The following is a 246,532-nucleotide window of genomic DNA, read 5'->3' as shown; positions in this document are numbered from 1 at the left end:
GCCAGGTGCCTTCCTCACAGGTCACGCAGTCGTCCTGTCATATTAATCAAATAGTAAGATGTTTATGCAGCACACAAGAATGGCAGAGTCCTGGCTGGCTAATTATGGAGTCCTTATTCTTCAAAGGAGATAGGGAGCAACTGCTCCTGAAAGAGCTCTGAGCTGCGTCGCTCCCTTGCATGCTTTGGTTATATAGAATCTGCCCTAACTAAAAACGATTTGGCGAAACACCCCTGTGCCAGCAACTAGCCAACGTTTCAGCTTGACTTCTGTTTTGCCCTTCCTTCCCTTTTGACCCGGAGGAGCTCTCACACTGTGTTAAAGAGCGTGTGCTGGGCTAAAATCATTTGCCCTATCATTGCACAAAGGAAAGAATTACCGTGAAGTTGAGTCAAAGAATCAGCCTGCTGCCCCAGCTAGCATGGGAGCAGGAAATGCCAAGGAGTAAAGGCTACGGAGTGCAGGCCGGGAGAACAGGCTAGGAGATGATGGCAGCGCACATCAGGTCACCATAAACTCTTGAAAGTCATTACCTGAGTGTAGTCCATTTTTGTCTAGCCACCTTCTCTAAGTCCTGCCCCCTGCCCCTTTTTTTTTCTTATATCAAAATTGCCTTAAAGCTTTGAAAAGGCAGGTATATCTACTACACATGCTGTCCTTCTGGGTAAATCCTCTTCAATTAATCTTCACAGAGCTGGCCAAGTGGGGCCGTGTTCGCTGGCAACACTCCAGAAGACTCCTGACTGACCCGGCTACCTGGCATTGTCTCCTTGGTGGCTTGATTACTTCCCTCTGGTCTCCCCTGGCAGCCACAGCTCTAGTAATTAGAGCCACCTGTTTAGTGGCTTGTCCTCTGTTCCCTAAGAGGGCTGGAACTCCACTCCATTATCAGCTTGGTATGGTCTACGGTTGAATCGAAGTACAGAGAGGAACCCCAATCCGAAGGATCCAAGGGCAGCCCCACATTCCTAGAATACTTTGATTTACACAAACTGTGGCCTGAAGAAGCAAATGTTAAAAATACTGGAACAATAAATACATCATCCTTGATCCTGAAGGAAACTTAGAAGCTGTTTACGCCATCCCTCTCTGTAATATATGCGTGCTTTCAAAGTCCTCCGTGTCTCCTCAGGTAACGTTTGGGGCATCCGGTGAGAATGGATGCACCCTTTCTCAAGTGGAGCGCAAAGACAGAGGGAATGTTCTCTCAGCGTGAGGCCAGGCCAGAAACAAGCCTTCGAACAGTAGTGCGAGCTGATCCAGGTAAAAAGGGAAGACTATCGCAGCTGCACAGGGACAAACCGGACATGTTGGTCAAATGCTGCTTTCATTTGTGTCCATTAATAGCACCTTGTGTCACATCGAGAGAGACAAGGGAGTATCTCCCACACATGAAGCCAAAATCCGTCCTCCATTCAACCTGCACTCTTTTTTTTTTAATTTTTATTAGATATATTTCTTTACTTACATTTCAAATGTTATTCCCCTTCCTGGTTTCCTGTCCATAAGCCCCCATCCTCTCCCCTCCCCCTCCCCCTCCCCCATACAGGTATTCCCCCATACATCCCTCTCACTGCCCCCCATATTCCCCTGCATTGGGGGTCCACCCTTGGCAGGACCAAGAGCTTCCCCTTCCACTGGTGCCCTAACAAGGCTATTTTCTGCTACATATGCAGTTGGAGCCCTGGGTCAGTCCATGTATAGTCTTTCGGTTGTGGTTTAGTCCCTGGAAGCTCTGGTTGGTTGGCATTGTTGTTCTTATGGGGTTGCAAGCTCCTTCGACTCTTTCAATCCTTCCTCTAATTCTCCCCAAGGGGGTCCTGTTCTCAGCTCAGTGGTTTGCTGCTAGCATTGACCTCTGTATTGGACATGCTCTGGATGTGTCTCTCAGGAGAGATCTATATCCGGTCCCTTTCAGCATGCAATTTTTAGCTTCATCAATCTATCTAGTTTTGGTGGCTGTATATATATGGGCCTCATATGGGGCAGGCTCTAAATGGCCATTCCTTAAGTCACTGCTCTAAACCTCGCTTCCATATCCCCTCCTATGGATATTTTCCCCCTTTTAAGGAGTGGGAGCATCTGCATTTTAGTCATCCTTCTTCTTGAGCTTCCTGTGGAACCCACACTCTTAACATTGACACCTGAAATCACGTTCTGAAAGAGATGTCCCTCCCAAACTTCGGGTGATTAAACATGGTTGAAATGCTCTACATATATTCTTTGCCTGGTCACAAAATAGACAAAATATCCTCAGTGTTTGAGAATACAGCTTTATGATTTATAGGTCTTTTGGTTTTGCTTTGTTTTGTGTTTGCTTGTTTGTTTTATTTTGGTTTTGCTCCTTCATCCTTTCCTTTTCTCACAGAACCAAACCAGAGATCGAATGCAGTGTGGAATGTGGAAAGAAAGGGAGCCAGGCAGTCCCCTCAGGTCAAAACTACCTCCCCTACCTCCCGTGGGTCTGGTGAAGGATCTTGTACTAAACAGAGAAATCTGTGCTTGTTATCCCAACAGACACAACCCTAGTAAAAGTTACCTCACAGTTTGGTGAAAATCTGAGGTGTCATACCCCGCCTCTAACCTTGTATAAAAGACCTTGGGTCCATGGTCCTCCAGCAATCACCCCGAACCGTGGAAGCAAAGACTGAGTGGTTACTTTGATTTTCGGAACCGAGACTAAAAGCAACTTAATATTTCATTTATTAAAAACAAAAGCCTTTTTAAAGTACAGGGAGTGCAGAGCCTGAAGCAAGAGGTATGTATCATACACGCTGCCCCATGGCTCAGGAAAAGCCAGAAATGGGGGAGGACTACTTGAATTAGTGTATGCTGGACCCAACAGGGCCTTTGCACTCATAAACTCAACAGATGGGGTTCTCTGCACAAGACCTTCTTGGGATCCAGCTAAACAACATTCCAGCATGGGAGGGGGAGGGGCTGATGATGTCCCCAGGAGCTATTGGCTGTTAGTGGCTGGCTACTCTTGGAGGGAGAGTCCTTTATTTCCAGGTGTGTGTCCTAGTGAGTTTGCTTCTCCCCCCAAAAAATGGGCTGCACACCCATTCTCATGGACAGCACTGACTGGAGTCAGCATTAAATAAACTTTTAAAAAGATATGAATTTTGAGGGGGGTGTTGAAGGGAACAGAAGGAGTTGGAGGAGGGAAATGGGGGTAGATATGATTAAAATACATGTATATGTGCATAAAATTCTCAAACAATAAACAAACGATATTATTTTGAATAAGGAGAACATAGAAATCCTACTATTGTATGAGTATTGTATGAATAGTTTTTGGAAAGAAAAGGGGATGTGGGAAGATCTGGTTTTGTCTTTGCCAGAAGTCTTATCTCCTTTCTTACCATTATGTCTTGAAGACACCCAGGGAAGTTTGGTCCAGGTGATGCATTAGCACTCATATATTGTCATTGCCTTTGATGCGATCATAGGTTTTATACATATAAACCTATAGGGTCACTTCCATGTCACAAATGAGGATGCTCAGAATTTAGAAAAGAGGCATTCCAGAACCAAAATTATATCTTAAGGTGTTTGTTTGTCTGTTTGTTTGTTTTTCTACAAAACATTTATATGGTCAACTCTTTTCACATTTGAAATTCAGGATAGTGCGACTACAACCATCATTTAAGAGCACAAGACACATGAAATTTTGGTACATACTCTGAGGCACCCAGAGTCTTAATCATCTTAATCTTGGGCTGGCCCAAGGCCCCCTTTGTGTCATGTTTTTTTTATAATTCTCTCTTGACAAACATGAAGTAAATTCAGAATGAACTCTCACATCCCACAAGCAAAACTAGATCAGAAAATGAAAGCAGTCGTGTCAGTCAGTGCTGGATAACCAACCCCAAGAGCTGTTGAATGTGAACATTCATTTCTCATAAGCTCGGCGTTAACGAGAAGAGCTTGGCTAGAGTGTCTGCTCTGTGGGACCCTCTGCATCCTCTCAGACTCTTACGATCCAAGCCTAGCGCTGACACTGGGTCACCCTGCCCAGTCGCACTGGTTAAACAAGTCACATACTCCGGGGCCACAGAAAGGCAGAGCCTCGCATTAGGAAAAAATGTTGAATTATAGCAGCACAGGGACACAGACAAAGATGGAGAACTGGTCCATTGATTTATAGAACTCTCTAAGTGAAGTGTTATGAGGCCTTCAGAACTTACCCTTCCTCATACACAGTAGTTGGAGCCCTGTAGTATTTTGTTTGTGGTTTGTTTGTCTGTCTGTTTGTTTGTTTTCTACTGTCTTGACCATGTACCACAAGCTAGATGGCATTAACAAATTGTATTTCTCTCTAGTGTGGAAGCCAAAACTCTAAAGCGAAGGTGTCAGCAGGACTGGTCCCTCCCAGGGGCTGGCAACCCAGTGTTCCATGCTCATCCCTAGCGTCTGGTGCTTTTATGGCCTTATTGGTTTTCTTCCCTTGGCATGTGAACCTAACGTTTAACATCCCAAACGGCAAGGTGTTGAGTGGGAGAACTGGGTAAGAGAAATAAAGCAGATATGGGCAACAGCTGGGGACAGAAGGTCTTGCATAAGCAGGGGACTTCATCCAAGCACTAAGAAGTATAGTATCATATACACTATTTGCAAGGGGGGATGACCAATCAGCAGAGAGCTAGGTCAGACAGTGTTGGCAAAGAGAACATGGGATACCTCAGGTATAGCTATTTTAGGATTGATAACCACTGCACAGGGTACGGGGGTTGGGGAGTGTGACAGTCGGGTCTGAGACACTGGCTCCAGCAGCACACAGGCCTTGTCAAATCCATTCTTGGACAAAAACACAAAACTAAGTCCCTTTGTCCTTTCGTTGGGAGTCCTGGATTGATCCGGCTCCTTACGCCAATGTCTTACACCGTCTTCAAAAAATGTTGTTTCTCTGTTTGTGCCCCCCACTCACACATATATCCAAATTACTGCTTTTCATTAGTTAATAAGTTCATGCTGGATACTGGATTACTGGATACTGGGTCCTATAGTACAATGTTAGCATAATTATATCAGATAGGATCTCATTTCTAAACAAAGTAAAACCCTTATGTCTTAGGGATTAGACCCTTGTGGTTGCTAATTTTGTGTGTTAACTGGGCTACAGGATGTCCAGGCAGAATATGTTCTTGGCTGAATTCGTGGAGGACACTGCTCTTTGAATCAATAGAGTGAATAAAGAAGTCTTGTGCTGAAGTTGTTCAAGGTTCCAGGGAGGAAGGTGTTCTTTCCATCAATCTCAGGTCTCAACCCAACACTAGAGCCAGGGTATATAGCTGCTCTGTTCTAGTGTGTTACATATCTCAGTCCGTGCTGCTGATTTGGAAGAAGTAAGAGCATTGTCTATCTCAGTTTATGGATTACCAAGTCTGTCCAACTCCAACACGAGTATTACAGCTCAGAAGTAGGCTACTTCCAGATTGGCAGCAGCTACTGTAGAGGATCCCAAAAGTTACTGGTGGGTAAATGACACTCTGAAAACAAACTTCTCCTCTCTGTCCACAATGTTCTTCATAGCTTAGAGTTGAGTTAATAACTCGATTTGTCGTGAATACCTTTAATCATTCAGTCCCAACACTTCTCTTCCAAGTAGCCCATTCAAATTTCTTCTCCTGATTCTTGGGACCTCTTCCAGTCTATCTTTGTATTAATCAGTGATGATCAGTATGTTTATTTGTGCTTTCCAATTTAAGCCAGTGATCTGGAATATTCTTTTACCTTTAAAACATAACACAGCACATTACACAGTAGGTGCTGTATTGGAATTTGTTTAAAATATGATTGAGTATATCCCCAACATATGTAAACAGGATGCATATATACGATCTCCCTCTCCCTTTCTCTTCTTCTTCCTCCCCTTCTCCCCCTCGTCCCCCTTACCCTTTCCCTTCCCCTCTCCCTCTCCTCTCCTCCTCTGCACCCCTCCCCCTCTTCCTCTCCTCTCTTTCTCTCTCTCACCCCTCCTTTCACTCCTCTTATTCTTTCTCTTTTCTTCTGTTTCTTTCTTCTTCTCCTATCACTTCAAGATCTCCTTAAGAGCCCTGTGAGAAAAATCCTACTGTTGTTCACACTTTACGAAAAGGAAACAAACTCAGCAAAGTGAAGTCTCTTGTCCCAGGACATCCATTTAGGGGATGGTAATGGAGTCAATCCTGGACTTCATACTACCCACCCTTGCCAGTGCCTTTAGATAATAGCCGGATTCGTTGTGAATACCTTTAGTCATTCATACAATGTGGAAAGTGTCCTTTAAGGCAAATTAAAACTAAGTGAGCAGCTAACTGGTCACTTGTGAACTTCACTCTAACCTTAGAAGAAATATTTTCTTCTCTTTCCAGTGACCGGATACAAAGTCAAGGGAACTCACATGTGAAGCCGGGAGAACACCTTCCTGAATTGATGGCCTTCACTCAGAAGGGCCATCTGGGAGGTCATTCAAAGGCAGGGCATGTAGAATCTTCTCACTGTTGGTATACAAGATGCCAGGGACAAAAGTGACCTTTCCAACATCAATCTTATGTCTTTTGGCTCTAGTCGCAATCCAGCACTAGAACCTGGAGAGATAATTACCCTGCTCTGCGAGCTTCCATAATTCTGTTCTCGTGATGATTGTTTGAGTAGGTATGAAAATTATTTCCATTTATGAGAAAGGAAACTTGATCTTGCAAAAATGTTCAACAACCCACCCAGGCTCACACACTTAGTATGTGACACAGTTGGAATTTAGCCCTGGCTCCTTCCTCCTCAGTCATTGCTCTTTCTTTCAGTGAAGTCTACCAACAAATCAGCAGTATTTATTTTGAGAATTTCAAATTCAAACCATCAAAGAGTTTTGATTACAACATTTACATGGCTATGCCTGCAGGTTTGCTGAAAACAGAAAGGGCTCAACTCCTTTGATTTTTCCAGGGGGAATCATTTCCAAGTCAAAATTCAGTCTGCCTCTTGACTGGGCATGGTGACACACACCTTGAATCCCAGCACTTAGCTGGCAAAGGCTTATAGATCTGTGAGTTCAAAACCAGCCTGACCTATGTAGTGAGTTCTAGGACAGGTGGGCTATGTGGAGAGACCCTGTGTCAAAAACAGAAACCCAAAACAAATTACTGGGGTTTGTTTGTTCACAGGTGTGCATGCACATGTGTGTGTGTGTGTGTGTGTGTGTGTGTGTGTGTGTGTGTGTGTTTTAATCAGGGTAACATTTTCTTCAAACTTTTCTTATAAAAATGAGTCTTTCAACCCTAGTATGGGCACTATTAAGTCACAAGAGGTGTTTCTTCTTATGTTTCCTCATTGGCTTTGAACCTATGCTGTGTACAGAATGCCCTTCAGAACCTCTGACCTCCTTACAAAGAGGGGGGCCTTATTCTCTGGTACTCCAGGGTTTCTTCTGACCAGCTGTGAAAAGCAGTGTGTGAGCAGACAGGAGCAGCGATCAATTAGGCTGTCTATAATCCAGGAAGCTTGGCCAGGAACATGCAGGAAATAGTTGACACTGGGAAGATTAGAGGACTCACTAACTTTTGCTTTATATATGACACAAGTGAAATACAATTCTACTCAAACAAGGTTTGAAATCTTATCCACTGTAGTAATGTCGATTCTGAAGGAATGGTCAGTTCTCAAGCACGCTGTTTGGCTGCTCTGGCACTTTGTTTCTAGGGATGAGCAAGAGAAGGTACTGGAAGCTTTTCCTCTCCTGATTCTTCATAATCACACCTCCCCCTCAACACTTTGTTCAGTCACCCAAGGAAACCAAGTGTGCTCAGGCTCTCTCCCAAGGCGTTGCTTTTACAGCTACCTTCACTGGGCAATTTTCTGAGTCTCGTGTTTCCCTAAGAAAAAGATTTGCCTAAGATGTCAAAAAAAATTGCATGTTGAAAGAATAGGTAGGTTACTACCTCCCAGATTTACATTTCTAAAAGAAGAAACTAAAGTCCTTGAAGTCTTGGTAAACATGTATATTGTCTTCCATACCTACATGAGAGCTTCATCACTTACCCGTGTCATTCATGTGGTCTCTATCCCCCAGCTGTGAAAACAGTTACCAACACTAGGCAAACCAACGTGGTAGGTAATACTTCTTTGGGAATCTGTAATCCGTTTCTCTATGGCCACATGTGTACTAGCGTGGTAGCAATTAGGTATCTCCAGTCAACAGATTTGGTTAATCTAGTTAGCTAACAGAGGTACAACTTGCTTGGTCTAGATGTAGCTAGTACATATGATCACAAGATGGCCTGACCAGCTTAACAGCCTAGAACTTTCAAATTCAAGGAGGGGGTGTGGTCTCAGTAGTGTTTCCATTAAACACATTACTAAACCATATACATGCATGCATATGAGAATTAAAGAAAAGAACAAGAAAAGAAATCATGAAGGGCTGAAATGACTCAGTGAGTAAAGGTGTTTACTTCAAGACTGATAATCTGGGTTTGATTCCCCGGACTTGCATGATGGAGAGAGAAAACCAAATCTTGCCTGATGTCCTCTGACCTCCGAATGAGCAAGTACATACCCCTTCCCTTACGCATAGTAAATAAAATAAACATTTTGTAAAGCAAAAGAAATGCAAATGTGAAACGTGGCGCCTTAAAAGTTCATTTTAAGGCTAACATGGGGTGCAGAAATACGTATTTGTGTTGTCCCTAGTACATTCCTGAGGTCTCTCTGACTGGAATAGATCATGTTCACTGAATAAAATCAGTGAAAGCATGCACCTATTACAGGAGCCCACGAAGATACCTAACATGCTACTCCAGTTCTCATGTGCTTGGAACTTCCCCATTGCAATTTACCACTCAGCTTCATTCTACATTAACGAATCTCTACAGCAAAAAGGAAAACTAGAAAAGCTATGGACAACCATCATTCTCACCCTTCCATCGTAGTCTCCAGATAACCCTGCCCCTCAGAAGTCTTTCCTTGTTCCCTAGGGAACTTTACAGTCTTAGAGTTCATAGTGGAAGCAGCCAGAAGCTTCTAGAACCACCTCAGAGGGAGTGTTCTGCCTCCAGGAAGAAAGCCACACACTGACAGGTGCTTCCTGTTTTTTCAAACACCTTGCCCATCTTCTGTGCAACAAGTAAATTTTCACTCTGAAGGCTGTGATCCCCACAGAAGTAGCCTGCAAACTCAGGTAGCTTTTCTCACTCTTAAAAGGTCTTGAACACTCTTGCAGAGAAACACCAACAAAAAAGTGTAGTCATCTGGGAAGAGAAGAGCCTGAGAGAAAAATAACACTTGGACTGGCACCAGGAGGGTGAGGATACTTTTCCTTGGGAGGGCCTTTGGCAGAGTACATTTTAAAAACAAAATGTGTGTTCTTTAAATGTAGCATTGCTGTGGGCGGAATTAGGAGATGCTGCAAGTGGATGATTTGGGGTTTTTTTTTTTTTTTTTTTGTGCTTCTGATAGGAGGCAGAAGGGACAGGAGAAGGGAAGGCTTGAACGGAATGGGAAGAAGCTAAAGGGGAACAGATGTTCTAAGTCAACTCAGGGGAAGGAATTGCTCGAAGGATGTGCTTGTCTCTGGAAGCTTATGCATTCTTCCTGAGATTTCACAACCAGCTGAAGTAGGTACCTGCACCCAGCCGGACTCCAGTCCAGGGTAAGCTTTGGTCACTATTCTAGTGGTGTGGTCCCAGGGAGACTTGAGGGAGCGGACTTGGTAGGGCCATATCTATATTCAGGTTGCAAAGGGATTTAGTTAGAGATGACCTTTAAGGCATGGTGCCTTAGAGGTCTAGGATAACCAACTGACCCTTTTAATAACAGAAAAATAACAGGGGAAGTTGGTGATTTCTGGTAATACTATAGGATTAGCTCCAGGAAGCGTCCTCTGGTTTGCTTTTTGCTGTGTTCCACTGTTCCAATCCATATTGCCAACTAAGATGCATTACGTAAATTTTTTTTGTTTAGAGAATCGAAATTAAATTCAAATCAATATCCTTAAAGTAGGCTTCTCCAATTGGCTGACGTAAAAGCCAAATGACATAAGTCTTATCTTCTCGGCTCCAACAGGTCTGTGCAACATTCACTTGCCTGCAGTGGCTCCTGTGAGCCCCAGTAAGACCACCCACAGCAGTGAATCAATGGTAAGTGTTAAGAATGATTGGTTTTATTTTCTTATAGACACAAACCTAGAAACCCCGCTGATCCTCTAGGACAAAAGGCAACCTTCGAATCCTCATTTCTAAGGATTAGAAACCTTTTACATATTAGAATTTGACCAGCATTCATGGTTTTTAATTAATTAATTAATTAACTTATTTATTTATTTATTTATTTATTTTGAAATCACACACTGTCTACAAAAGCATCTCATCCTCCTTGACCTCAATGTGTGGGTTGGTCAGTTGGTCACGTGACACACTACCTCACATAAGCTTGTGTGGTTATCTGTGGATGCTTTGGTACTTGGGTTTTAGGACAACCCAAGATAAAAGATAGTACAAATAAGTAGCAGGTGACTCTTTCCTGTAAGCTTCTGTGGTTAGTAGAGATGGGGGCTGAGGCTGGGAAGTGGACGGGGCCTGAGAAGGAGGGGGAGCAGTTCACAGTGGACAGAGAGATATTGGGAGGTGCACAGAAAATGTACAGAGCCAAATAACTTTGGGGTGCTTGGCAAAGCTGTCCTCTCTTGCCTTAAGGAGAGGGGAGAGCGCTGGCTGCCTGTAGAAAAGGCTTGGTTGCTGATTGATAGATAGATTGACCAACCAGCGACTTTGCAGCTTCCTACTTCCTGCTCTCTGTCCCCTGACTTCATACCCTCTTCTGAGTCATTCAGTTTCCAGGAGCTGTCCTGCTCCAAGCCAACTCAGACTCCAAGACCATCTTTTCAGATGTTTATCCCAGCAACTATACTGTGTCTGTTCCTCACAAATTTATTCTCTTAAGCCCTACTAGGCTTCCATTAACTGCATAGGGAAAAAACATCAAAAACAATAACAAAGCCCCACCTTTCTCTGTAGAAAATGATAATTAAAGCAAGAATAGTAGCATTTCAAATGACAGTAACCATGTCGAGTGCAATGAATTCAGACAGAAACAATGGTTGCAGTTTAGAGATGCTATCCTAGAACTATAAGAGAGCGGACTGTTTTCTCATCTGTTGTATTTATTTCTGACTGTGCTGAAGTCAAAACTTTCCCTGATTCCCTCTGACTGATGTGGGTGCCTCCCTTGCCTAGCTGGGTCATCAGAGCTCCTCAGCCCGTGTCTCTGTGTTGAGCCTTAGCAAAGATGCTCACTTTAAAGTTTCACCCTCATTTGTATGTTTAACAAAGGCATCCACGCTGCCCGTGTCTCTGTGTTGAGCCTTAGCGAAGATGCTCACTTTAAAGTTTCACCCTCATTTGTATGTTTAACAAAGGCATCCACGCTCCCATTCAGTCTCTGCCTTACTTAGTTCCTGCTACCGTGATGGACAGCATGAACTCAGAAGCATGTTTTCAGGGCTCAAACCACATGCCATCCTTCGTAAAGTGTGAGAATAACAACAAAGTAAGAATAACAGCACATCCTTCACAGGACTTTCGGAGGAGGATCGTGAATGAGCACTGGCAATGCTTAGGAATGCCCATAGCACACAGTAAACCCTCACAGTCCAGGCAGGCTCATCCCACTGGGCTTCTTGGAATCTTCTTGTTCTGTGCCCTCTCCTAGAAACTGGGAAATCATCTCCAAGGTACTCCCCCCCCCCATTTTTTTTACACTCTAATGCCAACTCTCTGTGTCTCTCACTGGTTCTTTGCTGCAGCGTTACAAGGTCTCCTATTTGTCCCATTCTCCTTCCGACGTTCTCTAAACATTTATTTGAAAGTCAACGGCACACAGAGCGATATTCCAGATGGGAGCAAATGAGCCTTTGGGATAATAGGCACATAAAGAAGGTGATGTAGTTTGCAGATCCGGTGAGAGAAACATTCCGGCAGGGTTCACTGACAGGACAAAGGAGAAGGAGGTCAGACGCATCTCCTGATGTGGGAAATAGGACCAAAGTAGCATGGATCCTGGGCCCAGACTACACCCAGCCCATCCTGAGCTCTAGAATCGTGAAGGTTTTCAGTTTTGGTGGAGGTGCTTTTATTCTTCTATATGCACACTTCAAATGAAGAAAGGAGGTATTTAGAGTAAAATAAGTATTTTATCATCCAGCATTTTTAAAATTTAAGAGTTTCCTAGATGGGCACTGTATGTCCATTACTACTGGTTCTCCTGCCCCACAACTCCTCCTGTGTCCCCATCCCCCCTCCCAAATTAATAACTCCCTCTTTAATTATTAATGTTACACACACACACACACACACTGCTTAATTAAGTTAGCATTGCTCATCCATGCAGTATCTATTAGCTTTCTTATACACATCGCACCCACAGTAGCACCACCCACAATGGCCTGGGTCCTCCCACACTAATCACTTATTAAGAAAACGCACACAGGCTTCCCCACAGACCAATCTCATGGGGACATTCCCTCAATTTAGGTTCTCTTTTCCCAAATGACTCTAGTGCATATCAAACAGACATAAAACTACATTGCCAGGCTTTCTTGAACCTGCCAGCTATTAGATAATGGGCAGACTTATTAATCTTATTATACCTTAAGCCTAGCTTAGGCTACCTCTAAGGTATCTCATCTGACTTATTCTAGTCCATGTCCTGCCGTGTGGCCAGTTACCTCCCCCCACCCCAATAAGTCCAACCTCCTCTGTGTCCTGCTGGTGAATCTTCCCACCTAGATTCTACCCCCTGAGACCATCTCTCACACCAGAAGTCCTGCCTTCCCTTTCCTGCCCAGCTACTGGCCATAAGATCTGCATTGAGCCAATCAGTGATTGAGGAATGTATATGTTTACAAAATACTGAGGCAGGGGATGAACCATGAGAATCATAATACCCAAATCTGGCCAGTACTCAACTCTCTGCCAGTATAGAATTAATAATTGAGTAATACAAAGACAACCTTCACATAGTACACCGCAACAAAAGTAACCAGCACAAAGTGTTGGGTGATTCTTTAGGAGGTGTCAGATTCCCCTGATCCATTGCAGGACATACACACCGAAACTCCACAAGATGTAACACTGCTCCCCAGTGCCATGTGAGAGATATAAGATCTTCATACATGCATACATTCATCCCTTACAGTTCGGACAGAGGATGTTAGTAATGGGAAGTTGTTTTTCTTGGAGTTGATGATTGGTGCCACAGATCCCTGCCAACCACACTATCTATGAAGATGTATGGGGATATTTTGACCTCCCATTGAGAGGCATCCCATAGAGTAAGGTAGCCCCCATTATAGCAGAGATTCAGCACATGCGCTGAATTGGGCAGTCCTGTGAGCTAAAGATGAATTCAGTTATATCATCATATAGTGGCAACAGTCTCCTTACCCTTCCTTCAGAAAAGGGTCATGGCCCCAGAAGAGGAAGCTCTAAAAGATAATGAGCTAAATGAATGCTTTATTATCCAGGGTTGGTGTGGAGAAAATAAGACACAAAGCACCAGACTCATTAGCATCCACTGAAGCATCGTTACATTCATCTCAGGAGCTCAACAAGAAGAGCAATAGGTAGAGGACATTGTGGGGTCTTCTCCCCTTCTTGAACTTTTATTACATCTGCTATAGTCAAAACCAGAGATTTATTGATTGGATTAAAAAACTAGAGGGCCAGAGACAAAGACAGACACTACCTCAGAGTGAAAGGCTGGAAAACAACTTTCCAAGCAAATGGTCAGAAGAAGCAAGCTGGAGTAGCCATCCTAATATCAAATAAAATCAATTTTCAATTAAAAGTCATCAAAAAAGATAAGGAAGGACACTTCATATTCATCAAAGGAAAAATCCACCAAGATGAACTCTCAATCCTCATCTTCGGTTGGTTTATACACACGTGTGCAATTTCTAGGCTTGAAAGTAAAATGATGCTATCTGGTGCTGGATAGAGGAGCCTTATTTTTTATTATGGCAGCTTGCTATTTTTGTAACATAGTGATTTGGTTGAACACAATAAAATACAGTAGTAACTGATCTCCCCTTCTTCCTGGATGAGTGAGGAGATGATTAAATGTTGATGTCAGCATCCTTGAGCATATTCAGATGAGCTTCTGCTTCTGTTGAAAAGGATGCTGTGTTTGATTGTGGTCCGAAGCTTTGAAGCACTACTTGGCATCTCCTTCCTTGGAGGTCTCACTGTTTAAACATAACAGATTTGATAGCTTGTTGGTAAGGTGAGGTCCAGCTTGTCTCCACTAGGTCATCTTCATGTGAATCCGGTGGTTATACGGTTTTGTTCTAAGGATATTTCATTTTTTTAATAACGGGTTTAGCTGACATTCATGGAGAGAATGAATCCTTAGAACTGTGCCACTAGTGAAAGGAAATCCTGTCTAGAGTATGTTTCTTTACAAAGCTGTGTCACACCATCATTTGGGCCCTCTGCTGGAAAAGTAGAATCAAGTCTCAAATAATGCCTTTTAAATTGTATCCTCTAGTATTATAGATGTAGGACAGTACTGTATCATACCTCTGTGGATGTAAAATAGCTTGTACCTGCTTTATGATACGTAGTAGTGACCGTGCTTTATCAGAGCTGTTTTTAATGATGTTGCTCAGAATGTTTTCTTTCCAGATGATGATTGAGAAGCTAATTTAAAAAAAAAAAATGGTGCCAGGTACCACAAGAGTAACAGAACTGTGCTGTTTTCTCGGGTTTTGTTTTTTTACTTTTTTTTTTTTTAATGGAGTGTGCTGGATGTCTCTACAGTTTTGTTCAGATGACTGCAGAACCTGGAAAAGCGGTTGCTGCTGTTGATGCATAACACACTGCTATTATTGGTCTTTTTATATAAATATAAATATATATATATATACAGATATATAATTTGAATTTTTTGAAACTTTACCTGTGCTGTCAACTTTGGAAAAAAGTATCCCCGTTTACTGTGTTGAGTTGGCACTGTACAGAAATTAACAGCCATATTGGTCTAGAAATGTTGAACTTAAGTTTTTTCCATTTGTACAGGGGTAACACACTGTATTAAATATGTAAGGTCTTATCTATGTGGGTTTGATTACAAAAACTAATAAAGTATTCTCTAAATTTAAAAAAAAACAAAAAAAAAACTAGAGGGCATGTGTATATATAGATATGTATATCTGTATATATACAAGTATATGTGTGTTTATGTATATACGTGTATATGTGTATGTATGTATATATGTATGTTGTATATATATTTATATGTGTGTATGTGTATACATGTGTGTATATTTACGTGTGTTTGTGTTGCTTTATCCCATGTTAAAACCCCATTCATATATACAACTCCCTAAGACTAGGAGAAAACTATATAAACTTTCAAAACATTTGAGCAAATATGTATGTAATGGCCACACAATGTATATAGCATTTTGGTTAATAGTGTGAATCTGAAAAAAAATAAGGTATTCCAATAGATAACCTTTGGAAGTAAAAGAGACTGACACGTTCACATGTATAATGCAAGTAACACTGTGTATTTCAGGAGTTTGGAAGACAATATGAATTCATCACACACTCAATAAGCATAGATTAAATGCTCATTAAGTGCTGGATTTGATACAGAATCTATAATACAAAATTGCCCATGAGGTTCTTCTCTCCAGATTTTGTGTAGCATGAGTAAGAAATTTCAACATTGTAGGGTTAGGGCTAGAGCTGAGGCAGGAGAGCAAGTGAGGCCCTGGGAAGGAACCCTGCCTGGATCCCTTGAGCAACTCAGGCAAGTGGGGCAGGGCAGAGACATTTTTATTCTTAAGGCTCGTAGGGGCTATTTGGTGAACCAGAGATGAGCTTTTATTAGTTTTTCAGCCAGAAGTTTAATTTTACATTCATGCCAAACAATAAAGTGCATGTTATAGGAAGTTCTTCTTATATCTGCACAGCTATCTGGTCTACCTCAGGGAGCCCCCGCCCCCTCATCCAGCTCTCCTGCTCATGTTCCCACAGTGAATATTGGGGCTTGTGGTGAGTTGAATGAAAATGGACTCCAAAGGCCCAAGAGAGTGGTAGTATTAGGAGGTGTGGCCTTGTTGGAGGAAGTGTGAGGGCGGGGCAGGCTTGTAGATTTCAAATGCTCAAGCCAGGCCCAATGTCACTTTCTCTTTCTGCTGCCTACCAACCAGATGTATAACTCTCCGCCCCTTCTCCAGCACCATATGTGCCTGTGTGCCTCCCTCATGCTTTCCACCATGATGAGAAAAGAGTAAACCTCTGAACTGTTTAGTTCAGCTAATTGGTGAACTAAATTTAGTTCATCTAATTGGTGAGCCTCAGCACCAGTTAAGTGTTTTCCTTCACAAAAGTTGTCTTGGTCATGGTATCCCACACAGCAATAGAAACACAAACTAAGACGAAGTTTTCAGCCAGTCAAGAGGAGGAGGGTAAAGAACAGCTTGCTCACCTTCTTTTGCTCACAGAAGAAACAGAGTTCAGGGAACCTGCACCTTGACCACTCAGAGTGACTAACACTGTAAGGCCTTAATTTAAAAGCTTGTTTGTCTATTTCTTACCTTATGACTTTGGCAGATCTGTTCCTTTGTCTTAGTCAGAATTGCCTAACTGCCACAAAAAAATAAATTAAAGTTTAAAGGCCTAACGTAATCATTTATTTTTGTACAGCTCATGAAAACATATTAACTCAAACAATAAAACAAGTTGTAAAGATCTCAGACTAAAATATTACACACAGAATTAGTATTTAGTATCATATACATATATATATGCATATATATATATATCTCCTTGTACACACACACACACACACACACACACAACTCATTAGGAGACACAGTAACAGAAAAACCCTTATTTACAATAACAGTGAAGAAGATGAAATATTTAGGAAATATTTAAAAGTAAATAAACTTGGGAAACTACATGAGACAAAAACATCCATGAGAAATGTCAGAGTGAACTTGAACTGATGCAAAGGCATTTCAAGGCATTGTGAAGTATGGCTTCATCTTATGAATGTTGACTATCCCTAATTGGTGCATAAATCTGACACCATCTCAATAAAGTACAAATAAGTCTTTATGTAGAAGTAAACACATCCATGTACAAACCATGTGGAGAAACAAACAACAAAATCCCCAAAATAGCCAATAAAATACTTGAAAGAAAGAACATAGGAAAGGCTGGCTGTCCCAGACATTAAAACATACTATAAAGTCCTTATAATTAAAACAGTATGGTGTTGGCAGTATGGTGTTAAAACAGTATGGTGTTGGCAGAAGGCTGGATAAGCAGACCCAGAGAGTGAATCAGAGAACACAGAACTAGATTGCAGTACATTTGAAAGTGTAGAACATTATCATAAAGGTGGCACCACAAATTTACTGGGAGGAAAATAATCAAGGATGGTTCAGAGGCAATTCAGTATCCATTAGAACAAGTAAAGTTTAGAGCACATATCATGGCATATATAAGCATGATCCTAAATGTAGTTGAGATATAAATATAAAAATTGAAACTCCTGGGAGAAAGCATGAATAAATTCCTGGGTGTAAGGAGCAAATTCTTAGCAATGTCTCATAACTGAGAGACACTTTATGAAAACATTGATTTGACTAAACAGAAATAGATTTTTTTTCTGGACAGCAGAAAAGATCATAAGCAAAATCAAAGACAATTGATAAACTTTTAAAAACTAAAAAGTAAATCTACCCAGACACAAAATACAAATATTAGTACCACTCAAAGAATTCTTAAAAATTTGGAAGTGAGACCCTGGGGAGAAACCTTGCTTGGATCCCTTGAACAACTCAGGCAACTGTGGGTATAGCTTAGTGGTAAAGCACTGGCCTAGAATTCACAAAGACCAGGTTTCAATCCCAGGCCTGAGATAGCTAGATATAAACAGATACACACACACACACACACACACACACACACACACACACACACATATGCACACACACACAAGCACACACACACACATAAACATGCACACACACATACACACACATACACACACAAACACACACATACACACACACAAATAGATGCTAGACGAATAAATAAATAGATAATAGATACATAGAAGCACAGATCTTAGATACATAGATACATATGTAGGTGGTAGATAGATGGATGATACATACATACATGATGGATAAAGAAGAGAGAAAGAGAGTGAAGGAGGGAGGAGAAATCCTACCGTGGGAAAAGCTGAGAACTTGATCTGTACTATCAAACCCTATTTCAAACAGAACTAATAAACCTCAATGTTTACTGAGAACCAGTTTTTTGGTAATCTACTCTGAAACGCAAAAAGGAATTTAGCAAACATCATATCTCAACTAGTAATTTTCCCAACCCTAGAGAGGCACAAGTTAGTAATTCTTAAATTAATTCATGTAAATCCCATGTAAAAGAAAATAAGTAAGTAAAGTAGATAATTAGAACATGATTTCTTAACTTCAGGCTCAGACAGTATTGCTATCATAACCACTATATGGTGATGATTCTATAAGGTTCATGTGTAGTTAATAGTATGGTTTCAATGGTTCTATAAGTTGCATGTGTAGTTAATGGTATGCTTTCAATGGTAGCTCTCCCATACGTGAAAACCTCATTGGAATTAAGAAATGTGGGATTAATCTCACATTTCAGATTGGATAAAGACTCCCTAGATTCTCTTTACACTGATTTGATTTGCAGAGACCAAAGATTTGTTAAGGAAAAACGGGAAAAATTCCCAAGAGTGGAAGGGCTTACAAGAAAGAAAAACCCCCTTGTAATACTTCTGCAAATTTTTTGCTAGTCTGAAACTTTCAAGATAGAAAGTTGATTTAAAAAAGACTGAAAAAGGGGGTTGGTGAGGAATTGAAAACCTTTCTGGGTTCAGTCCCAATTTCTTTTTATCTTAAAAGGACAACTTAACATCTGTCAATGGAAAAAATAGTTCACTAAATAAAAGGTTGAATGTGTCCTGTTTATGAAAATCTTTAAAAATACACACAGTGACGTATCTATTGCATAAATTCTCCCCCAGATCAATATGTTCCCTTCTGACTCATTGACTTAAATTTCAAACTATTGCCCATATTGTCAGAGACTATGATCTAAAGAACAAGGCAGTGCTTGGCAAATTACCTAAGTGACCACGCAGCCTAGTGAATTTTGAGCATCTTAGTTGCTAATTATGATGAATGTTACCCTAATTTTTATAAGCACAAGGTCCTGTGTGTTTATCACTGAGCCAATCTCGTGCCAAGAATGGGAAGTAAGAGAAAAACAACTGCCTTCCCCAGTAAGGCATGCCAACTGGCCAGAGTGTGTATCTTCAGCCTGGTGTGGCAAAGTAACAAAACTCTAATTCAGAATACCCATGAGCACTGACAAATGCCCACGTCTTTCTAGACCCAGCGGGTTCCTCTCCAATGCCTCCTCTTAGAATTACACTTGACCTCACTGTCTTTTCAGTGGAATCCACTGGGGATGGGTTGTTTTTGGTTTTGATACAAGAATGCTTGATCCTAAAGTCTTGCCGAAGAAGACACAAGGAGGAACAGAGTCGACACACATTCCCATTATGGCAGAGGAACACACAGAGAGATGACTTAATTTATTTTTTTAATGAAATATTTTATTTTGGCCTCCCAAGAAAAATAAAATGCAGCAGATCTTCTGATATCACCACCAGAGGGCAGAAAACATTAAGAAATGGGGCAAAGAAAACCCACTTGCCTCAGTTGTTAGTGTGCAGTCTGAGGTGTCTATCTCAAGGGATGCGCTCACGCAGAAACCAAATTAGATCCTTGTAAATAGGATAGGAGGGGGTACGGATGGGAGAACTGTGGGTCCGTACCAGTCAAATCCTGCACCATGCTCTCACGACTACTCACTTTTACACATTTGTTCATTACTGTATTGATGTAAACATTTACGGATATTGGCCATGTTAAATTGTAATGATCCCCTCCAAGTGATACATGAGGATAGTATTGTCTGACGGGGCCATGCTTACCTGTAAAAGGAAGAGTGATCTGAGAGAGCTGCCCCAGAATCAAAGTGGCCACAATCTGGCGTTTGATTCACATACGGGTCCGTGAGTAGCTCTGAAATCAGGGGCGTGGCTCTTTCCTTGGCTGGCACAATGGCCATGGTGGGTCTCAGGGGCTGTGATGGAAGAGTCACACTTTCAGGTCCAGCCCTGCACTGGGACACTAAGGCCAAGTGCATGTTCTGCTGATGTTGGACCAATGGTGTGTGTGTGTGTGTGTGTGTGTGTGTGTGTGTGTGTGTGTGTGAGTGTAGGTATGTATATGAGTGTGTGAGTGTGTGTGTTTGAGTGTATTCGAATATGAGTGTGGGTATGTATGAGTGTGAGTGCGTGAGTATGCATATGAGTATGTGTGTGCAAATGTGAATTGTGTGTATGAATGTGAGTGTGTGTGTATCATTCAGTGTGCATGTCAGTGTGTATGTAAGTGTGTGTGTATGTGTGTTTGAGTGTGTGAGTGCAGGTATGTATGTCTGAGAGTATGTGAGTGTGTGTGGATGTGTGTGAATGTGTGAGTGTGTGTATCAGTGTATCTGTAAGTGTGTGTGTATGAGTGAGTGTGAGTGTTTGTGTGTGTGTGTGTTTGTTTGTGTGTACTCTTGTACTCTTGAGAGAAGAACATACTTGGGAGTCAGACAATACAAATATCTCCTGTTGCCTTCGCCGTCACTTTTTATTTCCTATTTCATTCATAGTTAATCTCACACTTCTGTTTTCCACATTTCTATGTATTCCCCTCCCTTCTGATCCCATGGTTTTTCTTTTCAGAAGATGTGTGATGAGTGGTTGGTTTTAATGGTTCAAAAATAATTTCAATTGTGCTCATAAACTTGCCACTGTAGAAAGAACTTGCACACGAAAGTGATGATGACCTTAAAAGTGGACTAGATTGGTCTATTCCAATTCCCTACTTGAGGTGACACTTTACCAAACATAATAGGACATTCCCTGTTCTTCATTTATAGTTCTTCAGCACTTATTTTATGGAAGATGTATGCATCTTACCTAGACTCCATTGGTATGTTCCAAATATACTATTTCTTCCCAGAAGTTTGAGGATATGGTCATGACTAGAAAAACTTGGGTGAACTACAAATCCCATGAGACACATGCTTTCATGTGCTGAGCAGGAAGAATGAAGGGACTGAAATAATCTATCAACCGATATCATTCTGGACATAGGCCCTAAGCATGGAAATGAATATGTATGCTAGGTTGTCTGTTGGCTCGTGTTGATCTAATATGTTTTTGATAATGGGAATGTTTTCCTTACTTTTTAATCATAATCCCAGACATAGGCGCAGTCTATTAATGTTCTTTCCTATCTTAACACTACAAAAGTCTGCTTTGTCTAAAGCATTTTATTACTTCATTTTTATCTCCTTTCTTTCAGGTTTTTAGGTCTCTCTTCTGCTATACGATTCTGTTTCTTCCTTTAGAAGCAGGCAATGCTGAGGCAGTCATATTTGTGTGATATTCATAAACAAACCACCTTTTGAACCTGGCAATCATGATTTTTTTCTTATTGTTGGGACACCTTTGGGAACCAAATTCTCCCTTAATAAAGCTGAGCAAGTTCAAAGGAAAAACCTGACTATGTTGTGTTTTGACCCACACTGGGCCTGCTCAGCATAGCCCCTCAGAGATGGGTCCTGTCATTTTGCTCCAAGCATGTGACTAAGCCAGATGCACCGCCATCTAAGCTCAAGTCGGAAGCATTTTGTTCTTTTCCAAACTCGAGTGCCTCTCTTGCTCCAGTACTCACATGACCATGTTGCCTTGGAGAATGTGTGAGGCTATGTGGAACTATCTACAGTATTCTGACTTTCTTGATATTTCATGATGAAGCTGAGGTCTACTGGGAAGAGCTGGGCCCTTGCATGAGTGGGGCTTTCATGTGTCTCAGGTTCCAAGCACAAACTTAAAATGCTACATCCAACTTATGAAGAAGTGCAGTTTCTCTGCTGTTTACAAGCAAGCCGCTCCTTTTCAGACATTGATCTCATCATGCATGGGGGAAACACGGACATTTGCCAGGATTGGGTATTAAAGTTGCTTCTCTTTTAACTGGACTCATCTATGATGCGCATGCTCTGGGTTGAGTGCTCGCAGTCTTTCATACTTCCTCCCATCCTATGCATGCCCAAAGATGGCAGGACTGGAGCTAGCCTCATAACACAAGCAGTATCATCAGCATCGGCATCCTCGGGGTGCTCACTGGATGGCCTTGTCTCCTCCCCTTGATGCAGCACCAAGTCTGCTGAGTCTAAGGAACATTTTGGTGAGCACTCTGCTCCTTAACATTTTTCCTGTCAGTATCTCTTCACAATGCTCCTCTGTGTGCATCAGTTGTCTGGTCTTTTTATGATCAGAGCATACATTCAAGGTAGCTTTGAAGGGATTTTCAGGAATTCTGAAAATCAAACTTCTGCCTCATCTATCTGGCCACCTGCTAAGGCTACTGTGACACTGTTACTTCACATGATGACCAAAACCCCTACCAATACACCCATTGCCTTCTAGATTAACCAACAGTGAAGGGACCAAACTGGACTCTACTTTGCCCTTCTCTGAGTAGGATCTGTGTGTTGAAAGCCTGTTTGACTTGTGTCATTTTGGGTGACTTGTTGACTCACAAGGATAAGCACCCACTTCTTTGTAAAAATTTTTGTTCCCCAGGAGCTGAGGGACTTAATTCACTCTCAGGAAATGAGTGATAAGCCATTCCTCACATTTGCTTTTGTGCCTCCAGTCTCAGTGTTCCATTGTGGATGTGCATGACAGTGTACATGTGTGTATACATGTGTGTGTACATGTGTGGAGGTCAGAAGACAACTTTGAGTGTCTTTCCTCAGGAATCCCTCACACACACAGACACAGACACAGACACACAGACACACAGACACACAGACACACAGACACACACACACACACACACACACACACAGTTGCTTTGAGCTGGGGTTCTTCTCTGGTATGCTGGGCCGAATGGTTAAGAGGCCCCAGCGATGCACTATATCCATCCTCCTACTGCTGGAATCACAAGTCTGTGTCAGTTTGTTCAGCTTCCTTAATGGGTTGTAAAGATTAAAGTCTGGTCCTTATGCTTGTAAGGTTGAGCATGAGGTGACTGTGCCAGTTTTTTAGGGCTGAGTTAACCACTTGGAAACTTTTTTTTAAAAAAGAGATCCTTTTGTGCTTCATTGAGGTCAGAAAGAGATTTACTCCATAGCATTGAAGATGCCATTCCCACTGGTTCTATGGCTTCAAAGGAATTGACATTTCCTCTCCCCTGTGTATTTTTTATAAGAAGACAGGACACTTGGAGAGCTTTTCCTGGGATGTCTTCTTTATTGAAGCTTTTCAAGATCCTGAGTGGAAGACCAAGAGAAGCTGCACCTGGACTCCTGACCATGGAATCTGAGCTCTTAAGAGTAGGTTGTTCTGATCTAAATTTGTGCTGATTTCATGTAAGGCATGATCATATCATTAGAATGAGAAGCAAAAGGACAGTGCATCAATATTCAGGCAGCAATGGTGTGAACAATGAGTAGAGGCACAGACCCCAAAGCCATGTTGGGTGGATTTGTGTTCGAGCCCCATCACCTACATGTTATGTGAACTTGGGGTGTTCCTACATTTTCCTATTCTTTGATTTCCACATAATGAAATGAACTGGATGGAGGGTTACTCTCATGGAATTATCTTGAGGATTAATGAATCTCGGCACAGTCATTAGAAGAACAACTGACACATGATAAGTACTCTATAGACCATTAGGCATCCTAAAAGAACCTATTCTATTCATACCAGTGGCTCTGAACATATGGAAGGCTCTCATTATTTACCCCAAAGAGATAAGCATGAGTCATCTTACTGTAGTCAAAACATTTGACCAAAAGATGAACTTATCAACCTATTACCTTTCGGAAATTAAATTCAGTTAAGAAAACATGCATAAAGTCTTATAGTGAGTACCATTTCAATTTTAAACGGCAAAGAGAACACCTGCAAACATGATCATATCTGAAGATCTTGCTGCTCCCTCCTAGGGTTTAGATATGGTCTGAGAGCATCAATTGAAACTCGTGCAAGGGAAGCTCGGGCTGCGTTGTGGTGATACTGAGGTGAAAAGCCTTTACCAAGTGATGCTGGGTGAATGATAACTGGGTCATGGGGTTATATGGAGGTTGGTGTTTTCCTCTAGAAGGAGGTCACGAGGATGCCATCTCCTCTGACCTCTCTGACTCCTCATATCACCATTCTGTCTCTTTGGCACATGCTTGTGACATTGTGGTACCATCTGGCATGGGGCCTTCACCCGAGCCAAGAAGATGCTGAGGATTCTGTGATCTAGAGCATCTACAACCCTAGATAAGTAAGACGCCTTCCTGTACAAAGTGCTTGGACTGGGATGCAGTCCCATAGCAGAACGAATGCTTAATTAACACCCACAGGCCTGGATTTCAATTCTCGGCACCACTGGGGAAACTCCATAAAATACCAAGATCCACATAGCACCATAAAATGAACTGAACTGACATTCCTTCTGCCCCAAGATTTAAGAATCAAACAAATTTCCATAGTGATAGTCATCACTAAAACACTTGGGAACAGCTACTGAATTCTCATACTGTAATTGTTGTACAGTATTCTCAATGATTGTGCAGCAAACTAAACTAGAATGATATTTTATGATATATTACAGAATAGTTGCACAGAAAGATGACAGAAGATGATAAATAGATTAGATAGATAGATAGATAGATAGATAGATAGATAGATAGATAGATAGATAGATAGATAGATAGATGATGGTTTATAGATAGTTGGTTGATGGATGATAGATAGATAGATAGATAGATAGATAGATAGATAGATAGATAGATAGATAGATAGACCTTGCAGTTCCAGTAATAAATGGAAAAATACATTTAAATCTGAGTTGATCAAAATAAAAGTGAATTGATTTTTCAAAAACTTCTGCATTAGGCTCTGTTAGTAAGACACTGGTTGTGCTAGCATGAGTTTGGATCTCCAGCACCCTGAAATCACAGGGCTTGTTGGCAGTGTACATCTATAATTCTTCTGCTGGGAAGGCAGCTACAGAAGGATCCCTGGACATCCCTGGGCAGCCAGATATCCAGTTCATCATCCAGGCTCCGAGAGATACCTCGTCTCAGAAAGAAGTTATGTAGACTTCTATCCAACACATGTTAGAAACTAATCTGCAATAAGCAGATAAGGCAAATTTCTAAGTGTCAACATGTAACAATGAACAATGCAAATTAATGTCTGTTCATAAATCAGCTCTTGGTAAGGTTGGAGGGGAAGCCCTTCTTCATACAGGAAGTAGTTCAATAACCCAGACTCTTTCTAACCATGACTTCCCCAACCCTAGGGTTTCCACTGTTCTTTGCATCTTATCAGAGGGAAATGTCACTGAAGACCATGGATATGTTAATCAACAAGATTGAAAGCAGGACAATCCAGTCACATGGTCGCACTTCCCTGCAAGGGGCAGATGGCTCTCTCTGCCATGAGCTCACCAAACAATGTCAACATCCAGTTGTGTGTGGCTGGAAGCCAGCATTAGAAAGCATGATTTCTAAGTCCAGATCATCTAGGTTCAAGCTGGTTTTCCCCTGTCTATCTCTCGATTTCTTCAGCTCCTCCTCTTTTCAGTGAAGGTTTAAAAATGTTGTGCATCTCAAGAATCTCATGACACTTAAATTAGGTGATGTGTTTGGAATCTGCTATGAGTGTAACTATCATTTAATGAGGATACAGAATGTTTTCTTTTAACTATGTCATTGGTTTGGGAAGCAAAGTGGTTGTTCATCTCTGCTAAGCACACAACTGTGTGGGTGCTAGAAAGAACATTTTGTTTCCATTGAGAATGGCTAGGCTTGGGAAGGTCATAGAAGCAGAATCTTAATTAAATGGCTGATGTTTTGCTGTCGTGAAACACCCTTGGCCTGGGCAGCTGTCACCGTGAGAGCATTGAGAGATCTCATCTTTTATTACTGGCAGCTCCTTGGCACCCTAGTCTTTATCATACCCTGATTTAGTGTTCGGAGATAATGCTAAGAAGACATTACCACATGCTTCTATCTCAGCTAAGACAAGGCTGTCCGAAGCTCACAGGAAGAAAAGCTACTTTAATTTCAAAATAAAACTTCAAATGCTAAACAACTGAAATTAACTATTGTTAATACCATATATATATATATATATATATATATATATATATATATATCAAGCTGATATTTGCAAGAATTTACAATAATGATGAGCACGTGAGCATTTAAGATGCTATTAGGTTTAAGTCTTGTCCCATATGAATGTGTGCCACTGCATTGAAGAAACCCCATGTACCACCCAGTTTCTGCTTCTCCCTCGGGGTAGCCAGCCACATTGCCTACCAAGCTAAACTGGAAGGAAGGAAGCTTAGGTTGGCGTGGGTTGGGTGCAGTGCAGGATCTCAGTCAACAATGAGTGTGGAGCAATAAATATACCCAAGAAACAGCTTTGGAGAGCTGGTTCATTTATGGGGGGGAGAAAAAAGAATGGGGAGGTGGTTAATGGGGCAAGGTTTTAGTGGCCATGTACTATTGGCCAGAGCAGGGATTGGAAGATGCTTTATCTACATAATTAGGGGCTGCAGGGGCCTGGGCTAAAAACCTTATAAGGTCAAACAAGGAGTGAAGCCTGATAATTGTCAAGGTAATAAATTCCTGCTAGGGTTGATCATAGGGGAGCCAGCTTTATGACACTAGGTAGGGAGCAGAGAGATACCCAACTCTTGCTCCCTTAACCCTTCTTTCATAATCCTCGGCCATCATGGTCCCACACCCATGAGTATCCCATGAAAGGATCTGAGCTTCTGGGTGCTTCTGATCATTGGGAGCAATGGCACCACTACTGACGAGCAAAGGCTATAACATTTACAATGTGAGTCCTCCCTCCGCACAATCTAACCCATGTGTGTAGCCAGCATAGGCAGGGGGGACGCTTGAGCAGAATTTCTCAAGGCTCTGTGATGCAGACTTCTAGAAGCAGATAATGTTCACTACGCCACACGAATATATCCACAGTACACTCCTCTTCAAACTGCAAGGTGAGGAGTGTGCCTCATTTTTCTTCCTGTGCCATTCTCCAAGGCTCTCAATTTCAAGTCCCACGTCTGCCTTGCTGCACACCCATACGCTCTCCCCCTGGGCCACAGTCTCACGTATTTTGAGCTGTCCTCCTGGGTAAGCATCTTACAACATGTCCTTTCCATCTGGCTCCCAGGGTTCCACTCAAGTTAACTCCTGAGGCACGATCTCCACAAAAGGCTTATCCTAGCCCTTCTCACATAGAATGAACTCCAACCGACCCACCAAGGTGATGGCTGCAGCTCTCCCTGTTGATTCTTTCCTTTTGAGAGCTTGCCCCAGCTTCTACTGGGTAACCTCCACGTGACTCGCAGGGTCGCTTTGCTTACTGCCCTAGTGCCTTGGCAAGTCACTACAATATTCCTGTTCTCCTTCCCTACTCTACACAGCAGGAAAGGCAATGATTGATGTTAATAACCAATGGTTCTTTAATTCAACTGCCCATGTGAGCCACTGTTTATTTAATTCTTTGCTGTATACTGGGTCTCTGCCAAGTGTTAGATCAGATTTAATCTTCACGGCATTCCTGTGAGATGTTTATAGATGGGAAAACCAGAACAGAGTCATTAAGGGGCTCAATCGGATGGGGGTCTAGCCCATGAATCTTCAGAACTTTTGAGGAGATTGTGCCTCAGATGGGTGTCTTGTTTCCTAGAGCATAGGAATGAAGGACCTGTCATAACCAGAGGCATATATAGAATAAACACCAAGATCCCACACTGCCCACTCAGGTCAGCACCGTCTCTGCTGCACTAATTCTGCCACCCCAGCTCGGTTTACACAAAGTCAATACCGTAAACTTAAATTTGACCTAGTTTATTCTAACTGTGGGTTGCGGTTCAATTAGTCAACAATCGATTACTAAGAATTTAGCTTTTGAGCAACCACTATAGATGCAGCCTTTCTTCTCTGGTCTCTCCTATAAACTAACCTTGTTACTTTACATACCTCTGACTACCTCCCACCTCTTCCAAATGACCTAGAAATGCAGAGGGAACTACATCCTGCAGGTGCCACATTCCAAAGGACAACACGGATGTAGGAGAGGAACCTGGGATGTGCTGAGGTGATTCTCCAGCTAGCTCAAGCTCCAAATGCCAGCCTTCCGCAGAACGATGCTAGTGGGCAAGAATGGAGAGAACAGCTGGACTGCATCACACCAAGACTCGGCTCATTGGCAGTGGTTCCTTCCATGATGGTACCATAGGATCAAATGAGAGGTTCCAAAGGGATCTTAGCTGGCCTGGCTCGTAGTTAACAGAGGCGAGCTGAGACTCACCACTGCTGCTTAGCTGCTACCCTTCTGCTTAGCCCACAAAGCAGGAAGAGTGTCTCATGGAGAATGATAGAGTATGAGCAGAGGACACTTCACAACAGATCCCTGAACCCTCTTCACTGGTAGCAGTGTGGGGACCCAGCCCATCCACCCTGACATCAAACTCTTCTGTCTCCTTTACTTCTGGTCTCTAGACTGAAAGTTCATGTTGTTTTGGTTTTTGGTTTCTTGCTAACTTTTTTACTCTATATGTCAAGTGTCTAAGTCCCTTTAACTGGGGACTTAAAAATAGCGATGTGTTTCATAAAGACCGTTTCATGAGTCTTCTTTGTACTTTGACTGCATTTACCCCTCTCCCCTCCACAACCACCACCATCCACTGTTTCTATTCATTCTTGTTCCCGTCTTTGTGATAAGGACCTAATAAACTGACCAGTAAGGGAAGCTGCTCTCACTCTCCCGCCAGGACCAGATGGATGGATCTGTAGATAATGCACCTTTATGCTTTGTCCCGCGAGAAATGGACCTTCCCAATCCCACCAGCATTCTTGTGTTACTCTAAGTTCAGTATATGAGAGTCATCATGTGTGAAGGGAAGAGTGAGATGGATTAGCCACAACAGAGAAGAGGCCATTGAAGATGAGAAAGGACCAGGAAGATACTGCCAACCGTTCTCCCTATATCAGAGAAAGAAGAATAAACGGAAGCTTGTCTCCTTTCTCCTAAGGAGATTCCGTGGGGAGTCATGTCAAAAACCACTGATGCCACCTGTGTTAATGGGGTGGAGACCCTGCTCTCATCCAATTGCTCTTGTTCTGTGAGCTCAAGTTCAACTAATGTACATTTATATACCGGTGATCATACCTTCTGCTATCATGTCGTATGCATAAAATACCCCCAGCATGTGGGCCCTTCGAGTAACAAAAGAATTAGGGTGCACAGAGGGTGAGGAGGGCTCTGTCATCAAGCATAGGAAAGTAGTATGCCTTGCATATAAACAAGGAGAGCTTTGCTCTTTCTGTGATGTCTGGGGTTTTGGTTTCTTCAGAACTCCCTTGGGGGAAAGGAAAGAACTATGAATGGCAAAGCAGGCAAACTAGAAGAAAACAGAGAAATGAAAACAAAACGCAAAGCAACCATGGAGAAGAAAACTCGAATGGCCGGGCCTCCTCACAGATATAGAAGCTCCCACCATGGTGTCTGGGATCGACTCAGAACTTGTGAACGGCTGAACATGACACTATGATCCTATTCTATAAGACTCATTAGAAGGAACATTTCCTCCCAACAAGGTTTTGGGGTAATGTAACCTGATTGGAGCCACCACCTTCTCTATCAGCATCTGCTTCTCAAAGCTAAAAAGCTCCCTCCCGATTTATTTCTTTTAGGTTTTTATTAGTTCTTTGGCAGTTTCAGTGTGCTTTAATCATATTCAATCCCCTCATTCAACTCCTATAAGATCCACCCTTCCTTTCTATTCACACTCAATTTTGTGTCTCCTCTTGTTCCCCTCCCCTCCTCTCCTCCCCTCCTCTCCTCCCCTCCTCTCCTCTCCTCCCCTCCTCTCCTCTCCTCTCCTCTCCTCTCCTCCTCTCCTCTCCTCCCCTCCTCTCCTCCTCTCCTCTCCTCCCCTCCCCTCCTCTCCTCTCCTCTCCTCTCTATCCTTCAATACCATTTATGCTGGCAAATACTCTTAGTCATGTGACCTTCCAGTAGAGAGTACTCAACTTACCAGGGACTACATTCTTAGAAAAGCTCCCTGTCCCTCTCCCAGCAGCTAACAATTATCAATCAATCCATGGCTACGAATAGGATTGTGTGCCCAGATCTCCTCTTTCTGTGCTGGGTTTTGGTCTAGCTGGGGATTGCGGAAGGTTTGTGGACAGAGACTGTCCAACCACTGTGAGTTCTATGTGCTGCTGCTTTATTGTGTCCAGGAGATACTGCTTCCTTTTAGTCATCCACTGCCTCAGTCTCTTAAACTCTTTCTACCACATTCCTTTCCAAAATGATCCCTGAGTCTTGGGACTGTGTGTGTGAGTGTGTGTGTGTGTGTGTGTGTGTGTGTGTGTGTGGTGTGTGGTGTGTGTGTGTGTGGTGTGTGTGGTGTGTGTGTGTGTGGTGTGTGTGTGTGTGGTGTGTGTGTGGTGTGTGTGTGTGTGTGTGTGTGTGTGTGTGTGTGTGTGTGTGTGTGTGTTTTCCCTTTAAGACCCAGCAATCTACAGTCCCTTATTCTCTGCCTCAGGCATTTGTGGGTCACTGTGTTAATCACAATCCGAGCAAGTAGAAGCTCCTCAGATGAAGGCTGAGAGATTCATTGATCTATGGGTTTAACAAGAAGTCATTAGGATTCGGTTTAATACTATGTTCACTTGGCAATATAATAGTAGTAGTAGGTTTGTTACTAGAGCCTATGACTTGTCTTGCCATAGGTTCTTAGCCCAATAATGTTATGAGTTAATAGTTTTTATCTCATGGAACAAAGCTTGAATCCAGACACTTGTTTCCAGATTACCCTAGGTAATAAACAAACTCCGGTGTTATTTTTTTTTACTCTATAAATTTATAAAGTTCTTCTAGAAAGTGCCTTAAGAAAATTATGATTTAATTAGAGAAAAACAAAGATTTTGAATCTGTGAATATTAAATCCTTTGACATATCAGTATCAAATTTGGATATCATTGGGTTTTATTTATTGTGTTCAGATGTTTCATTTTAAAAATTGCTGTGTGAATTTCAATTTTTAAAAGCTATTAAATGGATTTTGACTCACATTAAGACAGAATTTCCAACAGTTTCTGAAGGGACCCCAAATATGCTTCTGCTATTTTGTACTGAGCATTTATACAAAGCAGTGTTCTCAGTACTGTGACAAAATCTAAATGTCAGTCCGCTCTGAAAGACCCTGAAATACTCTGACCTGCAGCACTGAGTATTCAGCCAAGATCTCTTTATATAAAATATATGAGTGCATCTCTTCATTACTGTGCAAATGTCCTCCCATTTTCAGTGAACATAAAACTTATTTGTACACTCAGGAATTGTTTTCAAGTAACTGTCTCTCTAATCAAATGCACGCTATCAGTGTGTAGCTGTTTGTATATTTATCTATCTAAATATTCATAAAAATTTTTTCATACTTTGAGGGTTGTGAGTAGAGAATGATTCTGTAGCAGATTGATTGTAGGCCTAAATTACAATTCTCTTGTGTGTCTCCAGTCCACCAGCCTTCTTCTCCAGCCTGGGGATACACCAAGTCTTTATAATCCCCTCACCCAGTTCCTTAAAACAAATCTGTTACAACATGCACACGCACATGCACACACACACCACCATCATATTGGTTCTATTTCTTTAGAAAACCCTACCTCTGAGTAATACACCAAGTACATGTTAAATGATGGCTAAGTAAAATGGAGTCTCTTTCTAGGTGGTCAGACTAATTGTGCTTTGTAGGCAAAAGCATAATAAGAAGTAATAAAACACAGATTTCTAGATAAAAGGCAGTTAAGAGCTGACTATGTCATGCCTTTAATCCCAGCTCTTGGGAGGCAAGAGCGGGCAGATCTCTGTGATTTGGAGGCCAGCTTGTTCTACAAAGTGAGTTCCACAACAGCCAGGGTTATGGTGCCTCCAAAGCCCAAAGGGGTATGGGGCAGTTAAGAATGAAGGTGCTTAGCAAAGCCAAAGGACCAAGCATGAAGGTGAACGAAGCCTCCTGCTCTTCACCGGGCCCCATCTGAGGCCGGCCAGGCAGAATGGTTTCTACTGACAGTGCAGACAGAAGCTTCCTCGAAGTGCTGCCTTATGTGTTAAGCATGTTAGGAAAGTCACCCTACCATGGAGCCACATCCCTAGTCTCTAGGCTAACGTTGCTACCTGCTCTGCACCTCTATCTCCCTGTCTGCAAAACGGAGATAAGTAAAAAGATAATGTGCCCGCCTTCTCAGAAACTGGTGTAAATTCTCATTACTGCCTGTATGGCTGATTCATTCCTAATGCAGGAAAAGTACATTGAACAAAGGGGAAATCAGCATTATCTGTGTGCTTATGAAACATTAATGCTTTGTGCATTATTTTCTATCATGCACGTGGTAAGAACGTAGTTTCGATCAGACAACGGAGATGAAATGCTGCCTTGTAGACCCCCAAGGCTCAGCTGAAAAGTAACTGTGGTGGTAAGTTTTCATGGTCAACTTGCCACAATCTAGGAATACTTCCGGAGGGAGTCTCAGTAACGGATTGCCTAGATTGGTTGGGCTGTGGGTATGTCCATGGGGACTTACCTTGGTTATTTTAATTGAGATGAGAAGCCCTTCTCTCATAGACCTGGGCATGCAGAGTACTGTGGGCTATAGGCAAGGTTTAGAAAGAGTTTGAGGGGCAGCCTAGGGTCTCTAGAGAGCCCTGAGGCAAGGGTGGCATGCACTGGATGGTAGACTCTGGTGTGCTGATTTGGAGGAAGTTGGAAGGGAAGCTGAGCTGGAAGAACAGTGGGGCTGGAGGCCTTGCTTGTCCGTGCAGGAACTTGAGACAGAAAGAACTAAAAGAATTCTCAGTGGAGAGCTAGCAGAACCCATTGAGGAAATGGGTGTAAACTGTAAAGGAGGAAGTGTCTGAGAGTTATTCTCCAGCCACTGGTTTATGCTTCTGGCTGGACAGTGGAGACGTGGACACTGAATTACGTGTAGGATGGGGATCTTCATAGTTCTAGCAATCTCCTACGAAGTTCTGTTAGTGAATCTTGGCTGGACAAGATCTACAGAGGTGGTTTTTATCATAAAGACCAAAGTTTTTCTCTTTCTGTGGAGATGGCTTGCCTGCTTTGGACCTTGTCACTTACAACATGTATATCATGACTAAGTTAGGGTTTCTACCGCTGTGATAAAATGCCATGACCAAAAGTACTTGAGGAGAAAAGAGTTTATTTTATTTCACACTCTCCACCCCCAATCACAGTCCATCACAGAGGAAGGACAGGACTGGAACTCAGCCAGGACAGGAACCCGGAGGCAAAAGCATAGCTATGCTGAGGCCGTGGAGGGATGCTGCTTACTGCCTTGCTCCCCGTGGCTTGCTCAGCCTGCTTTCTCATAGACCCAGCAAGAGGTGGCTCCACCCACAGTGAACTGCAGCTTACCCACAGGCCAATCAGAGGGCAGCATTTTCTCAATTGAGAATCTCTCTTCAAAAATGATGAATTAGGGTCAAGTTGACAGAAAGCTCACCCGCACACCGCACAAGTGAGTGTCCCCCGTCACTCTGCTTGGAGCGCTTACAAGCAGCAGTTTTTAGAGCAGCCTGCTGGACAAACTCGACTTGTTTCTTCTCTAAGCTTGAGCTCTTGTTCTATGCTTTGGTGTGTTTACTCTTCCTTCTCCATAAAGAGAAAGATTTCCAGCTTTCCCATCAGAGACACTTCCCTACCAACTACTCTCCTAGACACCACTAACCCCAGCCAATACGTGGACCATGATGTCTCCTGCTTGTGTGGGCTCTCTACGGCTATGCCCACTGCAGAACACAGTACAGCGTGGTGTTGGCATTGTATTGTCTTCTAGGCAGAACTTAGAACTTCTTGAGAAACCTAGCTTTGTCTTACTTTTATTCACAAGTCCTAGAATGAAACCATAACTCAAGGTCAGGGGGAAAATGTTGAATTTAATTGATTTTAAATAAATTAAAAGTGTAATACTCCTAGGGAACTCTCATCTAAGTCTCAATTAATTAGAGGAACATGGAGATTGCAGATACAGCATTATACACCCAAAGGACATATTTTTTTTAAAAGATCACCCTAAATGGCTATTTAGGCCCAAACTTAACATTAAACCAGTCATGCCAAATATAACACCTTTCTTATCTGCCTCTCACCTCTGCTTCGCTCTTCCTGAGCAATGTGGGGCCCGGTGCTTTTCTGAGGAACAGAGGAAAGAGACTGCGGTGGAAGAAATACTCCTACAGAGATATTCTACAACTTTACAAGACTCTACCTCAACTCTTAGTAGGGCGAGAAAGGTGGAGAGACATTACTGATGCGTTGAGTACGCATGCACAGAGGCTGAGGGGCAAGAGATAATACCAGCTCTGCGAGAGCTGCATGCACAGGTCCTCTGAGTCCTTCATCATGTGGCTGTGTAGAGCTCATGAGAGCAAAAGCAGGCAAATACTTCCCCTGCACAACTTTTGTCATGGGACCCATGGTTTTTAAGATGCCATCAAATGACTGCATGTGGGCTTTCTCACTCTAATGTTTCTGGAGCCTTCCATCTCTGAGAAGTGTGTGTGGCACACTGCTCACAGTTTTTAAAACAAAAGGAATTCGATGAAGTAAGTGCTCGAATCCCTAAGGGGGAAATCCTAAAGGTCTTTTCACTCCCTACCAAGACAAATGAACAAAGCAAGAATCAAGTTGACGTGTACGCATGAGAAGGTTTCTAATCCAATCCCATCTGGATCCAAATCTAATCCAATCCCTTCTGGCTTCTACCTTCATATGACATAATGACTAAGATGATGCTGATGGTGATGGCGGTGGTGATGGTGATGGTGATGGTGATGAAGGTGCCAATAGTCATATGTGCTTATAGCTACATGCCGCTCTCTGTTCTAAGAGCTTTCTCTAATTTAACCTATTTTATTCTTTTTTCTTTTTATTTATTCTTCTCTCATACAATACATCCCCAAAGAACCTTTCCCTCCCTCAACTCCTCCAAGTCTCCCTTCACCTCCCCTCTCCCCCAGATACACTGTCCCTCTGTTTCCCTTCAGAAAAGAGCAGTACTCTCAGGAATATCAACCAAACATGGTATAATACCATAAGACTAGGCACAAACCCTCCATCAAGGCTGGATGAGGAGAAGAGTCCCAAGAGTAGGAAAAAGAGTTAGAGACACCCCACTCCCAATACCAACGTTTTGCAATGAAAAGAGTGCAAGGTACAGAAAGGGTTAGTAATTATCTCAACTGAACAAAGAACAGAACTCAAACCTGTGTAGTCAGGCTCCAGACTTTCACACTGTACTTGGAAGCACTCAGGAGCCCACCATGAGACTTGGAGTCTGAATTTCCTCGGTTAGAACAGGCACCTCAAAAGCTCAAACTTGGTAAAGCCTAAAGGAGATTATGCAGGTAGAACCCTGATCACCAGAGGAGCATCAAGACCATGGGAGACATCTTTAAATTTCAACTGGCACACTCAGCAGATTCCTAAGAATGTATAATAAAGTACTGAACTGTGTCGAACTCCCGAGAATGGCAAATGTAAAGACATACTAAATAACCTAGCGGCATCCATATTTATTTGAGCGTCTCATTGTTCTAAACGTAGGCTTAGTCAGTGAATGCTTCTGTGGCAAATAGACTGTGGTTTCTGTTAACTGGAGTCCAGCAACCACCTGGAGGGTGAGTCCAAAGCTGTAGCAGCCCGGAGGAGAACAACTCTTCAGACCTGAATGAGCCACCTAGAATCTAAGTTCCTGAAGGGTCACTAGAGTAGATCCAGAAAAAAAAAAAAACAGAGGGAAGCTCCACATACTGAGGAGTCTGCAAGCCCACCGGAAGTCAGGAGAACTTAGCCAAGACTTAAAAAGCACGCGGTCCAAGTGTCTTCGGGAAAGAAGGACTCCTGGACAGCTGAGCGGGAGGGGAGGATGCGAAAGGTACTGACTGTCACGGTAGAATGTCACTGGAGAGTGCTGGGGAGATTGTACTGAGCTCTGAGTCTCAGTAAATAGTTGCTGTAGCATTTGGTGTGGATGGAGGTGGGTGTGCGGGGTCAGGCAGCCCAGGCATCGCTGGTTTAGAGTTAAGATGGGTTCAGATGGAGACAGCGCCTTCTCCCACTGGTTGTTGGCAGGCTTCTGTAACACGAGCTACAATTTATTTACAAGCATTGGGGGTAGCACACTCCACAACCCAAAAAAATCAATACGTTAATAAATGCACCAAAGCACCTCGATGTTAAAATCCTGAGAGAAAAGCTGTTTGTCACTGCAAAGCTACCGTGTCTACTTCCAGACACGAAAAAAAAAAAAAAACCTATATCGTTGTCGAATTTTGTAAATATTTCCACCGGAAAATGGAATCTGAGCGGATGAAAAATGAGCAGCGTCGACGTGGGAAGAAGTGCAACGTCTTCAAGAAGAGCAAGTGCTGTTTGCTCTGTGTTTCCTTAAGACAAGTGGATAGCGAAAACTCCCATCTGAAGTGACAGCAAAAAATAGCAGCCCAGAATGAGTAAACCACTGGGTATTTTGTCAAAGTGTCAAGTGACTGCACTTTCGGCTCACATCCCCTACAATACGAAGTGAGAGAATGTTTCAAAGAATCAGGTTTGAATACTGGAAAGTAGCCGACTACATCCCCACAGTGCAATGCCATTATGGGAGTGGTCCCACAGTGCAGTGCAGTCATTGGGAGTGGTCCCACAGTGAAATGCAGTCATGGAGAATGGTCCCACAGTGAAATGCAGTCATGGAGAATGGTCCCACAATGCAATGCTGTCATGGAGAGTGGTCTCACAATGCAATGCTGTCATGGAGAGTGGTCCCACAGTACAATGTCATCCTGGGGAGTGATCCCCACAGTGTAATGCCATCACAGGTCGTGGGGGGAAATAAAACAAATATATAATTATAATGTCCTAAGATACGTTCTTAACAATCACACCTTGAATATTATTGTAGACATTGTTCCCTTCTCCAGTTTAACTGCACATATTTTTCAGTGAAACTATTCAAAGCTAGCTCTGTGAACTGGAAAGTATACTGCTACGTAAGCATCTTTGTTTATGTGAACCGGGTGTTTAACATTGGTTTGAGAGCTTTACATATATTGACTGATCTAGTCATTGTAACCAATACAGAAGGCTATGATATTTTTTTCTCTAGGCTTATACTCAAGGTAATTATCTTTAGCACAGTTGTGCACACAGTAAGCTTATGACCTCAGGAAGCCTTGCATGAGAAGTATACTTCAATGTACTCATTAATCTATGTCTTAAATTGAATTCAAGTTTTAAAATAGAAAACGAGAGGCTGTAGCTAAAAGCTGCAGATGAGGTTTAGGGCAACTAAGGTTGGCCTTTAAAGAAATTAAGCAATCATGTCGCCCAAGGTCACAGCCAGATTTTGTATAACTACAGAAGCATCATTAACATCTACACCAGTGAAGATGTGGCTTCAGATCTGTGGATGCTCTGCTTTTCTCTGCCTTAATGAGTGATAGAAAGACAGATCTGAGGAGAAGGAAGAAGAGGAGGAGGAAGGAGAGGACAGCTAGATGTAAGTCAGTTCAGTGCCTGGGTGAAGGTTAGTTTTGTCTAGTGGACACATCCTAGACTCACTGGAAAGGCAGTCTCAATGGGGGATTATCAATATTGGATTGGCCTGTGGACATATCTGTGGGGATTTTCTTAATTAAGTGATCTTAATTAAGCCCACTGTGAGCAGCACCATTCCCTAGGCAGAGGTTCTTAAAGGGTGGAGAAACTGAGATTTGACTATAGATGTCACGTCATCTGCAGTCTCAGTCTCCTGCCCCCATGCTGTCTCTCTAATTATGGATGCTAACCTGGAATTGTGAGCTATAATAGACCCCTTCTTCTCTCCTGATTTTTGCCAGGGTTTTTTGTCACAGCAACAGAAATGAAACCAGAACAAGCAAATAAGTAGAAGAAACATCCAAAGCAAGACATCACCTCTGTACAGAAATGGCAACTTTTTTACTGTCTAGCTAGTCACTGGGTGTTGTTGATGTACTGCAGGGAGAAGCAGACTGAGCTAGATGATGCCAGTGGAGTTCAGAGCATCCACAAGTCTGGCACCACTCTTTGACACCAAGTCCCTGAAAACCACCATGGTAAGTACCTGCTTATTTAAACACACACACACACACACACACACACACACACACACACACACACACACACGAGAGAGAGAGAGAGAGAGAGAGAGAGAGAGAGAAGGAGGGAGAGAGAGGGAAGGAGGGAGGGGGAGGGAGGGAGGGTTGCTTACAAGAAAATGTGCAACTCATGTATATAGCTAGCTATCTCACTGAAGAAAAAAAATCTCTCTTGGGGAAAGGTGGGGTCTTGTAAACCCTTCCCTACTCTATGATGGAAAGTGGAACCTGACACAGGTCCCTTGTGGGTAGTCACAATTGCTGATAGTGCAACAATGGCCAGGTCATGCTCAAGGGCACACCACAAGGGTCATGCTCAAGGGCACACCACAATGGTCATCGCTACCAAGCCCATGTCTCACCACACTTACTGTGGACACACCCTCTAGCACCCTCTTATTCTTTATATTGTTCTCTCTCTCTCTCTCTCTCTCTCTCTCTCTCTCTCTCTCTCTGTGTGTGTGTGTGTGTGTGTTGTGTGTGTGTGTGTGTGTGTCTTAAAGATTTCTTACTTTATTTCCTTATTTAATGGGCATCAGATCTCATTACAGGTTGTGAGCCGCCATGTGGTTGCTGGGAATTGAACTCAGGACCTCTGGAAGAGCAGTCAGTGCTCTTAACCACTGAGCCAGCTCTCCAGCCCCATTGCATGGTCTCTTAACTGGTTTTACTGCTTTCTTCTTTGTGCCACAACAGCACACTTTCCACAAGTCTACTGGAGTTGTCCTGCAAAGATGTCCTGCACCCATCACTTTCCTAATGCGCGTGTTCAGCCCTTTCATTTTCCTGTAGCACACAAAGTTCATATCTGTCCTATAGCATTGTGTGTATGGTCTTTGCCAGTCTTCTTAGAACTTCCAGTAATTGGCTTCATGTGGTTTTTCTTTATGTTTTTGTTGATGTCTCTGCTCAAATATAATTCCCATAAGAATCATTAACCTGACCTCTTTGTGTAAAGTACACACCCCAACCCCCTCTCTGTACCCTTCTTTATTCTCCCTCAAAACATTTACTGCTTAGATTATAATGCATTTGTATTTGATTGCTTGTGTATTGTTCATCTTCTCCACTGGGCATTACACTCTATGAATACATTTTACTGTCTGTTATACCCTAGCAGGGAGAACAGTCTTTTATCCAAAGGAGAGGGTCAACAAATACTAACTGGACAAGAACAAATGTGTCCATTGTAGCATCTTAGTTTGCAAACTTGATCGTACAACTCCCTCTTCTAAGCTATGCTGTGCCTCCCTGTTAGTCTGAACATTTACATGGCACACGACTCTCCCACTTTCGGTTTCTCCCCCTGACTGCTGTATCACACAGCATGAGGCCCAGTCCGCACTAATCTTTTCACAGCCAGTGTGGTGCTCCTCCGTCTTAGACGCTAGCATATCCACCAGCCCGAAACACCTAAAACCAGTAAAGGGGTTACATGAAGCAGACTGTGAATAGAATCTTGACTTTACATTTTATTTGCTGTTAGTTGCTAGCATGTTGGTTAAATGATGACAATATAATTGTCAGTATTTAACTCACGAGTTATTTTGTAAATAATATTAATTGAACAGCTATTCACAGAACATCTATTGTGACTACTTCTTGATACTACTACCTTAGGTGCTGGGGATATTTGAATGAGCAAAATTAACAATGGTTCATGCTTTGTGAAATGTATGCCCTAGTAAAGGAAAGATCACACAGGAGTAATAGGTACAACTGAGAGAATGGAGCCTGAAGGACAGTAGGTGTGTCTGGTGTTGTACTAGTGTGTGTGTGTGTGTGTGTGTGTGTGTGTGTGAGAGAGAGAGAGAGAGAGAGAGAGAAGAGAGAAAGAAAGAGAAAGAGAGAGAGAGAAGAGAGAGAGAAAGAGAAAGAGAGAGAGAAAAGAGAGAGAGAGAAAGAGAGAGAGAAAGAGAGAGAGAGAGAGAGAGAGAGAGAGAGAGAGAAATACCCCCACAGAGACAATGACATGAAATGGAAACTCAGAGGTGCTGAGGAGAGCTAAAGATAGAACATTGTTGTCAGAAGGGACAATAAATGAAGCAAAAAAAAAAAAAAACTTCCAAAAAATACAGTCAGGGGCAGAGAGATGGCTCAGCAGCTCAGAGCATTTGCTGCTCTTCCAGCACCCGTGATGTGTGGTTTACAGTTGCCTGTGACTCCAGCTCCAAGAGGTCTGGTATCCTCGTCCAGCCTCTGCAGATCCCCATGTATCCATGGCATACAGTCCCACACACACGCACACACGCACACACGCACACACACACGTACACACGCACTCATGCACTCACACACACACGCACACAGTCACACACAGTCACATATACACACACACCCATGCACACACACATGCACATACATACATAAAAATCAACCTTTAAAATGTTATTATTGCTTTAAAAGTCTAGAAAGGCTCACACTGTGCACCGTGTGCTACTGGTCACCAGTGGATTAAATTAGTATCGACTTAAGTGATGAAAAATAAATAATAACAGGTGATATAAATAATTCCTAGTCATTTAGAAAGGAGATGACATACTTCTAAAGAAGCCATAAATAAAAGAAGAAATCAAAAGGGGAATTAAGAAGTATTTTAGGTGGGTTGAAACTGAAAATACATACAAAATCCCCAACTGCAACATTTACATTTAAAAAAAAAAAGCAAGAAAGGGAGGAGGAGGGAATGGCACAATAAATGCTATAGAAAGATGGCAACCTTATTGTAAAGAACTGGATTTTTTTAGTCTGAGAGAGACAAAGGAAATCATGGCAGGATTTTGAGCAGAAGGGGATGGCATCTTCTATTCCCTAATCGTCGACTCTGTTAACATATGTTAGTACATTCGGTTAGAAATGAGGCAGGACAGAAGGTAGTAAAAGTATGAGAAATCCACTTTAACGGGTGGCTCTAAGAGGAATGTACAGAAGCCAACTTGAAGGACAGTGGAATTGTGTCCCCCTTGTTTTAATTCATTTCATGGTTTTATTACAAAAAGCCAAAGGGTAGGACCATAATGCGATATGTTTGGTCCTGGTTGACACTACAAGTACACACTATTGAGTTTCTTTTCAAAGCAGTGGTCACCTCTGAGGCAGCCACCTGCAATGTCCTCTTCCCTGGTGTTACAAGGATGTCGGGCAGAACGCATGAGGAGTGATCTAGGAAAAGCTCTGTCTGGGCCAAGCCAAGGCGATTGTAGATGAGTCTTGTCCACAATCTACGGGCAACTCACACCTTCTAGAGATGGGGAGCCAGGAAAGCTGAGAAAAACAGAGCTGATGCTGCAGTAGAAGGTAAGTAGATCTTAGCATCTGGGGCTGTGTCCACAGACAAGGTAACTGACGTAGCATGTGCAGGGAGGGCCTTTAGTAAGGTGAGCATGGGGCAGCCATTTGTACTGAGAGCTTTGGAAAATGTCTGTAATCAAGCACATGGGTAATTTGACGTTTCAGGTCATAATAATGACAAATCCTCCTCCTCCTCTTCTTCCTCCTCCTCCTCTTCCTCCTCTTCTTCCTCCTCCTCTTCCTCCTCTTCCTCCTCCTCCTCTTCCTCCTCTTCCTCCTCCTGCTCTTTATTTTCCTATTACTACTACTCCTCTTCTTTCTCCTCTTCATTCCCTTCCTCCTCATCCTCCCCTCTTCTTCTCCCTCCTCCCCCTCCTCTCCCTCCTCCTCTTCCTTCTCCCCCCCTCATCATCATCCTTTTTGCAGTGTTTGGCATTGAACCTAGTGCCTCCGAGGAGCTGGCAAGTGCTCTACCACTGGTCTGAACCCCCCAGCCCTAACTCCCTTTACCACACTTAAAAACAGCAACAAGATGCTAAGAACTTCCTGTCCCTCAGCTGTCACTCGGGGAAGAGTTTGTACCAGACAGGAATGCCATGCAAAGAATTACCAGCCCCACCCACACCTGAAGTCAGTTGTGCTGACATGTAAATGTTTTCCACAGGTAGACGCTGAAGTTTCTGTTCAGCATCAGACCCTTCCACTTGGGAAAGCCCAGGTTCATCGGTGACATTTCCGGTCTGGTGACAAAGTCACCTACCAGCTTGCTGCATGCTTTAAAGCAATGTTTTCCAAAGCTGAACGTTATTTTGGAAACTGTGCGTGTTTATTGGTAGCGAAACGCAGGTGTTGGAGCAAATAATCCACATATGTCATTCTGAAATCAGAGAGGAAATCACTGTCTACGAAACCCATACGGCGTACGCACAGCCTGGTTTTGGTGTTGCTGAGTTATGCCAGATTCTTTGGGATCTGGTATGTTTGGAATGTTTGAAATATCTGAAAATTTCTAGAGGTTTTTGTGCCAATATTTTCCTTATAGACACATTTGTCGTGTATACTGGGTTTCTTGTATGCAGACACGAGTTTCTGTAGTAGACATGCTCTGAGTTTACCTTGATATTCACATGCATTGCAACCACATGGAACTCATGCCATTGCAACTGCACAAAACTTAAACTCCCGGACTCAGGACATCAGTGTAGGGAGGGATGGAAACATAGGCGAGGAGCTGTGGTGCAGAGATGAGCAGCTGACCAGTGATCAGGAGACCCGGAGTTAAAGAGGAGGAAGTGGCTTTTTAAGACGCTGCTCTCTCGAGCTGTGGGTTGCACTTGAATCGATCAGTGATTCCAAGTAACTCGTTGGTTGAGGAAAGCAGATCTGCACAGGCACCTGCTGAAGATTGACGTGTGGCTTTGAGGCCTATTAACCAGATGCAACTTGATAAAGTTTTATCTGTATTAGGGCCTCAGCCCCTGGAAGCTCATCAGTGCTGGGCAGGCACTTCTGTCTAGTAAATACTTTTTGAGAGGTTATGTCTAGGTTTGAGTAACTTCAGCATAGTCCCCTGTTGGAGGTCCAGTGTCCATGTGCAGTGTGTATCTACCTGGAATGTTTGGTTTCCCCAGGACCATATAGAAGTTACATGTGACTTGTTGGCCTCCACATTCCCCGTGAGATCATAGCCATAGGTTCAAGTCCAGACTGGGTCACAGATTTAGTTGTAATCTATGAATATTTGTGAAGAACCTGACAAATCTGATGTTAACACTTGAGTGAATTAAAAACCTTTGAATGTCAAAAAACAGAAAAGAGTGGCCAGAGTGACTGACAGTCCAAACAGAAGCTTGGGGTGTGCTTCAGTTGGTAGACTGCTTGCCTAACATGCTTCTAACATGCTTTAGAGAGGGCAGTTCCAGCACTTGGGAAGTGGAGGCGGGAGGATCCGAGATGTGTGGTCATCCTCTACCTCACAGTGAATTGAGCACTATCCTGAACTCTATGAGATTCCGTCTCAAAATCAATAAAGACTTAACCAAGTCAATCGGGTGTCTGATCACAACCTCAGTGGACTGGAAAGGGGTCTTACGTGACATTTCCAGCAGAAGGAAGGAGGCTGTCAGGAACAAGGGAGAATTCAATCCCATGACTGTAGTGACCAAGTCTTCTGCCGTGGCCATCCTCTGGCACCACAGCAGTGATTAGACTTAGCTTTTTCCTTGTTGTTGAAAGTGCTGTGATCATTTTACGCTTATGAAAAGGTGATGGTGACAGTGTCAGCAGAGACTTTGCTTTCTTCACTGTTTTTATTAGACGGGCTCCCCCTATGATGCTCAGGCTGGCCCCATACAATCCCCCTGCCTCACCCTCCTGAGTACAGGCATTACCTCACGCAGCTTACACCAAAGTGTGCTGGAGAGGAATAAAAGTCGTCCAAAGCATTGGAGCAGGTGCCCTAGCCAGTTATTCCCAGCCCTCCCTGTGCTCTGAAAATGAACCATTGTATATCATGGTTATTAGCCCAGAAGAGTAAACATTCTCTTTTTGGACTATTCTGAATATAACTTCTTATGAATCTATATGTCCAAAATGACTCTAGTCAAAATTCCAGTGGCATCCATCCCCAACCCTGACACAAACACATACCAAAGCTCTTTTAAAATAAATTAGAAAAATAATAGCTTTCTCCCTCCCCCCTCTCTCTCTGTCTCTGTCTCTGTCTCTGTCTCTGTCTCTCTCTCTCTCTCTCTCTCATACACACAAACACATGCACACACACACACACACACACACAGACACACAAAACTAAAAGAAGAAAGAGAAAAGTAATAAAAATAATGATAAGGAAGAGAAAACAAAAGCACCACAGAGACAAAAGTGTGGTTAATGGTATCACAACAGATTACCTACGTGTCCTGTTGCTTCTGAACACTGCATTGGTAAGCCACCAATGAGCAGTGGGGGTTGGGAAGATAAAGCCTAGAAGATAAAACACATTAAATATAGTCCTGATAAAAGACGCTTCAGTCTATGAGAAACTGAAGCCAGTGCTGTCTGAAGAGAAAGTGAGCAATTTGAGAGAAAAATCAGTTCAAAGGCTCATTTTACTTTTCATTCTAAATATATATTTTAGATAGCTAAGAGAAATATACACACAAGAATCAAAGAGAAAATAGTGAAAAAAGAAAGTGAAATCAGTTTTTACTGAAAATCTAGAGATAAAAAGGTTTACTGAGCTTGAAAATATTAAAGCCTCTAAGGAAGACAATGAAAGGGTAAACCAGAAACTGTGCTGAAACTTCATTACATGGATTTTAAATCAGCAAATTATGAAAATGCCTACAGAAATCCTAAAAAATGTACACTTTTATTGTATTATGAGCTTGTATAAGTTGCCAAGAACTCTATAAGGAAATCACAATATTAATACTCAGGAAGACAAAATATATTTTCACTTTACAATTAATCAGTGAAAATCCTGTATCCATATAAATGCCACTGAGATGTAATTGGTTTGTAAATAGTGCTTTTCTAATAGACAATATTAATAGTAAATGTAAAGGTGGCATAGGACGCCAGCTGTTAGGATCTTTGTCTTCTCGATTTCTTAATTATTTTAAAGATCCATCCTTATTGGCAAGTATTATTTTTACAATTGAATTTTTTAAATGGTAGCACACATCTACACCAACTAAGAAAACTGTCTTCCCTGATGGGTGAATGAGTGCAGCACAGAACACACTGAGTCATGGGCGTCAGCTCCTCTCCTGACCATCACTAAAGATTCAGCTTAGAGACGACAGTGCCTCTCAGTGAAAACAAGGCTCTCCGCCTTCCGGCCTCTGCTGCAGCACTGCAGTAGAGAAATACCACCTGCCTGTCGGCTTAAAATGATGCACACACACACACACACACACACACACACACACACACACACACACACATAAAGGTTTTGGGGACTGGAAGACAACAGAGCCGTCTATAAAGTATTTGCTGTGTAAGCATGAGAACCTTAGTTCAGATAAAAACTCAAGCACAACCGTGTATGTTCATGACCCCGGTGCTGGGGAACTGTATGGAGAGAGGAGTATCCTTGGAGTGTGTAAGCCACCCAGCCTACCCGAATAAGTGAGACCCAGCCGCAAAAATGAGATGAAGAACACACACACATGCACACACACGCACGCACACATGAACACACAGAGAAAGGGGGAGGGGGAGGGAGAGAGAGGACATATGACTCACATTAAAGAACATGTAGAATGTTGAGTATGCATATCCGGCAGAGAGAGAGACTGCAGTGGGGTTTCCCAGGAAGAACGACCGAAGCAGCAGCTGCTCAGTTCCTAGGAATTTTCCTCGAGCATTGGATTGTGTACATGAAAGGATCCCAGAACGTTGTTTTAGCATCTAGCTTCCTTTTGCTTCAAAAAGGACAGGAATGGGATAGCTGGGTCTTCAGGTAGAACTATTCCAAGTTTTCTGAGAAACCGCCAATTGATTTCCAAAGTGGTTGTACAAGTTTGCACTCCCACCAGCAATGGAGGAATGTTTCCCCCTTGCTCCATGTCCCCGCCAGCACGTGCTATTTCTTGAGTTTTATCTTAGCCATTCTGGTGGGTGTAAGGTGGACTCCCAGTGCTGCTTTGATTTGTATTTCCCTCATGACTAAGGACTTTTTAAATGCTTCTTGGCCTTTTCAATCCTTCTGCTGAGAACTCTCTGTTTAGTTCTGTAGCCCATTTTTCAGTTGTGTTACTTGGGGTTGGTGTCCTACTTCTTGAGTTCTTTTTAATTTTGAGTATTAGCCCTCTGTCAGATGTAGGGTTGGTGGAGATCCTTTCCCAGTCTGTAGGCTGCCATTTTATCCTGTTGACAGTGTCCTTTGACTGACAGAAGCTTTTCAGTTTCACGAGGTGCCATTTATCAATTGTTGATTTTAGAGCCTGAGCCATTGGTGTTCTGTCCAGGAAGTTATCTCATGTACCAGTGAGTTCAAGACTATTCTTCACTTCTGTTCTATTAGATTGTATCCAGTTTTAAGTTGAGGTCTTTGATCCACTTGCACTTGAGTTTTATGCAGGGTGATAGATAAGGATCTCTTTGCATTCTTCTACATGAAGACCTCCAGTTAGACCATGACCATTTGTGGAAGATGCTTTCTTTTTTTTTCATTGTATGGTTTGGCTCTCTTTGTCAAAAATCAAGTGCCCATAGGTGTGTGGGTTCATTGCCGGGTCTTCAATTCAGTTCTACTGCTCAACCTGTCTGTTTCTGTACCAATACCATGTAGTCTTCATTACTATTGCGTATAGTAGAGCTTGAGGTCAGGTTGGTAATACTTACAGAAGTTCTTTTATTGGTCAGGGTTGTTGTAGCTATCCTGGGTTTTTTTTTTTTTTGTTTTTGTTTTTCCCTGTGAAGTTGAGAATTGCTCATTCAAGGTCGGTAAAGAAAGAATTGTGTTGGACTTTTGGTGGGAATTGCATTGAATCTGTAGATTGCTTTTGGTAAGATGAACATTTTCATTATGTTAATCCTACCAATCCATGAGCATGGGAGACCTTTCCATCTTCTGAGGTCTTCCTCAACTTCCTTCTTCAGCAACTTCGAGTTTTTGTCATGCAGGTCTTTCACTTGCTTGGTTAGAGTTACGCTAAGATATTTTATATTATATTATATATATTAATTTATATTATTCGTGGCTATTGTGAAGTGTGTTGTTTTTCTAATTTCTTTCTTGGTCCTTTGTATAAAGGACAGAAAACTGGAAATAGTTCTACCTTAAGACACAGCTACCCCACTCCTGGGCATAAACCTAAAAGATACCACACTATACCACAGGGACACTTGTTCAACTTTGATTATAGCAGCTTTATTTGTTATAACCAGAAACTGGAAACAATGTAGATGTCCCTCAACTGAGGAGTGGATATAGAAAACGTGGTCCATCTATCTACACAATAGAATGCTATTCAGCTATTAAAAACAATGACATCATGAATTTTGCAGGCAAATGGTTAGAACTTAAATATCGTCCTGAGTGAGGTAAACCAGACACAAAAGGACATGGTGTGTACTGACTTATAGGTGGATACTACCCATGAGACGCAGGATACTCAGCTGAACTTCACACTTCCAAAGCTAAGCAAGGGAGAAGGCCCAAGAGAGGATGCTTGAATCTCACTTAAGGGGACATAAAATAGTCATAGGAGGCAGATGGAGAGAGGGAACTGGGTGAAAGAGGTGATAGGGAGGGGAATTGGAGGGGGCTCTGGATCAGGAAAGATGACCAGATGGCTATGAGAATGAATGGAAATCTGCAACTGGTCAAGGTGGGGTCATCTCAAGGACATGCCAGAGATCTGGAATAGGGAAGGCTCCCAAGAATCAATGGGGGTGGCCTTAGCTGATACAACAGCAGGGACATGAAACCTGAAGAGACCACCTCCTATAGCCAGGCTGGAAGCTCACTGGAGCAATAGAAACACCAAGCTACCCACAAAACCTTTTACCCAAAATTCATTCTGTTTACTAGAAACGTAGGGACAGGGGATGAGGCAGAGACTGTGGAATGGTCAAGCAATAGCCAATCCAACTAGAGACCCATCCAATGGACAAGTACCAATCCCTGACACTATTACTGATACTCTGTTATGCTTGCAGACAGAAGTCTAGTATGGCTGCCCTCTGAGAGACTCCACTGACATAGACAGATGCAGAGACCCACAGCCAATGGATGGAGCTTGGGGGCCTTTATGGCAGAGTTGAGGAAGGATCGAGGGGCCTGAAGGGCATAGGAACCCTTAGGAAGACCAATAGAGTCAACTTACCTGGACCCTTGGCAGCTCTCAGAGACTGAACCGTTAACCAAAGAGCATACATAGGTTGGACCTAGGACCCCACATATATGTAGCAGATATGCAGTTCGGTCTTCATGTAGGTCCTGAACAACTGGAGCAGCGACTATCCCTAAAGCTGATGCCTATCTGTGAAATCCTTTCCCCTAATTTGGCTGTCTTATCTGACCTCATTGAGGGAGAGGCCCCACAGAGACTTGATGTGCTAGGGTGGGGGATATCGGGGAGGAGGAGAAGGACTCTACTCTCTCAGAGGAGAAGGGGAGGGAGAGGAACTGTGGAAGGGGGACTGAGAGGGGGTGGTGATCAGGATGTAAAGTGAATGAATGAATGAATGAATGAATGAACGAACGAATGATGAGGATAGGAAGCAACAGAGGCATTGGGATTTCCTTCCATACAATTGTAATGGGGTCCAATGACCCCATCTGTAAACAACTGCTCTGTGGAGGGGCAGCCCATGGAGGTACAACAGGGGAGTGACTCAGCTGCTCACTGATGTCAGAGTAGACACATTAGAGAGGAACACAGGGTACAGCATGCAGATAGCACAAAGGGTTTGGGAAGAGACAACCACAAAGGGTAACAGAAAACATCGCAGAGCCTTCTCCTTCCTTGTTATGAAAGTTATCGGTGGCTTTCCCTCTGTTCTTTTACTTTATGTAAAACACAGAAGACATAAAATTAAGGGATTTCCTTTTAAATTAGTTCATAAAATTGTTGAGCCAATCGGGCACAGAAATTAACACCTCTCCCTTTGAATGATATGTGTTTTAGGTTGCTTAGAGCTACTGCCTTACGAAGGCATTTTGGAGAATGTATGCCCCCCTGTGATTCAGATTAAAACTGAGTCAGGAATATGGACCGAAGAAAGCCAGCCTCTGGAGTCCTTGTAGTGCCTTCTAAAATCAGTCTGTAAAATTGAAGCAGGTCTCCCTGCCTGAGTCCTCCCCAACAACTGGACACGAAGAGGGGTGGGAGTCTCCATCACCACCAGATTTCCAGAGCAGGTTCTAGACAGCATTACGTGAACTGAGAAGAGGGCATACAAGGGTTGATATTTTGGCTTCCTCTCTGGAAACATGCTTTAGGAGAGATGGAAATATGTACTAGAAGTGGAACTGGGGATTTGCTTAGCATGCATGAAGCCCTATGCCACACCCCTAGCATCATAAAAACCAAAACCAAAACCATAAGCCAGATACTGGGTGGTTGCACACTTGTAATCCCAACACATTGGAGGTGGGGACAGGAAGACACAGAGTTCAAGGTCATCCTCAGCTATTTAGTAGATCCAAGGCCAGACATGATTAAAGGAGACTCTATTAAAAAGAATAAGACTGAAACTAATTTGAACTTAGTTTTAAGAAAGCTTATCATTTTCTCTCTCATTCCTGAATCTAAATCACCATTAAAAAGAATCACCGATTTTTTTCAACAAAGCTGGTGTAGACTCCCCCCGCCTCTTTCCCTCTCTCTCATGTCAGAACAAATGAGAGTTTATTAAATACACACACACTAAGGAAAATGCAAAATATAAACATATCCTTGTACTGACTTATTGCGGTAAAAATTGAAAAAGTGGCGAACCGGTTCCAGCATGTTCCCAATCTACAAGGATCCAAGGGAACCGTGGGCTCTGGCTGTCTCATCCGGACTTTGTTCACATCTCCTGTAGCCCTGGTAAGATCAAAGTTCTAGAAACTTGTAGTTTAACAATTAGATTTATACACTAAATTCTCAATCTACAATACATCCACAGAATAAATTCACAATTAATAAAGATAAAAACCTGCCTAGACAAGATAAAATTGACCTAGACCACCTAAATCGGAGTCATCCTCCTCCTCTGTCTCCACCTTCCTCCTGCCGCCGCTTCCTCCCCCTCCTCCTCCCCCTCCTCCTCCCCCTCCCCCTCCCCCTCCCCCTCCCCCTCCCCCTCCCCCTCCTCCTCCCCCTCCTCCTCCCCCTCCCCCTCCCCCTCCCCCTCCCCTCCCCCTCCCCCTCCCCCTCCTCCTCCTCCTCGCTCTTTCCTAGACTTTTCCCCGCCTACCCTTCCTTTTCATCCAATGATAGACTTCGCCTTATCCTGGACCCGCCTTGCTGCATAATAACAACATCCTACACTGACTCATCTTGGTTGTCAACTTGGCACATCTGGGAAGAAGGAACCTCACTCAAGAAATCTCATCTGATTGACCTGTGGGCATATCTGGAAGGCATTTGCCTGATTGCTAATTGATGTAGATGGGTCCAGCCCACGGTGGGCAGCGCCATAGCTAGGCAGGTCAGCCTGGGACAGAAAAGAAAGGCAGGAAGCTGACTTTGAGTCTGGAAACCAGCCAGTAATATTTACTGCCTTTGCTTCTGTTTCTGCTCCAGGCTCAATGCTGGACTGTCAGCTGAAATAAACCTTTCCCTCCTAAAGCTGTTTTTGTCGGTATTTATCACAGTAACAGGGAGCAAACTAGGAGAACAAGACAAATAAGACAAGAGTGTTGGAAAGACCTATCAGAGGATTAAAGAGAAAGGCCCTTTATAAAACTGTCAGTCCTCTTTGAATTAACAACTATTTAATGAAAATTTTTATCCTCGTTCTGATATTTTGTGTCTAAAACATATAAAAATGAATGCAACCCAGAAAGTTTTTAAAGACGAAGGTGGAAAAAGTTGGAATGTGAGAACTCATGATAGGACAACCTCACAGCTGCAGAAAAACTACTTCCTGATTACTAGGCTCTTCTGACAGCAGAGGCAAAGCAGGGGCTCCCAGGAAACATTCAGTTTCCCAGATGACACGATAATGAGAGATTAACCACTTTGATCCAGCACGGAGAAAATTTAGATAGTTTATAAATGGTGTAACTGTAGGTCCACCAGGAAGACAGAAGTTTAATAGTTACCAGACAAATAATATAAAAGTTTGAAATATACTCAGCCTATGTGGTGTGCATGTGTGTGGGTGTGCATGTGTATGTCAGTGTGTGCATGTGTGTGAGTGTGCATGTGAGTGTGTGTAAGTGTGTACGTGTGAGTGTGTGCATGTGAGTGTGTGTGCATGTGTACATGCATGTGTGTTTGAGTGTACGTTTGGATGTGTGTGTATGTTTGGATGTGTTTATGCATGTGTGTATGCATGTGTGCTCATGTGAGTGTGTACCTGTGTGTGTGCACGTGTACGTGTGTGTATGAGTATGTACATGTGAGTGTGTGTGCATTTGAGTATGTCTACAGAACTGGTTTCTCTCACTTGTATCCTAGCAGTCTTTTCATCAATTCATTTAGACTCATCTCACTGTTGACTATTTACTTTTGAATGCAATGATTTATTTTGCTTCTCAGCACTAGAGATTGATACCAGAGAACAATTTCTCTCCTCTCTCCCTCTCCTCTCCGCGCCCCCTCTTTCCTGAGGCACTGGTGACCCAAATCACAAATTTTGTATGTGTGAGTGCAGGTGTGTGCACATGCATGTGTCAGTAAGAAGAGAGCCTCAGATGTCAAGGAGACATTTTCATTTGAGGTAGTGTCTCTTTTTGGCCTAGAGATTCATCACATAGGTCAGGTCAGCTGACCAGAGAACTCAATGATCCTCTGTCTCCACCCCATCTCATCACTAGGATTACAGAACACACTACAGCCCAGCTTTCTGTACAAGTGCTGGAATAGAAACGCATGTCATCACACTCGTGAGGCAAGTGTGTTACCAACTGCACGATCTCCACAGCTCAGTGATTTCTAGTTGATGAACATCTCTGTGCCTTGGCTCTGAGTTGGGTAAGGTTATAGTCACAGAAGAACAACACCAGGTTGAAAATGCTCATGTTTCAAAATATCAGTGGGAACTGTTAAATTCCTGACATGAAATCTCAGAAGACATTTCTCGAAAGTTTATTTAGGGGACTGTTGTCATTTGATTTGTGGGTGACTTCATTCACCCACATCCACCCCTACATTCACCCCTATGCTGTTAGGACAAGTATCTATTAGGCATTTTCCTTGCTCCTACCTGAACTGAAGGTTGCATAAGGATTTATAAGAATGGGGGGATAGAACAGAAGTTCTTAGCCTTAAGATCTGAGGAAAAGGTGAGAAAACTGCAGTCATATAAATACTAAATTAGGTAGCAAAAGGAAACTATGACATATACTTTAGAAGAGTCAGAGATAAAAAATAGATGAAAGACTTTTTGAAATATATTATTTGGCTATTTTCTCCACCTACATTAATCCAAATCGATTGTGATTCTAGACCCATTTGGAGTTGACATTCATGCAAATTACTGTTGATGACAATGTCTATAGGGTGATGTCATTATACAGGTGAAGGCAGACATAGGATAGAACAAGGACTGTCACTGAATGAGAAGGAAGGATGGGCAGGAGAAAAGTTTTAGAGAGGGGGAGAAGACTAGAGCAAGAGAGAGAAGCAGCCAAGAGATTATGGAGGTGGAAGTTAAGATTCCTTTCTGCACATTTATAGGTTGTTATGAATATTCTTAAGGGATAGATGTGTACAGGGTTTTGTATGTCTAGATGAGCAAATTATATATTATCAATTGGGTCAGAGGCTATTGTGTTGTGTGTTCTTTCGTGTGGTGATTTAATTGAGTTCAAGAGAGCGTGTGGTGGCTGGAGACACTGGGCTGACATGGAATTGGGATGTGTGTGTCTGGCATGGTGGCAACCTGCCTTGGGAACTAGATGGGTAGGGAGATTGTTGCCAGGCTCAGAGAGTAGCCTTGTGATATGACAATGTGATATGGGATGGAGTAAAGCAGGTGAGACACTTTGCTGACTGAGATGAAAATATCAAACAGATGTCATGGGCACTATGGTGCTGGATCTGGTAAGGGGTAAAAGAAAGCATTTTTTATATAATTTTACAGCAACATACACCCATAATAATCGTCTGCACCAAGTTCTTCTACACCATCAAAAAAGTCAGTGCACCAAGTGTGATGGTTTTTCTCCATTGTCAATTTGACTATATCTGGAATGAACTATAATCCAGATGGAGGACACATCTGTGATCCAGATCGTGAGGCTGGAAGAGAAAAGCTTTTGATCCGGATTTTGAGACACACTCTTAATCTGGGCCACACCTTCTGCTAGAAGCCTATATAAGGACAATGGAAACAGGGAATGGTTGGTTGTTCTTCCCCTCCTTCCACTCAACTTTCTGGCACATCCATTGGAGCCTTCTTCAGGATTCTAGCTTATTCAGAAGACCACCTGAAACACCCAGCTTCCTGAGACTGAACAACTACTAGATTTTTGGACTTTCCATTCACAGATGACCATTATTGGGTTAGTTAGACTGCAACCTATAAGTCATTCCAGTAAATTTCCTTTTTTCCTTTATACACACACACACACACACACACACACACACACACACACACACACATATGTATATATATGTATATGAAGTGTATGTGTGTCAGTGTTGTGTAAGTATGTGTTGTGTATATGTATGTATATATGTCTATATGGACATATAGACACACATATATGGACATAAATGGATATCTCACTTGCTTTATATATAGCTAATGACATATATATATATATATATAGAGAGAGAGAGAGAGACAGAGAGAGAGACAGAGAGAGACATACAGAGACAGAGAGAGATTCATTCCATATATTCTGTGACTCTAGAGAATCCTGACCAAAACTCCAAGCAATCCTGAAAAGAAGCTACAAAAATGGAAAGCAGGGATGGAACCAACACATTTCAACCAAGTCCTTTGTGCCAGGAGCTTGGATTATACTCTTCTCTGTTCCATTGACTTCTGGAATGGCATCAGAAGGAAGACATTTTACCAACAATTCTCTGACCTGCTCTGGATCCCTGGAACCCACATCTGTCTCTCTGCCCCTAACCAATCTCTATCTCTCTCCTTTTTCCCCCCTTCCTTCTTCTCTCCCTTCTGTCATTCCTTTCTTCCCCCTCCTTTTCTGGCCGCAATGCAAAGAATAGTCTTTGCTTTGCTGTGTGTCATCTGCATTGGTGTTTCACCTCACTCCAGACACAAAATTATGGAGCCCAAACACCATCCAAGAAACTCCTGAAACCATGGTTGAAAATACTACATCCCATTTAGTTTGTTTAGTGACGGACAGTTCCATAAACTATCCCATGGGATCTGACTGTTTGAACAGCTGAGGCTGCCGTATTTCTAGGTAAATAACTGCCTTCGCATCTCAGTTGGGGTCTTGGGACTCTGTGGTCTGAAACAAAACACAATATAGTAAATGGAAGAGATGGGACCCCTGGGACAGAAAGGGCATCTTTAGAGATGACCCACCACTCTCCCAGCCCATCCTGGTAACTGAACTGCAAAGTCGACTTCTAAAGGCCTTCAACTGTAGCAGAATACTGAAACAACATCCTCACGATACCTCCTTAAAAAACAACATCCTCACGATACCTCCTTAAAAACAACATCCTCACGATACCTCCTTAAAAACAACATCCTCACGATACCTCCTTAAAAACAACATCCTCACGATACCTCCTTAAAAAATTCCTCACAGCACCGCGCTCACCAGGAAAAGACATTGTGTTTGTTCTCTGGATGTCTCAAAGTGGCACTGCCCAGTCCTGTTGCCCCTTTAGTCCTAAAGTATGTGTATTTTTCTCCCTCCAGCTTAGCTCCTTGCAGGTGTCATGATGGAGGAGAGGCCAGAAGTGGCAATAATTATCCTGTCCCATAGATGTCACCTTTTCTTCCCAGGCTAGAAGGCAGAGAGGGATGAGCTGTGACATCCAGCGAAGAGACATGAGATTTATAACTACAGGTTTTTCAGGCTGAAAACGAAAGGGGAGAAATGGTGGGGCAGGCAAAATTCCCATGGGGCATATCCCAGCGTGGCACATCAGTAAATCACTTACAGCCGGGAGTGATTCACAGCCGCAGATGGAGCTGGAAAGAGTTCAGCCCTGGGGGCCAATATCATCATAATTTGGTGTTCCTATAGGTCTTAAATCTAATTTGTTTTCAAAGAGCACTTGGCAAAGGTTTAGAATGATCAATATTAGAAGATTGATGCAGGAGCCAATGCTGGTGCTGTTTAACAGGTTCTGGCTTACTCCGCCTGCCATGTTGTCAACACTCCTTGGGTCATCCTCCCTGGAGTAGGATCACCATAGAGGTTTCCTGAAAGGACAAAATTGACTTAAGACATAAGGGGATCTACATCAGTGATGATGTCCCCAGTGATCTCAGAGTGGAGAGCTGGGAACTTCGTAAAATGGTATTCTAACCCTAGAAAACTTGGTCACTTGCCCTCACCCAATTTTTTGGCACACATGTACGTGTTCATGTGTGTGTGTGTGTGTGTGTGTGTGTGTGTGTGTGTGTGTGTGTGTGTGAACGAGTGTGTAAATTAGCAGTCAAGCCAACACGAGCACAACTGGGATAACCAGGAAGAACACTCCGTCCCAGAGCACCTACCAGAACAGGTTGTTTCCAATGTCTCTGCTTCTACTGCAGCAGCGCCCAGAGTGAAATAAAAACCCCAAAGGAAAAAGTGGTAGGCCGGGCTGGGAAGCCCACTCATTCTTCTCTCCTCCGGGGGAGGATCAGAAAGGATGGTTTTCTGGGACTGTCAAACTATTTTTATTTTTACTTCATGTGCACTGGGGTGTAGGTGGGGAAGGACTCAGTTTTCTTTAGGGGCCTGGCCATTGGGAGTTTAGCCATGCATGAACTACACAAACTGGACTTGGGCTGCTGCTTCTTCTTCTTCTTCTTCTTCTTCTTCTTCTTCTTCTTCTTCTTCTTCTTCTTCTTCTTCTTCTTCTTCTTCTTCTTCTTCTTCTTCCTCCTCCTCCTCCTCCTCCTCCTCCTCCTCTTCTTCCTCTTCCTCCTCTTCTTCCTCTTCCTCCTCTTCTTCCTCCTCCTCCTCCTCTTCTTCTTCTTTTCACTTCTTTTCTACTACTTCTTCTTCACTTCTTTTTCTACTTCATCATTTTCTCCTCCTCATCATCATCCTTCTCTTCCTTCTCTTCTTCCTCCTCCCTTTCCTCTTCCTCTTCCTCTTCTTCCTTCTCCTCCTCTTCCTCCTCCCCCTCCTCTTCCTTCTCTTCCTCTTCCTCCTCCTCAATTTTCCTCCCCCTCTTCTTTTTTGGTGGGGAGGGGAGCACAAGATTGAGGGAGCTGACTTGGGAGGACTGGGAAGTGAGTGTGATCGAGGTTCATGATGTGAAATTAAAAATAATCCATTTTTTAAAGTTATGAAGAAAAGGCTCTGGGCAATGAAGGAAGGGAGGCATGACTACAAAGGCTGATGGGCATGGGATGCTGGCTTCTCCACTCTCTTGTCTTCACTGCTATCGCTCTCACATCAGATTTCCACACACTGTGTAGTGCATAAAAGCAGAGCCACAGGGGCTGGGGATTTAGCTCAGTGGTAGAGCGCTTACCTAGGAAGCACAAGGCCCTGGGTTCAGTACCCAGCTCCGAAAAAAAGAACCAAAAAAAAAAAAAAAAAGCAGAGCCACAGACATTTCTCAGAAATATGTCCGAATGTTTTTGTAGAGAGCCGGTTGCAAGCACATCTTTTATTAGCCTCTATTTAGCTTGGACTGCCTTTGCCTGCTTGACATTGTGAGTTTCTGTGTGTGAGCATAGTTAAGAGTGCACAGCTCATGTGGGCTGTGAGAGCTCTTTTGATTTCAGGAGTGACAGTTCTTCTGGAAATAACAGTCCTAACCTCCATCATCTTTACTGTCTGACTTTAGACCTCAACACTTTTTTATACACTGGGATTTCTTCTGTTGTAAAACAAAGACCACTTTCTTCCTTGCAGCATTGATGCAGTGGTAAATAGGACAAAGGCCAGCGCTGCTCGGAGATAAATACTGCTTATCAAGTGCTGTCAACACTCGGCAGAAGACTCTTGGTTGGGATTGTGGTTTTAGGGACAGGGTATTTGAATCCCATTTGCTTAGCTGACTAATTAATCTGTCCCTTTGATAACTGACAACACTGGTTAGAGTTTTATCCATATAGAGGAGAGACACATTAATAGTAGCTTGGGAAGAAAAAGACCACCAACGAAAACCCGTTAGGCAGCTGGTGCATAAGCCAGTTATAAGGCAAAAACCCTTCTTGAGAAATAAATTATGCGAATAAATGTATTTTTCCTTGATGCCAGCCCTGCTTTGATTTCCCACTCCAGCAAAGGGAAATCATCACAAACTCTAAAACAAGGCTACCTCGCCTTCCTTCCATTCTAGCTTAGGCCACAGGGTCGGGCATTGCTTGGGTAAGGTACTTGATTTTCAGACTTGGTTGCCTGATCTTTAAGAGGAAGCAAATACTAACAGGTGCCTCGCTGAACTGTCCTGAACAACAGAGGACGTGGATGTGTAGCGTTCAGAATAGTTCTTTCCTGGAAGTGAGCATAGCATACTTCTTCTTGGCCACATCAGGGATACAAGTGGAACAATGTGGCTCACGGCCCCTAGAGGACAGCAGAGCAATAATTACAGACACGAACAGTGACAGAGGCATATCAGTTATCAAAGAGGATGCACCCTCTAAGGAGAAAGCAGGTGAGGAGAAGGCTGCTCCTTGCCATGAAACACGGAAGTTGAGCTAGGGACCATGCACACCTTGGTTAGGGAAGCCATCATAATAGCCCGAATAATCAGTGTAAGGAAAGTTAAGGACATAGGCCAGTGCCCTGACAGGAAGAATCCAGGAACGGCTGAGACACACTTCTGCAAAGGCGTCACCAGAGGTCCATCCAGTTGACCTTGGCTGTTGAGGCTGTGGACCGTGCTGCTCTGTCTCTCTGGGACCTGGGTTTTCTCACAGCACACCAGCTGGGTTACGAGAATGAGTAACAAATTAAGGACAGACAGAAACCACATCACACCGTGTGGCCCAGCCTCTGACAAGATGAAGGTCACAAATCTGCCTCTTCTGAGGGGCACAGGGTACAGACCCCACTTACTCTGTGGTTTTTGTTTTGTTTTGTTTTGTTTTGTTTCAGTTTGCTCTGTCATAGATCTTGTCTTCATATTTCTTTGTTTGTTTTGTTTTTGTTTTTTTTTTTTTTGTTTTGAGTCAGAGTCTCACTATGCAGCCCAGGGTGGCCTTGAATTTGTCAACTCCCTGTCTCAGCCTCCTAAGTGTCAGGGTTATAGGAGACCTATGTTTCCATTTCTGATTTTAGGCCTCATCTGTTGCCGGAATTTGGGGAAAAGATGCTGGAAAAATGGAAAAAACTTGCCCATCATTTTTAAGACTACCAAACATCCAGAAATTTTCTGGAAATGAGTCTGTGCTTCTATCTTTCATTTTCACACATAAAGCATAAGTAAGTCTGACTGCACAAGGGCACCTAGTCTTAAGGCCTCCGCTGTCCCCAATGGCAGCCTCTGGCTGTGCATCTGGCTGTGCACCACACCTCAGCCTCCGCTCAGCTGTAGCAGGGATCCTGACTGACACTGCAGGAGGGGATACCAGGATGGTCAGGATGGAGCAAGGTTCAAGTTCGTCTAGAAAAGGATGGTGCGTACCCACCCAAGGGATGAGTGTGGGCTTCTCGAGAGAGGAAGTTTGCAGACACGTCTTTGCAATGGCTGCATAGATGATTCTGTGGCTTTCAGAGTCAGTGTGTTTGTTTGTTTTTTAGTTTATTAAGCAAAACAAGGCAAAGACTCAGGGACTCCAGAGATAGATTGGGCTGAGCCCAGCTGGGGGATGTTAGCACACCACTGGGTTCTATGTTTGAGATTTCCAAAAAACTAATATTTTTTGCAAATACTTATGAGGTGAGTGAAGTATCGTGCTGGACGGGATCTCTTTTGCAGAATCCCAGGATGCTTTCGAAAGCCCACAAGGCAGGAAGTCAAACAAAACCACAAAGCACGTGTATTACAACAAAGTCAGGGTCTTCTGAGAATGTGGACCCCGCTGGTGCTTGCGTGCATGAGTGCCTGTGCTGTGTGCGTCTGTGTGCGTGGTGGTGGTGGGGGTGTGTGAGGGTAATGGAGAAAATCCCTGGGAAAGCACCAGCCTGGCTTTCTGATACAGCAGAAAAGCTCACCTGAAGCTCTGAGGATGTTTAACCACACAGAGCCATTCTGACCACTGGGAGGCACAATGGCCACAATTCAGAGTTAGAATCTTGGAAGGACCTGATTTACAACTACATTTAAAGGTTATGTAATTTTTTAAAATTAAGTAATATGTAGAAATTAAATAAGATATGATTTGGTTTGCTTATATATCTTATCTTTAAAAACATTGTATGTGCATATGAGTGTTTGACGCACGCATGCATGTGTACTACATACATGCCTGGCCAGGAAAGGTGGCAAATCCCCTGGAACTGGAGTAATGGATGGTGCGAGCTGTCATGTGGGCTCAGGGAACTGAATGCGGGTCCCTGGCAAGAACAGCATGGAGTTTATGGGGTGCCTTGTTCAGGTTCATGCTGGAGAGAATAATGCTGGTAACTTAAAAGCAAGGTCATGGGGCCCTGAAACATTTGGTTTAGGCCAAAACCAGATTTCAGTGACTGCACATTCTTTTGTTTGAAATGGTTGTTCTAAAAGAGATCATTGCCTCTCTGTAGGCAATCATACAACAATGATTTTTCCTAGATGAATTGGATTTTCTTTAACCTCCAGTTGGTGAGGAATAGAGAGAGGAGACACAGGGCAAAAAGATGGTTCAGTGGTCAAGAGCACTGCTTCCGGAGGTCCTGAGTTCAATTCCCAGCAACCACATGATGGCTCACAACCATCTGTAATGAGATATGATGCCCTCTTCTGGTGTGCCTGAAGACAGCAACAGTGTTTTTATGTATAATAAATCTTTGAGAGAGAGAGACAGAGAGAGACAGATACACACAGAGGGAGACAGAAAGACAGAGAGAGAGACAGAGAGACAGAGAGAGACAGAGAGACAGAGAGACAGAGAGAGACAGAGAGAGACAGAGAGACAGAGAGAGACAGAGAGAGACAGAGAGACAGAGAGAGACAGAGACAGAGAGAGACAGAGAGACAGAGAGAGAAAGAGAGAGACAGAGACAGAGAGACAGGCAGAGAGAGAAAGAGAGAGACATAGACAGACAGACAGAGAGAGAGAGAGAGAGAAAGAGAGGAGACAGGATGTGAGAGTCTCTTTCTTTACCGTGCTCCTTTAACTTACTGTCCATCCTATCTCGTTCCCATCTTACTTCAACACAACATGTATGTCTACATGGATTATACTTCCCACTTCCACTAAGAGCCCACACTCCTTACCCATGAGCCCATGCTCCCTACCATGTACACCTCTGTGCCAATTACAGAGATTTTGAAAACTATGGATCTGGTCAGGCTACCTCCCATCTTAGCTGACCAATAGTTTTTTGATACATGAAAGACAAATTTCAAGCCCCTAAGTGCAAACCAAACACCCTCCATGTTTGAGTCCCTGGTTAACAGTCTTGTTTCATCTTCAGGCTTTCCTGCCTCACACACCCTGCCTTGTCTCTTGCTCTGACATCTCTGTGCACTTGCTGTCGCAGGACCATCTCTGATCACAGATTTCTTCATACCCGTGCTATCTGTCATAATCAATTGAACAATTCATTTCTTAGATTAGCATATGAAGTGCTGTGTTGAATCATGGCACCTGCGCACATCTCCATCACTATGTAGTGTCTTTACTAGTCCCCACTCCCCCACAATCCTTCTCTAATAACAGAGAAAACTATTCCCTCAGAAGGAATCATTAGCCCTGAAGAAGATGGATAGAAACCTCAGCAGCTCCCACCCATGCTCCCTTCTCCTTAATTTGCACCGGCAGCTCCAAAAGTCCTTGTTGATGATTTCCTATGGTAACTACTGCCTCTAAAAACTGGGTTTGTGGGGGTCAATTTCTTTAAGTGTGGAAAACTCGGCTAATTGGAATGTTCTTCAGTAAAGTCAATAATAAAGATCAGATCGTCTCCAAGAACAGGTGCTGTGCAGTGGTTGAAGAATGCGGCAGCCACACAGGCAGCATGATACATCTTAGGAAAGCACTATAAAGAAAAGTCAATTTTCAGAAGCCTGCAAACAATGGGATCAGTTTTAATAAGGCTCAGGGCAAGCAAGGGCATGGGGTTTTATGCACACATACCTGCAGATAATCAGTGGACATGCAAGAACATGATAACCACAGCCTACAGGATACAGGTTGCCTCTGCAGGAGCAGGGGAGAAGGGAGCCTATAGTGCAGGGTGGGCAGAACAAGGAGCTGGATTTAAAGCCAGGAACATGGCTCACTGTGTTCATCTTACTGTGCTTCTATGCTCTTTTGCATACAGCAAATATCGTGAAATATAAATATTTAAAGACTGAGACCAGAAGAACGAGAGCGAGGAAAGTTAATTAGGAAGTGAAACAATTCACCTTTTCCAAATGACACAAATTCTATTATTAAAAGGAAGGCTGCTCTAATCCTGCCTTTCACTATCAAGCACCAGAGGCCGGCTCCCTCTCTCTAAAAGCACATAAGTCGATGGCAGACAACAGAATACCAACATATGCGTTTATGATGAGAACCACCCCCCCCCCGCTGTACATCCTTATTTAGCATAATTAGCATACACTTGTCCTGCAGCAAAACTCTGTAGGAATGATCAGAGGCCTCGTCACTGACGTATCATAGGAGTGCAATGTCAGCTGGCTGGTTGCCTGGTTTCAGAACACATTATATAGGGGTGATAACAAACCACAGCTACTCGGCACAATAGAAATATACCACAGGAATACAAGGAATAAAAAGAAGGAGGAGGAAGGGGAGGAAGAGGGAGAGGGGAGGAGGAAGGAGTAGAGGGGGACAAGGAGGAGGAGGAGGAGAAGGAAGAGGAGGAGGAGGAGGAGGAGGAGGAGGAGGAGGAGGAGGAGGAGGAGGAGGAGGAGGAGGAGGAGGAGACGGAGACGACAGAGACGGAGACGACGGAGACAGAGACGACGGAGACGACGGAGACGACAGAGACGACGGAGACGACGGAGACGACAGAGACGACGGAGACGTAGACGGAGACTCTATACTATCTATTGAGGTGGCCTTGGTAGAAGCTAAAAGCTTGGTTATCATGCGTTAAAAAATTATTTAAAGGGACAGACAGAATGAGAACACAGCAAAGGAAAAATCTAAGCTTCCTGTGTCATCCATGGCATCTCATACTCCCTAGTGACATCATTACTTGTTTAAAATTTTTTTAAAATTTGTTGTTGTTTGTTTTTGGGGGGTTTTATTTTTTTCTTTTTAGCTTTTGGGGTTATTTTGGTTGGTTGGTTGGTTAGTTGGTTGGTTGGTTGATTGGCTAGTTGGTTGGTTTGGTTTGGTGTTTTTGAGACAGGGTTTCTCTGTGTAGCCCTGGCTGACCTAGAACTAGCTCTATAGTCCATGCTGGTTTTGAACTCACAGAGATCCACCTGCTTCTGCCTCCATATTGCTGGGATCAAAGGTGTGAAAGATCCCACGTAGAGAGACCCTTACTCAAGTCTTGGGAAATCGCGGACCCCAGACACAGAGAGACCATTTTGGATGTAATAAGCAAAGGCGAGGTTTATTACGGAGACCTATTACAGAGATCTCCGGGCCGACACATATCCCGGGCAGGAGACAGAGGTGTCGGCCCCGAGAGGCTGGGAAAAAGAGTATTTAAAGGCAGAGGCTGTGAGCACCAGGGGATGGGGGATGTCAAAGGGGAATGTACCACAAGTTACAAGATTGTTTTATGGCTCCAGGAGATAAGGGGATGCCAGAAGGTTTTATGGCCCCCTGGTTCCTGGAACAGAGCTACTAAATCAGGAGAAGGGTAGGGTCTTCAGGTCCTCATTATTTTTAAAAGTTTGTCAAAATTGATGGAGCATCTGTATTTGAAACACCTCTGGTTAGGCTTGGGCTGTCCGGTTTCCTGGAGTGCTCTCTGCAGGACACAATGGCTGGAAAGCACAAGTAGGGGCTTATCAGGGTCTGGAGGACATCTGGTTAAAGTATGACTCTGAGTAAGCCGGGGGGATGTCTTTGGATGGTTTATGGGTCAGTCCTCGATAGCCTGAGCTGGTTCCTGTATTCCTTTTCTTTATCTTTATGGCCTGCTATTCCTGGCGGCAGGGCTTAGCCCTGAGTTTGTGGCTTTTGGGGCTAACTCTTTTAATTTTATATTTCTAAACCTAGAATTTGTATAATTTTCTTTTCAGGTGTGCACCACTCACACCTAGGGCTGACATTACTCATCGATCACCATGCCACTTGCCAAACAGTATTTTATCATCCTTCTCAAACCATGTTAGAAGCCATCACCTGGGTCATTACATTAATGGGATAATTCTGGACTATAAACTGACATCCGGACCAAAGGGTACAGTTAGGATCAGCCGACTTACTGCCCTTTAAATGTCTACAACAGGGAACGAGGATGTGGGGGAGGGGGAGGGGAATGGGAGGGTGCAAGGGTTGGGGGAGCACCCTCTCAGAGGCAAAGCGGGGGTGAAGAACTCTTGGAGGGGGACTGGGAAAAGGGGCAACATTTGGAAAGTAAACTAAACAATTTTTAAAAACAATAAATTTATCAAATAAAATAAAGTAAGTCAAAAATGACTATGCTTCTCCAGACAGCCCCTCATGCCAGCTCACTGATTTTGAATGTTTGTCATTATCTGACCTGCTCGCCTATAATCTCTTTCGCAAAGTTGCTCTCCACCCCCTGCCAACATGGCCACCTCCCTTCTGGAGGCCTGATTTTGACATTCACTATCTTCCATGGGTGCTTGTATTTTCAAGTATTTCTGGGTGATTTTCAGCTTTGGGGGATAGGCCCATCATACTTTAGATCATTTGCAAAATAAATGTGGTTTTTTAAATATGGTTTGTGGATATTTCCTATTTAATACTTAAACCAGAACATTAAAAAATCCAATTTCTATAATTATAAGAAAAACCTTTATAGGTACTTTCTCTAAAAGGTGTGGGAGAGAGATGAATGAAAGTAAAACACGCTAGAGGACATGTATTGTAATTGCCTTTTAGATGTATTAATACATTAGGTCAAGGTGGGAAAAGGCATGCATGGTGGGTAGCCAGTCTACCAAAGCCAAGGGATCATCTCAAAACCCTTTTGTAAAATTCTCCCGTTTCTCTCTGACACATAATGTGTTTGAGGAGATTATATAGATAGATATAGATATAGACGATATACGTATAGCTATAGATGATGTAGGTATGGATATAGATATAGAAAGATATGGATTAGGTATAGAAATAGAGATGGAGAGAGATATGTTGATATATATGATACATATCAGAACACTGATATAGGCAAGGGGAACGTATTATTTTACACTTACAAAGATTGATTGTCCTTCTATTTTCAATATAGAATATTTGAAGCACATAGAAAAGTAAAGAGTTCAAACAGGAGTCCCCGAAAGCCTAACCACCTTAAGATACTCATAAATTGTCATGTATTCTCCCATTCATTTTTAAATTGCATCCACGTGCTAACAGTGTGTACCCTTTTACGTAATGAGATCGTGCTTCTTCCACCTGCTGATGTCCAGTCATCCGTCATGGGCTGTTCTCCTGCTTCGGTGACTCCTGCTCCATGTCTCCCTCCTCTACCCTGTTGCATGTGCATTCATTGCAGGCGACAGAATGCCAATACATAGCAAAGAGTGGGCTTATCAGGTTGCTCCATCAAGGACATCTAGACTAAGTGAGGTAAGGTCAAGGGTCAGATGCTGCAGAAGCCCAGGAAAGACCAGGAGAAGGGATTCCAGCAAGCGGAAGACTCCTCCCGCCTGTTTTCTTCACTAAGTCCATCCCATGCGTGGCTCCTGCTGTACAGCCTTTTCCACACCATAGGAATCCTTACCCTGATGACACTGGCTGGGATCTGTGGGCACAGTGTTCACAGTCTCATACTGAACGCCCTTGTTAATCCCAATTGGCTCTTAGAATGAGGTGATCTCCCTTGTTCCATGAGAAATGCCAGAGGCATTTCCTATGAAAGTAGCAAACCAGACAATCAGCATGGCCTGTAAAATCAATGTTCTGTCCATGGCACAGATTAGGCTTATGACTTTTAGTACCACTTTTTATTAGGGGTGTTCACTAAACAGTTTAAAGCTGTTAATAATAAATTGAATTTTTAAGACACGTTTGATACTATTTATTGCGATATACTCTTAAATATTGGAGTCATTCAATTAATTGAGTCAATCAATAGTTTTTGCATCTGCTCACACAAGCAAATGGGTTGGGGTTACTTCTCTCCACTTGAATAAAAATCATAAATAGAAAAGCAGTATTTATAGTCCTGGGCCTTTGACTGCCCCAGGTTTATGGACTGGGCTGACAGACTCAGCCTTAGAATTCTAGTCCTTGAGAACTACACACTTATGATTTTAGGTCCTGTTTTTCAGTTAGAAAGCTTACTGTTCTGAGCTGTGTGGTTGCCAGGTGTCCAGTACTAGGAAACTAGGCAACAGCTCCCAGTTCCACCAAGGAGGCCTCTCATGTGAGGAGGGCTGGATCAGCAGCCTTACATAAGAATAAACACACACACACACACATACACACACCATCCATTGTGGAAGAAGAAGTGATAACCCTAACACCACTGTAAGTGTAATGATCTGTAATCATCCGTAGGCTTAGTGGACCTGAAATGCTATCTTCCAAGGTGTATCCACATTGCAAGAGGTCAGAATAGCTCTTGTGGGGAGAAGGGTCTCAAAGGATTTATGTGGGTTTATTTGCTGATGTTCTTGTAGCCAGGAGTTATGGAGGTGACAATGGCCTTTGGGTGGGGGGGATTAGATGAATATGGAGACTTCAAGATTAAGGAAATAAAGATCCTGAAAGGGAATACAGAATCACCGAGGTAAGAAGACGTCAGCATGGTGTCTTAGAGGGAGGTGCAGATGCTGCTAATAAATAAGATGTGGAGGGATAAGTGATTGTTGGATTTAGGAATAGAGGCACTTATTGGTGCATTTGCAGTTTGGGGTGGTTAACATCTAGGAAACTATAGAAGGCCTTGACTACAACAGGCTCTCCACAGAATGGGAAGGAAACCGGTACTGTGAGCAAAAGCAACTACGCAGGGCTTAGGTCTCAAAGTGAACAAATTATCTAGCCTGTGGATAGAAGAGAATCAGGAACAAAACCAGATTTCAGAATGGCAAAAACGAAGTGTTTATACGCTGGTGAGAATAGCCTATTAAGAAAGTGCTTGTGGTAAAGGAGAAAGAAGACATCATTGCCAGAGAACATCCTCCAGGAGGCAAGAGCAAAAAGAGTTCCAAGTACAATATACAAAGGGCAGAGGAAGATATGGGTGACAAAGCAGAGTGAGGGAGCAAAGGAAGCTCATGCCTGATGCTGTCTCCATGAAATAGCAAGCAAGGTCATGGGTAAGGATGAGGCTTTGACTGGTTGGTTTCCTTGTCAACTTGATAGAAACCTAGGCATGGCTGGGAAGAGGGAATACCAGTTGAGAATTGGCTGGTAGGCAAGGGTATGGTGCGTTTTCTTGACTAATTAATAAGAAGGGAGCCCACCCTGTGTGGGTGGTGCTATTCCTGGGCAGTTGGTCTCAGGATGTATAAGAAAGCATGCTGTGCAAGCCACAAGGAGCCAAGATGATAAGCAGCATTCCCTCATGGTTTCTGCTTCAGTTCCTGCTTCTGAGTTCCTGTCTTGGCTTTTCTCAATGGACTGTGACCAGGGATATATAGTAAGCCACATAAGCCCTTCCCCTCCCCACTCTGGCCCCAGTTGCTTTTGGCCAGTGCTTTATTACAGTTATAGAAAACAGGCTAAGATGGGGTTCAAGGAAGAGGTGCCAGGGTTAGGAGAAGAGAAGGAGGAAGTTCACATTAGTTGTCGATGAGGCTGGTAGGCTTTCTGGACATGACAGGGCCAGATGGCAATAAGATCTGTTTGGAACCACATACTTAAGAGGGATTTGGAAGCATGCATATAATGGCTTCCTTCTCCTGCTAAGACACATGGCCACCAACAGAATGCATTAAAAGCTAGCAGTGGGAGCTCTCCCTTTCTCAATGATGCCTCCATTTCTGCTCCCCAGAGAGTGGAACTTGAAGGTAAGACCCTATTGCTGAAGACACCATCTTTAGACATGGGACTTGGATCTAAACTGGAACCGACTGGGAAGCCTCCTCCCTGAATACTATCTCTTACAGAACCAGAAGCTTCTATGCAATCTCCCAATGGAGAAAAGTGATTAAATGTCCTACCTGGGTGTAAATCCGACAAACTACAGCATGGCACAATGTACCAAAGCGTGCAATAGTGGCACATCTTGGGGTAACCAACACCCACATAACTGGATTTAAGGTCTACTTTTAATAGAGGAGAATTTACAATTTGCTACTGCGAACCTAGCCAGCCACCTATGGTTGGTGAGGTCATGGGCCCTAGAGGAGGGCTACTGTTCCTATATCTGTACAGACCAGATTAACTCCCAACTACACTGTAAATACCTATACTAATACCCTAGATAAGTGAAGTACTCACCCCTCCCCAAAGATGCCTCTTGTAGCGGTCGGAGACCAGCATAGAAATTCACAACTGGCCAAAACGAAGAGTACAGCTGAATACAGGGTGCCCATCCACCACAGATACATCTACAACAAAGCCCAAACACCTGAGATTCAGGGAACGTTGCGGAAGATGGGACAGAAAGACTGTATGAGTGAGAGGACCAAGATACGTGGCTGTGAGATTAGTGCCTTCCAAATGACAAGGAAGCTGCATTCATAACATCTAAACCATACGGTCACATAAGCAAGATCTGTATGATGACCATAAACACCAGGTGACATCCCAACATACATGGAAAAATCTTGTAAGTCCTAGATGAAGAGCTACAGGCACTCAATGACTGCTATGAGGGAAAGAATCAATTTTTCCTGGGAATGCCTGCCCTGATAAGTTACCCACTCCCAAGTGGTCATCCCTAAACACATATACATTTGAACAACACTAAACAGATTCATCAAGTTAAGTTGCATATGTAGCTTTTGCTACCTGCCCTAAGCTCTGGGAACGGATTGAGCCACCAGCCCCCACCCAGTGTCCCTTGAATCCACAGATAAGAGACACAGACACTCAAGTTGTTCATTTTCAATGCTTTCTTGGCACCATTGCAGGGCATTATTAAACCCCCTTGGCTAATGTAACCTTACTTATACTCTTATCTCTGCACCTCTCCACCTGCCCAAACATTAGCTGTTCAGTCACATCTAGTCCCTGCTAAACACCCCTGACCTACTGCTGCCTGTAGGAGCAGCCTGTGTGGCCACTCCCTTCGAGATCTCACATGGCTGGTCAACTTTTCTCTGTCAGAAGCCTGGCAAACTGTCTCTCCTCCCTTGTGCTTGTCTACTTGCCTCCAGGAACCCAGAAGCCCCACCTATTCCTTCCACTCAACAATTGGCCCATGGCTTCTTTACTGACAGATCAAGAACCAATGGGGGAAGGAGTACTGGAGAGATGGCTCAGTGGTTAAAAACACTGGCTGCTCTTCCAGAGGTCCTGAGTTCAATTCCCAGCAACCACATGGTGGCTCACAACCATCTGTAATGGGATCCAATGCTCTCTTCTGGTGTGTTAACGACAGTGTGCTCACATACATAAAATAAAGAAATCTTTAGAGAGAGAAGGATGGTGGAGGAGGAGGAGGAGGAAGAGGAGGAGGAGGAAGAGAAAGAAAGAAAGAAAGAAAGAAAGAAAGAAAGAAAGAAAGAAAGAAAGAAAGAGAGAGAGAGAGACAGAAAGAAAGAAAGAAAGAAAGAAAGAAAGAAAGAAAGAAAGAAAGAAAGAAAGAAAGAAAGAAAGGAAAACCCAATTGGGGAACAAAACTTTAGCATCAGAACTACTCCTACAAAGTTACATACATACATACATATGTGTGTGTAGAAGTAATAACTAGAGAGGAAGAGGTTACAAAGTTGAGAAGAAGTTGGGAAGGATATTGGGGGGAGTTGGAGTGGGAAATGTGGGGAGGAGATGGTGTAAACATAGTCCTCAAGTATGAAATCCTCAAATCATGATTAAAAAAAATGTCTTTTTTTCTTTTCTTTTTTACTTTTTCTTTTGGTGGGGGCGTGTTCAAGACAGTGTTTCTTTATGTAGTTTTGGTTGTTCTAGAATTTGCTCTGTAGACCAGAATGGCCTTGAACTCAAAGATCTATCTGCCTCTGTCTTCTGAGTGCTGGGGTTAAAAGCATGTACCACCAACCCTGGCTCAAGATTTTTTTTTTCAAAATTTCTTTATTTATTATATATGAGTACACTGTAGCTATCTTCACACACACCAGAAGAGGGCATCAGATCTCATTACAGATAATCATCTACCCTGTGGTTGCTGGGATTTGAACTCAGGACCTCTGGAAGAGCAGTCAGTGCTCTTTTTTTATTGGATTTTTTCATTTACATTTCAGATGTTATCCCCTTCCCTGGTTTCCAGTCCACAAAACCCCTAACCCATCTCCCCATCCCCTTCTTCTATGAGGGTGTTCTCCCACCTAACAACCCATCCCTTCTTGCCTCTCTGCCCTGACATTCCCCTACACTGGGGAGGGGGTTCCAGCCTTGGCAGAACCAAGGCCTTCTCCTCCCATTGGTGCCCAACAAGGCCATCCTCTGCTACATATGCAACTGGAGCCATGGGTCAGTCCATGTATAGTCTTTGGGTAGTGGTTTAGTCCCTGGGAGCTCTGGTTGGTTGGTATTGTTCTTGTGGGGTTGCAACCCCTTCAGCTCCTTCAATTCTTGCTCTAACTCATCCAATGGGGACCCCGTTCTCAGTTCAATGGTTTGCTGCTAGCATTCACCTCTGTATTTGTCATGCTCTGGCAGAGCCTCTCAGGTGACAGCCATATCAGGCTCCTGTCAGCATGCACTTCTTGGTATCAGCAATATTGTCTGGGTTTGTTGGCTGTATGTATATGGGCTGGATCCCCAGGTGGGGCAGGCTCTGAATGGCCTTTCCTTCAGTCTCGGTCTTTTAACCCTATAAACTGATTCTATTATAGTTCTACTAGTTAGAAGCCTGACCCTGGTCTCCCCAGAATAAAAGCACTGTTATCAGTAGCACTGTCTTTCTCTGCCAGCAACAAGGAGATCCAGTGTCTTTGTCCTTTGCAGCTTCTGAAGGCCTTCCTCCTTCCTTAGTGCGTGATCCCTGTGGGAGCTGTATTGGATTTGGGCCTGGTTGCTTTGTCACTGTGCGGCACAAGAAGTTTACATTCACAGAATGTTGTCAGCCTGAACAAGACCCTTCTGGGTCTCCAACAAGGTTTGACCCCTGCTGAGCCCTGCCCTTGCATATGGAAGCCTTTTGTCCCCAACTGGGAACAGTCTGGCCGGGTACTTCTCACCTGAGTCAGAATTAGGCTGGCCTTCCTGGTTATTTCCCTAATTTATTCAGGCCACATAGTCGGTCCTTTGTTACCGAAGTCTCAGCCAGGGTTCCCCACTGTGCTTGGCAGATACCTGCTAAGTGGTGTTCTTTGGATATATAGTTTGGTCAATAAAGAAACCAGAAGCTCTCTTCCTCTTCTGGCTTGACACGAATAACCTGGTGTGTGCTTCTTTCATCCCACAGGCTTTCGCCCGATTCTCGGTACCCTGTCGGTGCTGGCGCCGACAGATCCCCTTCCTCTGTCTTCAATGTCTCCACATAAAGCAGTGGTTCTCCACCTCCCTTGTGCTGCAACCCTTTGCTACATACATTAGATCCTCATGCTGTGGTGACCCCCAACCATAAAGTTATTTTCATTGCTACTTCATGACTATAATTTTTCCAGTTACGGTTTGTAATGTAAATTATTGATATGCAAGATATCTGATGTACAGCTCTCGCTTACATAAAATCTTTGTCATATTGTATCACCCTGATGTCTTACGTTTCCCTGTCTTCAGCTCTGTCTTCACTGTGATGTTCTATCAGGTCCACGTGGGCACTGTGGATAACCCCTTGAAGTGGATTGACCAAGAGCCTTGATTCTTCTCTGCCATCTCAATTGTCCTTGGCCATAGGGCAAAACCTAGTCACAGGTTACAAGTTCTTTTGCAAAAATAGCTCTAGGTTCCTGAACATGGAAATGCAGCTGGTGGAAAGAGAGTAAAGATTCCTTTCCCTTCCTCTGAAGGATTTTCCTCAGCTCGTGTGAGGGAGACTAAACCTGGTCATTTGCCTGATTAATGGTTCAGACCCATGAAGGCTAAGTAGCCTTGTCCTTGTCCCTTCCCTAGGCCTCAAGGTCTAATGAAGGTGGGAGCCCTTTCTCCTAAGGCATTTATGCTCAAAAGGGATGAAGTCTGGGCTGGAGGTACGAATCGGACCTTTGAAAACTGGTTAGAGTGAGTTTAGAGTGGGGAACAAGGATCCAGGATCTTCCCAGACATCAGAGGCACCTGGTGTTTTTATTGTTGATTATAAATTGGAAAATCCACTATATTTTCCCTTGCCTATATGAAATCCAGCTACTTTTATATAAAAACAACTGGCTTTTGGGGTGGTTGTGATTGTTTGAGATAGAATCTCAATATATAGCCTCAAACAATCCCCCTTCCTTAACCACCTCAGTGCTGGGGTCCGGGGCATGTACCTGGGTTCTGCTTGGCTTTTATCATGTCACCTCGGGTGTACTATAATTTATCATGTGGCCTATCTTACGGCCTGGGACATGAGGAACTGGCTCACCTATCACCCCACCCCCACCCCAGGAGATAGTTATGCCTGTCTCTTACCCAGAGTCTTATACGCGCGTTTATGATCATATTTAAATTCAACAGGCGCTCCAAGATTATGAAAAATTTCTTCTTGGAAATTTATACTTTTATTTCATATATTTAAAGAATGGTCCATCTGTACTGCATTTTGAAGTATGGCTCAAGATATGGATTTAGCTTTTTCCTGCAAATGGTTCCCTGATTGCCATAAGCCCATTTCCAAAAATAATCAACTTTCCTTTCATGATGTAAAGTCCCAGTGGGGTGAGAAGAACAGGCAGAACACTTTAGCCTCGTTTTATAATTAAGTCATCTCCACTGGCCAAGGATGCGTAAGTGACTTAAAGCTAAAGAAAAAAAGAAAAAGAAAAACACCACTGATGAGCCAGAAATGAAATTCCAATTAATACTCTCTCCAAAAAAAAAATGTTTTATGTAGTTAGATTATTATACTTAAAAATAACCTACAGGGAAAATCGATGACAGAAAGACAGTGATATATGGTCTTGATGGCTAATCAAACCCAGACCCAGAATCAGTGGAATTCCGTCTTCTTGCGTTTTCTCAGAATGAGTTCCAAGGTGACAAGACACATTTCCCTTATCTATCAACTACACAGAGCTGTCTTTTCTGATAATCGATGGTAAAGTTTAGAGAACGTGTCAAATATAAATAAACCACAATGCTGACTTGAACACCAAATTCTAGAAGACTTGTCAAAAACACGACGTTTAACTCTTCCTGGTGGAAAAGAAAGTATGATACTTAAGATGCCTAACGTATGAATTGTCTCTCTCAGAACAGCACTCTTTAAGCTCTGTAAAGGGCAGGATTTAATAAAATCATGTACTTTATATTTAATATTTTATTGTCAGTCTTTGAAAAAATTTAACAGGTCATTGAGACCTATTTCCATCTTTCCTTGAAAAATCTCCCTATGGTTTCCAGTGAACTGAAAGAAAAAAAAAGTCTTGAAATGTTTCTGGCCTGGGCATGAAGCCAGCAGTGGGTACTTACAAAGTGGAAACTGTCTTTCTAACCACAGATAAATGCAATCTTCTTGGAGTGCCAAGGAAGTCATGCTCATTTGGTCCTGGACACTGGCCAGAGGCCACCTGCCCTTGAGACAGAGGAAAGAATGTATATGACAGACACTTTATCCCTGTGACGTTGCTGATAACAGGAGACTGGGGTGCTCAGGCGGAAGTGACACAAAAATGCTCTGCAATGAATGCCCTCTCCAAATCACAGTCCCATCCCTCTTGGCACACCAGGAGTGACACAGGACTTTGTATTTAAGAAGTTTCTCTGACCTGGTGGTGGCACATGCCTTTAATCCTAGCACTTAGGAAGCAGAGGCAGGTGAATGTCTGTGAGTTCAAGGCTAGCCTGGCCTACCCAGGGAGTTCCAGCCAAGGTTCCAGCAAAAGAAACCCTGTCTCAAAAAGCAAACACAAGACAAACAAAAGAAAGAAGTTTCTCTCTCTAACTAGTTAGAAATAGTTTCCATCTATAGGAAAGAGGTGTGTCAACAACCATGACTTCCCTTAAAGTCTGTGCAAGTCTCTATTGAGAAGAAACCTTCAAGTGAAGTGAAGAAAATCACCAAGCCCGGGCCTCTAAGCTACACTGGGGATAGAAATGCTAGCTTCATTTTTCTCCTTGGATCAAATCACGTTAGCATTCTCACTTATCAAATGAATACATTGTATGTACAAGAATGTCCCAGAATTCTCCATGTCAGACATGCAAGTTCCACCAACACGGCTCTAAGACATCAGTACTGACTGTTACACCCCAAGGAATCCGAGGGGAGGGATGGCCCTTTCTCAGGCATTTTCTTCCTCTCTCTCCTAAGTGCCTGACAGGAACAAGAGAGGAGAGGCTTGTTTTGGTCCTTGGTTCATGGTGGGAAAGGATGGGTAGGTGACTACATCCTTGCTACCAACAAAGAGAGCTCAGGCCAGAAATGAATGGACTATAACCTAGGAGGCCTAACCTCAGTGGCCCAAGCCAATCTGCCAGCGAGGGCCCCTGTCCCAAAAGTTCTGGAAACTTCTCAAAACAGCACCACCAACTGGGGATGAAGTGTTCAGACACTCAAGCCTGTGGGAGACATTACACATTCAAACTGTAACAGAAAATGTATGTGAACTCCAGTTTTCAGAACTGGCTTTTTTTTTTTTAATTTGTTTATTTAAACTGTCATCTGTCTCAGGAGTTGTAGGACTTTTGTAACATTAACAAGGTAATACTTTTATTCTCATCTAAGTCTGATCCTGGAGTGTTTTTATTTGTATATAATTATGAAGGATACAAAGAAACTGTTAAGAGCATTTCTTTGTCTTCCTTTTATTGAAAAGAGATTCTTTTCTCTTACCATGCATCCTGATTAGAGTTTCCCCTATTTTTTTCCATTCCTCCAAGTTCCTGCCTACTTCCTCTCCCCTCCAGATCCTCTCCCTTTCTGTCTCTCTTTAGACAAGGATGGGGTCACTAGAGAGAAGAGCCAAACGGGCAAAATAAAAATATGATAAGCTGAAACAAAGCCATCCTATTGAGGCTGGACAAGGCAACCCAACGGAAAATAAAGAATCCTAAGAGTGGGCCCAAGAGTCAATGACCAGCTCGTTCACACATGGGGATCCTGTAGAAATACAAAGCTGCAAGCTATAATACACACAAAGAGGACCGGTGCAGACTGGTATAGACCGGTGTGGGCCCTCTGCTTGCTACTTCAAGTCTGTGAATTTATGAGCTCTGCTCAGTTGACTTAAAGGACCCTGTTACCATGGTGTTCTCCATTCTCTCTGGTTCTTACCCTCTTTCTGCCTCCTCTTTCTCAGGGTTCCCTGAGCTCTGAGAGGGGGATGGTGGGTTGACCTAGACATGCCATTTATAGCTGACTTTACTAAGTACTATGTCTCTGCATAACATCTGGTTGTGGGTCTCAGTATCTGTTCCCATCAGACGCATTATAAATAAAAGGGAATTTTTCAGTCACGGTTTTACAAAATTACAAATTATATTTTATAATATGTCATGAAGGAATAATTGAAAAATAACAAGATATATCCCTCCTTCTCTCCCACCCTCCAAATATTCTCTCTTCTTTTAACAATTGAATTACAATTCGGGGACAGTAAAGGACTCTGGTCACATGGGTTCTATTGTTTTAGATTTTATTTTGTTAAGTCACAAATTAAATCCCATCCAGATGTTGCTTTCTGGATAAGATGGAGTAGGGATACTCCTTCGCTGAGCACAGACCCCTCTGCATGAGAGTGGGAGGATTGTAATATTAGGAAACAGGAAAGCCAATGGGGTTCCAGTGTCTCTTGGGATCTCTCCTGGGACTTTCCTTAATTGGGAAGTATCTGGGTTAGAGGGACTCTCCAGGAGAAGGCAGCAGAGTCCATGAACCCAGCATGGCAGAGAATCCCAATGCCTTCTGCCTCGGGGCAGCTGTGCTGCTGGTACACCCCGGGCCATTATCTAAGAAGCAAATGCAGGAAGTCATGGCCTCTGGACTATGCTCAAATTGCTCCAGAAGAAGGAGTGCTTAATATCACCCTGCTTCCACTCCAGCCTTCTTCACCCTCACCACCACCCTCGATTTCAATGAGGAAGACTCTTCAAGCTCTCTGTACTTCTCAACAGAAAACTATGAAGTTGAAAACAATTAGTTTAATTTTGGGGAGTATTCACTTAATATGCTTGCTTCTGATTCCCTGGTGAATACAGCAAGTGGATATAGTTACACATGGCCAGATGACCACAGCATTAATTAGTAAATTAGTTAATTAGTAAACATGTCACCGAGGCTTTTATTCAGATACTCCACTGAATGAATAAGTTACAAGTTTCCCAAAAACATTTTATTTCTAAGAAGAATTATGCTTCAGAAAAATCAAGGTAGTATAGTCAATGAAGGCCTAAAAAGGAATTAAGGGAGAAAATATATTGACACCATAAAGTCCTCACTGCATGCGCTATTACCTATGAGTTCATGTTTTAAAAAGTGTGCATGTGGGAGTGTATGTGAGGGTGTGTATATGACAGTGTGTAAGAGTGTATTTGTAAATGTATGTATATGTGTGTGCATGTGTGAATGTGTGAGTATGTGTGAGAGAGCATGTTTGTGTGTGCCTATGTGAGAATGTCTACACAGTATGTGTTAGTATTTTGTGAGTGTGTATGCATGTGTAGGAGTGTCTGTGTGTGTGTGTGAGTGTCTGTGTGTTTGCATGTGTGAGAGTGTGTTTGGTGCATATGTATGTGTGATATGTGTGTCTGTGTGTGTGATGTGTGTGTGGTATGTGTGTCTGTGTGTGATATATGTGTATGTGGTTTGTATGACTCTGTGTGTGGTGTGTGTCTGGGTGTGTGTGTGATGTATGTATGTATGTGTGATATGTGTGTCTGTGTCTGTGATGTGTGTGTGGTATGTGTGTCTGTGTGTGTGTGATGTGTGTATGTGGTATGTGTGTCTGTGTGTGTTGTATGTGTGTGTATGGAATGTGTGTCTGTGTGTGTGATGTATGTGTGTGTGGTATGTATGACTGTGTGTGGTGTATGTCTGTGTGTATGATGTGTGTGTGGTATGTGTGTGATGTGTGTGTGGTATGTGTGTCTGTGTGTGTGTCATGTATGTGTGTGTGTAGTATGTATGTCTGTGTGTGGTGTGTGTCTCTCTGTGTGTGTCGTGTATGCGTGTGTGGTATGTATGACTGTGTGTGGTGTGTGTCTGTGTGTATGATGTGTGTGTGTGGTATGTGTGTGATGTGTGTGTGGTATGTGTGTCTGTGTGTGTGTGTCATGTATGTATGTGTGTAGTATGTATGTCTGTGTGTGGTGTGTGTCTCTGTGTGTGTGTCGTGTATGCGTGTGTGGTATGTTTGACTGTGTGCGTGGTGTGTGTCTGTGTATATGATGTGTGTGTGGTATGTGTGTGATGTGTGTGTGATATGTGTGTCTGTATGTGTGTCATGTATGTGTGTGTGGTATGTATGACTCTGTGTGTGGTGTGTGTCTCTACATTTTCTACTGTCACTATTTTTGTTGTTGTTTAGGAAAGGCAGAAGTTTGCCTCAATTATTTTCTGTTTGGGAAAGACTTAAAGCGTACACAGAGAAGAAGGCACTGGAAGAAAATGTTGACCCGACAAGCAGCTGATGCGTGAGCTATCATCAGACAGCCTTAGCGACACCTAACCCGTTACCACCACAGAGGATGGGAATGGAAAGTCTATGATTCAGCTACTGATTTGCATACTGGAGCCACATGCAAATACTGGAAGAGAGGCCCAGAGCTTTGGTCTCTCTTGCAGTTCCCACACTGCCCTCTGAACCTTGCTCACTTGTAATCAATACCACATAGCTCACTCCATAGTCGTGCTGGTTTGAACTTCAAGTTAGTTGTCAGATGGCACTCCATAGAGACAAGTATTATGTCCAGCACATCTCTCTCTCGAACTTCCTTACACTTCCTTGCATTCATCCCTTCATCTGTCTGCCTAGTGGAATTAGAAGCCAGAACCTAGTCTATAAATGGGCCAAGAGTATGAACTGAACAGGGTTTCAAGTTCTAAGAGGTTTATGTACTCGAGATAAATGAGTAAGCCAACAAGAGAAGCATCAGAGGAGGGAAAACGATGAGAGAATCCAGGCGAGACAGAGAAAGGAACATTGGATCAGAATACCTCTCCATGAAACGAACATTTAGATAATGACCCGAGTGACCAACAACATTCAAAACCAGCTGGCTTGGTGTGTGAGACAGAATCCTAGAAGCCCCTTGGAGCCAGGACACAGTGAAAGCGTTTGAAATAAGCTGAGAAAATAGCAAGAAAGACTCCTTTCTCATGGTCTCTAAAGCCACCGGTAAGCGAGTTGATTGCATTCCAAATGCTGTTTGAGATCTTACCTGAAAAAGTTAAATGGTCTAATTTAAACTCTTGAAAGATTTCACTGCCTCGTGTGTGCAATTAGATGTAGCCAATGAAGAGACAGAGACAGAGAGAGAGGGGGGGGGGGAGAGAGAGAGAGAGAGAGAGATTGCATTATAACAATAGTCCATGAGGAAGATGTTCTTGGAGTCAGGGCTGTGTTAACAGAGATGAAAAAAAATGGGGTTCATGAAATGTTTGGAAGATTCAGTCAAGAAGATTTGCTGATGGAGCAGAAGTCCCAGAAGACTCAGATCTTAAGAGCAAACAGGGGACCTGGATTCAGATCCCAGCACTCATGTTAGGCAGCTCATAGCTGCCTCTAACTCCAGCTCCAGGAAACCAACACCCTCTTCTGGCTCTCATGGGCAACTGCACACACACACACACACACACACACACACACACACACACACACTCAAACACATACACACATGGAGAGAGAGAGAGACAGAGAGACAGAGACACAAAGACAGAGGCAGAGAGATCATATGTTCCACATAAGAAACGGAACAAATGAGGATGTCTCTCCCTGAGCCGGGAGGAAGAGTACTTGTAGAGGAGGTGAGGTGAGAGAGATTGGGAAGGAAATCAAGTTTTTTTTAGTTTGAGATGCTCACAGAAGACACCAAGATTGACAGATCAACAAGGTGGCTAAATACAAGGTCCAAATGAGAACTCAGCAGCCCGTAAATGGTATTTGAAACCTTGGCTCTGCAGACAATTACATCCAGAGATAAAGTAGAGAATTCAAATGTGGGAGGGGGGACTTCTAAACAGGAAATAAGATTGGCTGTTAGCAGATGAGCAAGCTAAGATGGTGAGAGTTCTCATAATGTATCAGAAGGCATAAAAATGAGTATCTGATTCCTCCCCAATTTTTGGCAGATTAATTAACATGTTGCTTTATTATCTTCACAAAGTCATTCAAAATGGGAGGCTTTGATAAAAATCAGAGAGGAAATGAGAGAATGGACACTGTATCTTCACGGGAGTTCTGTTTAAGTGAATAATGGCCTCTGTTTTCCATAGTTTACAAACTGGGTTCTGAGTGAACACAGTATTCTTAAGCAGAATATTGGAATAATGTCTGTCCAGAATGCCCTATAATTCTCTTGATCTAAGAAATAAAAAATACTTAAAGGCTCACTGGCATTTTATTGTAGCTCCTTGGAAAAACTTTTGGTTTTATAAGCATGCAAATAAAGCTGGGAGATGATGGTATTGAACAATGGAGTCCTTTCTCAGAGGGAAATTGATATTCTCCCTTCTTAAAAGCTTTGATTCGATACGTAATAAAACATTTGTCTTAAAAATCAAATGGAAAACTCACTCCCATTTTGTCAGAGCTTTCTACTCTTAGGACTGTCTCAAGATTAATCACACTGCCAGTTTTTTATGAATATCTGGAATCCTTTGCTGTTTAGCATGTGAGCGAGCGTGCATACATGTGCATGTGCATCTATGTGTGGAGGGGGTGTCACGGGGCGGGGTCATACAAAAGAAAGTGTTGCTGCTTCCTCCAGGACCCCTTTGATGATGCAGCTAAAGATGACAGACAGTAACAACCCTTCTCTCTGCGGAATTATTGATCGAAGAGAGATGCGATCGCCTTCCTTCCTGAGCACAGTGGGCAGAATGTTCTTGGTAAAAGCAAGCAGACACAGAGATACAAATGGCCTCAAGGACTCCCTCTGATACAATGTGAGCCCTAGAGTACCTCAGCGTGACAGAGTGAGCAAGCCTCCATCTGAGTTCACTTCCTGCTTAGCGTCTGTCCTGCGTGCGACTCTGCTTCTCCCTTGTCACGTAAGCGGGCTCCAATAAAGACTCGGAAAATCACCATCTTAGCCTCTGCTCTGTCACTATGTCACATAATTAAAATTGTGTCTCTATATTCAAGGCACAGGATTTACACAGATACCACAACAGTGTGTGTGTGTGTGTGTGTGTGTGTGTGTGTGTGTGTGTGTGTGTGTGTGGACTGAGCCCATTTCGTGTTGTTTATCCAAGCATACGCTTCAGGCTGACCACTGGGCATTGGATAACCTACCAGACTGATTCTGTTAGAAGCTGCTGATCACCGGTTGCTCTTCATTTAGGGTGGAGCCTTGTAAAACTTCCCTGGTTCCACAGTGGCATGATGACTGTGCTGTCATTATGTGGGTCTTGTTTAGGGAGCCCCCATTATTGAGATTTCATGGGTGTGGTTTCTCTGTCATGTCTAGAAGACACCATGTAGCACCAAGTGCCCTGGTCCTATGGCTTTTACATTCTTTCTACCCCTACTATCCATTCCCCAATATCCATACTAAGTGGGCTTTGTAGCCCACAATAACGTATTCTCTGCACTTTGACAAGATGCAGATCTCTAGCATAGCCACCGTCTGCTGCAAAACGAAGCTTCTTCGATGAGAGGTTAGAGCTATGGGTGTAAACCTAAATGCTTAGAATACAGTTAGAAATTAGATCTAGAAAAAAACAACAGGCGTTCTGCACGTAAGGTGCTAATGTTCCTCCGAAGACCCATAAGGCTAACAAATTCCCCCAATGCTAGGCATAGGCAGTGGAAGCTGCCAAGGGAGAAGTGCAATACTCTCGCCCGAGTGTAAATCTATGAACAGCACCAATGCCTGATGTCCTCAACAATGAAGGCACTATTATTTTGTAGGTAACCAGCAGCTGTCTAACTGAATTTCAGGTCTTCTTAATAGGAGGGGATTCATACCTGGTACTCTAAACACAGCCAACTAGCCATGTCTGGAAGACATTACCGTGATTAAAATTAGCTTGTAAAACTCTGCAAAAGTCCCCTTTGGAACTTTTACTGAGATGGCAATGAATGCATAATGTATTTTTGGAAATTTCCTATCACTGAATCTTTCCAGTCTTCAACCCTGGGTTCATTTCCTAACATACCAGGGATGCTGTCTAGTTTTATGTCAACTTGACACAAGCTAAAGCTATCTGAGAGGGGAACCTCAGTTTAGAAAATCTCTCCAGAAGATCAAGCATTTTCTTAGTGATTGATTGGGGAGGGCCCAGCCCATTGTGGGTGGTTCCTTCCCTCGACTGGTGGTCCTGGGTTCTATAAGGTGAGCAAGCCATGAGGAGCAAGCCAGTAAGCAGCACCCCTCCACGGCCTCTGCACCAGCTGCTGCCTCCAGGTTCCTGCCCTAAGTTCCTGTCCTGACTTCCTTTGATATGAACAGTGACATGAAAGTGTGAGCCAACTAATCCTTCCCAAGTTGCTTTGGTCATGGTGTCTCATCACAGCAATAGAAACCCTAAGACGCCAGATTTTCTTTCACGGCTTCTGAGATACATAAATCTGCATTTTCTCATTTTTCTTCAACTAAGTGATATCACTATATTTACATTATTTAAGGACAAAATGTAATCATTTTTTAAGACTTCAAGAGTGATTTCAGCGGCTCTTCAGTCAAGATCTATCTTTTTTTTTTTTTTTTTTTTTTAAGAATCTGGTAAATGCTTCCCGCACTGCTCCAAGCCGCCATGACTTTTTGTAACAAAACAAATTGCAACAGTTTCCTTGTTGTGGTTGAAATGCCAGCTTCCCTTCAGCCAGGCTGTTCTCAGAATGGAAAGCAAAATGGGACAGTCTTCTGCCTGTCAGATAACACCATGCTCCAGAGTCTTTGGTGGTCCTATCATCATCCCAGTGGTAAATGTAAGTATTTGACTGACTTTCCTGAATCATATCTCCAATCCAGGTGTGTCTCTCTCCAACTCCAGATTGGCCTACCCACCTCTTTATTTGACCCTCTTCTCACAAAGTGGCTTGAACTGAGCACGCCCAGTCTGATCATGTGATTTCCATGCTTTTCCCTAAACTTATCCTTCCTACAGTCTTCTCCGCAAATGTCATTGTTATTGTTACATTGTGTCAGGTAGAACATAATCGCTCTCCTTAGACTTAACTTCAGTTCTTCAAACTCCATCAGCTGATCTATAGTCAAGATTTGTTTTGTTGTTTTGTTTTAATGATCTAAAGACCACTTAGCAGAGCTGTTCTGAGCACCTGTGGTCTTTCTTGTGTCTTATTACCACAGCTTCCTTGTTGCTCTTGATGGCTCTCTAGAGTAACTAGAATGAGGCTGCAATTTGAGAGTCAGGTAATGCCAGGAATCTGCCTACAAGCTTCCAGTGTGTTCTCAGTGAAGCCCAAAGTGTTCTCAATGATCAGCACTGCTCTTTCACGGGGTCCCCTCTGCCTCTCTGGTTCTGTCTCTTATCACTAATCGCCGTCATCCCCTTCCTATCCATCCAGTACATAAAGCCTTGAGATTCTCAGGGTATTTGTGTCTGCTTCTTACAGGAAACACTTCCTCATTTCCTAACTGTTCATTTTCTCGTCATTTCATGCATAGGCTGGGATGCTGATGAGACAGTAACTACCATAAGCTTTTCAGTGTGTGTGTGTGTGTGTGTGTGTGTGTGTGTGTGTGTGTGTGTGTGTGTGATATTCTGCCAGCTCTGTTCCTCTAGAGAACCCGACTAACACACCTTTCTTCTTGGAGCTGATTTTGTCAGCCATATTTGCTGTGACAGGCACAGCTTTGGGATTATCCTGACTGAGGTGATGGGAAATGAAGAAACAGATATACATATAGAAATGTCGAGATGGAGGAAGTCGTGCAATCTGATAGAAATGCAGCATCTCCCTGGAAACTCGGCTGATTTATTGTGTACTGTTGAATGAGGAGTCAGGGTTATTATTATACACACGGCTGAACTAGGAGGTGGGTAAGCAAATGTTGGTTTGGGGGAGTCTCTGCAGGGAAGCAATCACTAATCCAATGTTAATGTTTGCAGCACTCAAATGTACATTTTATCTTCAATATTTAATGTTTTTATCTTTTAATATAGAGTTTAGTTTATATTTTTTTCATGGAACAGGATGAGAAAAGCCCCTCCTCAACTCACTTCCAAAACCTTGATGCATCAGTTTCCATGCTTAAAGCTTTAATCAAGAACAGACTTTTATGATAGTGTGGCTTGTTTTTAAGCAGTGCTCCTAGCAGGACTTCCTGAGCGGTCCCTCCTCTCTCTGGTCATCCGAGATGTTAATCGGGGACTATAGGGGGTGTCCTGCCATCCCCTTACTCATTGCTGGTCTCTGCTCCCTGACCTCACCCTTTCATGCTACCTACATGGATCTGACATATCTCAATTGTCATACATGTGTAAGCCATTGTCTCCTGTGGGACAGATTCCTCACCTTCTTGCTCCGCAATGACAGCTGAGACTTCTTATTGTTCCTTTCCATATTCATCATAGAACTTGTTGATAAGATTTTAATACGAACAAATAGAAAAGCCTGTTGAAATGATCCTAAAGTTTCTATTGCAGAATAATTTGAGGGATATTGGCATTAATTCTTCTTTGAAGGTCTGGTGGAATTCTGCACTGGATCCATCTGGCCCTGGGCTTATTTTGAGTGGGAGATATTCATGTATAGGTATATAATAGTCTTTAACTGAATTTTTCATACAATATGTATTGATCTCCTTGGTTTTCCCTCTCCCAACTCCTCCCAGGTCCTGCCCACCTCTCCACTCACTCAACTTCAGACCATTCTTTCTTTTTCTTTAGAATGAAGAGGCAACATGAGGATAATAATAATTTTTAAACACAAAAAATCTATAAAAACACAAATTCAGAAATCATTATATATAACCAAAAGACTAGTAAGACCAAAATAAATGAAAGAATGAGAAAAGAAAAGAATCTCTATCAAAGCAAGTTGAGGCAAAAGTCTACAAAAATACCACTGAGTTCATTTTTGCTGGCCACCTAATGCTGGGCCTGGGGCTTGGATAGGAGATGTTTAATTACTGCTCCTATTTCACAACATGTTATAATGAAATTAGTGTATCTTAATTTAATTTCAGTTACAACACACACACACACACACACACACACAAACACACAAATATACATGTTCATTTATTTGAGGTTTTCCAATTTGGAATAACTACTACTCGAATTCCAAAACCATGTGAAGACCCAGAAAGAAAGAAAGTTATAGTCCAATATCCCTTATGAACACAGATGCAAAAATTCTTAATAATGATGAACTAAATTCAAAAACATGTTAAAAAGGTTATCACCATGATCAAGTTGTCTTCATCTCAGAATGTAGGGATGGTGATGATTAAAGAAACATAATTAATAAACATAATCCACCATATAACCATACAGAAAAACAAAAACTACATGACCATCTCCTAAGATGCAGAAAAGACCTTCAACAAAATCCATTATTCCTTTATGATAAAAGAGATGAGGGATACAGTTTACTATCGTAAAGGCAATTTACAGCAATCTCATAGCCAGTATTATCCTAAACAAAGAAAAACTCAAAGCACGTCCACTAAAATTGGGAACAAGGCAAGAATGCCCACTCTATCACTCCCTATTAAATACTTGAAGTTTTAGCTAGACCAATAAGACAACTGAAGCAGACCAAAGGAAAAGAAATAGGAAAGGAAGAAGTCAGCATACTTTTATTTGCAGATCATATGATTGTATGCATAAATTACTATAAAAACTCCACCAGAAAACTTCTACTGTTAATAGACACTCTTGTCAAAGTATCTGGATAAAAACCTTATCAAAAGTAAGTAACCTTCTTATCCACAAATGGCAAACATACTAAGAAAAAAACCAAGGACACAGTACCCTTCCCAAAAGTCTTAAAAAATACATCTTGGGATAACTCTGACCAAGCAAATGAAAGACTTTCATAGTAAAAGACTTTAAGATACTAAAGAAGAAACCCAAAGATAGAAATATCTTCCATTCTTCTGGATCAACAGAAATAATATTGTGATAATGGCCACCCTACCAATATAAAGATTCAGTGCAATCACTATCAAAATTCCAACATGAATCTCTACAGAAATTGAAAAAATAATTTTCACCTACATATGGAAAACCAAGGATAGATTAAAAAAATAATCCTGAATAATAAGAAGAACTCCTGAAAGCATGGCCACCTCCGGTGTTGAGCTGTATCATAGACCTATAGTAATAAAAACAGAATGTTTTCATCAGCACAAAAACAGACATGTTGCTCTGTGGGATTGAATTGAAGACCCAGACATAAGCCAGACCCCTGATTTTTGACAAAGAAACCAAAATTACACACTGGAGAAAAGACAGCACCTCCAACAAAAGATGCTAGTCAAACTGGAGAGCTGGATGTAGAAGAATTAAAATTTATCCATGTCTATCACCCTGAAAAAAAACTTGATTCGAATGGATCAAGGACTTCAATGTAAGGCCAGATATCCTGAATATGAAGACAAGGTGAAGAATCGCCTTGATTTATGACACAGAAGAGGACGTTCTGAATATCCTAGGACAGGTACTAAGAACAGCAAAAATAAATAGGACTTCATGAAGCTAAATAGCTTCTATATGGCAAGAAGACCATCACTCAAGCAAAATGGCAGTCTACAGAGTGGGAAGAGGCCTTTACCACCTGCATCTGATAGAGGATTATTATCTAGAATATAAAAAGAATTTCAAAAACTGAACATCATGAAAACAAGTAATCCAACTTAAAAATGAAATGTAGAACTAAACAGAGCTCTCAACAAATCGTTGAGAAATAGTCAAATGTTTGACATCCTTAGCCATTGGGGAAATTAAAATTGTTTTGAAATTTCATCTTACCCAAATCAGAATGCCCAAGATCTATGATACAAATGACAGAATATTCTGGTAAGGGTGCATGGAGAAGGGGGACAGGTCTAGACTGCTGGTGGGAGCACAACATTGTACAAGCACTATAGAAATAAGTACTATAGAGGTTCCTCGGAAAACTGAAATTCAACCTACCTTGAGACCCAGCTATACCACTCTTGGACATATACACAAAAGGACATGGTAATCCATGTTAATTGCTGCCCTATTCATAATAACCAAAACTTGGACACTAAATGTGGTGAGTGGAAAATGGAAATACATTCACATATCAGGTCTCTATTAAGCTGTTAAGAAAAAATGAAATTTGCAGATAAACGGATGGAGCTAAAAACGGTAACCCTGAGTGAAGTAACCCAAACACAACACAGCAAATATCGAATGTCTTCTCTCTGTGGGTGTTTTCTTTCAAGCTTCCAATATGAGTCATATCCGCATAACTGCAGAGGTCATTAGGTCAAGTAGGAAGAAGAGACCCCAAAGAATGAGAAGTGAGAGGTAGCTTTATGGAGAGACAATGGAGAAACTAGAATAGGAGAATTAAATGGGGAGGGGAACAGGAGATAAGGGTGAAGGAGGAACTATGGGGACAGACAAGTAATACTAAAAGGTGTTTGAAAAAACCACATGGAAGTTACTACTGTAGAAGCTTCCATATATAATTGAATATAAATGGAACAACCAAATAACAGGAGAGAAAATGACCCCCAACTAGACATTTTTTCCCACTGAATTTGCCAGGGTTCTCTGGAGTAACAGAGCTTATGGAATGAGCCTTTACATACCAACCTCCCACCACACATCACAGACTATTGCTTGCTCCACAGCCCAAAAGTAAGGCCCTTTTGCTGAACACAATACTTGTGTCATCAAACCCAGATAAATTGAGTTGGTCCCAACTGGACCAACTGACAGGCATTAATATTACTGGAAGGTACTCAAGCAGGCTACTGGGGAAGAAAAAATAACCATCAATGTCATCCAGCCTTACCCTCTGAGCTCTACAAGTGACGTTGATCCAAGATACAATAGTGCAACTGCAACATAAATGCTATGAGAGTAACCAACCATTCTCTGACTAGATTTAAGGTCTTACTCCATGAGGAGGAACCCATACATCTGACTGCTAAAGTGACCAGCAACCTGACACAACATAGTTTTTGGCTCTAGGGAATACTTCCACTACTATTCTTCTGCTAAAGAAATAAAAGAAATATAGTGATAAAGTGAATCTTAACATATGTTTCCAACTTCGCTTGTCATTTGTCATTGTAAAACCAACCTTGTAGAAGACAGGATTGTACTTTGCTAGTGAGGTTTTCACAGAGCTACTTCAGAGCTGGGGGTGGAACTCACGCTTAGCAACATATTTTTATACCCATCCATCAGTACCTTGCTCAGGGCTCATCACAACTTCTTGTAGATAGTAATTAACACAGAGACCCACTACTGGATAACATGCAGAGAGTGATAGACTTTGGAACACTCGGTCTTAAGTAGGCTGGCTTCATCAAACCCCTGCACACAGAGATCAGGGAGCTGTGGAAGAGGAGGCAGAAAGATGGGTGACACAGACTGATAAGAGCCAGAGGCGATGGGTCAACAGTGTCTTTCAGATACAACAGGACTCAAGCAATATTGACTCAGAGAAACTGAGGCAGCACACACAAGTCCTGCAAAGATTAAAGCAAGAAAGCAAGACATGTGCCCAGCTCTGAGAATGGGAACTGCAGATTCCCATCTCTAACCAAGAAGCTATTTGTAAGATTTATTTATTATATATAAGTACACTGTAGCTGTTGTCAGACGCACCAGAAGAGGGCATCAGATCTCATTACAGATGGTTTTGAGCCACCACATGGTTGCTGGGAATTGTACTTAGGACCTCTGGAAGAGCAGTCAGTGCCCTTAACCACTGAACCATCTCTCCAGCCCAAGAATCCATTTGTGATGGGAGCCTGCAAAGAAAAAGGGAAAACTATTTTCCCTACTGGAGTGACACTCAGGACCACACTTGAGGTAGGCTCTGTACCCAGTACTTGACCAACCCAAAACTGACTCTTTACTCATTTGTTTGGGATTTTTCTCTTCTTAAAAATTTTTGGTTACTTTTTTTTTTTTTGCTTACTTTGATTTTGGGGGAGAAAGAATATGAAGTTGGGTAGGTAGAAGAATTGGGGGAGGGCAAAAGTATCATCCATACATTGTATTTAAAAAAAACAACTTTGAGTAGAAAGAAAGAAAAACCAGTAGAGATATTCATTGAATTCCATTGACCCTGCAGATTAATGAAGGTAAGATGAGCATGGATAATAAGTAGTCTGTGTCTTCTTGCTGATAAATATATAAGAACATGGTTTGCTCATTTATTTGGATCTTTTTAGTTTTTGTTTTTTTTTTAATAAAGGCCTATAATTTTCCCTTACGCTTTCTGAATCTTGACCTCTGGATTTCATGTGATTGACTCTCCTACCTATGAATATTCAATCAACTTTCTTAAAGAAATTGTTACTCCATTAATCCCAGGCTCAAGAAATATTCATGGTAACCTCTGCCTGCCTAAGAGATCAATTCAAACTTCCTAGACTGGAATTTAAACTGTTGTGTTTGCCCTTCCTAACTGCATGGTCTCCCTTGGCCTCTGGATGGAAAGACAAACAGCCACCCATGGCATTTAAGTAAAACTGAAACTAAGCAGTCAATTCCTGACCCACTGACTTAGGGTTTGCACATATGACTTAGCCTTTCTGGCTTCTCCTCTGTGAAGGAAGGAAACACAACATCTGAATGAGACGTGTAGAAAAGGCAGGAGGCACTTGTGACTTATGACCATGTAAATGGTATCATTGAAACATTTAAACACCAGTTCTGTGTCTTCCCTGACACAAGAAGCATAATTGCCCACGTGCACTTCTTTTGCTCTCTGAGGTGAGTCAGTATGTTTTCAGATCCTAAACTTAGTCTGGAAGCAGATAGCACCAGACTTTCCGGAAGCTTCCATGGACTCATCCATCTGACGAGTCTATGGTTTGAAGAAGCGCCTGGAAAGAGACAGACACAAAGCTAACTCATGATTTACCTCTGACCTATCAGCAGCAAGAACAAAATTATATTGGCAAGGAGGCAAGGCATGGCACAACTGCAGCTGAAGGTGATGTGGGCATGAAGGAGAGGCCACTTGTAAACTGTTAGTCACCACAGAGCAGAGGTCACCTAGCCATTGTAATGTTCAGAGCCACGTGAGTGGCAAAGTTGCTGGCTCAGGATCTGCCTGCCTTGTATAACACTATTGAGAACCCGGTAATGGCTAGGCAGGTTGTTCAGCTGCCTACCGCACAGGACTGGGTTCAGGGTAGGACTTTAGGGTAGGAGACCTCAGTGTCTTTTTTTAAAAGAATGACAATAGCTACTTAGACCAAGGAACGTCATGAGAGTAGATGAGATCACAGCTTTAGTCTACACTAAAACTGGTCATGCCCTACTTGTTATCTATCTAACAAGCTAAGGAAAGCTCTTACAGATGAGAAAATTTTTCTCTTTAGAGTCATTTTAAGAGTTCAACAGTTACTCTTTCTTTTGGAAGAGGGCATGGTGACGTGATGTAAGAAACATGTAAGGATGAGTCACGCAGTAGTATGTCCCAGGATGTCTGTTCTATGTAACTGAAATTCTCTCTATTGAAGCTATCCATACCTCAGGGAAGAAGATTCATAAGAGTTAATCAAAGCACTGGAGTGCCGGTCCCTGTTGGTGATTTATGGTAAGTAAGTAGGTCTAGAGAGATTCCTAAGCAATCAGAGAGAATGAGAGCTGTGAGTGAGGAGAAGCCTGTCTATATCCTGGGGCCAAGTAACCAGAAAGTCAATAACAAGGGAACATCTATAGCTTTGTCAGACACAATGGCCATCAGGCCTCATCACCTGTCACTAAGGTGAGGAAGTTTTCTCCTTCCTTGATAATGGTGTGACTGAGTTGACATTTAAGATGTGACACTAGCCAAGTATGTGCATCAATAAAGGGAACAAAGGCAGGACTTTGAGTGGCTAGAGGTGAGAGAGAAGCTAAGAGAAAACCACTGGCCCCTCACTCCTTCTGTTTTCAGAGGAAGGAATGTGGAGCATGTTTGGAAGGTCACAGCAGAGCAGAACCCACAGAGGACCCCAGAAAGCCAGAAATGAGGCAGAGTTCATCGGTGAACACAGAACAAAAGGGAACGAGTTTTATTCCCAATAGAACTAACTTAGCATCGCCTCTTAAATCAGCCTCACCATTATAATCAGGGACACAGTGGCTCACAGACAATGAACTGCACTGAGTGAGAGATAATGGGGACACTTCATCCTGAGCTTGAGCTAGTGAACATTTTCCCTTGTTTGGGAGTCAGGAGGCTGAAGCTCAACTGGACATGGCTTTAGAGTGTCTAGACCACTGCTCCGAACCACTACAAATGCAAAGGAATCTCATTCCACTAAATGTCAGCAGAATCTACCCAGTGGTCCAACTATCCCAACTGGGCTTGGGGATTTCCCTTCCACACTTGACCTTGACCATTGATCCACAGTACGAGAAACTTCAACAAGAGCACAAAATTATCCTTTTGAAATTGGTTTGAAAAGTCCCCACCAGAGCTGGTTTTCTTTACGGTTTACCTGCACCCTCCCCTCCAATATTACTTCAGTGACAGCAGCTTAGTGGCAATAGATGAGGTGTTGGTTGGTAAATTTTCCTTCTTGCAACTTAAAGCCAAAGCTCTGTGGTGGGACCCAGCTGAGAAGCATGCTTCCTGTCGGTGCAGTGTTTGCTCCCAGCTACTCTTGCTCCGGGCTGCCAGGGCCTGTGGTCTGAACTTGGTGACACCAAGATTCAATTACAGTAAAGTATAAATTGACTACTGACATTTCCAGTAATCTCACTGTGGGTTCAACATGCTCTGAGGCTACTCAGAGAAGCTTCAGGGAAGACAACAAAGAAAAGTTTTGTTGACAAATGGTCGTTAGGGTTTCTCCTCTGATTTACTCACAGTAAGGTATGAAAGGCTCTGAGTTCAGCAGGCATGGATGAAGTTAATGCGGTTAATTTGAGCTTTGGGGTTCAGAGACTTGGAGGCCTGACAGGCTTTAATACTTCTCTTGGTGGGAGAGGTCTAGAGAAGTTCTTTTTCCTCGTGAGTTCCCTCTGGTCTGTTCACAAATGCATACACTCATCACACCAATCCTCACTGTGAGGAAGCTACATGGTCCCAAGCAACGTTCAGCCCACCCACCATCAATGACTGCGCTTTGTATATGCAATAGTACGTGTTTATTAATGTCAAACTTTCAACAAATTTATCATGTTCTAGATAAAGTCACATAGCTTATAAGGTATTTCAAATATCTATCCTACAAACCCTGAGTTTTCTTGGTTTGAGAGTTCTAATCATGTTGCGTTTCTGAGAAAGATTTTGTAGAGGGTGAGTCACCTCTTCCCCTTTCTCTAATTTTAGGGGATCAGCTAAGCCATAGATTCTTGCATGTCTCAACCCCCTGTCTCGAAATGTGTGGGACTTGGTCTCAAAATGCCAAGTGTTAAGCTATAAGACTAGTGGGAAGAAATTCAGCAAAAGCTCCTTTGTCATGTCGTTTTTCTTCAGGGATGCATGGCTGATAAGTTTAAATGACTCACAGGTACCCACACTTTTATGATTCAGGTAGGAGAGTTTTGTTTAATAGTATTCATCTGGTCGGCTAGGAATCCTGTGATCTATCATGTATCACTGCACAGTGTCACATGAAACTCTGTGCTTGAACATCCCCTATAGAACAGCATGTCACATGTTTCCAACTCTGTAGAAAAAACAGGAAGAAATTTGGGAGGGTTAAGTGGCAGGCTATAGATCCAATATAGCTAGTAAGGAAATAATAATGTATATTATTATACAGTTCAGTTAGACAAAGAGAATATGCATTTTCAAAACTTGACACATCCCTTTAACGAATACACTGTTTACAACAAATGAACGTCACCATCTGAGGCTAGCTTATCTCATCATTATTTTGGGGGGTTTATGATCCAATCTTTTTTGGAAATAAACAATTTTCCAGAGTAATTTTTTTTTCGGTTTTCCAACTCCGTGGGACAAACAGGAAGAAAGTTGGAAGGGTTAAGCATTGGACCCATCACAAATGCTTAACCTAACCAGGTCCTCTAGGACTTTTAACATGATCCACAAAATAAGTACTGCCTATCTTAGTTAGGGTTTTACTGCTGTGAACAGACACCTTGACCAAGGTCACATGTTTTCTTATAAAGAAGAACATTTTATTGGGACTGGCTTACAGGTTCAGAGGTTTAGTCCATTATCATCAAGGTGGGAGCATGGCAGCATCCAGGCAAATGTTGGGCTGGTGGAGCTGAGAGTTCTACATCTTCATCCAAAGGGAGACAGAAGACTGACTTCCAGGCAGCTAGGATAAGGATCTTAAAGCCCACGCCCACAATGACACACTTCCTCCAACAAGGCCACACCTACTCAAACAAGGCCAGATCTCCTAATAATGCCACTTCTGGAGCCAAACATGTTCAAACTACCATACTCCCCTAAATCAGGAGACTCACAGCCAGAAATGTTAGTAAAGGACTTTTACAGCTTGACCCTCAACTAACACTAAGCTTCCTTCCCTCTAGCAGATAGTGTGCCCCAAGTCTGGAACAGAGAAGGGAGTATCCTAAAGGAGATGGCATTCACTCCAGATGGAAAATGGTCTAGACATTATCATAGACAGAGATAATGGCGGGTAAAATTTGGATTTCTTGTAGAAAGAATACATTCCCATGTTGAAAGAAGAAAACTAAAATATGTTGGACTTAATGAAGAGTCATCCATGTGGGGCATGGTGTGTGACATTCAAATGGGCTACAGTTTCTGCATCACATTATATCCACGTATGTAACACACAAGAATGCTTTTGAGACTGTGACAGTAAGAAATAGTTTTGACAAAGAGTCTAATCCTGTTCTTTCCTGCTGCCAATGTCATCTAAGGGGTGACCATGACATCTAGTAGCTTTTTGGCAAGGTTAGACAGTGCAGCAGAAGTTCTGAACAATCTATGAATGCTAATACAAGTCGTTTGACATATTTCTCATGCATTTTTTGTGCTGGGGATCTCTTCCCAACTTGTAACTAGCAATATACAATGAATCTATGCAGATTGAATGTATGTGAATGACTAAATTATACATTCATGCTTGATTGGACCAAAAGAAGCACCCATGAGTCTCAGGTTCTTCTGTGAGCTTCAGAAGCCTGAAGTCTGAGATGAAATGTGTAATTTGAAAGTCTATAAATGGGATATGGTTAGCTTGGATAGAATGTATTAATTATAGTAGGTGATTAGATCTTTTCCGGTTTTCATAAGTTTGTGCTAAAAAAATCAACCTGTGTTATTTTATAATAGCAAATAAGTGTGTATTAGAACTAAAAAAAATCAGTGTCTCCTAAAAGAACAGATCTAGGCCTAGTCCTGATGGAAATACATCTACAACATAACCCCACACCTAAGGCTTGATGAGCATCGAGGAAGAGGAGGCTGAAAGCCTCTAAGAGCCAGAGCATCCAGGAGTTTGCTGGGAGCTAGGTCTCCTAGTAATGCCAGAAGCTATACCCATAAAGTCTCACCAACATGACCGCCCTAATGTGAGCTGAACAGGGTAAGCACCAAGAGACATATACTGAATGGGGAAAAGCCCATGAGGCCTCCACCCCACACAGATCTATAAGCAACTGAGGAAACCTGGGAGCAGGAGAGGTGTTCTTCCCTGGGAAAGAGTACACTGATTGACTGTCCAGATGGTCATCCCTGAAACCATACATATTGGGATCAGTACATGGTCTGAACATGTTATATTTAAGAATATATGTGTATATAGCTATACATGTATGCATGCAATAATGATCTGTTTTTTAAAAAAAAGAGGCTATGAATTTGAAGGAGAGTGACAAGGGGTATTTAGGAGGTTTTAGAGGGAGAAAAGGAAGAGAGAAATATAATTAATTTATAATCTCAAAAATTAAAATATTAAGAATAAATAGATTATCCTGGCCTACATTCTTCATAGGGATGTAACGAGAGTCCATCTACTCCAACAGGGCTTCAGTTCCTACGCTGAAAAGAAATTGTTCTTAAAGTTTAAAGCAGAAATCTAAGTAGTGGACAGAAGCATGCTAGAAATAAATGAGCTTCAATGACCTCTTAATCCTTGACAAGTCAAATGAAGCAAAACTTGGGAAGGGGGCAGAAGCAAGGTAAGAAAGGAATGTCATCCCTTGGAAAGCATCGTAATAAGACACGCATACTGTGCCACCGTCACTGTGTCTCTCAGGCCTTCCACCTTCAGAAGTCGACCTGTGGCAAATGTGGCTGCCCTGCCAAGCCAGAGGAACGTATAACTGGAGTGCCAGGGCTAAGAGATTAAACTACCCAGACCGGGCAGATGAGGCACTGAAAGATTGTCTACAGCAGATTCAGACATAGACCCAATGAAGAACGCTGCCTAAACCCAAGAAGGCAGCCCTGGAAGCATCCAGTTCATCTTGGGGATTTCAATCAGTCATAAACTAAATGTTCTGGTTTCAAACAAACAAAAACGCAACAAAAATCATAAAACCTCAGGAAGGGTCCGGAGGTTGTAGTGTTGCGTCCTGATTGGGAAATGGTTACGGCTTCCTCACCGCACCTTTGTCTGCATTTGCCGTGTGCGATTAGGCTCAGTGTCTGTTTGTAGGTCTGTCTCAACAAGATGAGGAACTTTATCCTTCAGGATCTGAAGGGACAAGTCCAAAATCAAAATGTTGCTACTTCTTTTCCTGGAGATTCCAGGAACTGTTTCTTTGTCTCTTCCTCAGTTCTGCTGTTGGCAGCCATTTTTGACCTTCCTTGGCTTGTGGACACAGTTGTTGAACTTTCACCCACAGTGCCACACTGTTTCTCTATGTGTCTCTGTGTTCAGGTTTCCCTCTGCCCGTAAGAACCCAGTAATTGAATTTGGTCATTCTAATCCAATACAATCCCATCTTAACTTGATGACTCTTGAGAAGATTGTATTTGTGGACTCACATTTCACAGGTGCCAGAATTTCAACAGCTCATTCGGGAGGATAAAGCTCAACAAGTCATATACAACACAGGAAAAGAGTACTGAGGTGAGAAAATATTAATAAGTATATAGAGAAAGAAATTTACCACGTTGAAAAAAATTGAATATGTCCATTCATTTGTGAGAAATCTGATGTAGAAATGAAATGCAATAACCCAGAGTCTATGAAGAAGTAATACAAGTTAAAGTAAATATATTTCACAGAAAATTCATAGACTAAAACACAAAACTTATTAGATGAGAAAAATAAAATATAGGAAGGAACCTCATGATAATCTTTAGGAGCAGGAGAGTGGGGTCATGTGATATTCTGAAAATATCCGTCATAACTCTAGGAGGCTGGAACTTTTGCTGGACCTCACACCAAAGTTGATGACAAAAATCTATGAGTCACATAAGACTTCAGATTGCTTGCCTTCTGTGGACCCAGCCTGTTCTTTACCCTGGCTTTAAGACAGTGGTTCTCAAGCTTTGGGCTCCAACCCCTTTGGGGTATCGCATATCAGATATCCTGTATACCAGGTTTTTACATTATCATTTGTAACAGTAGCAAAATCACAGTTATGACATAGCAACAAAATAATTTTATGTTTGGGAGTCGCCACAGTGGGAGGAACTGTATTTATAGATCGTAGTGTTAGGAAGGCTGAGAACCACCACTTTAAGAGAAGATATAACAACCAACCTTTCTTGCCTTGGATTTCCCACGTAGGTAACTGATATAACTTAAGCTACTGAATAGCTGCGATGTTAAGTTACAAGTATCCTTCCATGCTCCTGACTCAAGCCGTGCCCATGCATCATCTGCTGAAAGCATCAATTACAGAGAGCAACCTCCTAAAACATATCACAGTGATTGAACTATTTATGGATATTGGTTGACAGACAAATGTGTATTATCCGGGTCAATTGTGGTCAGTTGGAGCCAGAGATTGACCTCTTGTACAACCTTGCTAAAGATCTAAGTACCTCATTCCTTTCCCCCATGTGATGCTTTCTATACTGTTCAATAAATAGAGAGTGAAGCCCCTTGTTAGAGACAGACACCACTCACAGATACTGACTCCTACAGTCCATACAGACACCACACCGCCTACAACAAACTGTCAAACAAGACATAAGGACAAACAGACCCCTCAGACAGGCTTCAGGCAGGCACAGAATGAGACTCACAGCACACAGGCAACAGAAGACAGGGAACATGAAGTAGAGAACTCAAGGACTCACTCTTGGTATTGGAAGCTCAGACTGCAACCATCCTCATCTGTATCAGGAAGGCTCTGGCAGAGCCTCTCAGGAGACATCCATATCAAGCTCCTGTCAGCAAACACTTCTTGGCTATGGTTTTTCTTCACACTCAAGGAGGACAGTGACTTGGAAACATCAATCTGTACCATCTGGCTCCGGTCTTCTGCATACAACTGCCTTGGTCTGGTTCTGGTCTTCTGCACACATCGGCCTTGGTCTGGCTCTGGTCTTCTGCACACATCGGCCTTGGTCTGGCTCTGGTCTTCTGCACACATTGGCCTTGGTCTGGCTCTGGTCTTCTGCACACATTGGCCTTGGTCTGGCTCTGGTCTTCTGTACACATTGGCCTTGGTCTGCCTCTGTTCTTATGCACACATCAGCCTTGGTCTGGCTCTGGTCTTCTGCACACATCGGCCTTGGTCTGGCTCTGGTCTTCTGCACACATCGGCCTTGGTCATCGTGGTGATGCAACACATAGTGCTCTTCACAGTGTGCTTCTTAGGCTCTTCTTCCCATATTCCAGATATAAAGAAAACACTCAATCAACATTCTGCTGAGTAAAACATTGACCTATGAAGTTCAGACACACTTATATAAGTTAGGTACTAGTATTGGAGCACTTGAGTATGCCTAATGTGGTTTTGTCCTAGCATTGAGGTAAGATTAATATTACATTTCTTGTAGGAGACCTGGTTTAATTTTTTTTAATTATGTGTAATAGTAACATTATACTCACCTATGAATTTCATTCCAGGGTTAGAAAGTAATATTACAAAGCCATCCTTTTAATTATCCCAATCTTCTTCCCCAAGGGGCATACACTTCTGTTAGTCTCAGGTCTTTGCAACACCTGTGACAGGCATTCATTCTTGTTACCAAATATCCTGCCAGCCCCCGTCCTCTGCCACACAAAATCACAACTCTCTCTCTCTGCAAGTGGCTACATGAAATTCTGCAGCCCTGCCTCTTCTTCTGGGAAGATGGCTAATGGTGGGTGTTAGCTGGACCTCCTGTGCACACATTTGTATTCAGAAGTAACTCTTACAACACCTTTGGGGAGCTTACAGTGGGGGAAGCAGTGAGTTAGTATAATTTAGTCTTCAGGGAGTGTTAAATAGCCACTAAATGGGGGGGGGGGAAGTGCCCTACTCTCTCCTGCAAAAACTAACGCAACACGGAATGGAAAGTGTTAGGTATAGACCACACTGACCCACACAAAAGAGTTCTCCAAACTACAGTCACTGGATGAAGTTGATTGAAGAAAATCATATTGAAGTCAATTGAAGAAATTCATAGGGATTCTTTAAAGTTTCGAAGTAGAGCTATGCTTCAGAAAAAGGCTCTCCTCTCTTCTAAACTACCAAAATTATATGATTACCTTAAATTCTACTAAGATTCATTTTTCTGTTTTTGAGATAGCTTAAGAAAGGCTCATCCAAGAAAGAAAGAAAGAGAGAAGGAAAGAAAGAAAGAAAGAAAGAAAGAAAGAAAGAAAGAAGGAAAGAAAGAAAGAAAGAAAGGAAGGAAGAAAGGAAGGAAGGAGAGAAAAGGAAGAAGGGAGGAAGGGAGGAAGGGAGGAAGGGAGGAAGGGAGGAAGGGAGGAAGGGGAGGAAAGGAAGGAAAAAAGAAAGGGAAAGATCTGTCTACATGTTCTAGAAAAGATTCATCACATGAGGAGGTTTCATTCTCCTTTAGGGCAGAAATGAAAAGGCCAATTAGTCATGAACTCATGGCCTTAAGGCTCCTGTAACAGAAAGTTGACTATCAGATAGGATCCACTCCATTGCTACATTTAGTCAGGCATCCATCCATCCATCCAAATACTCACTGTACTCTAGGACAAAGAAAAACAGAATAAAACAGTAAATACACACACACACACACACACACACACACACACACACACACACACACTTGCCTGAGTGCTAAAAAATAGTGCTACAAGCTTACCAGATCCTAGAAGTACAGAATATTCCAGAGTCATTCATGAACTGACCACAAAACAGACTTATGAGAAAGTCGAAGCTGTCCAGAGATAGGTAGGTAGGTAGGTAGGTAGGTAGGTAGGTAGGTAGGTAGGTAGGTGGATGGATGGATGGATGGGCGGGCAGACAGGCGGTCAGGCAGATGCAGACAGACAGACAGACAGACAGACAGACAGACAGGATAAAACACAGAGGATGAACAGTAAACAGCCAATCAGGAGAAGCTAGAGCTCAATCAGAGCCCACTCACGCCCATGCCCTTTACAGCACACAGTGTAAAGCATTGCTCTCCTTCTTGCTTCCTGAAGTTTCAAGCACACCCTTCCTCAGGACAACGTTATTGGCAGCTTTGTTCACAGCCAAAGCCCTACCACAAGGAAACCCATTGCTTAGCACGTTTACTCAAAATATTTTTCAAAGGGGATACTTATGTGTTTAAAATGTCCTGTCCTATGGTTTAAACAGAAAAAAACTGCTCTCCATTCGTAACACAAAACACTGTGTTTGGAACTTGTAGCAATTCAGTGCCGCTGGATATGTTTAAAGACTAATGAATTATAAGTGAAAATTTTAAATACACATTGGTGATTTTGTTTCCTTGTTTTGTTTTGTTTTGTTTTGTTTTTGTGGCGGGCGTGTGCAAGCTGGGGACTTTAATCTGCTTCGATTCAATCCAGCTGGACAGACAGCATTCCCCTAAGAAGCAGGCTTCAGCTGGTGTTCTCAAGAGTTGGTGTCTAATACGGAAGGGGCATGTAATGATTTCCTATGAGGCTTAACCTACAGAGATCTGCGTGTCGCATAGAATGGACTTTACCCATGAAAAGTTGTTATGTCAATAACATATCTCCCGCCCGAATACCCCAGCACGAATCCATCCCATCCGTTCCCTCTTTCCATGAGAATCTGGACCACTTTTCCTCATTTAATCGTCACAGTGAATTGATTTAAAACAGATAAAATAGATATTCAGTAGCTTTTGGATATTGTACTGTAGTTAGCATATGGATTAGAACACTCATTCATAAATACATGTCTTTACTTACTCCTATAGTAATATATCACATATGAACAGTTGTACAAATCATAAATAGTAAAATGAAAAATCAATGGTACTTAAAAATCTGTTAGTTTTGTCTGTACCCAAACACACAATCTTGAATATCCCCTAGAGCAGTGGTTCCCAACCCATGGCGTTGCAACTCCTTTAGGGGTCAAATGGTCCTTTTTACAGGGGTTGCCCAAGACGGTCATAAAACACAGATATTTGCATTATGATTCATAACAGTGGCAAAATTACCATTATGATGTAACAACAAAAGTAATATTATGGCTAGAGGTTACCACAGCATGAGGAACTAAATCCAAGTGCCCCATCATGAGGAAGGCTGAGAACTACTGATTTAACGGAGCATGTGCCATGCCACCTTGGCTCTTTGTTTTGGGGATTTTTTTTTCATGATGCCTTGTGTGACGAAATTACTTATGCAGAAAAATTAAACTGCATTCAACGCTTTGACTTGGCAACTTCTAGACTCGGTGGAAAGTCAGCATGTCAATAGTGAACCTGCACCAATGACGTAGGCAAGTGTTTCTGTTACAATGACAGCTCATGGGACACCAAAATCAGCAGAAAACTACCTGCTCGGCCTGAGAATCAAAAGTAATGAACAACAAGTGACACGGCTTTAAGCCACCAACGTGAAGAAGGATGTGTTTGAACTACTGTGATGACGGTCACCCAAAGGTCTCATAAGCAAAGATTCTCATTTCATCTGTGCATCCATGATGCTTGGGCCCAGAGAGTCCTCGCTGCATACAGAGTGGGTATTATGCCCTTTCCTTTAGATCCCTGCTTAGAGCAATACCTGCCCATCTGCTGCCATTTGGATTGGAAACAGCTGCTAGGGCAAGTGTGTGTCAAGAGCCTTCTGTCTTAGCACTGTTGGGAAGAGGTAGAAACCGGAAGAGGTAGAGTTTCCCCTTGGAGACACGTCCTTGAAGGGGAAAGGAAATACAACTCTGGCCTTTTTCTCTTTTATTTCCCCACCCATGGCCTGCCTCCTTCTCCTAGCATGTGTGGGCTAGTCTCCCAACAGGGACCTCCAAGCAAAGATCACACCTATCATGGAACAAAGACTCTAAAACTATGAATGTGTGTACCAAACCCATATACGGAAACCTAGCCTCCTACCGCATGGTATTTAGACCTGAGGCCTTGGCAATTTGATTAGATTGAAAGCGGGGAGCCTATATAAGTGGGACTAATCATCTTACTGAAAGGACTTAACAGAGTTACTGTGTCATTCTACCTTGTGGGCCATAGGAACAAGAGCGACCTCACCGGAAACAGACTGCCAATGCCTCAGCCTCCACCAAGAGGAGTTAAACGTTCTTTGCTTAAGTCATCCAATCCGCATTATTTGTTTTACAACAGCTCAAAGAAGCAGTCCACACTGGAGCTATCACGATGACAAGACACTACAGGACAATAGCCAGAGATGGAAAATTAGATTCTCACAACATGGATCTTTGCCAGACAAGTGCTTTCCTGGATGGACCTGTCTCGAAAGCTTTCTATCGAGGCCCCATACGGTTTTATCGAAAACCAGGAAGACTTCTGTTGTTCTTCCCCTGATAAGCATCAAGGTATCCATGATATGACTTCTTTGAGAGTCTTCCTCTCATAGTAATCTCAAAACAGGGTTTCTGGAGAGAGTAGATGTTGGAGATAAGAATGAAAGAAACTGTAAGGCTGCTTCTGACTCCGCAGTCCTTGGTAAGCCGTTATCTTCAGTCTGAGCCCTTGCCTCCTCTTTGCCGCAGTGTGTTTCTCTCTTTGGCCATTGAGTATTTATTTCCTATTCTCTCTATCCCTCTTTCCAGTTCTAGCATCTTACATTTTATGCCTATCTGTGTTTTCTTCCTCACAGGCTGTCCTACTCTTAGTCATACAATTTACGAAGAATAAATTAGGCACTTTGCAAAAATCATTCCATATACCCCTGCCACTAGGCCCATGAGCTGCGTACATATTCTTATTATTAGTCTACAGGTAGGAAAAATTGGGTTCATGGAAATTAATCTAGGAGTTCAAAGTCCCACAGCTCAGAGAGCAGTCATATGCTAAACCAAGACCCAGGCAGCTCTATAACACACGAACTTGAGACCCTGGGAAGGGAATCAAGCATGAAGTTAATTCACACCTTCGTGAGGCAGGGGGATCAGGAAAGTTAAAGACAAGCAACAGGCTTTTCTGAAAATAACCATGGGAACTGGTCAAGCATGACACAGATTGTATTACTCAAGAGAAATGTGTCTCTCCCCAGTTCTGCGGAGTATCCGAGCAAGCCATCTTCCTCTTTTTCTTAGAACCCTGACTCTGCAGGGTCAAGATGAGCCAAGAGCAACCACATAAGTGAAGAGGCAGATTGAGATGCGATCAGAACTTCATTCTTGTGGTTGTCATAAAATTCTGTACCACAGCCATTCTACAGAAGCCAGATCATGCAATCAAAAAGGACACGCTTCTGAATTCTGCATGATGTTCTGCATCACAGAACAAGGAGATAACTTGTTGCCATGGGAAAGGACCAGGTCTAGAGTTGTTGAGTTTTCTAGGCTGCTCTAAATACCCTAGGAGGTTAGCTAAAGGAAAAGGGGTAATGCTCTTCTTACAGGACAGCACAGATGGTCATGAGGGTTGGGTAGGTTGGGAAGTTTTCTGTTAGGACTGACACAGACAGCAAGTTCTGAATTCATTCTTCCCTCGTTTCGGACCACTATATGAGTATGGCAGCAGCATGGTGTTCAACTGTATGGGAGAAAAATAACTATGTCAGCAAAAATACCAGACCAAGTTGTCCAACCCAGGCTGGCTTCTGCCATCTATCCTTGAACTTAACCATCAAGCCTCTTCTGCACCTGAAAACTAACTCAGCAGGGTTAAGTTCCCTAGTAGTCCCGTTTTCTTCCATGAGAAATTAAAACGTTAGGCTATAGAATAATAGAATCAGAAAAGACCCCTTTTTGTTAACTATGGACTTACAAATTAAGCTTAAAAAATAAAAGACACATATGTAAAGCAAAACTCAAACATTAAAAATCTATACTATAGGGCAGGAGAGTAGGAAAGTACACTACACAGAGATGACATCTATATAGAGAGCACACGACACACGGATGACATCTATAGAGTTACCTTCCATTCAGTTTTTTCTCTGAATACACAGATCATCCCTTAGTTAAAAAACAAAATAACCTGCCCTATTTTAGCTACTGTTCCCCCTAAAAAGTCAACGTGAAGTATTAAATCATTATATACAATAACAAATTCAAGTACTTAATGCTACATGTGTCTGATTTAACCTCCACTTTGAGAAGCTCCTGCAGTTACACGCAGAGTCTTTCCCCACTGTTCGGCTCTATGGAGCCCCAGGCATTTTATCAATCTGTCAACATGTCCTCCTGCTCTTCCTTCAATTTAGTGAAACTCATTAAGTGAGATGAAGAGACAAGGATGTACGAGATCAAACGGTACATTCCCCTCCCCTTCACTGACAATTTCAAATGAGCTGAGAAATGGTACTTACAAATGAACTTCCTAATTCCCACCAGGACTCACAAAAGTACAAAGCAGAATGATTTTTTTAAAGTAGTGTTGAAGCTTAAAATAATTGGTAGTTACGTTTTTTGTTTTATTCATTATAAGCAGAACTGAGCGTTTCGACTCAGTGGGTTACATCACCATAAACTCCTGACATAGCAGATTAGAAATTTTGAAAGACAATTATGACTCTCCATCCTGGGGTATCTAAATATAAGTGAGATTAAAATCAAGTCTCCCGTTGCCTGCCTATTCAATATTTAATGGCTGCCACAGTTTGTTTACAGTGCGTTTGTCTGTACAAGCTCCCGTAACAAAATACCACAGAATGAGAAGATAAAACTAACAAGACTTTGTTACTGAGAAGTTTGAGTGCAAGATTCTAGCACTGTACTCTAGCAGAGGAACAAGGACCTCACCTCTTTGCTTGCAGACAGTTGTCACATTTTTATGTACCCACATGACCTCTTCCTGTGTTGCAGGGGGCACTCTAGTCTTTCCTGTCTTGTTTGGTTTGGTTTGGTTTAGCTTTTTATTAAAAGTTGAAGTAGCTCCAGGCTGTTCAAGATTGCCCCAAATTCTTGGGTCAAGTGATTCTCATGCTTCCAGGTTCTCACATAACTAGGACTAGAGGTTCAGGCCACTGTGCCTAGATGTGTCTCTTTCTTATGGAGACACTAAGATCACCACCAGGATTCTACCTTCATGACCTCATCTAAACTGAACAACTTCCTAGCTTTAAATGTCATCATGTTATACATTCCGAGTTTTTAAACCATGAACATTCAGTCATAATGTGTGTAGATTAAAACAGTTTGATGCACCAAGGGAAGGGGAAACATTCCATCCTGCAGGGAAGATCATTAAGGCAGGAAGTAAACAACTCAGAATAACTTCAGGAAGTCCCTGAAACCGACCAGGTTCAATAGGTATATAAGTGGTAAAGTAATGCTGAGAGCATTCTCAGGGGCTTGGAAGAAGCAGACTAGCTACCTAGAAGACAATTGCACCAGCTAGCTTGCCTGGAAGAGGATCAGACCATCTACACTGCCTGGAAAGGACACTCTCCTACCTGTTGAATTGTCAGCAAGCTGTGCAGTATATTCAGATTCACAGTTTTTATGAGCTGTTACCTGAATGAAAAAAATTTAAAATTGAAGTATATGACTGCTCCTAGGTATGGTAGAAGAGAAAGTTTATTATAGATAAAAGACAGAGCATAGCCAGAGGCAGGAAGAGTCTAGAGTGGACATGACCTTGAGCTGTGTCATGTGAGGAAAACGGGAAGGGAGAGGGGAGAGCCAGACCAAGATGTCAGGATGGTAAAGGGTAGACCAAAGAGGAAAAAGGGCTGAGTAACCAAAATGGCTAAATTATGTAAGAAAGAACAGCCCAGGCCCTGGGTTGGAGAAGTTTAGGGTAGGAAGTGAGGTATGGCAGTCATACCCTGCAACAGGTAGTGACTGAGGGTTGCTGAAAGAACCTGGTGGTCAGGTCCACTTTGACATGTTAAATAGGCATCTCCGTCAGCTAAGTGTCCCAGGTTTGAGACCAAACACCACACGTGCTGGGTCTTTGGTGATGAAGCCACCTTGGGGTCATTGCTGTTCCTGTATCTAATTCGGATTCCTATAAGTAACACAAATAAAATGTCCTGGCTCACCAAGTCGGACTTCGGTACTGTCTGTACTATGTTCTGTCATCCATTCCTTTTCTGGGATGAGTTGCTGGGTGTTTACAACTTTCCAGAAATAGTTAACACACAGCCCCAATTTACTTAATGAGACACAGAGGCTAGATTATGAGACTGTGAGTCTTCATCTCGTTCTTCCTGAAACAAGCTGTCACGAAATATCATGAAGTTGGAAGCCCTGATGTGGGAGGAAACTTAATAGCATCGAACCAGTTTTCATAATAGTACTTTACTCTGTCTATATTTCGTCATGTGCCTGCTCGAATTTCATGGGTTCTTCTGCCATAGCTGTTCCCAGATGAAGACACTGGGTCCCAGGTACCACTTGCCTAGTATCACAAAGTCAAGGACATATTTGAAGGCATGTCCTTCATCCACATCCAATGGTCCATCTGCTTCGACCAGTTTCCACTTAGAAACAAAGAGCCATGTTATGAAGAGCCTGCTACTCCCATGTTCTGGGCTGTGTGGTGGGCTGCCCCTTTGTTTGAGAGAACTGAAGACTGAGCCTATATTCCTACAAGTATAGGCAGGAGTTTTCATGAAGAAAGTAGACAACCCTATTCTGTTAGCATACAAGGACATTAAATCCATTGAGAGCCTGAATCCCTCCCAGAAGTTGGGTGATAGGAATGAAGCTAGACCATGCCTAGTAGACAGCAAGTGGATGTCACAAAGACAGACCTGATGTTAAGGACCAGAAAAAAGTACAGTAGGAACAGCGGTGACTTAAATTTACCACTCGTGATTAATGTTTCTGATGTTGGAGGGACATAGGATGAAGGTGGTCCCTGAGAGGAGGGAACCATTCACCAGAAGCCCTTTGATTCCAGGAGGTGGCAATTTCTAAGGGGACCAAAGTAGGTCCATTAATAATTTAGGCAGTTACAAAATTAGATCATTAACAATGTTATCTCAATTCTGAAGTCACAGTGATGACACTTGGAACACGAGTCTTCTGTACGTAAGTGCCTTACCCTTCATGTTGTATAAGGGCCATGGGTCTGTGGAGAAAAGGTACCCTGAGACTGGGTTGGCAAAAGGCCTTGCGGATGCCATCATGCGTATCTGAAGTAATTCACAGACACACGTACCCACCCCAGTTAATTCCTTCTTAACCACTGATTTTTTGGGGGGCCCCACTACTCTCTTAGGCTCTGTTCTTAAGAGTCCCGTAGGTCTTAAGTCAACCCCAGCCCAGGCTCCAGCCACCTTCTGCCTCCTGGCCCAAGAAGCACTCTTTGATGTCCTTAAGCAGGCGTTAGGCATTTGTAGGTATCGGGTATCTGGTACAGGGAGAAAAGAGGCAGCTCTTTCTTCCTGGTTCTAATGTAATCACAATTCGATGTGCATCTTATCAGATGGGAAGACGTTTTTCTATTTCATCTTTGTGAGTGTGCAAAATAAAGACATGTAGAGGTAGGCTGAGAACCAAATAGAGCCCATTTAGCTTTATTTAAACGCCACTAAAAGCCTCCATGGGTTAAGAACATAGATTTCCACCATATCTGATCCCATTCATGATCCTCAAGATAAGTTATTTCATGTCCCCAACCTACAGCTGCCCCTGACTGAAATGAGGGTAGGAGATGCCTCAGAAGATGACCAAGATGAGAACAGTTCATGAACAGCATGGAGGAGAACACCCAGGCCATCGCTTTAAAGTGCTCAGCAAATACTACTTACTATGCGGGTATCAGTCTTCCTCAAGTTTGGCCTATACGGAAACTGATGACTGGGGAATCACAAAGCCAGGCCTAGGAAGGAAATGACTGGCTGTCCTCTGACAGTACGGTCACCAGCAGTGTTTTGACTCTGCTGCTTGCCACTTCCATCCTTTGCTTTTTCTGTAGCATGCTGGAAAATCAACCACAGCCCACTCTAACACCCACGCCCCAGGCGCTCTCTAAAGCTCTTCTTGAATGAGTCAGCACACAGCCAGGCATCTTGGTCACTCGTCGGAAGTACAGGGCTGCAGGCTCCCGAACAGGCGGCTGCGGTTGCTCTCAGGAAACAAGCTCTGGCAGCAAGGCAGGAGGCATTCGGTGGGAGTCGTCCCAGGGAGGCATCTCCTTAGATGTGGGAGATGGCTTCCTATTCTATAGAGAAAGGAGCTGGAGGGTTCACGGTGCCTGTGGCAACTGTGAGAGAAGTCCAAATAGCCAGGGTGTTGCAAAGCTGCTCAGACTTGGCGGCTGGAGGAAGCATGATTGGAGGAAGCGTCGTCTGCCCACGTCGCACCTTACTGTAAACACTGAAAACCCCAGTTTCTCACTGCACATAATGAGCTGAGCTGACTGCTCTCATCTATCTAGATTTTTCTCCTTCAGAAGGGGTACTTCTCCGAAGCTAGAGTACCAGGACGTTCTTACTTACCAAAAGTCTGTGGGCAAGAACTCAAAAGTTCTGCGTGAAATTCCCGAAGCATATTAAAGCCCAAAGAAAGTGGGCTTCCCACGAGTAAAATCAGAATTGTCTCTCTATCCAACAGGGATCACAAGGTCATGATCCTTGGCAAAAATAAACTATCCGTGTGTGGTATATACATACATATGTAGTATGCAAACCCCTAATGAATGGAATACCCAGGACAAGAAAGTGCTCTTGTCTTCAAACATGAGGGTCGTTAGTAAAAGACTGCCCCACATACATTCAGCCACTGAAAGGATGCGCTGTAATAAAAATGGGGTTTTGAGGATTTGGAATCCAGAAATGAATGAACCAAGGACCGTTAAATAGGGTATATCGTTTTTATTTTCGTTATTTATATTTCAAAACTCAATTCTTGAGAAAGAAAAAACTCTGTCTATTCGACTTCCAGTTATGATTTATATTTTTAATGTGTTGACTTTTTTCTAGAGGGACATTGGACTGAAACGTACTTTTCAATGTGGAAAGGGACAATTCTATCTACGGTTCCTGACAGGGACATTCAAGCAACTTGAAAAGTTAGATCCTTGCAAATAAAAAAAAAAGCAAACAAAACAAACAAACACAACCCTAGTGAATAGTAATGGCCTTGGGCCCCAGAATAAGGTTGGAGATTTTGACTTAAAAGAACAATTATACTCATGTGGCACAGAAAGACTCTGACTCTGACTTGTCTGGCTTTGTGTCTAAGGTGTAGCTTAGTTGACCCCAAGGTCACAATGCAATGCCAGTGCGTGTATAATGCTTGGTAGGTGGCATCTGTGGACTGCACTGGTTCCCATGACTGAACATGGATGAATGCTATTTATTTCTTGTCGCTTTTCTTCTGTTTCCTAAGCTCAGTGGTACCTCTGTCACCATGTCTTGTAAAGGTTAGTGGTGACCACAAACTGGCAACTCAGGGGACTGGTTTCCAGTCTGAGCACTTGCCAACCTACCCTCTGGCACCTGCTGTCACCCACCACACCCTCTTCCTCTGCCGTCTGGTCTGTGATGCTCTTTCAATTCTCTGCAGCTTGGCTCTCTCTCTTTGCAGCCCCTCCATACCTTCCTATCCCTTCAGGTTGCTGTAGCTGAAGATGTCACCATTATCCAAACCTCTCCCTTAAAACACACCATCTGGAGGCTTCGGAGAATCCCACACTCGCACTTCCACTGGAGACTAGGAGGCTCACACCTGTCAGTCTTGTCCGCATGCAGCTGCTGAGCTCCAAACGTATGCTCAACTGCAGCTGTGCCTCTCTACTTCTTCCTGTTTCCTGCTCAGATCTTGTGAAGTAGCAATGCTACACATCTATCCGTGTAGACATTCGGGGCTGCATAGTCATCCTATCCCATGCCTGTGGTTGTCAATCACAGGCAGAAATTCTGTCTCCTGGGCTTCCTGTCTCCTCCACTCATCCTCCCAGAACATCACTCCATGATATACTCAACAGCAGGCAGCATCTTTGGTCTTTTTCTGTCTCATGGAGTCTACAAAGCTTGTCTTATAGAACGACTTCATCAAAGTGCTTCGTTTTACATATGTTTTCGTATAAAAGCTCTTTATAAAAACTTTCCCTGAAAACAGCTCAGCTACCAAAAAAAACATTTTTATTAAAATTTCTTCATAAAGAATGTAGAAATAAAGGGCTGGAGAGATGGCTCAGTGGTTAAGAGCACCAACTGCTCTTACAGAGGTCCTGAGTTCAGTTCCCAGCAACCACATGATGGTTCACAAGCATCTATAATGGGATCCAATACCCTCTTCTGGTGTGTCTGTGTACAGGGTATGAACAAACATAAAATAAATAAATCTTTAAAACAAAAATAGAAGAAGATAGAAGTAGAGCCTGAAGACATGGTTCAGTGTCACAATGGTTGCTACTCTGAGAGCCCAAGTTCAGTTCACACCCACATCAGGTAGCTCACAACCACTGGTAACCTAGCCCCCAAGGCAGCCCAGGTTTTCCTCTGGCCTCCACAGGCACCTGCACTCACATACATGTACACTTGCGCGCACACACGGGTGCACACACACACATACACACGCAAATAAAAACTAAATAAGTTTTTAAATTTGCAAATATCTGTTCCTTTCTAAGGCATCTTGTGGATCATGAAACCATTCCCAATAACTTTTTCAAAGGATGATGACTGTTTTATTAATCGTTTCTTGTTAAAAAAAAAGTTGATCAGCCAATTTGTGCTAAGTGTCAGAATATCCAAACTGAAGTGAGCTGAGCCGAGTTGAGCTGGACAACATACTGTAAACTAGAACATGAATAAGAAAATGTCAGCTACTACTGTGTGCTCTTCAGGATGTAACAGAGAGTAACTTGGAAACTGCTTTAGCCTGGTATCTTAGTAGGGTTTCTATTGCTGTGATAAAAACCATGATCAAGAACAAGTCATGGAGAAAAGGGATTATTTGGCTTACACATCCACATTACTGTTCATCACTGAAGTCAGGACAGGAACTCAAGCAGGGCAGGGACATGGAAACAGGAGCTGATGCAGAGGTCATGGAGGGTGCTGCTTACTGGCTTCCTCATCATGGCTTGCTCAGCCTGTTTTCATATAGAACCCACAACCCACCCAGGGTGGTTCCACCCATAGTGGGATGAGCTCTCTCTATTGATCACTAAGAAAATGCCCTACAGCTTTGCCTACATCATCATCTGATGGAGGCATTTTCTTAATTGGGGTTTCTGCCTCTCAGATGTCTCTAGCTTGTGGCAAATCAACATAAAACTAGCCAGGACAGCTACCAACTACACACACACACACACACACACACACACACACACACACACACACACCACTACACCACTGTTAAGCCACCACTTTTTCTTTCTTGTTTATCCCCGAGATCATACATTAATATAAACATCGCAATAGAAAACATTTTACAAACTTAAAAAGTCCCATAGACTTACAAATTAAAACACTTAAAAGATTTTGGTCTCTTTTCAAATCCAAAGTCTCTTTTTTTTAAATCAACCGTTACTCAACTGTGGGCTCCTATAAAATAAAAAAAAAAATTTAAAGTTATACATTCTTGTTTCAAAAAGAAGAAGCAGACATAGTCACAATCTGAACAAAGCGAAACAAAACTCCAGTGGTGCCAATAACCCAATGTCCAATGTGTGGGATCCACACATGACCTGGACTCCACCAAAGGACCAAAGGGCTTGGCTCACTTGTCCAGCTCCACCCTCGGCAGCACACACAGCTTATCTTCTAGGCTCCAGCCAGCTCCACCATTGCTGCTGTTCTTCATGGTCATCCCATGGAACGAGCATCTCCAAAGTAGTTGGTGTATCCCACTGCAACTGAGCTGCATTTCACCAATAGCCTCTCATAGGCTCCCTTCCAGGACCCCAGCCCTGCTTCACAGTGCAAAGCCTCCGCTGCTCTCCATGATCCCTTCATGCTTTCAAAACCAGTAGCATCCGGGAGACTCTTACAGTACCAGCTGCCAGCATGAGATACAACTTTGGTTGCCTCTGCAACACAGCCTCTGGGTGCTGACTCTGAGGAAATGCTTCCCAGATGTCACCTCAGTAATGATTGTCTCTTCTTAATTACCAATCATTTCTTAATTCCAGCTCACTGGCATCAATTGCTAACTAGCAAATCAAAGGTTTCGTGTTAGTGGTTCTGGTATTTCATTCATCGAAGCTGATTCTTCAGCCACAGTCAACTAGAACCACCGTTTAACTCAAAATATTCAACACACCCGATAGAGACTTTGAGGGAATCTCAACTTCTCTCTGGAACTTATCAATCCAAGCCGCCATCATCAGTATCTCTCTCAACACTCCTACTTCCACAGTCCCACAGAGCAGCTCAACATGCTTTTGATACTCAATAGCTTTTCTAGCCCAAAGCTTCAAAGTCCTTCCACAATCCTCCCCAAAACAACACAGCAGGGTCTGTTTCTATTGCTGAGATGAAGCACCATGACCAAAAGCAAGTTGGAGAGGAAAGCGTCTCTTTCCTTAGGTTTTCACATCGGCAGCCATCATTGAAGGAAGTCAGGACAGGAACTTACACAGGACAGGAACCTTGAGGCAGGAGCTGATGCAGAAGCCATGAGGACTACTGCTTACTGACTTGCTCAGTCTGCTTTCTTATTGAACCCAGGACCATGAGTCCAGGATGGTACCACTCACAATGGGCTGGACCTTGCCACACCAATCCCTAATTAAGAAACTGACCTACAGGCTTGCCTATAGCCCAAGCTTATGGAGATATTTTCTCAACTGAGGTTTCCTCCTGTCTGATAACGACAGCTTATGCCAAGTTGACATAAAACTAGCCAGCACAAGTGGGTAGTGAGGCATGATTTTTCTCAGAGAATGCCATATAAACAGAAGCACCCAAGTTTAAAAACACAGGCTACCAAAGGGACAATCGGGAGGAAGACCATTCCAAACCAAGAGACCTCTGTATCGAAAACCCAGAAATCGAGTGGATGTTTGGTAGAAGGAAAAGTTAGTCGAGAACAGTGCAAATGCAGAGTGGAGTGGACCACTGTTTATTGTTTTCTCTCGTGCAGGAAGAAATGAAAAACCAAGTTTTTCTTTGTAGCATCTGTGATATGAAAATAGCCCAAAGTGAATGTGTGTGGAATTCTGGATATTTTCCAACTGCGCCTCAGTTCATCTCAGTTACTTAATGGTTTCTCTGACATTTTGACACAAAAGGAAGATTATTTTATGAGCTCTTTGGGTATTCAAAAGAGCCACCGAAATGTGTGAAATTTGGGGAAGTAAACCCAACGTTCTTAAAAAATTCTAATGTTTCCATTTATTTTAAAAAAAGTTTGTGCATCTTGAGTACAAAATAATATGTGAGTATTTAAGTAAAACAATAGACATGTATAAGGAGAAAATAAACTGGCTTCTTAAGGTCGGTGGGTTCATTTTATTTTGTTGTATTTATTTAATTTCATGTGATTCAAAACATGCCCAGGAGTATATCAAGGACACCTTCAAGGGCTGGAAAGATGTCTCAGGAGTTAGGACTCATGGATTCCATGTGCTCATGTCCGACAGCTTAAAACAACCTGTAACTGCAGTTCCAGGGGAGTCAGATGCCCCGTTCCAAGGACCCTGCAAATAAATACATGTGTACACACACACACACACACACACACGTACACACATGCACACACATGCACACACATGCACACACATGCATTCAGACATGGGAACAAAAATCAACTTTATCTTTTAATTTTTTATTAAAAAGGAAACACTTTCGGTGGTCACTCAGGTCATGGCAGAGCATTGTCAACATTGTGAAATTGTTCTTACGCCCACTTCTAGTGCGCCCACCCTTCCTAGCACAAATATTCGGTTTTTATCTTGATATTTGCTGTGCCGTGCGGTTCATCGTGCTTTTACTATGTTGATAATAATTTATAGATGCGTTTTCCATATATTTAACTTTATGTGCTTTCGGACTGTGTTGCTACCTATAAACTTTCACTTCCAACATAGAAGCAGGGTTGAGGAAAAATAACTTAAAAATTGGGAAAGGAAAATTACTAATAAGCTTTTTTAATCTTTACTTTTATAACCACCCCCAAACTGTAAACACTAAAGCAATTCTCTATTGAATAGATAAGTCAGTGATACCTACATTCAATGGAACGTAATTTAGTAAGAAAAGAAATCAGTGAGCCACAGTAGAACGTGAATGAATCTTTAATGCATTTTGTAAAGTTAAAGAAGGCAGTACGGAAGTACGTGGTTTCCTTTTAATAGTTTTTTTAGATGTACAAGGCTGGGAAACAGATAAGCAGTTAGTGATGTTAAGAGATGAGGGCAGGGGGTGACTACACGGGGACAGATAGGGAATTTGAAGGCTAACAGAATGAACATATGGTAGAATATGCACAAGTCTATGAACTTGGCAAAATGCACGGAAATCTGCATCACTAAAAAATAAAATAAATCAGGACTGGGGTGTAGAAGGCAGACTCTGCATTTTGCACATAAATACCTTCCCTGTCCTGGCTTAAACATGAAGTGTATCTCCACACACAGGCTCATGGGTCTCAGCACCAGGTCCCTGGCTGGTGATGCTGGTCACAAGTGTTTGGAAACTCTGAGATGCAGCACCCACTACAAGCATGAGACCCTGGAGGTGGGCCTTGAAGATGCTATATCCACATCTAATTCTGGCCAAGCTCTGTGTCCTGATCTGTCAGGATGCCGAGCTTCTTACCTCACATGCCTTCCTGTCCAGTCCCACCTGGCCATTTAAGGGATGGAATGGCATGGTTTCTGCCCCTGTAACAGAGCCAACAGGGTGTGGGGCTGGATGATTGTGGACAGTTGCTGTGGATGTAAGGCTTGTTTGTATATTAATGTGCATATTTTTATGTTCCTCCTTCAAGGAATGTCCTCTCTGCCAAGGTTAATGACTCCACGATAATCAGAGACTGCAAGAGTCCAGGAGGTGAGCGTGTGTGGAGTGTTTCAGCAAAACAGTAAAAATGCTGCAACCTTCAGGACAGCCCTTAAGGCTGTGGGAATGAACTCTGAAAACATGAGACAATAAAACCTAAACTATCATGGAGCCAAGTATATTAGAGATACCAGAAATATGGGATATTTGCCAAGAAACGCTGCAGTCACTGAATGGACCTGGGCCAAGAGATAGAGCCAGGGCTACCCAGGCCTGTTGGATATAGTGCACCATGAGCCCCAGATGACAGAAATGGAGATGTGTGGTTTAATGTTTGGACCCTATTGGGTTTAATGTTACATTGATCTGATCTTTTCTGCCGATGGCCCCATTCCTCCCTTTGTAATGAGATTGCTTATCCTGTGCCATTGTACACTGGAAATATAAACCTGTTTTCCAATTTCATAGAGTTATGAGTGTCTTGAGCCTCTGAAGAGACTTCTGCCATTAGGCTTTTGAGTAATGTTTAGATCATTAAACTGTGAGCTATTGAGTTGACAGAGGGTGAGTTCGTGGTGGCTGATCTCTATCCTCAACTTGCCTGGGTTTAGAATCACCTAGGAGACACACCCCTAGGTTTATCTGTTAAGAGTATTTCCAAAGAGGTTCAACTGAGGAAAGAGGTTGACATTATCCCATGAACTGGGATCTGAAAGAGTAAGAAATTTTAAAAGGAGAATATGAGCTGAGCACCAGCATTCATCTCTCTCTACATCCTGACAACGGAGACAATGCAGATCAGCCTACTGCCTACGCCAAAGTCAGAGTGACTCTGGTTGTGGCAGACTGTGTCTCTTCAAACTGTGAGACGAAAGAAACACTTTCTTCAATTGCCATTGTCAGGCTTTTGCAACAGCAGCAAGGAAAAGAGATTGGCAGGAAACATCTGATAGCTTCAGAAGGCTATTCAAAGCTGATTTAAAAAAAAAACAAAAACCTGTTCTCTTTGACCCCACAAAAGCTCAACAAGGGTTGGCAGTGAAGTTTTGTTCCAAAGTGTCTGCTTGGCATGCAGGGACCTCTAAGTTCATTATCTTACCTGCACCAACAACAAAAGAAAAAGGTATCTGTGTGTTTAATGTACCATCTCATGCTTTGGCCTTTTAGTCGTAACTTGTTTCTTTTCATAATGCTTATTCTTAACAAATTATTGAAGATACATTATATTTATTTTTGCCTTTTAATCTCTGTATAGTTACTTGTAGGTCTGACATCATTCCAATTTTACTGTATTCTGAATTTGAAAGTGTGTCATTTTTATGAATAATTCCATGTCACCAATTGACCTTCTTTTCTTTCTGTTCATTGACTTGCTTTAGCATGAAAAACATATTTCCTCTTTGGCCTTTTTATTTCCTTCAGGGCTTTGAATATATCATCTCTTATTGTCTTTAGGGCCTATAAGACTTATTTCTAAGAAATCCACTACCTGTTCTATTGAACACCCAATATGTGTTGTTGTCAACTGACAATCTACTTAATATGTAAAAATATACTCATAAGACCAAAATAGCTTAAGTGGAATAAAACAAATGAATTTCACACAAGAAATACCACATAAAAATATTACCTACAGAATCGTGATGGCATACGTTTCTCTCAACCTACTTTAATAAGGGTTTGACTTCTCCTCTAGCCCACCACCCACCAGAGGTAGTAGAAGAGAAAAGTTATTCAGACATGGGGGAAGAAGACCTGTTTAGAAGTAGTTCTTTGGTGGTGAGTCCAATCTTCATTGTCGGGATACCAGCAGTTCAGTCCAGTAGCAAACACCAAACACAAACCAGAAGCTGCAGACTATGTCCACTCGGCAGTCACCACACATGAACCAGCAAGGACAGAAATCACAAGGATTGCCAACTGGCTGGAAGCCACTGAAGTGACAAGAAGTCACAGAAACTCCCAAGCAGTTTTTTGGTGACTTTCTCTCTATGGCATCACCACAAGTAAAGCTTAGCAATTCAGTGTAAGGCAAACCATACATGTGTGTTGTTAGCAAGGAATAGAGAGACAGAGCAAACAAACCAATGCTCCAGCTCCCACTGTCTGTAGGGGTATATATTATATATTCCTTCATCATGAGTCTTTTCATGCGTCTGCTATAGCAAAACATTCTTCACATGTCTGCTTTAGCAAGATATCCTGTCATCTGTGTGACCCAGCAAAACCTCATTTGACATAACTAACTTTCCAAAGAAACCAGAAGTTTCCACTTCAGTGTTGTCTTTGCAGAGACTGACTAGCTCATCCCTGACACTCTATAAGCATTGAATAACCCCACACACCCTGAAGTTTCCCCCTTAGAACTTGGTTATTTCAAAATCAAGTCTTCTGTGCTTCAAGACTATTCTTTGAAAGCATCAACAGTCTTAGGGTAAGTTCTGCATCCAATCTGTTTCCTTGTGTAATATTAGTTCATCATCTACCTTCCAACTGGTAAGGAGAAGCAAGAAAATACACTCAGCTCCAGCCTTTTAGACACAGAAGGACAGGCCTAAATAAACCATCGTACAAATAGAAAGAAGAGCTGAGTTCCAGGACAGGTAGAAGTTGAAGAAAGGAGATCCAACAAAATTAGTTAACTAATTTTTACATAAAATTTAATAATAAAATTAATCGATTAGTTAATTTTTAAAGGCAGTGGAATAGAATATAGGATTGGTACTTTGAAATTTTAACTTAGTCTCTCTTTTCCTTCTAGCTTTGACTTTCCTCTGTGGCCAGACCTGTGAGCTGAGCTCTCACCATAGCCATCTCTTCTCTTGGGAACTGCACATTTCTCTGTTGCAGAGTGACTTTCAGTACAACTGACCAAGGACTTCCTCTCCTCACTTCAGAAGCTGCAGGAACACACAGTAACCATGGGCAATAGGAGGATAGAAGGCGACCCTGACAGAAACATGCTCTTCCATGACTAAAAGGAGCTGAAAGGAGGAATGGAGGGGTGTGTGCAAGTTGCAGCCCAGCCCTTGCCCCTGTCTCTGCACATCAGCTCTGCTATATCCCCTGACAATAAAAAAGACTTATTTCTTTTTTAAATTTGTTTTAAAAGTTGTTTTCATACAATGTACTTTGGTCATATTTTCCCTTCCCCAACTCCTTCCAGATCTTCTCCAGCTCCCTACCCATTCAACTTTCTCTCTCCCTCTCCCTCTCTCAAAAAGAGAAAGAAACAAAACCAAAAATGAGAAACAAATCAAGAAACAGAAAAACCTCATAAAAACAAATAGGCAAAAAACCAATAAGGGGAAAAAAGATCAAAGACTACAAAACAAAACAGCAAGTACACAAAAATACCAACGAGTTCATTCATGTTGGCAAACTACTCCTGGGCAGAGGACTCACCCTGGGATGTGGTTGATCTAAGCTCTGCCCCACCCTCATCCCAAGCTCCCCCCACCCAACCCACATCCCACCCTGTGATACTCCTTTGAAGAAAACTAATTTTTCCCTTTGCCAGTATGCACCAATTGCAGATAGCTCTTTGGTTGTCTGAGACCCTTCCCGTTCTCCTTTCCGAGCTGGGATTCCATTTGACTTGCACCCATCCAGGTCTCCTGTATGCTGCCCCAGTCTCTGTGAGTTCTTGAGTGTCTCACTCCTGTTGTTTCTGCAAGACACTGTTTCGTTGAGGTCATCCATCACCACAGACTCTTCCGATCTTTCTGCCCCCTCTTCTGTATAGATCTCTGGGCCTTAAGAGAAGATCTATACAGTCCCATTTAGGACTGAGTGCTCCAACATCTGTCACTCTCTGTAAATTGTCCAGTTGTGGGTTGGTTGCTGTGTTAACTCCCTTCACTGCAAGGAGGAACTTCTCTGATGAGGGTTGAGCACGTCCAATGGTGCTACACAAAACTCAATGCCAAATGGATGAAGGACTTCCACCTACTTCCTGATGTTCTGAATGAAATACAAGAGAAGGTGGAAGGTAGCCTTGAATTTACCACACAGGAAAGGACTCTGTGATCAGGCATTGGTAGCACAGGCACTAAGAACAACAATTAATAACTGGGACCTCATGACGTTAAAAGGTTTCTGTACAGCAAGGACACTGTCACAAGCAAAGTGGCATTCTGCAGAGTGGGGGAAAGTCTATCAATCAGACATCTGGTAGAGGGTTAGTATCTGAAATATATATAGAACTAAAAGCAGACGACAGAGAACAAATAAGCTAAGGGAAAATGGGAAACGGGACTAAGCAGAGAGTTCTCTAAAGGTGAGACTCAAATGACCAAAGGACAGTTACTATCTCTGGGATCAGGGAAATGCAAATTAAAACTACTTGGAGATTTCATTTTATGCCTCCCTCCACCCACCCATCAGACTAGCCAAGACAAATAAACCAAACAACAGAACATGCTGGTGAGAATGTGGGGACATAGGAAGATGTGTTCGTCCTCAGTAAGACTACAGATTGGTACAACCACGGTGGATACTGGTAGCCTCACAAAACTACCTCAAGACTCAGCTACACTCACACATATACCCAAAGGCCTCCACATATCACTATGCCCTCTTCCATGGTCACTCTTTGTAAACAGCCTACATGCCCATCGGTTGATAAAAGAATAATGACAATGTGGTACATTTATACAATGGAGTATTATTCAGCTGTTAAGAAAAAATTAAATTAGGAGTTTTCAGGCCAATGAATAAAGCTAGAAAAAAAACATCTTGAGTGAGGTAACCCAAAGAAAAATATTGTATCTTTTCTCTTATATGTGAATCTCTTCCAAGGAAGGAGAACTAGAATACAGTGCTATGGCGTGATAAATTACCTAGAGAGGAGATGGGAGGGAAGGTTAAAGGGAGGAACATGAAGAGGGACATCTAACTCTAAAGACCTTCTTCAGTCACTGGTGCCACTCACGCTGAAAGGCTGCACGGGAAGAGCCGCTGAAGATGATGTTTTCCCTTCTACCTTTGGTTTCTTTGTCTAAGAGCAGGTGTCTGTATGTGTATGGACCTAATATCTGGGCCATCTTTCAATTTCATTGATCAGTGTAAGACCCATTTCTCCTTTTCCCAGATTCACAGCAGGTGTCAGAATCCCCCACTCCTGACTACCGTCCCTTTCTTTCAGCAGAGGTATACTGAAGAAGGCTGTGGCTTCTGGGCTTAAGTATCTAGATTTGATCCCTGTGTCTGCTGCTTACTAACTGAGGGGTCTTGAATTTCAGTTTCCTCACTTGTAAAAGGAAAGGAGCAGTACAAATCCCCTCATGGAGCAACCTTGGAAGATAGGCTAGGCTTGCCTAGGCTTTCCACAGGTAGCACGCATGCATGCACACACACACACACACACACACACACACACACACACACACACACACACAGCAGATCTAAAATAAGTTCTGATACTGACTCCTGGTTGGAGTACCAAATTCCTCACTGAACTGTATCCCCAACCCTCTGATCATTCTAGAAACATCTCTTTTCGCTTCTGATGAGGTGTCTCTAATCATCTCTTCATTCTCCCTGTTTCCCACCAACTTTCTCCAATCAGAAGCAGAAATCAAACATCCATCCCTGATTCAAGCAACTAGGAAACTGTTTCCTTTCTAGGCAGACCTGCAATCCAGATACTGCCTAGACCCAATATCTTCATGGTTTGGCATTTGAGATGAAGCTGTTTGGGGAATTGGGTGTGAATCAAGCCTTGACAGCACCGTTCTGGCCTCATCTCTGAGACAAGAGAAAGAAAGATGAAAATAAATGTTTCCGCACTTGAGCGTAGAAAATCCAGTCTGCGGTTTGCCTGGCACTGCCTACCACGCCATGGAGAACTTCAAGGTTCTCACTCCCATGGTGCTGTGATTGTCCTTATTTGCTGAGCCGATGTTCAAAATAAAAGCCAGTTTCCTTAGTAGCATTTGATTTTGATTTTTACTGAAACTTGTGTGGTTAAGAACATTCCTATATTAGTCGACATGTGACCTTTAAGCTACTTGTCAGGGAGAAAAACAAATCTCTTAAAAACAGAATCTCTCTCTCTCTCTCTCTCTCTCTCTCTCTCTCTCTCTCTCTCTCTCTCTCTCTCTCTCTCCCCTCTCTCCCCTCACTTTCTTCTCCTTCTCACAGCTATCTCCCAGAATCAGCCAGTCTCTTCTTCTCGTCTCAGTTCCAAGGGAACTGAGGCATGCTCTCTGTATTATCCCTGTGTGGCAGTCACCAGCCAAAAGGTTTCAAGACTTAGCTTTGTGTGTGATATGACCCAGGCTCACCAGCAACAAGCATGGAGAAGCAGCAGATGGGGGTGGGGATCAGCAGCAGCTTTACTCATGTACTATTTGTCTTAGTCAGGGTTTACTGCTGTGAACAGACACCATGACCAAGGCAACTCTTAGCAGGACAACATTTAATTGGGGCTGGCTTACACATTCTGAGGATCAGCTCATTATCATTTGGGTGGGAGTATGGCAGCATCCAGGCAGACATGACACTGAAAGTTCCACATCTTGCTCCAAAGGCAAACAGGAGAAGACTGGCTTCCAGGCAGCTAGGATGAGGGTCTTAAAGCCCATGCCCACAATGACACACTCTCTCTAACAAGGCCACACCTCCAAATAGTGCCACTTCATGAGCCACACATCTTCAAACCACCACACTATTTTTATTATTTCTTTGAGAATTCCATACATATTCACCCCCTATTCATCTCCCTAACTCCTCCAAGGTGCACCCCTATCTCCCCACCTCCTCCAAACTTTGTGTCCTCCTGTTTTGTTTTTAATTTAATTCAATTCACTAAGTCCAATTTATGCTGCCCATATACTCATAGGTATGGGACCATTCATTGGATGTTAGTCAACCTAACAGCGACCACATCCTTGAAGAAAACTGACTCTCCCTTCACATCAGCCATCAAATATCAACAGTTCCTCAGTTAAGAGTGAGCTCCTAATGTGTCCCCTGCTCCAAGCTAAACTATTAACTGGCTTGAATATGTTTGGGTCTTGTGTAGGCAACCAAAACTGATATGAGCTATAGCAGCCTAGTCATGTTAGAAGACAATGTTTCTCTCTAGTTCTTCAAGATTTCTGTCTCTTCCAATCTTTTTGTCCCTCTTATGAGATGGTCCCTGAGCCTCCGTGGGTGGGTGATGCAGATGTACCTTGTATGACTGAGGAGTCCACTGACATTTATTCTCTGTACGTTGATTGGCTGTAAGTTTCTGTGACTTTTATCCAGACTAAAATTAAATGAGGTTGTTCATATCTCTCTAATACACACATCTGTTAAGAGTCTAAGAGCTTCATGCTCTGGATAGATAAGTCACCAAGTCTTAGGCATTGAGAGCACTGGTTGAAAGTCACAGGAACTTCAGAGGTGAGGAGCTGTGGTTTGTCAGTGACTCACAGGGCATCCTCTTCATTCTTGCTTTCTCTGAGTTTGTGTTTTGTGCTTTCCTGATTCACTTCAGGTAGTCCTGAGTCATGAATTAAAATTAAAATTAAAATTAAAGTAGAATTCATGAGAACAGCCATTTCTTTTAACAGCAATATGACAAACTGACTTCATGATCCTATCTTATAGTCTTGACCTCGTGTAGACAAGGTCACACCTGCAGGTAGCCTTGGAGTCTGACCCCTGAGTTAAATTCCATCCACTTCAATGCTTTAGCCTAATGAAACTAACTGTGGGGATTTCCTAACTCCTAAACCAGAGTTTCCAAGCTGCCATTTTCCAATTACTTAGCACTTTCTACTCTGTTCATAGCAACACACTTAATGATCAAAAACCCAAAGATGGCTGAAGCTTATTTACCCAGAATTCTTGGTGTCCCCAACTCACATTAATTTAAAAAAATAATTTGACACATAGTTCTGAAGACTCTGGTCCAGGATTAGAAAGCCTCACTTCTTCGGACCTCTGGTAAAGGCAGCACACCAGGGCTGGAGATTAAAACATGGCATGAATCACAAGGGAAAGAGAGGGGATCTCTAGGAGTTCCAAGGCCCCTAAAGACTTTTCTCAAGGATCTGTCTTCTAAAGTTCCAATTAATGGCCCTACCCTAAAGTGTTTTCATTGCTGTGACAAGACACCATGACCAAGGCAATTTATAAAACAAAGCATTTAATTGGGGGCTTATGATTTGGTTTCAGAAAGTAAGAATTGTGTCAAGTATCAGAGTGACAGGCACATCTTGATTCACAAACTGAGACAAGAGAGCTAACTTAGAATGGCATGAGCTTTGCAAACCTCAAAGCCTACCCTGAGTTATAAACCTCCTCCAACAAGGCCACACCTCCTAATCCTTCTCAAACAGTTCCACCAACTGGAACCAAGTATTCAAATATATAAGCCCCTGGGAGTCGTTCTCACTCAAAACCACCACACACTAGAGATCAAGCCTATAACACATGGATACTTGGGTGACATTATCTCAACTCAAGGCAGAGAAATAAGCATGATTCTTATTTTCCCAGTGCTTTTAGTACCTTGTGTGAACTGCCCTTAATGAATGGATATTAATGAAATGCGGGTATTTCAAATTGTCACAAAAAATGCTTTGGAAGATTAATCAAACAGCATTGATAAGAAATAAGAGGAAATGGTTGGGAAGGTGGCTCATTGGGTAAAAACACTTGCTGCACATGCATGATGGATCTGAGTTCAACTCCCCAGTATTATGGGGAAAATGTATCATAGTATGTGCTTATAACTCTGCTGCTAAAGGGTAGGAAGAGAGAATCCCTCCACTAGTTAGCCTAGGCTAAATGGCAAGTTCCAAGTTCTGTGAGACCCTGTCTCAAAAAATAAGATGTCACACAATAGAGAAAACTACCTAACAACATCAATACACAGGTGCACATGTACACACACACACACACACACACACACACACACACACACACACATACACTCAAAGGGGTGTGTATTATGTTTTCATACATGTACAGATTTGGAAGTCCCCTTAAAAATTCAGTCAGGAGTTGGGTACACAGTGTATGCCTTTAATATCTACACTCAGAAGGCAGAGGTAGATGGCCCTCTGTGAGTTCAAGGCTAGATTGCTCTATACAGTAAGGTCCAGGCCAGCCAAGACTACAAAGTAAAACTATATCTCAGAAAAGAAATAAATTAGCATGTTGACCGTAGGGCTGAAGGAGTGATATCCTGCTTCCTCACTACAAGTGTTCTGGAAATTTGTGCAAGTGATAAATCTTTGAGATGATAAATATGTTCGTTGCCATGATTTAAATGTTATATACTATGCATATCCTATACATGCATGAAATACTTAAACCAGGGACTGGAGAGATGGTACAGTTAGGAGAAGCTCCTGCTCTTCCAGAGAACCACACAACTGCATTTAACTCCAGATCTAAGAGATATAATACTGTTTTCTGGCTTCCCTGATCTATCTCTCTCTCTCTCTCTTTCTCTCTCTCTCTCTCTCTCTCTCTCTCTCTCTCACACACACACACACACACACACAGAGAGAGAGAGAGAGAGAGAGACAGAGAGAGAGATAAACAGAGACAGAGACAGAGACAAAGCGATGATGATAGGTATAAAAATAAATCTTAAAGAATACATTAATAACATTAATAATATATGCAATGCATCATGTATTACATGTGTGCATCTATCAGTAAATCAAATTGAACCCAATAAATATCTGTAATTGCCAGATATAGAATCCAAAACATAATCGTTACAGGTATCAGAATGGCACGCTGTATTTCCCTAAATAGGCACAACTGCTAGGTGCCATTTAAAATGCTTTAAATGAATTTTTATTTTAGTTTTAGATTTGTCTATAGGGATTGTATGTGCATACATATAGGTGCCCACTGAGTTCAGAACAGTAGGTTGTGCCCCCTAGATACCCCCAACATGGATACTGCTCATCCCAGGGAAGCACTCTTAACCACCGAGACACTTTTCCAAGCCCAATTCGAACTCCCTTTCTAAAATGAAAACTAACAAGAGTTTGTCATGTAAAGAAAGCCAATGACGGTGATTTGGTAACTCTACTCAAAAAAAAAAAAAAGTCAGTCATAATTAAAGTAATCATTTATTGAGTATCATTTTCTTCAAAGCAGTTCTCAAACATTTTCTTAAAGGGTTCTCATAACGGATTTCTGATTTCCCACTTTGCATATGAGAAGTGTGGAAGTCGAAGACAATAAATGATATCCCACCATGATTCCTTCATGAAGCTTTGACATCTACAGCTGACTGAAGGCTGTCAAGGGCTCTTCCCATGAGCACATGACCTAGTTGCTCATTGGTACTGTTTGATCCTTGGTTGTCACACATTCTGGTGGTGAGGATGGCCATACCCAGGACACCAAGGGCTATCTAATATGGCTTTACACTTACAGCTCACATGGGGTTGGCATTTTCCTCCTATGTAACCATCTGACTGAAAGAAGTCGTACCAGAAGCAGCCAGGCTCTCTTTCTAGGAATCCAAGTGATATGAGAACTTATATTGGTCTTCTCCCAGAAAATTTAGATTCTGGTCACACTACAGGTGAGCCACTATGTCTTTACTTCCTTCCCATGCTTTCAAACACCAGGGATGAGTGCATCCTTTTAGAAAATTAAACGTTTATTCTTTGTCTTGCTTACATCTAAATATAGACCCCACACACACACCAACACTGTGGTCTGAGATTATAGGGAAGACTGACACGAAGGTCATTATAACAACTGAGACCAGCTGCACCCACAGTGCTGACCTAGCAGGACTAAGCCCTAGATCTTCCAGTACAAGATAACTCAACTTCCTGTTGATGCAGGAAGACTGAAGTAGGGCAGTCTTAGATGAATGTGCTTCCCACCATGGTCCCTTACAAAACTCTGATCATGTTTGTAGACACCTTTACTGTTGCCAGCATCCTCACCTGCCCTTGGCAAACCTAATAGGCCAGGCTTGGCTACAGATCCTCAACGTGTCCAATAACACTAAAAAGCAAACAGAAAGAAACTTACTCAATGTAGCCACTTTGAGAATACAAAGAGACTTAGTGAGCCCTCCTAGTCTGATGGGGTCCTAACATGAGGGTAAGGTTTAAATAGAAGGCACAAGTGTGCATAACTTAGCAGCCCTCCAAGGTGTGTGTCTCCATCACCCATCAGCTTCCTTGCAATCCAGTCTCTCCTGAAAGTTCATCAGACTCGCTATAAATATTGTTCCAGAGACAAGTGTCTCCTCTGGCTGTCCCTCGCATCTCAGTCTTCCCTTCTCTCAGTATTCAATTCCTGAGGAAATTCCTATTCTATCAGAATTCTGCTCCTATGGAGGGTATCTTGAACATGCTATGCCAAAAATATAGATAAATGTCTTTGTTCCCCCTCCATAATGTCAGAATGTATTGAATAACAACAAATTCACACCACTGTGGGTCACAGGTTTGAGTGGGACTGCAGAGATCAGTCCATCCACAGAGGCAAAAGGGCCAAGCCATGGCCAGATAAAGATAGAGGTAGATGGGTGGCGACATAGGAGGCAGTTTCTGATGGCAAATGTGAAGATGGACAAAAGGCAACTTGAGTAGCTGCTCTAACAGCAGGGTCCAAGATGAGCTGAAGCTCATGAGATTGTCTAGAGTTCTCTGCCTACTAGTCACACAGACACACACATACACACGCATACATACGCAGACACCCCAGCACCCACAGACACAGGGAGTTTGAGCAGCTACTCAAATACACACACATATGTAGACATACATACACACACAAACAGACACACACATATTCAAAGACACACACATAAATAGACATACACACAGACACAAACATACATATACACACAGACATACACAGAACACACACACACACACACACACACAGTGGTCAGTTTGTAGGTAGGTTGACCATTATCACAATGCGGTCCCCATGTTTCTGTTGAGTCTAGATCCTTTCTTTTTTTCTGGTGTGTCCTATAAGTCCTGCTGGCAAAATAAAATCTTTCATGGCAAGGCACAGTCCAAAAAGGACCACCATTTACAAACTATGGAGCAAATTAAGGCAGAGCACAGCCTAATCTCAACAGAGGAGCACAAGTGTCTTTTCAAAATACCTGCATTTCTGTGACAGCCATTATATTCCCTATTCCTTGACGTAGCTGCAGACGACTCTCTCAAACTGCACTATTGCGTCTCGGTAAAATGCATGACAGTGTAGGGCAGCGGTTCTCCACCTGTGGACCAAAACCCCTTTGAAGATCAAACAACCTTCACAGGAGTTGCATATCAAATATTTATATTATGATTCATAACAGTAGTAAAATTACAGCTATGAAGTAGCAATGCAAATAATTTTATGGTTAGCGTCACCACAGCATGAGGAACTATATTAAAGGGTCACAGCTTTAGGGAGGTTAAGAACCACTGGCATCGGGGATCTCTAGCCATTATCTCATCCCAGACCACACTAAGCCTCAAACAGTTCACCAAAATGACCATTGAATCATTCCTAGCAGTAGCCTGATGGTTTCTAGTACAAGTAAGCAAACTGTGGCTAAGAACTCCGCTCAAGCAAGAAGCATCATTAACTTTCAGGTTCCCCAAGCTTTCTCTATTTTAAGTAATGAGATGACAACTTCCACATTTTCTGTATGTCAGTGCTGAAATTAAAAGTATGTCCTGGTTTTCTGTTTTAATCATAAGCAGCTTGGTGTCCACAGCTACCATCATCTGATTGCATACACATCAGCCTAATGATTGACACTAGTGCCACTGGGACTGCCAGCCAGAATGTCCACATTTGCTTCCCCAAGACAGTCTGAATCTCTTAACATAGTGAAAGGTTCTAAGTAGAAAATGTTGAGAGTGAAAAAGGAGCAATAGATAGATAGATGATAGGTAGGTAGATAGATAGATAGATAGATAGATAGATAGATAGATAGATAGATAGATGATAGGTAGGTAGGTAGGTAGGTAGATAGATAGATAGATAGATAGATAGATAGATAGATAGATAGATAGATAGATAGACAGGCAGACAGACAGATGATAAACACACAGACAAACAGAGAGAACTCATAGTTGACTTAGAAATTACCTAGCTGCACTTCAAACTCATGGGGAAGACACAAGCTTCTGCTAAGACAAGAAGAAGGACACACTCCACATCTCAGTGACAACAGTCAGTAGTACTGCATGAAAAGTCTCAGGATAAGATGTATGTATGTATGTATGTATGTTTATTTGTAGTATGTAGGCTTTGGAACTTTAACGCTGATTAACTCTGAAACAGATTGCATATAGGTAACTCAAACTTGTGTGATATGATTGGAATAAAGTTATTTCAAAAGTTTTTAATTTACTGAACTGTAATTATGAAAAGTCTCACAGTGGCTTTACTGTATTTTTCTTTTTAACTAATCAGACTCATAGAACAGTTGTGAACGCTATATAGTTCCCAAGTCATCTCATAGGAAGTCGCTGACTTGATGACCTATCATCTCTGAATGCTTTCTTGTACATTTCCCACCACAAAAATTTTCCCAACATAATCACGACGCAGCCATCAAAACCAAGAGCTTTACTCTGGTATATGACTGCCAGAAAATTCTTCAGATCTTACTCTGGTTTCACCAAGTGTTCTAAAAACACCCACCTCCTCTGCAAAAGTCTAATTCAGTATCATACTCAGCTGTCATAGCTGCCTAATCCAGCTGCTCTCAACCGGTAGGTCTCCACCCCTTTGGGGGCGGGGCAGGGGTCAAATGATCCTTTCACAAGGATTACCAAAGACCTTCAGGAAACACAAATCTTTATATGATGAGTCATCACAGTAGCAAAGTTACAGTTATGAAGTAGCCACAAAAACAACTTTATGGTCAGGGGTCAGCACAACATAAGGAACTGTACTAAAAGGTCAGAGCATTAAGAAGGCAGAGAACCGCCAGTCTGATCCATTTTAGCATGGAATGATTACTTAGTCTCACCTTTACTTACATAATGCTGATATAACGACCAGCTAGTTCACAGACATTTCTTCAACTTCTATTCATGTGGCTTTTTTTTCAACACTGAGGACCAAACCCAGGGCCTTGGGCTTGCTAGGCAAGCACTCTACCACTGAGCTAAATCCCCAACCCCTCATGTGGCGTTTTCTTGTGATTAAAATACTTTGTGTCTTTCACACGGACACCATGAGTGGTGTACTTTGTTTCATTACATCCAGGAAGGTTTCCTGTCTTACATATGTATGTTACGTTTATCTTCTTACAAATATGGTTCGCTTTATCCCTGACTACTGTGGTGTCTGCTGGGCTTCTCCAACTTAAAGTTATTCATTCCCCATCCATAATTAACTAATATCTGACATTTTACTACCACGTAAACATTTCACTCCTCATCAAACATTGCTCATTCCTTGTATCAACATTCATTCATAATTTTCTGTTCACTTCTGTAGGTTATGATACATCACCACCACGATTTGCTTTCACGCTCAGTTCATTTTACTCATTGAGTGGGAAAGTCTTTCCAGCTGGTTTCTAAGCATTTTGGTGTGCCTCCATGATTGTCTGAGTGTTTCTTGTTTCCAGTCTAGTGAGTCACACCTTTTTCACCTCACCCCCATCCAGCCCTGGAAACAGCCAAGTCTCCAAAGACTCCTGGTGTCTTATAGTAAAAATAAATATATATGTATATATATATACTCATATTTATATACATACACATCATATATTTTATATACTTATATAAATATGTGTATATTATCTTTTCATATTTTATATTTATATCTTTTATATGTATTTTGTATTATGTATTATGTATTAATTATGTATATTTTTATAAATCTATATGTGTATATACATATGTGTACATACACACACACATATATATACATATACATATGTATTTATGTATTTAGAAATCAAGACTCAAGAACCAGGCAGTATCCTCATTACTAACCAGAAATTGCTGCTGTCGGGGGACAAGAATAAGAACACATATACAAATAGTTTCTTGTAACCCCTGATCTTTCCTATCTCGTTATACTGAAGACCATATGTTCATTCTTTTTTTTTTTCATCAGACATTCAGAGTTTATTAATCTATTGACACGAAATAGTCTAGCACCAGAGCAATGAGCTAGAAAAATTTGCTCAAGTCGGCTTCTCATTCATAGCAGTTGCCCCACCAAACAAATGTAAATAGTTAACCTTTTTTTCTCTCTCTCCTAGAAAAGATACTATTAAGAGGTGTACAGTCTAGGCAGGTTCCAATACCTGGCATATGACAGTATTTTATCACCCTTTAAAACAGAAAAACCTGCCGAGGGTGGTGGTGCACGCCTCAGACTCAGCACTCGGGAGGCAGAGGCAGGTGCATTTGAGTTCCAGGGCACCCAAGGCTACACAGAGAAACCCTGTCTCAAAACACTTGAAGAGAAAAGAAGCACCCTAAAATCTATATATGATTTTTATACATTATCCTAGTAGTGACGTGCAGATAAAATGTTCATTTATTACCTAGTGCTAAGGAGATTCTGAAATGCATTTTTATGACCTAAAGTTTGTTTTTTCTTGCCATCTAAAAATGGAGAAAAATGGTTTGATTTTGATACCTAGGAGTTTCCTATCAAGCTTATGTTGTAGATAAAAATCACACAGATGTACACTTAAATTTTTGTTCTTATTTTGAAGTTTTCCAAAGCACATTTGTAGAAATTTTAAATTGCGAGGCTACTGTACTAACAATAGTTTCCAGATTACCTCAGGAAACAATGCAAATAAACAAGAATGTTTACAGATCAACAAAACTACTCGGTGTTTTGGCACAGTGAATTTGAAAGGTAAAAGAGAGAAGTTTTTATCCAGAAACTGGTTTACAGGGTAAACCCAATTCTCCCCTGGCTCTCCCGTATTTAAAATGATGTGCCAATTATGTGAATGTTTGTGACATAAACAAATGTACATCTATATTTAAGATTTATTGTTTAATGTTTTAAAAAATAATATGAAGACTGCTTCTGTAGGTAGTCAAGGAGATGATCATCGTAGCAGCTCAGAGTCGTATATCAACAGAGCTATTTTACCATATCTAATAATCCTTAGCTTGCATGTGTGATTCATTAGTGATTTTATACAGTAGTTGAATAAAATTTTCTGAAGACTTAGCTGTGAAATGTCACCGCACATCAAATTTTTTAGTACACAATAGCATCCTGCCTACTTTCATGAACTTTATACTCAGCATATTTTTCTGCATGACATCTGGTCCAATAAACCTTAACCAAGTCTGTGCACTAAAACCAAGCTTTCAGAGAGCATCCATTGCATTATTGGAGAAATTATTTCTGTACTAAACTGGTTTTGTTCATGTAGAAATCATCAGTTCAACTGTGTTTAAAAGATGATTATTTTTGGGTATCAATAATAAATTCCTAGTATCATTCCTTCTCTTTTATCCAATTTTACAGTATTTTAAAAATATCTATGTAACTTATTGATCATTATTTGGCCATTGCTGTATATATAAACATCCTAATAAATATGAAATTCTTATGTTAGCAGATTAGGCCTGGAGCTTTGCATTATACATTATTGACAGGATATTAATAAACATTGTGTTCATATCTATTTTAGTCCCCTGGCTTTCTATAAACAAAATATAATTTAAGAAGCTTATGAACAACAAAAATTTATTTCCTTTACTTTTAGCAACCAGGAAGCTCAAGACAAAGACAAACAGATCCATTTTCCAAATGAGGCTCTGGTGATCCTCTCTGAGCGTTCACCTGGTTACTAGGGAAAGGGAGCAGTAGGGTCGCCTTTATGAGGGCTTCACGTCAGAACCTAATCACTTTCTAAATACTCCAGTCACAGAACTCTCACCTGGGGAGCTTGCGAATGGGACACAAACATTTAGCTCACAGTGACCTTCAAGTTTCAGGAATGCGCTATTTAAAAAAAAACCTTGTCACCAACCCGATGCTGGAGATTGTATCTAGTAGTTCTTCCACCCAGCTACATTCTCAGTCCAGAAACCAAACAGACCTGTCAGCTATTTCCCTGAAAGGTTTGAGTTACTTAGATAGGATTGTACACTAAGAAATATGTTGTCTACATGTCTGCTTCTTTAACTTTTTTTTTTGTTTTTTAAATTTAGAGAATACTTTATTAGTTTTTGTAATCAAACCCACGTTGATAAGACCTTACATATTTAATACAGTGTGTTACCCCTGTACAAATGGAAAAAACTTAAGTTCAACATTTCTAGACCAATATGGCTGTTAATTTCTGTACAGTGCCAACTCAACACAGTAAACGGGGATACTTTTTTCCAAAGTTGACAGCACAGCTAAAGTTTCAAAAAATTCAAATTATATATCTGTATATATATATTTATATTTATATAAAAAGACCAATAATAGCAGTGTGTTATGCATCAACAGCAGCAACAGCTTTTCCAGGTTCTGCAGTCATCTGAACAAAACTGTAGAGACATCCAGCACACTCCATTAAAAAAAAAAAAAAAAAAAAAGTAAAAAAACAAAACCCGAGAAAACAGCACAGTTCTGTTACTCTTGTGGTACCTGGCACCATTTTTTTTTTTAAATTAGCTTCTCAATCATCATCTGGAAAGAAAACATTCTGAGCAACATCATTAAAAACAGCTCTGTCACTACTACTAGCACGGTCACTACTACGTATCATAAAGCAGGTACAAGCTATTTTACATCCACAGAGGTATGATACAGTACTGTCCTACATCTATAATACTAGAGGATACAATTTAAAAGGCATTATTTGAGACTTGATTCTACTTTTCCAGCAGAGGGCCCAAAGGATGGTGTGACACAGCTTTGTAAAGAAACATACTCTAGACAGGATTTCCTTTCACTAGTGGCACACTTCTAAGGATTCATTCTCTCCATGAATGTCAGCTAAAACCGTTATTAAAAAAATGAAATATCCCTAGAACAAAACCGTATAACCACCGGATTCACATGAAGATGACCTAGTGGAGACAAGCTGGACCTCACCTTACCAACAAGCTATCAAATCTGTTATTTTTAAACAGTGAGACCTCCAAGGAAGGAAATGCCAAGTAGTGCTTCAAAGCTTCGGACCACAATCAAACACAGCATCCTTTTCAACAGAAGCAGAAGCTCATCTGAATATGCTCAAGGATGCTGACATCAACATTTAATCATCTCCTCACTCATCCAGGAAGAAGGGGAGATCAGTTACTACTGTACTTTATTGTGTTCAACCAAATCACCATGTTACAAAAATAGCAAGCTGCCATAATAAAAAATAAGGCTCCTCTATCCAGCACCAGATAGCATCATTTTACTTTCAAGCCTAGAAATTGCACACTTGTATATAAACCAACCGAAGATGAGGATTGAGAGTTCATCCTGGTGGATTTTTCCTTTGATGAATATGAAGTGTCCTTCCTTATCTTTTTTGATGACTTTTAATTGAAAATTGATTTTATTTGATATTAGAATGGCTACTCCAGCTTGCTTCTTCTGACCATTTGCTTGGAAAGTTGTTTTCCAGCCTTTCACTCTGAGGTAGTGTCTGTCTTTGTCTCTGAGGTGTGTTTCCTGTAGGCAGCAGAATGCAGGGTCCTCGTTGCGTATCCAGTTTGTTAATCTATGTCTTTTTATTGGGGAGTTGAGGCCATTGATGTTGAGAGATGTTAAGGAATAGTGATTATTGCTTCCTGTTATATTCATATTTGGACGAGAGGTTATGTTTGTGTGCTTTTCTTCTCTTTGTTTTGTTGCCAAGATGATTAGTTTCTTGCTTCTTCTAGGGTATAGCTTGCGTCCTTATGTTGGGCTTTACCCTTTATTATCCTTTGTAGTGCTGGATTTGTAGAAAGATATTGTGTAAATTTGGTTTTGTCATAGAATATCTTGGTTTCTCCATCTATGGTAATTGAGAGTTTTGCAGGATACAGTAACCTGGGCTGGCATTTGTGTTCTCTTAGGGTCTGTATGACATCTGTCCAGGATCTTCTGGCCTTCATAGTTTCTGGCGAAAAGTCTGGTGTGATTCTGATAGGTCTGCCTTTATATGTTACTTGACCTTTTTCCCTTACTGCTTTTAATATTCTTTCTTTATTTTGTGCGTTTGGTGTTTTGACTATTATGTGACGGGAGGTGTTTCTTTTCTGGTCCAATCTATTTGGAGTTCTGTAGGCTTCTTGTATGCCTATGGGTATCTCTTTTTTTAGGTTAGGGAAGTTTTCTTCTATGATTTTGTTGAAGGTATTTACTGGTCCTTTGAGCTGGGAGTCTTCACTCTCTTCTATACCTATTATCCTTAGGTTTGATCTTCTCATTGAGTCCTGGATTTCCTGTATGTTTTGGACCAGTAGCTTTTTCTGCTTTACATTATCTTTGACAGTTGAGTCAATGATTTCTATGGAATCTTCTGCTCCTGAGATTCTCTCTTCCATCTCTTGTATTCTGTTGGTGAAGCTTGTATCTACAGCTCCTTGTCTTTTCTTCTGATTTTCTATGTCCAGGGTTGTTTCCATGTGTTCTTTCTTGATTGCTTCTATTTCCATTTTTAATTCCTTCAACTGTTTGATTGTGTTTTCCTGGAATTCTTTCAGGGATTTTTGCGATTCCTCTCTGTAGGCTTCTACTTGTTCTCTAAGGGAGCTCTTTATGTCTTTCTTGAAGTCCTCCAGCATCATGATCAAATATGATTTTGAAACTAGATCTTGCTTTTCTGGTGTGTTTGGATATTCCGTGTTTGTTTTGGTGGGAGAATTGGGCTCCGATGATGCCATGTAGTCTTGGTTTCTGTTGCTTGGGTTCCTGCGCTTGCCTCTCGCCATCAGATTATCTCTAGTGTTACTTTGTTCTGCTATTTCTGACAGTGGCTAGACTGTCCTATAAGCCTGTGTGTCAGGAGTGCTGTAGACCTGTTTTCCTGTTTTCTTTCAGCCAGTTATGGGGACAGAGTGTTCTGCTTTCGGGCGTGTAGTTTTTCCTCTCTACAGGTCTTCAGCTGTTCCTGTGGGCCTGTGTCTTGAGTTCACCAGGCAGGTTTCCTGCAGGGGAAAAGTTGGTCCCACCTGTGGATCCAAGGCTCAAGTTTGCTCGTAGGGTACTGCTCGTGGGGTCCTCTCCGCTGTGGCAGCAACCGGGAAGATCTGCGCCGCTCTTTCTGGGAGCCTCCACACACCAGGGTTCCAGATGGTGTTTGGTGTTTTCCTCTGGCGTCTGGACGTGCACAGAGTGCAGCCTCCCCTGGTCTCCCAGGCGTGTCTGCCTCTCTGAAGGTTCAGCGCTCCCTCCCACGGGATTTGGGTGCAGAGAACTGTTTATCCGGTCTGTTTCCTTCTGGTTCCGGCGGTGTCTCAGGCGCTGGGGTCCTGCCGCTCCTGGGCCCTCCCCTACGGGAACCCAGAGGCCTTACGCAGCTGCCTCTTGGGCCAGGGACGTGGGCAGGGGTGGGCAGTGTTGGTGGTCTCCTCCGCTCTGCAGCCTCAGGAGTGCCCACCTGATCAGGCGGTGAGGTCTCTCTCCCACGGGGTTTGGGAGCAGAGCCATATGTTCATTCTAATATATCCAATTCAAGTTCAGAATTATACAGTTGGTTCTGCAATCTCCCTTTTCATACTACAATTCTCTTTTCTCCTCTGAGAATGCATAGTGTATTCTACATGGAGAATGCAATTCATAGGACTATATTAGGAAGGAAAGCCTGTTCTTACTCATAACGTATGTGGTGCTCAGTGACCAATAGTTACCAGCTTTCTGTCTGTGCCGACACACCAACACACTGACACACCGACACACTGACACACTGACACACTGACACACTGACACATCGGACACACTGACACACCGACACACTGACACACTGACACATCGGCACACCGACATACCATCTCCATTTGACTGCTATTCCTACTTCACTCTGATTCCCATGCTGAGTTCACGCAGTGTGCAGATGGCCCCTTCATCCTGCCTGGGCTCAGACACCCACTGTAGGCTATCATTCCACATGGACAACATTTTCTTTTCCTGAAAATTTGACAACCCTTGCTAGATGGCCTCTCCGCAGCACTGCAGAGATGTCTATGACTCAAGTCCCAGAATCTACAATGTCACTTTATATCGTAAAAGGGGTTTTTCAGATGCAGTTAAAAATTTTGAGATGGAGATATGGTTCTTGACATAACTTGCTTCTCCATTGTGATAAAACATTGTTCAAAAGAAACTTGGAAGTAAGGGTTTCATCTGGCTTACGTGTCCCAAACACAGTCTGTCACTAAAAGAAGTCAGGGTGGAAACTCAGTTAGAAGCAGAGGCAGGAACTGTGCGAGGAAGACTGGCCACTGGATTTCTCAGGGCTCACACCCAGCTACCTTTCTTACACTTCCTGGGACTACGCATCTAGGAACTGAACCACCAACATGGGCCAGGGCCTTCCCACATCAAGCAATGAAAATCAACACAATGCCACACAGACACACCAACAGTCCAATCTGATGGTAGCATTTCCTCAATTGGGGTTCCTTCTTCCCAGATGTGTCAAGTTCACACCAAGATTCAACATGACGATCTTGAATTGTTAGAGTGATCACAGTATAAACTCAAATGTCTTTATAAGAGGGAGATATGAGTGTCAGTACCAGGGCAAGAGAGATTGGAAGATGCAATATTGAAGGCTTTAATGAAAGGAAAGACCACTGCATAGTAGTAAGACCAACCTCTGGACACTGGAAAAGATGAGGGGACAGACTATCTGCTTGGGTCTCCAGCATGACTACAGCCCTGCCAGTGATTTCAGTCTGGGTTTGGATTTCCACTAGTCAAATCATCAGACAGTAATATATTGTCTTATTGCAACTAGTTTGTGGTAACTTATGAAACCAGAAGAAGTTGGTATATTCCCACTCTTTTCAGCCTAATGCTTTCTACCCAAGCTTCCCCCTACACGTGTACATTCTTCACACTACACTCAGAAGCTAACTTCCACAGTAGCCAACCATAGTTACTTGCCTTACTCTGATTTACCTGATCTAGAATTACAAAACATGAAGGAATGAGAAAAGAAGAATGAAAAAATAGAAGGGAGAGAAAGCCTGTTGATGTTAACCATTATGTTCCAGTCATCCAGACACCAGCAAGCCACTAGCAAAGGTATACCAGATGGTTCTGAGAGGTTCTGAGAACAAGGGACTTGGTGCTACAACTATGTTCTCACTCCAGGTCTTGGTTGTTGCCTCTGTTGCTAGTGGACCAAGGCAGATGCCTGTCCTTGTTAACATAGAACAAAAGTAATTACCACCCTCATCTCCCTTATTCTAAAATATAGTCAATTCTGTCTGTAAGTCCTACAACACCCCTAAGAGTAAATGGAAGCATTAAAAAAAAAGATAATTATTGACAACTACTGAATAGACCAGGGTCAACTCGAGTTTTACTGAAGGATATTCCCTGCTTCACTCTCTGTTACCTTCCCAACACAATAAAGTTTTGACTTTCTGTATCTTGGAGTCTGGATCTAAGTTGGGTACTCCTGTGGTTGAATTAGGGAAAGGCTGAAGAAGCTGAAGAGAAGGGCAACTCCATAGAAAGACCAGCAGTCTCAACTAACCTGGACCCCCAAAATCTCTCAGACACTGAAACACCAACCAGGCAGCATTCACCAGCTGGAATGAGACTCCCACACATATATAGCAGAGAACTGACTGGTCTGGCCTCAGTGAGAGAAGATGTGCCTAACCCTCAAGAGACATGAGGCCCCAGGGAGTGGGGAGGTTGGTGGGGGGTGGGATGGGAAGGAGGGAACATCCTCTTGGAGGCAGAGGGAAGAGGAATGGGATGAGGAACTGTGGGAGGGCAGACCAGGAGGAGGTAATGACTGGGCTGTAAAAAAATAAAAGTAATAAGAATTTTAAACTAGTCTGCATCAACCAGCAGCATCTCATGTCAGTCACAGGCATGCCAACATTAGCCTAAGGGTTTTCATTCTTTCTTCATCCAAGACTTTAAAGTTTTGCAGTCAGGTTGCATCCACTGTTGCTTAGTTACCCAATAGTGATTACAGTAACCACTGATTATTGCCAAGGACTAAAATGACCCCTTGACACAAACTGTTTTGAACGATGCTGCTATTGTGGGAAGGCAAAGTCAAAACTCTGAGAAGAATGCTCCCAACAACTAACCTGTGTCCCTACTCATTCATATATATATATACATATATATACATGTGTATATATATGTATATATATGTGTGTGTGTATATATATATTATTGGAAATTTTATGTATTTACTTTTCAAATGTTATCCCCTTTCCCGGTTCCCCCCTCCTATCCCCCTCCTCGTGCTTCTATGAGGATGCTCCCCCTCTCACTCATTCACTCCCCCCTCTCCGCACTGCCATTTCCCTACACTGGGCCATCGAGCCTTCACAGGACCAACAGCCTCATCTCCTATTGATGCCAGACAATGCAATCCTCTGCTACATCTGCAGTTGGAGTTGTGGGTCCCTCCATGTGTGCTCTTTGGTTGGTGGTTTAGTCCCTGAGAACTCTTGGGGGTCTGGTTGGTTGATATAGTTGTTCTTCCTATGGGGCTGTCCTGAGGACAGCTTAAATCATGTCATTACATCCGTTATTCTTGTTCACATAAGTGATCTAAGTCCAAGTTCATAACACATTCATATGTACATTGTAAGACCATCTTTTGACATTTCAAGAGAGTCTTCTAGAATTCACAACCCAGAACGTATCAAAGTCATTACATATAGAGCTTCCTTGTACCTAAAAGGCACATGCCTCTCTCACTTCATCCTCCTCCTCCTGTGGTGACTAATGTCCCTTCCCCCCATTTTTTGGGGATTGCCCTTCAGGTCTTCTTCTTTCATGCCTGAAGAATCTTCTTCACCCCAAAGCCTTTCCAAGAGTATTGGTCTTGCCTGGAATCCAAATGGGTATCACCCTTGTAAATTCTTCCTGAAATGGTTTTTCTTTGATTAGGAAACTGTAACCCACTTCTATTTAAACCTCTGGATGACCCACTTCATCCTGCTAACAATATGCTTCCTCCATCCTTCTCCACTCTATTTTTTCCATAGCAACGAGAATCTTTAAAACACCATGAAACTTGAAGACCTACAATATATTCTATTCATTATCTATTTTCCTAGTTGCTCAAATTCTCCAAAGTTTCTAAACTACCTAGGCACTTACCAGGTGCCATAATAAATAAATACATTTGGGTGAAAGAGTGGATTCACACATAGTATTGGGAGGAAGGCCCACATTTAATTATTCCCCATTTTCAAATAAATAAATAAAAGATTAGAGAATATAGAGAAGTTATTAAAGGTCATGCAGTTTACGGTGGCACAATCTTGGTTCCAATCCATGCCTCTCTCCCTAGAGCTCTGTCACACTGTGTCTATTAGTTTGCTGACTTTACACAAGCTAGAGTTATTTAGGAAGAGGAACCTCAGAGAAATTTTCTCCATCACATTGCCTGGAGGCAAGTCTGTAGGACATTTTCTTAATTAGTGATTGATATGGATGAGCCCAGTCCACAGTCCACAGTGGGCCAGTACCACTCTTAGGGAGGTGGTTCTGAGTTGTATAAGAAAACAGGCTGAGCAAACCATGAGAAGCAAGCCAGTATGCAATGTTTCTGCATGGCATCTTCTTCAGTTCCTGACTCCAGGTTCCTGCCTTGAGCTCCTGCCCTAGCTTTCCTCAGGAATGAACTACAATCTAAGGGTTGAAATAAACCCTTTCTTTGCCAAGTTGCTTTTGGTCATGGTATTTTCTCACAGCAATTGAAACTCTAGGACATACACCAATGATGTTTGCCTACTGTGAATGAGAAAGAAATGCTAGGGTGCTGCAGAGAGAGAGAGAGAGAGAGAGAGAGAGAGAGAGAGAGAGAGAGAGGAGAGACACATCCATATATCGAGCTAAGCAGTTTGCATACTCCCCATTGCAGGGGCTCTAGTTGATTAGCCACACATCTTTGAAAGAAAATTCAAACAGCTGCCAACCAGAGCTGTGAAAACAAGCACATTGTCAGTAGAGAAAAGCACCACACTCAATGGGGCTTAATGCAGCTCCAAGATTCCCACAGCTAAAAACGACTTATTTCCTTCCCATTCATGACTAGGTGGTTCATTCACCCAGGTCCTCTCTTAGAAGAAGTCTGACGCAGCATGACTGATTGTGGAAAGCAAACTTTATTCATATGCAATTAGACAGTGATAAACTATAAATGGGTGAGATTTTGTCATTCGGGTGTAGTCACAGTTTTTGGCAGTATACGGAAGCACCAGGTTTAAAATCTGAGACAATGCTTTCCCCCGAGGGACAGTCTGTACTATCTGACACATTGAAGTGCTGTCTGACCTGCTATAAAAGTGCTGGCCCGATGTATAGACATTTCCTCTGGTCAGCAGCACCTCACGGGGTCATTGCAGTTCTGAATGTTCCCCGTTGGCAAGTGAAGTAAGTGCACAAGCCACAGTGTGAGTTCAGTCAGCTGGTTGGCTGTCCCCCCACCCCAGATACAACTTCATAATCACAGTCTGGGTTAATTAGTCAGAAAGAATGATTGGTCAAAGAGGAATAATTAAGGACACAGAGATTATAAATAACACATATATTAATAGAAATTCATCCTTATCACATATAAGTTGTTACTATAAATACTTCTTTGGTTGATGAGTCTAAAATATATTCTCCATATAAATAAATTTAAATATTAATAAATAGGTTTAGTTTTAAAATTCAAATAGTGCTGGCAGAATTCTTCTTATTGGCACACTCTCTACCCCAGAATCAGCACCGACTCCTTTTCCGCTTCCTTAGGCTAGATTCTGGTGACAGCTGGTGAATCACTCTGATGAGTTCATTGACAGCTTTGTGCTGGATCTGTGGGTTGTTCACCTAATGGAGTGGGGAGGGAAATGAAATTAATTCCAAGCATATAAGTCATTGGACTATTCTTCTTGACATCATGGTCAGTGAAAATGAAAATATTCCTCTTAACAAAGTAGTACAGCAATCTATTCCTTTCACTTGTGGTATTCGCTTATGTAGCTGTTAAGACCAATAGGAGCATGAGATTCCCAAGTTGTACAACAGGGGGTGGGCTGAGTCACTCGCACCTCTATCTTTCCCCTAACTGCTGCGCAAATCTCAAAATGGAGACCAAAAGACTCCTGGGTGGAATGGGGTGGGGACAGGGTGGGGGTGAACAGATGGTAACTCCGAACTTGAACCAGACACTGCTGGAACCTGTGTTCTTGTGAAGATATTGGCAACATAATCTCTTATCTACAATGTCTACCACCTTCCTCTTTGATTAGTCCTTTCTATTCAGACCAAGAAAAAAATTACATTAGCCAACGCTCCCTTTGCTGTAGTAGAATGCTTTAGAGATCTACCAAGGAGCCCAGAGACCCAGATGCCTTTGTGAGCTAAGAGATTCTGATACAAGCAGAAATTCGAGGGCCACCAAGACAGACTGAGTGCTATGGGAACAACCCAAGTCCAAAATAAATGGGAAAAAAATATTTTCAATTTCCCCCAAATCAGATCAGTGTCATCATTTCTGGGATGGGATTAAAAAATAAACACAAATCTCAATCAGATTAATAATAATCAATTTGTTGACACAGAGAGCATTTGAAATTTGGAGGTGAACATTGTTTTCTGTTCCCTGCTTTCTACACCATTGATTTAACTACTTAGACTTCTCCATTCTAACCAGAAGGGCCACTTGGGCAATTTTGTGCTTAATAAAATGAAAACCATTTATTGTTATCTGGTTTGTTTGTTTGTTCTAATACTGGAAATACTTTGAGTCCCTTGCTACATTTCCAGGAAGGACTCAGATGTTTACAGAACTAGTTACTAAAAGAAGTGTGTGTGTGTGTGTGTGTGTGTGTGTGTGTGTGTGTCCCTAAAACATGATGACGATGCATCAAAATAGGACAAAAGTTAAGAGCTTGCTCAAGGTCACCCATAGGAAGCACAAGACCCAGATTTTCCAAAAAGATGAAGCCAAGGCCTTAGGATTCTCCCAACTTAGGTTTCTCGAAGCTGTGTGTTGTGAAGACAAATGTATTTCCTGGTCTTCAGAACATTGGTGAGAATCCAAGAGACTTAGCCAGAGCTGACTGGCAAGTCAAAAGCAAAGTGAGTTAGGAACAATTACTTTATCCATCTCTCCTTGATGGACAGAGATAGGCTACCACCTCCCAGCACCTGAGAGAGGGCAGGAGTCTAGTTAGAGGCAGACTCAGGTAGACTGAAAACTGAGGCCAGAACGTACCAAGACACCTGGCCCTTTTTTTTTTGGCACCCTTCGCCATCAAAGCCTGAGAACTTTTGAATGCCTTTGCCTTCTATAAAAAATTTAGTAAAATGAGAATTGCCTTTATGCTTTCAGATTCTTATGGCCATAATTTAAAGGTGTAGGATGATTTCCTGACATAAAGCAAGGAATGGCTGGAATACCGCCATATCTGAAAGTGAATTGACCAAGCCTTTTATAAGACCTCTAAAACAATCCTTTGAAAGGAAGCCTACCATTGCTTCACCTGAAAACACACTGAGCTGCATAGCACGAGAGACTAACCAGAGCCCAGGGGTAGGATGCCCGGAAGTCTCCTCAGAGCCCGATTCCTTTCTTTCCCCCATCCTCATTTTCTACCTGTGGCACTGTGGTGGTTTTGTTTTGCTTTGTTTTTGACAAAAGAGATAAAACTGAGGTAGCAATCCCAGCTGGTTCCTCTCAAGATGGGGAAACTGCACCCCAGCCAGTTGTGTGAGTCATCTGAAGTCAGCGCTCCTTGTGGCCTGGCTGGGAGGAGGAGGAGGAAGACACAAGTCTTCTCACTCCCTCCCACTGCTCTTTCCACTAACACACAACCTCCCAACCTAAGTGAGAGTTTCCATCACACACTCAGTGGGGATCACAAGAGCTCTGCTCAATGCTCCCCTCTTCTGCCTCCTCCTCAGAGCGTTTACCCAGTATGTGGGTAATGGTTTGAATGTCTGTGTTTTTCCAAAATTGACAAAAAAAAAAGGCAGATTCCTCCCAATCTGCCTGCGGTGGGGAAACATCTCTCAGCTTTATCAACTGATGAGTAGCTAATTTCTACTGTCTGATAATTCAAAGACAATGTGAAACAAACAATAATACGGTAGTTTGCAAAGCTGTCTCACCTCGAACTTGGCGATGCTCATGAATGCATCCTTTTTTGCTTTACTGTTGCTGAAGAAGTTAGTGATCAGGTGCGATTCGATGACACTTATGTTGTTGCTGATGGCCTGGTTGTCTTTCAAGACTTCAAAGAGTCTGAGGTAGAAAGAGATAATCTGGCTCTCAAGTATTTTCGTGTTACCGTCCTTGGGAAACAACACAAAGAGAGTATTGTGAGAACCGGTTCATTAGAAACAACAGGAAAGCAGGGGAGGCAGGGGAGTGTGTTGGGGGGGATATTCAGCTCACCTTTTGCCAGTTCCTCCAGATATCCAAGAGGAGGCTCTTTCCTTCCATAGCATCCATGCTACTTGAGTTCTGAGGAGAAGAGAAAAGATCGATTTGTAATTATTTCACCAAACTGCCCTGAAAAATATCTGTGGAGTTTTGTTGAATGCAGTGCTGACAATAATGGTCATGAGTTGCCTCCTCGGCCCTTCGAAGCATCTGCTGAGTATCCCCCAAAAGACTGCATTTATCCAAACACTAAGTACGTTCTTTTAGCTTCAGGATTTTACTGGCCCAGACTTGAAATTGCAAGGCCACAAATAAACTCAACTCCCAAATAACCATAGTGAGCTAAAAAGAGAGTTACTCTCAAATTAAGAAAGGGAGAAAGAACATCATCATAACAATTCCGCTGTGCACACTGCCCCCTTATGGTCCAGGCTTCTGTAACATCAGTCTGTGCCCTAGTAGGGCTTAATTGCTGCTCTAAAAGTTAGCTCCAAACACATGTATGAGACAGCTTGATTTACACCGTAAATACTTGAACACTAGTATACTAGCTATATGTATACTAGTATATACATTTGGGACAAATTGTAATATTTTAAGGATATAAAATTTGTCTCTCTTAACCATTAGTTTAAAAAAATTCAAATAAAAACCCTTAAAACTCTAAAAAATATAGCTCTCCTCAAACCTTGCCAAGTGGCTGGCTTTTGGTGATACTTCGATTGCAGTAGAATTTCAAAATTACTCCTTAGGTTAAAACAACTTCAAGGGGGCATTTTCTTTAGCAGAAATGTTAAGAACTTTGCCTTTGGTTACTTTAAGTGATAAGCTGTTTCCCTGGGTAGTTATAGTAGTTTCATCTCTCACTATCATTTTCAAGATGTCTGAAAGAATGAAAACCATGAAGGTAAGGATATTTCTTATCATGACTAAATAATAAGACACCACAAAAGTGATCAGTATCTTCGTACTTCGTAAAGTATCCATACTTTGCCCATCTCTGGGGAGATTGGCTAATGCCCTCTGACTCCATAGTAATCAAACAGAGGGCTAAATCAATAGCAAGATCATTAAGTCAACGAACACCTCACCGACATATAGCCAGGCAGCACCCCGTCATCTCAAAATGACTGTGGGCCAGAGATGGCAGTCTAGCGTTCACTACAGGGAGTCAACACCAGCCACCGTCAACCACAGGCACTATGAAAAGATCATACTTACAAAATAGTTCTTCAGACTTTCTAGGCTTTCAATGAGTGTGCCTTGGCAGTAACAGCCAGAGAGGGCCATGAGGCAGAGCTGCAAAACCAAGACGCGGCGTGTAGCACTCATTGTCTCAGAGCTAGGCCAAGGCAGGGAAAGCCCAGAACTCCTGTATTAAGTCAGAGAGTCCGAAGAATCAGCTGATGTGTCTTCTCTAGATCAGCCGATGGCAGCTATACGCTGCACCTCTCTTGCTTCCAGTTTTATACATGACCGAAGGCTTCTTGGGATTACGTATTTTCACAGGTTTTTTTTTAAGTTAAGATGGTGAAAGATAGGTGGCGGGAGCTTAGTTACTTTGCATTATAGCTATGGTTTGTGGCCTGTCGGTGTTGTAGTTAGAGTTTCCTTTCGACTCCTTGGGCTCTCTGACGATGAGACGGTCCCACCGTGCCCACCTGTGCCATTCTTGTGGGATTCTCTGAAAGCACTTTTACTTCACACCATTTGGGGGGGCTGGAAATTGCTTTTAACGTCTCCCCCTTTTGGCCCTTGCAATGTGAATTTCTCGTCCGCAGAGTACAGCACAGTGAGCATTTATTTGTTTGTGGTTGGGGACGAGTGAATAAAAGGAAATTCTTGGGCTTCTCAAACCCTGCAGTGGGGGAAGCCTTTTCAAACTTTTCTTGCAAATGAACAGAAAAGCAAGGAAGGCGTTCGGTTACAAAAGCCAATGTGGCTAGGAAGCCCTTCATCACAGGTGATTAGAAAATACCCACCACAAATCACTCAGGGTCAAACTGCCCAGAAAAAAGAAAATGCAGACCACATAGGTAAAATAAAATTGTCTGGTTTCTCCATTAAAAAAAGAAAAATGCAAAATAGAATAAAAGCAAAAATGCAAGACTACTTCATTAAATATTATATTTCAATCAACACACCTAAGGTAATATTTCAATGTGTATCAAGGTATATGAGGAATAAAAGGTTCAATTCCTCTGCCACTAAATCTTTAAAACCTAGTGTATATCTTATATACACAGCAGAAATCACTTCAGGATTAGCCATATTTCTAATTGCCATGCCCACATGTAGCTAAAGCTATCCCAGTGGATAGTCCAGTACTAAACATGCTTGTCCCAAATAAGGATTAATAATTGAAATTTGTTTCTCCCGTCAAGTTCAAACAATAAGTTTCCCTTTCCTTCCTTGGTAACTTATCCATGAGATTCAACCCTTCAGGATGGCACGGGAGACCATTGTATGTCTGCCTTCCCTGTGTGCATCAACATTGCACAGTGGTTATGGATGCAGACCTGAATCGTTCATATTCTAACTGTGGGGTCTTGAGTCAGCATATTTACGATCTGTGACTCAGTTTCCACATTTATGCAGTGAGCTTAATACTGGTATTTTCTTTCAGACTTGAGCCAAAAGTTCAATCAAATGATCCACGGAAAGTTGAGAGAATTCTTCCCGGGATATCATAGTCACTCAATAAAAGTTATTGATTATTATTTGGGAATGCTGAATGGGTAGCATTTTTAACAATGCTATGCTTCTTGTCCATGCAGTTCCTTTGGCCATGTGTGTCCTCACCTGAACACCTCAGGGTGGTACCCAGTTATCTTGGCCCAGATGAAAAACCATCACCTATTTTAGTTCTCCCTCAAACCTCCACTTTCAAATCCATCTTTATCCTCTATACTGGGCGAGCACTTTGTTTATGCTTTTCATGGATTCTCAATTCCTCAGTGTCATACATGAGGTTAACTATGTTTTTCCCCAGTGCGAACTGATTCCCTTAAAATCAGAAAGTGCTTCCGTTGCTTCTGTTTCCCTCAAACACATAAGCATAGAGATTTACACACACAAATATTCATTTGCATGTTTATCTCAGAATCTCTGTTTGGATGGCCGGATACGTCGCTCAGTTATACGTCGCGGCTTGTATAACCACCCTGGCTTAAAATAGGCGTGAAATGCAGATGGAAACTGAGGTAAGATGGTCCTGAGTTCAAGGTCACCTTCTGCTGCAGGAGACTTGAAGACCAGTCTAAGGATCAGGAGAATCTGTCTCCAGAAAGAAAAAAAAAAAAAAGATCTAGCAGGGCAGTGGTGGCTCACACCTTGAATCTCAGCACTCAGGAGGGAAAGCAGGCAGATCTCTGTGAGTTTGAGGTTATCCTGGTCTACAGAGTGAATTCCAGGACAGCCAGGACTACGTGGTGAAACCCTTTCTCAGAAAACAAAATCTATTTTGAGTTATTGCCCTCAAGTTTTTTGGGTTTTTTTGTTGTTGTTGTTGTTGTTGTTTTTTGGGTTTTTTGTTTTTTGTTTTTGTTTTTGTTTTTTTTTTTTTTTGACAGTTCCAATGCTATTCTCTCCAGTTTGTCGGAAATTAGCTTTTTACTAAATGTGATTTATCATCAATGCTAGAAAATAGTGCGGTCTCATTAGCCAATGCCTGATGACAGGGACCATTCTATGTTCTTTATTAATTTTTAAAAGTGATCACTGCACTGCCAACCTCAGTAAAGGAGTGTTCCCCTTTCTCCACACCACCACAAGCTGCTACTTGTGTTATGGATCTTTTCTGACAGGTACAAGATGAAATCTCAGAGTAGACGTGAATTGTATTTCCCTGATGGCTAAGGAGGTTAAACATTTAAGGGTTTCTCGGCCCTAGGAATTTTCACTGTTAAGAAGTCTCTTTTAATTGAGTTATTTGGTAGCAACGAAATGACTCCTAATGGCACATTCTGCTATTCCCATAGATTAATGTCTTACTCATCCATCGTCAAAGAAGCTTCTTCCTCCAGCAGATAGGAACAAATACCGGGACCACATCCAGACATTATGGAGAGAGATCTTGGAACACACAGCTCTATATCAGATGTCACCATCAAATCAGAGTTCTGGGAACCCCACAGCCAGAGGGCATAGAGGACCTCAGGAGATAGGACCCTCTAAACCAACATGCACCAGGCTCATAGGAGCTCACAGAGACTGAGGTAGCCTGCACAGGGCCTACAAGAACCTGTGACAGGTCTTCTACACACACATATTACATCTTTAAGTTTAGTGTTTTTATTGAATGTGAGAATGGCTGTGTCTCTTATTCTTGTGCCTTCTCTTGGGGCTCTTTTCTTTCCATTGTTTTGCCCTGTCCAACTTTGATTCGATGGTCTTTTCTTTTTTGTTTTTGTTTTTTACTTTTATTGGGTATTTATTATTTACATTTTGTTTTTTATTATTGGATATTTTTTATTTACATTTCAAATGTTATTCCCTTTCCTGGCTTCCTGGCCATAAGCCTCCTATCCCATTCCCCTCCCCTTATTCTATAAGGGTGTTCCCCCTCCCCAACCACCTTCCCTTCCCACACCTGACATTCCCCTACACTGGGGGGGAGGGGGGTTCCAGCCTTGTCAGGACCAAGGGCTTCTCCTCCCATTGGTGCCCGACAAGGACATCCTCTGCTACATATGCAGCTAGAGCCATGGGTCTGTCCATGTGTACTCTTTGGGTAGTGGTTTAGTCCTTGGGAGCTCTGTTGGTTGGTATTGTTGCTCTTATGGGGTTGCAAGCCCCTTCAGCTCCTTCAATCCTTTCTCTAATTCTTCCAATGGGGACCCCATTCTCTGTTCAATGTTTTTTTGCTGCTAGCATTTGCCTCTGTATTTAACATGCTCTGGGTGAGCCTCTCAGGAGACAGCTGTATCAGGCTCCTGTCAGCATGCACTTCTTGGCTTCATCAATATTATCTAGTTTTGGTGGCTGTATATATATGGGCTGGATCCCCAGGTGGGGCAGGCTCTGAGTGGCCATTCCTTCAGTCTCTGCTGCAAACTTTGTCTCCATATCCCCTCCTATGAATATTTTTGTTCCCCCTTTTAAGAAGGACTGAAGCACCCGTACTTTGGTCATCCGTCTTGAGTTTCATGTGTTCTAGGCGTCTAGGGTAATTCAAGCATTTGGGCTAATAGCCACTTATCAATGAATGCATACCATGTGTGTTTTTCTGTGATTGGGTTACCTCACTCAGGATGATATTTTCTAGTTCTATCCATTTGCCTATGAATTTCATAAAGTCATTGTTTTTGATAGCTGGGTAGTATTCCATTGTGTAGCTGTACCACGATCTTATATCTTATTTTGTCATGTTTGGTTGTTTCTTTTAGAAGTTTGTTCCTTTCTAATGAGAGACAGAAAGAGAGTAGATCTCGATGAGAGAGGAGATGAGGAGGAACTGGGAGGAGTAGAAGGAGGGGAAACTGTAATCCGGAGATATTGTATGAAAAGAGGAATCTGCTTCCAATAAGAGGAAGGGAGCTAAACCACACAAATGTACAGTTAATAAAGTATAAGAAGAGAAAAAAAGAGGTAAATTTTTTTCAAATGTGAAAAACAAAAATGGTCTTTGTAGAGTTGTTGTCTGAAGGAACAAAGTCAAAACCCACACAGCAAGAGAAGACTATGGGTCCTGACAGTCCTGCTTCCCATTGCTTCCCATTGCTCTCTCTGAAGAGAAATGCAGGCCAGAGAAGGTCCCTGGGTAAGACACAGTGCTATAGGTCAAAACAACAGTGACTACAGGCCCACTGCTGCCCCTCAGTGCCTTCTGGACACCAATATCCAAACCTCAAGTCTCTGGAAGGAATATTGGAAATTTTCTGAAATAAAGTCAAAGGCAGTTCCATGTATATCTTAATTTTTCACTGGAATACAGTGTCGGGAGAGAAGAATTAAGAAAAATGGGAGGCATGGATGGCTATGTGGGTAAAGGTGCTTGCCACCAAGCCTGAAAGCCTGAGTTCAAATCTTGGAACCCACATAGTAGAAGAGAGTCAGTTATTACAAATTGTCCTCTGATTGTCATGGGCACAGCATGGCATGACCACAGCCCCAACACACACACACACACACACACACACACACACACACACACACACATAGATAAAAATGTAATAAAAAATACTTTTAGAGAATTCTGGGGTCCATTATAGCTCTTTGTCTGTACCCCCACTATTTGTAAGAATTACTATTCAAGATCAAAGATACATATTAAAGCTATACATACAATTTGGTCAAATGCTCAGATAGAAACCACATGACTAAAACCCAAGCTCTAATAACACTCGGTGTCTGACTGAAACACAGAATCGTGGAATTACAGAGGCAACCAATGGTCTACCCCTTGCTTGCATGAAGACCCGGAAAAATCAAAGTGACGTGTTTGGATTCTTCCCACTAGTTAACGAAAAACTGAATCTAAAACTACAAGATCTTTTCCTTAACCAGCGCCTTTCTTAACTGGTCGATATCGACTGCAACTCGTGTGTTCCTAATTTCTATGTTAGTTCTGCAAGTCAAAATAGTTAAGTCCAATAGAGTTTGGGTTTTTTATATAGAATTGGTAAGAGGGTAGGTACACTATCCTCTACTAAGATTGCAAACTGTTGAACCCTGGTCTTGGCATTCCAGCTTGACTTCACAGGCAAGCAAAATGCAAAGTCCACTGAGACTCTGAACCCAGAACATCCCACATGCCACCTGATACCCTATGGTTTCCTTCGAATTCCTGAGCGTGCTTTTTATAGGGGTCTGATATCTATCCCTGCAGATTGCTGTCTGGTCTTGGAGTCCCACAGGGGGAGAGAACCATCTAGTCTTAGGTTTCCCCTTAAGGGCACAGGAGTCTCTGATTTAGAATACTGTCACTCCAATAGCATATCCTTTTCTGACCTTTGCCTGTCTCTTTAATGTCACAAAGAAATCTCTCTGTGTGCTGCCTGTAAAGCACTTTCTGTTGCACATGCAAACTAGAGGTTTCACACCCTGCTAGTTTGGCCAATACTGAGCCTGCAGAATCATTCACCACCACGGAATCCTTCAAAGCCCCGTAGCAAAGCCACCGGGAGCCAAGGTGTGATCGCATTACTAAAATAAGGGGACTGCAAACTTTCTTTTTTCCTTTCAGTTAAGAGTTTCTTTCTGAAAACTGGCCATGGATGTAACAGGGAGATTTCAACGGTATCTCCGTGGACCCGACTCTGAGCAGGTCGGTCGCCTGTAAGACAAAACCTACATCCTGGTTGCCCTTTTCCCCTGCATCAGCAGCCACTATTCGTTACCTCCTCCAGCCCTTCAGGCAGATTTCTTCCACTCAGTATGAGTAAGTGCTGGATCCATGACCCCACCGTTGGTTCAACTCCTGGAACTCCTGACATCATGAGGGTTGGGCCTGCGGAAGAATCGTGACGTAGAGAATGGAAGTCCACACGGAGTCAGACTTTCCCCGCAATGTGACTCATATATCCCATAGGTTAGAGCGTTTTCTGATTCACTTCTTACCTTTAAAGACCATCTGGAAGTTTTGAGGGATGATGAGAGGAATGTTGAAAATGTGATATGCACTAAAGTAAGCACTCTACAATATTTTCGATTTTAAGACAGAAGAAGCTGTGTGTTGCTAATCTAGAGAATCATAGTCCTGCCTTAAAGGGCATAAGTTTTTAATTCCTTAAATTTTAAAGTACTCACTGGGTCCTTCACACGAAGTTACTAGAGCAAGATGGAGGTAATGTTGCAAAATGCTGATTTATATCCTAATTTCAACCCATTAGTATTCCTTTATTGAGCATTAGTATTCCTTTATTGAGCATTAGTATTCCTTTATTGAGCATTTACTACATACCCATAGCTTTAAGGGTTGCAGAGAAGTGAGAAAATTTAGCTGAAGACTTAGCTATAATTAATGTCTTAGCTCACGTTATAGGGCAGGAGGCCATACTTTTTCTTTCTTTCCATTCTTACTTTCCCCATGGTATTTAGATAAGTAAACCGGCTTACATTTCCAACCTCTTCCTTTCTTAATTTTATCACATTTATTTATTGTGTAGAGTGTGTGAATGCGCATGAACACGCATGTGTGTGTGTGCATGTGTGCATCCGTGCACGTGCATGTGTCGCTGCAGGAGTGCAGAGGTCGGGGGATGCATTAGGAGTCAAATCCATTCTTCCACAGCGTGAATGGGCAGGCCTGAACTCAGTTCATCAGACTTAGTGGCAAGCACCTTGACCCACTGGGCCAGTGGTTCTCAACATGTCTAAGGCTGCAACTATTTAACACAGTTCCTCATGTTGTGGTGACCCATCGACCATAAAGTTATTTTTGTTGCTGCTTCATAACTGTACTTGTTACTGATGGCCTTAGGCAACCCCTATGTAAGGGTTGAGGGGGTCACAAAGAGATCACAACCTACAAGTTGAGAACACTACCGTAGGCCATATTGCCTGCTCAGGGCTCGTGTGGAGATGGTAAAAACCTGAGTCTGGGCTGGAAAGATGACACAGCTGTTAAGACCGCTTGGCTCTGAGTGCAGGTCCTAGCACCATGTACCACGGTAGGTGTGGTCCAGTGCATACACAGTACCTCAGCACTGATGGGGTCGAAGCAAGAGGATCTGTGAGGCTGGCTGGCTCATGGCCTAGCTAGAAAAACACCAGCTCCCACTTCACAGAGAGACCATCCTTCAAAGCAACCAGGCAGAGTGGGACACTCTCCTCTGGCCTCCACATAGGCATAGGCACACATTTGCACACACATGACACATGAGTACCCACAATGATACATACATATTCACCTACATATGTGCACATATACATACATATGCACATGCATGTGCACATATATATATACATCATATACATCACATGCATCATATACATACATATATATCATATACATATGCATATATATGCATCATATACACATACACACACACACACACACACATATATATATATATATATATATATATATATATATATAATGGCTGATCATTTATTTCTTGGAAAGACATATTCTAGATTCTAGCTTTCTGTTAGCATTCTGGAAGCCTAGGAATCCTCAAGGCCACTTTTATTAACCAACACTAAGCTGAACCCCAAGACCATGCCCATGTTTAATAGCTCAGTGCAGGGACTCAGAAAAGTCACTTGTCATGATTATGATTTATTGTAGAGTTAAAATCAAAATCAAAATCAGCAGAGGAAAGAGCATGGGGCAGGCTCCAGAATCTCCCATGAACAGAGCTTCCAGTTGTCCTCTGCCAGAAGTATAGTGATCGGTGGCTACTTTTCGCAGTAACAATGGGACCACTGAAGGGACCACTGTAGGTACCACTGGTACACCTGCCCTGATGTCCAGCTCTTCTTTGACTTCATCACATAGATAAGGCTGACTGCCTGACTGGCCAACCTTACACTTCACTGCTTCCTTGCACAGGTAAGTCTGACACTTTGCAACCCAAGTTCGACCTGTTAGCACAGACTGGGTCAAGGTACTCAGTTATACAAGGCCTAGTATTGACATCTGTGGGCACACTTCCCTTAGAGTAAAATGACACCTTTAGTGCGTACATCTGTGTTATCTCACGGTTTCCCTTTTGTACACAGCTTGTTGTATAATATGCGGAGGCTTTCTTTTTTGTTACTTGATTGCTTCATTCTTGGAGACTAGGAAGATGTTGATAAGCTACAGAGTTCATTTGGTTTGGAGTAGATTTTCCTGAATATACTATTTTCAGGAAGCCAGTATATGTTTTCTTGTGATCAGGCAAACATCTCAGCGATGTTTAAAATCATTAGGGGAAAAAAGTGAAGTGAGTTTTACAACAATGTTTCATTTTAATGCAGGTAGTAGTCCATTAAATGAACTCAAAAACTGGCTGAACTCTCAACTTTGCTATGTAAATACTGTGAAACGGCAAAGTCCTTCTGTCCTGTACCAAGCAATAGACCTGGGAAAGCAGCTACATCGAAGATCTGGTTTTCAATTGGGATGAAAATTTTGCTCCTCAGAGAGCAAATGTCCTCCACTCTAACTTCAAAGGGGGAAGTACCAGAAGGTATAAAGGGATACACTCTGATAATGAATGAAAACTCCTCTTAGATACTGAGCAATGCTTATATTTCTATTAGAACTCATGTTGGTTTTTATAATGGTGTTATTATAAAGTTTAAGTAGTAATGCATGATGTATGTGCAGTTTAGATTTCTGGCAACTTGACACAAACTAAGTCTGTTGACATGACTGTGAGTCTTTCTCTTGATTAATGATTGATGTGGGATTGCCCAGCCCACTGTGAGCAGTGCAGGCCCTTGAGCAGGGAGTTCTATAAGAAAGCAGGCTGAGCAAGCCACAGGGAGCAAGCCTGTAAGCAGCATCCTTCCACAGTTCCTGCCTCTGCTCCCGCTTGAGTTCCTGTCCAGACTTCCCTCAATGCTGGGCTGTGATCAAGATGTGTGAGCCAAATAAACTCTTTCCTCGCTCAAGTTGTTTTGGGTCAGTGTTTTATTACAGCAAGAGAAAGCAAACTAGTAAAACGTACTAGTCTCTTTCTCGTTGTAATACAATACCTGAGGTAGGTGAATGTTAGAACTTAGCCGGGCGTGGTATTGTGTACCTGTCACTCAGGAAGCTGAGCCAGAGGATGACTGCAAGTTTGAAGCCATCCTGGGTTGTATAGTAAAAAATCAAGCCATCCAGGGTTGCTTAGCATAACCACAATTCAAAAGCAAGGAATTGAAAAGAAAAGGAGAAAAAAGGCACTATTTAGCTCAAAGGGCTAGCAGCCAAAAATCCAATCAGAACAGGAACAGTTCTTGCTGTCCCTTCCTCTTTTTGACTGGTGGCAGGTGACAACGGTGAGGAGAAAAGTCCAAGGAACCGACGGAGGCAGAGGAGAAGAAAAGAATCCAGAAGGGGTTGGGACCTCACTTCCCTTAGAAAGGTTTAGAGGACCACAGTGGGGCTAAGGGCCACACATACAGCCCCTCCCTAAAGGTTCCATCTCCGAACAAGAGCTTTGAGAACCATGCTTCCAACACATAAACCTTTGGGAGACCTTAAACCACAGAGAATTCATAGCAAATGTACTACTGTCCCCCCCACACACACACACACCCATGCCATCCCCCCATCTAGTCATCCCCATGAATCCTGCTGTATTTAAATTGCAGAACATTTGTGCCTTGATTTCTCAAATTTGCTCAGGTAATGATTAGTCAAAAGACGATTTCTAAAGTTAATGTAGAGACTACAATGTCCAAGAAAATCTAAACAAATATCTCTTTTACTCCAGGAATACAAAGTTAGGAAATGTGCCCAAATGTTTCTGCCAGCAAAAGGGCCGATGCCTAATATCAAGCAATATGGCATACATAGATGGGCCTCTTCTTTAATTCTGATGTCGATCTGTAGAAGATAAACTTATTTTCGTTTCATAAGCCAAAAAAAACACGAGATGCAGGAGGGATAAACAACTTACCAAAAATCACTGAGCTAACAAGAGACAAGTTTATTGTGGCCCAGCCAATACTGTCCCTCTTGACGATGCTGTTCCAAGCAAGCGAGTATTGCTGTCTTTAACCCTAATGCTCAATGCATTTACTACAATGCTGACGGTTATTTGGTCCTGTATTTAAATCACCTGTGGCTAATTTTATCTATCAGACATTTATGGAGGAATCTGGAAGGCCCCATAGTTGAACAACAGAGCTAAAGAACCAAATTCAAAGAGACCATCTATCCTGGGCACTCCCAGGTCTCAGCCCCATGAACAGCAGTCCTTCCACAGGGCACCAGGCAAGAACAAGTGAATGAAGTCTAATACCTGCGTTTTCATCTCTGTGTCAGTGCGACCCAGGAAAGTGCATCTAACTGGCTGGTCATGGATCAGTTGACCATCAGAAAAGTGTCTGGTGGCAGCTCTTCTAGATACCCAACCTAATCACACCTACTGACGGTGATAAGATTCTCCAGCAGAAAATAAAGAGGATGGTGTTTGGTTGACAACAACCTTGGGAAATGACCTAATGAAGACTTTCAAAATGACAAAAGTCCTTGGGCAGAATTTGCAAAGTATTTTTATTGCTTCTTTATTTGATATTATAATGTAATTAAACCACTTCTCCCCTTCCCCTTTTCTCCCTTCAAACCTTCCTCCCTCCTTGCTATTTCAAATCCATGGCCTCTTTTTCCCATTAATTTTTTATGTGCTCTGTGAGAGTGTGTATTTGTGTGTGTGTGTGTGTGTGCACATAAGTGTGCACGTGTGTATGTATATATTACTAAATACAACAGTCTTGGTCTGTATAATGTTACTCTATGTTTTCGGAGCTGACCATTTTATTATTGAGTTAAGCTTATTATGCTCCTTCCTGAGGGAGATTATTTCTTCCACCCTTAGCATTCTTTGGTTGCCTGTAGTTCTTTGTGTAGCATTCAGACCTTGTGGTCTTTCCTCTGCCTACTTTGGCATGTCTACTGCCACTGTCCTTGTTCATCTCACAGTAAGTGGTCATTTCGGTGACTTTTTTTTTTTTTGAGTGTAGCTTCTGACATTACTAGCAGATACAAACCCTCACAATAAACTCTCATCTTCTGGTTCTTACAATACTCCTACCTCCAAGCCTTTCCTCAATATTTTCTGAGCCTTAGGTACAGGGCTTGTCTCACAGATGTATCCATTGGGACTGGGATCTACAACCCTGCATTTTGATTGGTTGTAGTTTTCTAAAATGGTCTCCATTTGTTGCCACAAGAACCTCCCTTAATCACAGAAAAAGACTACATTTACCTGTAAGTATAAGGACAAATACTTATATAAGGACAAAAACTTACAATATAGTTAGGTGCTGTGCTGTTTTAGCAAAGAGGTGGTTGTACTCCAAGACGTAACAACTTCACTAGCCCTGGGAAGTTGGCTTGCTTTCCAGTACGAGGCATGCTTTCCTTCTTGTTGAACAGGTCTTAAATCCAATTACAGAGGTATTGGTTACCACCAAGGTATGTATAGCATAACTACACTCTTGGGGTTTTGCCATGCTGGGCCTGTTGTGGTTCGCAGGCATCCTATCTGGGACGGACTGCCGATCACTCCCGTCCTCTGGTACCAGCACAGTGCCAGAAACATTCAGTTCAGTTCCAGCTCAGGGGCCCCTGGGATCTGTGAGACTTACCTTCCACCTCTGAGGACAATCAAGAGCAATGCAACAGCCTGTAATATTTCAGGAGTCTCTTAGACAACTCTGTCCAACAACTCAAAGGAAGGCTTCTCGTCTCTAGTGAATGTGTTTTGTTAGGTGGCCTTTGATTCTGGGAGGATACATTGTCGGTCCAGATGAGAATTTTTTATGTAAACTATGTGTGTATATTTATACATAGGCGTATATGCATTATTGGTTCTTCTTGGGTAGTTCCTTGTGACTTTTTAAGGTATCCTTACAATCGTTTTGCCCTCTTCTCTCTTTCTTCTGTATTTATCTCCCTGTTTCTAATTACAGCCCACCCTTTTGCCCAGCTTCTTTATCTAGCACTCCATTTCTAGAACACCAAGGCTCTCTCCCATTGAATCAGCTCACGCACAGTTCCTCGGGGAAGACTCTGGGTACAGGGCAGCCTTGGTAATTCATCCTGCCTCCTCTTTCTACCACAGAGCTTGCCTACACTTCACAGAATCCCTTTCCTCTATATGCAGAGCTCTGGTCCAGGAAAAGAGACTCCATGGATTCTGTTCCTTGGGCTCTTCTTCTGTTGAAAAACTTGATACGAATGTCCACCATGACCTTACAGGGGCAGTGCTGAGGGTGGCAGAGTGATAGTGGTCCTGCTTCGAGTGGAGGTGCCTACTGCTCTAAATTATTCATTTGGGACTTTACATGAACAACAACAACAAAACAAAACAAGAAATGAACATCGTTGGGTTTAAGCCATCATGCAATTGGAAACATTCATATTACAAATGGGTGTGTCTAAGTTAACTTAACGCATGTGTGTTACATGTGTAACCTATCATCTAAATATATTACCTGAAGTTACTCTATAACTTATAGTATCTCTATATTCAAATGGATATTCAAATGGTATTTATTTCCTGCAGTTTTTACCCAAATAAGATATATGTATATTTGCATTTGTGAGTAAATTTTTAAATTCATTTTAAAAATGTTAAAACAAATATCGAGGCTAGCGATATACCTCAGTTGACAGAGTTATCAACCTGCCTACCATGCTCAAAGCCCTGAGTCCCACCTCAGCCCATCATAAACCTGGCATGAGGGTGCATGGCTAGGAGTTTGGGCTCAGATTAGTAGTAGTTCAAGGCAATCTGCAGCTATATGGTGAGTTTAAGGCTGACTGAGGATACAGGAGACCCTGCCTCACTGTGTTAGATAGATAGATAAATAGATAGATAGATAGATAGATAGATAGATAGATAGATAGACAGACAGACAGACAGATAGATGATAGATAAATAGATGATAGATAGATAAGTAGATATAGATAAATAGATGATACATACATATACACATGGATACATATATACATACACATGGATACATACATAGAGATGTGTGTGCACACATGAATATATACCTACTCAGATTTACATTATTCAAAGGCCCATAGTCACTATAGTTTTGATGTTCGTACATGTGTTTTCCTTTGACACTTTCCTTCTTTAGACTTTTCCTTTGAGAAGCCGGCACATCACTCTGCTCACTTTATGGTCGTCAACCCTTTTTTGAGACATTGCATCTATATGTTACTTTTTTAATGATAGCTTATCAAAACACATAAATTAAAAGTTGTTCCCACTCTTTTCACTTTGAAAGGTGTCAGATACAACACTTGACATCTTTAATCCTCTTCAGATCTCTGATTTTCCTTCTTGAGATTGTGGTGCATGCAGATTTATCACTCCAAGCATCTCTCAACATATAACAGTGTCTCTAATAAGATATGGCATCCCAGAAGCACTGGATGATATATGACTTTTCTTATTTGAAAATTAGGCACATAATTTGCTAATTAGAATCACAGATCGTAACTCATTATGATTTTTTAAGAAGCTTATTAAACAACAAATGCCCTGCATTTTGTCATAGGAGCTTCCTCTAAAATAGTAGAAAAAAGTCAATCCCCAGAGAAGCCATCTAAATGACACGTCACAAGGCCGTCTTCCATCAGGAAAGTGAAGAGACTTGAAAGAGTAGTAAAAAGTTCTTGTCACCCCAGGTGGAGGTTGAAGGTTTTTTCTAGCCGGTGTTTTCAGGAAGCCTGTTAACCTTCTGCTCTATTGGCCTGTGGTGAGGGACTTCCCCCAACTTGCCTCCTGTCTTTTGACAATGAGCAGAAATTTGGCCTCTTAGGTTTTTCTAGTCACCTGATAGGATTTCCCAGGACAGAGGTGTCAAGCCAGCTTTGGTCTGACTTCCCATCTCCTTCCTGTGGATCACCCTGAGAAGAAAGAAGTTGCTGTCCCCACCCCCCCCCCCACTCCAGGTGCTGACATCATGCTTCCGCTCCACGGGGTACAACAATGTGTGCCCATGTGCTCACAGAAGATATGGCCTGAGCAGGAAGCAGAGTTGTTTAAGAACAAGATGCTCTCTCCGGCTTCCTTTTGAAATAGCTATCAACCACCTGCTGGAGTTCCCAGGCATGAAGATTTGGGACCCCTCTGGGAGTGCTGCAATGGTATTTTCAGGGATGGTATTTAGCTGTGGAGGGAAGACCCGCCCTGAATACAGTGTCACACCCCTCACACTAAGAGGCCAGGCTGAACAAAAGGGAAAAGCAGGCAGAAGTTAGCTAAGCACCAGAATTCTCCTTTCTCTGCCATCTGACTTCAGCCAGCACCATACATTCCCACCCACCATGCTGTCCCTGCTATAAGATGTATCCCCTAAAACCCAGGAGCCAAAGCAAATCCTTGTTTCCTCAAGCCGCTTCTGCAAGACATTTTTCCACAGCCGCAAGAATACTAACTAATAAAGACACAATGTAGCTAGAGCATCAAGTTCAAAGTCCTCACTATTCAGCCCAGTGCCAGGGAACAAGGAACTATTCCTGCAAGTGCCTGCCCTCAGTCTCCCTAGGGCTTACATTGATGCCTACAGAAGCCAGTGCCGGTGATCATTCACTGGCGGGTGTTAAAGCTAAACACTTTCTTGAGCAAAGGGTTAACTCACATTAGTCTGAATAGATGTTCAGATGATTTAGCTCCTCGCCACTTCCATTGTTATAGTGACTTCCTTACATTTGAGGTCACAGCGAGTATCAAAATTTCACTAGCTGTATGGACTATTCACGTGTGTGTGTGTGTGTGTGTGTGTGTGTGTGTGTGTGTGTGTGTGTGTGTGTGTACGCAATTAAGTTGCATGTAATACTTGCATGGTTGTATGATGTCACTGCTGTCATCCTTCTAAAACGTTTTTTTCATTGTATTATGGTAGTAAGAGGCGCCAGTGTGGGAACTGGATTATGTCTGAATCCTGGCTCCAAGTTATACCAGTGTGTGAACCTGAGAACATTCCTCTGGCTTTAGCTGGCAATGATAGCATCAATCCTGGAAAGGGGTGAGTGTGTGTGTGTGTGTGTGTGTGTGTGTGTGTGTGTGTGTGTGTGTGTGTGTGTGTGTGATGTGAAACACTTGGAACAATGCTTGACCTATATCATAAGCACAATTTGGTTATCTTTTTTTTTCATGTACTCTCATTTGTAACCTGGTTTTTAAGTTATATTTACATATGTCATTAATTTTTATTTATTTGTACATGCTCAGATGAAGGAAGCAAAAGAAGAGACAGATTGGGTTACTCCGGACCCAGAGCTGGAGTTGAGAATCCACCATGCAGGTGGTAATTCTGGGAAACAGCCGCAGAGAAGAGGGGGAGGGACTCAGGAAAGAGAGGAAGTCAATGCAGGGTGGTTAACAAGCTCAAGTCACAGTGGGCATGGGCAACCCATGGACTTAGACCTATGGGCAAGGACACAGAATGCATCCAAAGGACCCAACTCAGAATGGAGAAACAGGGCTTTCTGTCCACCACTCTCTAGAAGCTGTCAAGACGCTGAAGCATCCATTCCCAGCACTCCCATTCTTCCACAAACCCAGAAGAGTGTTTCACCCAGAGAATAGTAAACAACCATAGTCTATTAGAGGCAGTGGGTAACGGGTAAGGGCAGGAAGGGAGGTTTAAATCCTGGCAGCATCGCAACCCACTAAAATTTTGTGATATGATCTTACTTATTCCTGATACTTTTTTCAGTCTTCATTATATCCCTTTAGTTCCAGGGTTGGCGTTAGCTCACTGGCATCTTGCACATGCTGAGATACTCTGAGTAGCAAGTGATGGAAATTTGAGCAATGCTGTTTCCAAGAGAAAGGTTTATCAGGAAGACTCAGGCCTTGTGGGTTATAGGGAAATGCCTCAGAAACAGATGGAATTAAGCACCAAGAATTGTCAGGGGTTGTCTTTCTGGCTGCCAAGCATGCTTGTGTTAGTGAGGTGTCAATGTCTCCTACCACAGGGCAGCATTGCTTAGAAGAAAGGGGACCACTCAGACATCCTCCCATATATTCGTATTCTATAAGCTTTACTCCCAAGAACAGACGTTCCTTATCATTTGCCATTAGAAGCATACAATAACTTATCAAGGACTAATTGATATGTCCTCGATAATTGATAATGTCCAACATCATATGTCCCCATGGATATTTAACTAGGACAACAGCCAGAGGCCACCACTAGTCTATTAGACTGACCAACTCCTGGACGCAGCACAGAGATCTGACCAGGACACAGAAGGAAGAGCTGTCGTCATGGTGCAGCTTCATTAGAAGACAGGTTGGCAGTTTCTGACAAAACTAACTACACTCCAGTCATATAGCCCAGCCATTGCCCTGCTCTGGCTTTCCTCCAAATGTGTTAAAAAGCTTATACATGTTAATGTGTAAATGCAGCAAACTCTCACAGCTTTGAGTGTTTGTGGTATGGCTTTGCGCATGATGGGCAAGCACTGGTGTATCTTGTTTGAAATACACATTTTACAGGGCTGGAGAGATGGCTCACCAGTTAAGAGCGCTGACTGCTCGTCCAGAGGACCCAGGTTCCCAGCGCCCACCTGGTGGCTCACAGACATCTGCAACTCCAGTTCGTGGGACCTTACTTCATCTATGGCACCAGGCACATACAAGGTGACCGACATAGACAAAACACCCATACAAGTAAATTTAAAATTAATTCCGAATACTTTTTCTTTTAAACAAATGTTATTTATAAATAATAATATAATATAATATAATAAAGTTGGTTCGTATTTATGGAGTACGGTATGGTACTTTGATATATGCATAAATGCATGACAATCGGATTGAGATTACATTGTGTATGCGGGTATATGTGTATATGATCTCAAATACTTATTTCCTTACGTTAGGCACATTGCAACCACTCTCTATTAGCTTTGCCAAATCAAATTTTTATGAAAATATTGCCTTGACCATAGTTTCATTATCCACTGAATGCACATGTTAAACTGAATTGATTGTTTTAAAATTGTATAAGTCAATGTCAGAACCACACAAAACTGGGATAACTTATTTCCGAGTTGTGCTAAAAGTTTTTAAACTACCTTTTGTCATTCATGGGCAAAGAGCGATCCTCAAAGCCAAGGTTTGAAGATCCCTCCTGCAGGTAGGTTCAATGTACAATAGCCTTTGTCAAATATGTGTGTACTTATGTATACATTCACCATTTCATCCAACCCTCCTATTTTATAGTCCAATTTTAGTCATTTTTCATTGCATAAGGATTACCCTCTATCTGACCAGTGGTAATGTGTTTTAAAGATTGATTGTTTAACACTTGATATCATACTCATCTTAGAGGAAGAGCCACAATCCCAGCTCCATTCTCAGTTTGACTGTTTTCACACACTGACCGCTTCTAAACATACGTCTCCAGGAAAGGTCTCCTCTAGAACCTGCAGCCTCGCACTTCTCTTCTGCCCAGCCATAAAGACCAAAAAAAAAAAAAAAAAATGTCATCTTTAGGGTAATGGATGAAGTAAAGATTATTCATGTTCAGTGAAACAGGCCATAATGAGATAGACAAATATCATGTTTTCTCCTATATATGAAACCTGGCATATCTGTCTGTCTGGCTGTCTGACTGACTGACTGACTATTGTATATATATGACACAAGAGTAGAGGGGAATTCTTTGGAAAGTGAAAGGAAACTATCAGGAGGATGTATGGGGTCCAGAAGGATATTTAAAACATGCTTTTGTTTAGGAGAATTACTAATCAATTTTAGATAGAATAAGCACACATAATAAAAGAGTATTTAATCTAAGATCTTAAATTTTTCTCAGAGAATTTAAACCATAATCTAATTTTAGCCATGATCTAAGAAATAGATATTTTCTTCCTCCTCTACATTTCTGTGTACAATTACCACAATCACTTTATTAAGAAAAAGAAATTCTGATTTTCTTCCCGTGAAATATATGTTGGCCATTTCTCAACTTGAAATGGATAACCAACTGTACCACAAATCATGTTTTCTTTGTTATGATTTAAATTATACTAGTGTATAATTATTTCACTAACATGATAGGTTTGATAATAACATTTTCATTCAAACATATCATGTACTTTGATCATATTTACCACCATTGCTCTCTCCTGCCCCCCATGCACCCCTACTAGTCTCCTTTCTCTTCCCAAATAATTTTCCTTGACTCTCATGTCATAATCATGCAATAGATTAGAAAAATAGACAAATTACAGATAGATAGATAGATAGATAGATAGATAGATAGATAGATAGATAGATAGAATAAATGGATAGATAGAATTAGATGATAGAGAGGTTGACAAAAAGAAAGAAACAAAGAAAGATGATAGATAGATAGATAGATAGATAGATAGATAGATAGATAGAATAAATGGATAGATAGAATTAGATGATAGAGAGGTTGACAAAAAGAAAGAAACAAAGAAAGATGATAGATAGATAGATAGATAGATAGATAGATAGATAGACAGATAGATAGAATAAATGGATAGATAGAATTAGATGATAGAGAGGTTGACAAAAAGAAAGAAACAAAGAAAGATGATAGATAGATAGATAGATAGATAGATAGATAGATAGATAGACAGACAGACAGACAGATAGATGTTGGATAGATAATAGAGAAGAAGAGATAATAGATATGAAAGATGATACATATGATAGATTAAATACATACATACATAGGTAGATATGATAGATGTGATATATAGATAGAGAGATAAAGAGATATAAGATAGTTGATAGATGTATAAATATGACAAATATATAATAGATAATGGATAGATAGATGATTGACAAATATAGACAGACAGATATTCTAGGTCCCACATATAGGAGGAGAGGTGGCATTTGTCTATCTCATTATGGCTTGTTCTATTTAACATGACAACCTCTACTTCATTCATTACCCTATAAATGACATAATTTTGTCCTTCTTTGTAATTGCATAAAATTCCATTGAGTCCACACTCCATATTTTCTTTATCCATTCATCTGTTGACAGATACCTGAGTTGACTCAGAATCAGTGTACATAGTACACTGCCTCTGCTTCCTTTGGGTATATTCCCAGGAATGGTGTAAGGCAGACTATCCCCTAGCTGCTTCTACCTCCTCTCAGTGCTCTCTGATTCCCAGTTGAAGCTTCAGCACCATCAAATGGAGTTCAGTACCCACTGGAGCTGAACCTTCTACCATAGCGTTTCTTAACCTTCCCAATGCCGGGACCCTTTAATACAGCTCCTCGTGCTGTGGTGACCTCAACCATAGGATTATTTTAGTTGCTGTCTCAATTGCAATTTTGCTTCTCTTATGAATTGTAATGTGCATATCTGATATTCAGGAGATCTGGTATGTGACCCCTGTGAAAGAGTCGTTTGACTCCCAGAGGGGTCATGACCCACAGGTTAAGAACCACTGTCCTATTACCTCATACCATCTACTCTTTAGAGCTCAGTTGAGATGTTTCAGCAAGCATTTACTGACTCCCTTCAGTCCAGTGCTGTTCTTGTGTGTTTTGTATCTGTAGCGTATTTTCTATATCTCCATCCAAGTCCTCCTCATAGTTCCTGGTTATTCCGTTATCTCTGTTTGAGTCACTACTCTAGAAAGATATTTGGGTACCAGCAATTTTCTTTTATTCTCCTTTTTATCTCTAAATCTATCACAGTGCTTGATGTCTAACAGATGCAAAATATAATGTGTTATAAATGATTTATGCATGGAAAATGAGGCTTTTAAGAGACAGGAAAGAGAAAACACAGAGTGAGTTACACACTGACACAAAGCCAATAGAGGGGCTTCATTTGAAACTATTGATATGACTTCTGACCACATCCTATCTGTGGACCTGGTTGTTTCTGTCCACTGTTAAGCTCTAAGCACTCAGCCTAGAATCTGGCTTCACTACACACTCCTCTGCCCCTCTTAGTGATTATGTGTTCTCACATGCTTATTGGCTGGACTGGCCACTTCTAAGCATCTTAGCTCTGCATAGTTCCCCATCTGGACTTCTCCCCACCTATGGGAAGCTGTTATGATATGATAGTCAGTAAGGATATCTCAAATAGCACGTAAACAGTTACCCATTCATTTCAGCATATGACATGACACAGACGACCAAATTAGCAATCTGGTCCAAGCGAAGGAGAACAACACGTGTCTACATAAAGTACCTTCCATCCCTACTCCAGAAACTTATTTCCCAAAGATTTCAATTTTCTAAAAGCTATGCTAGAATGTTAGATTTAGAAAAGCTAACTCAATATTAATGTGTTTATATAAATGCATCTTAAACATGATCTTTATGTGATTATTCAAGTTTAATTTGGAGTGTGGCCTTAGGGTATCATATACATCTAATGAGGGCCGAGGGCTTATATAGCAAATAGTTTTTTTTCCTGCTATAGTAGCCTCCCTTCTTGGCTTTTGGTTACCCACAATCAACTATAGTCAAATACTTAACAGGAACTAAATAGAATCTTCAAAGTTGTACATTATGTGCCATCTTAAGCAGCACGATACGATCTCACACCATTCAATCTCACCTTGAGCAGTGTGAGTCATCTTCCGTCTAGCACATGGGCACCACAAGTGCTGCTTATTATTAATCAGTAGCCGTCTGAGGCATCAGCTTTTCTGTGTGCTAATACAGTACCTGCCTTCAACGGGCTCTTACTTAACACTGCTCTCAAAGCCCAAACTTGGTGCTGCTAGTAATTTACATGGACCAATGGAAACTCCATAAAGTGCCACCCTTAGTAAAAGATAAAGGCACAAGAAGGCATTTTAACACAGACTACCTTCGCATACCCAAAATAAATCTTCCTTCTGTTGAGACTGATTTTTCTGAGATATTTTGTCATAGCAACAGACAGCCAAATAGTATGTGCATATGGCTGGTCTGTCTGCCAGCCATGTTTTTATACCATGGTGAGGACAACATGTCTTCCCTAACAAGAAGATACAACGGAAGATACTGGAGAATTAGTTCATGAGCATTTCTGTATATCTATTATGTCAACAAATTTATCCTGTGACGGTCATGTGAAATATGTACTATTTTCATTAGCATTTTGTAGATAAGTCATTAGAGTTTACACAGAGAAAATACTGGAAGAAGGAGGAGGAGCAAGGGGAGGAGCCAGAGGAGCAGGAGCAAGAGAGAAGAAAGAGTGAGGCAGAGAGAGAGAGAGAGAGAGAGAGAGAGAGAGAGAGAGAGAGAGAGAGAGAAAACGAATAGTCTCTGTACTATGATTGCTTTACCGAGAAAGGTTGCTTATCCCTGGAATGGATCTCAGAGCAAAGGAAAATGGTTAGTTGGTTGGTTGGTTGGTTGGTTGGTTGGTTGGTTGGTAGGTTGGTTGGTTGGTGGTTGGTTGGTTGGTTGGTTGGCTTGTTTGTTTGTTGGTTGGTTGGTTGGTGGTTGGTTCATTGGCTTGTTTGTTGGTTGGTTGGTTGGTTGATTGATCAGTTGTTGGTTGGTTGGTCGGTCAGTCGGTCGGTCAGTTGGTTGGTCTGGTCTGGTCTAAAGAAATACTCTTAGAGGAAGCACTGAGAGGGCCAGATGTAACCACTAAAAGTGCTGACAGGCATTAACGTCAGAAAGGTGAAAGCTTGGCAGGACATCCTGGACAGCTAATTACAAAATTGATATTACCTTACTTTAGAATATTAGTTAGCCTGTGAAGGGCCACATCAGGCTACTCTTTAGCAACCACACCAGGGGGCAGCAGAGGTTATGACTACAGAGGACCTCTGCACTGGGCAGCTACTTGTTTAGACTTAAAGCAAATTTTTCCAGGGGGAATTTTGCAGCAGCTTTAAGAAAAGCCTTTTTTTATGCTTGATTTCTTTCTGAAAAAAATTCTGAGTAGATTTTTAGAGTTAAATATAAGACCTAAAAGAGTGAAAATAACAACATAACTCCTTTCTTCCTGGCTTTGTGTTAATTGAAAAGAAAGACAAAGATAAAAAAAGAAAGAAAATACGTAAGCATCCTATACATATAAAGTTGATATTAGTATTAGAACCAGAGGATCGGGGCTTTTCTAAGAGATTGTGTCTCCTAGCAACATCAGAAGCCACACTTATAGAACAAAGTCTCACCCACATGACTGCCCAAATATGAGCTGAGCAAGGACACCAACAAACATTCAGAGGAAGCCCATGAAGCTCAACTCCCCACAAAGAACTACAGGCAACTGAGTAAGGCTGAGAGCAGGTGAGGTGGGCTTCCGGGTGGGAAGAGCACCCGGATTGGTTGTCCCATGCCAAACACATTCCAAGACATGAAAAAAAAAAAGAGGCACTGTATAAACATGTCCAGGTTGCCTTCCAAACAGTCGTCAGTCCATAAGATATCATAAGCTGCCCTGGAGATGTTCCATGGACCAACAGAAATAGAAGAGCCACCATAAGATCTGAAGAGTGAGTTCGTGGAGTACTTGCCAGCTGCAAGAAGCCACCTCCAGGGAGTCGGCAGGCAGGACTGGAATACCACCTCCCCACCTGAGTTCCATTTAACGTGGTTTCTACCTTTTCCTTTTCTTTTTGATTTGGCTTTATTTTATTTATAGTTTCATGAGTGAATTCTATATTGGGAATTAGTATAAGGTGACTATCAAGATCCCAGACTTTAGAACCAGAAGCATACTGGATCAGAATTCTCCTGACCTACCACTTAGATCATAAGAAATGTAACTTCTGGGACTGGAGAGATGGCTCAGCGGTTAAGAGCACTGATTGCTCTTCCAGAGGTCCTGAGTTCAATCCCAGTAACCACATGGTGGCTCCCAACCATCTGTAATGGGATCCCATGCCCTCTTCTGGTCTGTATGAAGACAGCAACAGTGAACTTGTATATAATTACTAAATAATTCTTTTTAAAAAAAAATGTGACTTCTTTTCTTGGGCCCTTGCTTTCCTCAGTTTAAATTAGGGGAGATACTAGCTGTCTGCATTAAAATTATTTATTATGAAAAATAAAGCTATTGGTGATTTCATAAAACAATTAGAAGTCTATCAGTCTAATAATCGCCTATGATTTTACTGATGATGGTAATGTTGACAGTGACTGTGGTCGATCTCATTGTCAGATTATCTACCAGAACTTGGTGGTTTGCACTGTGTGTCCTATGATTAAAATACTTGCTTGTAATATAAAGTGTTATCAGATACAAGGCTCAATTTCAGCAGCAGAGAACTGAATATAACCGTAAGTGAAGTTTTGCCTGGTAAATATAGTCCAGAAAAGAAAGGGATATTCCATAAAATTTAGGCTAGCTATTGAGGGAAGAAAAGATATGAATAGAGTTAGAGATGAAAAAAGAGAGTAATGGTGGTGGGTTGTCAACTTCATGGGTGCTGAACAACTGTTGGGTGAGTTCTAAAGGCATCAAGCTGCAACATTGCAGAGTAGATTCATGAACCCAAAATCATTCCAGGACAAGAACAGTCCTTGCTATAAAGCAAGTTTAGGCTTTGGGGATTGGGGTTAGGGTTTAGGGTTTAGGGGTTGGGGTTGGAGTTAGGGTTAGAGTTTAGGATTGAAGCTGGGGTTGGGGGTTAGGGTTAGGGTTGGAAAGAAGATTATGGAATAGGGAGACACATGTATTTGAAGCATTATTAGTGTATATATTGATAACGTGGGAAGACAGCAAGCCAGTAAGTGAAATATTCCTACAAAAGGACACCTTCAGCATCAACAGGTTAAGAACCATGGGATGATACCGTGTGACACCATATTCTCCAAAACGGGAAGAAATTGAAGTCTCTTAGGATTCAGCTATGGGAAGGACATGTACCTTGATTAAACCACGAAGAACATTTAAATTCCTCCATCTCCACACTCAGACATTCAGGGAAAGACGACGGTCATATCCGAGAGAGAAACAGGGGATCCAGCATAACAGGAAAGGGTCAAGACAGTCTGAGAAAAAAGATGGAGTTGAGGAGAAATGTTTGCGACTGACAATGAGTTTAAAGGTCATATGGAAGGATTTAGAGGTTAGAAACAAATGTAAGATGCAGCCAAGAAAGAGGAAATTTAGAGTCAATAAAGAAACAAAAACCTAGGACTAAGTGGTCCCTTGAACTTTGTGCGGTATCTGTGCTAAAACCGGAATGAAGAGCATCATGGAATTGCCCCACGTAGCCCCAAGGCAAGCAATGGTTGGCAAATTGAGTGTGGAAGATCCTGCCCAGAGCACATAGTTAGGATCTCCCCCTTCCTCTCCCACTAATGTCTTTTAGGAGGCTGAAGGGACAGTAATCACACCTCCCAGATTGCTGGAAGTCCTGGGCGACTTCTGATCCACCCAGGGAAGAAGATGTCTACATCTCAATGGATGTGAAGAGAGAGCCATTGGTTCCTATATCAAACCATGAAGGAGGAGGAAATGAATGTGACTCCCCTCTCACAGGCCAGCAGGGAGCCCCCGAGAAAACCGTTGGAGTTGTGAGAAGGCTTAGGGGACTCACTAAGTGTGTTCACCTCATTGAGGAGGAGCAAGAACTTTAGAGAAGCAAGTGGATCCACTGTGAGTAGGAACCTTTGTATAACATATCATAGAAAGCAGAACCATTAAAAGGCATGTGGATTTAGTATTTGGAAAACTGCTTATGAATAATGGGTAAAACTTGACATAAAATAGCATCACTGTCTGCATAAAACTCCTGCTGACATGTTATTATTTCAAGTTGCCTCAGTCACGGCCCTAATAAATCCATGTGACAGAATAGCGTAAATTGATTTTTCCTCAGATTGGGTAATTCTGTCGCAACTGTGGGCTCTGAATACTATTTCTTATTACGTGACAAGAAATCACTAGCTTTAGAATTTATCGTTGAAATACTCTCAGGGATCTTTTGTAAAAATAACTTAAAATTTTTAAATGCATTGAGGCATATTCTCAAATTGTTCAGTGATTCTTTAAGAAAGCACAGCTATCCCAAGATTCAAATTTCTTAAAATAGTTGTATATGTGTGCATGTGCCTATGTATGTTGGTATGCATGTGAGATTGCAGATGCACGTGTATGGGGGCACATGTGTATATGTGTACATTTGTGTGCAGGTGCATGTATTTGTGGGAGCATATATGTGCAGGAGAGTGTGTGTGCGGGCACATGTGTATGCGGGTGCATATGTATGCAGATACATGTGTGGGGGGGGGTGCATGAGTGTGCAGGCACATGTGTGTGCAGGAGCATGTGTATACACAGAGGCCAAAGTTTGATATTGGTTGCCTTCCTCAATCTCTCTCCACTTTATTTTCCCTTGACGCAGTCTCTCGCTGTTCCTGAAGCTCACACTGTGGCTAGACTGGCCAACAAGTTCAACAGACGCCCTCTCTCCACCTCTCTACCTGTCACAAGCAGATACCACCATGCTCAGCCCTTTCTCGTTTTAACTTATTTACACTGATACTGCAAACCAAGCTCAGGTCTTTCTGCTCAGAGGACAAGCACTCGGCTGGCTGAGCCATTTCACCTGGCCCAGTTCTCTCAGGACCTTTAGAAATTACACTTTCCAAGTGACGAAACAGCTGAAGAAAACCCATATCATCTTAAAACATAATTTATTAAATTGATGTTTGTGATATTTAATAGACTAATGGATTTTTAAAAAACTAGATAACTATTCTGCAGGCTGTAACTGTAGAGACTTTTGGAATTCCACCTTGGCACTTTAAGACCCCGAATTATCTCCAATGTAACACAGAGCAATATTTGAAAGAATTTCTAGAAACCGTAAGTTGTTTTCCTATCTTGGGCTCTTTTAGGATTTTTATGATTTAAATATATGTTTATATAATGTATCTTTTTGCAACCCATTTTTAAGGTGAGATAAGCACCTGGACCATCTAACTTCGGCCCCAGGACGCTAACAGCCGTTATCTGGAAACCAAGTTCCTGGTTCTCCTCTTTCCAAGAACCAGCCCCCATGCGACAGCGAGGTACCATTAACTATCATTTCCACTGACAGCTGAGGCTGTGGTTCACACTCTGCACTTTTTTCCTTGGGAGGACTTAGAACAAAAATGTCACTGATAGAGTAGAGTGAGACACCAAACCTACGGTGCTGCCTTCGGAGTTTTGCCTTCTTGGTAGGAAAGTGCCTCGGGCCATTCCCAGGATGACACACACAACAGAAACAGAAGTGAACCTGTCAGCTTCTACATTTTGTCTAGGAAATAAGACTTAGTTCTTCATTTGTGGTTAAAAGCAAGTTGCTGTGGTGACACACACACACACACCCTTTCTTCATTAGAAGAGCGGAGCAGGAAACAGCAGCCTGGGGTGTGTCGTTAATAGAAGCTTTGCACTCATTTTGTTGACAGAAATGCAAAAACCTAACTTAAAATCAAGTCCATAAGCTTGTGACATTTTCTCCCCCTAGTATCTTCAAAAACAGTATAGCTTACCTTAAACTGTTTCTTTAAGCACATTTCTTTCTGGAGAAAGAAAAAGAATCAAGGCAGAGGCAAAAGCACTTGCTGACCAAGCATGAAGACCTGAGTTTGAACCTCCATAGTCTGCATCACTCCTGCAGTGGGAGGTGAAGAGCTGGGAAGTGAAACAGGAAAATTCCCAGAAGCCCACAGGGCCAGAGACCCCACCTCAAACAAGGTGAAAGAAAGGACCAGCATCTAAGGTTTTTCTCTGACCTCCACACACATGAAATGACTTATGCAGAGGTACTCCTCCATGGCCCCTCATCATCCTTGTGCAATTCCCTGACATCTCCCGCATGCACTGTTACAAATGGTTTGGATTACCTTCTCCGTTTCCACATTGAGACTTGTCGAAGAATGGATACATACGCCTTTAGTTTGGGGGTGTATTTACAGCCCTCTGCAGTTGAGGGGTTTGTTCTGTACAGTTTGCTAGATAAAAGTATCCCTTCAGACCAGCCCTCAGCTTACAGTGGCCAGAGCGATCTCTGTAACATAAACCACCGCTCACCACTCCCCTGATTATCATAGTTTGATCTGGCTGATAACGCCTGAAACCACTTATGCATCTTACCACCAAGAACCGGGAAACTACCAGGCAACCTGGGCCTCCAGATCCACAAAACAGATCAGGATTTCTTGCCTCAACTCGAACCTAAATGTGATCTGTCTGTCTATCTGATTATCAGTTGATGGGAAATCCCTGGCCCAGGGTGGGAGGTGGCGTTCACTGTGAATATAAAACATGTTACGGAGTGGACGAACTGTCTCCTTCAACGACTAAAGGAGTAAAGAAGCATTAAAGATGTAACTTATCTTCCCAGTTATTTGAAACTTCTATCCAACCAGATCAAATACAGAAAGAATAATTATAGCATCTTCAATGTTGTGGTTTAAATACCTATTCATTTTTATGTGCACTGCTGTACCAAGTGCTGGCCATTGAACTCACTCTTGGGTGGCAAGTATTTTACCAACCACCACCTTCCTCCCTGTTTGGAATTGTCCTTTAAACCACACTTTTTTTCTCTACTTTGTTCTTCAAATTTTACTTTTCCTGGATATTTTATGCATGTACATCTCAAATGGTATCCCCTCCCCCTCCCATACCTCTTTCCCCTTCCCCCTGCTTCTATGAGGATGCTTCCACTCACACCCACCACTCACACTTCAATGCCCTGGCATTCCCCTACATTGGGGAAATGAGCCTTCACAGGACCAAGGCTTTTCCTCCCATTGATGCCAGACAATGCTATCCTCTGCTACATATGTGGCTGGAGCCATGAGTCCCTCCATGTGTACTCTTTGGATGGCGGTTTAGTCCCTGGGAGTTCTACTTTTTTCTAATAGCACACTTAGGACTATTAACAAAAAGAAAACCTAGAGGCCTGAGGCCTCCTTTGTGAAGCGACAGATGAGGAGACTACAGGTCTCTGAGGCCAATGAGGAACCTAAGGAAGGAGTCAAGACTGAGAAGAATGGTCACATTAACTCAAAGGAGGTAGACAGGACGGTTCTGTGGTGCAGTTTAAGATTAAGAGGCAGGCACCAACAGTAAACTCTTAAAAGCTGATTGGGAAGGGCGGGGTCTGTCAGTGAAGCCGATGAGATTCCAGTTTGATGGGCAGGCGACAATCAACGAGACACACAGCCCCGCACAGCTGGAAATGGAGGACCAAAGTACAACTGATGTGTTTGAGCAGCAGAACGGGGGTGTCTGCCACAAAGGGGACCTGCTACTTTACCCCAGAATTCTGTGGCAGACCAGAGCTCATTCTCAGTTAGAGAGCCACAATCCTGACTAGGACACCACATCCTGACCCTGCCACAGAGCAGTTTTCTCTAGTCTTCCATCCCCACCTTCTGTCCCATTATTGGACATAGAATAGCTGAGGCATGAGAACCAGCATACAGTGCTTGCTTTTTTTTTTTTTTTTTTTTTTTTTTTTGGACTAAATGATGGCCAATGCTCTGCTTTGTTACGCATCAGGTAGACACGGTCTGGGGAAAGTACTGTTCTGTGAAAACATCCCCTTTCTCCATTAGTGGCATGTTCATTCAACTCTTTAATTTTTGTTTTATTTATTTGTTTTTTGTTTTTTTTAACTAGGAGTCTCTCCATAGCCCCGGCTATCCTGGTGCTCACTGTGTAGACCAGGCTTGCCTGGCACTCAGAGGTCCTCCCGCTCATTCAGTTTGTATCTTTATATCCCAGGTAGTTGTCTCTCTCATCCTATTAATAAAAGAACCCAACAACATGAAACTCCTTGAGTACCTTCTTTGGATGGAGAATTTTAATGGTTTTCCTGTGTCGTCGTAAAAACAAGGACAGTTGGATACCTGTTTCATACATAGCTGCTACATGCAGGGCAACCTGTCTTCAAGAAGAGGTAAATCACTCTTATTAAAAAATAATCCTAGATAGATCTCCCTTCGTGATGAGCATCTTGTTGTTTACACAAACTTGTTTAAAATAATTTTTACATATACATAACAACTTACAGAATAAAATTCAAAGTCCCCCATCTTGCCTCCCTCTACCCTCCTTGACCCTCCTGTTTCTCTCAGCCACCCTCATCCAGTCACACTCCTATCCTTCTCTGAAACTTCTTGATGGCTTCCCACTTCCAGGCCCTCTAAACCCACCATTTGCTCTTCTGCATGGCGATTTCCCCAAAGTTCATAAGGCTCCCAAGTCTCAGCTCCAATCCCACTGCCGTAGCACCTTAGTAAATTTCCCTTATCCTCAACCAGCCAACCCTTGCACAGCCACCAACCATCACTCGGTGCCCTGTGACATTGTCTGAAGTAACCGGTTTGGAGCCTGTTGTTAGCATTGTTTATTCTATGCCTTCCCAGAAGGCTTTTGGCATTTGAGGGTAAAGTCCATTTTACTCCCAAAACACCTAGTCTCCAACTTTGGAAAAGTTCCTAATACACAATGAACACTCAATAAGTACACGTTGAGTAAAAGTTTCGCTGAAAGTAAACTAAGAAAGATAGTCAATATCAAAGACCTTTAGCTAATTAATCAGTTGAGTACTGCTTCCAAAAAAAGAAAAATAAAGCCTAGACAGAGTCAGACAAGAGAAATGGATCATCACTTGCTGCTCTTACGAAGGACCTGGGTTCGATTCCTAGCATCACACAATGGCTCACAACCTTCTGTAATTCCAATTCCAGGGGATCTAATGCCCTTTTTAGACTTCTTTGGATCCAGGCATACATGTGGTGCATGTTACATACGTGAAACCAAAACACTCATCCACATAAAATAAATAAACTTAAAAAAAAAAAGCTAGCTAGTCAACAGCAGAGTAAACACATTCCCTGGAGGAAATGTGATGAATGATTTCTAAACTGCTCCTTTCGTTGGCCCAGAGATGACTGTTCACTAGTGACGTGCAACATTTCCAAAGTCATCAGGTGAGTGGATCTGCACAAAGATGTTCTCCACAATACTAACTACTGTCCCCATCATACCAGCCGCTCAAAGGTCTACGGGGAGGCCAGCTCCCCTCTGAATGCTCAGCACTCGTCTCTCCCTCCAGGCCTTCATCTTCTAGCGGTTCCTGGACTTGCAGGTCAGCAAAAGAGCAGGCTGCATAGGCTGGTTAAACCACATTGGTATATTCACATTGGAGCAAGCAGGAGAAAACATCAGTGCATCAGCATGGCAGGAATTCCTGTACTTTTCATTCTTACAAATGGTATTCGAGGAGATTTTTGAGGAAGGCAAACCACAGCTAAACTTTCTTACTGATTCATTTTCAGAAAACTGCTCTCCAACCAAAATTGGGAGCATCAGATTCCCAGGAATCTGGACTCCTGACTGGGGAGTGATGACACAGTCATGGTCTTGATAAACTATAGCCCATGACCTCGTGCTCCTGGGAGGCCTTTCTAAGATCCTAGATTGACTAACAGTGGAGCCACCTTGACAAAGAGCTTCCCTTGTGTGCACAAGGTAATAGCACCAAGCACCACACAACTAGTTAAGAGTGATTGCTGCTCTCACAGAGGACCCAAATTCTGCTCCCTACGTCTACTTCAAATGACCCACAATTGCCTGCAACTCCACGCCCAGGAGAGCCAATGCCCTCTTCTGACCTCTACAGGTGTACACGTGTATATGCACATGCACACACCCATAAATAAAAACTAAAGTAAATCCTTTTTTCTACGAAAAAATTATAAATGGAGGAAGGGAGAGAGGGAAGGAAAAAGAAGAAAGGAAGGAAGGACGGAAGGAAGGAAGGAAGGATGGAAGGAAGGAAGGAAGGAAGGAAAACTTTCTTCCAATACACCCTCAAATAACTGATACATTTACCTAAGGAAAAACATGGCATAATAGGAGACTCCAAGAAGTATAAAGTCCTCTAGATTATAGGTGTGTGTGCTTTATAATAATTTTACCATTACTGAAAACCCCTAACCCTGTCTAGACTCAGTTTCTACATCTACATAAACTGCAGCAACGTGACAAGAATCCATTTGCTGTCCAGCCCTATCACTGTAAGGACCTTCCATGTCTGTGAGAAACATTACAAAGCTTGTCTGCCCACATTTCTCAAAGAACAGTCACTAACTCATACCTTGCTCTGTTCCTCTTCACCCTACACTACCACCACCTCTACCACCACCACCTCTACCATGACCACTATCACCACCACCACAATAACCTCCACCACCACCTCTACCACAACCACCAACAACAACAACAACACCATCACCACCTCCTCAACCACCACCATCACCACCACCACCATCACCATCACCACCACCACCACCACCATCACCACCACCACCACCATTACCACCACAATTACCTTTACCACCACCACCTCTACCACGACCATCACCAACAACAACAACATCACCACCACCACCTCCTCAATCACCACTACCATCATAATCAGCACCACCACCACAACCACCATCACCACCTTCACCACCATCACCTCCACCACCACCTCCACCACGTGTCTTGTCAAGTTCTCTGTCACTGAGCCACACTCACAAGGGACTTGCCCTTCTGACCATTTGTGATCATCTGATAAATTTCATATTTACTTTTTAAGTTGTTTCTGTCTTCACCCTCCCAACTGAAAAGGCATTTTCACCGGTCTAACTTTCAAACAGAGCCCAACCCATCATATGTAAGGCAAAACAAGTACATCCCTGTTGGCTAAATGATTTTAAAAAGAAAAATAGGTTCAAATTTGAGAGGAAAAAGAAACTTGGAAGGCTCCAGTAGAACAAATTGGAAAAATTGAAAAAGAATACCATTAATGTTAGGCTTACTGTGAGGGCCTGAACAAAGCTGATAGACAAGAGACGCGTGTAGCCACTAAGAGATGAGCTTTGCAAGCCCACTCAGCCTCTATGCTGAGCTCCACGCTAGAGGTGGTGGGGTAATGACAGCGGGTGCCCGTGATCCCATACTGTCTCACGAGGGTACTTTGAGGATTATCAAAACGGTTCACCCAAAGCGCTCTGTGAACCAACTCGTTTTATGATGATAAACATCTGGATCATTATCTGGTCTGATGAGGGCAAGCACACTAGACCGTGCGTCTAATCAGAGAGCCACAGACAACACGTTGCTGAAGATCAAATAACGGATTGGAATTTAGAAAGCACAGCTGTGGGGAAAATGGAAAAGCCGGAAGCTATTAGTAGATAAAGCACTGCCGAGAAATAGAATTTGCTGGAAATAACTTCTAACCCCCGTTTTTCTAAGTTTGGACCGAAACTCTAAACGATAAGGCAAAAGAGCTATTCTTCATCTCACAAAGTTTCTTCTGCTTCCTTGGAAGTCACTTCGTAGAGACCGACACACAAGCAGCGGAAGCAGGCAGCGTCTACTGGGGGCAAAGCAGAGCAGTGTCCTTCAAACCACGCCTCCTCCACATGCTGGGTCCACAGCAAGCCTCATGTTTCCCAAAAATAGCTCTTGATATGAAAACTATTCCTTTACCTCTCCCCCACCTCCCCCCATGAAATGAGTGTGGCTCTTTTCGTTCTGAAAACCTTATCAAAACCATCTCCCCGTGTAACGAATAGTCAGCCATTTAATCAGCATTTCATCTGCTTTGTTCGCAACTGTCTTTAAACACCAGCAACACTCAGTCGTCAATGCTTCTGCCTACTTACTCTCAGGGGCCTTTTGGTTTAGCTAGAGGATAAGATGAAGGGCCCAAAGGTTCTGTGACGGGTGGCATTTGTAAATACTCAGCACAAGTAGAAGAAGAACCAAGGGAACGGCGCCTGGGCTTGGAATGGGGCAGCAAGCATTCAGTGGGACCAGAGAAAGGAAGATGATGAACAAGATAAGGAGACAAGACCCCTGGCGAGATAGATAAGCGCATACTTCCGCTTGGCAGAGGTAATAGACACAAGAGCATAAAACTCAAGGACTTGGTCAGTCCTGGAAACATCGGTACGCTGGTAACACTTCGAGCCTCAGAACCGAGCCGCCATACGGTCAGGTTTCATTGAAAAGATACCTCTTCCCCCAGGGCCCATTTATAAGTACATGAGATTTACCCGGATCAGGCCTTCTCAGATCATTGGGCCGTTCATACATCCTGCACACTCAGCATTACTGGGAGACCCTAAAGGAGAGCTCCGGGTGAAATTGATAGATTTAAAAAAAAAATGATGTCCCAAAAACCTCCATCCACTGTACCTCCTAAGAAATTATCACCACAATTTTTGAAAGATTTACGTGTGGGAGTATTTTGCCTGCATAGATGTCTGGTAGCACAAGCATGAAGTACCCACAGAGGTCAGAAGAGGACATCAGATTCCCTTGGAAATTGAGCCAAAGATGCTTCACATGTGCTAAGGAGCTGTCCTGTGAATGCTAGGATTGAGACCAGGTCCTCCGGAAGAGCAGCCAGTGCTCTAACCACTGAGCCAATGCTCCATCCAGCCCTTCACGAGAATTGTTTAAACTATCACAATTCAAAATCACCAGAGAGATCGGAGTTCTACAAAAAGCATGCTTTCTTACCACTTCTTTAGAAAAAGGACCCAAAGGCTATCTTACAAAAAAGTTGGTGACCCTTGGTGCTTTCCATCTCTAACTTAACACGCTCTCCCAGGCCAAGGCACCGAACACCTAGTCTAGAAAAACTCGAACCTAAATGACATGGGTAGGTGGAAAACAGAAAGTCACCAGCGACTCATGTTGAATCTACTGCTTTGAAACAGATCTATTTAAAGTAAATGCAACCACAGTTTGGGAAGCCAGTTCACCCCCTCCTTTCAGGAGTTTCTAGCCTGTCATAGAAGGCGAGGACAGGAGCACACCTGGTTAGAGCAACTCTAGTAAATGTCCTTTCTCCTTTGTTTCTCCTTTGTCATGAAAATGTCATCCTCCCACTAACTCACCAATGGCTCCAGAAAGAAAGCTCAGCAACCGTGCGGCAAACAAATGAAACCCCTTCTGCCCAGGAATTTAAATTCTACTAGAGGAAAACTCATACCACTGGGAAAAAAAGAATACATATGTATACAATATTTGAGAAGAAAAAGTGCGTAACAGAAACATAGATTGATTTGAAATGTAAAGAATGTAGTTGCCGGGGTTGGAGATTTAGCTCAGTGGTAGAGCACTTGCCTAGCAAGCGCAAGGCTCTGGGTTCGGTCCCCAGCTCTGGAAAAAAAAAAAAAAGAATGTAGTTGCCTCTTTTTGAACCATCTTTTCTACATTTTATTTATTGATGAATTTATCTGTGTCATCTGCCTTTCCTTATGAAGATTTGAGGTTTTACTAATAAGTTAATGATGCAAACCTTGGGACACGTGAAGATCTTTAATGAAGAGGAAGGGAAGGGATCCACAAATCCCTGGTCAAACAGCCCTGGTCCTTAAATGGTGTGGGAGTTAATGGATCAGAATCTGCTCATGGTAAGGGGAACAGATATCACCCGTCCCAGTCTGTGGGATCGACTGGCTTGGTTTTTGGGGGTGGGAACTAGGAGACACTTTGAGTCTTACTTGGGGTGGGTAAGGAAGGGCTCTTTGGCCTGGAGGATCCTCGTCCTCTTCCTCTGCCTCCAGAGATGACATGAACATAACTGTGGCTGGTTTCTTCCTTGACCATCCAGAACATCCCAGAGCCTTAGTAAAGCATTCACAGGCGAGGCTAGCGGTGCAGGAGAAGGTGGACGCTTACAGCCGCTCACTGAAAGCCGTTGGCCTTAATGGGGATTAAAAGTACACAGGCCTTGATTATCCTGGGCAGGGTTCGTGCCACAAATTATCTGACATATTAAAAATAACTGAAAGGTAGCATCTGTGCCTAGGTCCAAGTCAATTTTTAGAAAAGCCTTCATAAATAAATGGGTTTTTTTTCTGACAATGTTTACAATGCTCTATACAACTTTACTTCATACATCCTACATGCCAAGAGCCACTACTTAAAGGCACATTCTTCTTCCGCTGCTCCGTATTCTTTTCTGCTATTAATGCAGTTACAGTGTTAAAGGTTGTAAGCTGGGTCATCACAGAAATGTTTCATTTACCCAACGCTAACACCCCAGAGAGGATGAAGTATTTTATACTTAACTACAAAGCATTCCCCTCCGCCAAATGAGAAACGATGATACTGTAAAAAAAAAAAAAAAAACAAAAAAAACAAATAGACGATATTTTACAACTAAATTTTCTAAGAGACATTTCCTGCAATACTAAGTATCGGAGCATCGTGTTTTACAAACTTTCAAAATTATTTTATATCTTTCGAGAAACCTTAAAAGCACATGTCAATATGAACAAGCTAGATTTTACTCTGGATGTCACTAATGGTTTATTTATTGATAGTGCTTTAACACCTTTTCCTATAACTGTGGAAGTGCAATGACATCTTAATGATCAAATGATCTGTTTATAGTTAACCGTTATGCACTTTCAAGCTGTTCTCATAGTTCCCTATGAGAAGCGATAGTTGTAAAATCTATGTAGAGATAATACTCTGAATCTTGATCATTTATGTCACCCACAGAAGGTCATTTATATTAATTCCTAGATATGGAAAGTTTTGATGAAGCAGAGTGTGTCTCTTTTGGAACCCTATTCTATGTTAACATCATGCTAGATTGCATGACTACAAGCAGTGTGACTTGTTTTAGAAGTATTCGTTTCACTAGAAAAGACCAGAAGAACACTTAATAACCCACTATGATGAGATTAATTAATTAATTAATTAATTAATTAATTAATTAATTAGATATATGAAGTGCTAGCTGCATATTGGATTCTTTCTACATTTACTATTTTTACATTTTTTTCTTTTAATGAAAGTAAATTTCTTTCTCACATAATACATGCTTTCTTACATAATACATGTAACTAATATAATACAGTTAACATAAAATAATAATATATATGATTTTTAAGACTAACCTCATTTACGAAACAAATAGAATTTTTTAAAAGGCCCAAAAGAAAGCACAAAAATAAAAGACTCAGAAATCCATAAAACACTAAACTGGAATCTGGAAGCCATACCCCTATACAGAGTGCCCGGTGCAGACTTCCGCGTATGGCATCTCTCTCTGAGTCCATGAGCTTTCCTCGTGTTGATTCAGAGGTTATGTTTTCCTGGTGTCCTCCATCCCCTGACTCCTACACTCTGCTTTCTCTTCCTTGCAGTTCTCTGAGCTCTAAGCGGAGGAATTTGATGGAGTCCCATTATAGGACTGAGCATTCCCAGGTCGCGCTCTGCATAATGCCTGGCTGTGGATCTATACTTGTTCCCGTCTGCTGCACGAGGAAACGTCTCTGATGATGTCTGAGCAGGGCACTGCTCGATAGTATAGCAGAATGTCAGTAGGAGTTGCTTTATTGCTACAGGCTTTTGGTTGGTTGGTTAGTTTGGCTTGGTGTTTTAGAACAATACTCTTAAGTTCTACCCTAAGTCTCTGGGCTATCTAGTTTGAGGTTTTGGGTCACACAGGCAGTGTAGGGTGTGGGTTCCATCTGGTGGAGTGGTCATACGTCAAATCAGATATTGGTTGATTACTCCCACAAACTTTAAGCCACCATTGCCTCAGAATATCTTACAAATAGGACAGCATTGTAGATCAAAGGATTTGAGGCTGAGCTGATGTGAACATTTCTTTTGTGGTAGTGTGCAGAATGCCTTCCGTTACCAAAGACACTAGGACATAAAGGTGACGGCTCTGTGTAGGCAACAGCACAGCCTCCCCACAATCGATGAGCTGTGTCGCTGTCATCTTCAGTCCGGCCTCACCTCCAGTCTGTGGAGAGCAACCCATAGTCTTGGCAACAGCCTGGGTTATTTACGGGTTCCCACAAGACCCATTTGACCAACAACTCAATAAGATGTGACTTAATCCCGATAGTGGAAGCCCCATTTGGTGACAAGAGATGTCCCCCATTATTTGGCAATTTCATTTATATTGCCTTCATATATGTACATATTTTATGAATATATATAATGTATAATATAAATATGTAAATACACTATAATTCTAATACAATTATAATTGTTTAAGTACATATAATTATGTTCAATTATATAATATTTAATTATGTGTACTTAATTTAAACTTATAATTAATAGTATAATTAATACATAATTAATATAAATTTAATTTATATTAAGTATAATATTTATGTCTATGAATATATAATTTTATAGTTATATAATTTATAAATTTTATATGAATTATATAAATCTGTATAAATTATAATTAATATAAATGTAAATATATAGAAATGTAAATGAAAATAAATGTAATTTATATTCATTGTACATCATTACATTTAATTATATAATTAATAGCTATAATTATATACTATATATTATATGTTATATAGTATATATTATAATTATGTGTATATTTAATGTTTATATAGTACATATATAAAATGGATACATTATAACATTATACAATACATATACCCCTCAGATGACCCTAACTTCAGCTGTCTCTCCCTGTATTCCTTCCCTGGTTTCTTCCCTCCATCTTCCTCCCCACTTGATCTTCCCACTCCAGCTCATCCCCATGTATCCTTAACTTTCTTTTTTTCCCTTTTCCAACAAGATCTAGCTGCCCCTTAGTCCCTTACTGCACACCTAACCTCTGTGGTTGTATATGTCATAGCTAGAATTCGCCTAAAGTAAATGTACTCCATATTTGTCTTGAACGGTTTTTCCTAGTTTTATCCATTTACCTACAAATTTCATAACTTCAGTTTTTTGGTTTCCTCTTTGTTAACAGGTTAGCGATACCCTATCACGGGAACATACCACATTATTTCTATCCATTCTTCTGTTAAATGAATAATCTAGGTTGGTTCCAGTTTCTAGGTATTATAAGTACAGCTGCAGGCAGCAGAGTTGAGCAAGTGTCTGTGGTACGATGAACCGTCCTTTGGTTATGGGCCTAAGAATGATAAAGCTGGGTGGACGGATTCCCATCCTCCTGAGAGGCTGCCATGCTGATTTCCATAGTGGCTGTACACAGCTGCCATCCCCACAGCAATGGATGAGTGCTCCTTCCTATTCTACATCCTGACCAGCAGGAGTTGCACTTGTCTTATTGTTCTTAGCCATTCTGATGGGTGTGAGATGAAATCTCAGTGAAGTTTTGATTCGCGTTCCTTAATGGCTAAGGGTGTTGAATATTTCTTTACTTGTTTCTCTGCCATTTGAGTTTTCTCTTTTGAGAATTCTGTTTAGATCTGTACCCCATTTTTAAATTGTGTTACTTTTTTTCTTGATAACTAGCTTAAGTTCTTTATATATTTTTGATGTTAACCCTTTTTTCAATATGTAGTTGGCATAATTTCTGTCTGTCTGTCTCTGCATGTCCCTCACTGTCCCTCTCTGTCTGTCTCTGTCTCTCCCTTTGTGTGTGCGTGAGAGAGAGAGAGAGAGAGAAGAGAAGAGAGAGAGAGAGAGAGAGAGAGGAGAGAGAGAGAAAGAGAGAGAGAGGAGAGAGAGAGGAGAGAGAGAGAAAGAGAGAGAGAGGAGAGAGAAAGAAAGAGAGAGAGAGAGAGAGAGAGAGAGAGAGAGAGAGAGAGAGAGATGCTCACACACTTTTTGAGACAAGGTTTCTCTGTGTAGCCCTGTCTGTCCTGAAACTCAATTCTGTAGACCAGGCTGACCACAAACTCAGAGATCTGCCTCCTGAGTGCTGGGATTAAGATGTACAATGGCCCCACCTGACTTATTTTTTCCTATCTTATAGGCTGGCACCTTCTCAGAATGACAGCACCCTTTGCTGTGCAGATTTTCAGTTTCATGAGGTCCTATTTACTAACTGATTATCTTAGTGCCTGTGCTAATGCAGTTCTGTCAGAAAGTCTTTTCCTGTGCCAGTGAGTTCAAGAATAGTCCCCACTGTCTCTTCTATATCACCTGATAGAACTTCTATCAAATTGAGTGTCTCTAGTTTTATTGTCAGGCCTTCGAGCCATTTGGAGTTGGGGTTTATGCAGGCTGATAAGTATGCATCCATTTTGATTCTTCTACATGCAGACATCCAGTTTGACCACACCATTCATTAAAGATGATGGGTTTTTTTTCCAGTGTGTATTTTTGACTTCTTTATCAAAAATCAAGTATTATATCGGCGTCTAAATTTATGCCTGAAATTTCAATTCAATTGTATTGACCATCATGTCTGCTTTTTATATCAATACTACGCAGCTGTATTACTACTATAGCTCCCTGGTATAACCTGAAATCAGGAATGGTGAGACCCCCACAACAATTCTTTTATTCTTCAGAATTGTTTTATCTGTCCTGGGAATTGTGTGTTTCCAAATGAAGCTGAGAATTGTTTCTCCAAGATCTGTGAAGAATCACGTTGAAATTTTTCAATTGAATCTGTAGATTGCTTTCGGTAGGATGACCATTTTTACTATATTAATCTTTTCAGGTCATGAGCAGAGGAGTTATTTCCATCTTCTGATATGATTTTCAATGACGTTTTTTATCATACAAGTCTTTCACTTGCCTGGTTAGAGTTTCCCGAAGATCATTTCTATTATTTGAGCAATTATGAAGGGCGTTTCCCTGATTTCTTCCTCAGACCACTTGTCCTTTATGTAGGAGGGTGCTGATGTTTGGGGGTTAATTTTGTATCCAGCTACTTTTGCTGGATTATTTATTTATGTAGGAGTTCTCTGGTAGGATTTTTACAGTCCCTTATATATACTATCAGATCACCTTCAAGTAAAGATGCATTGATTTCTTTCTTTCCAATTTGTACCCCTTTGATCTCCTTCATTTGTCTAATTGCTCTAGCTAAGACTTCAAGTACCATATTAAATACGTATGGAGAGAGTGGGCAATCTGGTCTTGTTCATGATTTTAATGAAACTGCTTTGAGTTTCTCTCCAATTATGTTTATGTTAGCGATGGGCCTGCTGTAAACTGCCTTCATTATGTTGATGTGTGTCCCTTGTATCCCTGTTGCCTCCAGGACTTTTGTCATGAAGGGCTGTTGAAAGGTTTTTGTCAAAGGCCTTTTCTGCATATGATAAGATGATCGTGCGGTTTTTGCCTTTCAGTTTGTTTGTATAGTGAATTACACGTTTTGATTTACATCATGTTAGCCCATCCCTAAATCTCTTGAGATGAATCCTACTTGATTGTGGTGGCTAATCTTTTCGCAGGGTTGTTGGATTTGGTTTGCAAGTATTTTATTGAAAAATTTCGCATCTATGTTCATAAAGGAAATTGGTCTGTAATTCTTGTTCTTTGTTGAGTCTTTGTGTGGTTTGGACATCAAGATAACTATGACCTCATAAAACAAATTGGACAATGGTCCTTCTGTTCCTATTTTGTGGGATCGTTTGAAGAATATTGGTGTTAACTCTTCTTCGAAAGTCTGGTTGAATTCTGTGGTAAAATCATCTGGCTCTGGGCTGTTTTGGCTGAGAGACTTTAATGACTTTCTATTTCACTAGGAGTTATAGGCCTACTTAAATTGCTTATCTGCTCTTGATTGGACCTTGGTAAACGGTATATAAGACAATTACCCATTTCTTTTAGATGTTCCAATTAGGTGGAGTACAGGTTTTTAAAGTATGACCTAATGATTCTTTTGATTTCCTTGGTGTCTGCTGTCATGACCCCCTTTTCATTTCTGATTTTGTTAATTTGGATATTCTCTCTCTGCCTTTTCCTTAGTTTGGATGAGAGTTTATCAATCTTGTTAAGTCTCTCAAAGAACCAACTCTTCGTCTCATGGATTCTGTATCATTCTCTTTGTTTCTACTTATGATTTCAGCCCCAACTTTAATTATTTCTTGCCATCTGCTCCTCTCGGGTATGATTACTTTTTGTTCTAGAGCCTTTCAGTGTGCTGTTAAGTAGCTCGTATGAAATCTTCCCAGTTTTTTTTTTAAAGTAGGTACTTAGTGATATGAAATCTCCTCTTATCACTGTTTTCACTGTGTTCCATGAGTTAAATATACTGTATATTTATTTTCAAAGAATTCCAGTAAGTCTTTAATTTCTTCTGGTGTTTTCCTTTGACCCATTTTTCATTCAAGAGAGAGTCATTCGGTTTCTATTAATTTGTAAGTTTTCTGTTGTTTCTGTTCTGTGGTTGTTGCTAGCCAACTTTAATCACTTGTGGTCAGATAAGGAGTTATTTCCATTTTTTTTTATATCTGTTGAGAATTCTTTTTTCTCAGCGTGTGATCAATGTTGGAGAAATTCCATGAGATGCTGAGAAGAAGGTATATTCTTTTTTTTTTAATTAACTTGAGTATTTCTTATTTACATTTCGAGTGTTATTCCCTTTCCCGGTTTACGGGCCAACATCCCCCTAACCCCTCCCCCTCCCCTTCTTTATGGGTGTTCCCCTCCCCATCCTTCCCCCATTGCCGCCCTCCTCCCAACAATCACGTTCACTGGGGGTTCAGTCTTAGCAGGACCCAGGGCTTCCCCTTACACTGGTGATCTTACTAGGATATTCAATGCTACCTATGAGGTCAGAGTCCAGGGTCAGTCCATGTATAGTCTTTAGGTAGTGGCTTAGTCCCTGGAAGCTCTGGTTGCTTGGCATTGTTGTTCATATGGGGTCTCAAGCCCCTTCAAGCTTTCCAGTTCTTTCTCTGATTCCTTCAACAGGAGTCCCGTTCTCAGTTCAGTGGTTTGCTGCTGGCATTCGCCTCTGTATTTGCTGTATTCTGGCTGTGTCTCTCAGGAGAGATCTACATCCGGCTCCTGTCGGTCTGCACTTCTTTGCTTCATCCATCTTGTCTAATTGGGTGGCTGTATATGTATGGGCCACATGTGGGGCAGGCTCTGAATGGGTGTTCCTTCAGTCTCTGTTTTAATCTTTGCCTCTCCCTTCCCTGCCAAGGGTATTCTTGTTCCCCTTTTAAAGAAGGAGTGAAGCATTCACACTTTGATCATCCGTCTTGAGTTTCATGTGTTCTGTGCATCTAGGGTAATTCAAGCATTTGGGCTAATAGCCACTTATCAATGAGTGCATACCATGTATGTCTTTCTGTGATTGGGTTAGCTCACTCAGGATGATATTTTCCAGTTCCGACCATTTGCCTATGAATTTCATAAAGTCATTGTTTTTGATAGCTGAGTAATATTCCATTGTGTAGATGTACCACATTTTTGAAGGAACGTTACCTCCGACTTTACCGATTCACAAAATGTGTGCTGCCTCAATCTCCTTGATTTTTCCTGGTGGCCTTCACATCCCTTCCACCCCCCACTTTGAAACTGCTACAAAGAAATGTTGGTTTCTAATTGCCTCGGCCATGGTGGCACTAGTAGTAGATTACGAACATTCAGTGAGTATTCACAGAGTTCACTGGCTTTCGCACTAGTCACGATCTCACAGCCACAGAGAAGGGCACCAAGTCTTGTGGATCCTTGCAATGTGTTACCATTCCCAACCCCATCTGCATCTGCTTCGGAGTTCTGATGCTCCTCCTGCTCCACCCAACTACCTTTGCACTTTTTGTTCCCCACAGCGGGTGGGCGCACGCCTGTATCACCTAGAGGCTTCCTGAGATGGTAAACACAGCTTCCTTCAGCTTTGTCTGCTGTGTAAATTCACACCAAAGCTGCAACACCAAGGCTACCGCGCCAGGGATGAACAAGGACCAGGGCCCTGGGACCAAGCTAATGTCCTCCGTCAAGGGCCACAGGATGAGGTGGGGTCTGTTCTCCATCTCTGGAAAGAATGACAGGAAGCTTGAAACCAGTTTCAAACCTGAATGTTATGGCTTGACCTTTTCTGAACTGGTATCTGTGGGCAGGTTAAAATGGGCTGGTTCCGATTTGAAGGTATTTCTAAGCTGGACCCAAATGATGCAGTGGAAATTCATTAAGATGCAGTGTTTGCCCATATGCCAGTCACACTCTACCCGGAAGCTTGTGAGATCCCCATCTGTAGAAAGCCGCGAGTGTGCTGCTTTAGTAAGCACACCTCTATTTAGGTAGTCTATTTTTGAAACACCCCAAAATTTATAGGGAGGCAGGAAGAACTTTATCAGTAACCATCTAAAGTCCACATACTAAGTACTTCTTTGCTGGTGGCAAACGAATATTTCTCAACATCACTGACATCCACGGAACCTAAGGGAAAAGGGCTTCTGACGAAGGATGTGTCACCAAGACACGGCACTGCCCAGCCTATCCCAGCCACGTTGAAGACAATTCTTAGAAAACACTGAGTAGTCTTGTTGGCTTTTCTACTGGAGTCTTTCCACAGAGATCTCTGGTCCAGCCATGTGCGAGGATTCAGGTGAAGGGAAGAGAACTTGAGCAGGGAGGGGGAATCTCCTTTACTGCCTCCGCGGCCTACGCTTCTTCGCTTCTTCGCTTCTTCCACTGGCTGCCTCCGCTGCCTCCGCTCCTGCAGCTGCTCCACCTCTGTCTCACTGCTGCTGCTTCTGGCTAAGCAGCCAGGGGTGCAGGGGAGCTTCGGGCAGCGATTTTGGGAACACAGATCTCTTCCCCAAGCCACAGTACTACAGCTTTTATGACAGATGCTCTCAGACAATGGAGTAGTTCTCACATATCTTTAATCCTTCTGGACAGGATTCTTATATACAGTTTTCGGGGGGAGTCAGGGTCTGACAGCAGGTACTTCCTATTGGCTTGATCTGAGAGCTTGGGAATACCATATCTACATGTGGAAGGGCGTAGTCCTGCTTCTATGGCCACAAGCCTCTCTACAGGGGGCGGGGGGAGGCGGATGTAGCTGCAGGAGAGGGGCCTGGCCTCCTGGGAACTTAGGGAAATGCCTACCGTCCCTTTCAGGGTCACCAGGGTTTTGACTTTATGTCGACAGAGAACCAGGATATCTTTCACAGCCTGCTGCCCCACGTAGTCTAAAAGTAGATCAAAGGAGGCTTTGCTTCATGGCAAAGCCAGAGGAAAGGTCCCGATACCCAGATGCTAGCTCTATTATGTTCCCCAGGTTATCCCACTGGGCAGATGGAAAACCTTAACGTCCAAGCCCCCCTTCTCTAGTCGCCAGCTCCTTTAACTCTCTCTTCCCCCATCATGCTTGTCTAGTCAAGACGTGGGTACCCCACCTGAAGTCCCCACAGATGTAATACGTGAGACCACTGTATTTTGATAAGGAAGATGAAAGGTGATTTTGGAGCGTGAGACTATCTAAGAGAAGGCTGTTCCTAATAAACGGAGAGAAATCTTGCCCAGTGCACCAATGTTGCCTATAGACAGCAAGCGCATAGGTTATGTCTCGAGAAGTGATCTGGTTGGCCGGCTGCCTGAGACATGCCGGCAAATCTGCCCAGGTTTTCCGACATGTTCCTGCTACAAGGAGGCAGAGTCTCAAATGCCCAATACAGCCAGAGCGTATTCTTCAGTTAACTGAGGGGAGACCTGTGCACATGAGGTTTCTAAACGCTTCAGAAACCACAGCTCTTGGGTTTGGTTTTTCCTCCACCTTCTCCTTATCACCCAGCACCCAGAGATAAAAACATCAAGTTTCAGCATCCCAGCACCCTGCTTTCCCGAATCACAGTTTGGTTTGTGTTTGCTGGCCAAGGTATCCCTAGTTAAACACTCCACGTAGTAAATGAACTAATAAGTTCTGTCTGGTTTGGTTGTTACCCTCTGGCCCAACAAAATTACAGTGTAGAAATTACAGTTGTAGAAAAGCTACCAGGAGGAAAACAAACAGGTTGTGTTTAATATCAAAATATATCAGGTTCACAGGAGGCATCATCAAGAGGTCATCTGACCCTTAAGGAGACAATAATAATCATGTCATAGAATCCACTAGGTATAAATGGCACTACGTTATAATCACAAACATCTGACATGTTTCTTTTGTAGATTGTATGAGCTAAGTTGTTATGTGTTTCAGTTAAATTTATATGACATAGTGTACTTGCATACAATACAACGACCAAGATGACTTTGAACACACAGAAAGCGTACGAAATAGTGACCATCTCTTTAGCTCTAAATCCTTGCTGTGACAACTTTGGAATCATCTGACCTGGCAGTCGGTATCATATGCAAAACTTTTTAAAGAAATTAATACATTTATTTTGAGTCAATTTATGTCTAGTGGTACTCATTGCGTTTCAAGATAACTGTCACATCAGTCCTTGGTTTCTTGTTTGATTGAAGGTTGTCTAGGAGCTCTTGATTCCAGTTCAGAAGGATATATTCACCTTCACCGATACCTGCCTAGATGCCTTTGTTTTCGACCTGTAAATAAAAACAAGCTGAAAGGCTATAATCAACCCAAAGAAAGATGAAAAACCCTATGTAACCTCCATCCTGTGCTCTGAGATCAGCCTCATAAGCAAGCGTAGTTCTAACTCTTCATCAGTAGCTGGAGACCAACACAGAAAACCACAGCAGGTCAAAACGCCTGTATTAGTCAGGGTTTCTATTCCTGCACAAAACATTATAACCAACAAGCAAGTTGGGAAGGAAAGGATTTATTCAGCTTACACTTCCACATTGCTATTCATCACCAAGGGAAGTCAGGACAGGAACTCAAGCAGATCAGGAAGCAGGAGCTGATACAGAGGCCATGGGGAGATGTCACTTACTGGCTTGCTTCCCCTGGCTTGCCCAGCTTGCTCTCTTATAGAACCCAAGACTACCAGCCCAGGAATGGTACCATCTATAATGGGCTGAGCCCTTCCCCCCCTTGATCACTAATTGAGAAAATGCCCTTACAGCTGGGTCTCATGGAGGCGTTTCCTCAACTGAAGCTCCTTTCTCTGTGATAACTCCAGCTTGTGTCAAGTTGACACACAAACACAAAACCAGCCATTTATTTTTACAGATTCTGTCTAAAATAAAAATAAGTTTATATTACACATAATTTACTTGAATAAGACACTATCCAGCTAATTAGGCTGAGTAGCCCATACCTCACTTATTGTAGAGATGCTGCCAGGTATCCATCCACAAGAGAAAACCACGCAGACACAGGGTGAGCCAATAGACAGTCTTTACTAGCCAGAGACTACATTGTGTGTTCAAGATCCCAGAATAGCCCCAAGTCTTTCTCAGGATGACCATACCCTGGGCTGACATATTTGATTAATAAAGAGAGTTAGCCAGAAGCAGAACTACAGAAGCCAACGGCAAGGTTAGATAATTTAAAGCCTTTCCAAGAACTACGGACTTTGCTGTCTGCATACCAAATGGTACTTCTGTCATGGAGTCATTTGTGTTGGGATCTAGGGGCCGACTGAAGACTGCCAGCCTGGTACAAAATATGTTTTCCTTTTTTTTAAATCCTTTCATTTGGCATACTAAATAATGTCATACTTTGACCTTTTCATTCATTGACATTATTACACTTTGATTTCGATTTTTAACAATTTCATTTTTATTTGAGACACGATCTAACTCGCTAGCCTTGGCTGGCCTCCAATCTTCAGTTATCCTCTGGCCTCTGCCTCCCCGTGATTGTCAGTTTCATTGTCAATTTGACCCGATCTTACACCACCTGGGAAGAAGATCCCAATGAGTGACTGACTAGAGTACATCGGCGTCGGCGTCCGGCAGTATCTGTGGGGGGGGTTTCTTGATTACATTAACTGAGATGGAAAGCTCTGCCCTCTGAGGCTGGCACCATCCTGTAGGCAGAGGTGGAGAGGATTGGAGAAAGTGGGCTGACTCAGGCAAACTTGCATGAATTCCGTTCTCTCTTGAGTGTACTACATGCAGCTGCTTCAAGTTCCTGCCTCAACATCGCTACAGTGATGATGTACGTAACCTATCTCTGTGGGTTAAACCCTTCCTCCCTCCCCCAAGTTGCTCATTCTGGCCATTAGAAATGAAACCCAGACACCCCCTAAAGTGTCACTGCATGCTGCAGACTGCTCCCAGTAACAACAAGGCAATGTTAAATGTAGTGGCTCTGGGGTTCCAGGTCTTAGGATTATTGTAAGAGTGGCAGTGCTTTAAGGAAGGCCCAACTGGGGCTGCAAACATAGCTCCGTGATTAAGAGCACTGGCTGCTCCTCCGTAGGACCTGGGTTCAATTCCGAGCACCCACCTGGCAGCTCACAGACTGTCTGGAACTCCAGTTCCACAGGATTCCTTACACCCTCACACAGACGCACATGCAGGCAAAACGCCAATGCACATAAAATAAAACTTAAAAAATAAAACCAATACCAAGAAGCTCCCGATCTTAGAACACTTACAAAGTAACTTTACCTTAGTGGTAGATGGGTTTGCTTTATCGGATTATCCCAAGATATGAGTAAAAAGGAGGTAATGGAATTTTGAAAACCACTTTACAATGCCTTATGAATTAATGGACTTAAAACAATAAGATCAGTGGCTGCTGACATCATAAAAGTAAAGACCATACTTTGTCCCTCGGTGAAAATATGAAAATATTTAACACTGCCTGTGAAGTATTCCAACTAAAGAAATCAAGCCTGCTTCAGGACAAACCTGCACATCTAGTCTGGCAGTGGTGAGGTGCACCTTTGACTCTAGCACTTGGGAGGCAGAGACAGGCAGATTTCTGAGTTTGAGGCCAGCTGGGTCTTTAGAGAGAGTTTCAGGATGGCGGGGCTACACACACACGAGCGCACACACACACACACACACACACACACACAAAACTGTGTCTCAAAAAAACTAAAATTAAAAATAATAAATCTACGTACCTAGTTATGAAAAACAAAAATGTTAAACGATGACAGAAAGAGAAAGCCTGGTCTCAGATTGGCGAAATGAGCTGCAATGAAGATGATAAAACAGAGTCTTTTTCCTTCAACTTGTCGTGAAGGTGAAAAAAGGGAGATATGAAAAGGAACAAGAAGCATATGTAAGAATAGGAAACAGACGGGTACATTTAAGTTAAGCCTCATTAGTAATCACTTTAGACGTGAGTGGTCTGGGGCCGTGAGACTGCTCAGAGGGTAAGAGCACTTGCGGTGTGAGCCCGAGATCCGAGTTCAAGCACCAGGACCCACATGGGAAAAAGTGGTTCCTGAAGTTCTCGCTTGACCTCAACACAGCGTATACACCTTCCTCTCTCGTTTCAGATGTGAACGGCTTAACCACACCAGTGGAGAGGTTATCAGGGCAATGTCTTAGAAAGCACAGCGTGAACAGATGCCACCTACGAGAACCCCACTTTACACTAAAAAGGACCCAACAGATGAAAAGAGATACGTCACACTAACTGTGAATTTCTTAAAGCTCAAGTGAATCTATTAGTATCAGAAGTAGGCTGTAGAGAAAAAAATAAATTAACATTAAAATAGCAAAGGATCAAAGGGACGGGACACTCATTGATGCCCCTAACAACATCATTTCTAAAGACACTGAATAAAAGGCTGCTGCATTCTCAGAGACCGTGGAGGAGCCACCACATGAGAGGCACCCAGATGTGACACAATTGAGGGCGGGGGTGGGTGGCAGTGGGGTAGAAATAAAGATGTGGAAATTTTTTTAAAGTTACAACTAGAGCTAATGGAAATTCCTAGAATTATTTAACCCAAAGGCAAAGGCCACCCCCCTCTCTTTCGATCTGTTCAGAACATTTGCCTACAATAGACAGAAGTCAGACAAAACTCATGGGTTGGCAAAAACAAACACATGGAAAGTATGTTCTCTGACCAAAATGAAATGACACTAAAAATCAGTGTGTGTGTGTGTGTGTGTGTGTGTGTGTGTGTGTGTGTGTGTGTGTACAGAAACTAGCACCCTTCTAAGTAGCCCAGGAATCAAAAAATCAAGAGAAATTGAAGAGATTTTAAAATGAATGAAAATGAAGACAATATGTGTGTCAGGGACTCCTCTGAAGACACTGACACACAGAACACCTACAAAGACAGGCTGGAAAAATCTCAAAGCAATGGCATCAGCTTTCATTTATTCAAAAGTAAATAAATAACCCTTGCGGTCTGAACCAGTGCCTGAGCAGACCTTGGATGTTGGCTCAGCACCCAGTCCCACAACACCCAAAGGAAGCCCGACTTCCAGGATCAGAGGTGCTCTGAAAGGCCAGGATCACAAGATCACAGAGGAAGTTTGACATCCAGGGGATCAGACACAACCAGAAGCACTGGACCTCAGACACACTCAAGATCACAGTTTAGGCCGAAACATCTTTCCCAACACCCAGCATAACTGGGACCCCCACAGGAACCAGGGGAACCCAAAACCTGCCAGCCAGAGGCACGGGTTCCTTCCAGTTTGCATAGATGCCCAGAACAAACCCACTCCTGCAACACCCTGAGAAAGATTGACTCCCAGGAGCTCTGACACAACAGAACCTCAGGAGCTTGGTTACACCAGAATTTCAGGAGCCCAGAGGTAGCTTGACTCCCAAGAGCTCTGAAACACCCAGGACCTCAGGATCACAGGATCCAAGAATCATAGGATCACAGAGACAGCTGGACTCTGAGGAGTTCTGACACAACCAGGATCACAGGAAGGACAGGCTGCAGCAGTCAGAGACAGCAAGGACAGGTAGCACTAGAGAAACACTGATGGTGAGAGGCAAGGGCAAGAATATAAACAACAGAAACCAAGGCTACTTGGCATCATCAGAACCCAGTTCTCCCACCACAGCAAGTCCTGGATCCCCCAACACACCAGAAAAGCAAGATTTGGGGTTAAAATCATATCTCATGATGATAATAGAGGACTTTAGGAAGGACACAAATAACTCCCTTAAAGAAATATAGGAGAACACAGGTAAACAGATAGAAGCCCTTAAAGAGGAAACACCCTTAAAGAATTACAGGCAAGCACAACCAAACAGGTGAAGGAATTGAACAAAACCATCCACGATCTAAAATTGAAAATAGAAACAATAAAGAAATCACAAAAGGAGACAACCCTGAGATAAAAAACCTAGGAAAGAGATCAGGAATCATAGATGCAAGCATCATCAACAGAATAAAAGAGATAGAAGAGAGAATCTCAGGGGCAGAAGATACCATAGAAAACATCGACACAACCAACAAAGAAAATGCAAAGGGCAAAAAGAAAATCCTAACCCAAAACATACAGCAACTCCAGGACACAATGAGGAGATCAAACCTAAGGATAATAGGTATAGAAGAGAGTGAAGACTCCCAACTTAAAGGGCCAGTAAATATCTTCAACAAAATTATAGAAAATTTCCCTAACCTAAAGAAAGAGATGTCCATAAGCAAACAAAAAGCCTATAGAACTCCAAATAGATTGGACTAGAAAAGAAATTATCACATAATAGCCAAACCACCAAATGCACAAAACAGAGAAAGAATATTAAAAGCAGTAAGGGAAAAATGTCAAGTAACACATAAAGGCAGACCTATCAGAATTACGCCAGACTTCTCAACAGAGACTATGAAAGCCAGAAGATTCTGGGTAGATGTCATACAGACCCTAAGAGAAAACAAATGCCAGCCCAGGTTACTATACCCAAAAACTCTCAATTAACATAGATGGAGAAACCAAGATATTCCATGACAAAACCAAATTTACACAGTATCTTTCCACAAATCCAGCCCTACAAAGGACATTAGATGGAAAACTCCAACAAAAGAAGGGAAAGTAAACCCTAGAAAAAGCAAGAAAGCAATCTTTCAACAAACCCAAAAGAAGATACCCACACAAAATAATTCCACCTTTAACAACAAAAATAGCGGAAAGCAACAATCGCTTTTCCTTAATATCTCTCAACATCAATGGACTCAATTCCGTAATAAAAAGACATAGACTAACAAACTGGATACATAAAGAAAACTCAGCATCTTGCTGCACAGGAAATGCACCTCAGTGACAAAGACAGACACTACCTCAGAGTAAAATTTCTTGGAAAATTTTTTCCAAGAAAATGGTCTCAAGAAACAAGCTGGAGTAGCCATTCTAATATCAAATAAAATCAACCTTCAACCAAAAGTTATAAAAAATACAAGGAAAGATACTTTGCACTCATTAAAGGAAAAATCTACCAAGAGGAGCTCTCAATTCTAAACATCTATGCTCCAAATGCAAGGGCACCCACATTCATAAAAGAAACTTTACTAAGGCTCAAAGCACACATTGCACCTCACACAATAACAGTGGGAGACTTTAACACCCAACTCTCATCAATGGACAGAGTATGGAAACAGAAACTAAATAGAGACATAGAGAAACTAACAGAAGTTATGAACCAAATAGATTTAACAGATATCTATAGGACATTTCATCCTAAAACAAAAGAATATACCTTCAGCACCTCATGGTACCTTCTCCAAAATAGACCACATAATTGGTCACAAGACAGGCCTCAACAAATACAAGAAGATTGAAATAATCTCTTGCATCCTATCAGATCACCATGGACTAAGGCTGGACTTCAATAACAAAACAAAACAAACAAACAAACAAAAAACCAGAAAGCCCACATACACATGAAAGCTGAACAACACTCTACTCAATGACAACTTGGTCAAGGAAGAAATAAAGAAAGAAATTAAAGACTTTTCAGAATTCAATGAAAATGAAGGGACAGCATACCAAAACTTATGGGACATAAGGAAAGCAGTACTTAAAGGAAAACTCATAGCTCTCAGCGCCTCCGAAAAGAAACAGGCGAGAGCACACACCAGCAGCTTGACAGCACACCTGGAAGCTTTAGAACAAAAAGAAGCAAATCCACCCAAGAGGAGTAGAAGGCGGGAAATAATCAAACTCAGGCCTGAAGTCAACCAAATGGAAACAAAAGGAACTACACAAAGAATCAACAAAACCAGGAGCTGGTTCTGTGAGAAAATCAACAACATAGATAAACCCTTAGCCAGACTAACCAGAGGACAGAGAGACAGTATCCAAATTTACAAAATCAGAAATGAAAAAGGAGACATAACAACAGAAACTGAGGAAATTCAAAAAATCAGAAGATCCTACTACAAAAGCCTATACTCAACGAAACTGGAAAGTATGAAGGAAATGGACAATTTTCTAGACAGATACCAGGTACCAAAGTTAAATTGGGATGAGATAGACCATCTAAATAGTTCCATAACCCCTAAAGAATTAGAAGCAGTCATTAAAAGTCTCCCAACCAAAAAAAAAGCCCAGGACCAGATGTGTTTAGTGCTGAATTCTATCAGACCTACAAAGAAGACCTAATACTAATACTCTTCAAACTATTCCACAGAATAGAAACAGAGGGAACACTACTCAATTCATTCTATGAAGCCACAATTACCCTTATCCCTAAACCACAGAAAGATCCAACAAAGAAAGAGAAATTCATACCAATTTCCCTTATGAATATCAATGCAAAAAGACTCAATAAAATTCTCACAAACCGAATCCAAGAGCACATCAAAAGGATTATCCATCATGATCAATTAGGCTTCATCCCAGGGATGCAGGAATGGTACAACATATGGAAATCCATCAATGTAATCCACTATATAGACAAACTCAAAAAAACACATGATCATCTCATTAGATGTTGAGAGAGCATTTGACAAAATTCAGCACCCCTTCATGATAAAAAGTCTTGGAAAGATCAGGAATTCAAGGCCCATATCTAAACATAGTAAAAGCCATATACAGCAAACCAATAGCTAACATTAAACTAAATGGAGCAAAACTTGAAGCAATCCCATTAAAATCAGGGACTAGACAAGGCTGCCCACTCTCTCCCTACCTTCAATATAGTTCTTGAAGTTCTAGCCAGAGCAATCAGACAACAAAAGGAGGTCAAAGGGATATGAATTGGAAAGGAAGAAGTCAAAATATCACTATTTGCAGATGACATGATAGTATACTTAAGTGATGGAGTACTACCAAATTCCTTCTATGAAGCCATGATTACTCTTATACCTAAACCACACAAAGACCCAACAAAGAAAGAGAACTCCAGACCAATTTCCCTTATGAATATCAACGCAAAAATACTCAATAAAATTCTTGCAAACCGAATCCAAGAACACATCAAAACGATCATCCATCATGATCAATCCCTTCATCCCAGGGATGCAGGGATGGTTCAGTATACGGAAATCTGTTGTTATATATTAAAATGATTTTCTTTTGCCCCCACTAGATCCAGTACCGCGGTGTCCCAAGATATCTTGCCAGAAGCACACATCCCAACTGTGGCAGCCCAGTGTCTCTAGCTGCCACACACTCTTACACTTAAATCTGCACAAGAAAGAACACGCAACACAATAACCTCTGATCCAATTGATAAGATATAATTTCCCACTTAAACATACAAAGCCCTGTTCACTTCCATCCCTTAAGAACATTCATAACAACCTGTAAAGGTACAGTGTGGAATCTTAAAGTCCGCCTCCACGTTCTCTCCACAGCTACTCTGTCGTCTCTTCCAGTCTCCTGTCCTTTCCGCTCGAGTCTCTTCCTCTTCCCTCAAACTTTCCTCCCATCCATCCTTCCTTCTCATCCAATGACAGGCCTCATTCTATCCTGTACCGACCCTCACCTGTATGACAGAAATCCATCAATGTAATCCACTATATAAACAAACTCAAAGATAAAAACTACATGGTCATTTCATTAGATGCTGAGAAAGCATTTGACAAAATTCACCCCTTCATGATAAAAGTCCTGGAAAGATCAGGAATTCAAGGCCCATACCTAAACATAGTAAAAGCCATATACAGCAAACCAATAGCTAACATTAAACTAAATGGAGCAAAACTTGAAGCAGTCCCACTAAAATCAGGGACTAGACAAGGCTGCCCTCTCTCTCCCTACTTATTCAATATAGTACTTGAAGTCCTAGCCAGAGCAATCAGACAACGAAAGGAGGTCAAAGAGGGATACAAATTGGAAAGGAAGAAGTCAAAAGATCACTATTTGCAGATGATATGATAGTATACTTAAGTGACCCCAAAAATTCCACCAGAGAACTCCTAAATCAGATAAACAACTTCAGCAAAGTGCTGGGGTATAAAATTAACTCAAATAAATCAGTAGCCTTCCTCTACTCAAAGGATAAACAGGCTGAGAAAGAAATTAGGGAAATGATGCCCTTCACAATAATCCCAAATAATATAAAGTACCTCAGTAAAACAAAAGACTTTTAGGTTTACAAAAGTAAACCTCACCAAAGAAGTAAAAGGCTTCGACAAAGAAAACTTTAAAATACTGAAGAAAGAAATTGAAGAAGACACTAGAAATTTACCAGTTTCCCATGCTGGTGGATTAGAAATATTAGTAGTGATGATGGCTACAGATTCAATACAATGTCAATGAAAATCCAATGCCATCTTTTCTTGAGATGGAAAAAGTATTAACGTTCATATAAGAGCAAAAATGGCCCCAAGGAGCCAGTGCAGTCCCTGGCAGAAAGAGCAATGCTGGGGTGTCACCATGCCTGATCTGAGGTTAGTTATACTCCGTGGCCTCAGTAATAAAAACTTTATGATGCTGTCACAGAAACAGGCACATAACTGAGGGAAACAGAGCCAGAATCCAGATTTTAAAACCCCACACATTTACACCTGATTTCTGACAAAGACCTGCAAATACACATTGAAGAAAAGAACTTCTTCGACAAGAGGTGCTGAGGAAACTTCCACACATAGAAGCAGCCTGAGACCAGACCTTGTATCTCACCCATATGAAAATCTTCCAAGTGGATCAAAGATCTTAATCAGAGGTCTGAGACTAAAACTGACCAAGGTAAATGCAAGAAAAGCACTGCAAACTGTCGGCACAGGCCAGGACTTTGAAAGTAGACTCCAGCCCCTCAGGAAACCAGCAATTGAAGTCTTAGGCGCTGTTCTTGGCTGGGGAGAGACACCATGCCCAAGGAAACTCTTATGAGCGAAAGCATTTAACTGGAGGCTTGCTTACAGTTTGAGAGGCATGGCCCATTAACATCATGGCAAGGAGCATGGGAGTATGTGGGCAAATGCTGGAGAAATAGCTGAGAACTACAACCTGATCTGTAGGCAGAGAGAGAGAGACAGACACACACACACACACACATACAAAGAGACAGACAGACAGAAAGACACACAGAAAGAGAGAGACAGACTCACACAGAGAAAGAGATAGACACACACACACACAATACAGAGACAGAGAAAGAGAGAGACAGAGACAGACATACAGACAGACAGAGCCGGACACACACTCACAGAGAGACAGATATAGACACATACAGAAATAGAGAGACAGACGCACATATACAGAGAGAGAGACAGACAGACATACACAGAGAGAGACAGACAGACAGAGAGAGTCCTTACAGAGAGACTTAGGCTTTTGAAACCCCTAAGCCCATCCCCAGTGACACACCTCCTCCAACAAGACCACACCCCCAATCCTTCTAATCCTTTCAAACAGTGCTACTCTCTGATATATATAAGAGTGCCTAAGCACTCAGATATATAAGTATATGGAGGTCATCCTTACTCAAACCACCATAACTGACAAATGGGATCTTGTGAAATTAGAAAGCTTTAGCACAAAGGGAAGCAAGTGAGTAATGTGCTAGCTGTCCTATGACGTCAGATGGCTGTAACATCATCATAAGCAGTGATTAACATGCTGGCTGTCCTATGATGTCAGACAGCTGTGATGTCAGTAGGTAATAAGAATCTTCCAGCTCTGTCACATACTCATGAGCCCGCCATCATGACATACTTCGTTCCTGACTTACCACATGGTTCTGTGGCCTGTGAACAGACTTGCTTACTGTGGGTGTGACTTTCTTATGTCTGAATGTCCAATCGAAGAATCTAGAGCTGGTCACTGATCAGTTGTCGACCTTCCTGTCACTAGAGTTGAGCCACCAGCTACAATGAGTGACCATAATGGTCCCTGTAAGTGACCAGTCATGTAGACAAGCAATGCTGTGTGTGGCTAGGCAGCGATGGGTAAGCCGTGACCTAGGTCCTGCTGGCAGTATAGCTGTTCTTCATAGTGTTTGTCTACCGCAGTGGCTCTCAACCTGTGGGCCGTGACCACCAGAGAACACATATTTCCTATGGTCTTAGGAGTCCCCAACCATAAGTTTATTTCCGTTTCTACTTTGCAAGCAATTTTGAGGCGGAGTAGTCTCAGCTCCTAAGGCCATTGGAAGTATGCACTTTCCACCAGTTTCGACTCACAGGTTGAGGACTAGGGAAGACCACAGCAGATTTTAAAGCAGAAATTTAGTACTTGGCTCTTGATAAATGAGAAATCCCATCTACTTCCATCCAACCAACAAATCTGCCCAGACTAACAACCTGGGATTCTACTTCATTTCAGTTGTGTACAATGTGTGCATACGTACACACACACACACACACACACACACACACACACACACACACACTGTCAGGGAATCAGCAGTTCAGTTCACAGGTCAGCAGCAGCAGCTCAGTCCACTCCCAAACACTTTGTGGATACACCAGCAGTCCAGTTCAGTTGTGTCGGGATAGCAGCAGTGGTGGCATGACCTAGCAGAGACAGCCAGACCTCGGCACAAGCCAGCAGGAGGAACTCTTTGCTGTGCCTCTCTCAATGAAGCAGAGATCAGCGAAGACTCGAGACCAAGACGCATTATAAAGCTTGCTAAGCGAGCCTCCATCACTGTCGGTGGAATCCTATTTATACTCTCTCCAAACATCACGTGCCCTCCACGGGTCTCGCCTCAGCACGTGAGTCTGTCTCCGATGACATCCCTCTGCCGATTGCCGGAGTCTGCAGAAGCAGCAAGAAGTCATGGGCACCTGAGGAGAAGTTTTCTGATGTTTCTCTCTATAGAGGCAAATGAAGCCCCACAACGCAGTGTAAGGAGAACCAATGCATGCGTGCCGTTAGCAGCGAATCCTTCATCGCGAATCCTTTCACGTGCTTGCGTTAGCGAAACATCCTTTCACCTGTGTCTGCTTCAGGAAAACACTCCTCCACGTGCCTGCCCCAGCAAAACACCATCCGACACGACTGACTCCCGGAAGAAACCAGAAGTTTCCACTTCACTTTGTAATAACGTATTTGCCGGCCTGACTCCTTTGCCTCCACGCACTGTCCCTATACATTCCTCTCCGGACAAGCACCTAGCAACTGCAAGACTACTCAGATGTAGGGAGCCGTATTGGATTTGGGCCTGGCCGCTTTGTGACTGTATGGCTCAAAGTGGCTATGTGACTCTGGGCTGTATGGCCACAGATACTCACCCCTCCATAAAGTCTTGAGATTGTTGGACAAAAGCCTCTCCCATGAATTTACGGCACAGGAAGGTAACAATCACGGAATGCTTCAGCCGGAGCAATTACCAGATGTCTCCTGAGCAAACACCCGGTGTCTCCACCGCATGACCTCTTCACTTCCTGCTATCAGAGTACCCTCGTCCCTCCTTCCTTTGTGTTTCACAAAGGTCCCTCCCCCTACCTGAAAGCCTTAAAAGCTGTAACGCTCACCCCAAGAAATGAGACCTTGACAACAGAACTTTGCTTGGTCTCCTTCTTCTCTTCACCCCCATTGACCCACAGGTAGAAAGCCTCTTTGGGACCCTGAATAACTGGACCCGATGGACGGATCACTCAGGTGCCAAGCTGCAACAGAGTACCTGTCTACCCCTCTCTGAACAGTTTTCTGGATGTATCCCCTCTTTATTCAAATAGGAAGGATAGAAAGGCTCATCGAGTCTGAACTGGCTTTGGATGCCTTTAGAGAGAATCTCCCACTACAGGGCTTGCATATCATTAAAATCAGACGCATTATGGTGTTGGGAGCGATGCCCTTGAAGCCCTCCATTGTTGATGTTATTATTACGGTTAGAATTAAGTATGACTAGGTTCATGGAAAATCCTTAGCCAGCTGCAGAAGACTAATACAAATCTGGTGGTCAAGATAAATAATAATACGATAAAGTTCTCCTGCTGACTAATACTATGACAAACCTGTGACCTTTCTGACATCTGTCAACATCAGTCGATTCCCTGACCACACAAATACTGTGTCCTTGGCCTGTGTAAATGTTTCACACTTCCCCATTCCCTCTGTTACCCATGTTATGGTATAAATTTAGCCTTGGGGAAAAATAAAATTGTCGCCTTGATCAGACTCTTGGCGTCCTTCTTCGCGTCTCTTGTCCCCCATTCTCTTCCAGGTACCCCCCAGCACCCGTCGCTTACAAATGGCGCCCAGCGTGTGGCTGTTTGGAGGTCTCCTGGAGGAGAATGTCATCCCCCGTGAATAGACAGGTCTGTCTTCCTTGTTTGTCAGAGCCTTTGCTCCCCCCCTGAGCCTTTGCTCCCCCTCGGAGACTTTGCTCCCCCTCGGAGCCTTTGCTCCCCCGCTTCTGGCAACCATGGACCGCCCAACCTTGGCTCAGAGGCTTGGTGTGTGCTTCTCCCCGGACGACGCAGATCTCAGTGGTGAGTGATGGGACAAGAATTCTACAGTCACCTTTTGTGACAGGACTCAGGGAGTCACTCAGGACGCGAAGAATAGGTTAAAAAAAATTCTTAGATTTTGTAGGAAATATTTGTCCATAGTTCCCCCAGGAGGGAACAATTGATACAAAAAATAGTGCAGAGTTAGTGATTGTGTAATGGATCGGCTAACCTTGTTTCTGAAGTCTGCCCTCTGTAATGAATAAAAGTTGTGTGCTTTTTTGGTTCAAGGTTGCCTTTCCCTGCATGGGTGAACAACTCCACGTACGTGGATTAAAAACCTTATACCCTCATGCTATTGCAGCGGTCACTTTGTCAATCTGTGCTCTGTGGGTGGCACTCCTGAGGTAAGGCCATTATGGGGTCTTACAACATTTTGGAGGACCTCCCAGGAACTTCGCTCCCCCCAGACCACAGTTAGCAAAGAGATCGGAGGTAAGCTCGAGCAAATCTGAGTTTTGTGTTCTGTGTTACTTTCTGTTTTGTCTCTGTGTCATGTTGTCTCATCTTTGTTTCATGTTGTCTTGTGTTGTCCATGTCCACTGTCTGAAGGGTTCAAGTCCCTTCAGAGGGGTGTTTGAGTCCCTCCCAGAGAGGGGTTAGAGTCCCCTCGGTGGTTGCTGCGGGTCCCGTGAAGGGCTTACAGCTGTGACAGGCAGACATGCTAGTTGTCACAGGCCACAGGTCCTAAAGGATGCTCTAGGAGGAGAAGGGTGTCTAGAGGACACTCTGGTATCCCATTGGGAGGTGGGATCAGACGGTCCTCCTCATCCCGGAAGCAGCTAAGGTTAAGCTACAGTTTGGGCCAGGTACTGAAGGTATCAGGCATCTGCGGAAATTGCTTATAGGATGCCTTGTCTTGATCTTGTTTGTCTAGTTTGCTTTCAGTGGTATTGTCGAGTGTCTTTTTGGCTTTTGTTTCATTTTTGGACTTGGACTGAAGACTGTGTTTGAAATCATGGAACTGTTTGTTTTGTTTGTCAAGGAATTTTACTTGGTCCTCTTGGTGCTTAACTTGGAAATAATTTGCTTGAGAGAAATTGTTTTCTGCCAGGGAGCCTGCCTTATCTGCTGGCCCTATTCCAAGAGAGGAGTCGGTCTCCAACATTAAGTCACCTTCCCCGTTAGTCATCATTGACATGGAGAGTGCCTCTGATCCTATCCCCGCAGCAGTCAGTTCCTGCCCCTGTGGTCAAAATGCCCCAGGTTGGGGGGCAGGGGAGCCCCTAAAGTAGTTTCAGAAAGAGTCTGCAGCAGACTGTGAGTAACTTTGTTTTGCCAATAACAGACAGGCTGCCCCTCTGCTCACCTTTCTGTTTCATAGGCACAAAGCTTGCACTTATTTTTGCAATGGCCTTCTCATCCCAAGAAAGCTTCCTCGTTTAGCTGTGTGACTAAATGCTACTTGTCACCTGATCTGGTTCTTCCACCAGCTCTCAACGGGCCACCCCCTAGCTTTCTTGCCTGGCCCCTTTCCCCTGTTCTTAAGAATTTTATCACCTAATACACTGTGTTGTTCTGACTTATAACACCTCCCGTCCTACTAATATACATGTCCCAGACTCCTGTTGTGAAGGTTCTAATTATAAAACAAGGAGTGCATCCCCCTAAATATTAAATTTACCTCCAAGGTTTGAAACCTGGATTGGACACGTGTATATACTTGGGAGTCTTAGAATATTTCAATCAGGTGCCGATTCAGGGGTTATATTTACCATAAAATTGTTAAAAGAACCTGGACATTCCTACTCCCCTGTTTCTGGGCACTGATCCAAAGAAGGAGCCCAGGGAGGCACTGAACACGGTACAAGGTGTATGCGACTTCATCTACAGCCTGCACTCCACCGAGAGGAGCTGTTTGCTCAAAGAACTGCACCGCTTCGAGTCCATTGCCATCACACAAGAATTGGAAGCTCTGCCACCCACTCCAGGACAGCTGAGATACATATTCTTCCACAATGCCATACCTTTCATAGGATCTGACTTTTTGGATAACACAATTATGATTGTTGCAGGAACCCCCAAATTGAATTGTCTATTGGAATTATTTTGTGAATGCCAACAATGGCAGTCAACATGTTATTTTTCCTTCTATGTATCAACATATTATTTAATTCAGTTTTTGATACTGTACTGTACTGAATTGGGGTTTGCTTATTTCTTATAAAACATGCACAGGATATCTATGTATGTCTTTATTTTTTTTCCTGATGGTTATAATTCAATGCTGAGGTTTCTCCAAATTATTTAAGATGTTGAATATCAGTTAAAATTGTAATTCCCTGCCTGGTGGCATCCCTTCTGTGATATTTCATGGTAAACATTTATAATCATATAAATTCATTCAATTTTTAAACTTCCACATCTATCCAAAACGGAGCAGAGTTTTAAGTATATCTCACTATTTTAATTTTGACCCACACTGTCTTTAAGAGTCAGAGGTTAGTCAGAAAGAACAATTGTCTGGCCCCTCTTTTACGTAAGCTGTATATGCTAACAAGTGTATTTATTTCTGATTGGCTTTTTAATCCTTAATTTCCCAACTTTGAGCAATCACACTGAATTCTGGTTTGTGAGAGAAAGGCAGCGCTTGGACACTTCCTGTGTCTTAGAATATTGTTAAAGAGAACATGAAAAAGGTCAGAAAAGGATTAGAAAAGAGAAAATGAGAAAGAGAAAAGGCTGAGAGCTGGTATCAAAATTGGTTCTCCACCTCTCCTTGGTTGTTCACCCTGCTTCCCTCTCTGTTGGGCCCCCTAGTAGGCCTTCTTTTGCTTATATCTTTTGGCACTTGGATATTTAATCATTTAACCAGCTTTGTTAAACAACAGGTAGATAATATAGCAGCAAAACCTATTCAGGTATATTATCGTAGGCTAGCTATGGAGGATGCTTTGATGATGGCCAAGCTCACCTACACATCTCCTCTCAAACCAGGCAAGGACATTTTGTCCTTCAGCCAAATGAGGCCAACATTCTTCTCTGCCTGCTGTCCCGATGTCTTTGCTGAAAAATCAATGAATTGTCACCCCTGCGTGCTGAGCTGGACAGTCAATGACGGGTAAGAGAGTGACATATTCACGAATAAAGGGCCCAAGACAGGAGGGCTGCCATTAGCTGCTGCCTTATCCCATGACAGACCCTGGCCACAAGATTCTCCTGGCCATGTGACAAATATCACTCCAACCTAAGACAGACGCAGTTCCCAAGGAGCTCATTCCAGGACAGCATGGCCATTGGTCACCTTTTCATTTGACTATTAGGAAAGGGGAGATGTTGGGAGCGATGCCCTTGAAGCCCTCCATTGTTGATGTTATTATTATGGTTAGAATTAAGTCTGACCAGGTTCATGGAAAATGCCCAGCCAGCTGCAGAAGACTAATACAAATCTGGTGGTCAAGATAAATAATAATACGATAAAGTTCTCCTGCTGACTAATAATATGACAAACCTGTGACCTTTCTGACATCCTGTCAACATCAGTCGATTCCCTGACCACAGGAATACTGTGTCCTTGGCCTGTGTAAATGTTTCACACTTCCCCCCTCCCTCTGTTACCCATGTTATGGTATAAATTCAGTCTTGGGGAAAAATAAAATTGTTGCCTTGATCAGACTCTTGTCTTGGCGTCCTTCTTCGTGTCTCTTGTCCCCCATTCTCTTCCAGGTACCTTCAGAACCCATCGTTTACATTATGGGAAAGAACATATATAGTAGAAAACTGATCACATGACATAATCTATCAGTTGAAACATCGAGCCATCCTCCCTCTGCTCCCTAGTAACCAAACTCCTCCTCATTGCCATAAAAGGAAACCCCAAACGACAATCAAGCCCAGTCCCGCCCCCAGCATCTTCAGTCATGAGGCCTGCTGTCCCCTATAGCAGATTCTGGTCTTTCTATTGCTTTACTTTAAGTAAAATTCCCTCACTTCTCCAAAGTCTGTGTGGGCTTTTATTTCATTCTAGAATAAAATGTCAAGAACACCACACACTGATATCATGTCTGAATTTAAAATAAAATGACAAATTAAAATGTATTTTCATCTTTATTAAGTCATCCATTTTGGTCCATTCTGGGACCCATTACAAACTGTCAATAGAAACAACCTGTTCAAAAAATATTTAAAATCCCATACGCTAGAAAAGAATTTATTAAAAAAAAAACATAGACGTAAAGCTGCCTAGCGGAACATTGAGGGGGAAGTGGGGGACACAAAGGGGCAAGGGAGACATAACATACAGGACACGCTTTATGAAAATGCCCTTATTACTATGGGGCCATGTACAATCATACATGAAAATGTAAAAATAAAAACTGAAATTCTTCCTATTAGTTTCAAGGCATTGAGCCAAAATAAATTTCCGCTGACTTGCAATATCTACTGGGATATTGATCCTTTATGAGTTTGTTTTTTTTTTTTTTTTTTTTTTTTTTTTTGGAGGGGCAGGTTGGGGCAGAAGGCCAAATACCTGGTGTTTGCTGTTGGCATGGTTTCAAGTGTGAAGTGTACATGTTAAGGAGCTGGTCTGTTCTACATTTTCCTCATGCTTCCTACAGCAAATCCAGTGGTAAAGCCAACAGGGACACATGAGAAAACATTATCCGTTTGCATTTTACATATATGTAAGTTTCTGTTCCCATTAAGGAAACATTTAAATTAATGTCACTTTCTATGGTTTATAATTTCTCTCTGATACCCTTTGTCCTGAATAAAAATAAGAATTTCTTGTAGAGAAAATGCTCAATAAAGTTTATGTTTAACTGATACAAAGTTTTCTGCCAAATAATGTAAACCAACGATCCCCGGAAAATTAAACACGTAGCCAGTGTCTTGTTTCCCACCGCAACGCCTGAGGAGGTAATATAATTATTAGTCTGGTGCTGTAAATTTCTACTTCCCAGGGAGATTACTTTACACCAGAGCATGGGCCCTGGTTTGTTGAACAAATTCTACCAAAGGGGGCTCCAAAGAGGTGGAAGGAGATTGACGGGTTGCTGTACTCTCAAGTGGCCACAAGAGGGCACAAGGCACTTTAATAAACTGCAACGATTCAGCATGCCAGGGCCCCCCCTCGTGGGTAGAGTTAGACCTGCGACGTTAAATCCTTTGGATTTCTGAGTGAGGAATCTCTCTTGTTAGGAACGGCAATCCCATAATAGACTGGTGATCAGTGAAACGTATATTCGTATAACGATTAACTTACACGTGAGAAATCTATAAGGTGGTTGTACAGGATAAATATAGAATAAGCCAACTATAAAGTTACGAAAAGCACCGATTGCATCATTTCAGGCAAGGGAACCAACCCAGGGCCTCTCTGCTCTGTGTTCCACGTAGCGGCATTAGTTTGTAGTTTTTCTTACTACTTTTCCCATTCAGATGAAAACAAGAATGTGTGTGGGGAAGAGAGACCGCAATCCACAACTCTACCGAAGATGAAACGTAAACACAAGATAAAGAGAGTTAAGTATGTGAATTTGCTGGACTTTCTTAACGATCCAAACACCCACTTGAAAACGCCTGGGGACTAAGCCTTGGAATTCTTCTCGTGAGCATGTTAGACCTTAAGAATAGACATCCTAAGCCCCATGGTGTTGGCGAAAGTCTTTAATTACTCAGTAGGCAGAGGCCAGAGGATATCTGAGTTCAAGGCCAACCTGGTCTATACCGCAAGTTCCAGGACAGCCAGGGCTACACAGACAAACCTCTAAGAAAAACAAAAAGATGTCCTAAACTCTGAAAGATAAAAACCCAGCATCACTGCCAGTGTGTCTGTCCCGAGCACTTGAGGACGGCTCTGAGGCCATGGCTCAGATACCACCCACCTGCGCTCTGTGCCCTCCCCCACCACCACCACCAGATCCTGGCTCTGTGCTCTCCCCCCACCACCACCAGATCCTGGCTCTGTGCCCTCCCCCCACCACCACCAGATCCTGGCTCTGTGCCCTCCCCCCACCACCACCAGATCCTGGCTCTGTGCCCTCCCCCACCACCACCACCAGATCCTGGCTCTGTGCCCTCCCACCACCACCACCAGATCCTGGCTCTGTGCCCTCCCCCACCACCACCACGGCCTTAGCCCTGTGGATGTTTTAATCAGACCTTTGATACTCATCTTCTCGATTCCCTATTGTTCATTGTGACAATGACCAGATACAGGCATCAGATCAGTTAGGTATGAAACAGACATGCCTTCCTTTTTAATTTTTTAGGGTATATATAATTAAAATGTTAGACACATGTACTGGCTGGTTTTCTGTGTCAACTTGACACAAGTTAGAGTCATTAAAGACAAGGACCCTCCATTGAGAAAATGTCTTCATAAGATCCAGCTGTAAGGCATTTTCTTAATTCATGACCAATAGGGGAGGGCCCAGCCTATTGTGGGTGGGGCCATTTCTATGCTAATGGCCCGGGTTCTATAAAATGCAGGCTGAACAAGTCAGTAAGCAGATCCATCCATGGCCTCTGCATCAGCTCCTACCTCCAGGTTCCCACCCTTCTTAAACTCCTGTCCTGACTTCCTCCAGTGATGGACTGTGATCTGGAAGTGTGAGCTGAAGAAACCCTTTCCTCCCCGACTTGCTTTCTGGTCATCGTGTTCCATCACAGCAATAGAAACCCTAAGAGGAGACATAAATAAGAAAAAGGTGATCCTAAGGTCACTGTAGCCACACAGTAAGTAAACCCAGCACTGATACTCACCATCCTCCTCCTCCTACTGCTCTCCCGCCTCTTCTTCCCTCTCCCTCTCCCTCTCCCTCTCCCTCTCCCTCTCCCTCTCCCTCTCCCTCTCCCTCTCCCTCTGCCTCTGCCTCTGCCTCTCCCTCTCCCTCTCCCTCTCCCTCTCCCTCTGCCTCTCCCTCTGCCTCTCCCTCTCCCTCTCCCTCTCCCGTCTTGGCTATCCTGGAACTCACTGTATAGACCAGGCCACCTCCAGCCTCCCAGGTGCTAGAATTAAAGGTGTGCACCACCACTCCTGGCTGTGCTGGTCATACCTTTTTTTTTTAAGATTTATTTATTTATTATATATAAGTACACTGTAGCTGTCTTCAGACACACCAAAAGAGGGGCATCTGATCTCATTACAGATGATTATGAGCCATCATGTGGTTGCTGGGAATTGAACTCAAGACCTCTGAAAAAGCAGTTAGTCCTCTTAACCACTGAGCTATCACTCTAGGCCATATCTTATTGCCATGGCACAACCTTTAATATTGTGCGATCTGTTGTGACAACATACCCAAAGTTTTGATGGGTTTTTTTCCTTTTAAAACAGAAAACTGACCTTGCCAGTAAATTTGACCTTTTACATATCTCAGAAGGTGTGGTCAGTGTTTATATTATTATTATTATTATTATTATTATTATTACTATTGTTATTATTATTCAAACTAAAAAAAAAGCCGTTATTGTCTTCTGTATAAACTGTCAACCATTTTGTTAACATTCCACTAGCAAGGCAGCTGTAAGTGCTAAGGCAGTAGGCTATTCTCTCACCCAACCCAGGGGACCAGCTCTGGGGACAGAAGGACAGACAGGACCTAAGAACCAGGAGAGGGAGCTCTGGGTCAGCCACATGCTGAGATACAGCCTGTCCATGCCACAGTGTCTCTTACCATTGCCACCTGTTACCAGCAATCATAATCGTTTGTCACCGAAAATCCTTATCCAAGGGACACAGAGTCTGGAGCTGTCGACGTGCTCTGTCAAGTCAGCCAAGCCCAAAGCAGTAGTTCCAGTTAAGTATCAAGCTCTGCCAAGTAGTGTGAGCAGGGTATAAGAATCCTGATGCAGGCACTGGAGCTGCAGGTCCCCCGCACTCCAGACACCTCCTGGACCTGAAGGGACCAGATCAACAGTTCTCTACACCCAAATTCCGTGGGAGGGAGAGCTAAACCTTCAGAGGGGCAGACACGAAGCCAGAAGAGACTACACACTGCCCACATTTCTGACTCCAGAGGAAAACACCTAACGCCATCTGGGACTACGGTGCACGGGGCTCCCAGAAAAGGCAGCGCAGGCCCTCCTGGTTGCCGCCCTCACGGAGAGCTCAAAAGCAGCCCCCACGAGCAACTTGAGCCATGGGACCACAGGTAAGACCAACTTTTCTGCTCCAAGCGACCTGCCTGGTGGTCTCAGGACACACAGAGGCAAAATTCCTCTGGGACCGGACATTTCTGGTTTTTGGCTGGAGCCCCAACCTCGCTGGTCCCGGTCCACAGCTCACTGCTCCCAAAGCCCTTGGGAAAGAGAGCTCACTGCCCAGACAGGTGGGCACTCCTGAGACTGCAGAGCGGGACGGACCACCAATACTGCCGACCGCTGCCCACATCCCTGGCCCAAGAGTAAACTGTATATGGCCACTGGGAACCAGAAGATAGGGGCACTGGAGCTGCAGGTCCCCCACACTCCAGACACTGCCAGATCTGAAGGGACCGAATCAACAGTTCTCTGCACTCAAATCCTGTGGGAGGGAGAGCTAAACCTTCAGAGGGGCAGACATGCGTGGGAATCCAGAGGGGATTACACTCTGCCCACATTTATGGCTCCAGAGGAAAACACCTAATGCTATCTGGGACCCCAGTGCACGGGGTCTCAGGGAAAAGACAGCACAGGCCCTCCTGGTTGCTGCCCTCACGGAGAGCTCATAAGCAACATCCCACAAGAAACTTGAGCCGCGGGACCACAGGTAAGACCAACTTTTCTGCTCCAAGCGACCTGCCTGGTGGACTCAGGACACAGGCTCACAGGAACAGCTGAAGACCAGTAGACAGGAAAGACTACACACCCGAAAGCAGAACACTCTGTTCCCATAACTGGCTGAAAGAAAACAGGAAAACATCTCTACAGCACTCCTCACACAGGCTTATAGGACAGTCTAGCCACTGTCAGAAATAGCAGAACAAAGTAACACAAGAGATAATCTGATGGCAAGAGGCAAGCGCAGGAACCCAAGCAACAGAAACCAAGAATACGTGGCATCATTGGAGCTCAATTCTCCCACCAAAGCAAACACTGAACATCCAAACACACCAGAAAAGCAAGATCTAGATTTAAAATCATATTTGATCATGATGCTGGAGGACTTCAAGAAGGACATGAAGAACTCCCTTAGAGAAATGCAGGAAAACATAAATAAACAAATAGAAGCCTATAGAGAGGAATCACAAAAATCCCTGAAAGAATTCCAGGAAAACACATTCAAACAGTTGAAGGGATTAAAAATGGAAATAGAAGTAATAAAGAAAGAACACAGGGAAACAACCCTGGATATAGAAAAGCAAAGGAAGAGACAAGGAGCGGTAGATATAAGCATGATCAACAGAATACAAGAGATAGAAGAGAGAATCTCAGGAGCATAAGATTCCATAAAAATCATCGACACAACTGTCAAAGATAACGTAAAACAGAAAAAGCTACTAGTCCAAAACATACAGGAAATCCAGGACTCAATGAGAAGAACAAACCTAAAATAATAGGTATAGAAGAGAGTGAAGACTCCCAGCTCAAAGGACCAGTAAATATCCTCAACAAAATCATAGAAGAAAACTTCCCTAACGTAAAGAAAGAGATGCCCATAAACATACAAGAAGCTTACAGAACTCCAAATAGATTGGACCAGAAAAGAAACTCCACCGATCACATAATAGTCAAAACACCAAATGCACAAAACAAAGAAAGAATATTAAAAGCAGTAAGGGAAAAAGGTCAAGTAACATATAAAGGAAGACCTATCAGAATCACACCAGACTTCTAGCCAGAGACTATGAAAGCCAGAAGATCCTAGACAGATGTCATACAGACCCTAAGAGAAGACAAATGCCAGCACAGGTTACTGTATCCAGCAAAACTCTCAATTAACATAGATGGAGAAACCAAGATATTCCATGACAAAACCAAATTTACACAATATCTTTCTACAAATCCAGCGCTACAAAGGATAACAAATGATAAAACCCAACATAAGGAGGCAAGCTACACCCTAGAAACAGCAAGAAACTAATCATCTTGGCAACAAAACAAAGAGAAGAAAAGCACACAAACATAATCTCACATCCAAATATGAATATAACAGGAAGCAATAATCACTATTCCTTAATATATTTCAACATCAATAGCCTCAACTCTCCAATAAAAAGATATAGATTAACAAACTGGATATGCAATGAAGACCCTGCATTCTTCTGCCTACAGGAAACACACCTCAGAGACAAAGACAGACACTACCTCAGAGTGAAAGGCTGGAAAACAAACTTTCCAAGCAAATGGTCAGAAGAAGCAAGCTGGAGTAGCCATTCTAATATCGAATAAAATCAATTTTCAACTAAAAGTCATCAAAAAAGATAAGGAAGGACACTTCATATTCATCAAAGGAAAAATCCACCAAGATGAACTCTCAAACCTAAATATCTATGCTCCAAATACAAGGGCAACTACATACTTAAAGAAACCTTACTAAAGCTCAAAACACACATTGCACCTCACACAATAATACTAGGAGATTTCAACTCCCCACTCTCATCAATGGACAGATCATGGAAAGAGAAATTAAACAGAGACATAGACAGACTAAGAGAAGTCATGAACCAAATGGACTTAACAGATATTTATAGAACATTCTATCCTAAAACAAAAGGATATACATTCTTCTCACCACCTCATGGTACTTTCTCCAAAATTGACCATATAATTGGTCATAAAACAGGCCTCAACAGATACAGAAAGATATAAATAATCCCATGTGTTCTATCAGACCACCACAGGCTAAAGCTGGTCTTTAATAACAATAAGGGAAGAATGCCCACATATACATGGAAGTGGAACAATGCTCTACTCAATGATAACCTGGTCAAGGAAGAAATAAAGAAAGAAATTAAACACTTAGAATTTAATGAAAATGAAGGTACAACATACCCAAACTTATGGGACACAACAAAAGCTGTGCTAGGAGGAAAACTCATAGCTCGGAGTGCCTGCAGAAAGAAACAGGAGAAAGCATATATCAGCAGCTTGACAGCACACCTAAAACCTCTAGAACAAAAAGAAGCAAACATACATGGAGGAGTAGAAGGCAGGAAATAATCAAACTCAGAGCTGAAATCAACCAAGTAGAAACAAAAAGGACCATACAAAGAATCAACAAAACAAAAAGTTGGTTCTTTGAGAAAATCAACAAGATAGATAAACACTTAGCCAGACTAATGAGAGGACACAGAGAGTGTGTCCAAATTAACAAAATCAGAAATGAAAAGGGAGACATAACTACAGATTCAGAGGAAATTCAAAAACTCATCAGATCCTACTACAAAAGCCTATATTGAACAAAACATGAAAACCTGCAGGAAATGGACAATTTCCTAGACAGATACCAGGTACCGAAGTTAAATCAGGAACAGATAAACCAGTTAAACAACCCCATAACTCCTAAGGAAATAGAAGCAGTCATTAAAGGTCTCCCAACCAAAAAAGAGCCCAGGTCCAGATGGGTCCGGTGCAGAATTCTATCAGACCTTCATAGAAGACCTCATACCAATACTATCCAAACTATTCCACAAAGTTGAAACAGAGTGCTACCGAATTCCTTCTATGAAGCCACAATTACTCTTATACCTAAACCACACAAAGACCCAACAAAGAAAGAGAACTTCAGACCAATTTCCCTTATGAATATCAACGCAAAAATACTCAATAAAATTCTGGCAAACCAAATCCAAGAGCACTTCAAAGCAATCATCCACCATGATCAAGTAGGCTTCATCCCAGGCATGTAGGGACAGTTTAATATATGGAAAACCATCAACGTGATCCATTATATAAACAAACTGAAAGAACAAAACCACATGATCATTTCATTAGATGCTGAGAAAGCATTTGACAAAATTCAATACCCCTTCATGATAAAAGTCCTGGAAAGAATTGGAATTCAAGGCCCATACCTAAACATAGTAAAAGCCATATACAGCAAACAAGTAGTCAACATTAAACTAAATGGAGAGAAACTTGAAGCAATCCCACTAAAATCAGGGACTAGACAAGGCTGCCCACTCTCTCCCTACTTATTCAATATAGTTCTTGAAGTTCTAGCCAGAGCAATCAGACAGCAAAAGGAGATCAAGGGGACACGGATTGGAAAAGAAGAAGTCAAAATATCACTATTTGCAGATGATATGATAGTATATTTAATTGATCCCAAAAGTTCCACCAGAGAACTACTAAACCCGATAAACACCTTCAGCAAAGTGGCTGGGTATAAAATTAACTCAAATAAATCAGTAACCTTCCTCTACACAAAAGAAAAACAAGCTGAGAAAGAAATTAGGGAAACGATACCCTTCATAATAGTCCCAAATAATATAAAATATCTAGGTGTAACTTTAACCAAGAAAATAAAAGATCTGTATGATAAGAACTTCAAGCCTTTGAAGAAATAAATTGAAGAAGACCTCAGAAGATGGTAAGATCTCCCATGCTCATGGATTGGCAGGATTAATATAGTAAAAATGGCCATTTTACCAAAATCGATCTACAGATTCAATGCAATCCCATCAAAATACCAACCCAATTCTTCAAAGAGTTAGACAGAACAATTTGCAAATTCATCTGGAATAACAAAAAACCCAGGATAGCTAAAACTATCCTCAACAATAAAAGGATTTCTGGGGGAATCACTCTCCCTGAACTCAAGCATTATTACAGAGCAATAGTGATAAAAAAGAACTGCATGGTATTGGTACAGAGACAGATAGACCAGTGGAAGAGAATTGAAGACCCAGAAATGAACCCACACATCTATGGTCACTTGATTTTTGACAAAGGAGCCAAAACCGTCCAATGGAAAAAAGATAGCATTTTCAGCAAATGGTGCTGGTTCAGCTGGAGGTCAGCATGTAGAAGAATGCAGATCGATCCATGCTTATCACCCTGTACAAAGCTTAAGTCCAAGTGGATCAAGGACCTCCACATCAAACCAGATACACTCAAACTAAAATAAAAAAAGTGGGGAAGCATCTCGAACACATGGGCACTGGAGAAAATTTCCTGAACACCAATGGTTTATGCTCTAAGATCAAGAATCGACAAATGGGATCTCATAAAACTGCAAAGCTTCTGTAAGGCAAAGGACACTGTTGTTAGGACAAAGCGACAGCCAACAGATTGGGAAAAGATCTTTACCAATCCTACAACAGATAGAGGCCTTATATCCAAAATATACAAAGAACTCAAGAAGTTAGACCGCAGGGAGACAAATAACCCTATTAAAAATGGGGTTCAGAGCTAAACAAAGAATTCACAGCTGAGGAATGCCGAATGGCTGAGAAACACCTAAAGAAATGTTCAACATCTTTAGTCATAAGGGAAATGCAAATCAAAACAACCCTGAGATTTCACCTCACACCAGTGAGAATGGCTAAGACCAAAAACTCAGGTGACAGCAAATGCTGGCGAGGATGTGGAGAAAGAGGAACACTCCTCCATTGTTGGTGGGATTGCAGACTGAACGGGATTGTTGGGGGGAGGGTGGTAATGGGGGAGTATGGGGAGGAATACCCATATAGAAGTGGAGGGGCAGTGAAAGGAAAATTATACAGATTTAAGGTTTAAAAATATAAATTAAAAGAGTAAGTTTCAAAATTCACAGACTCAGGGCTAAACACTGTGAAAAGCAAGTCCAGGCAGCCCCGCCCAGACTAACAGACCATAAAGATAAAGAAAAGGAATGCAGGAACCAGCCCGAGTTATTGGGATTGACTCATAAACCATTTGGCAGGAGGGCACCTCCCCCAGCTTACTCAGAGTCACACCTTAACCAGATGTCCTTTAAACCCTGATAAACCCCTAGCTTCTAAAATCCCAAATGCCCCAGTCAGCACGTACTCTTCTTCTGTGCTGTAATCTCACTGCTATGTTTGAATGAGCCAATCACTTATAGCCGCGCCGACTCTCCCCATCCCCCTGTTCCTCACCCTATAAAAACCCCTTGCTTCTAAAAGTCCAGGTCGACACCTCTGTCTCCTGCGAGGGATACGTGTCGGCCCGGAGATCTCCATAATAGATCTCCGAAATAAACCTCGCCTTTGCTTATTACATCCAAAATTGTCTCTCTGTGTCTGGGGTCCGCGACTTCCCCAGACTTAAATAAGGGTCTCTCTCTTCGGAAATCTTTCATTTGGGGGCTCGTCCGGGATTGGTGTTTCCTGGGGCGCGCCATCCTGAGACTCGAGCTAGGTTCTTTCATTTGGGGGCTCGTCCGGGATCTTTGCGACCACCCCAGACTCCAAAGACCCCTTGGAGGTGAGTTAGATGTTTGTCTGAGTGTTTCTGTGTGAGCGGCGCCGCATTTGTCAGTCTGTGTCTGTCTCTGTTTTGGTTCCGCTGTGTGTTCGTGTGTGTCTCAGTACCGGTCTGTGTTGAGAGAGTGGATGTGAAATCCCACTAAGTGTTGCCTCTTAAGAGAGTGGATGTGGAATCCCACTCTGTAGGAGAGGAGAGTGGATGTGGAATCCCACTCTGTGCAGCCGCCTTTGGGGTCCGTGAGGACCTTCTGGCCGCAGAAGGGAGGACACCCTGGTCCCACAAGCTGCAGCCCTGGAAGACCTTCCATGAGCAGAGAGCAGTCGGGAGAGCCCGGCTGTGGGCAGTCAGGAGGACCTGACTGTGGTTTTCTGGAACAAAGGAGACGGAGTGCTTCTTTTACCTAGGCGGGAGTGGACGAGTAATCCCACTCCATCGGAGGTCGAGTTCGGCTGCCTATTTAAGTATAGGTGCAGACAAGTGTGCTTGGACGTGTTAGTGTCTGTTGTCTGTATTCTGTTTCTGTGTTTGGTGTTCTTTTTCTTTGCCATGGTGCAGACTGACAACCCCTTTGTCTTTGATGGTGGACCATTGAATGGACGTTAGGGCAAGAGGACACTCTGGAATCCTGTTGGGAGGTGGAATCAGATGGTCCGTCTCATCCCAGAAGCAACTAAGGTTAAGCTGCAGTTTGGGCCAGGTACTGAAGGTACCAGGCATCTGTGGAAATTGGTTATGGGATGCTTTGTCTTGGTCTTGTTTGTCTGGTTTGTTTTCTGTGGTATTGTCGAGTGTCTTTTTGGTTTTTGTTTCATTTTTTAATTTGGACTGACGACTGTGTTTGAAATCTTGGACTGACGACTGTGTTTGAAATCATGGAACTGTTTGCTTTGTTCGTCAAAGAGTTTTACTTGGTCCTCTTGGTGCTTAACTTAAAAGTTAAAAATAGGGGCTGGGGATTTAGCTCAGTGGTAGAGCGCTTACCTAGGAAGCGCAAGGCCCTGGGTTCGGTCCCCAGCTCCGAAAAAAAAGAACCAAAAAAAAAAAAAGTTAAAAATAATTTGCTTGAGAAAAATTGTTTTCTGCCGGGGAGTTTTATCTTTCTCTCTTGAGCCTCCTCCCCAAGAAGAGATGCCCCAGGTTGGGGGACAGAGAAGCCCCTAAAATAGTTTCAAAAAGAATCTACAACAAACTGTGAAAAACTTTGTTTTGCCAGTCAAAATTTAGAATTCAGGCTTTTGCTGTGGCCAAGGTCAGGATTAATGTTTTCTTTTCCATGGGCCTTTAGCCCAGTGAGACAGCTTGGTAAAGGACTACTACTGCAGTCCTGGTATTCAGAGACACAGAGAGAGCTATAGTTTTATTAAAGGTTGGTACTATAGTATTAACAATCTCTTTATTAGATGTAAGAGACAGGAAGCCCCAGGTGAACTGGTTACAATTCTTTTGTCAGGTGCTTAGTACCTAGCACCCAGGTTCTAACCATCTCTCCATCCTTTTGTTATTAGTTGTTACTAGAAGCCTAGTGTCATTTGGAGGCTGGTTCTCTTGAGAGGCAAAGCCACCAAGCTGACACTGAAGAGAGGTACTCCTTAAGGGAAAATCTAAGTCCAGAGAGACAGCTGGTAACAGATAGGCTGCCCCTCTGCTCGCCTTTCTGTTTCATAGACAAAGCTTGTGCTTATTTTTACAATGGCCTTTTTATCCAAAAAAGGCCTCCTGGTTTAGCTGTGTGACTAAATGCTATTAATCCTCTTCAGTGGACATCTATTCTCTAGATTCCCTTCTTTTTTTCTCACCATCCCACTTGAGATGCTTGTTAGTAACTGTTACATGTCTTCTTTATCACTGAGGAAAGACAGAATACTACTAGAGGCCAGAAAGAATATTCCAGACATGGATGGAAGGCCCTTACTCCTGAGTGTTGACTTGAATACCCCTGAAGGTAGGGAGTGCTCCGGGTCTGCTGCTAGGCTCCAAGGGTGGGTCTCCGAGGGGCTGGAAAATGCCCCACCAATCTCGCTAAGATAAGGAAAAGATGTAATGAGAAAGTTACAGAAATTTAAAGGGTTAAGCTAAGTTGCTGAGAGTTAGTGTAAGTTACAGAGAAAGTAAAGTTAAAGTGTGGTTACATAAGTGGACAGCATCTAATAGCTGTAGAGAAAGATACAAAAGATATGAGAGAGATTGAGGAAGAGAAAGAGGAAAGAAGGTAAAAAGAACAGGAAGCTAAGAAAAAAGAGACAGAAAGAAGAAAAAGCTAGAGAGTTAAAGAGAGATAAAAGACAAGAGAGGAACATATACTGGCCACAGTAGTTAGGAAACCTAGGAAGACAGTACCTGGCAACAGAAGAGAATTCCTGGCTAAAGATCAGTGTGCCTAATGCAAAGAAAAAGGACACTGGGTCAGGGACTGCCCCAGAAAGAACAAGAGGGGCCACTGGAGAGCCTCTCGGTCCTAGAGTGCTGACTATGCGCAGAGATAGAAGGGAAGCCCACCAAGTTGTTTTGTGGATACAGGGACCCAACGCTCTGTGCTCCTATGCCCCCGTGGGCCAGTATCCAAAGACCTTGGGTACAGGGGGCTACTGGCAACAAACAATACTTATGGACTACCTGAAGAACAGTGGACCTTGGCATGGGCCGGGTAACCCACTAGTTCATGGTCATCCCTGACTGCCCCTATCCCTTGCTCATGAGAAATTTGCTCTCCAAAATGGCTTGTGTGGGCTGAATTGGCTGGGTGAGGCCATGTGTATGCATATCTGCAAACTGTGTATGTGGAGCTTAAGACCTGTCTCAGTGCACCAGTGCCTGATGCTGGGAGATGTGTGGCTTAGTGCTGTTCTGCCTGGAACACGTCACTCCTGCCAGCCGGGCACTAACAATTATCACTCAATCCAGGACTTAAACTGTGGTGGAGTAGCTGATGTTTTGCCTTTGAGTAAAATGTCCCAGAGGATGGGACCACTGGTCAGCTGCCATGGACTAGATTCTCCACCTGTTGGGGGCAATCTGGTCACCTTGCTGCCCAATCTGGACCTGGAGCCACCACAGCACGAGTGTCAAGCACTGGCAGAAGCCCATGGGTGGAGGAAAGACCTCTGCGACTGGCTGATTGACCCCTGCTGAAAGCCGAGGCTACCTTGTCTACAGACGGGAACAGTTCTCTTCATGAAGATCAGAGATAAGTGGGTGCTGCCGTGGTGGACAACACAATGTCATCTGGGATGGCTGAACCTCAACCCCCCAGCACATCAGCGCCGCAGATGTCTTTGCCATCTCTTGGATGCCCTGATGAAGCCAGCAACTGTGAGTACTATTCATTGTCCTGGATATCGGGAGGGAAGAGATTCAGTGGCATGGGGCAGTAACAAAAGCAGATTAAGTGGCTTGTAAAATGGCTATACAGGAGCCTATCCTGTGTTACAGTCCTGCAAGAGACAGCCACTGGGATCTGGGATCGGACTAAAGGGATGGCCTCACTTAGAATGTACAACAGAAGAAAAGGCCCAAATTGCTTAAACGAAAAAAAGACAATGGCACACTTGAGGGAAAACTATATTCCTCAGAGAACGAACAAAAGACTCACTTTGCCAAATACAGAAATGGACTCACTTAGATAAGAAGCTTGTCCAAGTAGTTAAGGTGTATGTAATAGACTTTAAGATTTTAGCCAGAGAGACAGTAAAAAGTATAAGGTATGTCACTAAGTGAATGCTTAACAAGCAAACAGGGCAAAGAGACCTAAAGAGTTTAACGAGAAGTCGAAGTAAACTTCACTGAGAAAATATGGTCACAAGTATCTCCTAGTGCTTGTAGATACCTTTCCAGGAATAGATAGAAGCTTTTCTCACCAAGCAAGAGACAGCCTCGGTAGTCATCAAGAAGATACTGGAAGAAATCTTCCCCTGGTCTGGAATGCCCAAGGTAATCTGGTCAGACAACGGCCCTACTTTCATTGCCAAGGTAAGCCAGGGTGTGCCCAAGTATTTAGAGGTCGATTAGAAATTACATTGTATTTACAGACCTCAAAGTTCAGGACAGGTAGAGTAAATAAATAAAACTCTAAAAGAGACCCTGACCAAATTGACCACGGAGACTGGCACAGACTGGGTGGCACTCCTTCCCTCTTGCTCTCTTCAGAACAAAAAATACCCCTTCCAGATTCAGCCTTACACCCTTTCAGATATTATATGGGGCCTCAGCTCCTCTGACTGTATTAGATGATGTTACTGAACCAACATGTCATAGTAATAATGATTTGTATGCCAGGCTAAAAGACCTACAGGTGATACAAAAAGAAGTCTGGTCACAGCTGGCAGCAGCCTATACCCCAGGGACCCCCGAGACATCTCATTAGTTCCAGGTCGGAGACTTGGCTACATACGATGGCACCGAACCCAGACACTCGAGCCTCACTGGAAAGGACCGTACCTGGTGCTGCTGACCACCCTGACAGCTGTCAAGTCTCAGCCCTCACCAGCCGCGTACTAGCTGTTGGGGCTGAGAGCTGGGACCTAGAGGGACACTCAGATCTTCAAAAAGCTCCCTAGACTTACACATCAGATAAGTGGATACATCAGAGACGTGACTGGGAGGTTGCTAATTGCTTTTGTTAAAAATCAGGTGGGTGATATACAGTTGATGGTTCTGAGACAACAGTACCAGTCAGTTAGGACAATTGGTGAGACCAAATACGAGACTTGATATCAAAATTCTAAGATTAGAATTACTTAGTAGAAGAAGAGGGGAATGAAAGGAAAATTATACAGATTTAAGGTTTAAAAATATAAATTAAAAGAGTAAGTTTCAAAATTCACAGACTCGGGGCTAAACACTGTGAAAAGCAAGTCCAGGCAACCCCGCCCAGACTAACAGACCATAAAGATAAAGAAAAGGAATGCAGGAACCAGCCTGAGTTATCAGGACTGACTCATAAACCATCTTGCAGAAGGGCACCTCCCCCAGCTTACTCAGAGTCACACCTTTACCAGATGTCCTTCAAACCCTGATAAGCCCCTAGCTTCTAAAATCCTGAACACCCCAGTCAGCATGTACTCTTCTGCTATGTTGTCTATGTTTGAATGAGCCAATCACTTATAGCCACGCCAGAAATTAGCCAATTGTGTGTAACCGCGCCAAACCCCCTAGCTTTCCCTATATAAACCCCTGACTTTTGAGTTTCGGGGTCGATACCTCTGTCTCTTGCATGGGATACGTGTCGGCCCGGAGATCTCCGTAATAGATCTCCGTAATAAACCTCGCCTTTGCTTATTACATCCAAAATGGTCTCTCTGTGTCTGGGGTCCGCGATTTCCCAAGACTTGAGTAAGGATCTCTCTTCAGGGATCTTTCATTTGGGGGCTCGTCCGGGATCGTTGTTTCCTGGGGCGCGCCATCCTGAGACTCAAGCTAGGTTTTTTCAATAACATCTTTAATCTTCCCTCTGAAATGTCACAAGCCAGGCCTCCATCTTCTGCACTGTTCCCAACATTCTCAGAAGCAAGCTCCCACAGAACATCTCACTGAGCTGTCAATACTCCATGGCTTTTCTTCTAGCCCAAAGTTCCAAAGTTCTTCCACAATCCTCACCCAAACATGGTCAGGTCTATCACAGTGAAACCCTACTACACAGATAACGACTTGTCTTAGTTAGGATTTCTATTGCTGTGATGGAATATCATGACCAAAGAGCATTTTAGGGAGAAAATCCTGTGTTCAGCTTATACTTCTAAATCTATAGTCCATCACTGGAGGAAGTCAGGACAGGAACTCAAACAGGGCAGGAACCTGGAGGCAGGAGCTGATGCAGAGGCCATGGATGCTGCTCACTGGTTTACTCTCATGGGTTCCTCAGCCTGCTTTCTTATAGAATCCAGAACCACCCAGGGATGGCACCACCCACAATGGGCTGTGTCCTTCCCCAGTGATCACTAACTGAGAAAATACCTCACAGCTGGAGGCTTTCCTCAACCAAGCTTCCTTCTTCTCTGATGACTTTAGCTTGTGTCAGGTTGGCACACAAAACCAGCCAGTACAAAGCAGAAACTACATCACTGGAGGGGACTTTGAGAGTCTAAAGGTGTGTACCATCACCAGTTTGCTCTCTCTGCTTCCTCCTTGGGTTCAGTGCATGAGCTCCCAGCTTTCTGTTACAGGCTATGTCTGCCACTTGTTGCCATGGCTTCACAATCAAGGAGTCTTACATATTTGGAACCATGAGCGACAAATAAACCACCCCTTCTATAAGTTACCTTGGTCTTAATGTTTGCGTTTTATCACAACAAAAAAGTAACTGACATATTATTTGGGATGACAGACTCCTTACATAATTTTTCAAACGTTTGCTATTTTCTTACTGCATGTATTTGGCCAGATTTTCCTTACACTGACATTTACCCAACAGTATTTACAAGTATTTATAATGCACATATAACAATATTTACAAGTAAATTCCCACTAGCATTTACCCAACAGTCTACTTAAGAAAAAAGGATGTTGACTCTATTGGTCATAAATACAAATGTTTTGGGTTCGGCTCTCCAGAAGAGGTCTGCCTCTCTCTGTTGGGTAATGCTGCCCAGGGTCCTTATTTTACCCTCTTAACATAGACAAAGAAAAATAAAATAAGAGAGAAGAGAAGGAAGGGTGGCATAAAAGAACTGGGCAGGAAGAAAGAAGGGAGATCAGCAGCTGGACCAAAAGAAAGGCACGTAGAGACAGGAGTAAGACTCTGAGACCTTCCCCGTGGGTTGAGTCTTGAGTCTGCACGCAGTCACTTGTTTTCTGTAGGTTTCTACTCTTCCTCAGTGTCCCCACCAGCGGGGACCCAGTTATTCGGGGTCCCGAAGAGGCTTTCTACCTGTGGGCCAAATGGGGGTGAAGAGAAGAAGGAGACCAAGCAAAAGTTCTGTTGTCAAGGTCTCGTTTATTGGGGTGAACGTTACAGCTTTTAAGGCTTTCAGGTAGGGGGAGTGTCCTTTGTGAAACACAGAAGAGGGGGAGATGAGGATATAGGCAGTGATAGCTGGAGGCAAAGAGGTCAAGCGGTAGAGGATGAGGTCAGGCGGTAGACACTGGGTGTTGACTCAGGAGATAACTGGTGTCTGCTCGAGCTGAGGCATCCCTTGAATGTTATCTTCCTGTGCTGTAAATTCATGGGAGCAGCTTTGTCCAACAATCTTAAGACTTATGGCAGTCATCTTAGGGGTGTATATCTGTGGCCAAACAGCCCAGAGTCACCTAGCCACTTTGAGCCATGCAGTCAAAAAGCAGCTAGGTCCAAATCCAATATGGCTCCCTACACCTCAGCAGAGTGTTTACTCCTGTCTCTTATGGAGTGCTTGCTATCTTCCGGCTCTAGTTAAGGTTAGGGTGCATGAAGAAACAAACAGACAAAAATCTCCTCGCAAACATACTGCTAGCAGTGGAAAGTTGGGAGAAGACAGCCCAATCAATAACAAAGCTGGGCCAGTATGGTGGCTCAGGAGCTAAGGTCACTTGCTACCAAGCACAATGACCTGAATTAAAACCCTTGGACCATGTGGAAGAGGAGAACTAACTCCATGGGTTTCCCTCTCACCTTGATATCCATGCCATGATAAACTTGCGTGCTCGCACACAAGCATACACACACACACACACACACACACACACACACACACACACACACACACACGCTGAACTGTATATAAATATACAGAACTGAATATGAATATAAATATAAACATACAGAATTAAATATAAATATAAAAATAAAATAAAAATCATTTAAAATAAGATGGAAATAAACTGTTATAAGCTTATACATACTGTGTTTGAATATGACCCAAGTATTTACCAAAGGTCTTTTATGATTAAAAAAAAAACCAACTTTTGTCCATTGTGTGGTAGAACTTTAGGGATGTAAGGCTTAATGGAGTTTATTGAGTTTGAGAATTCTTCAGAGGGTCCCTTGGTCAATCCAACAGCCCTGTGAGTTCTCTGGATTATTGAAGGCAGAGAGAGCCTGGTGTGATCTTTTCCATTTAGCTCCAGTTTGAAGTGTGACTGCTCGCCTCTGTGAGTGCTTCTGTGGCACTGTGGTACCCACCATGCTCATCAGAGGCCAGGTCAGTGGGCTCAACCTTCTTTTTAGCATCAGTAGTGTGTCAGGGATTTGGTTATAGTGATGAGAGGCTGGGTAGCCTGCTACAGCCATAAAATAACAAATGTTTTAGGGAAACAAATAGTATAAGTATCTGTCATCACAAAAGCAGAGGGCATTTGTCTTCAAGTTAATTTATCAGGAAGTTAATGGCTGGGGGACTAGTCTTCAAGGGCAGCACACATTCCCTAGCAAACGATTGAGAAGGAAATAAAGGCCAAACAATGAGGATTATGTGGGCGTTTTAAAAGCAATCTCTGGTTACAAGGACTGTTGTGGCTTATATCTGAAATCTTCCCCAAGGCCATGTGCCAAAGCCGCTTGCTAAGACGGGGGAGAAGAGGATGGATTAGAGAGAAGCCCACTCCAGAGAGGAGGGATGGTAAATGACAAGGAAGGATCCAAAGGAAGCAAGACTGAAACTTTTTCAGCAGAGGAAACACTAAATCCTACAGCTCCATTCTTGGGCATCAGGAGCATGTGGTATACTAATGTGAGGTCCCTCAGGCTCAAACAACCCTGCCTCTACAACTTTGTTACCTGTAGTCCGTATGGTTGCCTATTGCCCTTGGTTTTTCTAAGAAACATTCCACATTACTGACATCTCAACACCTAAGATTTTGATTTGCAGCCTGTGCTTCACCCTCCAAGCATTGTCCTCTTGGTTTTTTTGTTTTGTTTTGTTTTTTTAAGATTTCTGTATTTATTATATGTGAGTACACTGTAGCTGTCTTCAGACACACCAGAAGAGGGCATCAGATCCCATTATAGATGGTTGTGAGCCACCACGTAGTTACTGGGATTTGAACTCAGGACCACTGGAAGAGTAGTCAGTTCTCTTAACTACTGAGCCATCTCTCAGCATTGGCCTCTTGGGGAGAGCTTTTGGTGCTACTTCTAAAAATTTGGTATCTGTCACTGGGCTCGGACAAGGAAGTAGGCTCAGATAAGAATTGTCGTCTCCGTCCTGCAGAAAGGAGCAACACTACGACATTCTTCTCAAAGCAGTTTATTCAGGAACCTTTCTTTCTGCATGCAAGCAGCAATCTCTCTTTTCTTTTCTTCTCCTCCCTCCTTCTCTTCCAGCCCCCGAGCACACTCCCTTATATCCTCCCTCAACTCCGCCTCCTCAGTCCAGACTGCGTAATCTCAGTTCAGTTTCAGGTGTGTGAGGAAGTCAGGTGCTAGTCATGAGACTTAGCTGCAGTCCCGGGCGCCGTCTTGGGACTGCCGCCACACCCACTCCCCACATCTCCCCCTTCTTTATGTTTTTGGCAGAGAGAATGCCTGTCTTAGGTTGCCACCTGCAGCAAGCCCCTTACCCGTCATCGGGAGACAAACAGCTTAGGTTGACTCCCTGTCTTAGATTGGTGACAGCCCAGGGAGTCTTACCCGTCATTGACTACTTCTCTAGCATGCCAAGCCATACTTGAGGAGACTGTCCTGTCTCCACCGCTGCAAAAGCCTGTATCATTAAGGCTTGAGTTCTGCGCTGTATACGGCACATGCACCAAAAGGCCAGGACGCTAATAAGAATGAGGCATAGGGCAAGTCCAGCAAGTCCAGCCCATTCTTTCAGCCGTGAGGCAGCGGTGGCAATCCAATCAGCCAGTCCTCCAGCTAAGGACACATCCACTCAGGTGGAGTTGATATGGACAATGGATTGTCTCAATTCCTGAACTAGTCCATCAAAATGTTGAGACCAATTTCCTGTAAGATACTGAGATATATTACGGGATAACTGAGCAGCATGACTGACATTCACAAATGGTATGGAGGTGACACACAATCCTGAATATTTCCACTCACAACCCAATTGCATTAACTCCATCATAATATCCTCTTGTTCCTGGAGCAAATCGACCCTTTAATACAGCAGCAAAATTCCCACTTTCAACTATTAATATTACCCTGAACATCTAAAGCTTCTGCAACACCTGCGGATAAATTACTTACAGCTGCCGCAGTCTGTACTACAGAGGTAAGGGATATGGCCACAGCAATGGCTGCGGCGGCAAAAACTGCCATAGCAGTAACAATGGCTGCAGTAATGCCAAAAACTCTCCAGATTTCCGGGTGTAAGCTACGTCCCTCTGCCCCACCTGGAGTTTTCAGAGGAGCATGAGGCGGCCCCTGAGCCGATGGTTTTACCTTTAGTTTCACTTTCTCTAAGCTGTCGGTGATGCTTTCCAGATCATTTCCCCCTCGCTAGAATTTCCTTCGGTCTCTGATTTTTGAGAACGTTCCTCCCTAACCTGATTTAGTGACTCATTTCCCTTTTGGAGCTCCTCGCCACACCTTTCCTCATCCCCTATGCAATTTTTCACTAATTTCCACACTGGCAGCACTCCTTTTGGTAAAACCCCCTGCTCCTTGGAAAATCTCAAATCTTTCCCTAATTTCTCCCAACTGGGCATTGTAAGATGTCCTGTCACTGGAACAACCTGCCCCACTGCTTTTAAAAAATTCTCTACTATTTCTTTCTTTAGCCCAATTCCTTTCGCTTTTAACAAATCCTTGAGGGCTTGGCGAACTGTCTGAACTGATGTTGAGTTCCCCATTGTGCTTGGTGCGACTTGTCCCAAAACTGGGAACCTTATAGTCTTAATCCGAGAGCTTTTCTCATCCCACTTACCTGGGAACTTACCGGCTAGCCACCCTGACTGCAATGAGTTCTGAACGAATGTCCATGTACGGGCCACCACTTGTTGCTTCTGTCTCTGTTCCGCAGAAAGGAGCAACACCACAATGTCTTTCTCAAAGCAGTTTATTCAGGAACCTTTCTTTCTGCATGTAGGCAGCAATCTCTCTTTTCTTTTCTTCTCCTCCCTCCTTCTCTTCCAGCTCCCGAGCATACTCCCTTATATCCTCCCTCAACTCTGCCTCCTCAGTTCAGACTGCATAATCTCAGTTCATAGGTCCATGTCACATGGCCTGATCTTGCACCATGGTGCGCCTGCACAGCTCTCACAATAGACGTGGCTAGTCTCAGGTGTGTGAGGAAGTCAGGTGCTAGTCATGAGACTTAGCTGCAGTCCCTGGTGCCATCTTGGGACTGCCGCCACACCCGCTCCCCACAAAGAATATTAGAAACAGTGACCCTGGGGCTTTGTTTACTGCTTTGCTTGATGACTACCACAGGGTCGATCTCTTGGTTTCTTGTTGCCTTGCTTGATTACTTTGTCTTTGATCTAAGAACTGACCATGGTTTTTGGATGTACCTAGATTGATATAAAAGCAGAATGGGGAAAAATAAACCCGCTTCAGCCTCAGCACTGGGTGGAGTCATGTTATAATGGTGTCTAATAGTCTTTTCCTTTGCAATCCTCACTCCCTTCCCTGAGTCCCTGGTGACTGACTAAGCAGGCTTGGGCACCCTCTCATCAGCTACCTGCAAGGATCCTGACCCTGGCACACGTTGCCATGACTTTCCTTGAAACTTTGGTAGAAATCTCCAGAACTTCGTAACTCTTGCACTCTGCATACCTGCAAAACCAGTGCCGTGTTGTATTGTAATGCCAAGTTGTAGCCCCAGCTTCAGCAGCAGCTGATGAGCTCCTGGACAACGGCTAACATGGCCCCTGGGTGCCTCGGCTGCTGACCCCACATCTCTGGGTGTTCCTGTGCAAGCAAGGTACGGCTGTGAAAGTTATACAAAGGAGTTTTCAATCATGCACCCTTGAGCCTACAATGGACAGAGTTTGGTCAACTCTGGAAATCCCCTCAAAGCGTCTCTCCTGTTGTCCTATTTAAAGTCGCCTGGGTTCCTCTCATCAAGGTTGATCTCTTTAACAGCTGTCCTGTCCTTGTCTACAAACGTCACTCCTGGTCACCATGCGCACTCTTCAAATCATCCACTCTGCTTTTTTACCCAGATTCTTACTAGAAATTCATCCAAAAGTTATGAGCCTCTCACCACTTCCTGAACACTACACTGTCATAACATATCCTCTGCCAAACCCTAGTCCAGTGGTTCCCAATCTTCCTGATGCCTCAGCCCTTTACTACAGTTCCTCATGTTGTGCTCACCCCCAAACATAAAATGATTTTTGTTGCTATTCCGTAACTGTAACCTTGCTACTGTTGTGAATCGTAATGTAAGTATCTGTATTTTCCAATGGTCTCAGGCAACTTCTGTGGAAAGGTTAATCAACTCCCAAGGTATTGAGACCCACAGCTTGAGATCACTGCCCTAGTCTGTTGTCTTTAAGTTCAGACTTACACAAGCTTTGAGATGTGGACAAAACAGACAACTTATTTGCCGGAATGTAACATGTATGGACTTTAGTCTAATTCTTGATAGAGTTCTCATTCCCACTCATAACTTGAACCTGACCTTCCCCACCCGCACTCCTACTGACATCCTTGTGTGTCCAGGTGGGTAGAGGGGCAGGGGAGCATCCTCTGTACAGCAAGGGGGTGGGGGGGCGGGGTGTAGAGCCTCCTCTGTGCTGCACAAAGAAACACTCTAAGAAGGAAAAAGTAATCTGCAAGACAGTTTTGTTTGGGTTTTGTTTTTTCTGCAGGAGGGATATACCATTGACCCAGCAAGCACAGTTAGGCAACTTTTATTCTAAGGCAGGGGTGACTGTCTCTCATCCCAGTGCTGGGAGCTCTTTTTCATAATCGGTCATGAGAGAGAGGGGTGTGATAAGGGAGTCCAGACTTAGGAAAGTCCAGGGCTTAGATAAACATAGGTATATCACAAGACGACAGAGGTTTATGGAATATTGGCCCTTCAGAGGCTAGCTACTTTTGATTTAAAGAAAAAAAAAACTCAACTTGTAGCATTCTGGAACTTCTCCAGCACACACATCACCCAACTCTCCCAAACTCTTCCTGAATTAGTTCCAAAGGCTTTGACATTTGTCAGGCTTCATTATAGCGATGACCCAAGGCCTCTAATAACAATCTTCTGTATTGGTTGATTTTACGTTGCTAAGACAAAATGTCTACGAGAACAACTTGAGGGGGTCGAATTTATTTTGGCTATGGTTTCAGGGAGTTCAGTCCGTTGTGGCCAGCTCCACTGTATCTGGTTCCAAGGTTAAGCTTTATGGTAGCAGAGGCATGAGGCAGCTGCTACTCACATCAGAGTGGACAGAGTAAGGGACAGAGAGGAGCCGAGAACGAGATGCCCTTCCAAATGCTTCTCTTACCCTCTCTCTTCACTAGATCCTTCCTCTTAAACTTCCCAGAACCTTGAAAATAGCACCTGCAGTTGGGACCAGAAAATTCAAAGTATGAGTATAAATGAGTTCATTTTGTTTATACCACTGTTGTATTAATTATTAATTCATTACTCCCAGCGTAGGGTTGCTTCCTGCTTCAATGGTCCAGGTTCCTAATGAAAGACAGACAGACAGACACACACACACACACACACACACACACACACAACACAGCCTTTATATTTTAATAAGCCTTAAGCAGCACAATAGCTGGGCGCTCTAGCCTCCGTGCTGCTAGAATCTACCTCCCACCGATAACTCTGAGTTACTACTTACTAACTTCTATGTTCCATCTTGACTGCCCCAGACCCATTCGTGCAGCCCCCTGGGGAGCTCTCCTTGCTTCTCTACCTAATGGTGGCCTCTGTCTCTCCCCTATCCACACACTCTCCTAAAGCATGACGGATCTCCTTCCTCTCTTCGTCCCAGTCCCAAGCCCAGGAATCCTAAAATCCCACCCCTGTCCGCCTCAGCTATTGGCTGTTGGCATCTGTATTTACCAATAAGAACCAATTGGGGGAGGGGTCTCTTGGATACTCTCCAGCAAACAGGTTTTTGGGGACACAAATTAGCATTAGAATACAAGCAGTTACATACCATGGCAATAGAGAACATCTGTTTTTCAAGCAAAAGCGATAATACCAAAGAAGTCAGTGACTCACCTGAAGGCACAAAGCCAGGGTTAGGACAACTTGGCCTGGACCCACATCTTCCAACTACAAACAGAGGAGCACTGTCATTAATCCATCTCGTCTGTGGTTTATAGAGAGGTACGCTTTACGTATGGTCCAGATTGAGAATAAACCTACCTTTTAAGTAGGAAGTGTTAGACATCTTCGAGTTGTCAGTGTCTATATTCACGGTGGCTTCTCTGACTTTTGGCTATTTTAGCATTTTCAGACCTGATGATATGATTTCATACAAATAGGCCATCCGTGAGAAAGCACACCAGCCACTGAGCCTGCAAAGACAATGGCACATGTGAGTCCATTTTGTTGATACTAGAATAAGTTGGCAAAGTTACCCAAGATGGCTGCTCTTACTTGTCAACTCAACGTCATCTGGAATTAACTAAGACACAAAACATGGAGGGGCATACGTGTGAGGGGTAACTGTTTGCTTAATTTGAAAGGGGAAGATCTACTTCTAATCTGGATCTCTGAAATGGAAAGATACACCTTAAAAAAAACTTTTAATTCTTTGTGAGTTTCACATGGTGCATCCCAGTCCCACTCATCTCCCTGTCCTCTTAGATCTACCCTTTGCTCTTAAAACCTTGCCCCAACATAACACACACACACACACACACACACACACACACACACACGCACACATGCACGTGCACACACACAGACACACACATATACAAACGCACATATTCACAGGCACACACGCACACACGCGCGCACACACACACACACACACACACTCAGGCACACACACAGCCTAGAACAACATCTCACTGGGGAAGCTATAGAATGTTACAGTGTATCTCTCTGTCCATGAAGCTGTAGAATGTTACAGTGTATCTCTCTGTCCATGAAGCTGTAGAATGTTACAGTGTATCTCTCTGTCCATGAAGCTGTAGAATGTTACAGTGTATCTCTCTGTCCCTACATCTTCAGTAGCCAATGAATGCTCATTGCAATGAGTCATTCCTCTGGTGTGAGATCTCTGGCTTCTGTGACACCATCAATATTGGATCCTCACCAGGACTCCTCCCAGTTACCCTGTTGTCATCCTGTGTTGTGGAGGTCCTGACACTTTGGTTCAGCAAGGCTGGCCCTTTTATGAATCCCAACTGTTCAGAGGTGATATAGATTTTAGGGTGGGCCAACTTAGAGCCCTGGATATGGTCCTGAGTGGTAGCTGAGCTGGTCAGCCTGCAGGCTCTCCCTAATTCACACCACCAGGGACAGTTCTCAGCACTGCTCTGGCTAGACGACCCACTGCCACCACTGGCAGAAGGCGGGATCAGCTCTCCTGCTCTTATGCCTTCCGGATGGTTCACTCGCACCCATGCCTCCAGAGGCAGCTCCACTGTGCTGCCCAGTCAAGGTACTCTCCTATGTGCTGCAGCTGTAAGGGGCTGGGCCAGCTCTCCCTGCTCTCACACCCTCAGAGCTGGCTCACCTGTGCCTTCGCCCTCAGGGCCAGACCCTTGTTGCCCACACAAAGTGGAGGACTCACTCTCCCACATGCTATAGTCAATGAGGGGGCAGCATTAAGTTCACACTCTCATGCTTTTTGGGCCAGCAAGTGGCGAGGGGGGAAGGTTGAAGAACATCACAAATGCACACATGCACCATGCACGCAAGCACACACACACACACAGAGAGAGAGAGAGAGAGAGAGAGAGAGAGAGAGAGAGAGAGAGAGAGAACTTACACGCCACCTTATGGCAGATGAGTGGCATAGCCAGCTCTCCCTTCGCCCTCACCTGTTTACCCTCTACTAAGGTCAGTTCTACTGTACTCCTCAGGCATGGTACAAGGCTGCCACTGGTGAGAGGTGGGGCCAGCGAGGGGCGGGCACAGCCCCTGGATATCCACGTGGTCCTCATGGCTGCCCCCACCAGGGATGTGCGCATGTTCTCTAGTGGTAATATGAGTCACAGACATCAACACTGACCCTGCCATTGCAAAACCACAGACCCAGACTTGGCCTTCAGCAGCATCTGGGACTGAGACTTCCCCATGGCACCAGATGGGTGGTGGGGCTGGAAACTCACAGCAGGCTGCTTCTCTCCACACTTGAGTCTCCAGTTCCACCTCTCTCCATAATGCTCTGGATGCTCCATTGTTTTCTCTTCCCTCTGTCCACCACATACTTGCCCACTGTGGTGGCTCCAGGGGCCACATAGCTGGTAGGCCCCTGGGTGACATCCCCCATCTACTCTGTGCGGTGTGGTGGAAAGTAAATGTCTACGGCCTGCCAGTACCCTACACAGGAGGGCAGGTCTGTGTGGCGCATGGCAGTCCATAGGTCTCTGTCTGTCTCCCTCCTCCCTGACTGCGCTATGTGGTGATAGCTAGGGTTCTGTGTGTGTCTACAGCTGGCCTCTGAGGTGGGGTGGCAGGGTTGTGAGCCTTGCATGATGTAATACAGTTATCTGCCCATCTTCCTCCTTCTGAGCTGCACTGTCTGGATTTGATTTGATTTGATTTTTATAGAAACAAATCAGCTTTGGACACCAAGCCAGGAATCAAGCTAGGATAAACAAAGGACACCCATCTGCCCTGTTCCTGCCTGATGTAAGAACACTACAACCAACAAGGTATCTCTCTGTCCATTGCCCTGGAGGGGAAGATACACCTTTAATCCAGATCTTTTGAGACAGGAGGACCCATCTCTCATCTCTTCTCCTAGAAGCCTATTAAGGAGATGGTTGAAGGAAGCTTTTGCTCTTTGCCTGCTTGCTCTCACCTTGCTGGCAAGTTCATCCCTTCACTGGTTTGGCAGCCTGCTTCTCTGGTACTCCAGCCTTGTGGGGTGAACAAATTACTGGATTCTTGGCTCATCCGTATCCTGACAGGTGTGAAGGGAGATGGAAAAACTTGACTTTGTAGACGAAGCCATCCACTACGCCACCACGCAGAACGGAAGGAGAATAGGGACATTTCACAAGGGAGATCTTTTAATCTTCAGAAATCGTTTCCACCTTTCAAAAGATCGGCTCACCTCCAACCTTCAAGTCCCTTTCTGTTGACAATTGCCGTCTTGTCGGGACCTCCTCAGCAGCGAGCTTTAGTCTGTCTGTAACTTGTGCAGAGAGCGTCCAAGTATTATAGCTCCTGTCACGCAGGGTCTTGCATAGCCTGTGGTGGAATTAAACCTAACTGAAATTGCCAAAGTCTTTACACAGGCAAATGACAACAAGATCCACAAAATCCGTAAGCTATCATCATGTGGAAAAAGAGCACGTGCTGCCATAGCACGGGGGAGTGTCACAGGGGAGAAGCGGCTCACAATGCACCTCGCAGCACGCACACATCACAAATAAACAGCACCCAGGCTCTCACAGCACATGGACCTCACAAAGGAACAGAGACTACCTGTAAGGGCACGTCTTTCGGCTGATGCCCTGTGGCAGTGAGATGAAACTGCATGGGCTCCTAAGGGAAGCGGTAAGGTTTACAGAATGATCGTCATGGTTGATAAGGAAAGGACTGTGGCTGACATAGACATATATGGTCACTCTGAAAAGCTTTGGTATTTGCAACAAGGAAAGGGGAGAGAGAAAGGAGAGCCAAGCAGGTAAGAAGTAGCCAAACGCCATGCTGGGATAGGGCGGGGATAAATGGAGATTAGCAAGTGTTCCCAAGAATCAGCAGTGAGAAAAAAAGCCACCAAGTGGAGGACTGAGAGCACTCCTGGGTCAGTGGAGAGAAGGCACTTCTTAGCTTCCCTTAAGAGACAGTGCATTGATTTGCATCTCCCTTATGACTAAAGATGTTGAACATTTCTTTAGGTGTTTCTCAGCCATTCGGCATTCCTCAGCTGTGAATTCTTTGTTTAGCTCTGAACCCCATTTTTAATAGGGTTATTTGTCTCCCTGCGGTCTAACTTCTTGAGTTCTTTGTATATTTTGGATATAAGCCCTCTATCAGTTGTAGGATTGGTAAAGATCTTTTCCCAATCTGTTGGTTGCCGTTTTGTCCTAACCACAGTGTCCTTTGCCTTACAGAAGCTTTGCAGTTTTATGAGATCCCATTTGTCGATTCTTGATCTTAGAGCATAAGCCATTGGTGTTTTGTTCAGGAAATTTTCTCCAGTGCCCATGTATTTGAGTTGCTTCCAGTTTTTCTTCTATTAGTTTGAGTGTATCTCGTTTGATGTGGAGGTCCTTGATCCACTTGGACTTAAGCTTTGTACAGGGTGATAAGCATGGATCGATCTGCATTCTTCTACACGTTGACCTCCAGTTGAACCAGCACCATTTGCTGAAAATGCTATCTTTTTTCCATTGGACGGTTTTGGCTCCTTTGTCAAAAATCAAGTGACCATAGATGTGTGGGTTCATTTCTGGGTCTTCAATTCTATTCCATTGGTCTATCTGTCTGTCTCTGTACCAATACCATGCAGTTTTTATCACTATTGCTCTGTAATACTGCTTGAGTTCAGGGATAGTGATTCCGCCTGAAGTCCTTTTATTGTTGAGGATAGTTTTAGCTATCCTGGGTTTTTTGTTATTCCAGATGAATTTGCAAATTGTTCTGTCTAACTCTTTGAAGAATTGGATTGGTATTTTGATAGGGATTGCATTGAATCTGTAGATCACTTTTGGTAAAATGGCCATTTTTACTATATTAATCCTGTCAATCCATGAGCATGGGAGATCTTTCCATCTTCTGAGGTCTTCTTTAATTTCTTTCTTCAGAGTCTTGAAGTTCTTATTGTACAGATCTTTTACTTGCTTGGTTAAAGTCACACCGAGGTACTGGCTAAGATCAAAAACTCAGGTGACAGCAGATGCTGGCGAGGATGTGGAGAAAGAGGAACACTCCTCCATTGTTGGTGGGATTGCAGACTGGTACAACCATTCTGGAAATCAGTCTGGAGATTCCTCAGAAAATTGGACATTGAACTACCTGAGGGCCCAGCTATACCTCTCTTGGGCATATAACCAAAAGATGCCCTAACATACAGCAAAGACACGTGCTCCACTATGTTCATAGCAGCCTTATTGATAATAGCCAGAAGCTGGAAAGAACCCAGATGCCCTTCAACAGAGGAATGGATACAGAAAATGTGGTACATCTACACAATGGAATATTACTCAGCTATCAAAAACAATGACTTTATGAAATTCATAGGCAAATGGATGGAACTGGAAAATATCATCCTGAGTGAGGTAACCCAATCACAGAAAAATACACATGGTATGCACTCATTGATAAGTGGCTATTAGCCCAAATGCTTGAATTACCCTAGATGCACAGAACACATGAAACTCAAGACGGATGATCAAAATGCGAATGCTTCACTCCTTCTTTAAAAGAGGAACAAGAATACCCTTAGCAGGGAATAGGGAGGCAAAGATTAAAACAGAGGCAGAAGGAACATCCATTCAGAGCCTGCCCCACATGTGGCCCATACATATACAGCCACCCAATTAGACAAGATGGATGAAGCAAAGAAGTTCAGGCAGACGGGAGCCGGATGTAGATCTCTCCTGAGAGACACAGCCAGAATACAGCAAATGCCAGAATACATAGGAGAATGCCAGCAGCAAACCACTGAACTGAGAACAGGACCCCTGTTGAAGGAATCAGAGAAAGGACTGGAAGAGCTTGAAGGGGCTCGAGACCCCATATGAACAACAATGCCAACCAACCAGAGCTTCCAGGGACTAAGCCACTACCCAAAGACTATACATGGACTGACCCTGAGCTCCCACCTCATAGATAGCAATGAACAGCCTAGTAAGAGCACCAGTGGAAGGGGAAGCCCTTGGTCCTGCTAAGACTGAACCCCCAGTGAACGTGATTGTTGAGAGGAGGGCGGTAATGGGGAGAGGATGGGGAGGGGAACACACATATAGAAGGGGAGGGGGAAGGGTTAGGGGGATGTTGGCCCAGAAACCAGGAAAGGGAATAACATTCGAAATGTAAATAAGAAATACTCAAGTTAATAAAGAAAAAAAAGGAAAAAAAAGAGAGAGAGAGAGAGAGAGAGTGCATGTTGACCTGTGTGTCTCTACTTCCCAGCATAGAGCCTTACTGAAGCAACAGAGGGAAACTTGAAAAACTACTTAACCATGAGGTTGTAGCACACACCTTTAATTCCAGCCCTTCAGTGACAGAGAGAGGCAGGCAGATCACTGTGAGTTCAAGACCTGCCTGGTCTGCCGAGCCAGTTCCAGGAGAGCCAAGGCTACACAAGTGAAACCTTGTCACAAGAACAAACAGACAAAGAAAAAACAACAACAGAAATATACTAGTGCTTGATTTTAGCAATGACTATACTACCATTTCTATTTTGTTTAATTGCAAGTTGAAAGTTTTCACACAGCTCCAATATTTTAATGACTGGCTGCAATTATCTGTTAATGATCTTATCCAGGTTCCCAAACTTCAGCAGAAATAAGTTGGGGGACAGGGGGCATAAAGGAGACAGGTACACCAGACAGAGACTCTGTGGAAGTCATGATACAGTCAAATTGGGCAATGGAAAGGAGTTTACTTTTGTTGTTACGTTGTAGGAAAAGTTAAGGGAAAGCAGGAAGAAATTTTGCAGTTCTGCAGAGCTCACATTAGTTCAAAGCCCACTGGGGACAGGTTGAGAGCAGTTACCAGAACAACGGCACAAAGAGTGATGGAAAGACTGGCTGAGGGAGCTTTGGCTTTTCAGAGAAATGCACTGCTGATGTGAACAGCAACCCAGCAAGGGCTTCAGGGACTCAGTGCTTTGACCTCGTTCTCACTCTTCAGCCTCCTGCTAACCTAGTCCATAAACCAAAAACAAGCAAAATCAGGAGAGTGAGCATGTCAGAAAGGCAGTTGGTTTCAGTCACACTGAACACAAAGTGATATGGGAAAGAAAGGGCAGGAGCTAGAGAAACCAAACAGCCTAATTCCTCTTCCTCCTACACAGCACCCAGTCTTATCTCTGAAAGGAAAATAGAAAAAGTGTCTGTGCCAACACAGAACACTCATGGAATTGCATCAGCTACCATAGTCTTACACGTGTCAATGTGGTCAGATTTCTACATAAAAATAAAATACTATCCACTGTACTGGGTAGATGGGAAAAGCATCTAATTTTTAGCTAATTAATAGAATAGAAAGTTTCTATCATTCTTTTTCTTATAGCAGCTGTTCTTAAGACCTAGGGTAAAATTCTTAGGTTGTAAGATTTCTTGGCAAAGATGACAGTTTAACATTTTTTCTCTACAAGACTTTATGAATGAAAAACATTCAAGTAGCATAGCATATGTTTTATACCTAAGATACAGAGGAAAGAGCATTGGAAATGACAAAAAGAGGTCACAGGACAGCTAAAACACATGGAGAAATGGACAGGCCCTGCAGAGTAAAGGAAACATCAGCCCACGACCCCAACCTGGCTCTTTGAAGAAGGAGAAGACACAGCCAAGACCACAAGGTAGACCAGTAATCCCTGATGAGACCAGATTGTCAGTCCTGGCCATAGGACAAGTATTCTGTTCTCACAAGCCTTTAGCCCAGTAAGGGAATTTTATGACAGTAACTCCTGCATAACAGGCCAGCCTTAAAGGAGGCAGCCATTTTGTTCTTCTGATATCTCAGAGCACTATTGCCAGAAACTATCTTAATGACTGGCATGTGGCCAGCAAGGTAGAGAGAAACATGGTTGAAGCAGACAAGATAGACAGGGGTGAAACACAATCAGGGTGATGGAGGACCATGATATGAGCCATGGATTTCATTCTTCATGCAATGCCAAACCATCCACAACAAGAGAACCACCCAAGCTGATGTTCTGTTTTCTAATTTATGTGGCTATAAGAGAGAAAACTAATAGTTGGAGAGAACATTTTTGAAGTATTAGGGTACTTTGTTAGAGAGATCATCACAACTCAGGAAAGAGTTAGCCATTTGAGCAATGAGAAGATCCAGCCAGTATTTTGCCCAAATCAGTGTCTTGGAACTCACTTGGAAGAGGAAGGCAAGCATCTTCAGCAACATCTGTCTTAGTAACTGTTCTACTGTGACAAGACTCCATGACCAAGGCAACTTATAAAAGAAAGCATTTAATCAGAGGCCTGCTTACAGTTTCAGGAGCTTAGTCTCCATCATGGAGAGGAGTCTGGTGGGAGGCACACAGGCCCGCATGGTGCTGACATGCTGATATCTTGTAAGGTGTCAGCAGTAGAGCTGACTACTTATATCTTATAAGAAGATTGGAGGCAGCAAAAGCAAGGCTGGGCATGATGTGAGTTTTTAAAACCTCAAAGGCCTCCCCACCCCATGACACAACTCCTCTAAGACCCTATCCTCAAAACAGTTCTGCCGACTAGGGAACCAAGCTTCTAAATTCACCAGGCTGTGGCTATAATTCTCATTCAAGCCACAGTTTCAGTTTATCAAAAAATGATGACAAGTCAATAGTGCTTAAAGCTGTTTCCTGCTGCAGCTCTCCGCGTGTGCAGAGCAAGCACAGAAGCATTAACTTCTGCTGTCCATGAGGAAGGGACAGTTCACACACATACCCACTGCTCACCCCCCTCCATGTTTGGGAGGCTGGCAAAGGCAACCACTGGCTAGTGACCTGAGGGATAGCTTTGTGGCACCAGATCATAGAAGAAAACACTTGAGACAGTCACTAACTTTGTCTATCTAGTGACTTTGACCTTCTATGACAAGACATACGCAATCAATAATTTCCCTTCTCCCTAGTGTCTTTTCTATACTAGTATCATGTCTCCTAATCTAACTTTTTTTTGTTTTTTTTTCCCCTGTGTTCCTTAGTACCACAGTATGAATTTTGAAAATACAGTTTTCTCTTTGTGTGTTTCATAATATATTTCCCGTTTTCTGGTACAAAAGCCTTGTATAAATGATATTTCCACTTGCCAGAAAGACTTGTCCACACAAACACAGTGCATTACTTTCTTCTCAGGGACTGAGGAATGCCCTCCTTAGAAATGAAGCAGTTCACTTTCCACAAGCCAGGCTACATGTATCTCTCCTTCAACATCACTTCTCTGTTTTATCCATAAACAGCTAATAGTGTAAGTGGAACATAGCCAACATTTTTTTCCCTTTTGGAATTGCATCCTGAATCAGAGCCTTCAAATCAGATAAACTTGTTCCAACAAGAGTCAGCTATGTCACAAAACATTTCCTCATATCTCTGATTCCTTCCATAAAATAGATTATGGTGTATGTGTGTGTGTGTGTGTGTGTAAGTGTGTGTATGTGTGAGTATACATGTGTGTACCTGGGTGCATGAGTCTGTGTGTGTACTGTGTGTGCATGTGTATGTTTGTGTGCATGTGTATCTTTGTGTGTGCATATGTGTGCCTGTGTGTGTGTGTGTGTGTGTGTGTGTGTGTGTGTGTGCTAGCTTTATAGTGCTACAACAACTATCAGCAGAATCATCTTACAAGGGAATAAAGTCTATTCCTATCATAGTGTCAGAGATTTCAGTTCGTGGCCAACTGGGTCAACTATATCTGGGCTTGTAGCCAGGCTACCTGTCATAGTGTGTAAGTACATGATTGATTGAACAGTCACTTACCTCATGCCCAAGATGCAAAAGCAAGAAGAAGTAGAAGGGACTTCCATCCAATTATCTCCTTCAAGGGTATACCCACTTGCCATGAAAAGCCCCAACCAGGTAGAAAGGCCTACCACCTCTCAGTAGCCATTGTCCTGAGAACTAAGTCTTTAATGTGTGTTTTTCAAGGCTAGGAAGATAGTTCAGAGGGAAGAGTATTTAGCTCTGAGTTTAATTCCCCAGCACCCATGTTTTAAAAAAAAAATGAATGCAGCCACACAAGGCTGTAAGCTCCACGATGTAGGGACAAAAACCAAAGAATTAGTAGAGTTTGTGGCCAGCCTAGTTACAGAGCCAGTGACAGAGCCTGTCTTAAATAATAAGGCAGAGAGTAATGGAACAGGACACCTTATGTCCATCTCTGGCTGTCCCATGCATGAACACACACACACACACACACACACACACACACACACACACACACACACAGAGGCCTCTGGGAACAAACTTTAATAGTATAATACCATAGCTACCTAATTTTTTATGGGTCAAGCACAAAGATGATTGGATAACGATGATGATACTATCATTGATGTTAAAGGGAGAAAAATTACAAGACAGAAGATTTATAATATTCATGTGTTTATTGAAGCCCAAGATATCTTGTTTCCATAGTTATTGTTATAAATATTATTTGCCTTATATTCAAATATCAATATTAGATAATGTTTCTATAAATAAATCCATATTAATATACTGACATAAATAAAATGTATACTTATAATAAATAAACTTACATATATAAAATATTGGTTATGGAAGGGAAGTTACATAGGCTTTTTTCTAAAGGAATGAGAAGGTAATCTCCTTTGTGGAAATAAACAATTTTTTAAAATTACATTATTTTTCTATTGTATCATCAGTGACAGTAAAATATTGCCAATAAATCTTTGTGGCTAGCAAGTCTACCTCTGGTGCCATGGACAGCATGACATTGATTTTCTTTTTCAACTGAAACAGGTTTCATGTGAAGTCTTCTAATGATGGTGGAGTTTAGCTTCTCATTTTCCCTTAGTAAAAAAGTCCATTCAGGAATATTATTATTCTTTCAACAGGCAGAAAGGTAAGGTTGCTCATTTTCTAGCTTCTCTTTCTCAGACGCAAGCGTTTCTCAGGGACATAAACAGCAGATCCAGTTCCCCGATCGCTTTAATCTCTCCACTCTCTCCAAGCTGTGAAAATAAGAACACAAACTGATTTGAGCATATGTGTCACTTTCTAAGGAAGTACTAGCTGGAAAGAGACAACACCATTCGCTTGCTGAGCACCAAAACCAAGTATCAGCCTTCTCTTAAAAATTAATAATCAACATAATGATTTTTAGTATGAACACAATATGGTTTGCCAAAGACCTTAAAAGCATGCCTTTCTGACCTAAGGACACCATACCCATCTATATTACTTGCATTTCACGACCAGGGAGCTGCTGATGGGACTATTAATTCGCCTTGTTGAACCTTGCACTATGTATACATAGATCAATTATCGCACTGTATCCCATAAACTACACAGTCATTTGTCAATTAAAAGTAAATTTTAGTGGGGGTTGGAAAAAGGGTTTGCTCAACTCCTAACCATGCTAAGCAGCAGGAAGCCATCTAGAGACCTGGAGATGTTAAGTGCTAGAGCTCGACCTGACATGTAGCCCTCCACCTGACCATGATCAACTATTGGCGAGCATTCAACTCAAAATCCTTGACTCAAAGACACACATATGTACACATAGGATAGGAATCATAACATCCCTTCGTTCCTCTTCCATTAAGGTAAAAATGGTGAAGCTCTCAACCTCAATGGAGAAACAAAAACCCAAATTCAAACAGCAAAGCACGTGTCCGCCATCCACCTAATCTACTACCCTTGTTCTAGATTGCTCCAAGAAAAATCCTCTCAGGGAGGATTTGCAGCTTTTCAAATCCTCTACATTCTGTTCTCTTTTCCCTTGCAGCCCTCCTCTCACCTGTGGCCTTCCCAGACTTTCTCTGTTAGGATGCCCACGCATGCTATTTTGTATCTTAAAGACTACCAAACCTTTGAAACTTTGTAGCTAATCTCATTCTCTCCTCCATTCTCCTCCATGAGCCCGACCTCTGCTATCCAGAGCTCTGACTAGTTTCCCCTGCCTATCAGATTTCTCTGCATAACATTCCTTCCCCTGTTGGTGCTTTTTCTAGAGCCTAAACACTCTTCCCATGGGGCAGCATGGTGTAAAAGTAGAGGTCGATTGAAAGTAGAGTATAGGCTTTTAAGAAAAAAAGTTTTCCTACAGAGCTCACATCTCATGATGTGAGATCTTTCTCACTCATGCTTCACCTTTCCGAAAACAAAGTAAATGAATAATAAGCTTTCGTGTAAGCATTCGGAAGTCTGTGCCTCTGGCGTGCTGACATCCAAGCCCATGTGTCGAGCTAACAAAACTTCTAAAAAGAACTGGCAGAGCACTGAAAAGCTTCAAAGCCATGAACATTGAAATAAAAACAGTCATGTTTATCAGACTACGCACAAGAAGAAGAGAATATTTAGGTTTGATGGAAGAAGGAGATAAAGAATAAAGATAGATATATTACTGATAACTGCATCAACTGGAGCCTTTTTGTTTCTGAGTACTTAAGCACACCCACTTGCAAAGAGCATCACTTTCACTGCTGTCAATCATGCCCCTGGCTTTAGGGTGAGTCTGTCTTGCTGACCTTGCCCTCCTGCTAATGTTCTCCTCCCCAAAGAGGGCACACAACAATGTCGTTTGCTGTGAAGTCCTACAATAGCTTGCAGTGGGTAAGTGCTCACTAGTGGCTTGATCAGGGTGTGAAGGAAAAAAACTAAGAAATGAATGTAAAAAGTAAGGAAAAGATTTCCACCTCCTACTTCCATTACACTGCAATGAACCCATGACTGATATTTTTACTCTATTGAAACCAGGTCAAGTAAACTGGGAGGTTATCCACTCTTGCTTTTAATCCTAAATAGGTAGCTATTAGGCACTATATTTTAATTAGGATGATAGTTATGAATACCAGTGATTCTAAACATTCATCCTACATGCAAATCAAGGTCTTCTGTTGCTGTTCTGGGTGGGTTTTGCTACATTTCAGAGCATCAGTTTACTGAGCTCAAAAATCACATCAAGTAAGTTTGTGTCCAGCTTTCTAGTTTTCAATGTGTGATTCTTCAGAGTATATGAGTCGGTGGGAACTGGCTTTCCCAAATAATTAGTCAAACTAAAATAATTCCACGTGACTTCTGAGTAAGTGCCAAGCTAGGGCTCAGGAGCACTGCCTTCCAGCATTGGCTCTGCCACAAGCTGTCCTCAGCACATGCTCATGGGACTGGCTGAGCAAAGTTTTCCCCTAACTCTAGAATTTATGACTTACAAGTTTAGAAACAGATTGAAAGATCTATAGACCCAGCTAGACTCACAGGCAGCTAAGCAAATAAAGGACCAGACAGACAAATCGTGTAAAATGTTACAAAGTAAGAGAAGGGGCTGGGAAGCAGAGAAACAAACATTCCACCCCCACTTCTATTAAATGGTTGGCATTGTTCCTTGTCAATAGTACCTTTTGCACTGTTTCCTTCAGCTGTCTTACGTTCTTCTGGATGTTCTGGTCATCACCGCTGATGTGCTGCAAAATAAAAAGCAGACTCACTAACAGAATCTTGTCCCGTTTGAGGCCCAACCTCAGAGCATCTGAAGCACGTGACCATTCACCTGGAATAGAGGCGTTCAGTCATTTTTGCCCACAGTGACCTAGATTTCACGGTGACCTAGATTCTGTGAGCTCTTTCGTTCTCTGGGACACTGAAATCCAGGTCCCTCCCTTACCAAAGAGCTGTCCTCATCTTTGGGGAATCCTACTGAGGTTTCCACCAGTAGCAAGAACGGTAGAAACGAAACCTGAGCTGAACCTCATCAACGGTGGGAGTGTAGCACAAGAGAGGAACATAAGGCTTCTCGTGTGAAAATGCCTGGTCTCCCTCAGTTTTCCCGCTCCTCATCAATATGTTTCATAGTTTGGGGTGTCTGGAGGCATCAAACGCCCATGCTGATTTTTCTTAACCTCCCAGTACATTGAAAAGGAGTGAGCTTTGCACACCTCCCAAGCATAAGGCCTTTCCATCTCCCTGTCCCCCTTCAACATTTGCTCTGTGCCACCCCCTCCCCACGAGTACTTGCGCTCATGAATCTGTTTCTATAGCTAGGCCTTTTTTCTTACAGCTCCCCACATCCTTCTCATCATACGGAACTCGAGTTGCTTTCTTTTCACGGGTAAAACAAATAAGGCTTCGCTTGTACAAAGCCAAAGCATCACTCAACTGAAGCCAAAGTGATCGCTTTGTGGCCTATTTCAAGTGGCCTCTGATGGTGGTGTTGCTGAGTCCCTCCTCGCTCTAGTGAGAGAGAGAGAGAGAGAGAGAGAGAGAGAGAGAGAGAGAGAGAAACAGATACAGAGAGAGAGAGACAGAGAGAGACAGATACAGAGAGAGAGACAGATACAGAGAGAGAGAGAGAGAAAGAGAGAGAGAGAGAAAGAGAGAGAGAGAGAGAGAGAGAGAGAGAGAGAGAGAGAGAGAGAGAGACCACACAGGTTCTAACTGGACTAGGAGAGGAAGAAAGGCGAGCATAGAGTCAAGAGAAAGACTTACACAGGGGCTGAGGTGACTGCTGAGCTTGGTCAGGAAAGGCACCACCTCCTGCATGTAAGGCTGGAATCTGTCTGACTGGGGGAGCAGAACATCTTCAAGGGTGAAGTTGAGCACCTGCTTCATCAAGTAGCATTGATCCTTGGCCTGCAGGTTGACAAGAAACCACAGGAGTCATATTACAAAACAGCCCAGAGGAGCCAGCAGCTACCACAGATAACCCTCAGTGGATATGCTCCGTGCTCATCACGGCAAGAACTTACTTTGACTCCTCGGAACAGTTCCTCCCCGATGAGCCTGACATCTGTGTTGTTATCTGCAAGGCTGGCCTGGAAGAAAGAAGACCCTAAGTACTTGGATAATGTGGAGGTGGAAGAAAAGCTTGTAAGTAGAGATGTATGTCCCCAGTGGGTCTCATGAGCAGCCATTGAGAGTGTGAGTTCAGAAGAGTACGGAGAGAGGACAAGTATTGCAGTAATGGGTGGTTCTAAATGCTCCTCTGTAGATAAAATTCAGTGTATGCATCCTAACGGCTAAAATAGAAAAAGGTCCTGAGACCTTGAAATAGAAAAAGATCTGCTCCTTAAAGAGTCTCTAAAGAGACATGGAGAAAACAAAGGTGGGGACCTATGGAGATACAGTGCCCCTAAAGATCTTGTAAGTGCTTGCAAGAAAATGCCAAGGCCTACTTGGATCCCAAGTAGTATGGAGAGAAAGAGAGATGCAGGTATACCTCCTTGGCCAGCATAAAGGTGCGGTTGACGATGTATGGCTGCTGGAAGTTGGCTGCCTCAAGTTTGCATTGGGAGTTGATGGGCAGAGCATCTGCCTTCTGAGCCCACAGAGCAACGAGAAGCAGGCAGCTGGCGGCCAAAGTCCCCATAAGGGAAAAGCTCATAGATTTCCTCAGGACAGACATCACGGATGGCACAAGTGTGAACAACTGATAACTGGGAGGAGAACCTGTTAGCAAGAGAGCAAGAGGCGAAAACATCAGGGAAACACGGTCATCAGGTAGCTTGACCCCAAGCAGATCAATTCTCTGTCCCAGTCTGAGTGCTTACCTGTTCAGGTGTCTGCTTGTGATAGGAGAGGCAGGAGTTGCTGCTTTTATAGCCATCGGGACACCAGGGTTTTTTGGTATTGTGAACTTTATGACATCAGACATTATCTAATTTCCAGTCCTGCCTTCTGAGAAGTACCTAACCACCACAGGAGGCCACAAAACGCCACCTCCGAGCCTTCCCACCTTGAGATGTGAAGTCTTCCCTAAAACGTCACCGTTAGAGCCGAGAAGGTGCTTTTGCACACAAATCCCAGAAATCTTCTAAACTCTACATGGTTTTCAAAGAAAACATTGGCTTCACCGTAGTAAATTCTGATCTCGTAGATCAGCCTTTGATCTCCCGTAGCTACTGAGTCAGCATGTTGGTCACGGACTCATTTTCCCACCAACTTCATAGATTCTTATCTCTGTAGAAGTGACCAGAAATAGGAGACCTATGTCCTATATTCTGTGCTTTCAAATGAGCAAGCATGAAAACTTGGAGATTATTTCAATTTTTAAAATAATTATATCTCATTTTTTAATATATGGAATCCTAACCTAGCTTTAAAAAGTAAGAGCATTGTCCTTCCTCACGGCTCCCGTCTCCACAGAACGCTCTCACCCAGAGACTTTTTTTAAGTGAGTAAACAGTTATGGTAGATGCAAATAGAAAGGTTAAAATCGTAGCCAAGATCGATTTAAGTTTTTAAATATCGGTCGTGAGCAATGTAGTCGGGATCTTAAGCATAGATCTCTAATAAAATAATATTATACAACTTGCTAATTCACTCTGAAATTTTATTTGTGCAAACACAAGTCCAGGAATATTATTTTTAAACAGTCTTATGATAACTTGTGTTATATAGATTGATATCTGAAGAAGAGAATGTAGAAAATGCAGGGATGGGTGGCATGTTGACTTGAATTCGTTGTGCG

The 246,532-nt window shown here is 42.6% G+C and overlaps 2 protein-coding genes, 1 non-coding gene and 1 pseudogene across 52 annotated transcripts; 2 read left to right on the top strand and 2 right to left on the bottom strand.

Annotated features, from left to right (window-relative positions):
* Positions 1 to 9,083: 9,083 nt before the first annotated feature.
* On the top strand, positions 9,084 to 116,633 carry LOC134479596 (uncharacterized). 50 transcript variants are annotated; one of them, XR_015625375.1, is made up of 7 exons: positions 9,094 to 9,280; positions 9,436 to 9,628; positions 10,042 to 10,115; positions 23,390 to 23,510; positions 38,279 to 38,373; positions 41,497 to 41,712; positions 42,371 to 44,865. It is a non-coding gene; the product is annotated as an uncharacterized LOC134479596 (transcript). The 50 variants fall into 50 exon arrangements; XR_015625370.1 differs by lacking the exon at positions 42,371 to 44,865 and adding an exon at positions 71,216 to 73,204 and having other exon boundaries at positions 9,099 to 9,280; positions 23,387 to 23,510; positions 41,549 to 41,712; XR_015625363.1 differs by lacking the exons at positions 41,497 to 41,712; positions 42,371 to 44,865 and adding exons at positions 52,190 to 52,346; positions 54,233 to 57,041 and having other exon boundaries at positions 9,099 to 9,280; positions 23,387 to 23,510.
* A 22,683-nt stretch (positions 116,634 to 139,316) lies between these two features.
* Positions 139,317 to 143,353, bottom strand: Ifng (interferon gamma). Its single transcript, NM_138880.3, has 4 exons — positions 143,243 to 143,353; positions 142,034 to 142,102; positions 141,748 to 141,930; positions 139,317 to 139,461 (listed from the first exon to the last, which is right to left on the bottom strand). The coding sequence occupies exons 1-4, from the start codon at positions 143,351 to 143,353 to the stop codon at positions 139,354 to 139,356; spliced, it is 471 nt and encodes a 156-aa protein (NP_620235.1). The 3' UTR covers positions 139,317 to 139,353.
* A 28,179-nt stretch (positions 143,354 to 171,532) lies between these two features.
* On the top strand, positions 171,533 to 171,923 carry LOC103692876 (small ubiquitin-related modifier 2 pseudogene; annotated as a pseudogene).
* A 69,078-nt stretch (positions 171,924 to 241,001) lies between these two features.
* Positions 241,002 to 245,467, bottom strand: Il22 (interleukin 22). Its single transcript, NM_001191988.1, has 5 exons — positions 245,282 to 245,467; positions 244,812 to 244,877; positions 244,552 to 244,695; positions 243,465 to 243,530; positions 241,002 to 241,079 (listed from the first exon to the last, which is right to left on the bottom strand). The coding sequence occupies exons 1-5, from the start codon at positions 245,465 to 245,467 to the stop codon at positions 241,002 to 241,004; spliced, it is 540 nt and encodes a 179-aa protein (NP_001178917.1).
* Between the last annotated feature and the right edge of the window lie 1,065 nt (positions 245,468 to 246,532).

Source organism: Rattus norvegicus, chromosome 7, assembly GCF_021556685.1.
Source record: "Rattus norvegicus strain SHRSP/BbbUtx chromosome 7, alternate assembly SHRSP_T2T, whole genome shotgun sequence".
Lineage (NCBI taxonomy): Eukaryota > Metazoa > Chordata > Mammalia > Rodentia > Muridae > Rattus > Rattus norvegicus.
This window is presented reverse-complemented; position numbering and strand designations above follow the sequence as displayed.

Coding starts and splice junctions, on each gene's coding strand:
- Ifng (NM_138880.3), bottom strand. CDS start 143,353: ATGAGTGCTACACGCCGCGTCTTGGTTTTGCAGCTCTGCCTCATGGCC. Junction 141,931..142,033: donor TCTGGAGGAACTGGCAAAAG/GTGAGCTGAATA, acceptor TTGTTTCCCAAG/GACGGTAACACGAAAATACT. Junction 139,462..141,747: donor TGAGCATCGCCAAGTTCGAG/GTGAGACAGCTT, acceptor CCACTCCATTAG/GTGAACAACCCACAGATCCA.
- Il22 (NM_001191988.1), bottom strand. CDS start 245,467: ATGTCTGTCCTGAGGAAATCTATGAGCTTTTCCCTTATGGGGACTTTG. Junction 244,878..245,281: donor CCTTTATGCTGGCCAAGGAG/GTATACCTGCAT, acceptor TCTTTCTTCCAG/GCCAGCCTTGCAGATAACAA. Junction 243,531..244,551: donor GCAGTCACCTCAGCCCCTGT/GTAAGTCTTTCT, acceptor TTTATTTTGCAG/CACATCAGCGGTGATGACCA.